The sequence below is a fragment of the Carcharodon carcharias genome, chromosome 16 (assembly GCF_017639515.1).
Source record: "Carcharodon carcharias isolate sCarCar2 chromosome 16, sCarCar2.pri, whole genome shotgun sequence".
NCBI lineage: Eukaryota > Metazoa > Chordata > Chondrichthyes > Lamniformes > Lamnidae > Carcharodon > Carcharodon carcharias.
In genome coordinates this window covers 71,980,656-72,269,013 of record NC_054482.1, presented here as the reverse complement: position 1 = coordinate 72,269,013, position 288,358 = coordinate 71,980,656, and the positions used below count along the sequence as shown (strand labels likewise).

Below are 288,358 nucleotides of genomic sequence, written 5' to 3'. Positions count from 1 at the left end.
AATGTTATGGTTCTAAGCAGTTTGAAGGTGCCCCACATAAAGGCCCCTTAGTGCAGCCACAGGCTCCTCCCACATTCCCTCAGATCTCTCCATGCAGATTCTTTTCCCATTTTGATTTTAAACTGCACAATAACTTTGCAGCTTCAAGATGGTGGAGGTGCATTTTTATTTTGAGACCAGCTTTGACCCTCCCCTTGTCAGTGTTTGAGTCCCTCCAATCCTCCTGGAACCTCACAATGTACAGGTAAACCTCCCTCCAGTTATTCTCCAGCCTCCCCCAATAACCCTGGATCCCATTGTCATTGTGGTGGACATTCCAGCCCTTCCACCTGAACCCATCACTGTTGATTTCCCTATGCTCCGTGTGGACCTTGCTTCTCCCCATCTTGAGGCTGTGTACATGTCACATGCAGAGGAGAGCCCCCCAGGAGAGCTTTGAGTAGCACCCGCCACCCCCCACACTTTATTAGGCTTTCCCCATTTACAGGCTACAGATGCCTCCCCTAACCATGACCATCTCATCTGCAGCCCAGTGCCGAGCCAGGCAAGCCCATCGCCACTGACTGTGAGACAATGAGCACACGGTGCACATCAAGCTGTGCCTTATCCCAATTGAGCACACAGGCCTTCTGCTCCCTGCGTGCCATGCATAGAACCCTGTAGCAAGATCCGCCAAGCCTCACTGCCTTAATCTTTCACCCTGACTATAAATTGCACAAAGCCCCAGGACTGCCTTTAATCTCTTGCCCTGTCAATGAGATGCACAAAGCCCCAGGACTGCCTTTAATATATCGCCATGACTATGAGGTGCACAAAGCCCCAGGACTGCCTGTAATCTCTCACTCTGGCCCCTTGTCCCGTCACCAGGGATTATGATTATCTTTTAATGAGTTCTGCTCTTCTTTCATGACTGATGACAACACAGTCTCCCTTCCCCCACAGCTCCTCCATGAGTCTCTGTGCAACACATCCGTCTTGTGTCACATGAACCCAAGCCCCCCCCCTCATTCTGGAGCCTGCGTGCATCCCCTCCTACTCATATAGTTCGATTGCCATTCACCCCCTTCTTTGTCTGCATTCCAGTCTTCCATGTCAGGCTCCAGTTTCCCCACCCTTGGTCTCCCCTCATCCTACTATCTTTTCCCCCCACCAACCCCATCATACCCATTGACCCTCATGTCTGTGTCATCCTTATCCCGCGTGCTGTTTGCAATGCTGGCCTCTGTTTCAGACTGCAGCCCTGCCTGAGACTTGCTGCGCACACTGAGTAGGGTAATTTGGAGCTGTGGAGGGGAGTATCCTGGGGGTTGGCGGGTGTCCCATGTGGGGGGAACCTGTGGGGGTGTAGCCAGGGGGGGTTGGGGGTAGGGAGGTGGCGGGAGTCCCCTGGGGTAGCTAGGGATGGGGTGAGTCCCCTTCGGGTTCCAGGGTTGGGGGTGTCCCGTGTGGGGGGTGGAGGGGGTGGTGGGGTTAGTGTGGATCTGAACAATGGTTACTCAGAAGCTAGAAGTGATTTTAATTCTTCTAACTTTCTCTGGGTTACTATTGATGCAACACAGTTGGAACCATCCGAAGTTTGCGATATAAATCGCATCTTCAGATGTTTCCCAGTGCAGGGCAATTGCCCATCGGATGTTTGCACTTCCCGGGCAATTGCCATGCAATAATTATGGCCAACATCTGGAGTGGAGGAGTGGTGTGTTGTTCCCCAGCCTATCTTTGGGGTGGCCCCCAGTTGCACGGCCCTGGAGCTCGGACATTACAGCCCATATTGTGAAAAGAAGGCCATGTGACCCTGACATCACATGGCCTGGGAGAAACTGCATCCTACTGGCATTTGGTTGGTTGAACTTCTCTAACTGGAGAGGATTCAATGAATGAGTGAGACAGAAGCCAAATTGTGGAAGGCAAGTTCCTAAATTTTTCAAGTAGAGTGCATTAATCTTTAAGTTGACTGGCCAAGAAAGACGAGGATTTCCTTAGACAATCAGTTTTATTTGCTTTCAGTACAGGCAGTGTCACACTAAAACTATTTCTCATATTGCAGAAATATAGAGCGGAATCGCCCTAGATTTGCACAAAGTTCAGCGGCAGGCAGGAAAATGGATGTTTTATTCCTTGGCTGCAATGGCGGTTTCTCGCGCCGTATCATTCCATTCCTGGCGTGCCCCACCTCATTAATAATGCATTCCCAGGACACACTTTCGGATCACGGATTCTCCCGCCCCACCATCACCTCAGGTTTTTAGTTTTTCCGGGCACCATATTTAGATGCACAGAGCTAGCACCCTCCAAGGTATCAGAAACTTTTGGAAAGTCCCAAAGGGAGGAAACATGCTGCCCCCAAATTTAGCAACGCCTTTCTCAGGTGCCGATTGGACATTCTAGAGGCCTACCGTGAAGTCCTCTATTCCCGCTCTGGGCAGAGACCAGCAAGCAGGGTCACCAATCCAGCATATGAGGTGGTAGCAGCGCCATGCCCTGCAAAAGAGGACAGCCACCCAGTGTCGAAAGAGGATGAATGATCTACTCCTTTCTGCCAGGGTAAGTCACTCTTCTCATCACTCTCAACTCACACTCACAAACCCATTATATATTCACAGGGGTCTCACTCCCTGCCAGTTCAAGGGACATCACCATTCACCCTCTCACACACATCTTCATCTGCCCTGCAAATCATGTGCTCATCCCATCCATGGCACCCCTCACCACCCACACATGTCAGGCATTCTTCTTGTCTGGCTTGGCAGACATCCCGCTTACACTCTTTCCATCTGTATTCTTGCAGGATAAGCTGACACACAGCAAAAGGGAGAGGCTGTAGACTGGTGGAGGAATACCTGACATCAAGGTCCTAACAGACTTTGAAAATAGAGTCATCCAGCTGGACAGTGAAAATCTGGACCATTCCTGTGCCAACAGTGAGGTTGGCGGTGCTCAGCCAAGTGAGAATCCAGCAATGCAGCATCCATCAGACAACCATGCTGTGAGTCAGTTCCACTGTTCCGCAGTCCCCTGTCATGCACTAATTATCCCTCCTTGTTTTCACAGGCACATCTGGGAAACAGCCAAGGGGGTCCATGAGCCAGGTCCTCAACTCAAGCCGGAAGACACGAAGGAAGAAGAATCTGATGACATCCTAATTGAAGATCTCATCACAGCACTCACCCCCACCCTCCACCAGCGCAGAGACACTCAGCTCAGTGGACCAAGCTTTAGAGTGGCCTCAGGATCACAATCTGGTGAGCACATCACCCTTTCTGATCCACAGCAGGCGCAGCAGGAAATTCCCAGGTTTCTGGCACTCAGAGGACTGCTGGAGACCAGAAATCTGTTGAGTCTGAGTCAGCTGAGGAGCCAATGGACTTGGTCATACCTCAGTTGCTGGAGCTGCAAAAACAAGCTCGGGAACATCAGGAGGTAAGACACGATGAAGGAGTCTGTCCACTTTCAGTCTAAGGTGATAGCACCACATGTGAATGAAGGCCAACACTGGTAGGATGGTGGCCACCATGGAGATCTTGGTCCTGGACATTGATCCTGCACTGCTGTGCGGGCTGAACTCCATCACTGACATTATAGTTGGCCTCCAACAGTGTCTACGTGAGAGGGGTGTGGGGCAGCTCTATCTTACTCCAGCTTCCCCTTCTCCTCAAGGAGTCAGCCAGGAGCCCTCGAGCACCCAAAGGGATGGGGATCAGCAGGTGCACACTCCGGGGCCATCCACCTAGGTGACAAGTGTCCAGCCAATCTGATTCCCCTCTTCTTGTGACTTCAGCAGCTGCAGGTCCGCAGGCCAAGGAGGGTGACACTGACACACAGCTGGACCAGGAAGTAGGCTGGGGACCTCCAGATCTCAGTCCTCCAGAGGACACCCACCAAAGTCATCACAGGCAGGGTGTAGCTAAAGGACACAGAGGGCATTTCCGCGAGGTGACTCATGTTGTGGGGCATCAGTTCCTGAGGGAGGGTTCGGGGCTTGGGGCCAATGTGGAATTCCGTCCGAACAGGGTTACGCTCAGATGGAAGACCACTGCCCACCTGCGCCACCTCGAACCAGACGTCCACAGACGTGCGATGCGCCAACTCCTGTGGAAGCATCCAGCCCACTCCTCCACCACCCAGCATATCCCCGATCCTGGTCACCCCGGCAGCCACAGCCCTCCTCTCCACCAGCCACTGAAAAGGATGGAGGGGCAGATTCCTGAGCAGCGGCTCTCTGACAATAGCCACTACTCCTGACAGCAGAGAACTGCGTCGCGAGGTAACCATGTTCCAGATGTTGATCAGGTCCTGGTAAAAGATGAGCAATGCCTGCAAGGAGCCACACAGAACTATGAACAGGAGCTGCACGTCATAATTCAGGCCGTGCACCTGGAGGAAGAAATAAGTCACTAGGACACACCATCTCGGAGGGAGCTCGATGTAAAGATATCACTGTAGGGCCTGAAGGCCGAAAGTCACCACCTGGGTGTGTAGGCAAACCAGCACCTGACCGCCCTCCCTTAATGGGAGGCTCAGAATCTCAGCAGTGACCCAGTGCAGCCTTTGTCCCAGAAGAAGTAGACGAGCATTCTCTGGATTTTTGTGACAAAGTCCATGGGAGGGGTCAAAGTGACCAGCCGGTACCACAGCACGGTGGCAATCAGAACTTGGCCCCAGTAAGACAGCACCCGGAGCAGTCCTGACCAGCGCCGCTGGCGAGTGGTGACTTTGGTCTCCAGCTCCTGCCAGTTCGCCGGCCAATATTCCTCAGCAGGGCAGAGGTGGACCCCCAGGTAGAGGAGGCTGGTCCTGCTCCAGGTGAAAGGCCTGAGCTCCTCGCATAAGGGATCCATCTGCCATGGACCGACCAGGAGTCTGGAACATTTACCCCAGTTGATCCTGGCAGAGGACGCGGCAGAGTAGACCTCTTGGCACTCGCGTATTCTCTGCAGGTCAGCCGGGTCTCTAAACATGAGAAGCACGTCGTTGACGTAAGCCGAGAGGACCACCCCGCAGGAGGCGCAGGAAAGGCTCCACGTAGATAGAATACAATTGGCCAGACAGGGGCAGCCCTTATGCACTCCTCTCCCAAAGTGAAGGGCGCCACCAGGGACCTGCTAACCTGTTAACTAGACACTCTGCGGCAGCGTACAGAAGTCGGATCCGGACAACGAAATATGTCCTGAACCTGAAAGCCCACAGAGTGCCAAATAAATATTCGTAATCCACCCTGTCGAATGCCTTCTCCTGGTCAAGAGACAGGAAGGCGCTTGACAAACCAGTCCTCTGGGAATAGTGAATAGTGTCCCGGACCAGTTGGATATTGTCATAGATGGTATGGCCCGGGCTGGTGTAGGACTGGTCAGGGTGGATCATGTGGTCCAGCACAGTGCCAAGGTGATAAGACATGGCCCTGACAAAGATTTTGTTATCCATTCTGAGGAGGGAGACCAGGCACCAGTTTTTAGAAGGCAGAGGTCCCCCTTCTTAGGCAGCAGGGCAATTACCGCCCTGTGCCACAAAAGGGGCAACTCCCCAGTTGCTATACTCTCGCCCAGGACCCCCATGTAGTCGTCCCCAGGATGCCCCAGAACACCCTGAAGAGCTCCACAGTCAGCCCGTCCAGCCCCGGGGATTTGCTCCTGGAGAGGCTGTTGACGGTGCCGGTCAGCTCCTCCAGACTTATAGGGGAGTCAAGCTTTCCGGTGCCCTCCAGGCCGACCTGCGGCAGGTCCTCCCACAAAACTCTGCAAGCATCCTCGATGGGCGGATCTAGCGAGAACAGGGCAGCGTAGTAGGATTTAGTAATGGCCCTGATGCCCTCCAGATCAGAGACAAGGGATCCATCGTTGGCCAGCAGCGTAAGGAGCTGCTGACAGAGCCCGTGCCTTTTTTCCAGTAAGTAGAAGAAGGGGGAGCCATGGTCTAGGTCCTTGAGGAACTGAACCCACGATTTCATGTATGCACCACGAGACCCGACGAGTTGCAGGCCCCGCAGCGCGCCCTTCCTCTCTTTGTATGCCAGCCACAGGGCCGGGTCTGCATTGGGCTGAGGGAGATGTGCCTCTAGGTCGAGCACCTCCTTCTCCAACTCCTTGACCCTGGATTTGCGCCTCTTTGTCGACCCCCTCGTGTACTCCTAACAGAAGATGCAGATGTGAGCCTTGCCCACGTCCCACCATAGCCTCAAGGAGGGGAAACCTCCCTGCTTCCTTCTCCAGCTGGCCCAGAAACAATGGAACGAGTCCAGGAACCACTCGTCCTCCAGCAGCAGGTTGTTAAAGTGCCAACATGCGGACCCTGTCTGACCGCAGAATGGACCAAGCTCCGCCCATACATCACAGTGGTCCATGCACAGCACTTGTCACACAGAAGCCGACGGAACACAGGACACATACGCCTTAGAGATGTAAAGGCAGTCAAGTCTGGAAGCTCCGACTCCAGGTGAAAAGTGAAAATGCTGGAGTCAGGATGGAGATTTTGCCAGACATCCACCAAGTCGAAGGACTGTCCAGGACCCGCAACTTACTCACACTGAGCGTGCGGTGCTGGGCACAGTGATGGTCCCTGGCCTCGAGGATACAGTTGAAATCCTCCCTGAGGAATATGCTCTCGCCCGCGTCGATGGAGCCGAGATGAGTGGACACTCCCTTAAAGAAGCTCGATTGTTGCTGCGTGCCCAGGGGAGCATACGCATTCACAAAGTGAAGTGCTGCGCCCCCTAAGCGCACAGTAAGGTGCAGCAACCAGCCTGGCACCGGCTCCTTGTTTCCCAAGATCTCCAGCTGAAAATGTGGGGCCAACAAGATAGCCAACCTGCCAGAATTGGAGGCTAGGTGACTCATGTAGACCACCTCTCGCCACTCCAGGAGCCACGTAGCTTTGTCTCCCAGAACGGTATGGGTTTCTTGCAGGTAGCTCACCGCATACTTCCTGTCCCAGATGACCAGGGATGTTGAGGCTGGCTATGATAGTTTTCATTGTCAGAAGTATGCGTTACCAACACCTGAAATAAAAGGAGGAGAGGATTTTTTTAAGTCTTCCACTCTTTCAAGAGCCCAGCGAGAAACGTATGCACCGTCCGCCGGGCATTCCTGCCCAACCCGGGGGCCTTTAGGGACTTGCGGGCGGACCAGAATACAAGAGGAAAAGAATGTCACTGTTCCAGAGCCAACTGGACCCTGTCTTGGCAACCGCGATTACCCACTAAAAAATCCTGGAGATCCTGTAAAGAGATGAGGGGAGAATCGGTGGGGGCACCAGGGGATCCACCACCTCACCCGACAGCAATTCTAAGTCATCCCCGATGCTCAACACCGAAATACCGTCCTCTTGCAAGTCGTCACCTCCTGCTTCCAACCCTCCTCACGGTCAGTGTTCTGCTTCCAACCCTCCCCACGGTCAGGGTTCTGCTTCCAACCCTCCCCACAGTCAGGGTTTTGCTTCCAACCCTCCCCACGGTCAGGGTTCTGCTTCCAACCCTCCCCACGGTCAGGGTTCTGCTTCCAACCCTCCCCACGGTCAGGGTTCCACTTCCAAACCTCCCCATGGTCAGGGTTCTGCTTCCAACCGGCCCCACGGTCAGGGTTGGCTTGAGGAGCTCGGGGGGGTTTGGAGAACCATCTCCGCATGGCAAGTCTTCCATTGCGCCTTCTTCTGGTGCAAGGTATCTCCACCCGCCTCACTGGCAGCTGAGATGGGGGTGGCTGCCGGTGGCACCTCCCCTTGCAGAGAGGAAGATGGAGTGGTGGCGGAGGGAGGAGTGGCGGTGCCAGCTGCAGCCGCCTCAAAGGTGACATGAAATCGCCCCTCTGTGCACTCCTCTCGGGCCAGCCGTATAAAGACCTGGCACCGGAAGGTGTACATGTGGCGGAGACTGGGCTCCCTGAGGCCGAATGGGATCGGCACCACCCTGGGCCTGATCTCCCCCAGTTGGTGAAGGTGGGGGAGGAGGAGCTCACTGGGAATGAAGGATAAAAGTTGGATAAAACAAGCCTCTCCATGGTGGCCTCAAGGGGATCCACTGCCAGATAGGTCCAGCCTACGCTGAGCCCCTTGGCCAGGGATAGGTGCACCGCCCGATCAGACTTCAGGAAGAACACCACCTTCCCATACACACGTGAGGCTGCGACAATGACCAAGGGGCCGGAAAACCCCGGCCAAAGCCTTCACGCATGTTTCTACAGTCATCTCGGGGAGAATGTAGCTCTTTAACCCCATGGCCCTGGTCAGGAGGCGGGACAGTGACAGGGCTGTGAGAGCAGCGGAGGCTACGGAAGCAGTCACTCCCGCACAGGTCTTTTTCATAGGCCCCACCTCTGGTGATAGCGCCGCCTCCACAGCCGGCCCTTGGTGACCCTGCGGCAGCCATTGGGGGATGAGCCACACCCACTCCGAGCTCTGTTGGTGGAAGCAACAGCGTTTAGAAAGAGGGAGAGGGGCAAATTAAGGATTACCCCCTGCCTCCTAATGGTGTGTAAAGACAGAAAGGTGGGGGAAGGGAGAGGGGGAAAAAGGACAGGGAGGCACAGAAGGGGAAAGGGTAATGGGTGCAGGGTGGGTGAGTGTCGCTGGGTGGAGTGGAGAGGAGTGGTGGGGCCTAGCTGTCCTTCCCATAGGGGGAGGGGTAATATCTTCTCCAGGCAGCCGGTACTGCCTGGCACACGGAAGTCAGGTCTGTCCCTGTTCACCAGGCACCACCTGCTACCTGGGCGTGGGCGGGGCGAGAAGAGCAGGTGGGGGGAAGATGTTAAATGAACACACGTACGCACCCCTTCTTCCCGGGTCCCTTCAGCAGTCATCTTCCCCCCCCCCCAAAAAAGCAACACAGTCTTCACAGACCCACCAAACAGAAGTCCAGACACCCACTGCAAATGTAAAGAAAAAGTCCTTTCCTCCTCCTCCTGTCTTGCAGCACCTCCTCTTTCTCTCCTCCAATTCTTCAGGCTTCAGGCCTTGCAGGCTCCAGGCCTGCAGCCCCGGCAACAATACCAGCAGTCAGCTTCTAGTGTCCCTTGGGCAGCAGCAAAACCAGAGCAGCTTATAAAAGTCCAGAGGAGTACATTGGAAAAATCAATAGTAGCAGCAGCAGCAGCCAGCACACAGCAACAGCTCCCACCCAGGTGGGAACAAAGTGCATCTGAGCCCAATCAGGAAGCTGTAAACTCCACAGCCTGGTCAGGGTGTTAGTCACTTGTTACTTGTACATAATGTTCACTATTATAAATAAGCTCCCAAGAATGTCTCCATGCCTATGGCTCTTTGTTATGATGAGCAGTGTTCGTGTCAATCAAATGTGAAACTTTGGTTCCTGCACCAAGATAAAGACAGGTGTCTCAGCCCAGGGCCTCTTCCCTATGTGTTGTGTAACCTTCAGACCAAAGTGATGGGCCGGCTTTACACTCACTGGGCACATTTTCTAATACCTGCACCTCAACGGCGCTTGTCATTGCTGCCAGGATATCGTGGGCAAGCATCACAGATTTCTCTCATTCTCTCTGTGTGCTCTCAGCACCTTTGACGTGTGGCTGGCCCCCATCTCTTCAAGCATCTGTGGCCAGTGTCACTGTGCTCCTGAAGGGGTCAGGTGCTGAAGGCAGACAAAGGATTAGGTGCATTTAAAGTTTCACGACTGCATCTCTATGATATGATCCTGATCACAGAGCGCAAGCGAGCTGCCCTCAGCCAGACAGGAGCCAGACATTCTCAGAGGCTTTGTGAAGATCTATGAAGTGTCCCCACTGCATGTCTTCATCATCCTCCTGGAATCTAGTGACTATTAGGGCATCCGCTGTGTCTCCATGGCATGAGCCTGAGCACTGAGGGTATGTGAACTGCCATCAGACACAACAAGTAAAACATTCACAGATGCAAGATGAGGCTGTCAGGACTGTCCTCACTGTATCTCATCATCTTCCTCCATGAATCTTGCAGCTATGAGGACCTCCTCAGCATGCTTGCCTCATCTGGCCAATGCGATGGCCTTATTGCCCGCATACTCGCCTTCAAGGACTCTCATCATCCCCTTCGACATTCTCCTCATCGGAGGATACGTGTAGCTCCTCCATCTCCTCCTCAGCCAGTTCCTTCCCCACCATTGCAGCGCCAGTTTGTGGACCGTGCGCAAGCAGCGATGATGCATGGCATCCACTGGAGTCAATATTGCAGTGCTCCACTGGACCTGTCGAGACATCAGATCCTCATTTTTAAAATGTTCATAGCTTCCTCCACCAAAGTCCGGGTCATGGCATGAGCCTCGTTGTACCATTGCTCTGCTTGCAGTCTGAGGCTACTGCATGGGTGTCATCAGCCACATTCTCTGTGGGTAGCCCTTGTCCTTGAGGAGCCAACCCTGCAGCCTCTCTGGACCCTGAAAGGTGTTAGGGAACTGAGACGTGCTAAGGATGTAGGAGTCTGGACGCTCCCTGGGAATCATGCACAGACCTGAAGGATATGTTTGTAGTGGTGGCACACACCAGCTGAACATTCTGAGAGTGGAAGCCCTTGCGGTTGACATAGTTGGCTACTTGTTGCCATGGAGATCTAAGCGCCACATGAGTGCAGTCGATAGCACCCTGCACCTGTGGAAAACCTGAGATCTATGTAATCCTAGCACTCTTGCTTCCTGGCTTTCCTGATCCCGAGTGAAATGCACAAAGTTCTGTGCCTTCGTGAAGGTGGCGTCCGTGTGTTGTAATGACTGGTCCCCCAGTTGAAGTCCCACATGATCCTGGGTGAGGAGGAATGAACTGGCTCCCTTTCTTTATTTAGCCCCCCCTCCATTGGTTGGTTGCAACAAAGTTAATTTAAGGAGGAACCCTTCCCTCGTGGATACCTTTTCCCAGTCCAAATGTATTTATGTTTTAGAAGGGACTAATTTAACTAGGCTTTCTTGAGTTAAAAAATGAGTGAGTCTTTTAGTTACTAAATTATGGGAAAAAATAATAAAAACACAACACACACCCGCAGAGATAGAACTGAGAAGCGAGTCCAGGAATAAAAGTTTAAAAAGCTATAAAAATTAGTCTTTGGCTTGTCCGTGATGAGCAGATGGTGAAACATTGTGACCGTTAAGTTGGATGATTCCAGCAGAGCTGACTTTGGCAGTTGAGCAGATGGTTTGGAGACTTTTTGTTCTCAGGTTAGCTGAAAGGAGTTGTCTTGTTTCCTTTTCAACTGTGGCTTTGCTCACTTGTGACTTGCTTCCAGCAATCAAAGAGAGACTTGTTGCCAGCAAGCACAGTGATGTCGAGTTGATGTTCTTCAGCTGTGACCTTCACAGCACACTCTAGCACCGGAACAGAACATCAAAACTAGCACACACAGACCAGGGTTGCAGTTGGGTTTTTAACCTCTTTTCTTGTGTATTTCTGGAAGGGAAAAAACAAACATGTCTTTTACTCAGAAACTTTCAACTTAGATCCACAGTCTGAGATATAACTCAACAGGAGGTGGTTTCTGCTAAGATGGTAATCAGCCTCTATTATTGCCACAATCACAGGAGATTACAGTTCAATTTCTGTATTGCATCTCTTTCTTTAAGTCTCTCTGTCTGTAGGCCTTGACACTTCGTTAGGTGAAACATTGGTTCTCTCTGGACTAGTTGGTCAAGTGTAATCTACATAGGAATTTTCCACAGGTGGGTTACTTTACAGTCTCAGCCAGCTTTTGCTTGTTTGTCCTTTTAAAAAAAAACACATCTTAAAAGTTCAATATGTCCATAAGTAATTTGGGGCTATGATCGGTGGTCATGACAATGGGGAGGCTTGCAAGATCCCACACAGGTCACGTGTGGAGCTCTAAAAGGAGCCACTGGCAAAAAAATTGAGCACCGCTGTCACTTTCACAGCCACTGGCAATGGATGCCCTCCATGTCCACATGGAGCCAAATCCTGCAGCAGGGTGGCCAGTTCCTTCAACATGTGCAGTCTTTGGTGATACCGGTTCTTGGTCATCTGCAGGAATGACAGGCGCCGTCCATAGACCCTGGATCTAGCGAGGTGCCTACGTGCAATGGCTCACTGTGGATCTTCAGCTGCATACGCATCAGGCTTTGCTGCCTTTTCATCTTGTGGGAGATGCTCCTTACTTTGCTGAGTCAGACGCCTCCACTGCTCTCTTCTTCATCTTCTCTGGACTCTGTAAGCCATCAGGCATACCATTAAATCACCAGGCTCTATGATCCTGATATTCTCCTCCTGCAAGATCAAAGAGAGAGACGCATGGGTTAGTATATGTGTCCTAAGAATCTCTCTTGGTTAAGTCTGAAGGCCTCTTCACATATGCGGGAAAGTGCTGGCCACCACTTAGATGGCCAGTGTGTACTACTGCCCATTGGCTGTCTGAAATCGCACCCACCTCTGCCCCACTTCACTTGACTGAATGGTGGCAGCTTCAGCCATTGGTCTGTATGCTACGCTCTCCGCTCAGGCGCAGGCATTCTTCTAACCCGCACTATAAGGCTGGGCTGTTAGCTTGAACCACAATGGATACTGGTCCTCATCTTAATAAAGACATTGTAAGAGACTGTGAGCACCTCCACCAGTGACTGCGCCATGGTCACCTTTCGCAAGGGGATTGTACTATCTGCCCAGTCGGCCAATTGTTCTTCTGCCCCCTAAAATGCACATTAATTTGCAGTTTGTGCTCTAGGGGAGCATTTTCCACTTTAATGCTTTTGCGTTGCTTGAGTGGGCAGAAAAGCTTCAGAGGCCCGACTCCAAGCATGTCAATGGAGCTGCAGTTGAACAGCCTCAGCTGAAGAATGCTCACTTTTGACAAACTTTTCCAAGTGTGTGGCCACTTCCCTCACCCTCCGCCTCACCCCCCGACCCCAGCATGTGCTTGTATTTCCTTCAGTCTGTCAGATGTTATGATGTGGCAGGTGGTATATGCCAAGCAGACGAAATCCACAAGGGAAATATGGCCATGTTGTCACAAATTTTGCAATTTGTATTTACTATGAGAACATTTATGCACTGAATTCTGAAGTAATGAGTCTATTAACGCCTTTTGAGATTTAAAAAATGAAATTAGAACATTTATTAATAAAAGAAAATAATTCAAACACATGCATAAGATTACAGTTTCTTAATATTATAACAAACTCCAAAATTCCTAATTAACTTGACTCCCAACTAAGCACCCGCTTTAAGACAACAGTCCAAAATAGATTTTAAATTTAAATAGGCAATGCAGAAGGGTTGCCACAGCAACCACTTCACAGTAGGATTCCAAAGGCTTTTAACACAATTTCAGTTACTCGAGAAGCACCTCTTCTTCAGAGTGGCTAGAGGCTTTTCCCAAGTTTGTTCCACACTGTGTACTTTCAAGGTTTTACATGGCCACCCCACATAGCATTCCATCCTTCTTTATATATGTTTCTCTCTCTTTAATGATTAGATAAAGAGAAAAATGGAGGCTTATGGCAGATACCAAGGGATCAAAAGAGCAGAAATACTAGAGGAGTATAAAATGTGTAGGGGGGAACTTAAAAAGGAAATTAGGAGAGCAAAAAGGGGGCATTAAAAAGCATTGGCAGGTAAAATAAAGGAAAATCCAAAGTTATTTCACAGTAAGAGTAAAAGGATAACTAGGGAAAGAATAGGGCCCATTGAGGACCATGGTGGTAATTTGTGTGTGGAGCCCGAAGACATAGGTAGGGTTCGAAATGAAGACGTCGTGTCAGTGTTCACAAGTGAGAGGGATGATGTGGGTATGGAAATCAAGCAGAAGGACTGTCATATAATTAAAGAATTAGCATAGAAAGGGAGGAGGTTCTATGTGGTCTGGCGGACTTAAAAGTAGATAAATGTCCAGGTCTGGATGAAATGTATCCCAGGTTGTTGAGTGAGGCAAGGGAGGAGATAGCAGGGGCGCTGGCAATAATTTTCAATACCTCTCTGGCCCCAAGAGAGGCGCCAGAGGGCTGAAGGACAGCCATTGTGGTACTATTATTCAAGAAGGGAGGAAGGAATAAATCTGGGAACTACAGGCCAGTCAGTCTAAACTCAGTGGTGGGGAAACTATTGGAAGCAATTCTGAGGGACAGAATTAATCTACACTTGGAGAGGCAGGGTTTTGTTAAGGGGAGGTCATGTTTGACCAATTTGATTGAATTTTTGAGGAGGTGGCCAAGTGTGTAGATGAGGGCAATGCATTTGATGTAGTCTACTTGGACTTCAGCAAAGATTTTGATAAGGTCCCACATGGGAGATTGATAACAAAGGTAAGAGCCCATGGGATCCAAGGCAATTGGCAAATTGGATCCAGAATTGGCTGAGTGACAGGAAGCAGAGGGTGATGATCAAGGGGTGCTTTTGTGACTGGATGCCTGTGTCCAGTGGGGTTCCATCAGGATCGGTGTTGGGTCCCTTGCTGTTTGTGGTATATATAAATAATTTAGACTTGAATGTAGGAGGGTTGATCAGTAAGTTCGCGGATGAAATGAAATTTGGTGGGATGGTAAATAGTGAGGATGATAGTCTTAGGTTACAGGAGGATATAGATGGGTTGGTCAGATGGGCTGATCAGTGGCAAAAGGAATTCAATCTGGATAAGTGTGAGGTGATGCACTAAGGCAGGACAAACAAGGCATGGGAATACATGGTGAATGGTAGGACCTTGGGAAGTACCAAGGATCAGAGGGACCTTGGTGTGCATGTCCACTGGTCCCTTAAGGTAGTGGGATAGGTAGATAAGGTAGTTAAGAAGGCATATGGCATACTTGTCTTTATTAGCCAAGATATAGAATATAAGAGCAGGGAGGTTATGCTGGAACTGTATAAAATGCTGGTTAGGCCACAGCTAGGATATTGCATGCAGTTCTGGAATCCGCATTATAGGAAGGATGTGATTGCACTAGAGTGAGTGCAGAGGAGATTTACCAAGATGTTGCCTGGGCTGAAGAGTTTTAGTTATGAGGAGAGATTGGATAGACTAGGGTTATTTTCCCTGGAGGAGAGGGAATTGAGGGGGGATATGATTGAGGTATATAAAATTATGAGGGGCATTGATAGGGCAGACAGGAAGGAACTTTTCCACTTGCTGGAGTGATCAATAACCAGGGAGCATGGATTTAAGGTAAGGGGCAGAAGATTTAGGGGGGATGTGAGGAAGAAACTTTTCACCCAGAGAGTGGTGGGAATCTGGAACTCACTGTCTGAAAGGGTGGTAGAGGCAGATACCCTCATAACATTTAAGAAGCATTCGGATGTGCACTTACAATGCCTTGGCATACAAGGCTATGGGCCTTGTGCTGAAAAATGGGATTAGAATGATTAGGTACTTGTTTGACTGGTGCAGGCTCAATGGGCTGAAGGGCCTTTTTCTGTGCTGTAGACCTCCATGACTCTATTAATGTATAAAATTCCATTGTTCTACATGACTTTGGAAATTTACTTTTCCCATCATATAAAAATATCTTATGTTGTCAATATGGCCTTTTCCTTTTGGGAAAAATAAACGTGTTGCTTTGCCTCACTTATCTTGTTAGTTGTAAACTTTACACCATCCCTTTGAAAATCACACAACTTCTTCATTTATCTTTTATGGCACAGCATATGGTAAATGCTGAGCTGCTCAAATGTTAGAGGGATGCTTGAAACAGCTGCCACAACTGTTTTTGCAATTTGTATTTTTATTTCGAGATGCGTGCCTTGAATCCAGTAGTTATAAGACCACCAAGCCTTAGAGGTATTTTACAAAACTAAATTAAACATTTATTAATAGAAGAAAAGATTTTAAGCACATACATAGGTCTACAAGTTACTACTACGATAACTCCTAGATCCCCTAATTAATCTGACTCCCAGTTACAATAAAACAACATAGATTTCAATAGACCCAGGCAAAGCACACAATACCCTGGATATTTAAAATGAATTCTCTTAGCTTTGATTCCTGGAGGCAGCAGCTTGGTACATAGAGGCTGGAGGCGTTTCACACTTTTTAGATCTTAGAATGCCTTTTTCTTATACATAACGTCATCCCCTTTATACAGGTTTCTCCCTTTTTAATGTAAATTGTCTCAATATGTTTTTGCAACTTTACTTTTTCCATAATATAAATCTTCCATAGCACTCATATTATCAATAATCTTTGGGAAAAATAAACACACTGTTTGGTTTAGCCTCTGTTTACTCAGTGTAACACCTTACTATCTCTTTGAAATACATGGCCAGGATTTTACTTGTGGCAGGTGGGCTGTTCAGGAGCGGGTGTGGGTGGGGGCGTGGAATCGATTGTCACCTGTGATCAGCTCTGTGCATCCATTTTACACGGGCGGGCCAATTAAGGCCTGCCCTGCATGAATTGTGGCTCCTGAGAACAGTGGGAAGTAGCGGGCAGACAGCAGGAGTCCAATGACCGCCGGGTCCAGTGGTGACCCGGTGGCCTATTCAAAAATGGTGCAGGCAGCTTTCCAAAGGCTGCCACCAATGTCACACAGGAGGATTTCCAAAAGCGCTCTCGGAGAGCAGGCCAGGCAAGAGGGCAGGTTGGCGGGGAAGTGTGCCCCGAGATTTTCGGATGAGTGCCTCACTGCCCTCCTTGCCGCAACATCCTTGTGCCAAGGTCTGGGAGGAGGAGGCCCCCCCCAACATAACAAAACATGCCTGGGAGCAGGCAGCAGAAAGGGCCAGCTCCCACCTTGTGAGACACACCTTGGTGCAGTGCCACAAGTGGTTCAATGACCTCTTGCGATTGGGGAGGGTGAGACCATGTTGGCATGGGTCACTTAGCACAGCAGTTAGGTTGTCCCCCCTTGTGCCCCACCCCAACTCAGAGTTTTGTTTTTGCATTCATTCATTCACGGCATATGGCTTTCGCTGGGTGGGCCAGCATTTATTGCCCATCCCTAATTGCCTCTGAGAGGGTGGTGCTGAGCTGCCTTCTGTATCCGCTGCATGTAGTGCAGGTACATCCACTGTACTGTTTTGGGGTGAGCTCCAGGATCTGTACCTAGGTGCAGTGCTGGAATGCTGAAACATTTCAAAGTCAGGAAACTGAGTGACTTGGAGGGGAACTTCCAAGTGGCGGGGCAGCCATTCATCTGCTGCCATTGTCCTACTAACTGGTAGTGCTTGTGGACTTGGAAGGTCTTACAGAGTGAGTGGCAAATGTGATGGAGGCAGCTTCTGGGCAAGGGGGTCAGCCCCGGCTGCTTGGAGTGAATGTATGGCGGCTCCGGGGTCACGAATCGGATGAGCCCCACAACATTTCACTCAGGTGGAGCTGGCAAGGCTGCAATGGCAATGCAGGCACAGGGTGGATTAATCAATGTTCCTCTCTCCTTTCAGGAGAAGACTGCACACAATAATGCCAAACGGATGTGGACTGGGGGAGGACAGCCCCACCTTCTCATCATGACCAGATATGAGCAGGAGGCTCTCGAGCTGGAGAGGCAACATGCACCCAGGCCGCGGTGAGGTGGGGTGCCAGTGGGAGGTAAGAGTGCCGTGCACTGAGGTCACAATGTCTGTCTGCAAACATTCCACTGTTGACTGCATATTGACTTCAGCATCCAACATGGATTGCCCATTGATAATGGAAGGTGGAGTGCATCCTGATCTGCGTGGCATGTCATTATGCCATTAACAGTGGGAGTATGCCATTAACAGTGTGATGACTTCAACTATGAAATGTCCTTGTTCTTCCTTTCAGCCTCACTGGAGCACGCCCACACTCAGAAGGCAGAGGGACCGCCACTGACACTTGAGTGCCTAGAAGATATAAGCGCACCAGCATCACACCCTCTCAGCCAGGCAGGCACCCAGTGCAGATACCAGCACCTCAGTGGGGATAAGATCATTGGCTAGTATCTCGGTGCACAGCGGTGAGGGCACTTCATACTCACTTGAGGTGCAAGCGGAGGCAGAGAATGCCCAGGGCACCGGCAGCCAGAGGACTGCTGGGGACCAGGAACATGCTCAGTCGGTGGCTGATGATGAGCCTCTGGAGATGTCCCTGAAGAAGCAGATGCTGGAAATCCAGCAAGGTGTGCTGGAGGATCTGGTGGAGATACAGGAGGGAATGCATGCCACGGTCTCGGTGATGGAGGAGTCCATTGGGAGTATGAGCAATGCAATGACCCTCATGGTCGAGCGCAATGACTCCTCCATGGAGAGAGTGGTGACTCTCATGGAGAGACTCCCCCAGGAGAACAATCACGGCTTCCTGGGGATGCGCTTGGATCTGCAAGCCCTCACAGCGGCATTGACCTCAGTGGTCAGTGTCAGTGTGCAAGATGGATTGGGAACCCAGTATCCCAGCTAGGTGCCCGTCCATCAATGGTGAGCAGGAAGCTCGAGCTACCTGTCATCTCTGTGGGCCCCTTTCAGGGCGCTCTGGATGAGGAGAACAGCTACTCCACCCCTCTGCCAGTGACCGAGGCATCTGATGAGGCTGTGGCGGCTGGGGAGATGCCAGCTGTGCCACTGGCCGCTCCATCCCAGGCGGGGTCAGCACAGACTCCACTGGCCAGAGGATGACTGCCAAGGTCATCAAAGCCAACAAGACAGCAGAGTGAGCAGGCTGTCTCCAATGCTGGTGCCAGCGAGGGGGGAGCACCTAGACATATCACCCGCAAACATAAACATAAATCACCTTAGGCACACCAGAAGCTTATCATTGGTAGATTTCTTTTGCCCCCGTTTCAGTTGTTTTTCAGTAGGTGTGCTGTTCAACACCTTTTAATGGACTTTAATTTCTGTATGCAAGTGTATAATCATTAAATGTTTTAGATCTCAACAAGCCTCTGGGTGCTCCATTACTTCTGCAGGTGAAGGGGAACACATGTCGCTATGAGTGACTTGTTTGTCATTGAGCTTTATTGACAATGTTCCTAACCAGGCAAATGTTGCTCTCATGTATTGAGTATAGAGCCCTGGCACGTGTTGGAGGTTCATCTGTGGTAGGCTAGCTGAAGGAGCATTGGATCAATGCCTCTTGGGTGTCCTTGATTCCCTGGAGGTTGCCCGGGTCAGTGTCTACTCCCTCAGCGTTCTTTTGAGTGTGCTCGTCCTCAGGCTCACTACTGGACTCATGGTCTGCAGCCAGAACATCTGCGTCCACATCTTCTTCCCCCACTGCATTCCCCTTTCCAGCGCCAGATTGTGGAGAGCGCAGCATGCAACCACTATCAGTGACACACGATCTGGGGGTATTGTAGTACGCCCCCTGAACGACCCAGGCATCAGAAGCGCATCTTGAGAAGACCAATGGTTCTCTCTACCACAGCCCTTTGGTGATGTAGCTCCTATAGTACCGCTTCTCAGCCTTTGTTCTTGGATGGCAGAGGGGCAGAGCCACCTTTTCATCCACCAGCCATCCATCTAGCCGGGCTGGAGCACTGATGAGCCTCGGCACCTGGGAGTGTCTCAGGATGTAGGCATCATGGGAGCTGCCTGGGTACCTTGCACAGACTTGCAGAATCTGCACCCTATGGTCACACACTATTTACACATTCATGGAGTGGAATCTCTTCCTGTTGACGAAGGCACCAAGCCCACCTGCTGGCGCCTTGATGGCCACACTTGTGCAGTCAGTTGCACACTGGAAGTGGGGGAACCCAGCAATCACGACAAAGCCTCTGGCTCGCTCCACCTGGCTGGCCTCATCCAAGCAGTAGTGAATGAAAGTCAATGTACGCCTGAACAGAGCATCTGTCACCAGCTTGGTGCAACTGGGAGACTCTGCAAAGTGCATCCACTGACCCCTGGAAAGAGCCGGAGGCATAGAAGTTGAGGGCAGCCATTACCTTCAGTGCCACTGGCATGGGGTGTCCACCCACACAGCTGGAGCTGATCTCAGGGCAGATCATCTGACAGATGAAGGTCACTGTCTCCCTTGAGAGAGGGAGCCTCCTTCGGCAGTGCACCTCAGACATATTGAGGTAGCTGTGTCGCCGCCTGTAAACCCTGGCAGCAGGATAGTGGCGTCTTCTGCAGCCCCTTATACCTTGGTCTACCTCTTGACCCTGCGCCCCTTGTAGCTGCGCCTGTCCTCCCAAAGGTGGCTCCCCTAGAGGCTGCATATGGAATCCTGGCCTCCTCCCCCTTCTGGCCCTCTCTTCCTCCTCTCCTCCAGTGGACAGCACAATCCCCATTCCCAGGGTAAGGGAAGGCTGTCTGAAGCCTGCAAGGCCCCAAGAATTATATTTACTCCAGAGTCCTGACCTGAAGCCTGTTATTCCTGTCCAAGCAGCTCTGAAGAGATTTGAAGTTGTCCTGTTCACACAAGCAAGTAGCAGTAAGCTTAAAAAGTAATTTACTAACAACTCAAATTCACAAGCCCACTCACCCCTCTTATCCTGCCCGTGCATGTGGTTTTTTAAAATGTGGCCTATCAACCTGCCCGCTGAGCCCGTGTGACACACGGGCTGCTAGAAATCGCTGTGTATTACTGCCTCAAGGGCCTTAAGTGACCCGTTAACTAATGGTGGGCGTACCTTGGAAGTCATAGCAAGCCCGCCCTCTGAAATATCACGATGGTGCACAGTGACGTTGGGACACACGCCCGACGTCATCGCGCATCATTTTACGCCTCGGCATGTCAGGCCCGCCCCTGCCCCATGACTCTGGTTTATCTAAAAATGCGATTGTTCCTCACGCCTCATATTCTAAAACTTCAACCATGTCGATATATTTAGCATTTCAAAATTAGCTTCCCTTCTGATAAAACAAAGCACCCAGAGCAGCTGCCTGTAATTCAGTTAAAACCCCCACAAACACATCCTTACACAGAGAAACTAATCCAAAGCCCACTATTAACCTATCTTTACAATAAATTACAATAACATTATGAAAATTATTATATTTTCATGACATATCTAAAAATGCAAATTTCCTTCACACCTTATCTGTGGAACCCTCATCCTAGCTTATCCATCTCCATTTCAAAAGTCTGCTTTACACCTAACTCTTTTGATAATTTCAATCTTGTAGTCTAAGCTTCTGTAGTCTAATTAAATCCTTCACACAGACAGAACCATCTACAATCACACCCCTAAGCCTATAACAATGTTATGGAAAACATGATAACTTTGTGGTACTGTGATACTGTGCTGCCTTGCCCCCCCCCCATTGCGCCCCACCCCTAGTTTGACCCACACTGGAGCCCTTGCCCTGGCACCACACTGAAAGCCAGCTGGGAAAAAGCGACTTGCCTGTGCCTCCTGTGAATGCGCAACATCTTATCCTTGATGTCCTATGGGCGATGCTTGCGAGAACTGTGCAAGGTTGCATACACTCACCTCCGAGTGCCCCTCAAAGTTCAGTTCACTTGGTGCATGCCTTTTAAAGGCAGTTGTGAAGCACGTCACCCTGAAGTCACGCCGATATGTGGGATGATTCCGGCGAGCAGGGCTTATAATGAATTGAAATTAGGCTCCCAACATGGGGTGACGTGAAACACAACCCACCATTGACGGGTGGAATGGGCGATCGCAAACTGGTTTCACAATGACGGGAAACCGATTTTTGGCCTTCTCGCCATGTTGCTACCCGCCCCCCACCCCCACCACCCACCTTGACACCCGATGTCAATGAGGCCAGAAAATTCTGGCCAAAGTTACTCAACAGCAAGAATTGTTTTATTATTATAATGGCTAAAACAAATTTTTAACTATAATGCAAGATATTCAACACCTTCAGTTTATACTTTCCCTATTGTTCCTATTTTTCCACTACCTTCCTTACAATCTTTCCTCTTTCTGTGCCTTTTTCATTTTGACAATTTTTATGTGCATTTATATTGTCTACCTATTCTCACCATTCTATGTTTGCGAGCCTTATATCCCATTGAAAATTAGTTACAATGGGCCATAACCTTCCAGCTCCCCAGCGTCGGATTTGGTGCGGTGGGGAATCCCTCTGGGAAGTTCCCAGGTAACGGTTTGCATGGCAATTGCCTAGAAGTGCACACTTCCTCTGGACAATTGCCCTGCTCTGAGAACCATCTGAAAATGCAGTTTAAATTGCAAACTTCAATTGGTTCCGTGTAGTTTCGGATAGTTAATCAGAAAAAGTTAGAGGAACTAAATGTTGTTTGGACTTCTGGGTAATTATGTTAAACACCCAGACAGACCCCAGGGGCCACCCCCTCCCCAACACCCCTTATCATCCCAACAAGACTCTCCCCACACCCCAACCAGCAACCCCCATGGGGACACCGCCAACCACCCCACTGGCCTCACACCACATCCCTGACATCCGACCCCCTATCCCCATTCCTTGGCCACTAACACACCTATACCCCGCCTTCCTGATCTCTGAACATCCCAACCTCCAACCACCCCCACTCCCACCTCCCTGACCTCTAACCACCTCAACCCACACACCCCGACTTCTGACTCTCCCCGCCCCACCATCTTCTGACGCACCCCACACCCATCCCACAACCTCTGGCCCCCATATCCATTCCAGACCTCTGGCCCCATACTCCACTAGCCTCTGACCACCCAACCCCACCTCCCAACCTCCAACCACCCCAACCCCCAACCCCGAATTGCCCCACCCCCAACCTCTGAGCCCCCCACCCCATCAACCTCCACCACCCCCCAACCCCTGACCTCCGACTGCCCTGATCTCCTCACCCCCCAGACCTCCGAACCCAGCCACCCCACAACCTCTGCGTCCGACCCTTGACCTCCGATCCCACCTGACAGCCCCCCAAGCCTCTGGCTGTCCCCAACCACTCACCTCACCAGGCCTCCAAACCTCCCCAGCCCCGACCTCCGCTCCTCACCCTGACCTCCAACCACCCTAACCCCATCCCGACTCCTCCTACCCCTGACCTCCGATCTCCCCCACACCACACGGACCTCCGACTGCCCTCACTCCACAGACCTCCGAACACCCACCACCACCCCCAGCCCAGCCCTCTGTCCCCCCCACCCCCGACATCTGACACCCCATACCCCTGGAACTCTGACTGTTCCCATCCCCACACCCCTCAGACCTCCAAACCTCTCCATTACCCCCGGCACCAGAATTCCAACCCAACCCACACCTCTGGACATCCAATCCCACTACCTGCACCCCACCCCTCCCCCCCCAACCTCCTCCCTCCATCCCCTGACCTGTGACTCCCCATACCGCTCCCAGACTTCTGACCACTCCCATCCCACCACACCACACCTTCCGAACTCCGCCCCCCCACCCCCCCACCACCAGACCTCCAACCACCCCAACTTCCACCCCCGACCTCCGACCCCCCAACACCTGCCCCATGATATTCTTCACCACCCAACCTCTGACCACCCACACTCCCAACCGCTCCCCCCCACCCCCCCCAGCCCCACCCCGGAACATCCAACCACCCCCAACCCATCCCCCTGATCTCCTGGAATTCCGACCCCCCGCCCGCCACCTTCCCAGGTTCCAACCCCTCACCCCCACTCCCTGACCTCCGACCACCCCAACCCCCACCCCCTGACTCCCCTGACCTCCAAACTCCCCCACCGCCCAATTTCCACACCCCGCACCTCCCTGATCTCCGATCACCCCACAGCCCCTCAGACCTTCAACCATCCCAATGCCCTCGCCACCCCCCACCACCCTCTGAATCCTCCACCACCCTCCGCATGCCCTAACCCTCCCACCCACCCCACCCCCGGTCCTCCAAACCCCCCGACACCCCCCGACCTTTGATTTCCCCTCCCACTCCTCAAATCCTGTTCACTTACCTTGGACACTTACCTTCTCCCTGGCCTGTCAATTTCACTGGCCCTTTGAACTTTGCTGCTTCATGGCAGCTAGTGTCATAAAAAGGGGCGTGGGCTCCATGAATCCACCAGAGCTGCACTTTGCTGGTGCCTGTGAGGAGGCTTTCCGATGAACGGAAATGTCAGCATAATTTTCAAGGGCAGGTAAATGTGTATTTATTTCTTCTAATTCCTGCAAGCCATCTCTTCCTGACGCCAGGTGGAAATTACGGCCCAATGTTTCTTTATTTGACTCCTGCCCCTCCATTGCGCAAGTGGAAACCAGTGAGAAAAATGCTTGCCAGGTGGATTTCCAGCCAATTGTAATCCCGGTCTAGGGTGTTTATCCTTGCTCACCACTTCAAGGTCAAATAGATATACTTATCATTTTATATGCTGGCATTCATAACATTTTCTGCATTTTGTTGACTTTAGTATACACTTCTGAAAATGAGAAATTCAAATCTTTTTATATAACTGAGTTCTTTTAACCTACTGTCATTTTTGGTGTGTTGTAAAACATTTCAGTCAGTGGGGTTCATACCAGAATCATACAAATGCAATTTGTCACCAACATTCAAAGGCTTTATTTGAAATTAAAATTTGCTGATAATGCAAACAAGTAATTCACACACAAATGCAAGAACAAACCTCCTTGAAGTTGCTATGTCTTAGGTTCAGATTAATGGATAATTAGGACATATTTAAAGAGGATTTTGGAGTTCACTGTAATGAACGCAATTTGTAATGGAACAGATGGCTGGCTTTCATTTGCCTGTTGACAGGTAGTGCATTGTCAGCAGTTTAGGTTGTTATCAGAGGAAGAACAGCAGTGGTGAATTTTAATTGGTACCCAGAAGGATTTACCTTGGTGTAATAGGAGGAATCAAATATGAAGGCGTATAGAAATAGTTGATGGGTTAAAAAATATAAATCTTGCGAGGCGCGGGCAGACAGGAAGATCAGAATCTAAGTAGGAAGTGTGTATGCAATTAAATATTTCAGACTGTAAACAACACAAATCCACTTATAGTTACTTTACTCAATGTGTTTTCCATTTTTTGCATCTATCAACTGTGGTAGTAAATGCTGAGATAATTAGCCATAACCCACATAGGACATAGGCACTTCTGTCCATGAGATAGAGACAATGGGTTATATATAACTTGAGGGGCACGACTCCGCAAGCGTAAGGCAAGGTAGGGTAGGCAGGCCTCCATGAACTACCACAGCTGGTAAAGGGATTAAACCCACCCCAATGACGTCGTTCTGCATCACACTAAAGAAGGAAATGTTGCTGCAAGAATTTTATGGTAAAATGTTAGAAATATATAATAAAAGCCTCAATGCAGTGTCTGTTCTTTATTTCAGATAGGATTGTCTGGCTTTATTCCTGTGAAATTAGATCAAATGGCTAATTTTTTTAAGTGTTAAGTGGAATGTTAATTTGTGGAGCATTCCATTCAGCAGCTGCATGCAGCACAAAATCATGTATCCTGTTACAACTAACAAGCTCAGCTTGAAAAATTTGTCTGTGCAATGCTTATGCTTAATGTCAGACGGGAAACTTAATTTTCAATTGTTTTGGTGCATTAAAATCTGGTGCTATGAATTAAAGATGCCTGTGATTTGTGATTCCAAAGTAAAATACCTGTTCATTGTATCATTGGGCAATGCATATACTTCTCCTTTACTGAAATTCCTCTCTGCATCAAAATAATGGAGCATATAAAAAGTAGATACTTTTTGATTTTTAGTACCATTGCATTTTTGAACATAATTTAGACTTGAAGATGACAAACATTTGGTTTCACTTAAAACCCTGCATCTGAAGGATAAGTCAAGGAGCTGTTTTACAGCATAAAAGAAGTTTGGAGCAAATTATTCTGACAAATTTTCTGTGATGTGGGCAGAATTTTTCCGTCAGCGAGTTCGGGGCAGGGCCCGCTTGCCGACGCGAAAATGACACAGGATGACGTTGGGAGGAACCCCCGACATCATCCCGTCCCATTTACATATTCAGGAAGGCGGGTGGATAGAGCGATCAGCTGTCCGCCCGTCGACCTGTCAATGGCCAATTGAAGCCATTGACAGGATAATTAACCCAATTAAAGGCCCTGCCCATCCAACCTTAAGGCTGGTGGGCAGGCCAGGAGCCTCAGCGGGCTTCTGAAAAAACATGAAACCTCATCCACTGGCGAGATGAAGTTTCATGTCTGTTTTAAAAAACTTTAATAAAGTTTCTGTGATATTTATGAACATGTCCCATCTCGTGTGACATTGTCACATGATGGGGACATGTTAATAATTTTTTTATTTTTCTATTTTTAAACTTTCAAAACCTTTCAGCACTCTCCCTGAGGCAGCACTTAGTCTCAGGGAGATGTGCGCTCTTTCACATGCATGCGCGATAAAGCGCACTCTGGCAGTTGGGGAGTCCCCCCGCCCGCACAAGGAGCGCATAGCATGGAAATGGCAGTGGGGCCTGTTTCGGCGGCGGCGATCGGCTGCCTGCCTGCCCGCCACCGAGCCGGTGGGGCCCACCCATCCATCAAGGGCAAAATTCTGCCCATAATTTCTCTGTCCTGCACAGGATGTGCCTAATGTTCAAATATGAATAATACAATTGCATTAGTTGTTTCTGGTTTAGTATGTGATATGTTCAATCACCCAGCACACTGAGTGCTATGAACAGCCCATTTTTAACTCCTAGCTAGATTTTGATGGATAAGCAACAGTGAGCTAGAAATTCAGATGCTGCTCCAGAAATGAGGCTTTGAGAATATTAACTTGTGGGTATTGTTTAAATCCTGCTGGCTGACTTGTCACTCATCCCATGAGGATGTGGCAGAAGATCATGTGGCCTGAAGGATGCCACTGAGTCCTGTTAGGTTGCTGAATTAATTGGCAGAGCCTTTCCGCAAGGGTTTTGGAATTGGGAATGGAGGCAAGTCTGTGGTGAAAAAGGCCTAGTCTTTCCTTGTAGGGTGCTGAGTAGCACTTCTGCTCCTTCTGGCCTCATAATGAAAGTAAATAAAATTTACAAAGTTGAAGAAGTTTAACTTCTTGGGCCTCTTCAGGCCCTGATTTTCTTCCTTATTAGGTTGACCACCCAGGAAAATGTCTGCAGCTTTCCGCCCAGGATGCCTCACCACCACTTCCTCAAGGGCAATCAGGAATGTCCGATAAAAGACAAAACAAAACTGGTGAGTTAAAATTGCAGTTGGTTCCCAATAATGTTATCAGAAACCAGCATGCATATATTAAGAAATTCTTTGGCTTTGGGAGGGTGTCCTCACTGCCCGCTCAGTTGAGCAGTTTAGAATCTGGAATTGCAGCTCCCATCTTCTTCGCAGCAATAAATAATCTGACCAGTTTCTACTGGGCAGGTAGGGTTAAAATCACCCCGTGAATCTCAGTGTACAATTTTTTGCATTTGGATTTAATTCTTAGATTTGGATTTTGTTGCCTTTCTGAAAGGGCAGAAAGTGAAAAGAACAGATTTGAAATTATGAAGGACAACCCGCTTTGTTAAAATTCACTCACGGGTTATGGCGTCGCTGGCTGGGCCAGCATTTAATGCCCATCCCTAGTTGCCCTCAAGGAGCTGATGGTGAGTCGCCTTCTTGAACCGCTGCATTCGATGGGGTGTAGGCAAACCCACAGTGCTGTTAGAGAGGGAGTTCCAGGATTTTGACCCAGCAACAGTGAAGGAACGGTGATATATTTCCAAGCCAGGATGGTGAGTGACTTGGAAGGGAACTTCCCGGTGGTGGTGTTCCCATTTATCTGCTGCCATTGTCCTTCTAGGTGGTAGTGGTCATGGGTTTGGAAGGTGCTGTCGAAGGAGCCTTGGTGAATTCCTGCAGTGCATCTTGTAGATGGTACGCACTGCTGCTACTGTGTGTTGGCGGTGGAGGGAGCGAATGTTTGTGGATGTGATGCCAATCAAGTAGGCTGCTTTGTCCTGGATGGTGTCAAGCTTCTTGAGTGTTGTGGGAGCTGCACTCATCCAGACATGTGGGGAATATTCCATCACAGTCCTGACTTGTGCCTTGTAGATGGTGGACAGGTTTTGGGGAGTCAGGAGGCGAGTTATTCGTCACATAATTCCTAGCCTCTGACCTGCGCTTGTAGCCACAGTATTTATATGGCTAGTCCAGTTCAGTTTCTGGTCATTGGTAACCTGCAGGATGTTGATAGAGGGGGATTCAGTGATGGTAATGCCATTGAACATCAAGGGGCGATGGTCAGATTCTCTCTTGTTGGAAATGGTCATTGCCTGGCACTTGTGTGGCGCGAATGTTACTTGCCACTTGTCAGCCCAAGCTGGATATTGTCCGGGTCTTGCTGCATTTGGACATGGCCTTTACAGAAACTATTAAACAAGGAAGCTGTTTTAAAAACCCAAAGTGTAATAATCTATTAACAGAGACATCAATTTTAATGACTGCATTGACCCACTTCACAGCATCGCAACCGTAGAGAGAATATACGTTACTATAATAATTTTTTACTGATGCAAATCTGTTCAGATTTATTGCAAACAGGAATGTTTCAGTTGTTCAACATTCTATATACAGCCCATGTTTCTGCTCCAGAAAGCATTACAAGGCAAATTTTGCAAGACTCCCAATTTGCCAGCAGTCAGAGTGACAATGAAAATAAATGCTTGCATTAATGTATTAATTCTCCATTCCTTCCTCCTGTCAAGTGACGTCCTATGCTGGGAGCAATGCCTGCAAAACGTATCTTTACATTATTCGTAGTATTAAGGTTCTATTCTCTTTTATTTTGAATGCTATCAAAACTGACATAGGATAAATACATCATCTGAAATGCAAATCTGCCCAATTCTAATCTATTTCACATTCTGGCAATTTATAGATCAGAACAAAATGTAAAGTTATTCACCTTGTAAATTGTAACACCTACTGTGTTAAAAGGAATTAGGGTAAAACATGTATAATTACGATTCCATTAACTTATTAAAATGAGCTTGTTACACTATTTTACAATTAACTGTATATACGCAACGTTTTAAGTATTCACAAAAATAATGCAGTATTTCTCACTAATTTTCATTCAGTTGTTTAAAGTATTTTTGGATGTGTACTTGTGCTTTCAACTTTTTTTGTCAAGAGTCGTTTGTTAGTCAATGGAAATTATTGATTTAAGTGCTGAGAATTCACTTTTTATTTTCGAGATTTTTATTGCAAACTTTTCACATGATCTGAACCCTATATCACAAACAAATGCTGTTTATTTGATGTTTCATTTATTTAAGTGAACGATTATACAGTTTTTAAAAAAGAGTAAACAGTACTTCAAGTCTAATATCTGAACTTCAATGAAATGCTTGATAGTATTTGATAACATTGAGCTTGTTTTGTAGTTTAGAAAGTTACTAAAAAAAGTTGAAACCACTGGATGGATATGGTCTGTTTTCTTTTTGTTCATGTATCTTATTGTTATTTCAGGAAATTGGAGAAACAACTTTCTATTGAATTTGGGCAGATGATTAATTTGCATATATGTTTGGCAAACGCTAAGAAGTAACATATGAGTAAGTTTCTCCCCCTTTTCAATTTTTCAACGATTGATATTTTTTCTGCATTGTATTTTGGCTAATAACTGTGAACATATGGAAAACCCAAAACAAAGCTATTCAGATCATGTTTTGAAGATGCCCTTCTTTATTAGGTAATTCTTCTCGGAGAAACTCAGTGCAGCAATTGTATTTATGCTAGATTGGTCCTCCTGTGGTCAATTTACTTCTACTAATGTCAGGGCCCTATGTGTGGAATCATTTGTTGCTGGGCAACAACCTATGCTGATGTAGAAGTGGCCATGCATAGAAAAATTATTCTTGGCAGTGGGGTAAAAGTGTGAACATTTGAAAATGAAAAACAATCACTGAATACATATGCAATGAGATATTAACTGAAAGATTTTGCAGGGCATTGCACTTTAGCATTGTTTGGAAGGCTGTTTAAATAGAACAGTCAATCCAGTCAACTCAATGACAGATTATATATGCATTGCATTGTAGGGTTGAAAATCTTTCAAAAGTAGCACGACAAAACTTTCAAGAATGAATAATTTTATATTCTCTATTTATATATGGCAACCGTCAGCATTTGCTAACTGAGATCTGCGCAGCTAGGCTCTGCCTTTCTTTCTTTCGCCTCTGTCTCCCACCCCGGCTGCTCTCTCTTTCTCTCGGTTCATTTATCCTGAGTCTTGTAACAGGCCAGTCTTAAAAGCCAGTATCTCCTCTTGAAACTGTCCCAGCACTTATAACTGGGATTTCAGCCTTTGTATATTGTAGACAGAAAACTGCTCTGAGTGAAAACAAAGACCAATTCGTGCATTGACCACTGATTCAGGTTGGTGCAGAGTTGGGGGAGGGGCTTGGATGGCACTTAATTGGGAGGAGAGATAATGGATTGCAGTGAATGAGGATGGGGTGCAGAATGCCAATGAAAGAGGTGGTAGTGGATAACACTGAAAGGGAAAGAAGGCAATGGCAATAATAGGGTGCAATTAATGTTTTATAATAAAGGAAATTGGTGGCAATGAAGGGGAGGAAGGGAATAGCAGTGAAAGGGGTGGGAAATGGAAATGGATGGTATTGGAGGAAGAGGAACAGGGCAATAGCTGGTTATGTTCTTTAGAGGAAAAGAGTGGAAAAATTGGGAATAGTAGTTTGGGATGAGGAGGAAGGAGTGTACCAATATTAATTGAAATGTAGAGGAAGTGTGCCACCCGGAACTGTGAGGAGGGGAAAGGAATTCTAAGTGCCAGGTTGATGGGAGCACATTAAGCATGCCAGTATGAACTAGGTGAATTGGGGGATGTGAGGGTTAGATGGGGTAAAGTATCTCTGTAAACTGGATCTGCAGCAGGTGAAGAGAGAACCTTTGAAAATGGCATTCTGCTGTCTCTTCTTAAGAACTTCTTTCTATGTGAGGAAGATTTATATAGCTCTGGTTTTGTATTCTTGAAACAAGCAGATTCAACTTTCCTGGATTTTAATTTTTAAAATTTAGCTGTTAAATTATACACCTACTACTATTTCAAAGTTACTTGATTAAAATTATCAATGTTGGCACCAAATTGGTCAAATTTAGAGATCTAATTAGGTTATCAGATATAGCAGAAATTAAGGAAACAGCACAGAAATTACAGAATGAGTTACACAGAATATGTGAAAGAATAGAGCAATGGCAGACAATATTTAATACAAACAAACATGAAGTATTATACATAGGAAGGAAAATGGGTGACAACATACTCCATGGGCAGAAATTTTCGTTTGGGTGCAGGTGCACACCTGACCATCTCGAGTGTGAAATGACGCGCGTTGATTTTAGCCCATTGTGCCGAAGGCAATGCGCAGTCATGTGATAGTTTGGCCGGTGGGCATGTGCCAGCTCTGGCGCGTATCCGCTGACAATTAAAAGGCCTGTTAAGGCCATTAAGTAATCAATTAAATTAAAATTTTTGCTGCCTGTCCAACCTAGTGGTTGGTGGGCAGGCGAAAATGCCAAATGGCCTTTGCATTTTTTTGGAAACCCCATCCAGGAGCGGGATGAGGTTTCCAAAAGCAAATAAAAATAAAATAAAAACTTGGTAATTTTTCATTAATAACATGTGCCTGCTCACAGAATCACAAGAGGGGACAAGTTTCATTACATTTTTATTTTTTAAATTTTGTTTATATATCTCTTCAGCGCCCTGAGGCACTCAGCCCGCTCGCCCACCTGCCACCACCCCCTCCCCCCCTGCACAGGCAGTGCTGAGTGCTGCCGCTCGCGTTTCACTTGGGCAGGCCTAAATTGGCCCACCAGTGTGAAATTGTGGTCCAGCGCCGATTGCAGGAGGCAGTCGGCTTCCCTATCCACCACTACCCGCCGCCGCTGAGCACCCTCGCCAAGAGCAAAATTCTGCCCCATATGTGGTATTGAAATAGGCTGGAAATGATGTAATTTTACACAGGTTAAATAGTTAAAGAAATGGAAATGATAAATCCAGCATATTATTTCAGTTTAAACGGAGTAAGATGGAGATAGAATTACAAAATAGTAAAAGGAAAATTTAAAACTGATATGAATTTCTTTCTGATAAAGAATAATCAACATTTGGAATAGAGGTAGGTTTAAGGTAGGGTAAAAAATAAATGCACCAGTGGGGAGAGTATATGGGCATGAACCAATAGTGCCATGCAGAGGGTACTGCTGATGCCAGTTGCCCTCCTGGTGGCGCACACCAGATGCATGGCACACCACCTTGAGAAAGGTGCTTGCATGGCTGCTCCTGTGATTTTTTTTTCACTATTCTTTCATGGGATGCGAGCAAAGCTGACCCATCTCTAATTGCCTTTGAAAGGTAATGGTGAGCCGTCTTCTTGAACTGCTGCAGTCTATCTGGTGCAGGTACACCCACAGAGCAGTTAAGGAGGAAGTTCCAGAATTTTGATCCAATGAAAGTGAAGGAATGGTGATATAATTCCAAGTCAGGATGATGTGTGACTTGGAGGGGAACTTGCAGGTAGTGTTTTTTTTCATGTGTCTGCTGTTCTTGTCCTTCTAGGTGATAGAGGTCATGGGTTTGGAATGTGCTGTTGACGGGGTTTTTGTGAGTTGCTACAGTGCATCTTGTATAGGGTACACATTGCTGCTACTGTGCACTGGTGGTGGAGGGAGTGTATGTGTAAAGCGGTGGATGGGGTGCCAATCAAGCGGGCTGCTTGTCCAGGATGGTGTTGAGCTTCCTGAGTGTTGGAGCTGCACTCATCCAGGCAAGTGGAGAGTATTTCACCGCACTCCTGACATGTGCCTTTTGGATGGCTTTGGGCAGTCAGAATTCCCAGCCTCTGACCTGTTCTCATAGCCACTGTATTTCTATGGCTGGTCTAGTTCAATTTCTGGTCAATGGTAACTCCCAAGATGTTGATAGTGGGGGAATTCAGTGATTGTAGTGTCATTGAATGTCAAGGGGAGATGGTTAGATTCTCTCTTGTTGGAGATGGTCATTACCTGGCACTTCTGTGAAGGGAATGTTATTTGCCACTTATCAGCCCAATCTTGAATGTTGTCCAGGTCTTGCTGCATATGGACACAGATTGCTTCAGTATTTGAGGAGTAGCAAATGGTGCTGAACATTGTGCAATGATCAACCAACATCCCCACTTCTGACCTTATAATGGAGGGAAGGTTATTGATGAAGCAGCTGAAGATGGTTGGGTCTAGGACACTCCTGCAACAATGGCCTTCAGTTGAGATGATTGGCTTCCAACAACCACAACTATTTTCCTTTGTGCTAGGGATGACTCCAACCAGTAGAGAGATTTCTCCATGATTCCTATTGACTAATTTTACTAGGGCTCCTTGATGCTACACATGGTCAAATCCTGTCATGATGTTAAGAGCAACCACTCACCTCACTTCATGAATTCCGCTCTTATGTCCACGTTTGGATCAAGGTTATAATGAAGTCAGGGGCTGAGTGACCCTGGCAGAATTCTAACTGAAGATCAGTGTGGCAGGTTATTGCTGAGTAAGTGCTGCTTGATAGCTCTGTTGACGACACCTTCCATCAGTTTGCTGATGATAGAGGGTAGATTGATGGGGCGGTTATTGGACAGGTTGGATTTGTCTTGCTTGTGTGTACAGGACACACCTAGGCAATTTTCCACATTGTCGAGTAGATGCAAATCTTGTAGATATACTGGAATAGCTTAGCTAGTTCTGGAGCACATCTTCTGTCCAATTACAGGGATGTTGTCAAGGCCCATAGCTTTTGATGTATCCAGCTGTTGCCTGATATCACGTGGAGTGAATTGAATTGGCTGAAGACTGGCATCTGTGATGTTGCGGACCTCAGCAGGATGCCACGATGGATCATCCACTCGGCATTTCTGGCTGAAGATGTTTGCAAATGCTTCAGCCTTGTCTTTTGCATTAACGTACCTCACTTTGCAGTATGCCTCATGCTGCTCCTGTTATGCTCTCCCGTACTCTTCATTGAATCAGGGTTGATCCCCTGGTAATGTTAGGGTAAGTGGGTGCTCAGTTTTGAGCTGCTACACCTGTTCTGACTCTATTCCATTTAGCAAAGTGTTAATGCCACAGAACGTGATGAAGGGTGTCCTCAGTGTGAAGATGTGACTTCATCTCTACAAGGATTGTACTGCTGTCATTCTTGCCAAAACTGTCAAGTGGGCACTGGAAACAACTGGATGCACCCTATTGTGATGTCACACAGCCCCATCAACTGATATGATGCCCGTTTACCAAATTTGGATCACACAGGCCCATGCAATGAATTTACATGATGCTCACAAAAGATCAAGCATTCAGCAGCAAGATGGGCCCTATACAAGCATTATTTGAAAGCCCAGGCACTCAAATTCCAGATATGGTTATTTTGAAGAACGTCTGTGATTGCAGTGTCTGAAATTACTTTGGAGGGTTTGAGGTACTGTGGTGAGTTCCTGGATTTGGCAGAGAGTGTTGCTGCATCCTCACAGGAAAGGCAGAAGAATAGGTGACCTGTCAACAAAGCTGCAGCGGATATGAAGGCTGCAGTGTCAGTGCATCTGTGCACGCAGCACAACAAGGAGATGGAGCAAAGGCTGCAGGGAGGGCAAGTTCTGCACAATGCCCTCTGCCAAGCTTCTTGACAGTGACAGGAGGCTGTTTGGCAGACCTACCAATGCACTCGGCATCCTGTTCTGCATGCCCATTAGCGTTCCCCTGTCAGATGCACCATTGAGGTCCTCATTTGAGCCCCCCATAAAAAAAAGACTCCCATATATAGCACCTTTCACAACCACAAGACATCCCAAAGTACTTTACAGTCAATGAAGTGCTTTTGAAATGTTATCCAGGATTCTATTGGGCTGTTGGGGGGGGTCTCGCCCACCAGTCAGCAAACAGGAGGGAACTCCCACTGGTTTTGTGGTGGAGGCCCCACAGAATCAAATGCCCTTCAGGTACTTAAGCAGCCACCGTTGGTTCTTATCCACAATTGAGGTCCTTGGCGATGGAACTCCCACCCACTGAGAGCTGCCAATCAGAGGTTGACAGCTCAACATGCGTCCAGTTGCAATAGGAGTCTGGCAGCAATACATCTACCGGAGGCTCAGGATGGTCGTGGGATCCAGACCAAAGGTGAGTGAAGGCTGGATGAGGATCATGGGGAGGTCGGAGGCAAGGCAGGGGGTGGCTTTCAGTGGCTCCTTTTGGGTTGGGTCCCTTTATTGGGTACAGACTACCTTATAACAGGGTGTTCTGAGATGGTCCTTCTTATCTATGGACTCCAGACATGGTACTTGATTAGTAGATCAGTGTAGACAGACTCTGGAATCTGTTTAACACTCGTTTAATAGAACTATTTCTAAACCAGTTACAGAGTAGGCATGTTGCTCCTAGGCTTGATGTTCAAATCTCACTTTTGAGAGTCAAACATTATGACTGGCTGATGTCAGTGGTATGTTATCATCTACCTCATACACTAGCATATTCCATCTGTTAACCTTTTATACCACACAAGGGATCCCCCACCAGCACCACTAACGCACCCCCCTCTCCCCCCACCCCAAGGATGTCACTGGCAAACCTGTCATGGCTGTGACCCCCATTTAATCGCTGAGATACCACTAAATTGCAATGGGCTTAACGATAATGGATGTCAGTCGGCTCATTAATGAGTCTAATTGAAATCCCACAACCAGCGGCCGAGCAACCCATGTCAGTCCCTACCAGCCTACAACTTAATTGCATTTGGCTTTGCCACTGCTGAGAAACTGACATGGGGCCTCTCTGCAATGAAGTGGGCCTGGCTGCCATATTTCCTGCCAGGACAAGCTGCAATAAATCGAGCCATTTGCCTTTGTTGTAATTCAGGAAATGCAGCAGTCAATTTGTGCACTGCAACCTCCATAAACAGCAATGTGATAGTGACCAGATCATTTGTTTTTTCTGATGTTGATTGAGGGATAAATATTGGCAGAACGTCAGAGACAACTCCATGTCCTTCTTTGAAATAGATAACAAAGATGTTATCTCTCCCACTCCCTAACCTATTCATGACCTTCCCATTTGTTCTACCTGATCCTCCTCCCTTTCTCAAGTGCATAAAACCCATCACATTTCTACCTCTCTTCAGTTCTGAAGAAGAGTCATGTTGGACTCGAAACATTGGGCAGAATTTTCCCAACCTGCCTCTGGCGGGCTTCGTGGTGGGTGGGAGCGGAGAATCCAGTGGCAGGCAAAAAGTCAGAAACCACTGGCGTAAAAGTAGCTTGCAATTCTCCCGATGACAGGTTAATGGTGGGTCAGTTATCCCGCTAACTAGTGGCATGAACGCTACTTGCATTCATTAATATCTCATGAATGAGATTGAAACAGCTGCTCGCCGGAATTTTGTCACACCTTCCAATCTTGCGTCACACCAGTGGGAAATTACGTTGGCCTCAAACCCCTTTGAAAAGGGGTAGCATGCACAAGTCGGAACTCAGCTCGCTCGTAACTTTGAGGTGAGTGTAACATATATAGCATACCTGCCATAGCACTGCGCTGGTCTTGTTGCGATGAATGCCACACCGTTGGGGTTGTAGGGCTAGTCTGCTCCTGCGCTTTGCCTATATTGTCCCAAAAAGCACCATTGCGCTGTGGTACTCATGCAGGCCTCCACTTTCAGAGACTAGCTCTTCAACTGGGGGGGTGGGGAGTGCAGGGGTCTTCTACTCTCAGTGGCTGAGACTGCCGTGCACAAGGACACTGCAGTGTTCATCAGGCAGAACTCCACTTTCAGAAACCAACATGTTAACCGGGTATGGGCTGTGCGGTGAAGGCGGGGATGGCGAACCCAAGGTGGGCAATGTGGAGGCAAGGCTGTGGAATGGCAGTGAGGGGGAAGGGTGAACACGATGGGGGTAAAGGGGAGGGAAGGCTGTGGAATGGCAGTGAGGCAGAAGGGCGAACACAAAGGGGCCTTTCTGGGGTTGCCCTCTAAACTCCTGCTGCAGGAGTGAACAGGAGTCTGCTTAGAAAGGAAGGAGGAAGGCCTCTTTGCAATGAAAGCCACTGAAAGCCAATGGCTTCATTAGCACTGTTAAAGAGCTACTCAGAACTCAGAGGCTTCGCATCACAGTCCCTGCATCTCAAGAGTAGCACATAGGAGTGGAGAATTTGGGAAAGCAGGCAATTGTGAAGGTGGCACAGCTGTTTCATAAATGACACTTCATCAGGTTGACATGTTCACCAGGTTTGACACACTGAACAGTCCAAAGGGCATCCACTCATTGACCATGAGCAACCAGTCATTAATATGCCACATCAGAAATTGGAGCAAAAGTTAGATTGGGTCATTCATCTTAATTAAACCGTTGCATCCCACACAGGGCTCAAGATGTTACATATCTGTGATGTCATCTTGGTCACCTCAATGTGTGTGCTAGTGTCTCGGGGACAGGCGGTATCAGCCACCATGCAAATAGGTCAGGAAAAATTATGGACCCTTATGGTTTCCAAACGTTTCATCTTCTGAGCTTCATTTTCTTGCCCCTTGAATCATAAATGTCTTCAACGTTTCCTTTCAGAGAGAAGGCAAGAGCAGATATGGATCCAGGGCTCAATGCTATTGGAGGAGGTGAAGGACGGAGAGGCAATGCCGTGCGCTGTTCCAGTGGAGCACATACCTGAGGGACATGGTCCAGAAGGGTCAGGAGGAGGGACCCAGACAGTGGAGGCAAGTTGCCAGACCTAGGGTTTATTGTAGAAGAGTCTCTGGTACATTACATATGCCGTATTCTTCAAGAAAACCTGATGCCATTGGAGTTGGAGGGTATCATCTGCTAGTGGTTTTGAAGGTGACCACAATGCTTTGCCTCTAGGTCTGTCCAAGGATCAACAGGGGACTTTTGTGGCATCTCTTAGTCTGCAACACATCGATGCATAAAGGAGTTCACAGATTCTATTTGCAGAAAGGCCCATCATTACGTCAGGTTTGCTCTGGACGAAGATAGCCAGGCTGCAAGATTCACTGGCTTCTCTGCCATCTCTGGCTTCCCAAGAGTGCCAGGGTGCAATAGGCTGAACCCATGTGGGTATAGGGGCTCCATTGCAGCAGGCCCTAATGTTTATAAACCGCAAGGGCTATCATTCCATCAATGTACAACTGGTGTGTGATCACCAGAAGAACATACTGCACATTTGTGCCCGGTACCCTGGGAGTTGCCATGACTCCTACATCCTGAGTCACTCCCAGGTGCCTGAAATTTTCGAGGGGCCTTTACGTCTGCAGGTATGGCTACTTGGTGGGATAAGGGGTACCCACTGAAATGCTGGCTGATGAAACCAGTTCATCGCCCTCAGAGTCGTTCCGAGGAGAGGTACAACGCTGCTCACAATTCCACATGCTCCCTTATAAAGCAGACCATAGAGCTTCTGAAGATGTATTTCAGATGCTTGGACCACTCAGGTGGCTCACTCCAATACACTCCCGACAGGGTTTCCCGCAGCATCGCAATATGTTGTGCCCTTCACAATCTGGCAATGCAAAGAGGTGACCCCCGCCGAAGGATGAACTGGCGGAGGATGACAGCTCATTGGAGGATGAAGATCCGGAAACCAAGGAACCTCAGGAGGTTGCTAAGGGTCAGCATGAGTGTGATTGTGCCATAGAGGAAGGAAGATGTGGGAGACATGTCCGTGATACGTTCATTGCTGACAAGTTCCAGGAAGAGTAAAGTTATGTGAGGGAATATGACCACATCTCTCCTAGCCTCAATGTTAATTTCTATCATCTCAGGGGATGTCCGACCACTTGCAGCGACAAGTCTTGCATTAATACTTGGATGTTCTGGTCTCATGAATCACTAGGCTATGATCTCTGCTTTGGTCTGTGATGCCCTGGGAGTGAGCTCACTCTGGGAACTGAGAGTGGAACAAGATCGATGTGGGAGAAGACTTGAAACCTTTGCCGCCATCTAACAATGCAAACACTGCTGTGACTGAGATGTGGACATGCCCAGGGATCTCCTTCTCCTGTGCATGTCTTTTCTTCTGCCACTACCACAGAGAGATAAATGCTGCTAGAATATCAATGCTGATGAGCTGCCCTCACTCAATGGTGTTCCTTGAGGAAGATGGGTTAAAAACACTTGCATCACACATTTCCAATAAAGATTTAAACATATCTCCGACATCACACAAGGATGCAGAGACTATTTCAACTGAGGTTGTGGCATCACAGGAATGTGAATCTCACAGTGGGACACTAGCACTGAGTGAGAGGAAGGCTAAACCTCGACATAAGAGGATTCCAAAGTACAAATGCACAAAGTTTTCAGTTGCCCAAAACATCTACATAACCATCAAATGAATCCACATGAGTGCAATTACTTTACAAGTATGATACACTGTGACCCAAAAATGACATCAGTTTTTCTTAACTTTCCTAACTCTACCTCTACACCTGGGTGCAGCCCCGACATCCACAGCAGAGGTGAGACATTCTGCTAACTGCTACATCCTGATGTCTGTGATGACCTTGGCAGATGCCCTCAGGTAGTCCAAGGACTGGAGGACCCCAGCCTATAAGGGTCACCTGCTCAGGAGCAGAAGCATCCTCAGCGTCCTGAGAAGCTGGAATGGATGGGGTCACAGGCCGAGGAGACTGTGAGTGCTGCACACCCTTTGAATGTCCTGAGAGGGGGGCCCTAGGGTGTCTGGCTGATGCTCATCCTCCCTGTGGGTGCCCGAGGGCCTCTGATCAAGGCCTGAAGGGCCTGGTGGGCAAAGTGAGGTGCTGCCGCCTTCTTGAGGCTTTCAGTCTTTTTCTTGTGACTGGAAGACATCTCTGCACCCATCCTGAAGACAGGTGGGCTGGAGAGAGTGAGACGTATGTTTAAATGCGGTGCCTGGCTCTTCGACTCCTCCAGCTGACGGCAGGTGGACGAATCAACTCCTCGCCTGTCAGGTGATTCGGCTCAATACTTGCCTGTGCGTAATTAATGAGCTTCCAAGCGTGAAATTGGGCGCGAGTTCCCACCATTCTGGCCACCGGGGTGGGCACCACTGAAATCGCCCACCCTTAGTCTCATAAATGAAAAATGCCATCCATTAACTCTGTTTCTCTCTCCACGGATGCTGCCAGACCTGCTGAGCTATTTTTGTTTTCAGTTCTGTCATCTTCAATGTTCTCGGTGATGCCAGATGCCATTTGCTCTGCCACAGCTGACCCCATGAGAACCATCTCCTCCATAGGATTTTAACGTTGCAGTCATCCTTGTCACCCTCCGGCTCTGCTCTGCTCCCTTTCAGTGTGTGCATCTTATCCTGCAAGAGAGAGGAAAGAATGTGAATGATTCTGTCATACAGTGTTTGATGATGTGCCTGCCATAGCTGAATAGCTGGAGTTATGTGGATGCAGTGAGAGGTGGGTCTGAGGTTGGCAGCATTGGTAAATTTGTGAGGGTGGGGTGGAGTATCTGGATACTATGCATAGGATCTAAGTGCTACAGAGTGCTGATGGGTGAGGGATGGGGTTGTAATGTACTGGGCAACATGTGGAGCTGGTGGAGTGGTGGTTGGTGATGTTATGTGAAGATGCATTCGCTGATCTTGATGAGGTTATTAGACTTCTTGTGGCAATGCTGGCAGTTCCTTATGTCCAGGCACCAGGAATTGACCACCTACTCCCAATTCCTTCCATGGGTTGCCATTCTGCCCTCCCCCAGTTACACCGTGGCCTCGTTCTTCCTGTCCACCTCCAGCACTAAGTCCTCCAGTTCTGCAAATGTGACCTTAGATCCGTCTCTCTGCACTGGTGTTTCATTTTCTAAGTTTAGAATTACAGAAATTGCATTCAGCAGCAGCCTCTTGACATTCTGCGCATCTTCCTTTTGAGAAGGACAGACTACTTTTAAGAAGACTGGCTGCATGCTCTATGCTGCTATGCTCTCTGCTGAACACAGAGGCAGCCATCAGCGCAGCATCTGCTTGGCCAAACACTACCATCAGGTGAATGAGATGGCAGCACAAAGTTTGCATGCTCCCACCTCCATCAGAACCGATGCAGTCGGGGCACGAATTGTGGCCCCTATGCCAGAAGAACAGCACAATCCAATTTTCAACCCATGGGACAGGATTTTTAGGTTGGCGTGTGGGGACGGGAGTGGCTGGGGAACAGATCACCGGCTCAGCACTGCCGGGGTGGAGGTGAGAAGAGGGCAGGCCTGATGTAAGCGCGGGCGCGGTGGAGCGCTGAATGAAAGCTCCCTGAAGGCAGAGAGCTGCCTCGGGGAGCTGAAGAATTTAAAACCAATAAATAAATATTTTAAAATCAGGAAAAACATGTCCATGCATCAGAATCAGTCACCTGAGCATATACGTGATGAAAATTCTGTCCATACATTTGTATTTTTAAAAAATGTAACAACAGAAACCTCATCCAGCCCTTGGATGAGATTTCATCAAAAATGCAAAGTCCGCCTGGCAGATTCACCTGTCCGCCAACCGTAACGTTGGACAGACCAAGAAAATCAGGGGCAATTGGAACCTTAACAACTTTAATTGACTTCATAATTGTCAGCGGGTGTGCTTCTGACACTCGTACACGCCTGCTGACCAAAATATTGCGCCAGCGCGGGATGACATCAGGACGCTCAACCGACATCATCTCGCATGATTTCACATCAGATCGGGTTGGGCGTACACCCACACAACGACCTAAAATTCCTGCCCATGGTCTTTCTTAATGGATTAATTAAGATGGATAAATGGCCTTTATCATTCATAAGTATCTTCTGATATGAATGTTTTTATCATTATATTCCCATTTTTCTGCATTACCATAGAATCATAGAATGGTTACAGCACAGAAGGAGGCTATTTGCTCAGTTATGTCTGTACCAGTTCTCTGCAAGAGCAACTTAGCTAGGTCAATTGCTTTTCATTATCCTTTTCCCCACAGCCCTGCAAATTTTTTTCTCTTCGGATAATGAAAGTGCGATTGACTCGACCTTCACCAGACTCACAGGCAGTGCAGTCCAGGTCCTCACTCACTGAATCATCACAGCACCACTCACTGCGTAAAAATGACTTTCTTCATGTCATCTTTGATGCTTTTGCTATTCACCTTTAGCTAGTGTCCTTGGGCCCTCACCCTTTCTGTCAATGGGAACAGTTTCTCCATATTTACTCTGTCCAGACTCATGATTCTGAACATCCCTGTCAAATTTCCTCTCAATCTTAGGTAGATAGATAATTGCCCATGATGAAAAATCATGTGCTCAATTGTGATGGCAATAAAAATAAAACAAATAATTATAATTCATAATATAGTTATAGATAATCATTAAAATAAAAATAAAGTGTAAAATAATAAAAGGATTGCACAACTATGAACATTTCAGTATACAAATAATTGCAATGCGATGCAAAATGCAGGTTTCCTTAATTTACAGAATTAAAAAGGAAAGCTCTACTGCACTCTGCATTTTGTATTAAAGTCCATAGATCATATGTTGGCAGGTTCAGTTCCTTAAATTCTCAATCATTTTCATACTGTTTGTGAGCTTTATAATTGACTATCTCACAGGCATCAATTTTACTTTTGGTGGGTGTGTGCAATCAGTGGGCCCAGGTGACTGACGGGCCTGGGAACGGTTGGGAAACGGCCCCCAACCACGATCGGCAGCCGATACTGATTCATGCAATGGCCAGCCAGCGTGAAACTGAAAAGCTCAGCGCTGCTGGGGTGGGGGTGGGAAGAGGGTGGGCGATGACGTTTCCGTGGGTGCGGGTGAGTGCTGCGAGAAGCTCCCTGAAAGCAGACAGCTGCCTCAGGGAGCTACAGACCTGAAAATGATCAAAAAAAAAGTTTAAAAAGCTGCAAAAAAAATGTTCATGCATCACAATTAATCAGCTGAAAATATAACTCTTAAAAATGCTGTCCACAGATATATATTTTTGTTTTATTTCATAACGGAAATTTCATCCCGCCCTTGGATGAGGTTTAATGAAAATGCAAAGGCCACCTGGCCAATTCACCCGTCCGCCAACCATAAGGTTGGATGGGCCATGAAAAATTGGAGACAACTGCACCATTAATAGGCCCAACTGCACCCTTAATTGTCAGTAGGCGGGCTTCTGACTTTATGTGTGCCCGCTGAGCAAAATATTGCGCAAGTGTGCAATGGCATCAGGACCTAATGTCATTTCGCACAATTTTACGCCCAATCAGGCTGGGCATGCACCCACCCGCAGAATGTTAAATTCAGCCCACAGTCTATTTGTTCTATATTTTATTTGCAGATTGGCCTTTCCGCCTTATTTCCATCGCACATTTACTTTTGTGTGATTGTGACAAGAGACAGTGGCAATGGGAGGTGGGATTCAAGCATTCTCTAGCCAAGTCCAGAGTTTTTTTTACATTTTTCAGTGAGGGAACACACATTCGGTTATTTGATTGTGTCAGAGCAGCTTTGGTATTTGTTACCTAGGATTCATTTCAGTGCTTCTGTCCGAACGTTTTCGAGCTGTTTAGTAAGTCCAGCATTCCAAATCAGCATTGCATATTCAACAATGGGTCTTATATAATTATTAACCACAGTGAATAGGTCAGTTTGAGATGCATTGTGGTGCTTGAGAAGACGTGGCTTCTCCAATCCATCCATGTAATGGAATTCCCTCAAACCTGGAACCATCCTTGTAACTCTTTTCAGTACCTTCTCTAAATTCTTCACATACTTCCTAAAAGATGGTACCCAGAATTGGATACAATATTCCAGTTGAATGGTATGATCCCAGCTGATGTTAATACTAGACAAGCCAAATCCCAGAGTGAAACCTGGCTTGATTGATTTTAACTTTTTTTATAGAAACCATGGGGGAAAGTTACTGAACAAATTCACAGGAGTCTGCTGATGAACTCTTAACACAGATTAAAATATTTATTTAAACAAGAAAAATGAATTATAAAGTACACCAGTCAACAAGATTGGAAAGATCTCAATACAAACGCAAGAAGATGATTCAATTTCCCAATATTCCAGCAATATCTTTACAGACACATAAACCAGTGAAGAGTTACCACTAGCTTGACACAAAGGCTCCCTGCCTAGGATTCACACATATGCAAACAATTTTCTTCCGGTGGATTCTTGAGCATTCATTTGATGCTTCTCACCCAACTCGTATCCCTCCCTAAGACACCCCAAACCTCACTTTAAACTCACTATTACTTCAACTGCAAACACGAGTTGCCTAAATGCCCAGAAGCCTTGTAGTATTTCCTATCTCAGAGAGCTGAAAATCCCTTGGGGGAAATCATCCCTGATTTGCACTAAGTGCAGCAATGGGCGGGTAAAATGACGTTTTACCCGCCAGCAGCAATGGTGGGTTTTCACGCCGTATTGTCCCAATCCCGCCACATTATTTATGCATTCCCAAAAAAACATGCTGCTTCAATGGCAGGCAGGCTCTCATTTGCCTGTCTGCCATCACCTCGCTGTTTCATCACGCGTCATATTTAAAGTCCAGACGTGTGCACACATCTCAGTGCTTCTAGTCCATGACTACTGCAGGGAAGATGTCCACGAAAGGCGAAAACACTGCAGCCCCCAGGTTTAATGATGCATCATTGGAACGCCTTTTGGATGCCATGGAGGCCCACCATGATGTCCTCTACTCCCACTCTGGCCGCAGGATGGGCAGCAGGGTTACCAACCAGGCTTGGAAGGCAATGGTCAGCGCCAATGCCCTGCTAAAGAGGACAGCCACCCAGTGCCGCTACAGGATGAATGACCTGATCTGTTCCACCAGGTTAACTCATTCTTCTCATCACTCTCAACTTTCGCACTCACAAACCCATCACACATCCACAGGGATCTCACCTCAAGGGCCAACGCCACTAACTCTCACACACACCCTCCCATCTCCATCAGGCTCATATCTTCTCGAGCTCGTGTCCTCTTCCCGTCCATGTCCCCGCTCACTGCACAAACATTCCATGCAGTGCCATGTGTCCTGCTCACACTCTCTCCATCTGTTTTCATGCAGGAGAGGCCTGCTCACAACAACAGGGAGAGGTCCCAGACCGATTATGCCCCTCACTCACTTTGCGGAGGGTGCCATTGTGCTGAATGGTGAGGATGTGGGCCCTGCCTGTACCGACAGTGAGGTCAGCGGCGAACACCCACCTGTGGAACCTGAACCACGTCATCCCTCCCTCAACGCAACTGTGAGTGCTCTCTCTCCTGCTTTTGACTCTGCTGCCATGCACTACTTACCTCTACTTTGGTTCACAGAGAGCTCTGCCAAGGGACCAACACCCTCAGCCAGCCTGTGCCTCAGCTCCTTCCACATCCTCATCTGCACCCAAGAGGATTCCTCCTCCAGTGAAGAGGTGGAAAAAAGCAGCCCGGACGATCTGTCAACACAGAGGGAGCAGCCAGCCATGAGTAATTCTGGAGGGAAAAGTGTGTGCATGTGGCAGGGCCTTTCAGAGCCTCGTGCAAGCACTCTCACATGCACATGGATCCTTTACGTTTCACACTCATCTCAAAGTCTTGGGCATTTTGAATGCTGCCTGCTGGGGTTCACTTTCAGATGTCCATCTGAGCTGATGTGCACCCCATCCACCCAATGATCACACTCCCATGCAGCACATGATCTCGCCCACCACGACTGTTATTTCACTTTCAATTTGGACAGCATGGTGCTAATTCAGTTTTACTTTCCCTCCACCATCCTTTACCTTCCCTCAGTCATCCACTTCGCCTCCCCCATCACAGTTGACTCCCCCACCCCCTGCATCACCTTCCACCTCCCCTCTATGACCTACCAGCCACAACCCTTTTCCTTCGGGGAGGTCCAGGGGAACTTGCATGTCCCCTTCCTTCCTGAAGATCCCACCCACATCCACATTCACTTCCCTGACCTCCGCCTTCCCACCCCCAGGGTCCGTGTCTGCCTCCGAGTCCCCACCAACCACCCTCACCATCCCTTCTATTGCTGTTGTCAAACCGTCACCCTCCCACCCCACTGCCTCACTCTGCCTGCAGTCATTCTCACCATTACTTCATTACCACGACCACCCTCAGTGCTCTCACCAGGGAGCAGACATGGAGCTAACCAACCCCTCCTCTGCATGTTCATTTGCACATTTCCCCTCCGCACCCCTTAGCCCCCAGAACCCCTTCATCCCAAGAACCCCTTCCCCCCAGAACCCCTTCCCCTCAGAAGCCCCTTCCCCACTTCGTACCCCTTCCCCTGCTAGAACCCCTTCCCAGCCCCAGTCCTCCCAGCCCCCTGACTCCCCCCACTTAGCCCCTCCTTCTTCCTGACTCCTTCCTGCAACCTTACCTCTTCAACCACCCTTAGTCCGTCCCACTCCCGACTCCTGCCTCCATCCTTACCTCTTCCTCCAGCCTCACTCCTTCCTCCAGCCTTACTCCTGCTCCCTTCCTAACTCTTTACTCCACTCTTAGTTCTTCCTCAACCCTTACTTCTTCTGCTCTCCACACCCCTTCCCCCCCCCACCGGGATACCCTTCTTTCTCCATACTCCTTCCCTTGCACCTTACACCCCCTTACACCCACCTCCTCAGTTGTGGTCTTCTCTCTGTTACCTCCTCCTACTCCCTTTCTCCTTCTCCCCCCAACCTCCCCCTCAAAACTTTCATTCCCCCCCAACCTCCACCCATCCCAACACCTTCATTCCTGCCCCCCAACTTACCCCCGATCCTGACACCTTCATTCCCCCCTCCCAACCTGATCCCACCCTCACCTTCATTCCTCACCGCCAACCTTCCCCTATCCTACCACTCTCAATCCCCCCTCCCAACCTCACCCCATCCTGACACCTTCATTCCCCCACTCCAAGCTCATCCCCCTGACAGGTCTTCCTCTCCCAGCTGACCCTAGCTCTTCATCTCCCATCCCCTCAACCATCACCCACTGTGAACATCAACGGTGGCTATCCAACTTCCATGAGCCGCTTTGCAGCGGAGCCATGTATATGAGAATCCACCCAGCATGCCATGGATGTCCCTCCAGTGTGCAGTTGGTGTTGGGCTCCAATGTCCGTGATGTGAGCAAAGCCCTGGTGCATAAATCCCGACTTCTGCACGTCACACTTGTCAAGACATGTTCTACACCGGCGTGCTTTCCTGCCAACACAGGTAGATAATCCAGCAATGGTGGGGGATCAATTCTGGTGGGCAGGCCTAATAATGATATGCTGATGTATTACAATGCTGATGTATTACAATGCTGATGTATTACAATGAGGTTCCCAACATCCGATGGCAGAGAACGTGGCCCGCCATCAGCAGGCTGAGTGTACAATCGCAATCTGGTTTCACGCTGTCATGCAAATGACCGTGCCTTATTGTCTGCACACGCCACCTGAACACACCTGGCACCGGTGGGCACGGAAAATGCCGACGCCGGTCTCCACTCCCTGACATACAGTGAACTCTCCTCTGTCTTTCCCTGTGTCTCTGTGTCATTTCACCATTGCAGCTAGGCAACAGCCCGGTTTCTTGTGCTTTGGTTTTTTATTCCAAAATCACTAAACTTCTAACCCCTTTTAAAACAATCTCTTTAATTTCAGGGGTTGTAAAACCTCATTTAAAATGTATATATACATTGGTATACATAAATAAACCCAAAAGACTGACCTCCCAGACTTCTAGGCACCAAGGCTCATAAAAACCTAAGTGAAACTGGAACCACTCTACCTTCCTAAACCCAAAAATACATATTTATATATAAATTACACTTAAAAATTATATGTTGCTCATCTCATGCAGCCAAATCAACGTTTCATAAAGGTTTATCATAGCCTCCTTGCTTTTGTACTCTATACCACTATTTATAAAGCCCAGTGCTGTATGTCTTTTTAGCTGCTTTCTAAACCTGTCCTGATTTGTTTACATACACCCCTCAGGTCCCCCGTTTCTGCACCCCCTTTAGAGTCGTAATTTTTATTTTCTATAGCCTCTCCTCCTTCAGCCTCTCAAAATGTATCACTTATTTACTGTTTATTATTTAATATTAATATATTATTGCATAAATTTATTTTTAAATAAAGATTTGACTAAATTATCAGGAGGAATCTGTAGAAAGTTTTATTAGGTCAGGTTTTGCTGAAGCAGGGCACTCTGAAGCATGTCTTGTTAGTTAAACTTGTTTGCGTTTTGGTTTTTAAAAAAATTTGCACACCAAGTTGCTCGAAGTGCAAACTAATAATGGCACAGTGACAGCTACAGAGCATCCGGGACCTTGATAAAAAATGAGGCAAACAATGTATCCACTTAATCAATGAGATTAACAAATTGAGAAATAAACAAGAAGAATTGAGGGGGGCGAATTACAGTCAGTGAATTCAATGTCAAATTAGGAGCAGAAAGAGAAACAGAGAGAGAGAGAGAAAGAGTGTACTGTGAGAGAGAAAAAAGAAAGTAAAAGTACAAAAATAAGTTTTAAAATGAAAAATTTGGCATTTTTAGATATCCCCAAGAACAGTCACAGCCTGAAGTGTGGAGACTCTGCACTTATAATTGTTTATTACCTGGGCGAGAAAGGTTAATTGGCAGACATTAAAAATGATCATGGCTTTAAATGAATACTGTATTTGTGCTATTAACTACTAGGTTTAACTTCTGCAGCACTTTTAATGGAAAAATAACGTGCAAATGCGGCAGCATCCTGCAAATAATAGGGAGGTTTAGGGTGAATTGCTGTTCTCACAAAGCGAAGGGCAGTGCAAATTGGTCAGTGATTTGTGGTGATTTGTAATTCATGGGGTGCCTTTTCCTCACTACAAATTGCTGGTCAATTTGCACGAGAATAATGTGCCATTCAGTTTTCTTTTTTCAGCAAAATTTGGCCCATTATCAAATCACAATTGTTTATTTGATTTTCATGCTTTTAATTGGCAAAAATGTTCAAGTCTAACCTACTTGTGTTGAGGTATGTTCACAGACTTTGTCCATTTGAAAAAATGTGCAGAAACAAAGAGAGAGTGAAACTAATTTCTTTTTATTTATTCATTCATGGGATGTGGGAATCGCTGGCTAGGCCAGCATTTATTGCCCATTCCCTAGCTGCCCTTGAGAAGGTGGTGGGGAGTTGACTTCTTGAACCGCTGCAGTCTATGTGGTGTAGGTACACCCTGAGTGCTGTTTGGAAGGGAGTTCCAGGATTTTGACCCAGCGACAGTGAAGGATCAGCGAGATATTTCCAAGGCAGGATGGTGAGTAGCTTGCGGGGGGAACTTACAGGTGTTGGTGTTCCCGTTCATCTGCTGCCTTCGTTCTTCTAGATGGTAGTGGCTGTGGGTTTGGAAGATGCTGTTTAAGGAGCCTTGGTGAGTTGCTGCAGTGCATCTCCTAGATGGCATACAGTGCTGGCATTGGTGTGAAGGGACTAAATGTTTAAGGCGGTGGATGGGATGCCAGTCAAGCTGGCTGCTTTGTCTTGGATGATGCTGAGGTTCTTGAATGTTGTTAGATCTACACTCATCTAGACAAGTGGGGGGTATCCCATCACACTCCTGACTCGTGCCTTGTAGATGGTGGACAGATTTTGGGGAATTGGGAGGTGAGCTACTCGCCGTAAACGTCCCAGCCTCTGAACTTCTCTTGTAGCCACAGTATTTATATGGCTAGTCTAGTTCAGCTTCAGGTTAATGGTAACCCCCAGTTAATTTGGGTAAATAATTGTTAATATTGTATCTGGGGATTTTTTTTCTTGAAACTAATTTTCTTTAATTAAATTATCTTTTTTAGGTAAATGTGGTCTTTCCTTGCATGGCTATTCATCCATAGTGCTTTTTGTCTAAGTTATGGTCACTTCCAAATATGCACCATTCTGAAATCCCATGGGATCAACTTTACTTTGGGCTTTGTTTGGCGGTTTAGTGAGTGGGACAAGTAAGCTGATCACCTTCACTTGATATGTTCATTTTTATGGTTATATCTAATTTCAGTCTCATTAGCGAGATACCCACATTTTCCAAATTTGGTGGGGCTACTTCCTATTCGGATGATTAATTTTCAGCAGTTCTGGCACCTACTTAAAGTAAGGTTGCACCTTATAAAGCAAGCACTTTTTTTTCTGGTGAGTTTTTGTGGGTTGTTGTAGCTGATCATTCAGTGAGAAATGGCACATTTAAGGGCCCCCAAGTTTTTTTGGATGCATCAATGGAGATCTTACTGCAGCAAGATTTGGTAAATGTGGTTTTGCTTGCATGGCTGCTCATCCATGCAATCGCACACATTCCACTGAAGCACAGCCTCCTCAACACTGCTCCTCATTAAACTGTAGGTACATTTGGGACTATATATCTTGAATGTTGGGTGTGGATGCCTTCTTGTTGCACCTCCTTGGTCTCCTCTATGGTCAGACTGCAGCTGCCTATGGTATTTCCAGCTGCTACTCTTCAACCAGAAGGGAATTTCCAGCACATTCCCATTGTCCAGAGTTTTGTGAGCGTCTCTGAGCCTCCTGAAATGTTGCAAACTATGAGAAGCTTTTTAAAGTCATGTTCTGATTGAAACTGTCAGTTTATGGAGGATGCATACGTTTGAAGAATGAAGATGATCCTATAAAAAGGAAAGTACTTTATTTGATAAAGTGGGTCAAAAATGTTTTTGAAATTGCATGATTCTTGATCCCCAGTTTATTTTTAAGGGAATCCATAAGATTGTGTGGCTTGTCTGTCCGATTTGTTGCAAATTGGTCCGTGAAATTTATTGCCCAAGTCATTATAACCAGAAATTTCCTCTAATCTTTATTCTGTGACATAATTAGTAAGTTCAGATTGATGTTTCACCTGCATAAACAAATTCAAGATAACTTTGTGTTTTATAACACATCAAGGTCAATAGTAGCAGCTCATATTTCTAGGATTAATATTTAAAGCATGTTTAAGATACCATTGAAAGCAGAACATTTATATAACAAACCAAGTGCCACACCAGGATGGTGAGTTATGGGTTTTATGAAAGTATGAAAGAGCTGCCATAATTCAGCATTTCTGATGAGAACATGCTCTTATTGCTTATGTGCATTATCATTTGCTGAAAAAGTATTTTTTAACACAATCAGACTTGTAGGTGACACTGGATGGGTTAAAAAAAAGATTTTCATTAATAATCACCTTTTATGATCTCAGGGCTCCCATAACAAAAGATCATAAGAAACAGGAGCAGGAGTAGGCCATTCAGCCCTTCAAGCCTGTGTCACTATTCAGTAAGATCATGGCTGATCTGATTGCGGCCTTAATTCCACTTTCCCGCTGGACTCCCCATAAGCCTTGACACCCTTGTAGATCAAAAATGTGTATAACTTGACCTTGAATATATTAAATGACCAAACCTCCACTGCTCTCTAGGGCTGAGAGCTTTACAATCAATTAAATACTTTTAAAGGGTATGCACTATCATAATGTAGAAAATGTGCTCACCAACGTTATGCACAGCAAGGTTGCACAAACAGATGACAATCTGTTTCAGTGATGTTGCTTGAGGCATAAATATTGGCCAGGATAAGAAGAAAACTCCTCTGTTCTTCATCAAACTGCCACGGAATCTTTTACATTCATCTGAGAGGGCATAGAGGGGCTTGGTTTGTCTTCTCAAGGAAGGACAACACCTCTGAAAGTGCAGCACTCCCCCAGAATTGCTCTGGAGTTTCAGGTCACTGGAGTGTGACTCCAGTGGGAATGGTCAACCTCCTGATTCAGAAATGAAGGTGGTATCAATGACTCAAGGCTGAAACTATTAATGTAATGTAATTCTTAGAACCTTACGGAACAGATGGTGGCTATTCAGCCCATCAGGCCTCTACTGATTCATTAACTATTTGAACATATCAATTAATAATTGTGTAAAACTTTATGAGTAAAGACAGATTTTATTTAGGGCATGTTTACTCTTCACATTTTGGAATGTCTGTTTAATTAAGAAATCAAAAAATAATTTTCATTAATTTTTTTGTATGCATTAATATGGCTGTCAGTACTGGAGGAAAATCCCCTTTCCGTTATATGGCACAGTACGGTGCGCATAGATGATGCAGGTTTGAGTATCACTTGAGTTGTCTGTCTGAGGTTGTGTTAAATGGAGAGGTGCTAAGTAGAATGAAGTCTACCTCTGGGAGAAAATTTTATTCTTATTTTCTCAGCTGCAATGATGTCAGGGCAGTAGGCAATGCAGGCAACAACGGGGCGGGGGGTGGTGGGGGGGTGTGCGGCAGCGGGTGCAGGCGGGCAGGTTCCCGCTTGGCGCCCCCGGCTGAGGGCATGCTGCCATTTTACGTGGGCAGGCCCATTAAGGCCCATCCAGCGTGACGTTCACCAGGAGGCACGATGCGCTCCCTGTGCCGGCCAGAGGGATTCCCTCAGCTGGGAGTGCGTGCACACGAAAAAGCACACTGATCTCCCTGAGACAAAGTGCTGCCTCAGAGAGATCAGCTCAGATGTTAAACTTTAAATAAAGTTGAGAAAAAAATTACGCTGTCATGTCCCCTCATGTGACACATGCCTCATGTTTCATGAGAGATTTAAAAGTGTAAGAATATTTCAAAATAAAAGATATGGACATGTCCCAACTCATGTGACAGTGTCCCTATGGGACATGTCCATATCTTTTATTTTGAAATACCTTCCATTTTTAGATCCCTCATGAAACCTCATCCCGCCCGTAAATGAGGTTTCATGCTTTTTCTAAAGGCCTCCTCGCATGCCCGTCAACCTTAAGGATGGACGGACATGTCCATTAATTACCTTAATTACTTTTTTAAAGGCCTTAAGTGGCCGAACTGAAACTGTAAATGGCACGCGGTGATGTCGGGATGCCTGCCCGACGTCATCCCATGTCATTCAATGTGGTGGCAAGGGGGCCCTGCCTCCCTCACCAACCGAGAGATCCTGCCCCATGCAGACTTGCAGGGAAACATGGTGGGGGTTTGGGGGATGGTTGGTAATTTACTCAAATATTGCATAGATGAAAATGAAACCCTCCAAATGAGGAAACCTTTCATTGTTGACAACCAGTGCCACCATCAGTCGTTTCTTACTTAGAAGTAGCATACAACCCTAGCTCCAGAGAGTATCCTTGCTGGATCACTCTGCCTTTTTCCATTTCCCTTTTACCATAACAGCCATCTTTGTGGCCTTTCTGAATGAGATGATGAATCTTTGTTGGATAATGGGTTGTTTTGTGTACCAAACATAGGTTCAGACTGCTTAAGTTCAGTTCATGTAGGACTGCTACAACTAAGAAAAAATGTATTTGTGTCATTCTAGATCCAGGATAAGCTATGTTCTGCAAGTGCTAATTTTCATAATTTTGGAATTAGTAAAAGTGTTTTTATTTTAACTGTTGGGCAGAACATGAAACCCCTGGGCTGGACCAGAAAACAACAAACATGGTAAAATGAAATATGACAGTGGAAGAGTCTGTTGACTTGGACCAAGCCGCTGCAATATAGTCAGTATCTCTCTTAACACATGAAGCAAAAACTTTCAGATAATTTATATTTATGAATATGTATTTATTTGTATCTGTCCACTACCCCTCAAAAAGTAATCCACAATATGCACTTAAGTCTTTTGAAATAACCCAGCAAACCAAGTGCAATGGAATAGTTTTGGGGTTTATGTACACATGTGCTTTCATTGTTATTGGCCATTTAAAAACTAAATTTTGCTAAATATAATTTAATTTCTGAGCTTAATTTTAAGTTCACAGGTCTAAAATTTACTTGTGCTTATTGCATTTGCTGTTTTGACTGTCAACCCTCCAATCAGACAAAGCGTCATATTCTTTTTCCATACTCAGTTGTTTGTTTGGTAGCTATAGGTTTGCCTGAGGCAGCATTAAGTGCCAGATTTTCTGAACAGCTGCTGACACTTGAATTGCATGGTCATGTTACTTGCTGTATAATAAATATGATTTATGATAAAATTTGACAGAAATGGTCATCTTTGACAAGGGCACATCATTGTTGTCATCCTGTTTAAAAAAAAAGCTGCTTCTTGATAAAGCAACAAACCAATAAGTTATTTTATCTGCACTTTATCAGGTGGTAAAGACCAAATCCTTTACATACAGTGAAATGATCTTGCATGGCAGACATTGAAGTACAATTCAAGCCCATATAGAAAAAAATACAACAACTTCAAACTTCTATTTTTAATAGCTAACCTTAACCAAATAATTCAATTCATTGCGAGAATCTCTGCAAAATTAATTCTCTGTAAACGTTCAGCCTCAAGCATGCAGAATAATTTTGTTTGGGCTACTTTGAAATTCAATATCTGAGCACTTCAAGCCATAGTCGTTTCTGTGCATGAATACATTTGACCACACTTAGGAAATTGTGTCTAGAATAATGTTGGATGTAGTAAAGGCCTTTTGTTTTCTGAACTATTCTGGTGTCTTGTTCATATAGGACAAATAAGAATATGTTACTTTTACTCAAAATGAAGATAAAATAAGAAAGTAGTACATAAGTAATTGAAGTGCATCTCTTGAGGAGCTTATGCTTATCTCCCTGATGACCTTGGTCACTAAAGAGACTGAGCTATATAATACTGCTCCCAAATAAACTTGGGGCAGTACTTTCCCCCCATTGGAGGGGAAGTTGAAGAGCGGGCGCGCCTCCGATTGAAGCCCCCAATCGGGGGTTCGCCGCCATTTTACTTGGGCGGGCCATTTAAGGCCAGCCCAGTGTGACGTCCACACGGAAGCATTATGCGCTCCCTGTGCAGGCGGGGTGGTGGGGGGGTGGGGGGTGAAATCCCTAAACCCGAGAGTGCACACTTTCGCGCATTCTCACGAAAGAGTGCACTCACCTCCCTGAGGCTAAGCGCTGCCTCAGAGAGATCGGCTGCACATTGAAAAATATTAAAAGTAGAAAATAAATTCCCTGACATGCCCCCTCACATGAGTTGGGACATGTCCTTAACTTTTAAAAACACTTTAATTAAATTTTTTAAAACCTACATGAAACCTCATCCCGCCTGTGGATGAGGTTTCATGCTTTTTCTAATGCCCGTCAGGGCTCCAGGCCTTGGATGGGCAGGTCCATTAATTATTTTAATGACTCACAACCACAACCATCTTCCTTTGTGCTAGGTATGACTCCAACAAGTGGAGAGTTTTCCCCCTGATTCCCATTGACTCCAGTTTTGCTAGCGCTCCTTGATGCCACACTTGGTCAAATGCTGCCTTGTTGTCAAGGGCAGTCACTCTCACCTCACCTCAGGAGTTCAGTTCTTTTGTCCATGTTTGAACCGAGGCTGTAATGATATCAGGAGCTGAGTGCCTCGGCAGAACCCAAACTGGGCATCAGTTAGCAGGTTATTGCTAAGCAAGTGCCGCTTGATAGCACTGTTAATGACTCCTTCCATTACTTTACTGATGATGGAGAGTAGCTGGCTTTAATCCAATTAAGACATCCCCACAGAGTAAACCTCTACTTTAAAATATAAATATTTTCCAAAATATTATATACATTGATAGCTTCATGACAGGTTGTGAAGACTACTTAAACTGCATAAGATTTTGTCCATTATGTAGAAGAAGTAGAAAATTTCTTCCTGTCTGCGTGCATAATTAATCAGTATAATTATTTGATACAAGGCATGTAATTGGATTCTATTTTATCAATAATTTTACAGGTTAGAAAGATCAAATGGCTCCCGAGCAACAAAGTGAAATTATTGAACAACATAGTTCTTCACTGTCAGTGGGAAGCATTGGAGCCTTCAGGTGTCTCTGTGTGACACAACTTTTAAGAGCCAAGAGGACAAAGACTGAATGGTTCACAACTGTATCTGTGTTTTCTTGAACAGCAAGTCTGAAGATTCTGCTGATTACTGCTTCTCACTGCAATATATTTTCAATATCTACTAAGTGACATGACTTTATCATGATATTTCAATACTTAAAAAAACTCTTAAAAGCACTAACATAGAGTGGGATAATAGGTAAGTAGACAAATAGGACAAGATTGAAGTCAGTAGAAAAGATCTTGAGAATCGTGTGCAGTGTAAAACAGGCTATTGAATCACTAGGAGCCCGTTACATACTCCTGAAAATTTCACTGCACTGAGCCTACTCACAGTAAACTTCCATTATTGACAAAATAAACAGAATTCCAGCCATGATTCTACAACCTGTTTGCAAGATAATTATGGGTGACAAAGGTCATCTAGCCTAGTTCATCTTGTCCACCCAGAATTACATTAGAAGACACCCCTCGCAGCATCCAATTGGCTCTAAAATGTGTCCAGGGACTTTACTTAGTGTTTTTCAACCAGATTTTCAGCCAAGAACACTCCTGTGACAGCTATTGTGATTAGGAGCTGCAGCTACTGACTTTTAAGCAGCCTCGTGTTTTTCTGGTGGGCTTTTGAAAGAGAAATTGGAGTCATGAAGCTGCCTGAACATTGGAAGCAGCAATGTAGCAACTGTCAGTGCAAGTGACCTGAAGGACTGGCTTTTTAAAAAATTGAAACGGTCAGGCTGACAGAACACACCTTTCAGGCTTTGGCTGCTCAGTTTGGACAACAAGAACTCCATTTACAACATTAGTGCTCCCCACTAGCTCCCAGGTCCCCATGTTTTGAATTGTGTACACCCGCCTCCTCTTCTGGACCTGGTCAAGTGCATCCTGATAGATGGGTGGCAAAAGGGAACATAGATGGGCTAATGAGCGTGGCACTGTTCATCATAAATCCATTGCTACATAATAGCTAATTATTACAGTATCACAGTATCTTTACAGTGCAGAATGAGGCCATTCAGGCCATTGAGTCTGCACTGGCTCTCTGAAAGAGCATTCCACCGAGTCCCATTCCCCTGCCTTATCCCTGTAACTCTGCACATTCTTTCTTTTCTGATAGCAATCCAATTCCCCTTTGAATACCTTGATTTAACTTGCCTCCACCACCCTTTCAGGAAGTTTGTTTCAGAGTCCAAATGCCCTCTGGGTGAAAAAATATTTCCTCATCACATTCACTCCTTTTGCCAATTATTTTGAATCTGTGCATTCTAGTTCTTGATGATCTTGAGTAGGAACTGTTTCTCACTATTTATCCTGACCAAACCCCTCAGGATCTTGAATGACTCTATCAAGTCTCCTCTCAGTCTTCTTTTCTCCAAGAAGAACAGTCACCAATCAATCCTCATAGCTACCGTTCTTCATCCTGGGAATTATTCTTGTGAGTCTTCACTGTATTGTCTCCAATGCAACTGCATTAATGCAGAATATCTTTACCAGGTAGTTGTGCCAAGATGATGCCATCTCCATGGTTGTGTCTTGAGAAGCCATTCCACTCTTTAAGTGCTTCAATACAGTACACTGCAAATAGGCAGCAACAATGACAATTTCTTTCCTAAGGAAAGACCGTGATGGGCCATCTGTTCCAGGGTCAGCAAACAGTTGGACAACATTTACAGAGCTCCCATTCACCTGACAGCTTAGTGATGATTCCTCTGAAGTACAGGGACTGTACCCATAAACTTTCAATCTCACAAATAGGCCTTTCTGAAGGCCCGCTTTTTATATCCACCCAAGTTGCCCACCCACGCTGTGCCTGCCTCCGACCCCACAATAATTATGGAGCCACCCATGTCCACTCCTAATATAGCCTGCTCCCTGCCACCACCCCCAGGACTGAAAATTGGAAATTGGGGCCACTTTTATGGACACCATGTTTGCAGGGCCAGGATACCTCCTGACACTACACACCTGACGTAAGCATGAAAATTCAGGCCATGGTCTTTGTTGCCTGTCAAATCCAACAAAAACATTAAGAACAACACCAGAAACTCTTCATTTCATTCATTGACCTGACCAAAGCATTTGACTCAGTAAATCACGAGGCTCTACGAATTGTGCTCCAAAGATTTAGATGCCCAAGAAATATCACAATCCTGCAATTGTTTCACAATGATATGACTGCAGCTACCTTGAGTGGGAGATCCGAAACAGTTACTTTCAAATTCCAGACTGGAGTCAAACAAGGCTATGTGATAGCCCCCAAACTATTTACAATCTACCTGACAGCGGCTATTCACCTCATCAAAGATCAACAGCCCTTGGTGTGAGTATTAAATTCTGCTTGGTTGGAAAACTCTTTAACCTCTGTTGCCTCTGTGCCAAAGCTAAACTGACTACCATACATGATCTAGTTTGTGGATGACTGCAGTGTCATTACACACTCTGCAGCAGATTTGAAAGCCACTCTCAATGTATTTAATTCTGCGAACAAGAGACTTGGCCTGTTCTCAAATGTTGTCAAAACAAAATTCATATATCAACCTAGAGGTCGACGGTCAAATCTTCCACCTCCCATATGTGTTGAAGGAGAGACTTTGGAATATGTTGAGCACTTCCATACCTTGGCAGACAACTCTCTCAAAAGGCCATCATTGATGAGGAGATCCAAAACCCAATCAGCTGTGCCAGCTCACCCTTCTACAAGCTATACAGCGAGCGTTTGACAAAAACTTCCGCAGGTCAACAGAAGTCCTGGTGTACAGAGCAGTTGTCTTCACCACACTCCTGTGCTGCAAGGAGACCTGGACTGTGTATCAGTGACGCGTAAAGAATTCTACCAGATTCAGTGGGAGGACCGTCAAATGCTAGTACCCTCCTTGATGCCAATGCCACAGCATTCAGGCAAAACTCCTGCAAAATTAATTACAATGGACTGGACACTGTTTCCGGATGACCGAAAAATATCTCCATCTACAGGTCTAGTTTTCTCAACTCTCAAATTGCCAGTGTGCCAGGGGAAGACAAAAAAAAAATGCTACAAAGGCACTCTGAAGCTCTCCTTAAAATGCAGCAGCATTGATATCAATGGCTGGGAGGAGCTTGCTACCAATCATTTAAAATTGCACAACATGTCCATCAAGTTGCATCACACCTTGAGTCCAAGCGCATTAATGAAGAGGCAGAACAGCGGCAGAGAAAGAAAAGGAAGAAAATCCTGCACTCCAGATCCCGTTATGTCATGGGACATCCTGCCCTATGTATCCAACAGTCTGTGGATCGAGAATCAGCCTGTTCAGTCACATGAAGATCCATGGCAGAAACTCGCGACCCTCAGTGTCCGTCATCCTTGAATTAAGGATTATCTGATGGGATGAATGACAAGATTGCTGGACTATTTTAACCCCATGGCCTCGTTTTCATTTTTTAAGTGAGGATTCCACCTAATCCTGGCCAGAATTGCTACCTAACTGACGGGGGAGAGAGGAATTTTGGGTGGTAGGAGGCACCTGGGTTCGGCCCTCAACTGTGTCCGGCCCATCTCCCGCACATCCGCCCTCACACCTTCCTCTCCCTCCCAGAAACATGATAGGGTCCCCCTTGTCCTCACTTATCACCCCACCAGCCTCTGCATTCAAAGGATCATCCTCCGCCATTTCCGCCAACTCCAGCATGATACCACCACCAAACACATCTTCCCTTCACCCCCTCCCACGGCACCTTCCCATGCAATCGCAGAAGGCGTAATACCTGCCACTTTACTTCCCCTCTCCTCACCGTCCAAGGGCCCAAACACTCCTTTCAAGTGAAGTAGCATTTCACTTGCACTTCCCTCAATTTAGTCTACTGCATTCCTTGCTCCCAATGTGGTTTCCTCTACATTGGAGAGACCAAACGCAGACTGGGTGACCGCAAACATTACCCAGACCTCCCTGTTGCTTGCCATTTCAACACTCCAGCCTGCTCTCATGCCCACATGTCCGTCCTTGGCCTGCTATATTGTTGCAGTGAAGCTCAATGCAAACTGGAGGAACAGCACCTCATCTTCAGACTAGGCACTTTACAGCCTTCCGGACTGATTATTGAGTTCAACAATTTTAGATCATGAACTCTCTCCTCCATTCCCACCCCCTTTCCGATTCCCCCCTTTTTTTCCAATAATTTATATAGATTTTTCTTTTCCCACCTATTTCCATTATTTTTAAACATATTTCCATCCATTGTTTTATCTCTACCTTTTAGCCTTTTTTGATTCCTTCACCCCACCCCACCCCCACTAGGGCTCTCTGTACCTTGCTTGTCCTGCTTTCTACCCTTAATTAGCACATTCCTTAGATAATATCATCACCTTCAACACCTCTTTGTCCTTTTGTCTGTGACATCTTTTGGTTATCTCCACCTATCACTGCCCTTTATCCAGCTCTACTTGTCCCACCCCCCTTAAACCAGTTATATTTCATCTCTCTTCTATTTTTACTTAGTTCTGTTGAAGGGTCATTCGGACTTGAAACGTTAACTGTGCTTCTGTCCGAGATGCTGCCAGACCTGCTGAGTTTTTCCAAGTATTTTTGTTTTTGTTTTGGATTTCCAGCATCCACTGTTTTCTGCTTTTAACTCACTCTCCTACTCAATCCTTCCTTTGTTTATTTCCTAATCCTTAAAACCCTAAGGAGATAGCCTTTTAGTGCTGTTATCACCTCGCACTTTCAGTAACTTTGTGAGCAAAATATGGTTGAACTGAAAGGTGCAGGCACAAGTCTAATGGCATCAGCCATTAGATGCCCTGCTTCAACAAATCCTAAATGAATAATGTTGGTGGTAAAATGTGTGGAAATTCGCTTCTGCATAGTAACCTTGCTTTGTCCTGCTAAAGTTATATTTTATTTTCTTGATGAAAATTGTGAACAGTTTATAAATTTTGGAGTAAATTGATTTATGTTTGTTTTTATACCAAAAGTAATCAAACTAATGTAAATGTTGCACTTAGATGCTATTTTATTGACTGCAAAGCTGAAAATATGACTTAAGCATCCATCCAAGTGAATTTTTGCTCATTAACTGGCTAGTGTAAAAATAATAGGTTGTGAATTTATGATCTGGAATTTATGGAATTTTTAAAAACTACCAAATAAAGTATCATGATTTGAATGGATATCAATATGAATCATGTTCTTAATTAGGAGAGATCAAAAAACGAGGTTTAATCATGTTAAATCTTAAGAACAGTTGAGTCCCTTGTATGCACCAGGTTATTTAGTCCAAAATTTACAATACTATCGTAAGTGTTCTGTTTAGTTTGCAATATTGTTTGCTTAAGAGAATGTCAGTGGTTTCATTTATAAAAGTACTTTTCTTTTAGTTTACAAGCTGATATATAGTTTGCACTTAGTTAGCAATGCATATATACATAACTTTCACTTATTCATATATGATCTCACTAAATCTATGTAAATTCTATAGCTGTGTTTGCTTGTCTTACAAATTAGATTTCTCTAAAGCTGCAGAACATTCACACAAATTAATAAGATACCATTTCAAATAATTTGTTTGTAGAGCACAATGCATATGGTTGTTTTTTAAGAGCACGGAAGTAGGCCAATGGTTTCAAACCTGAATGAATTTACTTTTGTTGGTGCTTTATTACAGTTGAAAATGTTTCCAAATTTATTAATGAAAACTGTGTGACCTTTGATCTAAACATTCCCTCCTTCTCAATCACTTCTTGATATTATTCTATTTTTGTGTTCTACCAGAATTAACTTATAATTAATATTTGACTTTTATTATTTTAAAATCTTGTGAGTAAATTAACTTTGAAGATACAAACGTTTTTTCAGTAGTTCATTATTTCCCTGAAATAAGCAGTAGAAGTTCCAGGGGCATGGAGCATTTACTTTATCCTCAACTGTTTCAAAATAAATTTACAAATTAACAGTAAAATTATTGTATTATTGTGTGCAGTTGGTGAGATAATGCATATCTGTTATCCTTTTTCTGTAAAATATGGGGTTGAGAGCAATTGTATCTTTCTCACATTTCCACTCTTGCAAATAACCCACTGGATTGTGTGCCATTTGATGGATGCACTGCAGGTTGTCCAGAAGGGTTCTGGATCAGCACCCTGCAGAGTGGTGAAAACATGCAGATAGAAGGATAAGGTTTAGAGAGGCATAATATTTGCGGTGCTTGCTGATGCCCTCAACACCGGGGCCCCTCCCCTGCAACCTCCTTCCCCCACCCTTTCTCTCCAGGCAGCATTTGAGCTCCTGGAGTAGATGGGCTGCAGTGGGGCTATGAGGCGTGACCTTATCACGATGCCACTGAGGCCCATGCCCCCTGTACCATTCATTGAGGTGAATGTGAGTAGCTGATGGTTCCCTTACCCCAGCAGTACGTATGAGGTCACTCATCCTTTTTTTACATTGCAGGCAGTCCTCTGTTGGATGCCCTGGGCACTGACTGCCCCAGAGACTTCCTCACATGCAGGGTTGGTCTCCCTGCTTGGGCGCCGGAGATTCTTGTCCTCTTCGGGCCATCTTCTCAATATGGTGTCTGTATATGACTGAGGAGTGCTTGCCCACCGCACAAAATATCAGGAAACCCCTGAGTGCATAATTAATTAGGCCAAGTCACGCGATATGGTGCAAATTCCTGGCAGCCTCCGCAATGGAAACATTCCCTATTCCTGCCCCCGCCATGGGACTTAGTCTTGGGTTGAAAAATTTGGCTCTAAATTTCTGATTTGTACTGCAGATGGGTGAGACTCTCAACAGCTATTTGTAGATTTGTAGAATTATCCTGTCAGTTTTTTTGGATAGTAAATGACAATTATGGTTACCTAAAATTTCTTGCAATCCATGACAGATTTTTATGAAACTGGAAATCCAGATGGGTTTCAAATTGACTATATTGTACGTTCACCCATTATACATGGAAAATGGTGATACTGGTATCTGGCAATACTCTAAAGTATTTATCATTATGCATTTACCATTCAACAAACTTTTTCAGTACTCCATCCCACAACAAAAGTGGCTTTAAGCAACATTATAGCCAAATTATTGAAGCCTTTCAGTTTATGTGCTAATGTGTAATATTGCTCCTGGTTGGCAATATATGCATATATAACTTTCACTAATGACCTCACCATATCCATGACCACTGCAATTAAATTAGACCAGGGCAAGTATGTGGTAACTGATGCAGCATGGTAGTTTCTTCAATCTAAGAAAGTGCATCAGACAGCATTATGTCAACATCATTCAGTGCCAAGGGATTTTGGCATTGCTCTATATGCACAAGAGCATTCATGGTGCTGTATATGTACAATGACTCGCACTTATAGGGGGTATTTAGCATATTAACATGTCCCAAGGTACTTCATGTGGTAAAAATGGATATGAAAAGTAGTAGAAGCTACATGTAGGGTGTAGGATTTGAGGAGGTTCTTGAAGGTTAGAAGAGAGATAGTGAAATGGAGGGTTGTAAATAAAAGGTTCCAGGGTATAGGACCTTGGGCAGGAAAGAAGAGTGTAGAGGGAACTGTAGGACATGATGAGAGCACACACAGGAGGTTGCAAATAGGGTTGGGGCAGAGAAGAAGGGAGATTGAGAAAAGATTTATAAAATCAAATGTCTCATGCTCTTGTCTGATTATGACACCTCATTCACGCCAATTGCCTTTTGTCCATAATTGAGCAACATTGCTCAGAGATGCTTCCAGGCATTTCCCAACTTCCTCAAAAAAAAAAGAAGGCATTTACATGATTTGTTTGCTGTTCTGTAAATTCAAGTGACATTTGCATGATTACGTTTATAAGCTATCCCTAGTTGCACTAAGAAAGGGGTAGTGGACCTTCTCATAGTGATTTTAGATGGGGAATTCCAGAATTTTGAACCTGGAACAAAGTAGGAAACAGTGATATATATTCACTAGGGTGTTGTGTGACTTGGAGGGAAACTTGGAGAGGATGGTGTTCCCACAAGACGCATCATGGGAGTATAACCAGACAAAATAAACACAGAGCCAAATAAGAATATTAGGATATTAAGAGGGGCGACTGAAAGTTTGGTCTGAGAGGTAGGTTTTAGGAGGAAACTCAAAGGAGGCAAGAACTGTAGAGATGTTTAGGCAGGGAATGCCAGAGGTTAGGGCCTAGATGGATGGAAGCAGGGGCGCTATCCCAGATGCCATGTCCAATATGTATTTGCCTGAAGTCAGCAAGACTGCTTTTCAGCAGAGGTTTATGGAACGCAGTTAGGAGTGCATACCATGTTTTTTTTTTTCTCTCACTGGTTAAAGTTGTAGTGCCTCTACTGCCATCTTTTTTGTGGATTAGATATTGGATCGTCCTGGTCCCTTGGATTCAGTACGTTACTGGTATATTTCAAAATTTATGTCTTGGTGAAACATCTTGTAACCATCCATTTTTAGTTTACTCAAAAATAGTATAACCAATGGGCCACATAATAGTTGAACCAAATATGTTTGAAGCAAACACACACAGTTAAAAATCATGTTATAATGCAGGATAGAGTTTGACTCCAAAAAACTTAATTCTTAGTCGTTTTGCATGTTTTGTTTTTTTTCATGAAAATTGGCCATTTTTGATTTAAAAACTTTTAATAATAAATTACACATTCCTCTTCTTTGATTGTTTGCAAATTTCCAAATTTCATCAATACCCAAGAATTGTCACTTTTCAGATAGTTTGGCCTATTCTCATTTTACCTACCAATTTTTAAAAGAATTAACTTGAGTGAGCTGCTCAGTTTATTGGTTGGTGCTCAGTTTTTGGCCCCAGCTTGTTGGGTTATTGCAAATGCAGCCTGCTGCTCAAAATGGACAGACCTCCCAATGGGATGAATGACTTAGCCACCTGGAGAAATGCCATCCCTATATTTTAAGGAAACAGAAGAGCCAAGATTATTTCTAGGAGAGACTTACAGTAAGATGAACAGTTGGACAAACCCAATTTTTGGTAAGTTTTAAAATGTTTAATGTCACTGAGTCCACTTAATAGTTAGTTGAACATCAGCGCAAAGCAATTGAGCTGAATGGTTTGTTTCTGTGCTTTATGCTCTATATCTAGCTCTATGTACTGTGAAATTGTGATGAGTCAAACCTGGATGACATGACTAAATGCAGACTGGATGACCACTTTGCAGAACACCTTTGCTCAGTCCACAAGCATGACCCAGACCTTCCTGTCACTTGCCATTTCAAAACACCATCTTGCTCTCATGCCCACATGTCCATCCTTGGCCTGCTGCAATATTCCAGTGAAGCTCAACACAAACTGGAGGAAGAGCACTTCATCTTCAGATTAAGCACTTTACAGACTTCTGGACTAAATATTGAGTTCAACAACTTCAGACCATGAACTGTCTCCTCCATTTCTACTCCTTTTTAAATCCAATTTTAATTTTTTAAAATTATTTTTAACTTTAATTTTTATTTTGATTTTTATTTATTTTCATTTTTATTATTTATTTATGTGTTATTATTTTTATTCAATTTCTAAGTCCTTATTCCCCAACCACCCCACCCCCCACCCCTCCCACCACACCCACAGGGCCATTTGTCACTTGTTTCTATGTTGTGCTTTCACAGAGTGCTCACCCTTGTTCTGCTATTAAAACATTTTGCCACCATCTGCACCTTCTTTAGTCCTTACCACTACCGGTAACACTCTCATTGTCTTGTGTTCATGACACCATTGTCTATCTCTCCTTAGCTCCCACCTTCCCCTGAACTTCCATTTTGCTTCACCTGCTCTACCCCCTCTTGAACAGTATAAAATTCATCACATATTTACTTTTTAGCTCTGAAAAAGAGTCATATAGACTCGAAACATTAACTCTGTTTCTCTCTCCGCAGATGCTGCCAGGCCTGCTGAGTTTTTTACAGTATTTTCTGTTTTTATTTCAGATTTCCAGCATCCGTAGTATTTTGCTTTCATCTTGAATGACATGAAATTCTTGTTATATCAAAGTCATCAACCATTCCCTCCAGCAGAATAGAAAATCCCACAGAACAATGTCTGTGCTAAAACAAAAGTCCGCATTAGTAATAAAAACAGAAAATGCTGGAAAAACTCAGCAGGTCTGGCATCATCTGCGGAGAGAGAAACAAAGTTAACATTTCAAGTCTGTATGACTCTTACCAAGTCATTACTCATTTGAGTCATTTAGACTCAAACGTTAATTCTGTTTCGCTCTCCGCAGATGCTGCCAGACCTGCTGAGTTTTTCAAGCATTTTCTGTTTTTATTTCAGATTTCCAGAATTTTGCTTCCAGTATTTCCAGTATTTTGCTTTTATTTCTGCATTGGTAACTCCAGATTAGCTGAACTTGTCTAAGCTTGTCATATGACCAAGTTTCAACTGCACAAGATGCCAAGAACAAGGAGGAGGAGGGTGAGGTCAACCAACCCGATGATGAGGCACTTTTTGCTTGGCTTGTGGGAGGCCAACATGGAAATTCCAGCAGAGAAAGCAGTGGAAACTCATACTGAGATGGGCAATGCCACATGATGCACAACAGAGCTGACAGATGTTACAATCACAGAATCGGTACATTCTTCAACCAAGGAGTCTCAGGGGGCCAATGATCCTGAAGGGTCCAATTAATGCCCACCTGCTCACCTGCCTGATTCCCTAGCCAATGGAGCAAGGCCGTAGATAAGTTCCTGGATTTCACACTGCAGCACAAAAATCCCGAAAGCATGTTTGGCTGCATTGACAACATGGTGGACTGTATTGTGCATGTCCAAAAACAGCATGCTAAGTAGAAAAAGGTTACAGAGTTTTTCTGGAGCTAACTTCCAACATTTTTCAAATGCTTAGGCCTCTAACAAGGTCAAGCTATTGTATGGTGTGAACAAAATTGAATAAAGAATTTTTCACACATTTACTGCTCTACTGTCTGTTCATTTGGCATTTGAATCTGTTGTTTTTGACAAAGACCATGTTTGTAGGCATATTGGGTTACATAGAGACACATTCATGCAGAAATGGCTATTACGAAGCCCTGCTTAACACAGATTTGTGGGTAGTTCCCCTGGGATTCGACTGAATGGGATTTTACTGTAATCCTAAAGTTCAACATGGTGAATTTGTCTCAACATGTCTTTTGTGATATTTTTTAGGAGTATCACCACCTTGGAGTAGTTACAATTGAAGGAAATCATCTATCTTATAGGTAAAGTTGTCTTATGGCAAAGAAACCTGTAGTAATCTGATGTATAATATACCTTTAAGTTGAATGTTGTAATGGAAGATCACATGATCCTGGCATCCAATAGCAGAGTAGCACAGGCTACCTCTGTAGTCAGTAGTTTTGAGTTAGAGTCTGAAGTGTAAAGGCAGAGTTTTGAATTGTGAGCACACAAGTGTAGCTGCTGATTCCTTTTCTAAATAAAAAGAACGTGTTTCTCCTAAGAATGATCCACTGATCTTCCCTGTCTATGATACCAACTTGGTCATCCCGAAATAAGCATGCAACCTGGATCCTGAATTCCTAACAAACCAGGGTATAGGATCCAACAAACTGGCGATGAGAATAAAATGCAAGAAAAAGACATGAAAAGATGAGAAAAAGCAAGAAAGAACAAAGAAAATCAAGCGAACCGAAATCGGGCCGTACCTCGCCCAATAACTGTAAGGAACATTTCCGCCCTGATCGTTGAAACAATCCCCTTAGAGCATGCCACAATGTAGAAGAGTTGAACCTTTTGATCCAGCCTTGGACCATTGGTCTCATTTTGTTGAATGCCTCGCGTTCTTCTCCAGGTGAATGACAGCGCGGGGAGGATAAGAAACGCGCGATCCTCTTATCCATGTGTGCGAGTAAAACATATAGATTAATTCGAAATTTATTGGCACTCAGTGCCCCAGATTCGAAAAGTTTTGATAACTTAGTGAGCCTCGTAAAGAATCACTACCAGCCAAAACCCTCGGTGACGATGCAACGGTTCAAATTTAACTCAAGGAATAGAGCCATGGGAGAGACAGTTACTTGTTATGTGGCAAGTCTGAAACAATTAACAGAATACTGCGAGTTTGCTACATTTATCAATGATATGCTTAGAGATCATTTGGTATGCAGTATAAATGAAGATGCGATTCAGAAGAGATTACTGTCTGAAACAAATTTGGATTTTCAGAAGGCATTGGAAATTGCTCTGACAATGGAATGCTCAGTGTGAGACTCGAAAGCCATACAGGGAGCGCAAAATGGTGCCGTCCTCCACTTTGGGGAGCCTCAGCCAAAAAGAGCATGAAAACCTAAGTCTTTACTCAGAAACAGGAAGCAGCCACTGCTAGCGGGCTAATAAAGAGATAACTTAGCAGCAAAAACATGGCATAATGGTAGCAGACAATCTTGTAATGAAGCATAGTTGAAACAAATTTAATGTTTTTTCTGTCATCAAAACGGACACCTCATGAGACATTGTAAAGATAGAATCAGGCAGGCTTTCAAAAAAAGCAAAAAAAGCAAAAACCCAATGATATCTACAGCATTGAAAAAACCTGAAGTAATAGATTCAGATATTTATTTGTGTAATTTAAAGGTAGGAAGAACAGAACCTATCTATGTAACCATGAGAGTGAATGAGAGGCCGATCAGAATGAAGGTGGATACAGGAGCATCCTCTACAGTGATAGGTGGGCATACTTTTAAATACCTGAATCATGCAGAACATAAATTAAATTTGGAAGAAACAGATGCCAAATTGATAACTTACACGGGAGATGACATACAAGTTAAGGGCATAAGTAAAGTCACAGTACACTACGGAGGTCAAACAGTGAAATTAACCTTGATGGTGGTAGCAGGCTAGGGACCTAGCCTCCTTGGATGAAACTGGCTGAAAGAAATTAAATTGGAATGGGCTGAAATCTTCCAATTGAGAACTAATGGACTTTCAGAGCTACTACAAAATTATGCTTCAGTCTTCAAGGACAGACTTGGGAAGATTGAGGGGCTACAAGCAAAAATTCATGTGGGTCCAGAGGCAACACCCAGATTCATGGAGGCAAGACCAGCACCTTATGCAATGCGAGAAAACTGGACAGATTAGAAAAACTGGGAGTGATACAACTAGTGCAGTTTTCAGAATGGACAGCACCAATTGTACCTGTTCTCAAACCTGATCAAAGCATTCAAATTTGTGGAGACTACAAATTAACAGCCAATGAAATGGCTAAGTTGGACTGACACCGTATTCCAAAAATTGAAGACTTGTACGTTAAACTGGAAGGTGGAACTGCCTACACAAAGCTTGATATGAGTCATGCTTATCAACAATTGGAATTAGAGAAGGCCTCCAAGAGGTTTGTCATCATTAATACACACAAAGGGTTGTACCAATATATCCTTTTACCTTTGGCGTATCTTCGGCTATTCCAAATAACCGCAGAAAGTTTTCTATAGGGGCTGCCCCATGTTGTAGTTTATTTTGATGACATCTGGTGACAGACTCACAGAAAAGGAACATTTGGTAAACTTGAAGAAGTTTTGAAGCATTTTTCGTAGGTGGGAGTGTGTTTGAAAATAGAGAAGTGCACATCCCAAGTGAAAGAGGTAACCTACCTAGGTCACAAGGTAGATTCACAAGGCCTACACCAGTTGAGGAAAAAATGAAAGCCATTCGAGAGGCTCCAGCACCAAAGAATACATCTGAACTCAAATTATTCTTGGGGATGATTAATTACTATGGATGTTTCTTGCCTAATTTGTTGACAGAACTGGCACCACTGTATTACTTGCTCAAGAAAAGCCAACAATGGTTTTGGCAAACACTACAGGAAGAAGCTTTCACAAAAGTGACATAGTTATTGCAATCATCTACCCTACTAGTACATTTTGACCCGAAGAAAGAGTTGGTGTTGACATGTGACGCATCTCTCTATGCAGTGCTCTCCCATCAAATGGACGATGGATCAGAATGGCCTATAGGATATGTATCAAGAACACTCAATACAGTGAAAAAGAAGTACTCACAGATGGAAAAAGAAGGCCTGTCAATCATCTTTGGTGTTAAGAAATTTCACCAGTATGTACACGGTTGTCATTTTATTATCATACTGGACCACAAGCCATTGCTGGGATTGTTCAGCGAAGACAAGGCTACACCACCTATAGCCTCAGCAAGAATACAAAGATGGGCATTGACCTTGGCAGCGTATGAGTATACTTTCATTCATAGACCCAGAAGTCAAATTGCAAACACTGATGCACTTAGTCGTTTGCCCATGCAAATAAACAATGAGGATGTTCCAATTCCTCAAGAATTTGTTTTATTATTGAACTTCCTGGGTTCATCACCAATATATGCTAGACAGATTAGAGATTAGACAAGCCGAGACCCAGTCTTATCTAAAGTAAAAGAACAAGTTCTTCATGGTTGGCCACAAGAACAGGAATCTGACAAAATGAAACCATATTTTTACAGAAGATACAACATAATCAGCCTGGAAGGTATCTTATTGTGGGGAGCCTGTCCTTTTCCTCCAAAAGGACAAAGGCCATTGTTGTCTGAATTTCACAGTGCACATCCAGGAACTTCCCAAATGAAGGCCAGAGCACGTAGCTATCTATGGTGGCCTGGGATGGATGGAGAAATAGAGAACTTAGTGAGAAGCTGTATGCAGTGTCAGCAAGTGTGAAAGTTCCCTTCAACAGCTCCGTTACACCTTTGGGAGTGGCCAGGAAGGCCATGGGTGCATTTACACATAGACTATGTGGGGCCTTTTATGGGAACAATGTTTCTATTCATCATTGATGCTCACTTAAAATGGATGGACATGTATGAAGTGAAGTCGCTGACATCTTCTGCTACAACTGACTACGTCAAAGTTTCGCAATCCACGGACTACCAGAAGTGGTTGTATCAGACAATGGAATGGTATTTACAAGTGCTGAGTTTCACCAATTTATCAGCCTCAACGGTATTACTCATGTAAAAACTTCACTGTACCACCCTTCTTCAAATGGACTGGCAGAGAGACCGGTTCAGATATTCAAGTCTGGTATGAAGAAATTGTCAGGAGATTCTATAGCAACTAAACTAGCACATTTTCTTTTCCATTATAGGACAACCCATCAAACAACAACAGGTTTCACACCTGCTGAATTGTTGATGAAGCACCGTCTCTGATCGAGATTGAGTCTAATTATGTCAAACTTGGAAGGGGAAGGTGGAAAGAAATCAGGGAAGTCAGAAAACTGGACATGACTGGCACAGTCGTGACAGGACATTTAACGTAGGAGAAAGACGTATGTGAAGGATTTTAGAGAAGGACCAATGTGGTTGTTTGGTGAAACAAGCACATAACTGGACCTCTTTCCTACCACGTGAAAGTGGAAGATCAAGTCATACGAGACATGTGGACCGTATAAGAAAACGAGAAACAAAATACCCAGAAATGATTCCACCAGTCTTCGTCACTGAGTCAGCGTCTCCTGTTGAAAGAACTCAACTGAGTACAGGTGTGTCTGAAGTGTCGACTGTACTTGAGAGAGTTGAGGAAACAGATTTGCAGGTACCTTTTGAAAAGCCTGATGCTCAGGCAACTCTAGTGAAGAAAGTTCTGGATAAAATATCAGAAACTGTAAAGCTGAGACATTCTACACGCATAAGGAAACCTCCAGAAACACTGACTTTGTAAATTACTTATCTGTGTGAAAAATTTGATATTTTGAGAAAAAGTGTAAAATATATTTCTGAGTAAAGTGGGAGGGATATAGTAATCTGATGTGTAATATACCTTTAAGACAAACGTTGTAATGGAAGATCACATGAGCTTAGAGTAGTGTGGGCTACCCCTGTAGTCAGTAGCCTTGATTTCGAGTCTGAAGTGTAAAGACAGAGTTTTGAATTGTAAGCACATGAGTGTAGCTGCTGAGTTCCTTTTGTAAATAAGCAGACTGTGTTTCTACTATGAACGATCTACTGATCTTCTCTGTCTATGGTACCAACTCATTCACCCCGAAACAAGTGTGCAACCCAAATCCTTAAGTCCCAATAAACCGGGGTACAGGATCCAACAAAACCTTAATAAATTCATGACCAGAATCAAGCAGATGTGAATATTTGTTGGAGATGAAGACACCATATGTATGCAAGGAGCCCCAAGAACTGACCATACAACATACCTGTAAATAAAGGTTTGTTGATTTTCAAAGAGCAATTATATTGACTGGAAAGATACAGGTATTAACCAGGTATTGTATATTTACTAACACAAAGGTAAATTACACAAGCTTTAATTTAGGGCTGAATTTTATGGGGTGGGGGCGTATTGCTCGCCATTCACCACCCCCCACCACCCCCCGTTGGAAAAGTCAGTTCCAAACTAACATTCTTTTAAAAAAGGCTGTGTGGCTTAACAAGACAAGAGTAGTACTTACGCCCCTCTGTGGAAGTAAGTCTTGCCCTTGAGCCCTGCTGGCCAATCAGATTTGTCTCAGTAGGGGTCACTGCTGGGACTGCAAGCAGTCGCAGAAAGACTATTGATGGCAACCGAACGCAAGTAAGTCCTGGGCTTTTTAGGTGGGGTGGGATCAGACATTCTAGGGAGGGGGGTGGTATCAGCAGGATATGGAGGCCAGGTGGGGAGGCACAAAGGGGGATATGATATTAGGGGGATGACCTTGATGTGCACAGGGCACCCCCCCAAAGAATGTACAGCTCTTCCTTCCCACTCTTTCACCAACTTTGATGAAAAACAGCCTTCACATTCTCACCCACCTTCCACTGCTCAGTGTATTATGGCATTGGAGGTGGATTGAGATCCTTAAGGGCCACAATATGCCTAAGGGGGGGGGGGGGGGGGGGGGGGGGGTGGTGGCTAGTGAGCATCCTACCCTCCTCCTGTATAATGGGAACCAGGTTGGGGGTGGGCAGGAAGGCAGTGGGCTACGTATCATATTTTTGAAAACATGCCCAACGAGGGGACATTGCGTAAAATCCAGCCCATGGCATTATTTCTTTTTATTCACTCACAGGATGTGGGCTTCACTGGCTGGGCCAGCATTTATTGCCCATCCTTAGTTACCCTTAAGGAGATGGTGGTGAGCTGCTTCTTGAACCGCTTCAGTTCATGTGGTGTGGGTACGCCCACAGTGCTGTTAGGAAGGGAGTTCCAGGATTTTGACCCAGTGACAGTGAAGGAATAGCCGATATATTTCCAAGTCAGGATAATGAGTGACTTGGAGGGAAACTTCCAGGTGGTAGTGTTCCCATCTATCTGCTGCCCTTGTCCTTCCAGGTGGCAGTGGTCGTGGATTTGGAAGGTGCTGTTAAGTGAATTCCTGCAGTGCATCTTGTAGATGGTACATACTGCTGCTACTGTGCTTCGGTGATGGAGGGAGTGAATGTTTGTGGATGTGGTGCTAATCAAGCGGGCTGCTTTGTCCTGGATGGTGTCTAGCTTCTTGAGTGTTTTGGGAGCTGCACTCATCCAGGCAAGTGGGGATTATTCCATCACACTCCTGACTTGTGCCTTGTAGATGGTGGACAGGCTTTGGGGAGTCAGAAGGTGAGTAATTTGTCGCACGATTCCTAGTCTCTGACCTGCTCTTGTAGCCACAGTATTTATATGGCTAGTCCAGTTCAGTTTCTGGTCAATGGTAACCCCCAGAATGTTGATAGTGGGGGATTCAGTGATGGTAATGCTATTGAACATCGAGGGGCGATGGTTGGATTCTGTCTTGTTGGGGATGGGCGTTGCCTGACACTTGTGTGGTGTGAATGTTAATTGCCACTTGTCAGCCCAAGCCTGGATATTGTCCAGGACTTGCTGCATTTGGACATGGACTGCTTCAGTATATGAGGAGCTGCGAATGGTGCTGAATCATCAGCAAACATCCCCACTTCTGACCTTTTGATGGAAGGAAGGTCATTGATGAAGCAGCTGAAGATGGTTGGACTAAGAACACCATCTTGGGAACTCTTGCAGTGACGTCCTGGAACTGAGATGATTGACCTCCAACAACCACAACCATCTTCCTTTGTGCTAGGTATGACTCCAACCAGTGGAGAATTTTCCCCCTGATTCCTATTGACTCCAGTTTTGCTAGGGCTCCTTGATGCCACACTCGGTCAAATGCTGCCTTGATGTCAAGGGCAGTCACTCTCACCTCACCTCAGGGGTTCAGCTCTTTTGTCCATGTTTGAACCAAGGCTGTAACAGGGTCAGGAGCTGAGTGGCCCTGACGGAACCCAAACGGGGCATCAGTGAGCAGGTTATTGCTAAGCAAGTGCCACTTGATAGCACTGTTGATGACCCCTTCCATTACTTTATTGATCATGGAGAGTAGACTGATGGGGTGGTAATTGGCCAGATTGGATTTGTCCTGCTTTGTGTGTACAGGTCATACCTGGGCATTTTTCCACATAGCCGGCTCAATGCCAGTGTTGTAGCTGTACTGGAACAGCATGGCAAGGGACGCAGCAAGTTCTAGAGCACAAGTCTTCAGTGCTATTGCCGGAATGTTTTCAGGGTCCATAGCCTTTGCAGTATCCAGTGCCTTCAGCCGTTCTTTGATATCACGTGGAGTGAATCGAATTGGCTGAAGACTGGCATCTAATGCGCAGGGGGCCTCCGGAGGAGCCGAGATGGATCATCCACTTGGCACTTCTGGCTGAAGATTGTTGCGAATGCTTCAGCCTTACCTTTTGCACTGCTGTGCTAGGCTCTTCCATCATTGAGGATGGGATTTGTGGTGCCACCTCCTCCAGTGAGTTGTTTAATTGTCCATCACCACTCACGACTGGATGTGGCAGGACTGCAGAGCTTAGACCTGATCCATTGGTTGTGGGATCATTTAGCTCTGTCTATCACTTGCTGCTTATGCTGTTTGTCACGCAAGTAGTTCTGTTTTATAGCTTCACCATGTTGGCACCTCATTTTTAGATATGCCTGGTGCTGCTCCTGGCATGCCCTCCTACACTCTTCATTGAACCAGGGTTGAATCGCCTTTGATGATAAAGGTAGAGTGGTGGTTATGTCAGGCCATGAGGTTACAGATTGTTTTTGAGTACAATTCTACTGCTGCTGATGGCCCACAGTACCTCATGGATTCCTGATCTTGAGTTGTTAGATCTGTTCGAAATCTATCCCACTTAGTACAGTGGTAGTGCCACACAACACAATGGAGGATATCCTCAATGTGAAGGCAGGACCTCATCTCCACAATGACTATGCGGTGGTCACTCCTACCGATACTGTCATGGACAGATACTGTGGCAGGCATGGTTGGTGAGGATAAGATCAAGTATGTTTCTCCTTCTTGTTGGTTCCCTCACATCCTGCCACAGTCTAGCAGCTATGTCATTTAAGACTCAACCAGCTGACTATGTCTGTGAGACAGCTCTCCCAATTTTGGTAGTAAGGAGGATTTTGCAGGGTCAACAAGGCTGCAATACCATTGTCATTTCTGGTGCCTAGGTCGATGTTCAATGGTCCATCCAGTTTCATTCCTTTTCTGTGTCTTTGTAGCAGTTTGTTACAACTGAGTGACTTGCTAGGTCATTCCAGAGGGCGTTTAAGAGTCAATCACATTGCTGTAGGTTTGGAGTCATATACCAGGTAAGGATGGCAGATTTCCTTCCCTAAAGGTGATCAGTGAACCAGATGGGTTTTTACATCAATCGACAATGGTTTCATGGTCACCATTGGACTTTCAATTCCAGATTTTTATTGAATTCAAATTCCACCATCTGCTGTGGTGGGATTCAAACACGGGTCCCCAAAGCATTACCCTGGGTCTCTGGATTACTAGTTCAGCGACAATACTACTACACCATCACCTCCCCCTTATTATTGTGAGAAGAAAAAAAAAACAAGCTTTGAGAAAAAAAACCATCACAAACATAATGAGAATTTTACAAATATGGCAAAAGGGACATCTAGCTAAAATACAAGGATGACAGCAGTCCTAGAGTAACAAGCTCTAAAATGACCATTAATCTCACTTAATGTTTTTCTTCATAATGAACTTGACACTTTCCTAGCCAAACTACTTGGTTTCTGTCAAATAGGACTGAATTCTAGTGTGCAGGTATCCTGTGGGTTTGGGAGCAGGTGAGGGTTTAAAATGTGAAATTGACAGCACAGCAGGAAGATGGCTCCAACCTGCTGATTTCCCTATTTAATTGTACTACTTTAGGCTGTATGCAAAAGCAACCCGCTTGGGAGAGGTGGGTTGTCAATTTGAACATGATAATTGGTCAATTACAGTGATATTAACGTGGCTTTTGCAATTTAAATTTGGTTCATGGGTTTCCTGGGCTTCCTGAAACTCGCCAGTGAACACAAGGCGAGAACACAGTGGTAGTTAAGGGAGTTGAAGATTTGACAGATAAATATGCCAATATATACTGAAACCTCACAGCTGCTTTCTTGCCTGCTTGTGTGAAAAGCTTTGTTGAGAGGTTACTTTGACAGCTTTGGAGGTTTGCATGTCCAATTTGCATTTTGAAGCTGTGATTTATCAGATTAGCATGGATGCTGCTTATGTTGTGTTACTTTGGACCTCAAATGAAGACCAAGATGACCAGCACCAACAGAAGAAGCAACATCCTGCTCCTCACAAATCTGCAGCTCCACTTGAGAGGTGTCAGTTGAAAGCTGCAGCTTGCAGGACACCATTCCTGGACACAGGGTTTACAGGCAACCTTATTAATACATTTTGGTGGGGTCTGTTAGGCATGAATGTTGCCACACCTGCTGGGAGGTACTATTTTGAGCAGTGTGTCTAATCACTGCTCTTTTGCACACAGAATTTCAATGTTTCAAAGTTGGATAGCACACTTCTTTTAAAAAGTTATGTTTACAGCTCTTTAATGGAAAATAAATGCTGAAGTATGCATGCAAAAGGGCTCCTCTGTTATTACAGGAATCCTCAATGTGAGTCAACAGACATTGGTGCAGATGACAGTCTTCTTCTCCAAAGAATGACTGAATAATGTAGGAACTGTGGATTGCCACTGTGTGAAAGCATCGTGGATAATAGCCACTGATGTGAACAATGATCTTTCTGTGATCGGTTATCAACTGAAAATTATTTGAGCAAAGTGTGTCTGCAGTTTTGGCTGAATGAACAAAATAAAAAGTGTAAAAGGATGAATCGTTCTGTACATCACTTCAAATTGTATTTCAAGAGGGTACAGAATTTCCTAATTACGATTTAGAGTTATAGGCCGGGATTTTCTGGCCTCGCCTGTGACGGGCGCCCGTGGCAGGCAGGAGGGGAAAATGTCACGGGAGCGAAAAAGTCAGTTTCCCATCGGTGTTAAAAAAAGTTTGTGATTGTCCGCTCCGTGCTCAATGGCAGTGCGCTTTTCCCACTGCGCCATGTCAGGAACATCATTTGAATGCATTAGAATATCATGAATGCTCATTATACAGGCAGCCCACTGGAATCACACCCCCACATTGGATCAAAAGGCCACGCTGACATCTAATTAGACCAGCATCATTCACGGTCGGATATCAGCAGCGTGCACCTGGCAAGATGCTCTTCACTCGTGGCTTCAAGGTTTGGTCGTCTACCTAGCATCACGTAGCGCTTGCGGCACCTCAGACTCGGTGCTGACTTCACAGGCAGAACCACTTCGCTTTGAAGGGGGGTTACAGAGGCAAGGCTCTAATACCAGACCAGTGGTAAGCGGGAGTGGGTTGCAATGTGCTGCAGGCAAGGGCTCGACTTGGAGTAGGGGAAGACAAGACAGAGACACAGGAAAGGGCTGGAGGGCAAGGGAATGACTGCAGGAGGGAGAAGATTGGGGAATGTTGCACTCAGGCACATGACTTGGGGAGGAGACTGGGGAAGGCTGCACTCAAACACATGACTATGGGGATGTGGGGGGATGGCAGCGTACTCTGGGCCAGAATTGGAAGAGAGTTCCTTACAGAAGGACATAAGCGAGTTGGGGCCAGAGTGGAAGAATTGCAGAGTGAAGAAGCACTTCAGTTTAAATTGCTGAGCTTCCAAAGACAGTCCTTGTCCCAGTCTAGGGAGGGGGAGGGCATGTCAGTCCACTGTCAGCCATGCTCAGCATAGTGTGTGCAGGGTGTGGTCATCACCTCACGCACAGAGGTCGAGGGTATTTCTGGCATAGTACTTGGTCACAGACGGTACAGTCAAAGCCAGGGGAGGCATCTGCAGCCTGTAGATCAGGAAACAATAGTGTAGGGTTGGGAATTCAATGGTCTCATTGGGGGGGGGGGGGGGGGGGGGGTGGGGGTGGGGGTGGTGTGTGTGTGGTTGGTGGTGGGGGGTGGTGGGGGTGGGGGGAGCGGTGTCTCTATGTGACGGTGCAGTAGGCCTCAAAATGGAGTGGAGTAAGGTCTACATGGGGCATAGGCACATCCACCTCAAACGACTTGGGGGTAACACAGAGATATCAACCAGAATTGTAATGAGGTCAAGGATTACAGGGGGAGGACTGAGAGTAATAGGAGGAAGGGAAACTTGAACATTATTCTCCTCCAGGACAATGGGAGTGGTTTCCACGGTCACACACGGATGGTTCCAGCTGGTCTGGTAATAAAACCTAAGGCCCACCATCTTGGAACTTCAAGCAATGGTGCAACAGAGAATGAAACTAAGAAAAATCGCAGCTGCGCAGGGCTGTTAGGGCGGCTGGGAGGTGTTGATCACAGCAATGCGGGCCGATTAAAGGCACATCCATCTGGAATCTGTATTACCAATTGAGGAGGAATGCACAGCTGAGGCATGTTAGGAGCATCTCAATAACTATAGAGACAATGTGGAGCCTTCAATGTAAAAGCGCATTCATGCAAAGTTAATTCCAGTGCATTCCAATCATTGATCTCCCTGCTATAACTCATTGTATCAATCGTGGTAATTCCCCAGTGTGATCATTTTTTTTTATTATTCGTTCATGGGATGTGTATTTGCTGGCTAGACCAGTATTTATTGCCCATTCCTAATTGCCCTTGAGAAGGTGTTGGTGAGCTGTCTTCTTGAACTGCTGTAGTCCATGTGGTGTGGGTACACCCACAGTGCTGTTAGTGGGTAAGTTCTAGGATTTTGACCCAGCAACAGTGAACAGCAATATATTTCCAAGTCAGGTTGGTGAGTGGCTTGGAGGGGAACTTCCGGGTGGTGGTGTTTCCATGACCCTGTTGCCCTTGTTCTTCTAGAAGGTAGCAGTTGTGGGTTTGGAAGGAGCTGTCTAAGGAGCCTTGGTGAGTTTCTGCAGTGCATCTTGTAGATGGTACACACTGCTGCTACTGTGCATTGGTGGTGAAGGGAGTGAATGCTTGTGGATGGGGTGCCAATCAAGCGGGCTGCTTTGTCCTGGATGGTGGCGAACTTTTTGAGTGTTGGAACTGCACTCATTCAGGCATGTGGAGAGTATTCCTTCACATTCCTGACTTGTGCCATGTAGATGGTGGATAGGTTTTGGGGAGTGAGGAGATGAGTTACTCGCTGCAGAATCTCTAGCCTCTGACCTGCTCTTGTAGCCACAGTATTTATATGGCTAATCCAGTTCAGCTTTTGGTCAATGGTAACCCCCAGGATGTTGATAATAACTCCAAAAACAAGTGGGCTCCTGTACAAACAGGAGAAGCCTTTAGAAACCCTACCTCAGAAACTAGCAGCTGCCAGGTTCAGAGATGGGAACTCCCAGGCCCCCCTAAAAGAATCTCATCCCCTCACAGAGCATATGCCCTCATGTGTATTCCAAAGGATGTAGTCATAGGGTTCAATGAATGAGTAATTTATGACCTTAAATAAATGCAGGGCATCCAAGCACCTGGCCAAATCCATCTCATAGCAGTAGGTCTACTGAAATGGGCTCCGGGAAGGGGAAAACAAGCTGTGACACTGAGCAGTCATTGCGATGCCCAGGACTATATTGGTTAATAGGATCCTAGCCTGTAACCAAGCCCTTGAACCGACAGGCACTCATGAGTCAGCGGCAAAAGGAACCTTTGGAGGCTGATGCTCAGTCACATCTTTCTTTCAATGTTCCTGCAGAGAGGAAACCTTCAGGAAGTTGGAAGGTGCACTTAATGTTGCTTGCATCCTCACATGCAGGCAGGAGGAAAGGCAGAGAAGAGTGCTACGGTGGTGTCAGGCTTGCCAAAGAGAGAAGATCAGCTAACTTTTCCAGCCGCTGGTAAGGCCATTGTTCCAGTCTCCTAGACAGACTCCGAAGATTCTCCCATGGCAGCCTTCAGGGAGCTGCCTCTGCTAGTTTTAAAGCGCCCACTGGGTCACCATAGGACCCAGTGCCTGACAGGCTCCCAACCCCGCCTGGTCCTCCCTGACCATTGAGAGGGCGCATTTCACTCTGGTCGGACTTTAATTGGCCATCCAGTGTGAAATTGCATTTGCAACATTACCGCGGCCGGGAACGGATTCCACAGCCACTTCTGCTCCCGCCGCCTTGGCATGCACATCAAGCGTGAAATTCAGGCCACAGTCTTACTGTAAGAAGGATCAGCTTGGGTGTGCACCGCCAACTTCACTGTTGCTTCAGGCATGGTCCCGGTCCTCTCCAGCCAGGTGTACTGCATGCTCGTCATACTGGGTGAAAGCCCTGATCTCTGGCATCCTGCCTCCTGTCTGGGACCTCTCCTTTTTATTCTGGGCGTGGTTGGCCTGCATGAAGACAGATGGAGAGAGTGTGAGCAGGAAGCATGCAAGGCAGATGATAAGGATACCTGTCTTGCGTGGGTGCTGAGTAGAGCCGTGTACGGGAAGAGGACACAGGCTGCGAGTTCAGATAGGTTTGGTGATTCATTTGTGCTGGTAGTGTGTGAGATCCCTGTGAGCTGTCATCCTGTGAATATGTGAGGGGCTTGTGAAAGCGTGAGCTGAGAGGAAAGAGTAGGTTGACTTACCCTGGCTGTGCGGATGAGATTATTCATCCGTTTGTGGGACTGTATCGCTGTTGTCCTGCAGGTTGAGTTGGAGCTCACCGCCACAGACACCTCCTCCAAAGCCAGGTTGGTAACTTTGTTGGACCTCCACCGGCCATCCCAAGGGTAGAGAAGGTCATGGCAGGCTCGACAGCATCCAGGAGCTAACCCAGCGAGGTGTCATTAATCTTGGGGGCTGCACTATTCCTGCTTTTAGGGGCAATCTCTCACCTGGAGCAGTCCTGAGCTGCAGACATTGAAAGATCTATGTGCGGGTGCGGTTTAAATGTGGCACCCAGAGTGAGGATCAGCTGAGGCCATGGCAAGGTGGGCGAATCACAGGCCGCCTGCCAGTGGTTTGGCATGTTTCCAGCTGGTGCATTTTAATGAGGAAAGGGTGTGAAAATGCACCATTGCAGTCGCATGCCGCCACACTTAGTCCACAGAGGGAAAATTCCTGCCCGTAGACTCATTGCAGCACAGAAGGAGTTCATTCTGGCCCTCTGTACAGCAATCCAATCAGTCCCATTTCTCTACTTTACCCCAGTAGACCTGAAAGTTTAGTTCTTTAAGCACCCACCCAAATTCTTTTTGAAATCGTTGATCACCTCAGTTTCTACCATGTCCATAGGCATCAAGTTCCAGATCATTACCACATTGCAGACAAAAGTTTTCCCTCACAGTCCACCTGCATCTCTTACCCAAAACCTTTAATCTGTGTCCCCTAGTCCTTGTATCATCAGCTAACGGGAACAGCTTTTTTTTTGTCTACCTTATCTGCACTTGTCATAACTTTGTACACCTCTATCAGATCTACCCTCAATCTCCTTTGCTCCAAGGAGAACAGCCACTGCTTCTCCAACCTAACCTTGCAGCTGAATTCCCTCATCTCTGCAACAACTCTGGTAAATCTCCAATGCACCTCTCAAGGACTTTCACATTCTTCCTGAAGTATGGTGACTAGAATGGAATGTAAAACTCAGGGATGTAGTGCTGCTGGAGCACACCAGAGCATTGCCCTGGTGGCTCCTGAGCGCCACTGTATGGTCAATTCTTCTGATTGGCAATCTGTTCTGCTGCTCCTTATCCGTTTGATGTGCACGTTCATGGCTGGGTGGCTGGGACAATGAGGTCAGAGGTCCAGAGGTGGAGGAGCAGGTCTGGAAGGGCTGCCCAGACCCAGGTGTGTACCGGCTGCCGCTGCTCAATCACCTGGAGTTGGGGGCTGGCCTGCGGCTTCAGCTGTGTAGCCTGAGCCAGCTGCAAAGTCTGGTGCTCAGGTCAAACTGGCTGGCCAGCCTCCCCGCCAAGCTGGGCCACCTGCAGATCCTTGATGTGTCCAGGAATGAGCTCAGCTCCTTGCTTGACACTCTGGGGCTCCTGGAACAGCTCAGCTGCCTGAAGGTGAGCACTAAACGCCTCAGCCAGCTTCCCACCAGCCTTGGCCACTGCCTCTGCCTCTGCCTCAGCAGCCTCAATGTGTCCGGGAACCAGCCGCAGGCCCTGCCAAGGGACATCTTCCAGCCTGGCCTCGCCTTCCTGATTTCCATCACAGCCATGTTTCCTGCCAATGGATGGCAAGGAGCTCATTGTAATACATCAGCATCTCATTAAAATGTCATACCACCAGGCTCTTCCGCCGGATCTTCCACCCACGTAGGTTGGAAAGCACATCGATGTGCTTCACAACGGCACACAGGTGACACGCACTTGACGGCCTTCACTTTGGCAGAACTGAGTTGAGTGAACAGCATCGTTTTCCAAAGCTCACCAGGGTCACCTGTTGCTTTGCAGGCTTCAGGAGCACCAGGGGGCCTGGGTGAAGGGCCGCCCGGGCCAGGAGGTGACTATAGTTGGGTGGGAGGGGGTGTCCGGGGGGCAACTGCTGTTCTGCCACGACTGTACTTGGGGTGGGGGGGTGCGGGGTGGTGTCCAGGGGCAACCGCTGCCCTGCCATGGAGGTGACTGTTTTCGGGGTTCAGGCCTGGTGACACCCGTGTGGTGGCCTCAAACTGCAGCAGAGCAATGGTAAAATGAAGCTCATGCTGCAATTCACAACTTGGTGGAGCAGACCATTGGGATGCTGAAGATGCGGTTCCGGTGCCTGGACCACTCTGGCAGTGCCCTGCAATATAGAGGGTTTCATGCATCATCATCGTCTCTGCGCCCTTTACAACCTGGCGCTCCAATGGGAGACAGGCTGGCTGAGGAGGAGATGGAGGAGCTGGACATCTCCTCCAATGAGGAGGATGCTGAAGGGGATGAGGGTGAGGACATTCTCGGTGGTGACGATGATGGGGATGAGGCTCTCGCACTGGCTAGACAAGGCAGGCCCACTCGGGAAGCCCTCATAGCCGCCAGATTTGTGGAGGATGTTAATGACATCAAAGTGAGGTGTCCCCATAGATCTTCACATCCCATTTGTGAACACTTGACTCCAGCCTGGCTTATGGCAGTGCCAAAAGCCTTTGTGAGAATGCTCCTGTCATGGAGACATAGTGGAGGCCCTAATAGTCGCTCGATAACAGGAAGATGATGACAACATGCAATGAGGGCACTTAATGAATCTTCACATAGCCTCTGTGAATGTCTGACTCCTATCTGGCTGAGGGCAGCTCACTTGTAGTCCATGATCAGGGCCATCTCATAGAGACGCAAGCATGAAACTTTAGACGCATCCGATGCTGTGTCTGCCTTCACCATCTGACTCCTTCAGGAGCTGGTACACAGCTGGTGTGTACACAGTTGCAGAAGCTGGTGTGATGGGAGCCAGCCCCACCTTAAATGCCCTGGGAGCACATCAAGAGAATGCGAGAACTATGTGGCACCTGCCCACTACATTCTGGCAGCAATGTCCAGCACCGTCGAGGAGCAGGTATCAGTAATGTTTCCAGGGAGTGTGAGACTGGACCATCACTGTAGTTTGAAGGCTGCACAGAGCACAGGAAAGAGGCCCTGGACTGAGACACCTACCTTTATCTTGTGCGGAAAGGTTTCACATCTGAATGACAAGAACACTGCTCATCAGAACAAGGAGCCACAGACAGGGAGATATTCTTAGGAGTTTATCGACAATAGTCAACAGCATGTACAAGAGACCAACACCTGTGTCCAGGCTGTGCAATTACTTTTCCTTAACTGCCTTAACCCTGCTGCTATGTCTTGGTGTCCCCGAACATCCATGGCAGAAGTGGAGGCAGCCTGCTGACTGCGAGAATCTGTCTATGATGACTTTGGCAGGTGACCTCCAGAGGGCCGAGACCTGGAGGGCCCCGGCCTGCTTTTGGGGTCCCGCTGTGTGGAAGTGGCACCCTCCTCAGCCTGTGAAGCTGGAGCTGCGGAGGTCACAGGAAGAGGGGATTTGGATGTGAGCGTGTGAGAAACAGGTGCGATGGAGTTAAGCCCACGCAGCAGTGTAGGAGCGATGTCCTGGATCAAGGTCTCCACGGCAGCGAGTGTTGGCCTTGGTGCATTGGCATGCCAGTGCTATCACCTCAGCCTGAAGATGGACGGACTCCTCCATAATGTCTTGCAATCTGAGAAGTACAGCGGACGTCCCTTCCTGATGTTCCCCAGCTTGCCTTTCCACAGTGGAGGAGCCTGTCCATCTTCAGGCTGAGGTGATAGCACCAGCAATGCAATGCACCGACATCAACACTGGCAGGATGGCGGCCACCATGGAGACCTAGGTCCAGGACATCACTCCTGCGCTGCTTCATGGGCTTAACTCCATCGCTGATGCCATAGCTGACCTCCAACAGTGTGTATGCAAGAGGGGTGCCAGGCAGCTCAATCTCACTCCAGCTACCCCTTCCCCTCATGGAGTTATCCAGGGGTCATTGGGCACCCATGGGGTGGAGGATCAGCATGTGCACACCCCAGGGTCATCCACGCAGGTGACTCCGGGAGCTGCCCTCTGAATGCCGGGGACCTGTGAAGTCCCTGCCACTGCCTGCTGTGGATCAAACTGTGCACTCTGCTCACCAGTATGTGATCCCATGCCTAATCTAGAGCTAGGTCCCACCGAGGTGTGTCTCTGCATTGGTGGAGGGTGTGGGTGAGTGCTGTGACTGAACTTCAAGGAGGGCAGCTTCTGATTCCCCTTCAGAGGTTTCTTCAGGGCTTTATTGGAGACCCTGGTTCATGGACTCTGTCGACTGTTTGGCAGATGTGCCTGCGAAAGCATAGAGAGATAATTAGTGAATGGCAGTGTCCTGTGAAAGAGGACACATCACTCATGTCATGGTTGTCCGATGAATGTTGCACTGCTGGATCCTCACTTGGGAGAGCAGCACCAACCTAACCGTCAGCAAGGGAATGGTCATCACTGACCAGATGGATGGCCGTTTTCAAAGTCTGTGAAGACCTTGATTTTGGGCATTCCACCACCAGTCTGTAACCTCTCGCTCTTGTTGTGTGCCAGTTTGTCTGGCATGCATGGAGAAAGTGTAAGCAGGACACCTGCCGGGCCAGTTGATAGATGTGCCTGGCCTGTGTGGGTGGTGAGTGGTCCCATAGATGGGCTGTGGACAATGAAAGTGTGTGTGAGAGAGTGAATGGTGATGTACCTTCCCTGGCAGTGAGTGAGGGCCCTGTGGATGTGTGATGGGCTAGTGAGTGTGTGAGTTGAGAGTGATTAAAAGAGTGACTTACCCTGGCAGAATGGAGATCGTTCATTCTCATGTGGCACTGGGTGGCTGTCCTCCTCTGAAGGGTGTTGGCACTGACCGCTGCTGCCACCGCCTCCCAAGACGGATCAGTCATGTTGCTGCCCATCCTGCAGCCAGAGCGGGCGTACAGGAGATCCTGGTGGGCCTGCACAACATCTAGTAGTCGCTTGAGGAATCCGTCATTAAACCGGGGGGCTACGATCTTTTATCCTTTGCAAGCCATGTCTCCCAGGCAGCAGTGGTGAGCTGGTAGCAATGAGTGGTCTGCTGGTGGCAGCCTTTTAAACATGGCGGCCAGAGTGATGCAATAGCGGGGTGATGGCGGGAGGGCGAATGACAGCCCGCCCGCCATGGAAATGGCGTGTTTCCCAGGAATGCATAAATAATGAGGTAGGTTTGGGATGACACAGCATGAAAACTCACCCCTTGTGGCTACCGCACTTCGTTCAAATCTGGGAAAATTCCACCCACAGTCTTTAATCACCTTTCTATGGCGATGGGGGATATTCCTATATAATTACATATAATATTTAATAAACTTTATATTGTATGACAGCCAAAACTGTGACTACCCTCTCAATGTGGCCCACAGTGCTTTCTTAGAATTTAATAACTTTAATAATCTTTATATGGTTTTATATATATAATTATATATAGTCATATATAATATTTAAGAACCTTTCCATAACGTGGCAACTAATGATGTGGGCTTCGCTGGCAAAGCCAGCATTTATTCCGAAGAAGACTCATATTGGACTTGAAACATTAATTCTGTTTCTCTCTCCACAGATCCTGCCAGATCTGTTGAGTTTTTCCAGCATTTTCTGTTTTCATTACAGCATTTATTGCCCTAATTGCCCTTGAGAGAGTGGTGGCGAGCCACACTCTTGGCACCTGAGTGTTAGAGTTAGGGTGAATGTCTTGCTTGGCTATTTCCAAGGGTAGATGCTGAGAGGATGTTTCCTTTCATAAGGAAATGTAGAACTAGGGGACACTGTTTAAAGATTGGGGTTTCCCGTTTAGGATGGAGAGGGGAGGAATTTCTTCTCTGAGCATTGTTAGCGTTTGGAATTCTCTTTCACATAGAGCAGTGGAGGCTGGGTCATTGAGCATATTCAAGGTTGAGTTAGACAGATTTTTGATCAACAAGGGAGTCAGGTTTATGCGGAGTTGGGGGTGGAGGGTGGCAGGCAAGAAATGGAGCTAAGGCTACAATTAGATCAGCCATGATCTTATTGAATGGCAGAGCAGGATCGATGGGACAAATGGTTGAGTCTTGCTCCTATTTCTTATGATCTTACATGCTTCACTTGATTTTTCTTTCCATTGATCTTAGTGGAATCTGCTCCATTAATTGTCTGATCGGATTTTCAATTTTTAAGAATGGTGTTGATTTTAATCCTCACCGCCCCCAATATTGAAGCTATTTGTTTCCAGGATTAACACATGCAGGGGGATTTGGCTCTTTGATGGCAACAGTTAGAACTGGAGGGAAATTGTCTTGCAACCATATGGGACTGTGTGACTTGTGACACAGAGGTGGCCGGCATGGGGACCACGTCGAGTGATCTTTACCTGGGTTATTACATGGGGCACAAGGGTAAGTTTGGCCATGAGTTCGTGGAGTTTGAGTTCAGGCCGGACAGTAAGAGTTGACCAGAATGTCTGGAGCTTGCAGTGTAGCTGTACATCCAGAGCCTGGGCAAGTTAAAAGGTGGCAGAGCGAAGGCCGCGCCCCGGGTCCAGGGCCTTAAGTTGCTGGTGCTGAATATCTATGAGTCAATGTACAGCAACAGCAACAGCAGTAACCCTCCTGTACAGCTCCCTTACTGTAAAATAAATACAGACCTCACAACTCCCTGCACACAGCTTTCTCATAAGCAGATTTTTCAGGGTCTTTGAAGCTTAAGGTTCCCAAGATCTAAAGCAGCATCAATATCCCCAAACACCCTGCTGCGTTACTGAATGTTAATTCCTTGGCTGTGTTGTCCTGAGGATGTGAAATGCAGTATGGTGTTTGTAGTCCCTGCTGGCAGCTTTACATGGAATTTACAGCACAGAAACAGGTTATTTAGCTCACCTCATCTATGTTGGTGTTTATGTTCCACACAAGCCTCCTCCCACCCTTCTTGATCACACTATCAGGGTAACCTTCAGTTTCTTTCTTCCTGTTATCAAGTTCCTTGAATGTATCGATACTAGAATTATAGAATGTTTATAGCACAGAAGGAGGCCATGCAGCACATTGTCTTTGAGTCATTTCTCTGCAATAGCAACCCAGCTAATCCCACTCCCCAACATTTTCCCCATAGCCCTCTAAAATCTTTTCTCTTCAGATAATTCTCCAATTCCCTTTTGAAAACTGTAATTGAATCTGAGTTCACTACATCGTCAGGCAGTACATTCCAGATCCAAACTACTTGTTGCATAAAGAAGTTTTTCCTCATGTCATCGCTGATTCTTTTCTTAATCACCTTAGTGCTCTCCCCCTTCTGCCAATGGAAACAGTTTCTCCCATTTATGGTCTCCAGGTCCCTCATGATTTTGTACATATCTAACAAATCTCCTCTCAACCTTCTCTTCTCCAAAGAGAAGAGCCCCAGCTTTGCCAATCCATCCACATAACTGAATTCTCTCATCCTCAGAACCATTCTTGTAAATCTTTTCTGAACCCTTTCTTAATCATTCACATCCTTCCCACTGAGGCTGAACCAGCGTTTAATGAAGGTTCATAGCTTACTTGCTTATGTTCTCTGTGCCCCTATTTCCAAAACCCAGGACTCAGTATAATTTATTAACTGCTTCCTGATCCTGCCCTGCCGACTTCAATGATTTATGCAAATATATACCCAGGTCCTTTGTTCCTGCATTTCTTTTAGAATTGTACCCTTTATTTTATGGCACCTATCCTCGTTCATCTGACCAAAATTTATCACTTCAAATTTCTCTACATTAAATTTCATCTGCCATGTGCCTGCCCATTCTACCAGCCTGTTATATCCTCTTGAAGTCTATCACCATCCTCCTCACAGTTAATAATACTTCCAAGTTTTGCATTACCTTCAAATTTTGAAGGTGTCCTATACACCCAGGTTATCAATATAAATCAAGAAAAGCAGTGTTTCCTCTATATACCATCCCCCAGTCAGAAGTAAGTAAAGTTTTCTGTAATCCATGTTTTTAATAGGCTTTGGATTAAGTGTCTAAACTGTTGCATAAGGCAATTCTACCTATGCTAAAAACTAATGATTCAAAATACCACATGGTTCAAAATAAAATGCCTATGGGCACTAATATTTTTCACTTAAAAAACATAGCTTTACTGACTTTCACAGACTCAAATGATTAATAAATAGGAGAGCAACATAATAGATTTAGAAATGGTATGGCAAGCACATTTTCTTAGAGCTCCTGCACCTCAAAATTTGTCACTACACCACTGACAATACTCTAGTTGTGGCCAACTACAGCTTTATAAAGGTTTAGCATAACTTCTCTCCTTTTGTACTCGATACTTCTATTTATAAAGCTAAAAATCCCATAAGGTTTTGGTAACTACTCTCAATGTGTCCTGTCACCTTCAACTGCCTGTGCACATGAACTCTTAGGTCCCTCTGAATCTGCACACTCTTTAGAACCATGCAATTAAGTATACATCACCTCTCCCTAAACTTTCTGCCAAAATGCATTACCTCACATTTCTTTGTATTAAATTCCATCAGCCACTTGTCTACCTATTCTGTTATGCTAGCTGAGTCTTCTTGCAGTCGATTGGTATCACTCTCACTGCTTGCCACATCTCCAAGTTGTGTATCATTGGCAAGCTTTTGAAATTTTACTCTCTATTCCAATATCCAAGTCATCTATATATATATATATAAAAACGGTGGTCCTAGCAGTGACCCTTGGGTGATACCACCATGTTCCAGTTTGAAAAACAGCCATTTACCACGACTTCTGCTTTTAATCCTTCAGCTAATTTTTTATCCAAACTGACACTGACCCTCCTATTCTAGGAGCCTCAGTTTTGTTGTCATATTTCCACAAAGCTATCTGTGCTTGTAGCCCACCAAACTTATTCATGAAACTTTGTGCATTTACATACATGCATTCTAAACCTGTTGTTGTATTCCTTGTGGTCATTCTTAGCCTGCTCCTTTCTAATATGACATGTCTTCCCTCTCTAGTACTATCCAACACTCTCACTCCTTTATGCACATTATTGCTCTTTTCTATTTCTGTGTGTTGTGTCCTCCTCCCCCCCGCCAATTTAGTTTAAACCCTCCCCAACAACACTAGTGAACCTCCCCATAAGGGCATTGGTCCTAGTCCTTTTGAGGTGCAACCTGTCATGTTTCAATCGGTAACTCCTGCCCCAGAACTGGTTCCAGTGCCCGAAGAATCTGAAGCCCTCCTTCCTGCACCATACCTCAAGCCACGATCCTTCCTATCTATTTCTACTGTCGCTGGTACCTGGCACTAGGAGTAATTCAGAAATTACTACTTTTGAGGTTCTACTTTTTAACTTCCTTCTCTAGCTCCTGAAAGTCTGTCCATAGGACCTCAATACCAGCCCTCTCTAGGTCTTTGGAAACATAGGAAACACTTAGCCTCCCTGAAGCTCTGCAATGGCCCCAGCTACCTCTCAAGCTTGGAATCCCTGAGCTCAAGATCAAGCAGCTGAAGACACTTCAGACGCACATGGTTCCTCAAGACATGTAAAGTGTGCAGAATTTTGCACATGGCATAGTTCTTGGAAGCAACTGATCTCAGCTGCCCATCCAAGATCTAAAACAATCTCTATTCCCTCTTTTAAAATCTAGTTAGTTATTTGTTTAATCTAGCAATTTTGATTAATGCTTCCAGACCTCAGCTCTCGAGTCTCACTGCCTCCCACCCCTTCTCTTATTTTTTTTAAATACCAGTACAGCACTTCTTGCCTCACTGTACCAAATCTCCCAAGCTTAGGACTCTATAGGAGTATTCCATAGAATTGGACTCCATGGTTGATGGGTCCAATGAAATATTTGAACCAAATTAGGGAATATGACATGTCTTCTGACATGTCTTCCTTCTTCCTTAACCAAGGTTTCCTGCTCACTGTGGTTGACAGGGCCCTCAACTCTTTCCAGCCCATCTCCTGCACCACTGCCCTCTCACCTCCCCCTCTCTCCCAGAACCATGATAGGATGCCCTTTGTCCTCACTTTTCACCCCACCAGCCTCTGCATTCAAAGGATCATCCTCCACCATTTCCGTCAACTCCAGCATGATACCACCACCAAGCACATCTTCCCCTCACCCCGCTCCTGTCAGCATTCCACAGGGACCGTTCCCTCTGGGACACCCTGGTCCACTCCTCCATCACCCCCAAGACCTCACCCCCTTCCCATGGCACCTTCCCACGCAATCACAGAAGTTGTAACATCTGCCACTTTACCCCCTCCCTCCTCACTGTCCAAGGGCCCAAACACTCCTTTCAGGTCTACTGCATTTGTTGTTCCCAATGCGGCCTCCTCTACATTGGGGAGACCAAATGCAAACTGGATGACCACTTTGCAGGACACCTTCAGTCTGTCCACAAGCATGACCCAGACCTTCCTGTTGTTACCATTTCAACACACCATCCTGCTCTCATGCCCACATATCTGTCCTTGGCCTGTTGCAATGTTCCAGTGAAGCCCAGCGCAAACTGGAGGAACAGCACCTCATCATCCGATTAGGCACTTGACAGCCTTCCAGACTTAACATTGAGTTCAACAACTTCAGACCATGAACTCTCTCCTCTATCTATACCCCTTTTTTAATCCCTTTTTAAAATTTTCTTTTTGTTTTTTATCTGCTTATTTTTATTTGTATTTTTATTCACTTACTCATTGTTTTATCCCCTTTTATCCCCTTTTTATCCCTTTTTCTATCCTTTTTTCCCCAACAACCACCTCCCCCCCACCTCACCCCCAACTTGTTACATGTTATTCTTTCGCAGAGTGCTGACCCTTGCTCTGCTGTTAACACATTCTGCTTTCTTACCTTTATGCCACTATTAGCACCTTCTTTAGCCCTTATCACTACCATTAACACTCCCTTTGTCTTTTTGGCCATGACATCTATGTTAATCTCTCTTCAGCCCCCACCTATCACTGGCTTTCTGTTATGACCTAAGCTGAGGTTACCCCTGGACAAGCCTGATCCCAGAGTGGAACCCAGCTTGATAGATCCTAACTTTTAATTTTGTTTGTTTAGATACGTGGAGAGTGGCGACTGAACAGAGGCATAGGAATCAGCTCATGAACTTTTAACTAAGAAATGAAACATTTATTCAACAAGAAAAGATGAATTGTATTACAATACTCCTTCACCCACAACTATACCTTACAGATGTATATAGATTTGTAAGGATAACACAAGTTGCAAAAGCTATCTTATGCTCTCTTGTTCACAGTGAGCACCAGTTCATGTAAATCTATGGCACCCTGTGGTCAGACACACCATACCCTGAAACCAAGTGACAGATGCCACCCCAAACAGATGCTATGGATCTCTCCTCAACTCCCTTCTAGACGCTTGTCACACTGTGAACCAAAAAGTCTTACTGAATTCTGTCCTTCACACGAGGGTTTCCAATCACCACTCTCCAGGACCTTGCCTTGGAATCTTCTCCCAAACCAATGCTTTCTCTCAGACCCCTTCCACAAGCATTCATCTCCAGAGTTTCAGACTCTCCTTCTGATGTTCCTCTTCCCTGGGTTACCACATGCACTCAAGCTATCTTCCATGCATTCTCTCTCACCAACTCAACATTAACTGTGCATCACTGCTTCACATGCCCATAGCAAAGAATTACAGACCTTCATTTGTCTCTTTGGAACTTTTTGCTTCTTGCAAGCTGCCCTCACTTTAAACCTGAAGCTTGGAACCTTTCTCTCTGCCCCTCACTCTTAACTTCACTTAACTGGGCCTTTTCCCAGGTTTCTGTCCATCCTTTAACTAAAAGATCTTCTTTGGACTTTCTCTTCTTTCACTTCCCTGGATTTTTGGGGTTTTTCTTAGCTTGGGACTTGCTATCTGTCCCTTTTTAGCTGCTTCTGCTTCACAGCTGCCTTCAAACCAAACAGCTTGCAAAATAAACTGCTGTCCTTCTTCTTGTGTGTGTGTGTCTATGGAAGGAACCTGCCTATCTGGCTCCCTGTTGCTACTCTTGTGTGTTTACTTTCACTCTATAGGGATCGTAAATGTCTCATTAGAAATGCAAACAGCCTTTTAAAGTGAAACTAAAACTCCATTTGACCTTTCTTAACACAGAGATACAGAAATACAAATCAAACTTAATCTTAAAAGCTAAACCACATTCCTAACACCCACAAATACAAGTAGACCTTACTTAAGCTATTTTTGTTTCCTAATACTTTCTATCCAGCTTCACCTGCTCCACCCCTCTTAAACAGTATGAATCTCATGACGTTTCTACTTCTGTTTAGCTCTGAAGGGTCATGCAGATTTGAAATGTTAACTCTGTTTCTCTCTCCACAGATGATGTCAGACCTGCTGAGTTTTTCCAGCATTTTCTGTTTTTAATTTTTATATAAGGAATATAGATATCTCCTGGTACTAGCTTACTTCTTCTTCATTTAAAGTTATGTATAAGGTACCTGATTGACTACATTGACTCCTCCATTACAGCTTCCACCTGTGCTTTTCCTTGAGAGTGACCTTCAATGCCAAATAGTTGCCCTTCCTGCGGTTGGTCTATAACCCTTCAGCATCAAAAGTAATAGCGCTACCCATGTTTCTCCAGTATATGACTGAACAATTAATCAATACACATATTGCCATCACAGCTTCTCCTTTAAGAGTTACATACCTTGACGGATTTTGCATTTCTCAGTCAAGTGTGACAAGTTGGCCAGGCAAGCTTTTCAAGTGCCATTGACCTATTTAAAGAAGGAAAATGTATTCCCATAAGAAAATTTGGTGTAGCTCTTTCTCTGAGCTGCTGGTGCTTTAAACCTGTGCCATGAACCAGCTCAAACTATCTTTACTGTTTTGTGAAAATTGAGTCTCGTGTATAATATACTGTAGATTGCGCCTATAAGTCAACCCTTGAAGATTCAAAAAATCCTTCCAAAAGGGGGGATGACTTATACACCAAGTATAAAAGTAGAACAACTGGGTGTTGGTGTAGGGTAGTTGCCATTTTAAAACATGAAAAAATAACTCCAGTAATTCAAATTAAATCAATGTGACATGCATTATTGGATGAATGAATTATTCAAGGATACCTTTAACCCCATTTTAAACATTAAAAAAATGTTAAATTAATTGTCTTCAGCATCCGATGCAATGAGTTCATTGAATGCATTCTGAGTGACTTTAGCTATGGCATCATCATAAGCATCGCTGTCTGATGATGAATACCAGGGAACTGGTAATTTTGGCATCAAGTTCCTTTATTAGTCTTTGGACAATCATGGTCTTCTGCCACAACTTTAGACATTTTTGTTCCATTAAGCATGACTGTTATGATGCTGTGACTATTACAACAATTTTCAAGGACCTATTCCAATACATGTTTCTCAAGAACAGACCAGTGGCTGGTCCATATTTTCACAATACATTTGGTCTCGGGCATTTTCTTTAGGGCAGTTCCTCCTCCTTGCATTCTTGCACCAGTTTTTTGCTAACACCAAATTCCCTTGCTGTAGGACAGTTAATTGACGAGTTAACAAATGTTACAACTTCTAGCTTGAAACCAGTTTCATAGTTCAATTTTTTTGCTGGAAGACTCATTCATGTTTGTTGTTCGCAATGCGCAATCTGCTCTGTCTGGATGTGTCTTAAAACGCGCATCTTCTTGACAACACAGCCTATATCATCTGCCTGATCCTATGTGATAACTTATGGTGAGTAAAATGTACATTTCTGAGGTGAAAAACGGAGGCCAACTTCTAATGCAAAAATGGCATGTCTTAGGAGAAAAGGGGGTCGATTTATATGCTAAGTATAGGCCGAAACAGAATTTTTGACACAGAAAATAGAATTGACATATACTCCAGGTCAATTTATACACCACAATATACAGTGTGGTCTCTTTTTATCTAGAAATCTGATAACCATTTAGTTTTACTTAATTTTTTTCTTTAGCTAACTGTGCTAACATAATTCAAATCTGCATGTTGATTTGCAGATTTTATTTTTAATAATGTTCATCCCTATAATTTTTCCTGCATAGCCTCCCAGATGGCACTCCTTTTAAGAGCCTCAGTACTTTTTGGCCTGGTCTATGGCAGTGCTAATTTCTAACTAGCCATTGGAAGTACTGGGGAGAAGGTTCCAAATGGAAAATCCTGCCAATGTTTTCAGTTTTTGGATAGGCACTGCACCTTTGCTAGGTCCTATCTTCCAACAACCCAAATGAGATCAGCAATTTGACATTTAGGAGAAGGTTGAGTGCAAATGACAGCTGCAACTGAGTTGCTCCATTAATGGTGCAGTGCTATAATACATGATACCATCTGGCCACCCTCTGTTCACAGGTTTTCTGAACTTTGGGCTTAACAGTCACTTTTAGTAAAACCATTTGATGCCTAGAAACTCAAAAATAATATAACATGTAGAGTTTTTGATTCACAGTTTGGAATTTGGGCAGAAGAATTCATTTTAATTAATGTTTAATAAATGCTAACTGTATTATATGTTTGTTTGCAGGGTAATGCAAGCCCTTTTCGCTGAATACCTCGACACTTATTTCAACACTTATTTTCAAGGAAAACATTTGGATTTTGTGCACATCAACACCATCTACTGTAGAGAATTGAGGAAAAGATAACATGCAACATAACATAATCTGTTTTGTTCTGGTTCTGTTAATGAAACATAAGCATTATCAGAAAATGAAGTATCACTGTCTTATTTACAATTGGTATAATTACACAAGGTTTCACAATTAATTAATTTTATCAGCTGTCTCTAAAATGGTTCTTATGCAATGAATAACTTGGTTTATCTTACTGATTTGTTTCAAACCTCGAGTAATTGAAGGAAATGTTGAATATTTTTCAATATCTCATTTTTTAAAACACCTTTTTCATGTTGATCTGTCACTTGGTATTTCTTGTTGAATTTCATGCTAAATGGAAAAGGCTGTTATTGAGCCTTTTGGATATATCTTACTTAGTGATTTCTTGATATCTTTACTTGGCATACTGAACATCATGCAGGAATAACAATAAATAACAAAATTAATTTAAGAGGTTAGAAAAAAGCTTGTCACTAAGATGATGATTAGAATGTAGGAAAATCCCAGCCTGAAAGTCACAACCCCCTTTCCCAGAAACCTGAAACTTTAGATTCCATGAGATTCGCTGAGAACTTCGCTGATGCATAATTAATTAGCTGAAAAGCAGAAGATCGCATGTGTTCAGCTGTCCTACCGCACAGTGAGAATCACTTCGACTTTCGCGCCCATCATCGGGCTTAGTCTCCAGATTCAGGAAGGTTCAGCCAAAAAGGAGTTAAATTTTGCAGTTCCACATCCAGCAAATTTTCTTTTTTGATAATTTATTTGTTCTTTTATCATTGACATAAGCCATAAATAAGGCAATCAATTTGTTATGTCATTGGATGGCATGAAAAATCTTGTGATTATTGTAACTTATTGTGACTGGAGCCATTCTGTGCCCTGGAATGTGAATTTTAAATATTTGCCTTTTGCCTGCTGCTAATAAATTTGATACCTGTACCTTCTAAGAAACTAGAGACACTATACTGAGAACTGACATCAGCCGGAGTGCTATACTTTTATTAGCCGTAGGTAGAGAATGGCATGCAGCCATGATACAGCTGCAATTGATATCGTACTGTTCTGCTGATATGCTGCAATATTGAGCTGATTCCAGTACTAAAGGTTAACTACCTACTGTCTTGAAAGTATATACTTGTTTTGAAGTTTATATCTAAAGATAAATCCATTAGTGCGCACAGGCTTTCTGGAGACGTAGGAACATGTTTCAGCAGTGATCTCTGATGGCTGTTGAAATGAGCTCCTGTGCAGAAACAGAAAACTAACATAATCATCCTAATGGGTTTTTAATCTCCAGCTATCAGCTAATTTGTTAACTTGTGCTTTTTAAGCTCGTGGCTACCTAAACTTAAAAGGATTTATTTGCTGAATTAGAGGCTATAATGAACTGACAGCACTGTATGTAATGTTGTAATATGGTTGTACGTCAACCTATAATTCAACTGATATCATTCCGAACTCCCAGTGATCCTGGCTCTCATATTTAGGTTTTTACTATCTTAATCGACAAACTTTAACAACCAAACTCAATAATGACAGAATGTTTCTAAAATTTCTATTAAGGTCATTATGCTAGATTTTAAATGCTGCAACTGTGTGAGGCACATGTATGAGATTTGGTAGAACGGAAAATCTTTACTCTTTATGTAATATTTTGATTATGAACTATTTTGATTCATGCTGTGGCACCCTGAGGGCTACAGCGGAAGTTTAAATTCTTCAAGTATCTCAGGTTGTGGTTACTGCCGATCTTGATGCTCTAATTTAATGCACTAATGAAGCCCTTTCTCAACCTCAAGGCCACAAGATGTTCATACTCTTCCATTTCCCAGCAGATATTTCTCTATTGATTACCCTAAATATTCAGCCTTACAGAGAAAACCCCAGTCACCTGTGTTGCTAGAAGGACAAAAATATCTGAAAATTAGTGGCTGAAGACAAAAAGATCTGGAGTGTTTTCCGACAAGGAATCATGTAATTATAGCACATTTATGTTGTGTAGTGAATGTAAATGTTTCTAGGCCACTACAAATGGGTGGAATTATTAGAATTCAAGTGAATAGAAACATTAGTTTTCCCTTCTATAACCGTCGAGACTGAACACCAATGCATTTTTATCAAATCAGAAGTGACCTCAGTATTTCAACATTTCAGCATTTAATGCAGTTAGTACATGTAGTACAGAATGACTTGTTAACAGAAGAACATGACCTATTTCTATCTATCCGTCTTGCGCATGAACGATGGTTAAAGGAGTTGAAACTTAATGTTCATAATTAAAGAAGAAATATATGGGGCAGTATTTAATGGATGCGGTAGGGGCCTCGCCCACCGGCTGAAGTGCCACTGAGACCCCTGAGAAATCTCTTTTAGGGAAGGCCTGACATGGTGGTTTTGAGTGCCTTTCAGGCATTTAACTTGGCAGCGATAGATCTTTCCCAGGATCAAAGACCCTGGAGGTGGAAGTCCCGCTTGCTTCATACTGCAGGCCAATCGGAGGCTGGCAGCTTGATGAACAGCGGCGCCCGTGGGGGTATGGTGTCTGCTGCTGGTACATTACCCACCTGAGGCCTAGCATCATCATAGGTTCCCAGGCCAAGGTGTGATGTCAGGAGGACTGTCACGGGCTGGGACTCGCAGAGGAGATGGAATTGGAAGAAAGGGCAAGGGGTTGGCTCTCATTGGGCCCACGCTTCTTGATGCTGGGCCCATCAATCAGGCATGGATCCCTCCAGAGTGAACCGGAAGCCTGCAAACAACACTGCACAGGTTTGCTTGCTGTGCTTCCTGCATGGTGAGTACCCGCCCACTGCTTGGATAGTACCAGTAGCAGTGGGATGAGGCCCTCAAGTGGGCATTAATTGCCCACTTACAGGCTTCAGTTGGCGGCAGGGTGGGGAGGCAATTCTCCGGTTTACTTGTCACGGACTTAATCAAGGTGGAGGCGGGAAGGCAGCAGGGCCCCCGCCCACTACACTCCCTCCTGATTAAATGCCCTCCTTCGCCACTGGGGGAGGGCATTAAATTCATCCAATGGTACAAATGAACATACAAACATATGAGCTAAGAGCAGGAGTAGACTGCTCAGCCCTTTGAGCCTGCTGTGCCATTCAAAGAGGTCATAGCTTATCTGACTGCAACCTCCTGCCTACCCCTGAAAACCTTTCACTCCTTGTTTATCAAGAATCTATCTGGCTCTGCCTTGGAAACATTCCAAGACTCTGCTTCCAATGCCTTTTGAAGAAGGGAGCTCCAAAGATTCTCAACCCTCTGAGCGAAAAAATTTCTTCCCATCTGTCTTAAATGGGCGACTTCTTATTTTTAAACCATGACCTCTAGTTTCAGTTCTCCAACAAGAGGAAACATCTTTTCCATATTGACCCTGTCAAGGTCCCTCAGGATCTTATATGTTTCAATCAAGTTGCCTCTTATTCTTCCAACAGATACAAGCCTAACCTGCCCAATTTTTCCTCATTAAATAACCTGTCCATTCTTGGTATTAGTTTAGTAAACCTTCTCTGAACTGCTTCTAATGCATTTACAAAAAGGAGACCAATACTGTACACAGTGTTCCAGATGTGGTCTCACCAGTATCCTGTACAGCTGAAGCATGACCTCCCTACTTATGTAATCAAATCCCCTTGCAATAAATGATAACATTCTATTAGCTTTCCTAATTATTTGCTGTACCTGCATACTAACCTTTTGTGATTCATGCATTGGGACATCCAAATCCCTCTGTATCTCAGAGCTCTGCAATCTCTCACCATTTAGATAATATGTTTATTTTTTATTCTTTCTGCCAAAATGGACAATTTCACATTTGCCCACGTTATACTCCATTTGCTAGATCTTTTCCCACTCACTTAACTTGTTTATGTCACTTTGTAGCATCCTTATGTCCTCTTTACAACTTACTTTGCTACCTATCTTTGTATCATCAGCAAATTTAGCAATCATGCCTGTGAGCTTGGTGCTTTCCTTGGGCTCCAATTGTTTAACCTGATTTATGTTTATTTTATATTTTGGTGTAGCCTAATGAGATTGGTAAACTACTTCGGAATAACTTGACATTGTCAAAATAGGCACCAACAATGGGAGCATTTTTGGATCTAACTTCCCAATTGTGCCAATGAATCTCCAGGCCTGAATTTAATTTACTTTGTAGCTCTGTTTAGACAGTTGAACATACTCCAGTTCCAAAGGCAGATGTTATAAATCAAAAGCTTAATTGAGGTTTAACATCAATTGTAATGAATTATAAACATGTCAATTTCCACATGTACACTAACACCCAACTCTAACTCACCAGTACCTCTTTCAACCCCTCCACTTTCTCTAAACACTATTTGTTCACACCCATTAACGGGAGAGCAGAAATTTTCTTTAATTAAATATTGGGAAGACTGAAGCAATTGTCTTTGGTCCCCATGTTCTCTAGCCACTGATTTCATCCCTCCCTGAGGTTGAACCAGACTGTTATGACCCCAAGATTAGCTTCCAACCACATACCTGCGCCATTACTAAGGCCACCTATTTCCACCTTGGTAGCATTGCCCATCTCCACCTTGCCACAGGTCACTTGCTGCTGAGACCCTCATCCATGTCTTTGTTGTCTCTGAATTTGACTATTCGAATGCACTTCTGGCCAGCCTCTCACATTCTTTCCTTTGTAAACTTGAGGTCATCAAAAACTCTTTTGCCTGTATCCTAATCACACAAAGTCCTGTTCACCTATCTATCACCCCTGTGCTTGGTTAAACAACGCCTCACAGAATCACAGAATCACAGAATATCACAGTGCAGAAGAGGCCCTTCGGCCCATCAAGTCTGCACCGATACGTGAGAAACACCTGACCTACCTACCTAATCCCATTTACTAGCACTTGGCCCATAGCCTTCAATGTTATGACATGCCAAGTGCTCATCCAGGTACTTTTTAAAGGATGTGAGGCAACCCGCCTCCACCACCCTCCCAGGCAGTGCATGCCAGACAGTCACCACCCTCTGGGTAAAAAGGTTTTTCCTCACATCCCCTTAAACTTCTTGCCCCTCACCTTGAACTTATGTCCCCTCATGACTGACCCTTCAACTAAGGGGAACAGCTGCTTCCTATCCACCCTGTCCATGCCCCTCATAACCATGTACACCTCAATGAGGTCGCCCCCTCAGTCTTCTCTGCTTGAACAAAAACAACCCAACCTCTCTTCATAACTTAAATGTTTCATCCCAGGCAACATCCTGGTGAATCTCCTCTGCATACCCTCCAGTGCAATCACATCCTTCCTATAATGTGGCGATCAGAACTGCACACAGTACTCCAGCTGTGGCCTCACCAAGGTTCTATACAACTCCAACATGACCTCCCTACTTTTGAAATCTATGCCTCAATTGATAAAGGCCAGTGTCCTATATGCCTTTTTCACCACCCCACTAACATGCCCCTCTGTCTTCAGAGATCTATAGACACACATGCCAAGGTCCCTTTGTTCCTCAAAACTTCCAAGTGTCATGCCGTTCATTGAATACTTCCTTGTCAAATTACTCCTTCCAAAGTGTATCACCTCACACTTCTCAGGGTTAAATTCCACCTGCCACTTATCTGCCCATTTGACCATCCTGTCTATATCTTCCTGTAGCCCAAGACACTCAATCTCACTGTTAACCACCCAGCCAATCTTTGTGTCATCCGCAAACTTACTAATCCTACCACCCACATAGTCATCTATGCGGTTTATATATATGACAAATAATAGGGGACCCAGCACAGATCCCTGTGGTATGCCACTGGTCACTGGCTCCCAGTCACTAAAGCATCCTTCTGTCATCACCCTCTGTCTTCTACAACTAAGCCAATTTTGAATCCACCTTATCAAATAACCCTGTATCCCATGTGCATTTGCCTTCTTTATAAGTCTCCCATGTGGGACTTTATCAAGGGCTTTGCTGAACCTCCATTTTAAAATTCTCGTCCTTGTTTTCAAATCCCTCCATGGTCTTGCCCCTCCCCATCTCTATAACCTTTGCCAGCTCCACAACCGTCTGAGATATCTGTGCTCCTTTAATTCCAGCCTCTTGATCATCCCTGATTTTAACCACTGCACCATTGGTGGCTGTGCCTTCAGCTGCCAAGGCCCTAAGCTGTGAAATTCCCTCCCTAAATGTCTCCACTTTTCTACCTCGCTTTCTTCCTTTAAGACACTCAATAAAACCTACCTCTTTGACCAAGCTTTAGTGTATTTCCTTCTGTGGCTTGGTGTCATACTGAGGGCTGGATTTTCCCATGCCCCCCACGGCTGGCTTTATGGTGGGCGTGGGGGGGGGGGGGGTGGGGGGGTGGAAAATGTGGCGGGAGGTCCAAAAATGGGTTTCACAACAGCCTGAAATGATGGCTGGTTCGTCTGCTGCTGCCTGTGAGGGCGGGTTGCATTTCTCACCAGAGGTTGGCGTGAAGCCAATTTGCATCCTCCTATTGGAATGCAGATGAAGGCTCAACCAGAATCATCTGGACCAACAAGACATGTAAAAGTTAGGACTTACCTTAAGAAGGGCTTGGGCAGCTAGCGGAGATCTGAAGAGGCCTCCAGCAGACCCTGGGTGCAGCACGAGTTGGATGGAGCATCAACCACGTGGATTTTCTCAGTGCAGCAACTTCGACCAGGGTTCAGACCAACATCCAGTGACCTTGACCAGGGTTTGGACCATTATCAGTGGTTTCACCCAGGGATCGGACCCTCCAGCTGCAGGTACTGTTGGGTGGTGAGGGTCAGTTGGGAGTGGCGGAGTGGGGCAAAAGAAGGGCAGGAGAGGAATGAAGAGGTAGTGAGTGTGTTCATGTCTAGAGGGAGGCAGGGGAGGTTGGGGATACTGGGGCAAGAGGGGATCAAAGGGGGTCTCTCAATGTCAGCTGGAATGGAGCAGGGAGAGTGGTATGGGCCATGATGGGTTGCAGGTGGGGGGCAGCGGGCTTGTGCAGCTGTCTGAAGGAGTTCACAGGGGAGGGGTCGATGGAATCAGTGGTGGACTCCGGGGGTGCAAACTGAGGGTAACTGTGGAGGGTATGGTGAGGGTTAAAGAGGGCAGAGGGAGCTAGTAGGGTGGGAGGGGGAGGGTGCAACGATGTTATGTGAAGGGGTGCTGAGAGTTGCTGGTAGGTATGTGGAGATGAACACAGATTCAAGGTGTAGGCAGGATGAGGGTGGGCAAGTGGGTAACGGGGGTGGGATTCTCAGGGAGGAAAGGGACCTCAATGCTAATCTTGACATTTCTGAAGGTGACGGGAGAGGGCTGAAGGGTGATGGTGGGGAGGTTGAGTTATATTGAGGTGGGGGGGATCAATGGTTATGGGGTATAGAGTGTGGGTGACTGGAGGAGGGGAAAAGGCATTGGAGCAAAGGTAAAACGTTACTACTACCATTGCTGGGCTGGTCACAACTATGCAGAGCCTTGTGGTGGAGATCTCGAGATGCTGCACGGAATGTGGGTTATCAGGGGCAGGTGGATATGCAGATCATCTCAACTGGACAACTGAAGGGAAACCCCAGAATGTAGTATTTACAATGCTAGGGCCCTGGGGCACACGAGAGTTTGAAGGCCAGAGGCTCAGCCTGCTCGGGACAGTGCTTGTACATGACTCACATGTAACACTGCCTCCCTGCAGATGCCTCATTCCGGGAGATGGGGTCTTCCCAGAAAGATGAGGGGGGGTTGGTGGGAGCACTAAGCCTTAAGGACTACAGAAAAAAACAACACATTAGGCATTATTAAAGTGAAAGTGAATGTATTTACAAAAGTTTGATCTTTGTGTGACATTCTATAGAGCACCCGTGCAACCAATTGTGATTTCAGTACTTCCTAATTTCCCTCTCTCTGCCACTTCTTCTAAGTGCTCCCCCGACATCCGCAGCAGGGGTGGAAGCAGCCTGCTGACCAGTTGACCCTGTTGCCTTGGATGATCTTAGCAGCCGTCCTCTGGAGACCTGAGGCCTGGGGGGTGGGGTGGGGGGTGGGGCGATTTACTTTGGTTGTCCTGCTGTGGGGCTGCTGCTCTCTCTACAGTGACAGAGGATGAGGTTGAAGGGCCACAGGCAAAGGGGATTTGGAAAGGCCGGACAACCTAGGAGAGCCCTGAGTAGATGTCCCGGGTGTCCAGCTGCTGCTCTTCCAACCTTTGGGTGCCTGAGGACCTCTGCCTGATTCCTTGAGGGGAAGGGGCTCCTGGAGGGAAGTTAAAGTGTCCTATCCCTCTCTCATGTAGCCACTGCAGAAGTTCACCCATGGCTACCACACTGGAGTGCAGGAATGTGTGCATCTCCAGCAGAATCTGCTGGACTAGGATCTCCATGGAGTCCACCAACATTCCCATGGAAACCTCGATGCGTGCATATTGGCACCACTTCATCAGAGAGCACGCGGACGGACACTTCTGCCTCACATATCACCCTGTTTAAGGCGTCCAACACCTCTATGTGATGCTCCCTATCCTTTTGCTGCCTCTCCACTATTAGTTGGAAGACCGATTCCAGAGGAATCATTGGACTCAGATGTCGCAGATGCCTCTTCCCCAGCACTCCTCCAAGCACCAGTGAACTCGGCTGACTTTGTCTCCACCTTCCGCGGGCACATGCCCGTGCAGTGACCACCAGAGTGTGAGAGCCTTCCTACGCTGGAGGCAAGACCCATTGAAGTGTGCATCTCTGGACAGGTGGAGGGTGCAGGTGACTGTTGTGATGGCTGTACAATTGAACTTTGCAAATATGTTATGTCCTCCCTCCTCTCCAGGCTTGGACTTGTGTTGGAGCTGGACAGGCCTTCTTGCTGCTTGGCCCTTGCCCTTTTCCTGGCAGTACCTGTAAGTGAGAGAGGGAAGAGTGAGTGACAGCATGAGCTGCCTCCAAAATGGAAGCACCCTTGGCCCTCAGGTTTCTATGGCATGCTGTTATGATCCAAGCTGAGGTTACCCCTGGATAAGCCTGATCCCAGAGTGGAACCCAGCTTGATGGATCTTAACTTTTATTTTTGTTTGTTTAAATATGTGGTGAGCAGCTACTGAACAGAGGCACAGGAATCCGTTGGTGAAATTTTAACAAAAGAATAAAACAGTTATTCAACAAGAAAAGATGAGCTATATTACAATACTCCTTCACCCACAACTATAAATTTATAGATGTATACAGGTTTGTAAGGATAACACAAGTTACAAAAGCTCTCTTATACTCTATTGTTCACAGTGAATACACAGTCCATGTAAACCTATGGCACCCTGTGGTCAGACACACCACACTCTGACCTCAAGTGACAGATGCCACCTCTAACAGATGCTATGGATCTCTCCTCAACTCCCCCAAGACACTTGTCACACGTGAACCAACCAGTCTCACTGAATTCCGTCCTTCACACAAGGGCTTCCAATCTCTGCTCTCCAAAACCTCGCCTCAGAATCTTCTCCCAAACTGACATTTTCACTCAGGCACCTTCCACAAGGGTCCCCCTCCAGGGTTTTGAACTCTCCTTCTGATGTTCCTCTTCCCTGGGTTCCCACATGTACTCAAGCTGTCTTCCACGTACTCTCTCTCACCAACTCAACCTTAACTGTACACCACTGCTTCATATGGCCTTAGCAAAGAATTACAGACCTTCATTTGTCTCTTTGAACCTCTTTGCTTCTTGCAAGCTGTTCTCACTTTAAATCTGAAGCTTGGAGCCTTTCACTTTGCCCCTCACTCTTAACTTCAATAACAGGACCTTTTCCAGGTAATTCTGTTTTTGTTTTGGATTTCCAGCATCCGCAGTTTTTTGTTTTTACCTTTTCCCAGGTTCCTGTCTTTCCTTTAACTAGAAGGTCTTCTTTAGACTTTCTCTTCTTCCACTCCCCTGGACTTTTGGGGTTTTTCTTAGCTTGGGACTTGCTATCTGTCCCCTTTTAGGCTGCTTCTGCTTCACAGCTGCCTTCAAACCATCTGAACTCAAACAGCTTGCAAAACAAACTGATGTCTTTCTTCTTCTGTGTGTGTGTCTATGGGAGGAACCTACCTATCTGGCTCAGAAACAAAAATACCTGGAAAAACTCAGCAGGTCTGGCAGCATCTGCGGAGAGGAGCACAGGTAATGTTTCGAGTCCGAATGACCCTTCAACAGAACTAAGTAAAAATAGAAGAGAAGTGAAATATAAGCTGGTTTAAGGGGGTTTGGGACAGTATCCAGTAGAGCTGGATAGAGGGCCAGTGATAGGTGGAGATAACCAAAAGATGTCACAGACAAAAGGACGAAGAGGTGTTGAAGGTGGTGTTATTATCTAAGGAATGTGATAATTAAGGGTAAAAAGCAGGACAAGCAAGGTACAGATAGCCCTAGTGGGGGTGGGTTGGGGTGAAGGAATCAAAAAAGACTAAAAACCTATCTGGCTCCCTGTTGCTAAGCAACAGCACTGTTCTTCCTACTCTTGTGTTTACTTTCACTTTATAGAGTTTGTAAACATCTCATTAGAAATGCAAGCAGTGTTTCAAAGTGAAACTAAAACTCCATTTGACCTTTTTAACACAGACACAGAAATACAAAACAAACTTAAACTTTAAAGCTAAAACTCATCCCTAACATGCACAAATACAAGTAGAACTTACTTAAGCTATCTTTATTTTCTAACACCTGCCCTGCCCCTTTGGAGAAAAGAAAGCTTCAAATGGTGAAGGCTTCTTTACAATGGACTTCCATCCTCCTCACACAAGCTTAACATCATAAACCTCTATCAATAGCTTATTATCTATTATACAAATAACTTTTTCATTTTGTTTCACAATTAAATATGTTATGTTGTACAATATCAAAAACATACTTAAAGTCAAAATTTAACTTAAGATTAGCAGGATTTGTACATCATAGTGTTATCATAACTCAACTTTTATGCTTCTTTTTTCTCTTATTCCCATTCTTTAACTCAGCAAAGAATGTTTCATTTAAGTCTACAGCCCAATTGTCCTTTTCTTTTGTGTAGGCGTAATTCCATCCTCAAGCTCATTTTCCGAACCCAAATGTGATAAGTTTTCATTTCGATTTAGCAAAGTTAAAATGGCATTTTTGTGCATTAACATCTCATTTCTTCTCTGCTCAAAATCTTTTTGCCATCTCAAAGATGTTATTTAGATGCTTTATATGTTCACACAGAAGTGTTTTGCATTCCTGCTTGTTTTTTTCTTTACACTTTTTATCACATTGCTTTTTCTCCAGATCCCATTTCAGACAGATCTTTTCCACTTCCTTTTGAGCAGTGTCAATTATATTCTCCCTGTGGAGTTTCATAGTGCATTCCAATCCTTCAATTCTTTTACATAGTCCGCGAACTATATCATTTCAGTCCTTTCCAGGTTTTGCATCATCTTTTACAAACTGTCCACTTGCCTTGATTCCTGCTGTATTTTATATTAGCACTGGCAATCGCTTGTAAATCAATGTCTCTGGTCATTGACTTTTCCAGGCCATTTTGTATTTCCAGTCCTTTTTGTTGGCAATTCTTGATTTCCAACTCTGCACGCACATCAGCTGTTTTCATATTATCCGTTACTGAGGTTGATATGTCAGTAATTTTACTTGGGTCAGTTCTTTGCTCAACTAGATCATGATTCAGCAAAGAGTTTCTGTTCACAGCAACAACTTTGGAACCATGACACTCCATATCACATCTTATCTTTCTTTTCGCCCAGTTTACTTTGAAGTTCGATGAAGTTCTAACAGTTCGTTAGTTTTGGTTTTTAATTCTGCATTCAACCAATTATTCTGATTTACCAACAATTCCTTTTCTTGTTCAAAGCATTTTCCCTGATATTTCATAGCAACTATTGATGCTTGAAGTTCATCAAGTTTTAACTGAAGATTAACCTTTTTAAAATTTGCTTCTACAAATTTATCATTTAAACAGTCCCAGCCCTCAGTCAAATGTTCTATTTTCTGCGACAGATTTTCAATTGTTCTCATCAATTCTCTTCTTTCATTAGCAAATTCCTCTTTCACACTTGAAAGTTGGTTTTCTAAATTAGTCAGGTTTTCCCTCAATTGCTTGTTATCTGCAATAGGTGTTTCATCTTTGGCCACAGTAGTTTCCTGAAGTTTGTTAAGATCAACATTATCAAATGCTTGCTGCAATACAGTCATCGTCACATTACTGTCTCCACTAGCCAAGTCATTAGCCAGAATAAAATCCACCCCTTCAATAGGTGGCTTATTCCCACCATAACAATTCCATTTACAAAACAACTTTGTAAGTTAACTTTACACAAAGGACCAGGTTCATAAATTCCATTAATACCTCTTATTAATACTTTTTCCTTCATAAAACTATTTGCAACACAAATTGTCTCATCAGCCACCATCAACGATTGATCTGCCCTAATATCCCTCAAAATTTAAAATGCTTACTTATTTTGTTGGAGAAGTAAGGGAACACTTCTCCTTTCGACACAAAATATCCAGACCCTCTATTAACCTGACTTCCTTCACCAGTAATCAAAGAAGAATTCTCTGGACTATCCTGAACCATATCCCCCTTTCCTGTATGTTCTGAGGGAACATGTTTCACCTGTACTATTACTACTACAGTTTTAACAACCATTTCCTTTTCTAACACAACCTTGCCTGTGGATTTCTTAGGCATTCCTACTACTACAATAGGTCTACCATTTAACCTCCAGCAATCTCCAACAGGTCCCACCTTGTTACAATGAAAACACTTAGGCTTTCAAATGTCACTTCTACCCTCAGCACCTTCCTTTCTTGTCTGAGAAGAAACTTCCTGGGAACTCTTAGCCACTCCTTCTCTTCCCTGACTACCTACCTTCCCACAAATGCAATTATAACTTACTTAACTTATCCCCATTTCCTAACGCACAAATGGATCCTTGCTGGTTGGAGTCCACATGCCAATCGTTCCATCTGCAATGACCCGGTCTCTCTCCACCCCTGCCAGCTAGGCTGCCTGCTCCTCAAATTCTGTTGCTTCCTTCAGGTGTGTCTGACCTCCTCTCCGGTCTTCTCCGTCTCTTGCCAGTTATGGCTTAACTCCTTCTGCTCAAAGAGAACAGAGAAGATGGGGTTGACAGAAATTGTATTTAGCATCCATTTTTACATAGCAATTTCACCTTTCTCTCATACTTCCAGTCTTAGAGATAACCCATTGGATTGTGTGGCATGTCATTGATGGACTGCAGGTGGTCCATAGAAACATTGAAAAGAGGACCAGGAGTAGGCCATTCGGCCCTTCGAGCCTGCTCCACCATTCAGTATGATCATGGCTGATCATTCAACTCAATAGCTTGCTCCCACTTTTTCCCCATATCCTTTGATCTCTTTCACCCCAAGAGCTATATCTAACTCCTTCTTGAAAACATACAATGTTTTGGCCTCAACTACTTTCTGTGGTAGTGAATTCCACAGGCTCACCACTCTCTGGGTGAAGAAATTTCTCCTCATCTCAGTCCTAAATGGTCCACCTCATATCCTCAGACTGTGACCCCTAGTTCTGGACTCCCTCACCATCGGGAACATCCTTCCTGCATCTACCCTGTCTAGTCCTGTTAGAATTTTATAAGTTTCTATGAGATCCCCCCCTCATTCTTCTGAACTCCAGTGAATATAATCCTAAATGACTCAATCTCTCCTCATATGTCAGTCCGCCATCCCAGGAATCAGCCTGGTAAACCTTTGCTGCACTCTCTCTATAGCAAGAACATCCTTCCTCAGATAAGGAGATCAAAGCTGCATGTGGTCTCACCAAGGCCCTGTGTAATTGCAGCAAGACATCCCTGCTCCTGTACTTGAATCCTCTGGCTATGAAGGCCATTTGCCTTCTTTACCACCTGCTGCACCTGCATGCTTACCTTCAGTGACTGGTGTACGAGGACACACGGGTCTCGTTGCACATTCCTCTCTCTCAATTTATAGCCATTCAGGTGATAATCTGCCTTCCTGTTTTCGCTACCAAAGTGGATAACCTTACATTTATCCACATTGTACTGCATCTGCCATGCACTTGCCCACTCACTCAGCTTGTCCAAATCACACTGAAGCATCCCTGCATCCTCCTCACAGCTCACCCTCCCACCCAGCTTTGTGTCATCTGCAAATTTGGAGATATTACATTTAGTTCCCTCATCTAAAGCATTAATATATATTGTGAATAGCTGGGGTCCCAGCACCAATCCCTGCGGTACCCCACTAGTCACTGCTTGCCATTCAGAAAAAGACCCGTTTATTCCTACTCTTTGTTTCCTGTCTGCCAACCAGTTTTCTGTCCAGATCAATACACCACCCCCAATCCCATGCGCTTAATTTTACATGCTAATCTCTTACGTGGGACTTTGTCGAAAGCCTTTTGAAAGTCCAAATAAACCACATCCACTGTCTCCCCTTTATCAATTCTACTAGTTACACCCTTGGAAAATTCTAGTAGATTTGTCGAGCATGATTTCCCTTTCGTAAATCCATACCGACGCTGTCCGATTCTGCCACTGTTTTCCAAGTGCTCAGCTATTAACTCTTTTATAATGGACTCTAGAATTTTCTCCACTACTGATGTCAGGCTATAATTCCCTGTTTTTTCTCTACCTTCCTTTTTAAATAGTGGGGCTACATTAGCTACCCTCCAATCTGTAGGAACTATTCCAGAGTCTATTGAATCTGGGAAGATGACCACCAATGCATCCACTATTTCTAGGGCCACTTCCTTAAGTACTCTGGGATGTAGATTATCAGGCCAGGCCCTGGGGATTTTTCGGCCTTCAATCCCATCAATTTCTCCAACACCATTTCCCTACTAATGCTGATTTCTTTCAGTTCCTCCCTCTCACTAAACCATGGGTTCCCCAACATTTCTGGTATGTTATTTGTATCCTCCTTTGTGAAGACAGAACCAAAGTATGTATTTAGTTGGTCAGCCATTTCTTTGTTCCCCATTGTAAATTCCCCTGTTTCTGACTGTAAGGGACCTACATTTGTCTTCACCAATCTTTTAATCCAGAAGGGTTCAGGCCCACCACTCACCAGAATGGTGAGCTCATCCAGATATAGGGATATGACTCAGAGAGGCATGTCATTTTCAGAGCTTGCTGGTGCCCTCAATGCCTGAGCCCCTTCCCCCCACTTTCCCCCACCCCCCTTATCCTTCCAGACAGCATGTGAGTACTCTCTGTGTGGAAAGATGAGGGAGTCACAGTGACCTCTCCACTTGCAGGGTGCATGGATTGCAGTGGGGCTATGCGGCTTGATCTTATGGCATTGCCACTGAGGACCATTTTACCCTGAACGGTTCATTGTGGTTAGTGTGAGTAGCTGAGGATTCACTTACCTTGCTGGCGTGGATGAGGTCTTTCATCCTCTTCCTGCATTGGAGGACTGAGCTATGCTGGAGGTCCTGGGCACTGACTACAGTGGTGACCTGCTCCCATATAGGGTTGGTTTCCCTGCTTGGCCTCCTCCTCCCATAAGCTGGGTACAGGACATCCCTCCTGACATCCACCTGGTCGAAGAGGATGCCCAGGGATGATTCACTAAACTTTGGCATCGGAGGTCCCTGTCCCCTACTTGCCAACTCTATCAGCCTTGTTAGTGAGTTGCTGGCCAGGCGCCTTTTGAACTCGGTACCCACACGTGATGGTGGTGCACGCACCATCCAGCCGCTCCACTGCATGGAAACCCCTGTCTCCATAATTACTGAGGCCGGGGTCATGCGATGCTGTGTGTTCCCGTTGGTCTCTGTGACAGGAAACACTCCTTGTTCCTGCCCCTGCCCCTGCCATGGGACTTAGTCCCAGAAGGGAAAATCCCACCCTTAGTTTTGTAATGCTCCTGTGAAGCACCTTGTGACATTTTATTATGTTAAAGCCCTTTCGTAAATACAAGCTGTTCTGTACGTAAGGACTTTGAAGCTCTGTCACTGATTTCTCCAGACATGTGGTGGCAGTCACAATCTCCAAACTAATCCATGTTTCTAAAATCCATATTTTTTCCTCATTTTTGCAATGTGTGCTAAAATAAAATTACAAATTGAATGCTTTATGTCTTCTGTCAGTGCAATTGTTTATGCTAATTTTCAATGATACAGTCATGTTCAACTTCCCTCGTTGGTCAATAAAACTAAGCAGTGTTAGAGAATGTTGAGATTAGAGCACAAGTAGAAGAAAGGTTTACTAACCAATGATTTATAACCAGGAAAATGAGCTTGGTGCACATAAGTTTAGCAAAGCTGTCACCCACCCCTAAAGTCATATACTGGTCTGCGAAAGAGAGGTCATCAGGCCAAGGGTGTACAACAGTCTAAAAGGGAGCTCTCACCAGTCATTGCCTACAGGGAGTCTGGGATTATTGCTAAGAGAGAAAAAGAAATTGCCCAGGACAGGCCTGACTTGGAGAGTAGCTGCCATCATTAGGGGGAAAGGGAAAATAAAAGCTGCACAGTTGTACCTCTGCACAATGTTTGTGATCTGTGCTCTCTGGAAGTTGAATGCCAACTGCCTGATTTCCTCCCAGTCAAGAGCCATGCTCAGGGATATCCTGCCTGGCTGCCTTGCGCTCTGGGCCACATGTGATTTCGGAAATGTCTCTCAAATCCATGCCTTGTGACGTTCATAGGTTCAATCCCTCCTCATGCGAAAGCTTGTGCTCTGGCACCATATCTGACAAAGTCACATGGCAACACATTGCACAGGCTGCCAGGGGCTGCAGCCACACTGCAGACACACATCCCCCTCTACCAGAACCAACCAATAGCAAACCTGTCCCCTTTCTGTTGTTGCATTTGGAAACTCAGAGTGCTCCTTTTAAAATGTTTAAAGTGTACCTCTGCGAAGGTGGAGTTCAGTAATACATGTTAAAAGGTGGAATTCCAGAATCAAAAAGTCAGAATTTTGCCAAACAGCAGAAATTTCTCATCCCTGCACCTGACCTTGAGCTGCAATCATGCTAATTATTTTTTATGGTTACAAAGAAGTTCTTAAGGTATTTTGGGCTATATTGATTATCTATTATTCTTTCCACTGTACCTGATTGATGTGAACTGGAATCATAAACAGAGTCTGTCTGCTGGCTTTTTAAACCTTTGTGCAGAACTTTTCTGCACTTAATCCCTGCTGGAATAGAGGGATCATGTGCAGGCTGGGAATCTGAATGGTGAAGAAGCAGGTTTTACCAAAACAAAAACAGAATTACCTGGAAAAACTCAGCAGGTCTGGCAACATCGGCGGAGAAGAAAAGAGTTGACGATTCGAGTCCTCATGACCCTTCAGCAGAACAGACCCTTCAGTTCTGTTGAAGGGTCATGAGGACTCAAAACGTCAACTCTTTTCTTCTCCGCCGATGCTGCCAGACCTGCTGAGTTTTTCCAGGTAATTCTGTTTTTGTTTTGGATTTCCAGCATCTGCAGTTTTTTTGTTTTTGTTTTTAGGCTTTACCAAGGCTCTCCACATGGGATTAACAGTGGATAGACAGTGCAAAAATTGTCTATTTGGCCCAACCAGTCCATGCCGGTGTTTATATGCTGGAGCCTCTTCCCACTTTTTCTCATTTAAATCTACCATTGTAGGTTCGAGAATCTTGCAGCTTCTATGGATGAGGGCAGGTTGCAGTGTGGATAAGCAAACTGTGCATGTAACTGTGGTACAAAAAGCCATTCAAGCGGGTAAATCAGAGTATAGCTGTAGTAGGGGACAGGAAAGTCATGGGGATAGACACAGTTCTCTTTAGCCAAGAGAGAGATTCCAGAAGGCTGTGTTGCCTGCTTGCCTGGGTTTGGGACATGTGCTCAGGGGTGGAAAGGAACTTGCAGGCTGAGGGGGAGGACCCAGTTGTCAGTGTTCACATAGTTACCTACGACATAGAAAGGACTAGAAAAGAGGTTTTGCTTTGGGAGTATGAACAGCTAGGGACTAAATTAAAAAGCAGAATCTCAAAGGTAATAAGCTCTGTATCACTACCTGAGCTACAAATTAATTGGTGTAGGGCAAATAAGATTAGGGAGATGAATGCGTGGCTCAAAAACTGGTGTGAGAGAATTGGATTTTGATTCATGGGGCACTGACACCAGTATTGGTGCAAGTGGGAGCTGAAATGTTGGGATGGTCTTCACCTGAGCTGTGCTGGGACCAGTATTCTGGCCAATCATATAACTAGGGCGGTATGGAGTTCTTTAAACTAAATAATGGGGCTGAGGGATCACATGAGGGAAGTTGTGGTAAATTAAAAGGAAAGGACAGGCAAGAGTGCAAGATAAGGGCAATGATAATAAGGATAATAAGCAATAAGGGTGATGATAGGAGTAGTTTATAGGTCCCCTAACAGTAACTATACTGTAGGATGGGGTATACAGGAAGAAATAATGGCAGCTTCCCAGAAGGAAAAGAAGAGTTCGGACCAGTATTCTTATTTCCCAGCTTTTACTGTTTTTTCCTTCTGGGTCGTAAAAAAAGCACAGCAATAATCGTGGGTGATTTTAATCTACGTATAGATTGGATGAATCAGGAAGGGACAGTGTGTACAAACTTAACAGTGCACCAGCAGATAAGGCCAGGGTTTGCAAAAATAGTAAAAAGACAGAACTAAAGACCAAGTATCTGATTATACGTAGCATTTGTAACAAAACGGATGAATTGTCAGCTCAAATAGAAATAAATACGTATGACATGATTACCATTACAGAGACCTGGCTGCAATGTGAGCAAGGCTAGGACTTGAATATTTAAGGGGACTTGAAATTTTGGAAGGACAGGAAGCTAGGATTGGTGGGCCAGGTAGCTCTGTTAATTAAGGATGACATTCGTACAATAGTGAGAGATGATGACCTTAGTTCGAAAGATCATGATGTAGAATTGGTTTGGGTAGAGATAAGAAATAGCAAAGTTAAGAAGTCACTTGTAGGAGTAGCTTATAGGGCCCCTGACAGTAACTACACTATAGGATAGGGTATACAGGAAGAGATAATGGGGGCTTGTAAGAAAGGCATGGCAATAATCATGGGTGATTTTAATCTACAAATAAATTGGACGTATCAGATTGGCAAAGGTAGCCTGGAAGGTGAGTTCATAGAGTGTTTTCAGGAACATTTCTTAGACTAGCACATTCTAGAGCTGACCAGAGAGCAGGCTATACCAGGCCTGGTAATGTGCAATGAGACAAGATTAATTAATGGCCTCATAGTAAAAGAGCATCTAGGTAGCAGTGATCATAACATAATTGAATTTCACATTCAATTTGAATGAGAGAAGAGTAAATTTAAGATATATTCCAGTGAGAAAGAAAGACTCTAGGAGAAGGATATACGATCCATGGCTAACGAAGGAAGTTAAAGAGGGTGTCAAATTGAAAGAAAAAGCATACACAAAGATTAGAGAAGATTGGACACATTTTAAAAACCAGCAAAAAATGAATAAAAATATAATGAAGGAGAAACTAGAGTATGAGAGAAAGCTATCTAGAAATATAAAACAGATATTAAGAGTTTTCATAAGAATTTAAAAAGAAATGGGGGCCTGAACTTTAGGCTTGTTGGGTGAGCGCAATCAGTGGGAACGGAAGTGGGTGTGAAATCTGCTCCTGCCCACAATCAGCTCCTGACAGTGATTTTGCGTTGGCTGGCCAATTAACTGCCAGCCAATGTGAAATGCACACTAACAGAGGCTCAGCCGTGCTAATGGATGTGGGGAGAATGCTAGCACCGGGATGAATGAGGGTGCAGGTGGGGGGTTTAAATGGAGCTCCTTGACAATCATTGTGCAACTGCCTCAGGGAGATGCTATGATTTTGCAGGGGTCTATTTTTTTCAGATCTTGTGCTGTCCATTGTGTCTACAGTATGCCATCTGCACCCAGAGCCCTTGCCAGGCGGGATGGAAATGGCTGGAACCAGCCTGCTCCCCACTTTTCTCATGAATGCCAGCGGGTTCAGCTGTAGGCAGTCAGTGCTTGACAGGAGATATTGCTGCTGTGAGATGGGAAAAGGATGCCACCACACTTAACCAAGAAAGCATGGATGGAGGTGGCAAGTCAGGCCAGCGGACATGATGGTGTGCAAAGTACCTGGATCCAGTCCAGGAAGAGGTTCAATGACCTTCTGTGCTCTGCCAGGGTGAGTACTGGTTCCAGTTGTAACTATGGAGAGATGTGTTTATGGGTGGCAGCATTTGTTGGTGCTCATGGGTGTGAAATGCCAAGTGTAAATTGGCACATATTCCTGTGCCTTGAAAAGCTACACGCGTTTATACTGGATGGCTATGTGAAAGGGTGAGCTCTGGCAATGTGATGGGCACCTGAACCTGCATCTTTTGTTGGGGTCGGGGGAGTGCTGGTATGTTGTGGCATGTAGAGGAGGGAACTAATGAAAGCACTATTGTCCTCACAGGGGAAAAGGAGTCACAATGCACAGGAGCAAGAAAGAACGGTGTCCCTAATCTGCTGATATCAAGTCAGGCAGAGGAGCAGATCCCTGAGATTGCGTGAACGTGGAGCCAGGTCCACTGGTCTCGGAGAGGCAGGGTCTCAGAGGAAGGTAAGAGTCCAGTAGACAAGGAAGAGATTGGGGGAGGGTATGAGAGGTGTAAGGCAGTGGTTGTAAGACTGACATGTGAAATCCACTAATCCCTGCTGCTCGTCCATTCAGAAGTCTTTGCTCAGCCAGACGTCCATTCTGAGGAGCAACCAGAATGCATGCACTCTTATTTCTTAATATTGTTTGAGATTTACGTTATTTTTCCCTCCCTCAGATAGAATATCCTCTAGATCCCAGAAGGGCCCCATGGACACCCCCCACCTTGACGTCAGAAGATGACCTGAAGCCAGGTGCACTGGTGTCACATCCTCCCTCTGCACCATGCACCAGCACAGATGCAGGCACGCCAGTGGGCATAAGCGTTTTGGAGCAGATGGCAGTACACACTGAGGAACGCATGTCACACTTGCTTGAGGAGCTGGCGGAGGCAGAGAGTCCCCAGTGCGTCAGCAGTTGGAGGTTAGCTGGAGACCAGGGTGATGCCGAACCCAAGGCAGATAATGAGCCTCCGGAGTTGTCTAATAGGCGGCAAATGCTGGGTATCCAGCAGGATGTAAGTGAATATCTGGCAGAGATCCCTGAGGGTCTGTGTGCCATGGACTCAGTATTGGAGGAGTCCATACAGAGCATGAGTGCTGCGATAGCCCAAACTTTGAATTCACAGCTTCCTACATAGGAAGACTGGCAATTCTCATGGAAAGGCATCTTCAGGAACAGAATCAGGGGTTTCTGGGGCTGCGTTCAGATCTGTGAGCCCAAACACTGGCAGTGGTCCCAACAGGTCATTGCCAAGGTAAGAGATGGATAAGGCACCTAGTGATTCTAATGGAGTCCCATCCTTCTCTGATGAGCAGGGACGTTCAAACAAACCTCATGTTGGCAGACGACCTGCAGCTCCATGCATCTGGGGACTCCTCTTAGGGCGCTTCTGATGATGACAGCAGCTCCTCTGCCCCTTTGCCAGTGACTGTCGTATCTGAGGAGACCGTGATGACTGAGGAGTGCCCAGCCATGGCACTGGGGTGTCCCACCCAGTCAGGGCCCACACAGGCCCAGGGGACCAGAGGATGCCCGCTAAGGTCATCAAGGCTGACGGGACATCAGAGTCAGCAGCCTGTCTTTAACGCAACTGCTGGTAAAGGGGAGGTACCAAGAGGGAAGTAGAGCTCGTAAGCAGAAATTTAAGTCACTATGTTCACAGAAGGGGTTTCACAGGTGAATCATTTTTCATTGACAAGTGTGTAAAGGTGTTTGTATGTTTCACACATCGCTATTAAAATGTGAGATCATGTCCAATGGCCTTAATGTGCTCCATGAAAATGTTAGGGAGGAGGCCTTGGAGTTGTGTGTCGCAAATAGACTGGGCTGCAAAGTTTATTTCAGAGGGAGGGGCATGAGTGAAGGGTGACAAGAGAACCCCATGAGCACCGATCAGTAAGGTGGCATTCTCCTTGCCATCACCTTGACTCCTTGGAATCCTAACTGAAAGTCCTCTGAATCAATGTCTCCGTTGTCTTCCTGCCTCCCTTAGCATCCTCAGTTTGGGATCTTGCTCCTCACCCTGAGGCTGATCAGGCTCCTCCTCAGATTCAGCACTAGAATTGTCCACTGCGCCCTCTGGAACAGCATCGCTATCTCCATCCTCAAAAAGGTTCCACCTCGAGAGAGCCAGATTGTGTAGGGTGTAGCAGGCTACTACAGTAAGGGAGACGTGTTCTGGAGGATATTGCAGTGAGCCCCCTTAGCGGTCCAGGCAGCAAAACCACATCTTGAGCAGGCCTATTGTCCTCTCAGTTATTGCCCTCGTAGAGGCATGATTGCAGTTGTAGCTCTCTTCAGCTGGAGTCCTTGGGTGTCTTAACAGTGTCATCAGCCACCTTTTCAGCAGATAGTCTTTGTTGCCCAGTAGCCACCCACTCAACCATACTGGTGCAATGAAGAGCCTTGGCACCTGGGAGTGACACAGGATGTAGGGATCATGGATACCTGGCGCAAACCTGCAGCATCTCACTCTTGTGGTCACACACAATCGGCACTTTTAGAGAGTGGAAGCCTTTTCTATTCACAAAAGCACCTGGCTCCCCTGCAGGTATGTTTATAGGCACATTTGTGGAGTCAATGGCTCCCAGAATTCTGGGAAATCCTGTAATTGCAGCGATCCCTCAGGCTTGTTCCGCCTGGCTGGCCTCGCCTGTCCTGAAGTGAATGAAGGTGTTGACCCTTTGGAACCATGGGTCTGTAACCAACTTGATGGAGCTGTGGGCAGTGGATTGTGAGACTCCACAGAGATCTCCCACTGATCCCTGGAATGAGCCTGAGGCATAAGCATTCAGAGTCACTGTCACCTTCAGAGCCACTGGCATGGGGTGGCCACCTAAAGTTTGAGGCTATTTCAGGGATGATCATGTCACAGGTAGATGTGACAGTTTCCCGAGAGTTGTGGATCTTTCTTCAGCACTGAACCTCTGTCTTTCCAGGTAGCATGATCACAGCCTGTACACTCTACCTGCTGGGTACTGGCATCTTCTCCAGGTCCTTCTCCCTTGCAAATCCTTCCAGCCCTCAACCCCTTCTGGCTGCGCCTCTCAGTCCAGAGGTTATGCTCTGGGATGGTGCTTGTGGGCAACTGGCCTCCTCTGCCTTCTGGCCCTCTCATCCTCTGCTGAGGAGGTCCCTCCAGCTGAGTACACAATCCCCATGTTTGTCCAGATGGTTGCACAGGTTGCAGCACTGAATGGGCCTTTCTGCAGAAAACCTCTGCAAATGTTTCTCACTTCTAGAATTATCCAAACGCACCAAAAAATGACCTCTAATTCAACAAAAACAACTCAGCAGAACTCCTAACTCTTCACCTCACCAACATCTTCTGGGCCTTTTATCCCACCCTGGATGTAGAATAAATGAAAACCGTGAAGGCTGCCTGGCTGATCGGCCCATGTGCCAAGAGTAAAGCACACGGGCCACTCAAAATCACAGTCAATTGGAGATTTAATGGGCTTAATTGGTCCTTTAACTGTCAGAGGATGCGCTTCCGATTTCTGACTGAAATATTGTGAGGTGGTGCAGTGATATTGGGATGTCCTCCTGACATCATCACGTCCCATTACACAAAGGGTCAGGCTTGCCATATGCCTGCATGGCAAAGGTAAAATTCTGGCCAGGGTAACTAAAGAGAGCATTGGTCCTCTAGGGAGTGAGTCTGGGGAATTAATGATGGGAAATAAGGGAATGTTGGAAGCATTGAACTAACATTTTGTGCCTGTCTTCACTGTAGAAGATATAAAATAACAGTCCAGAAATATTTGTGAATCAAGAGGTGAAAGACAGGGAGGAAATTAAAACAATTACAGACCTGCTGAGTTTTTCCAGCACTTCCTGTTTTTATTTAGAAAATCTTAATGCAATAAGGCAGAGTCAGCATGGTTTTGTAAAAGGAAAATCATGTTGATTCATTTATTGGAGTTCTTTGAGGAAATAACAAGCGACATGGATAAAAAGTAACCTGCAGATGTGGTTTACTTCAATTTCCAAAAGGCATTTGATAAGGTGCCACAACAAAGGTTACTATAAAAATGAGGGCTGGTGTATGGGTAACATGTCAGCATGAATAGAGGATTGGTTAGCTGACAGAGAGCAGAGAGTAGGGATAAATGGGTCATTTTCAGGTTTGGCAAGTGATAACAAGTGAAGTTCCACAAGGATCAGTGGTAGGGCCTCAATTATTTACATTCTATATCAATGACTTGGATGAAGGGACCAATTGTCTGGTCATGAAACTTGCCTGATAACACGGATAGATAGTAGAGTAAGTTGCGGAGAGGATATAAGGAGTCTGTAAATGGATATAGATAGATTAAGTGAGTAGGCAGAAATTTAGCAGAGGGAGTGTAATGTGGAAAATGTGGTAGGAAGAATAGAAAAGCAGTATACTACCCAAATGGAGAGACTTTGGAGAACTTTGCAGTTCAGTGGGATCTGGGTGTCCTGGTACATGAATCATAAAAAATTACTATATAGGTACAATAAATGATTAGGAAGGCAAATGGAATGTTGTTGCTTATGGCATCGGGATTGGAATATAAAAGGAAAGCTTTGCTACAGTTGCAAAGGGCATTGGTGAGACCACATCTACAGTGCTGTGCATGGTTTGGTTTCCTTACTTAAGAAAGGATATAATCGCATGGCCATAAGACCATAAGACCACAAGACGTAGGAGCAGAATTAGGCCTTCTCCGCCATTCAATGAGATCATGGCTGATCTGATAATCCTCAACTCCACTTCTCTCCCTTTTCTCCTAACCCTTGATTCCCTTATTGATTAAAAATCTGTTTATCTCAGCCTTGAATATATTTAATGACACCACCTCTACAGCACTCTGTGGTAAAGAATTCCACAGATTCACCAACCTCAGAGAGAAGAAACTCCTCCTCATCTCTGTCTTAAGTGGGTGAACCCATACTCTGATGTTATACCCTCTGGTCCTAGACTCTCCCACAAGGAGAAACAATCCCTCAGCATCTACCTTGTCAAGCCCCATAAGAATCTTATATGTTTGAATAAGGTCGCCTCTCATTTTTCTAAACTCCAATGAGTACAGGCCCAACCTACTCAACCTCTCCTCATAAGAAAATCCCTCCATACCCGGGATCAATCTAGTGAACCTTCTCTGGACTGCCTCCAATGCCAGTATATCTTTCCTTAGATAAGGGGACCAAAACTGTTCGCAGTATTCTAAGTATGGTCTAACTAGTGCCTTGTATAGTTTTAGCAAGACTTCACTATTTTTATACTCCATTCCCTTTGAAATATAGGCCAACATTCCATTTGCCTTCCCTATCACCTGTTGAACTTGTACATTAGCTTTTTGGGATTCATGCACAAGGACTACCAAATCCCTTTGTGCTGCAGCTTTCTGCAGTCTTTCTCCATTTAAATAATATTCAGGTCCTCTATTCTTCCTGCCAAAGTGCATAACCTCACATTTTTCCACATTATATTTCATCTGCCAAGATTTTTCCTACTCACTTAACCTGTCTATATCCCTCTGTAGACTCCTGGTGTCATCTTTGCCACTTGCCTTCCCATCTATTTTTGTGTCATCCGCAAACTTGGCAAAAGTACATTCATTTCCCTCATCTAAGTCATTAATACATGTTGTAAATAATTGAGACCCCAGTACTGATCCCTGTGACACTCCTCTAGTTACAGACTGCCATCCTGAAAATGCCCTCCCGATCCCAACTCTTTGTCTTCTATTAGTTAGCCCATCTTCTATCCATGCTAATATACTACTCAGAGAATCCCCAACAACATGAGGAGCAGTTCAGAGAAGGTTCACTCAACTGGTTCTGGGATGAAATAATTCTGAGGTAAGGTTGGACAGGTTGGGCCAGTATCCATTGGAGCTTAGAAAATTGAGAGGTGATTTTATTGAAACATATAATATTCTGAAGGGGCTTGACAGAGTGGATGATGAGAGGGTGTTTTTCTTTATGGGAGAGATCAGAACTAGGAGCGCAGTTTAAAAATAAATGTTCTCCCATTTTAGATAGAGATGAAGAGAAAATTTTTCTCTCAGGAGGTTGTTAGTCTATTGAATTCTCTTCCCCAGACAGTAGTGGAGGGAGGGCCATTGAATATTCTTAAAACTGAGTTAGATAGATTTTTGATTGATGATGGAGTCAAGGTATGGGAGGTAAACAGGAAAGTAGAGTAGGTGCCACAATCAGATCAACCATCACCTTATCAAATAGCTGGGCAAGATTGAGGGGCCAAATGGCCTCCTCATGCTCCTAATTTGTGTGTATGTTCATATTGTAATGATCTATTCCCTTCTCCCTCAAATACTTGTCTAGTTTCCCGTTATAGCATCCATACTCTAAGATCCACTTGTTCCTCTACCCCACCTAGACTTTTACTTTCCAAGTATTGAGTCATCTCCCTATTCTTCCTACCAAAATGTATTGCCTCATGCTCATCTATGTTGAACTTCATTTTCCAATTATTTGCCCAATCAGCAAATTTATTAATGCCCTCCTGTAATCACTATTGATAATGCCACCACCCCATTTGGTTCATCCACAAATTTAGAACTTGAATTTTTGACTGCAAAGTCCAAATTGTTAATGCAAATAGTGTATAGTAGTGGTCCTTGTGGAACACCACATCCCATCTTCTGTCATTCTGAATAACTGCCCTTTACTCCCACTGTCTGCTCACTGTATTGAAGCCAACCAGCAATCTATTCTGCCACTTATCTCCTAAATCCGCATTCTCTAACTTTATTCGTTAGTCTACTATGGGGCATCTTATCAAAAGCCTTTTGAAAATCCAGATAAATTACATCCATTTCATTACCATTATCTACTCTCTTTGTTACCTCCTCAAAAAATTCAATAGAGTTGATCAAGGAAGATTTTCCATTTTGAAATCTATTAGTTTAGTCATTATCATATTGATCATTTCTATATTTTCTTCTATTCTCTCCTTTAATAAGGAATCCATTATTTTCCCTCCACTGCTAAATGGCCTATAATTACCTGGACATGCTCTGTCACCTTTCTTAAATATAGGAGTTTAACAAAAGTGTCAGCCTAGAGTATATGTTTGACCTTCTGGACTGTTACTTGAACCCACAACCCAAGGATTTGTAGGCAAATATGTTATGAACTGAGATATGGCTGCCACTTTCCAAGAGCCATGATGTTATTATCCCACCTCTGGGTTCCCCAGCCAATCAGGGAGGGTGGGATGATGTACCCATTCCATCAAGGGAAGGATTTCTAATTAAAGGGACCACAACATGACTTACAATGGCTCACCATCACATGGATTTTTGAGACTGCTGCAGCCACAGCAATGGAGAGGAGACCTGGGAAGGCTGCTCCTGAAGTCTCTCATTCTTACCTGAAACTCCTGTTGTGGGATCTGAGGGGCTGCATTGAGATGAACTATCCAAAAGATTGGGGGAAGACGACAGTCTCTCAAAACAAGCAGGTGTAGATGGGCAAGGAAGTAAGCAGCAGGAGCGTGTTCTCTCCAACCTGGAGATAGTGCACCAAGAGGATCTGGGACCTAAGGATGGCATGACAAGCGAGTGTCATAACGACTTCAGGTACCAAGCCCCAAGCTCTGACTTGCCCAGCATTCCCCTGCATGGCATGCCTCAGGGCACCCTCACACCTTGCAGCTCCATTCATTTTCTCTATGCAGCCACCTCGCATCTCCATCTAAACTGAGAGATTAAAGAGCAAGCCTGAGAATGAGCAGTGAGATGGCGGCAAGAGTTCAAAGAGTGAGCTTGAGAGTGAGCAGTGAGACAGTGATAAGAGTTTAAAAAGCAAGCCTGCATGAGGGGGAGCAGTGACGCAGCGGCAAGACTTTAAAGAGCTAGGGGTGAGTCTGAGGGTTCCGAGTGGATAGTCTGTGATGCAAAGAACATTGAAGTGTGATGTAACAGGAAAGAATGCAAATGGTTGGATTACTCTCTCTAGACTAGGAAATTTGTTCAAATTAGGAGCTTGAAAATAAAAATATTTGAAACCTAATTGGTTAGATAAAACATAAGGAGGCAGGGCAGATGACATGTCACAGCTGCAGCATGTGGGAGCTGGTGGATACCAGTGTGGTTCATAGCGACCACATCTTCAGTAAGTGTCTGCAGCTCCAGGAACCTTGCCTCAGAGTTGATGAGCTGGAGTCCAAGCTTAGGACACTGCAATGCATTCTGGAAGGGGGAAAATACCTGGACACTTTGTTCCAGGAGGCAGTCACACCCCTTAGGCTAAATTCTTCAGATTTAGTCTGTGGTCAGGGACAGGTTGGTGTGACTGTGAGTGAGACAGGTATGGGGATCAAGACAGGTAAAGTGGACCAGCCTCAGACCTTGCAATTGTCCAACCTGTTTGAAGTTCTTGCAGCTTGTGCGGAGGAGAGCAGGTCTGAAGGGTGGATGAGCAAACTGACCATGGCACCGTGGTGCAGGGAGTCATTCAAGTGCAGGGAGTAAAAAGGAATGTAATTGTAGTAGATGACTTTATGGATGGTGGGGATAGATACTGTGCTCTGCAGCATGGAGTGTGCGTCCAGAAGGCTGTGTTGCCTGCCCAGTGCCAAGTTTTGGGACATCTGCTTGGGGCTGGAGAGGAACATACAGTTGGAAGGGGAGGATCCAGTTATTGTGATTCACATGGGTACCAAGGACATAGATAGGACTAGGAAAGAAGTTCTGGTTAGGGATTATGAGCAGCTAGGGGCTGAATTAAAAAGCAGAACCACAAAGGATGTCTGGATTACTAGCTGAGGCACAAGCGAGTTAGCATAGGGTAAATAAGATTAGAGAGCTGAATATATGGCTCAAAGATTGGTGTAAGAAAAATCGGTTTCGATTCATGGGGCACTGGCACCAGTACTGGAGACAGAAGGAGTTGTTCTGTTGGGACAGTCTTCACCTGAACACCTGAGCTGACCAATGTCCTACCAACAGAATATAAAGAACGGGCAGAGAATGACTAAAAGTTTAATCAGGAGAAAGAAATTAGAGTATGAGAGGAAGCTAGCTAGAAATGTAAAAACAGATAGCGAGAGTTTCTACAGGTACTTAAAAAGGAAAAGAGTAACTAAAGTGAGTGATGGTCCTCTAGAGAGTGGTCGTGGGGAGTTAATAGTAGATAATAAGGAGATGGCCGAAGAAATGATCAAATATTTTGCTTCTGTGTTCACTATAGAGGATACAAAAAACATTCTAGTAATAGCTGCAAATCAGGAGGTGAACGGGAGAAAGGAACTTGGCGAAATTGAAATCATTAGGGAAATGGTACTGAGCAAATTGATGGAGCTGCAGGCTGGCAACTCTCCGAGTCCCAATGGACTACATCCTCAGATCTTAAAAGAGGTGGCTAATGAGATGATCAATGTGCTGCTGCTGATTTTCTAAAATTTGCTAGATTCTGGAAAGGTTCCATCAGATTGGAAACTAACAAATATAACCTCTATATTCAAGAAGGGAGGGAGGCAAAAAACAGGAAGCTATAGGCCAGTTAGCTTGATGTCTGTCATGGGAAAGTTATTAGAATCGATTATTAAGGAGGTTATAGCTGGGCATTTAGAAGAACTCAAGGCAATTGGGAAGAGTCAGCATGGTTTTGTGAAAGGAAAATCATGTTTAACCAATTTGTTGGAGTTTTTTGAAGGTGTAACATACGCAGTAGATAAAGAGGAGCCTGTAGACGTACTGTACTTGGATTTCCAGAAGGCATTTTATAAGGTGCCACATCAAAGATTATTATGGAAAATAAAAGGGCATGATGTGGTGGGTAACATGTTAGCATGGAAAGAAGAGATTGGCTGGCTGGTAGAAAGCAGAGATTATGCATGAATGAGTCTTTTTCTGATTGGCAGGACGTGACGAGTGGCATCCCACAGGGGTCTGTACTGGGGCCTCAACATTTTACGATTTATACCAATGACTTAGATGAGGGGAGTGAAGACATGGTAGCTAAATTTGCAGATGTCACAAAGATAGGTAGGAATGTATGTTGTGAAGAGGACATGTGCATGTTGCAGATGGATACAGATAGGTCGAGTGAGTGGGCAAAGATCTGGCAAATGGAGTTTAATGTGGGAAAATGTGAAGTTGTTCACTTTGGCAGGAAGAACAAAAAAACAGTACTACTTAAATGAGAATGGCTGCATAATTCTGAGGTGCAGAGGGATCTAGGTGTGCTAATACATGAGTTCACAAAAAGTTAGTATGCAGGTACAGCAAGTAATTAAGAAGGCTAATGGAATTCTATCCTTTATTACGAGAGGGATTGAACATAAAGGTAAGGATGTTATGCTTCAGTTATACAGGGCATTGGTGAAACCACATCTCAAATACTGTGTGCAGTTTTGGTCTCCTTATTTAAAGAGGAATGTAAACGCATTGGAGGCAGTGCAAAGGAGGTTTCTAGATTGATATCTGGAATGAGTCTTATGAGGAAAAGTTAGACAGACTGGGCTTGTTTCCATTGGAGTTTAGAAAAGTGACAGGTGATTTGATTGAAGTATACAAGATCCTGAATGACCTTGACAAGGTGGATCTTGAAAGGATGTTTCCTCTTGTGGGTGAGTCTAGAACAAGGGTTAAAATCAGGAATTGCCCTTTTAGGACAGAGATGAGGAGAATTTTTTCTCTCAGAGAGTTGTGCGACTTTGGAATTCTCTGCCTCTGAGGGTGGTGTAGGTGGGTTCATTGAATGTTTTTAAGGCAGAGGTAGATAGATTGTTAGGCAAGGGAATCAAATGTAATCGGGATTAGATGGGAATGTGGAAACCGAAACACAAGATCAGCCATGATCTTATTGAATGGCGGAGCAGGTTCGAGGGGCCAAATGGTCTACTCCTGTTCCTATTTCTTATGTTCTTATAACTAGGGCTGTAGAGAGAGCTTTAAACTAAATAATAGGTGTCGGAGGGTGATGGAGGGATCTTGTGAGGGGAGATTTGCTAAGTTAAAGATAAAGGACAAGGCAGTAGAGCAGGGTATTCCAGAACTTGAGAACACAAGAATCAGGAGCAGGATGAGGCCATTAAGCCACTGCATTGGAAGCAGTTCAGAGAGGGTTCACTCGGCTGATTCTTTTGATGAAAGATTAAGCAGGTTAGGCTTATACTCATTTCCTTGGCTGGGAAATCTAGAAATGAAGATTAAAACAGTTTTAATTGGCTTTATATGTACCTTTATTACTTATTCAACAGGTGCCAGAGAGTTTCCTGCTTCCGCTCAATCGTGTCCTGCAGAAATCCGGAAGAGATCGGAGTGATGTTGGGATCCTGACGACATCAATTTCAGGGGATTTAATTCCTCATATGCATGCAAACTTGTTCCCCAACTCACTGACTTACCCGTGAAAATTCCTCCTTTTGTCTTTGGTCTTGTGTTATGTGAAAAACCAGTTTCACTTGAACCTTCCATTCTTCAATTTTAGGAATAATTCTGGAATGTCCTTGGATGCGAACAGTGTTTTTCAAGGAAGTTCAATCACCACAAATAAAATTTTCTTTATGTTCATGGATATTAAGTGTACAATGTCTCACTTGTTGCTTTGACTTAATATTAACTGGAGTAAGGTTTTCACCTATGCTTCAGAAAGGTTATTGATACTAACCCTGAAATGTTCTAACAATTGTTATTTAGATTTTCCATCTCAATTTTATATACTTTGGTATATTTAGTCAGTTGTTATTCAGAAGTATTGAAAATTGTGCTGCCTCACTCAGCTCTTTCAAGTCTTCTGATTCAGAAGGGAAACAGGCAAGAACTTCCTGACACTTGCACCTCAATATCATTTAGACAGATTTCAATAGATTTGTTGTCCAAATGACATCAGCTTTAATGCTTGCTTCCTTGCTTAGTTTCAGATCATATTCACTGCTCATCATACTTCCACAGACTTTCTAAAATTGCTCTCACCATTCTGGCCTGTAATTTACAATGAATTAGTATTAAAAGGTCTGTGTTAATAGACATTGGTCCTGACCAAGAAGGAAAACTTCATTCAAATGGATCTTTTAACTTCAGCTGGCAAGATTCCTTGCTTATAGAATTTCTATTGTAAACTACAGTTTATGTCATATAGATGGGCTTTCAAAAGAAATTTGTAAAAGTGTCATATAATTGGATTGTTAGCAGAATCCAAGCCCGAGGGGCTAAAAGGAGTGTAATAGCTGGACTGTTAGGTCCAATTTTGGGCACCACAGTAGGGAAGACCTTGGAGAGGGTGCGGAGGAAATTTACCAAGTGTCCACTGAGGGACTTCAGCTATCTCGAGGAACTGGGATTGTTGTCTCTCAAAAAGAGTTTATTGGGAGATGTTTTTGAGGCGGTTATATTGGCCACTCTCCTTTCCAACAGCACATTTGTATATTTAAGGAGTATTGAAAAATTGTGGCCAGGTGTGCAGTTGTCACCTCTGATCTCAGCACACTGAATTGATAAGGTTTACTGCGTGAAGTTCACAGAATCTTTTATTTTTTGATGAAGCAATCTCAATGTTTAAACCAGATCAAACCAGGTAATTATAGATCAAGCTAGTCTGTTATGAACAAAATCTATAACTGTAGAATCTGACAGGGCAGAGAGATGCCATACAGTCCAACAGGCTGGCTCTTTGAAAGACCCATGCGTTTAGTCCCCTTCTCTTTCCCCATGGCCTGCAATTTATTCCCTTTCAGATAAATAAATTTAAGATTATATTAGCTTGTAGAATTGGTTATGTGAATGGAAGTGTCAATATAGGTAAGTGTGATGTGGTGCATTTGGGCAGGAGGAATAAGGAGGCTGTATATTCCTTGGTAAAAAGGTTTAAATTGGGGTAGACGAGCAAAGGGAGTCAGGGGTCACAAAGCATTAAAAGTAGCAACACAGACTAACAAGTCCATTAAAAATTGCAAACAAAGCACGGTGTGGGGTGTGGGGTGGGGGAGGGTACATTTCTAGCAAAAAGACTATGGGTAGAATTTCACCCATGTTGGGCGGGCTCAGTGGGGGTGGTTGGGAAGCCGACCGCCACCTGCGATCGAGGCCAGAAGGCAATTCCACGCTAGCGGGCCAATTAAGGCCCGCCCAGCATGAAACACAGCGGCAGTGCTCAGCGCTGCCTGTGTGGGTTGGGGGAAGTGCGAGCGGGCCGAGCACGAACTTCGCACATGTGTGCAAGTGCCATTTACAAATCTCCCTGAGGCACAGAGCTGCCTCAGGGAGATGAAGTTTGATAAAAAAAAGGAAATAAAAATGTAATGAAACATGTCCCCTCATGTGACTCTGTTACATGAGCAGGGACTTGTTATTAATGAATTAAAGTTTTTATTTTTATTTGCTTTTGGAAACCACATCCCACTCATGGATGAGGTTTCCAAAAGAGTGCAAAGGCCACTTGGCCTTTTCGTCTGCCCGCCAACTGTGACATTGGATGGGCAGCGAAAAATTTCTTTGAATTAATTTGTTAATGGCCTTAATGGGCCTTTTAATTGTCAGTGGGCATGCTGCCGACTCTGGCGCGCGCCCACTGACTGAAATATCGCACAAGTGTGCGATGACGTCGGGGCATCAATGTGTGTCATTTTATACTCGGTCGGGTTGGGCGCACGCCTGCCCGCCGAGCTAAAAATTTAATCCCTATGTTCAATTTATGAGGAATCTTCCTTTGACCACACTTATGGCAGAATTTTCCGTGCCTGCTGGCAACGGGTGTGATAGGTGGCGTGCATGGACAATATGGCGTGATCGGTTTCAGAATGGCGGAAAGGCAGGTCGCGATTGTCCACCAATGGCAGACCGCATTTCTTGCCAATGGTCGTTGGAGAGCTCATTGTAATACATCAACATATCATTAAGCAGTCACCCCGCCAGGCTCTTGGGTCAGCTGGATCGTCCGTTCACATTGGCGGGAAAGCACATCAATGTGTTTCACAACAGCACACAGGTGACATGCACTTGGCGGCCTTCACTTTGGGGGAACTGAGGTGAGTGAACAGCATCGTTTTCCACAGCTTGCCAGGGTCGCCTGTTGCTTTGCAGGCTTCAGAGACAGCGCGGAGAGCCTGGGTGAAGTGCTGCCCTGCCTTGGAGCGACTGTTTTCGGGGGTGTGGGATCCAGGGGTAACTGCTGCCCAGCCTCGGAGGGGACAGTTGCTGTTGCCGGGGCGGCCACTGCTGCCCTGGCGGTGGATCCTGTGCACAAGGGGCAGGGTAGGCGAGGGAAGTGGCCGTGGAGTAGGGGATAAACTGTCCATTCCTCTGCAACTGAGGCAGTTCAGGTGCAACCACAGTGATATCATTGGGGTCGGGCTCCTAGCCTGCCTGCCCATGCAAGCAACGTGGGGGTACCAAAGGGTCACCAAGCGCTCCAGACCTTAACCCCCACCACACCCCTCTGGCAGGCTGGGAGTCCATGACTGCTTTACTGGACCATGGAGCAGTTGATTGCACACCTTGTACAGTCTCCTCGACAACGCTGGCCATGTAGCAGCCACTGCTGGAGGCGCTCATAGCCTCTTGCAATTTGAGCAAACTGGTTAGCAGCTGTCTCCCCCATGTCACAGGCTGATAGGGCAGCCATGCAGCAGATTCATCTGTGGCCATCCAAGGTCATCATCACTCTCCGGGAAGCATTAAGGGCCAGGAAAGCTGCTAAGTACACCCATGCTAACACATCTCTCTCTCTCTTTCATGCTACAGGAGGACCACATTGGGATCATGGAGCCTGATGACCTAGCTGTATGCCTGATGGTCTACAGAGAGCAAAGAAGACGGGGGAGAGAGCAACTGAGGCTCCTGGCCGCACAAAGGCAGGAGCAGCAACCTCAGGAAGAAGGGCTGCTGGGCCTCCCACACACGCTGGTCAGGAATGACAGAGACCTGTGGTTGGTCAGCGCCTAGCAACACCCAGGAACTATAGACACCACCTGTCATTCCTGCAGATGACCAAGAGCTAGTGTCTCTGATGATTGCGTATGTCTAGGACCCTGGTCGCGCACATCTGCCACTTACTGCAGGAGTTAGCGCCAAGGGGATATGGAGGGCATCCACTGCCAGTGGCTGTGAAAGTGACCGCGGTGCTCAATTTCTATGCCAGTGGCTCATTTCAGGACTCCACAGGTGACCTCTGTGGGATTTCACAATCCACCACCCACAAATGCATCCAAGAGGTCATGGATGCCATCTTCTCAAGGGCACACAACTCTGCATATCGCCCAGGATCGGGACAACCAGGATGCAAGGGCCATTGGATTCGCCCAGATCTTGAGATTCCCACAGGTGCAAGGTGTGATCGACTGCACCCATGTGGCGCTCAGGTCTCCGTTGCTGCACACGGCAACCGCAAGGGATTCCGCTCACTGAATGTGCAGCTGGTATGCAACCATCAGAAACACATCCTGCAGATGTGCACACCGTTTTCAGGGAGTGTGCACAATGCTACATCCTCAGTTGGTCACAGATTCCTGGAGTTTTCCAGGGTCCACAGAAGCTGCAAGGATGGCTCCTCGGGGACAAGGGCTACCTGCAGAGCCCATTGCTGATGACACCTGTGCGGTATAATGAGGCTCATACTGCACCCTGCAACTTGGTGGAGCAGACCATCGGGAAGCTTAACATGAGGTTCCGGTGCCTGGACTGGTCTGATGGAGCCCTGCAATACAGTCCACAGGGGTGTCATGCATCATCGTCACCTGCTGCGTCCTTTACAACCTGGCACTCCAACGGGGAGATGAGCTGGCTGAGGAGGAGATGGAGGAGCTGCACATCTCTTCTGATGAGGAGGATGCCGATGGTGATGAGGGTGAGGAGGTGCTCGGAGGCGACGATGATGGGGATGAGGCCCTCACACTGGCTAGACGAGGCAGGTGCTCTCGGGAGGCCCTTATAGCTGCTAGATTTGTGGGTGATGATGACAATATGCACTGAGGTGACCCCATAAATCCTCACAGTACATTTGCGGATGTTTGACTCCTGTCTGGCTTATGGCAGCGCAAATACCCTCTGTGAGAATGCTCCTGTCATGGAGATGCAGTGGAGGCCCTAATAGTCGCTTGATTGTAGGAAGATGATGACAACATGCAGTGAGGGTACTCCGTAGGTCTTCACATAGTGTCTGGGAATGTCTTACTCCTGTCTGGCCAAGAGCAGCTCTCTTGCACTCCGTGATCAGGGTCATATCATAGAGATGCAGCCAAGAAACTTTAGAAGCATCTGATGCTTTGTCCGCCTTCAGCACCTGAGTTCTTCAGGAGCTGGAGCACAGCATCAGTGGTCACAGATGCTGAAGAGATGGGGGCCAGCCCTTCCTTAAAGGTGCTAAGAGCACACCGAGAGAATGAGGGAACTCTGTGGCACCTGCCCACTACAATCTGGCAGCAATGACAAGCACCGCCAAGGTGCAGGCATCAGAAATGTTTCCAAGGAGTGTGAGGCTGGACCATCACTTTGGCCTGAAGGCTGCACAGAGCACAGGGAAGAGGCCCTGGACTGAGACACCTGCTTTTGTCTTGTGCAGAACAGTTTCACATCTGAGTGACAAGAACATTGCTCATCAGAACAATGAGCCATAGGCAGGGAGACATTCTTGAGAGTTTATTGACAATAGTGAACACTATGTACAAATGATAACACCCATGCACAGTCTAATTCTCCTTCAACTTCCTAACCCTGCTCTACATCTTGGTGCTCCCTGGATATCCACCGCAGAGGTCGAGGCAGCCTGCTGACTGTGACGCCCTGTCTGTGATGACCTTGGTGGGTGTCCTCTGGAGGGGCAAGACTTTGGGGGGGCCCAGGCCTGCTTTCGGAGTCCTGCTAGGTGGTACCCTCCTCGATCTGTGAAGCTGGAGCTACTGAGGTCACAATAAGTGGGGATTCGGATGGGCCAGTCACTCCCGGAGTCACCTGGGTGGATGGGGCCGGAGTGTGCAGCTTCTGATCTTCCTCCTTATGGGTGCCTGTGGGCCTCTAGCTGGAGTGAGATCAAGCTGCCCCACATCCCTCTCGTGTACACACTGCTGTAGGCCAACTATGGCGTCAGCACTGGAGTTGAGCCCACACAGCAAGGCAGGAGCGACGTCCTGGACCAAGATCTTCATGGTGGCCGCCATTCTACCATTGTTGACCTCGATGCGTTGCAATGCTGGTGCTATCACCTCAGCCTGAAGGCGGATGGACTCCTCAATCATGCCTTGGAATCCGAGGAGTGCAGCGAACATCCCTTCCTGGTGTTCCTGAGCTTGCCTTTGCAGCTCCAGCAAGTGTGACATGATTGAGTCCAGAGGCTCATCATCTGACTCCGAATCAGCAAATTTCTGGCCTCCAGTAGTCCTCCGAGTGCTGGACACCTGGGAAGTACCTGCTGCCGTCTGCTGTGGATCAGACAGTGTGAAGTGCTCACCATTTTGTGATCCTGTGTCTATTCTAAAGCTAGGTCCCACCGAGGTGTGTGCCTCTAAGCTGGTGGAGGGTGTGGGTGAGCGCTGTGACAGGACTTCGAGAAGGGCGCCTTCAGATACCCCTTCAGAGGTTTGTTTGGGTTTGGATTGGAGGCCCTGGGTCGTGGACTCCATTGTCTGTTTGGCAGATGTGCCTGCGAAAGCAAGGAGACATAATTAGTGTATGACAGTGGCCAGTGAAAGAGGACACATCACTCATGGCATGGTTGTCTGATGGATGGTGCACTGCTGGATCATCACTTGGTAGAGCAGCACCGACCTGACAATCAGCACAGGACTGGTCCAGATCCTCGCCGGCCAGCTAGATGGCTCTGTTTTCAAAGTCCGTGAGGACCTTGAGTTCAGGCATTCCGCCACCAGTCTGTGACCCCTCTCGCATTGTGTGTGCCAGCTTGTCCTGCATGGATAGAGATGGAGAAAGTGTAAGCAGGATGCCTGCCAGGCCAGATGATAAATGTGCCTGTCCTATGCAGGTGGTGAGTAGTTTCAAGGATGGGCTGAGGACAATGTAGGTGTGTGAGAGAGTGAGTGGTGATGTCCCTTGAACCAGCAGTGAGTGAGTGAGCCCTGTGGATGTGGGCTGGGTTTGTGAGTGTGAGAGTTGAGAGTGATGAAAAGTGACTTACCCTGGCAGAACGGATGAGATCCTTCATTCTTTTGGCACTGGGTGACTGTCCTCTTCTGATGTTGGTGCTGATCACAGCTGCCACTGCCTCCCAAGGTGGCACACAATGGTCATGTTGCTGTCCATCTGGCAGCCATAGCCGGGGTACAGATGGGCCTCCATGGCATCTAGCAGTTGCTTGAAGGACCTTTTATTTAAATTCATTCTTGGGATGTGGGCTTGGCTGGCTGGGCCAGCATTCATTGCCGATCCCTAGTTGCCCTTGAAAAGGTGATGTTGAGCTGCCTTCTTGAACTGCTGCAGTCCATGTGTTGTAGGTACACCCACAGTGCTGTTGGGAAGGGAGTTCCAGGATTTTTGCCCAGTGACAGTGAAGGAACGACGATATATTTCCAAGTCAGGATGGACAGTGACTTGGAAGGGAACATCCAGGTGGTGGTGTTCCCATCTACCTGCTGCCCTTGTCCTTCTAGGTGGTAGTGGTCGTGGGTTTGGAAGGTGCTGTCATGAGCCTTGGTGAATTCCTGCAGTGCATCTTGTTGATGGTACACACTGGTGCTACTGTGTGTTGGTGGTGGAGGGAGTGAATATTTGTGGATGTAGTGCCAATCAAGCAGACTGCTTTGTCCTAGTTGGTGTCCACTTTCTTCAGTGTTGTGGAAGCTGCACTCATCCAGGCAAGTGGGGAGTATTCTATTACACTCCTGACTTGTACCTTGTAGATGGTGGACAGGCATTGAGAGTCAGGAGGTGGGTAACTTGTTGCACAATTCCTAATCTCTGACCTGCTCTTGTAGCCACAGTATTTATATGGCTAGTCCAGTACAGTTTCTGGTCAATGGTAACCCCCAGCATGTTGATAGTGGGGGATTCAGTGATGGTAATGCCATTGTACATCAAGGGGCGATGGTTGAATTCTCTCTTGTTGGAAATGGTCATTGCCTGACTCTGGTGTGGTGTGAATGTTACTTGCCATTTGCCAGACCAATCCTGGATATTGTCCAGGTTTTGCTGCATTTGGACATGGACTGCTTCAGTATCTGAGGAATCATGAATGATGCTGAATATTGTGCAATCATCAGCAAACATCCCTTCTTCTGTCCTTATGATGGAAGGAAGGCAGCTGAAGATGGTTGGGCCTAGGACGCTACCTTGAAGAATTCCTGCAGTGATGTCCTGGAACTGAGATAACTGACCTCCAACAACCACAACCATCTTCCTTTGTGCTAGGTATGACTCCAACCAGCGGAGAGTTTTCCCCCTGATTCTCATTGACTTCAGATGTGCTAGGGCTCCTTGATGCCACATTCAGTCAAACACTGCCTTGACGTCAAGGGCAGCTGCTCTTACCTCACCTCGGGAATTCAGCTCTTTTATCCACGTTTGAACCAAGGCTGTAATGAGGTCAGGAGCACAGTGGCTCTGGCGGAACCCAAACTGGGCATCAGTGAGCAGGTTATTGCTAAGCAAGTGCCACTTGATAGCACTGTTGATGACCTCTTCCATTACTTTACTGATGATTGAGAGTAGGTTGATGGGATAGTAATTGGAGGGTTGGACTTGTCCTGCTTTTTATGTACAGGACATATCTGGGCAATTTTCCACATAGCCAGGTATATGCCAGAGTTGTGGCTGTGCTGGAACACTTTGTCTAAGGGCGCAGCAAGTCCTGGCGCGCAAGTCCTCAGTACTATTGCCAGAATATTGTCAGGGCCCATAGCCTTTGCAGTATCCAGTGCCTTCAGCCATTTCTTGATATCACATAGAGTGAATCGAATTGACTGAAGACTGGCATCTGTGATGCTGGGGAGCTCCGGAGGAGGCCGAAATGGATCATCCACTTGGCACTTCTGGCTGAAGATTGTTGCGAATGCTTCAGCCTTATCTTTTGCACTGCTTGCTGGGCTCTTCCATCATTAAGGATGGGGATATTTGTGGAGCCTCCTCCTCCAATGTGTTGCTTAATTGTCCACCACCATTCATGACTGGATGTGGCAAGACTGCAGAGCTTAGATCTGATCCGTTGGTTGTGGGATTGCTTAGCTCTATCACTTGCTGCTTATGCTGTTTGGCATGCAAATAGTCCTGTGTCATAGCTTCACCAGGTTGACACCTCATTTTTAGGTATGCCTGGGGCTGCTCCTAGCATGTCCTCCTGCTCTCTTCATTGAACCAGGGTTGATCCCTGGCTTGATGGTAATGGTAGAGTGGGGGATATGCTGGGCCATGAGGTTACAGATTGTGTTTGAGTACAATTCTGCTGCTGCTGCTGGCCCACAGTACCTCATGGATGCCCAGTCTTGAGTTGCTATATCTATTCCACATCTATCCCATTTAGCCTAGTGGTAGTGCCACACAACACGAAAGAGGGTATCTTCAGTGAAGGCGGGACTTTGTCTCCACAATGACTGTGTGGTGGTCACTCCTATCAATACTGTCATGGACAGATGCATCTGTGGCAGGCTGGTTGGTGAGGATGAGATCAAGTGTGTTTTTCCCTCTTGTTGGTTCCCTCACCACCTGCCGCAGACCCAGCCTAGCAGCTATGTCATTTAGGGCTCGGCCAGCTCGGTCAGTAGTGCTGTTACCAAGCCATCCTTGGCAATGGACATTGAAGTCCCCCACTCAGAGTACATTCTACATCCTTGCCACCCTCAGTGCTTCCTCCAAGTGATGTTCAACATGGAGGAGCGCTGATTCATCAGCTGAGGGGAGTGGGGGGGGGGGTGGTGGGCGGGGGTGATGGTGGTTTGGTGGTACATGGATGGTAATCAGCAGGAAGTTTCCATGCCCATGTTTGACCTGATGACATGAGACTTCATGAGGGTCTGTAGTCAATGTTGAGGACTCCCACAGGGCAACTCCCTCCTGGTTGTATACCACTGTGCCACCACCTCTGCTGAGTCTGTTCTGTCCTCGCGGTGGGACAGGACACACCCAGGGATGGTGATGGCTGAGTTTGGAAAATTATCTGTAAGGTATGATTGCATGAGGCTGACTATGTCAGTCTGTTGCTTGACTAGTTTGTGAGTCAGCTCTCCCAATTTTGGCATTAGCCCCCAGATGTAAGGGGGAACTTTCAATCGTGGCTGATAGGTTTCTCAACCCCATTCTCCCACCTTCTCCCTGTAACCTTTGATCCCCTTACCAATCAAGAACCCATCTATCTCGGTCTTAAATACACTCAATGACCTGGCCTCCACAGCCTTCTGTGGCAATGAATTCCATAGATTCACCACTCTCCGGCTAAAGAGGTTTCTCCTCATCTCTGTTCTAAAAGGTCTTCCCTTTACTCTGAGGCTGTGCCTTCAGGTCTTAGTCTCTCCTACTAATGGAAACATCGTCCCCATTTCCACTCTATCCAGGCCTTTCAGTATTCTGTAAGTTTCAATCAGATCCCCCCTCATCCTTCTAAACTCCATTGAGTATAGACCCAGAGTCCTCAAACATTCCTCATATGTTAAGCCTTTCATTCCTGGGATCATTCTTAAATCTCCTCTGGACCCTCTCCAGGGCCAGAACATCCTTCCTGAGATACAGGGACCAAAATTGCTCACAATATTCTAAATGTAGTCTGACCAGAGCCTCATAAAGCCTTAGCAGCATGTCCCTACTTTTGTATTCTAGTCCTCTCAAAATAAATGCCAACATTGCATTTGCCTTCCTAACTACCGATTCAACCTGCAAGTTAACATTAAGAGAATTCTGGACGAGGACTCCCAAATCCCTTTGCACTCCAGATTTCTGAATTCTCTTCCCATTTAGAAAATAGTCTACGCCTCTATTCTTCCCACTAAAGCGCATGACCTCACACTTCCCCACGTTGTATTCCATCTGTCACTTCTTTGCCCATTCTCCTAACCTGTCCAAATCCTTCTGCAGCCTCCACACCTCCTCAATACTACCTGTCCCTCCACCTATCTTTGTATCACCTGCAAACTTAGCCAGGATGTCCTCAATTCCTTCATCTAGATCATTAATGTATAAAGTGTGGTCCCAACACTGACCCCTGCAGAACTCCATTAGTTACCGGCCGCCATCTTGAGAAGGACCCCCTTATCCCCATTCTCTGCCTCCTGCCAGACAGCCAATCTTCTATCCATGCTAGTACCTTGCCTCTAACACCATGGGCTCTTATCTTACTGAGCAGCTTCCTGTGCGGCATCTTGTCAAAGGCCTTCTGGAAATCCAAGTAGATAACATCCATTGGCTCTCCTTTGTCTAACCTAATCGTTACCTCCTCAAAGAATTCTAACAGATTTGTCAGGCATGACCTCCCTTTGGTGAAACCATGCTGACTTTGCCCTATTTTACCATGCACTTCCAAGTATTCTGAAATATCATCCTTAATAATGGACTCTAAAATCTTACGATCGAGATCAGGCTAATTGGCCTGTAATTTCTCATCTTTTGCCTCACTCCCTTCTTAAACAGGGGGGTTACATTAGCAATTTTCCAGTCCTCTGGGACTCTCTTTGACTCAAGTGATTCCTGAAAGATCACAACTAATGCCTCCACTATCTCTTCAGCTATCTCCTTCAGAACTCTGGGGTGTAATCCATCTGGTCCAGGTGATTTATCCACCTTCAGACCTTTCAGTTTTCCTAGCACCTTCTCCTTGGTAATGGCCACCATACACACCTCTGCGCCCCGACTCTCTTGAACTTTGGGGATGTTACTCGTGTTTTCCACCGTGAAGACTGACGCAAAGTACCTATTCAGTTCCTCAGCCATTTCTTTGTTCCCCAATACTACTTCACCAGCGTCATTTTCCAGCAGCCCAATGTCCACTTTTACCTCTCTCTTACTCTTTATAAATCTAAAAAAACTCTTCCAATCTTCTTTTATATTACTGGCTAGTTTACCCTCATATTTAATCTTCTCCCTCTTATTTAATTTTTAGTTGTTCTCTGTTGGTCTTTGTTGGCTTCCCAATCTCCTAGTTTCCCGCTGCTCTTCGTCGCATTGTATGCTTTGTCTTTAGCTTTTATGCTGTCCCTGACTTCCCTTGTCAGCCATGGTTGCCTCATCCTCCCTTTAGTATGTTTCTTCTTCCTAGAGATGAATTTTTGCTGTATCTCCCAAATTACTCCCAGAAACTCCTGCCATTGTTGTTCCACTGTCTTTCCTGCTAGGCTCATCTCCCAGTCAATTCTGGCCAGCTCCTCCATCATACCTTTGTACTTGCCTTTATTCAACTGTAATACCGATACATCTGATTCCAGCTTTTACCTCTCAAATTGCAGGGTAAATTCTATCATATTATGGTCACTTCCTCCTAAGGGTTCCTTCACCTTAAGCTCCCTTATCAAATCTGCCTCATTACACATTATTAAATCTAGAATTGCCTGTTCCCTAGTGGGCTCCACAACAAGCTGCTCCAAAAAGCCATCTTGTAGACATTCCACAAATTCCCATTCTTGGGATCCACTACCAACCTGATTTTCCCAGTCTACCTGCATATTGAAATTCCCCATGATCACTGTAACCTTGCCTTTTTTACACGACTTTTCTATCTCCTGGTGTATCTTGTGCCCCTTGTGATCTTGTATCTGTCGTAGCGGGATTCAAACTCAGGTCCCCAGAGCATTACCCTGTGTCTCTGGATTTATTAGTCCAGCGACAATACCACCGCACCATCCCTGGCATTAAACCAGGAGGGAGGTGGTGGGGGGGCTGGGCAGTTGTGGTCTTTTTTTCCTTTGCTGGCCATGTCTCCTGAGTAGTGGTGGTGAGCTGGTAGTGATGAGCTTTGTGCTGATTGCTGCCTTTTAAACATGGCAGCCGGCGTGATGCAATGGGGGGGTGGGGGGGTGATGGTGGGAGGGGCCCGCCATGGAAATGGCTTCTTTCCCAGAAATGCATAACTAATGTGGCGGGTTTGGGACAATATGGCGAATAAACCCGCCATCTTGGTCGGTGGGTAGGACGCCATTTTGCCTGCCCGCTACCGCACTTAGTACAAATTTGGACAATTCTGCCCTTAGGGTACTTTCCATTGTTCTAGTCTATATTGCAATTAGGATGTAGAGGCACTGAAAAAGTTGCACAAAGGATTTACAGGGATGCTACCTGAACTTCAACATAATAATCAGGAAAGTTTGAACAGGCTGCAGCTCTTTTCTCTAGAAAAGGCTGAGGGATTGAGTTATTAAGAAGGGGATTAATGGGATAGATGAAGAGATGTTTCCAATTGTGGAAACAACTAATACTTGGGGCCATAAATATAAGAATATCACAAATAAAGCTAATAAGGAATTCAGTGAAAATCTCTTTAGCTAGAGTGGTCAGAATGTGAAACTTGCTTTCATATGGACTAACTGAGCTGACGAGCATAGGTTTACTTACAGAATACAGAATCACAATGCAAAAGAGGCTCTTTGGCCCATCAAGTCTGCACCGACAGATGAAACACCTGACCTACCTAACTAATTCCATTTACCAGCACTTGGCCCATAGCCTTGAATGTTATGACATGCCAAGTGCTCTTCCAGGTACTTTTTAAGGGATGTGAGGCAACCCACCTCCACAACCCTGACAGGCAGTACATTCCAGACCGTCACCACCCTTTGGGTAAAATTTTTTTCCTCATATCCCCCCTAAACCTCCTGCCCCTCACCTTGAACTTATGTCTCCTTGTGACTGACCCTTCAACTAAGGGTAACAGCTGTTCCTTTTCCACCCTGTCAATGCCCCTCATAATCTTTATGTCAATATAATCCACATAGGAAGTTTCCAGAAAATGGTCACTTTGCATTATCAGCTATTTTTTCCTGTGTCTTTACTTATATTTCTTTAAAAAAAAAACACCTGCCCCAGAACCAATGCCTCAGGAATCTAAAGCCCTCCCTCTTACTCCATTTCTCCAGACATTTATTGAACTGCTCAATCGTCTTATTCTCATGCTCACTGGCACATAGCACTGGGAATAATTCTGAAATTACTGCTCGAGGTCCTGCTTTTCAATTTCCTTCCTAACTCCCTAAAATCTGCTTTCAGCACCTTGTCCCTTTTCCTGCCTATGTCATTGGTTCCAATGTGGACCACGACCTCTGGCTGCTCACCTTACCCCAAAAGAATATCCTGTAGCCATTCTGTGACATCCTTGACCCTGGCACCAGAGAGGCAACACACCATACTGGAGTCACATCTACAGCTATAGAAATGCCTCGCTGCTCTTCTAACTATGGAATCTCCTACCACTATAGCACTTTCACATCCCCTCCTGTGCAGCTGAGCCACCCATGGAGCCAGGAACTTGGCTCTTGCTACAGTCCTCTGAGGAACCATCTTGTTCACCATTACCCAAAATGGAAAAGTGGTTAGAGAGCGAGATAGAGTTGTGGGATTCCTGCACTACCTGCCTGTTTCTCTTAGATACTCTGGCGGTCACCCATTCCTTCTCTGCCTGCTTACTTCTTAGCTGCGGTGTGACCACCTCTCTAAATGTGCTATCCACGTAATCCTTAGCCTTACGGACGCACCACAATGATTCTAGCCGCTGCTCAAGTTCCACAATGCGAAGCTCAGGTTTCTGCAGCTGGTGACACTTCCTACAGATGTAAGGGGAAAATAAATAAGTGCATGAAGGAGAAAGGAATAGAAGAATATACTCATTGGTTTACATGAAGCTCACATGAGGTATAAACACTGGCATGGACCAGTTGGGCTGCATGGCTTGTTTCTGTCCTGCAAATTCTATGTCAGGGTGAAAATGGACATCTTAGACAGTGGTCTTGACAGTGGGTAATGATAAAAACTTTAAAGTATTTTGAGCAATACATAAATGTTGAAGACATTGTGCAAATTACTTCTTGGAGGTAGTTACAGAAAATACTTGAGTGAATATATGAAAAACAAGAAGCAACAAAGGAGGCCTCCAAGGTCTCTGCATGGCAACAATCTAATTTCTTACACATAAAAAAAAATAACTTGTCATCCAGGGAGATGATAATATATTGTTGCTGCTTTATTATCTTAAAGTAACAAATGGCTTAATTAGATTTTTCCCCCTCATATTAGGCTTATTTGAGTAGTACATTGGAATGCACTACAATGACAAACATCGGCTTCAAGAATGTTGTATTTGCTTTGAACTTTTATTCAGGAGTTAATGGCCAGGATACTCATCAAGATGGAATCCTAGTGGGGCAGGACTTTCACCCATCTCAACTCCAATGCAATTCCTTGGGACAGGGGTTAGTGCTAACGTACAGCAGACTCACAGGGAATTCCTGAGGCTAACAGGGAGCTTGCTATCGACACCAATGAAATGCAGATGGTGCTGCAGTGAAACTAATACAGTTTGGACACTTTTTTTAATTTTAAGGATGAATGGAACCCAAACGATGCATGATGGATGGAGCCTGCGCCATATATGATCTGCCCATGTGTCCTGGCATTCCAATCACGAAATAACCAGGAATGAGGCCTCAAAATTACAGCAACTTCTTCACTCTTGTAAGCATCAGGAATCTGGTGCATTCTGCCAGCCAAAAATCCAATTTGACTCCACTCCTGATATCTATATATTATTCTAATATGGGAGGGAGGGGAATGAGGCAAAGAAGTAGTAAGCTTTACACAGTACGCTAAATCTTCTTAGAAAAGGGTATAGAAAATTCCCTGAAGCTGCCAGCTGTACAACTGTTATTTAGGTTCAGTTAAGGTAAGATTATCCACAAACCTAACGCTGAAACAATGTGAGAACATAGAAACACAGCATCCAGAGCACAAGATTCTGCACACTTCAGTTTATTGTTTGACATGAAAAGTACAAATAATCCAACACAACAGCTTTATGAAAAAACATTTACAGCTGTTTTCAGAAATAATCTAAATTAGCTATGCTAACATTAAGTCATTCATAATTATTGAAGTGTATATTTTACTGCCTGGTCCTAGAAATATTCCAATTAAACAAACACATTGTAGAGAAAATTTTACATGCCTTCCCCACTAATGCTTAGTAAATGCAGCAAACTCTCCCAGCAATTCAGCTCATTCACAGCAGATGGTAATATAATATAATCCCTGAACATTGCATGAGGGTTCTGTTAAATTTTAGTCTAGCATTTTTAGTGATAAATTATATGATGCATTCTTACACACTTGCTCACCATAAACCACCTTCAATGTAAAATTATTTCCTTTACATGCAGTTAGTGGGTTTAGCATGGAAAATGCACAAAATAAGCACATTAACCATAACAACAGTACTATTAAGACAACTTTATTGAAAAGATTAACAAGACAAAAGCAATAGCAAATTTAACTATCAACTATATTATGCATAGCAAGTTACTTTTCTAGTACCCAGGGAAGAGCATGACCTTTTTACTCTTACAAAGCACAACATACTAAAGTTATCAGTGCACTGGACTAAGGAGAGCCCTCCCTCAGCCATTTTGTTCCCGTAGCTCAATTTTCCTCTCTGCGTAATGGAAAATAAAAGCAATATGTCCATCCCTAATATGAAGAAAAAATATTCACAACCAACATGACAATATATTAAACAATATTTTGTTACTTCTGCACAAGTAAATATTTAGATACTTAAGTTTCACTTAGTATCACCCGGAACCATTTTGTCATATTAACAATTAAACCAGGTTCTTACAACTTATAAATAAAAACAAATCAATCTTTATATACAAGACACAAACTTAAGAAACATCTTTCCATAGATAAAATAAACAAATAACTAACAAGCTAAATTCAGTTTGGCAATATGCATCAGGTCAGCAACAAAATAAATAAATGATTTGATTAAACAATGCCAATAGTGTTCTGTTTGCCAAAATGGAATATCAAGGGCTAAAATGGAATCAAAGTCTTTAACAAATTCAACACAAACAAGTAACATCAGTTCAGGTAAAACAAGTTCTTATTTAGAGTTCAAGATATGTAATTTCATTAGCACCTACCTACTGCTTCAACGAAGGAAGCTTTTACATTTATTTTAGGAAAAAATTTCAGCAATTTTAATGATATTGCTCGGCCGTTACTGATGACTTAAAAAAACTCTCTAGCAACTAATCTCCTTGCTTTTGGGTTTTGACTGTGGGGAACTGTGTGCCTGGGGAGATCACTCCCTATTATTACTTTATGAAAGATATGAACATCATCTGTTTTTTCCCATCGTTCAAAAAACAATCTATATCCCAATTTAAAACATACATCTTGATCCTAAAAAGTACCAGTACAGTATGAACATGACAAAGTTGTCCTTTATCCCCCATATTTGCCAGTCAAAATACTTTTTTTCAAATCCAGATCCTGTAAAAATTCTCCTTTTTTTTTATAAAAATAGATCTTTTGAAACCCATTTTCAGCAAAGAGACCATCTCTTTGGCAACATTGTTTAAGTTAAGTCATGTCATCAGGTGTCCCCTTTTCCCCTTCCCAACCAGGAAATAATTCCATGTTTACATGATACAAAGAAAAGGGAATAACTAAAACATCTGCAAAAGCGCTTCAACAGATCTGTTTCTTTCAACAGGGTGTTGGGGATGGGGGCGGTGGGGTAAGAGTGGCTGTTTTAACAAACCAATTTAGGTGTATTCTTTTTGAGAAGTTTTTCTTTAAAAATGTCAATTTTTTCTTATCTTTTAATGTGATTGGGTGACTTAAAAAGGTCCACCTTCAAAGAAGGTAGAAAAAGTAGCAGGCTGGGTAAAAATTCCTGCACATTTTATCTATGTATATTTTGAACAACAACAGCTATGAAAGAACATTCAATGCATCAAAGTCTTCTAGCATTATAAAATCATTTCCTGTTTCATCACAGGATATCCTATGTTAATACTTAGGCAACACTGGCTTATGAAGTCCATTTTTAATATAAGCCGTTTAAAGTTCAATTTGTTCTTGAATGTAACACTATATCTGCACTTCAGGATTTGTGGGTTTTGTTGGTTTTAAATGATACTTGCAGAACTCTATCACCCAAGCGGTATCCATTTAGGCTTGCAATTGCCATGGCTGCCTCATCATAGTTTGTCATGGTGACAAACCCAAATCCCTTGCATTTATTTGTGCTAAAATCACGAATGACCTTGACATTGTTTACGGCTCCAAATGGTCCAAACAGCTGCCAGAGAACACTTTCATCTGAGTCAGGGGAAAGGTTGTAGACAAAGATACACCAGCCTGTTCCAGTGTGTCCAGGAATATTCATCCCAACAAGGCTGGTCATGCCATCAATTGTGATTGGTGAGAATCTGTCAAACAAAGAAAGCTGCTACTTTGGATATTTGAGATTAGATCAATCAATAATTGATGAATTTAGCATTTTGGACATGCTTCTAACATAATATTATATCAACCTTTAACAAACTAGGGCTAACATTTAATATAATAATTATCTCGTTACTCAATTTTTATAGAATATTTTATTAACTGTTCGTTACAACTTATTTGTGCATATTTTCCTACATTTATCTAATCAGTCCATAAACAGAATTTCATTTTTACACTTTTCTATTTGAATTATTTTTCAGGAAAGTATTTGAAAATCAGCAGTCATTCTGAGAAAAATTATTTTACTTTGTTGGGACTTCAAATTCAGCTTTTCCACATACAAATATTTAATCTTGCAGTTTGTGTGTAATTCATATACATTGCAGAATTATTGCATATGTGATAAATACAACAGCTTAAATCTGTTTTAAAATAAACAATAGTTGATTACTTCTGTTCTAATACCCCTCCCCATTATTTGTATAGTCCTTTTTAAAAATAGGTCTCAGTCTAGCCTTAAAAGTAAAATTCAAACTGCATTTGAAGCCCTAATAAATCACAATGTAATCTGGTCTTGCGAATAAAGCAGAAAACATTGGGAAAAGAATAGAACTGTAAAAACTCCAAACATTGTGATAAAGGTGCACACAGTTTTTTTTATTCAACTGAAGAGTTTATGAAAAATTCTCTAACATTTCCAATAAGTAATACACTTTATAAGAAATAAATGTATTCAGGGTATACACATGGTAGATTGCTGCATGTTTGTTTCTCATTGACTATGAGACATGGGGTTACTGCAGTCATCTTTTCCTTTAAGCTCAATCAGCAGCAGTAGCCAATGTACTTGCTCTCCAGCATTTTTGGTACCATATCATTTGTAGCTGTTGCACCTGAATCAACTAAATAGAACAACCTGCAAATTAAAGAAGTGTGTAAACAAAAGAGTTATGGGTCTTTTTTTTTAAAGAACCAAAAGAACTGAAGTCTGAAACAAAAGTCTGACATGCTGGTGAAAGAAATTAAAAAAGTTAGTCAAAATAAATTAACAATCTGTGCCAAAATGGACATCTGGCAGTCTGTGGAGTTCTAATTACCTCTTTACGCCATAGGCCATATTAAGCAAATTGTCCAGCCTGAAAAGAGAAGGAGGTCCTTGGGTTAATGTTTCACAGAGATGGCAACTCATTCAGTGGAACTCCTGCTAAATGGTCCATTTTGAGCAAGAGGTCTAGAACTTCCAAAGGATGTAATCTAGTAACCAGTACTTTCTCAGTCAGACTTTCATCTTGGTCTGGCTTTTTTATTTTTATAGATAGCATTAATGCACTGAATATTAAATGCATCTGTCCACTGTACAATAAGGCACTTTTTTCATTGAATGTGGATCCAATTTTTCATTGCTAAATGGCTGGTGTAAAAAAGCCTGTACTTTATAATTAAAGGGATGAGTTTAATCTTGCCTGCCAGGTGAGACCGGTATGAGGACAATTTGATTGCGACAGAGAGCTTACTGTTCCATTCCTTCTAGCTGTCATTTTAATTGCACAGCTATTGGCCGAGTGCTTGCCAGATGCAAATGGAGTTCTTATGAATACATGTAAAGCAGGGTCTTATGACGTAATTCAGGCCCCAATGTCTTTTTAATGCTAAATCATGGAAGTCCCACCCAACTTGCCAGTAAAACTTGAAGAATTGCTCTTTCAGAACCACAAAGCAGCATTTGAAGGGGCATTTAGCCCCACATAACCCAGAGAATCTGTGTGCCATTGTGCTGCTTGGAATTTCCAGCATCCAGTTTGCAGCTTTATGATTTTCTTTTTGCCTTACATACCTCAGTAAATTTTAATCTCCTTATCATGGATGCATTAATTGCCAGTTTCGCTTGAATGAACAGATGGAAGAGAAGTAGCAGCAGTAAGCGCCGTTTCAACATCTAGCACAAGCAGTACTGGGGTACTGCTCATAGGATGCCATACTCAGCACAAAGGATATGCAGGCCAAGAGTTGATTTCTTTGATTTATCTGTGATAGTTTATCAGCAGACTGCACTTCTCCAAGCAGGCTGGCTGCCTGGTATTCCTGGCCACTGCTTAGCCAATGGCGCTCAAAGTCACCAAAGCCATTAACTTCTCTGTCATTGGCTCTTTTTGGACTGCTACAGGGGACATCTACCAGTTTTCAGTACACAACTTGTTAAACTCACGAGTGAAGTTTGAGCGGAATGAGAAGCTGGGAGTTTGCTAAGTGAAGGAGTTCAGTAAAGTGGGGAAGGAGATGCTCCATTTTTTTCTACCTTTTACAGCCTCCAGTATTTGGTTTGTACTTCAGTACAGGAAAAGAAGCTGATTAGTAAGTAACTGGTAAGTTATTCTACTTATAATAAATAGATTGCAAAGTTAAGGTATGGTAAGGCAGCTTGGCCAAGTTGGATGTGCAACCTGTGGCATGTGGGAAGTCTTGGGCGCACCACGTGTCCCAGACAAACACATCTGCATTAAGCGTCACTGGCTGCAGAAGCTTGAGCTCTGAGTTTCAGAATTTAAATGGAAGCTGGAGTCACTGTGGTGCATCTGCGAGGCTGAGAATCACATGGATAGTATGTTTAGGGAGATGGTTACGCTGTAGGTTAGGTGCATGCCACCTAAGGGTGTACCTCACCTATTGCCCATGGCCTGTCAGGATAGGCTCCGTATCCCCACAACTGTGAATTGGATGAAGTGATTCTGGAACAATGATAGGGGAGTTGTTAGTTAGGGGAACGTACAAGCATTTCTGCGCTGTAGACATGACTCCAGATGGTACGTTGCCTCCCTGGTGGCAGGGTCAAGGATTTCAGAGAACAGCCGCAGGGGGAGAGTTAACATCTAGAGACTATGGTCCACATTGGTACCAATGAAATAGGTAGGTCGAAGTATGAGGTCCTGAGAGCAGATTTTAGGGAGTTAGGAAAGATATTAAAAAGCAGGACCACAAAAGCAGCAATCTCAGGATTACTCCCAGTCCCACATGCTAATGAGCATAGGAATAGGAGGATTGAGCGATTGAACATGTGGCTGAAGAATTGGTGTAGATGGGAGGGCATCAGATTTCTGCAGCATTGGGACTGGTTCTGGGCAGATGGGATCTGTTCAAGATGGATGGGTTGCACCTTAGCAGGACTGGAATAACATCCTCGAAGGGAGGCTCAATGGTGCTGTTGGTGAGGGTTTAAACTAGATTGGCAGGGGAATGGGAACCTGAGAGGGAACTCAGATTGGAGGGAAGCAAAACCGGTAACAGGCAACAGAAAAGTAGCAAGCGAAATTAGAAGGCCGATGAAGCAAAGGCAAGCATCAAATAGGATCAGAATACGGAATAATATTAAAAAGGCAAAATTAAAGGCACTCTATCTGAATGCATGCAGCACTCGCAATAAGGTAGATGATTTGAAGGCACAAATAGAACTAAATGTGATTTAATTGCTGTTGTGGAGATGTGTGGTTACATGGTGACCAAGACTGGGAACTGAATATTAAAGGATATTTGTCATTTAGGAAGGATAGGCAAAAAGAAAAAAGAGGTGGGGTGTTAATAAGGGATGAGATCAATACATTAGTGAGAGAGGATCTTAGATCAAAGGATCAAGATGTAGAATCAATTTGGGTGGAGCTAAGAAACAGCAAGGGGCAGCAAACATTGGTGAGAGTTGTTTATAAGACCCCATCTTTACCAGTAATCTTAGACATGGTATAAATCAGGAAATTAGGGCTGCATGTAACATGGGTAATACAGTGATAATGGGTGACTTCAATTTACATATAGACCGGGTGAACTTAATTAGCATTAATGCTATGGAGGATGAATTCCTAGAGTGTGTATGAGTTGGGTTTCTGGGGCAGTACGTTGAAAAACCAACGAGAGATTGGGTTACTTTAGATTTAGTATTATATGATGAGAAAGGGCGAATTAATAACCTTGCTGTAAAAAAGCCTTTAGGAAACAGTGACCATAATTTGACAGAATTTTACATTAAGTTTGAAAATGATATCATTCATTCTGAAACTAGGGTCTTAAATCTGAACTAAGCAAACTATGAAGGTATGAGGGGCAAGTTGGCTATGGAGGATTGGTAAAATATATTAAAGATTTGATTTTAGCCAGGCAATGGCTGATATTTAAATAAGTATTACATGGTCTCAAACAAACATTCATTCATTTAAGACAGAAAAACCCAACAGGAAAGGTGAATCAACTGTGGCTAACAAAAGAAGTTAAAGATTGCATTAGGTCAAAGGAAATGGATTATAAAGTTGCCAGAAAAAGTGGTATGCCTGAGGATTGACAGCAACTTAGAATCCAGCATAGGAGGACCAAGAAACTGATGAAGAAAAGGAAAAGAGAAAATGAATGCAAGCTAGGGAGAAACATAAAGGTGGACAGTAAAAGCTTATTTAGGTATGTGAAAAGGAAAAGATTAGCAAAGACAAATGTGGGTCCATTGGAGGCGGAGGCAGGAAAATTTATAATGGAGAATGGGGAAACAGCGGAGAAATTACTTTATGTCTGTCTTCACAGAGGAAGATATAGAAAATCTCCTAGAAATATTAGGTGACCAAGGAACCTGTGAAAATGAGGAACTGAAAGCAATTAGTATTAATGAAGAGGTGGTACTTGAAACATTAATTGGAGTGAAAGTTGATAAATCACCTGGACCAGATGAATTACATCCCAGAGTGTTGAAGGAGGTGGCTATAGAGATGGTGGGTGCATTGGTGGTTCAACTTCAGAATTCTATAGAATCTGGAAAGGTTCCTACAGGCTGGAAAGTAGAAAATATAACCCCACTCATTAAGAAGGGAGGGTGAGAGAAAACAGAGAACTATAGACCTGTTAGTTTGATGTCAGTAGTAGTGAAAATTTTACAATCTATTTAAAAGGATGTGATAGCTGGACACTTAGAAAACAATGATATGATTGGGCAGAGTCAACATGGATCTATGAAAGGGAAATCATGGGCTGAATTTTCCTCCCTATCGGGGGGTTGTGTGGGGGCAGGCGGAAGTGAGCACAAATCCGATTGGGTCCACACTGCCATTTTACTTGGGTGGGCCAATTAAGGCCAACCGAGTGTGACATTCGCCCAGAAGTGCTCCCTGTGCGGGCCGGGGGGGGATTCCCTGAGTTGGGGCCTGTGCTCTTTCGCGCATGCACATGAAAGACCGCAGAAATCTCCCTGAGGCACAGAGGTGCCTCAGGGAGATCAGTTTGAGGTTTTAAAATTTAAATAAAGGGGAAAAAAACTTTTAAAACATGTCCCCTCATGTGACAGTGTCACATGAGCTGGGACATGTCAATGAATTTTAAAAATAATTTTTATTGAATTTAAAAACACTTCATGAAACCTTATGCTGCCCGTGGATGAGGTTTCATGAAAAATGCGAAGGCTGCCTGGGCTCTTCACTAGCCCGCCAACCTTAAGGTTGGACAGGCAGCTCATTTAACTGTTTTAATTAGTTTTTAACAGGTCTTAATAGGCCTTTGACAGTTCGGCGGGCACACAGCCCGAACTGAAAATCTAAATGACGCCCACCCAATGTCACCGCGTGTCATTTTACGTGTCGGTGAGCGGGCCCCGCCCCTGCTCGCTGACTGGAATGTTCTTCCACAAGTTTGACTAACCTGTTGGGATTATTTTTGATGATGTTACCTCTGGCATGGGTAAAGAAGCAACAATAGATATGGTGCATTGGGATTTTCAGAAGGCTTTTGATAAGATACCATGCAGGAGATTAGTAAAAAAAAATAGGGATTGGGAGATTGAGAATTGGCTAACAAACAGAAAACAGAGGTGAGGAATAAGCGGCCCATTCTCAGGATGGCAGGCTGTGACTAGTGTGCTGGGGCCACAGCTGTTCACAATCTATACGAGTGATTTGGAAGTGGGAATAAAATATATTTCAAAATTTGCTGATGACACAAAGCTAGGTAGGAATGTGAGTTGTATGGAGGATGTAAGGAGGCTTCAAGGGCATTTGGACAGGCTAAATGAGTGGGCAAGAACATGGCAGATGGAACATAATGTGAATAAGTGTGGGGTTATCCACTTTGGTAGAAAATGGTGAGAGGTTGGGAAGTGTTGATGTCCAAAGGGACTTGGGTGTCCCTGTTCATGAGTCACTAAAAGCCACCTTGCAGGTGCAGCAAAGAATTAGGAAGGCAAATGGCCTTAGTTGGCCTTTGTCGCAAGGGGATTTGAGTACAGGAATAAAGATGACTTGCTGCAATTGTATAGAGCCTTGGTGAGACTGGAGTATTGTGTTTAGTTTTGGTCTCCTTTTCTAAGCAAGGATATATTTGCCATTGAGAGAGTGTAACGGAGGTTCACTAGATTAATGCCTTGGAAACTGGGCCTGTATTCTCTAGAGTTTTGAAGAATGAGAGGTGATCTCATTGAAACATGCAAAATTCTTACAGAGTTTCACAGGGTAGCTGTAGCTAGGATGTTTCCACTGATTGGTGACTCTAGAATCAGTGACACCATCAGAATAAGGGGCAGGCCATTTAAGACTGAGATGAGGAAGAATTTCTTATTACTCAGTGGGTGGTGAATCTTTTGAATTCTCTACCTCAGAGGGTTGTGGAAGCTCAATCTTTGAGCATGTTCAAGACAGAAGTCACTAGACTGCTGGATTCTGATGACATCATTGATTTGGGAATAGTGGGGAAAAATGACATAGAGGTAGATGATCAGCCATGATCTGTTCAAATGGCGGAGCAAACTTGACGGACTGAATGGTCTACTCCAGCTCCTATGTTCCCAAAAAGGTCACCAATGTCAATAGACAACACAAGTGAGTTCAGAGATTGCATCAGTGGCTGGCTTTCTTTGCTTCTAGTGCATTATTGACTGTATCCTATCATAGCACTAGTCAGCAGTGTTCTTGAACGGTTCTATTAACACCCAGCTGGTCCCTGACCACAGAAACAAATTCACAAAGTTCCCATATGCAGTTGTCATAATATTTGTATCCTTTAATATTCAACCACCCCAATATTTGGTTCTTTCACCAATCTGACATCATAGCTGTTGGGGAACAAAGGATATACTCTACAAACATGGCTCATGACACCCATCTGTTACCTCACCATGGCTGAGCAACAAAGGTTTGATCACAGTCGGGGACCATCTGGCTGATTACCAAGCATACCACAGGGCTACTGAAACAGAGATTTAGGAGTCATAACAAGTTTGGGCTCACCGACAATATGTCCTAGGAAAGATTTCCCACATCACCGTAGTATGCTGTATGCTGCTTTATAGAGAGGTTGCATTTGAAGGAAGCAGAGCAACAGCAGCATTCCACCTTGGACAAAGATGATCAGGATGAAGGCAAGGTACCTTCAGAAGGAGGGCAATGCCCTGCAGCAAGAGTCTCAAGGGATCAGTTAATTGCTCAGTGATTCTGGTTTACCTGCTTATTGTCCCATCCTAAAATCTTACACAAAGTTTCTCTGCATTAACTTCACCATTGCATCCTTTCCCATTCCTGTAACCATGCATTGAAGAACAATGAAATCATTCAGCCAACTTCCACATTAATGACAGACTGAATGTTTCCCGATATAATTGAGCAGTGAGCCCGTTAACCACATTGAAATGAGGCACATAAGTTAAAAACTGTCTGGGTTTCAAGCAGATGATGTCATAGGCATCTGTCCTATTCCCTCAAATTAAAAGCGTTTTAGCATTAAACATAATTATGTAATATTTGCGATTCACTTCCCATGTATAAATTTGAAAACAGGTTTTCAGGTATAGTTTATTTATTACAGCTACGACAACATTTTTATGTTGAAATGCTATAAAATGCCAGGCCTTAAATCTAAGAAAACCTTCAATTTTTCACCGCTGGTTTTAGCACATTTTACACAATCTCTTGGATGAGATAGTACCTTGATGATAAAATTCTCAATGCATCAATACAAGTCTTACACAAAACAAACTTATTTTGAAAATTACTTATTGTGCTGTAAGCAGGATAAGTAAGAGCTGTCGAAAATGTACTGTATTCCATGTGAGGCATTGACCATGGGTCAATCTTGAACTTGTTGCTTCTGGGGGTTGTCAGATCAATCACTTATGCAATATAAAATGCAACCTAGGGTCTTCAGCAAGAACAACTGCTTGCATTTATACATTCCCTTTAACATAGATAAATATCCCATGTGTGTTTCATGGATTGGTTACCAGAAAAAATGAATGCCGAGCCAAAGGAGGAAATACTAGGAGGGATGACTAAATGTTTGGGCAAAGAGGTGGGTTTATGAAAGATCTTTAAGGATGAGAGGAGATATTCAGACAGAATTTAAGGTTGTGGAGCCTAAACAACTTGGAGAAAGGGTACACAAAAGGCCAGAATTGGAGGAACAGAGGGAGTTGTGGTTAAAGGGGTGGAAAATATTAAAAGCGGAGATGGTGATGTAGTGGTAACGTCAATCAAATAGTAATCCAGAGGCACAGGTTAATAGACTAGGGACACCGGTTTACATCCCACTATCAAGCGATACTTGCTTAGCAATAACCTGCTTGTTGACGCTCAGTTTGGGTTCCGCCAGGATCACTCAGCTTCTGACCTCATTATAGCCTTGGTTCAAACATGAACAAAAGGGCTGAATTCCAGAAGTGAGGTGGGATGACTGCTCTTGACATCAAAGCAGTATTTGACTGAGTGTGGCATCAAGGAGCCCTAGCAAAACTGGAGTCATGAGAATCAGAGGGAAAACCCTCCTCTGGTTGGAGTCATACCTAGCACAAAAGGAAGATGGTTGTGGTTGTTGAAGGTCAATTATCTCAGTTCCAGGACATCACTGCAGGAGTTCCTCAGGGTAGTGTCCTACCATCTTCAGCTGCTTCATCAATGACATTCCTTCTATCATAAGGTCAGAATTGGGGACGCTCATTGATGATTGCACAATGTTCAGCATCATTCGCGACTCCTCAAATACTGAAACAGTCCATATCCAAATGCAGCAAGATCTGGACAATATCCAGGCTTGGGCTGACAAGTGGCAAGTAACATTCATGTCACACGAGTGCTGGACAATGACCATCTCCAACAAGAGAGAATCTAACCATCACCCCATGACATTCAATGGCATTTGCATTGCTGAAGCCCCCACTATCAATATCCCAGGGATTACTCTTGACCAAGAACTGAACTGGACTAGCCATATAAATACTGTGCCTACAAGAGCAGGTCAGAGACTAAGGATCCTGTGGCGAGTAACTTACCCCCTGATTCCCCAAACTGTGCCCACCATCTAACATGGCACAAGTCAGGAGTGTGATGGAATAGTGTCCACTTGCCTGGATGAGTGCAGATCCAACAACACTCAAAAAGCTTGACACCATCCTGGACAAAGCAGCCCACTTTATTGGCACCTCTTCCACACACATTCATTCTCTCCACCACTGGCAAACAGTGGCAGCAGTGTGTACCACCTACAAGATGCACTGCAGACACTCACCAAGGCTCCTTAGATAGCACCTTCCAAATCTATGACCCTTACCATCTAGAAGGACCAGGGCAGTAGACACATGGGAATACCACCACCTGCAAGTTTCCCTCCAAGCCACTCACCATCCTGACTTGGAAATACATCGCTGTTCCTTTCACTTCCCTAACAGCACTGTAGGTGTATCTGCATCACGTGGACTGCAGAGGTTCAAGGTGGCAGCTCACCACCACCTTCTCAAGGGCAATTAGGGATGGGCAATAAATGCTGGCCTAGCCAGTGATGCCCATATCCAGTAAATTAATTTTAAAAAGGCAGTCGGTGGAATTTAAATTCAATTAATAAATCTGTAGTTACAAAAAAATGTCTACTCTCAGTAATGGTGACCTTGAAACTATTGTCGATTGTCGTTAAAACTCATCTGATTCACTAATGTCCTTTAGGGAAGGAAATCTGCCATCCTTGCTTGGTCTGGCCAGTGTGTGACTCCAGATCCACAGCTATGTGGTTGACTCTTAAATGCCCTCTAAACTGGCCTAGCAAATGGCGTTCTATTTGCTATGAAGTCTAAAAAGAATGAAACCAGACAGACCATTCGGCATCCACCTAGGCATCAGAAATGACAACAGCAAATCCAGCTTTGTCAAGACAGACCCACCAGAGGTGGAGGCACAGTGGTATACAATCAGAAGGGAGTTGCTCTGGGAGTCCTCAGTATTGACTCCGGACTCCATGAAGTCTCATGGCATCAGGTCAAACATGGGCAAGGAAACGTCCTGCTGATTACCACCTGCCACCCTTCCTCTCAGCTGATGAATCAGTGCTCCTCAATGTTGAACATTAATTGGAAGAAGCACTGAGGGTAGCAAGGGCACAGAATGTACTTTGAGTGGAGGACTTCAACATCCTTTATGAAGAGAGGCTTGGTACCACCATTACTGGCCTAGTCCTCAAGGGCAGGTGGTGAGGGAACCAACAAGAGGGAAAAACCTACTTGACCTTACCCTCACAAATCTGCTGCAGATGCATCTCCACGACAGTACTGGTGGGAGTGACCACAACAAAGTGAAGTGATGAAGTCCTGCCTTCACATAGAGGATACCCTCCATTGTGTTTTGTGGCATGACGACCGTGCTAGATGGGGTAGATTTTGAAGAGATCTAGCAGCTCAAAACTGGGCATCCAGGGGGTGCTGTCGGCCATCAGCAGAATTGTATTCGACCACAATCTGTAAACTCATGGCATGGCATATCCCCACTCTACCATTACCATCAAGCTGGGGAATTGGTTCAATGAAGAGTGTAGGAATGCATGCTAGAAACAGCACTAGACATACCTAAAAATAAGGTGTCAAACTGGTGAAGCTACAATCCAGGACTACATGCCTGCCAAATAGCAGAAGCAGCATGCAATGGATGGAGCTAGGCGATCCCACAACCAACTGTTCAGATCTAAGCTCTATAGTCCTGCCACAACCTGTTGTGAATGGTGGTGGTCAATTAAATAACTACCGAGGAGGATCCACAAATATCTCCATTCTCAATGATAGGGGAACCCAGCACATCAGTGCAAAAGTCAAGGCTGAAGCATTTGCACTCAACATTAGTCAGAAGTGCCAAGTGGATGATCCGTCTCGGCCTCCTCCTGAGGTTCCTAGCATCATAGTTGCCAGTCTCCAGCCAATTTGATTCACTCTACATGATATCAAGTAACGGCTGAATGCACTGGATACTGCAAAGGCCGTGGGCCCAGACAACAACCTGGCAACAGTACTAAAGACTAGTGCTCCAGAACTAGCTGCGTCTTGAGACAAACTGTTCCAGTACAGCTACAACGTTGGTATCCGCCCGGCAATGTGGAAAATTGCCCAGGTATGTCATCTCCACAAAAGGCAGGACAAATCCAACTTGGCCAATTACTGCCCAATCAGTCTACTCTTGATCATCAGCAAAGCAATGGAAGGTGTCACCGACAGTGCTATCAAGGGGCACTTACACAGGTCAGAGGCTGGAAATTCTGTGGCGAGTAACTCACTTCCTGACTCCTCAAAGCCACCATTTACAAGGCACAAGTCAGGAGTGTGATGGAAGGCTCTCCACATTCCTGGATGAGTGTAGCTTCAACAACACTCGAGAAGCTGGGCACCATCCAGGGCAAAGCAGCCTGCTTGACTGGCTTCCCATCTACTACTTTCAACATTCACTCCCTCCACCACTGACGCAGAGTGGCAGCAGTGTGTACTATATGTAAGATGCACAATGGAATCTCACCAAGGCTCTTTTAACAGCACCTTCCAAACCCATGACCTCCATCACCTAGAATGTCAAGGGCAGCAGATACATGGGAACACCAACACCTGCAAGTTCCCCTCCAAGCCACACATGGTCCTGTCTTGGAACTTTATTGCGGTTCCTTCACTGTTGCTGGGTCAATATCCTGGAACTCCCTTCCTAAAAGCACTGTGGGTGTTCCTGCAACACATGGACTGTAGTGGTTCAAGAGGGCAGCTCACCGCCACCTTCTCAAGGGCAATTAGGGATGGGTAATAAATGCTGGTCTAGCCAGCAATGCCCATATCCCAAGAATGAATAAATAAAAAAAAACAGGGAAATGGCCATGAAGTGATTTAAAGAAAAAAATTAGAATTTTTAATTCAGGTGTTGGAGGACTGGGAGCCAATGTAGGCCAGCAAGGCCAAGAGTGATGAGTGAATGGCATTTGTTGCGGGAAGGAATACAAGTAGCAGAGTTTAGTTGAAATTTATGGAGAGTGAAGGATAGGTGGTCAACCAGGACAGCACTGGGTTAGTATGGCCATAGAATCAAAAAATGGTTACAGCACAGGAGTGAATTCGGCCTGTCATGTGCCAGCTTTCTGCAACCCACCTAGCCCTACTGCCCCATTGTTTCCATTTAGCCTTGTAATCGTTTCTCTTCAGATAATTATCCAATTCTCTTTTGAAAGTCATGATTCAATTTGCTTCCCCCACACTTTGGCAGTGCATTCCAGATCCTAACCACTCACATCACAGTTGCGTCTTTTGCCAATTGATTTGAATCAGTGTCCTCTGGTCAGCCTTTCTGCCAACAGGAATAGCTTCTCCCTACCTAATTTGTCGACACCACTCATCATTTTGAACACCTCTATCAACTCTCACCTCCTGTTTTCTAAGGAGAACAACTTCAGTTTCTCCAATTCTATCCATGTAGCTAAAGTCCCTCAACCCTGGAAGCATGTTCTTAAATCTTTTCTGCACCCTTTCTTATGCCTTTACATTCTTCCTAAGTGTGGTGTCCAGAATTACAATACTCTAGTTAAGGCAGAATCTCAAATTTAATTTTGTCAGGACAAAATTAACAGTCAGCTGGACAGATGTGGATTAATTAAGGAAAGCCAGCATGCATTTACGAAGGGCAAATCATGTTTAAATAACTGGATTGAGTTTTTTGATAATATAACAGAGAGGGTTCATGAGGGTAATACAGTTGATGTTGTGTACTCAGACTTCTAAATGGCATTTGATAAAGTGCCCTATAACAAGCTTGTCGGCAAAGTTAAAGCCCATGGAATAAAATGAACAGTGGCTGCATGGAAACAAAGTTGGCTGAGTGACAGGAAATGGAGAATTTCCTCTGTAAAAGTTTATTAAGGTTCAATATAACTTCATTGCTTTTGTACTGTATGCTCCTATTTACTAAACCCAGGATCCTGTATGTCTTATTAACCATTATCTCAACCTGCCCTGCCACCTTCAATGATTTATGCACATATACCCCCAGGGTCCCTCTGCTGCTGCATCTCCTTTAGAATTGTATCCTTCATTTTATATAACCTCTCCTTGCTCTTCCTGCCAAAATGTATCACTTCACACTTTGCTGCATTAAATCTCATTTGCCACATATCCTTTCATTCCACCTTTGTCATCTTGAAGTCTATCAGTACCCTCCATACAGTTCACAATATTTCTAAGTTTTGTATTATCTGCAAATTTTGAAATTGTGTCCTGCACACCCAAGTCTTGGTCATTAATACAGATCAAGAAAACCTGTGGGTCTAATACCTACGAGCTCTAGGGAACCCATGTGTGCCTTCCTCCAGTCTAAAAAACAACCATTCACCACTACTGTTTCCTGTCACTCGTCCAACTTCATATCCATGCAGCCACTATCCCTTTTATTCCATGGACTTTGCTAACAGGCATGTTATATGGCACTTTTGGAATGCCTCTTGGAAGCTCATGTACACCATATCAAATGTATTTCTCTCATCAACCGTCTCTTATCAAAAACCTCAATCAAGTTAGTTAAACATGATTTGCCCTTAGTAAATCTGTGCTGGCTTTCCTTAATTAATCCACATCTGTCCAAGTGATTGTTAATTTTGTTCCAAGTTATTGGGTGGGATTTTCCGGCCCTGACAGGCATCATGGCGGGTGGGATGGGAAATTTTTTTTTTATAGAGTCGATGAAAGTCAATGGTTCTTCAAATTTTCCTGTCCCACTTGCGATGGTGCCCGCCAGTGTCGTGGCTGGAAAATCCCTGCCATTGTTTCTAAAAGCTTTCCCACTACTGAGGTTAAACTGACATGACTGTAGTTACAGAGTTGATATTGCACCCTTGTTCACACAAGGGTGCAACATTTGCAAGTCACTAGTCCTCTGCCACTATACCTGTGTCTCAGGAGGATCTGAAGATCATGGCCAGTGTCTCCTCAATTTCCTCCTTACTATCCCCCTTATTCTTGGATGCATCTGACCTGGCTTAATAACTTTATGTGCAACCAGCTTATCTAATACCTCCTCGTTATCATTTTCTAGCCCATCCAATGTCTCAACTACCCCCTCATTCACTATGACTTGCTTGATAAAACAGATGCAAAGTACTCATATTACTTCTGCCTCCGCCTCCATACGCAAATTCCCGTTTTGGTCCCTAATCGGCCCCAGTCTTCCTTTTGACACCCTTTTACTATTTATATGCCTATAGAAGGCTTTTAGGATTTCTTAACATGGTAGCTCTCAGACTCTTCTCACACTCTCTTTGCTTCTCATATTTCCTTTTTTTACTTTCCCTCTGAACATTCCATATTCAGCTTGGTTCTCACTTGTATTACCAATCTCACATCTGTCATAGGCATCCTTTTTTGTATGTCATATTACCCTCTTTCTCTTTCGTCACCAGAGAGCTCTGAATGTGTTTGGCCTACATATCCCCCTTGAATGTACCTTGACTGTTCCCAAACCCGCTGTTATTATCTAAGTGCCATGTCAAATAGTCTTCCAAGCTTTTCAATCATCACAACAGTGGATGACCTTGTTGTTGGAGTTCTGATTAAGTGGGTCTTTAGTGTTTTATGGTCCGGATCCACCTGCAGTTCATGGACATCCACACCAAGCAAGGTGTTGACATGAGTGGTGTTGTTGTCTTGATAAGGATTGTTTGCCTGAACCATATTTGACTAGGGAAAAGGGAAGCATGAGGTGGTTTCCCATTGCCTTCCTCATGTGTGTTTGAAGGGAACAGAAATGCCCTTTCCAGATAATCCACTGCCTGGCAGGAGCCAGCTGTTGTCTTCCGAGTGCGTAACTCCTCCACCAACACTGCCGTGGAACCCAACTAGGTCCTCTGGAAAAGCAGTCTATTGTTCCTTTAGAGTTTTCTTGCCAATTTTGATTTTAATTTACCTGGGCCAAATCTGTTCAAGTTAGCCATTGAAGTTAGCCCTCCCTGAATTGATTATTTTTACTCTGGGTTGCTCCTTGTACTTTTCCATAACTAACCTAAACCTTACGATATTATGATTACTGTCCATAAATGTTCCCCTACTAACACTTGATCCATTTGAACCACCTCATTTCCCAGAGCCAGATCCAGCAATGTCTCCTTCCATGTACGGCCAGAAACGTCAGATTTTTAAAATTCATTCAAGGGATGTCAAGGGCAGTCACTCTAACCTCACCTCAGCGGTTCAGCTCTTTTGTTCATGTTTGAACTAAGGATGTAATGAGGTCAGGAGCTGAGTGACCCTGGCGGAACCCAAACTGGGCATCAGTGAGCAGGTCATTGCTAGCAAGCACTGCTTGATAGCACTGTTGATGACCCCTTCCATTACTTTACTGATGACCAAGAGTAGACTGATGGGGAGGTAACTGACCAGGTTGGATTTATCCTGCTTTTTGTGTACAGGACATACCTGGGCAATTTTCCACATAGCCGGGGTAGATGCCAGTGTTATAGCTGTACTGGAACAGTCTGGCTCCGGGCCGGCAAGTTCTGGAGCACAAGTCTTCAGTACTATTGCCGGAATATCGTCAGGGCCCATAACTTTTGCACTATCCAATGCCTTTAACCATTTCTTGATATCACGTGGAATGACCCGAATTGGCTGAAGACTGGCATCTGTGATGCTGGGGACCTCCGGAAGAGGCCGAGATGGATCATCTACTCAGCACTTCTGGCTGAAGATTGTAACAAATGCCTCAGCCTAATCTTTTGCACCGATGTGCTGGGCTCCCCCATCATTGAGGATGGGGATACTTGAGCAGCCTCCTCCTCCAGTGAGTTGCTTAATTGTTCACCGCCATTCATGACTGGATGTGGCAGGACTGCAGAGCTTAGATCTGATCCGTTGATTGTGGGATTGCTTAAATCTGTCTATCACCTGCCGCTTATGCTGCTTGGCATGCAAGTAGTCCTGTGTTATAGTTCAACCAGGTTGACACCTAATTTTTAGGTATGCTGGTGCTGCCCCTGGCAAGCTCTCCTGCACTCTTCATTGAACCAGGGTTAAGCCTCCTGGCTTGATGTTAATAGTAGAGCGGGGAGTATGCTGGGCCATGAGGTTACAGATTGTGTTCAAGTACAATTCTGCTGCTGCTACTGATGGCCCATGGTGCCTCGTGGATGCCCAGTCTTGAGTTGTTATATCTGTTCGAAATCTATACCATTTAGCACGGTGGTAGTGTCACACAACACGATGGAGGGTATCTTCAGTGTGAAGGCGGGACTTTGTCTCCACAAGGTCTGTGTGGTGGTCACTTCTGTCAATACTGTCAGTGGCAGGCTGGTTAGTGAGGATGAGGTCAAGTATGTTTTTCTCTCTTGTTGGTTCCCTCACCATCTGCCGCAGACCCTGTCTAGCAGCTATGTCATTTAGGACTCGGCCAGCTCGGTCAGTAGTAGTGCTATCGAGCCACCCTTTGGTGATGGACATTGAAGCCCCTCACCCAGAGTACTTCTGCGCCATTGCCACCCTCAGTGCTTCCCCCAAGTGGTGTCCAACATGGAGTCTGATTCATCAGCTGAGGGAGGGCGGTATGTGGTAATCAGCAGGAGGTTTCCTTGTCCATGTTTGACCTGATCCATTAGACTTAGTGGGGGCCAGAGTTGATGTTGAGGGCTCCCAGGGCAACTCCCAACTGTATACCACTGTGTCGCCACCTCTGCTGGCTATGTCCTGTCCCACTGGCAGGATAGATGGCCAGTGTCACAGGACATATCCAGGGATGGTGATGGTGGCGTCTGGGACATTATCTGTAAGATATGATTCAGTGAGGGTGACTATGTCAGACTATTGCTTGACTAGTCTGTAAGACAGCTCTCCCAATTTTGGCACTAGCCCCCAGATTTTAGTAAGGGGGACTTTGTAAGGTTGACAGGGCTGGGATTGCCATTGTCGTTTCCGGTGCCTAGGTCGATGTCAGGTGGTCCGCCTGGTTTCATTCGTATTTTGTGACTGTGTAGCAGATTGATACAACTGTGTGGCTTACTAGGCATTTAAGAGTCAACCACATGGCACTTGTGATGCCATGGCATACAAGGCTATGGGCCTAGTGCTGGAAAATGGATTAGAATAGTTAGGAGCAAAAACAAAAATAGCTGGAAAAACTCAGTAGGTCTGACAGCATCTGCGGAGAGGAATACAGTTGACGTTTTGAGTCCGTATGATTCTTCATCAGAACTAAGGAAATAGAGAAGTGAAGTGAAATATAAGCTGGTAGAGGGGGGTGGGACAGGTACAGCTGGATAGAGGGCCAGTGATAGGTGGAGGCAAAGAAGAGATTGTCAAAGATGTCATAGACAAACGGACAAAGGGGTGTTGACGGTGATGATATTATCTAAGGAATGTGCTAATGGGGCATTAAGGGTTGCAAGAAGGACAAACAAGTGGCAGATGGCCCTAGCGGGGGTGGGGTGGTGGGAAGGGATCGAAATGGGCTAAAAGATGGAGATAAAACAATAGATCAAAATAAATTTTAAAATAGGTGGGAAAAGAAAAATATATTTTTAAAAAATGATAAATTATTGAAAAAAGGGGGATCGGAAAGTGGGTGGGGATGGAGGAGAGAGTTCATGATCTGAAGTTGTTGAACTCAATATTGAGTCCGGAAGGCTGTAAAGTGCGTAGTCGGAAGATGAGGCGCTGTTCCTCCAGTTTGTGTTGAGCTTCACTGGAACATTGCAGCAGGCCAAGGACGGACATGTGGGCATGACAGCAGGATGGTGTGTTGAAATGGCAAGTGACAGGGAGGTCTGGGTCATGCTTGCGGATAGACCGACGGTGTTCCGCAAAGCGGTCACCCAGTCTGCATTTGGTCTCTCCAATGTAGAGGAGACCGCAGACGAAGATTTTGCAGACGGACGCCTGACAGTCAGACCAGGTTTGGGACCTGAAAATGGTCCTGACTCAGCTCATATTCTAAGAGCAGAAGGTTCTGCACAGTGTCATCACAGAGAAGCTCAAGGACAAATCCTTGGTAAGGATGTTAGTAAGAGAAGCCATTGCTGGCAATGCTCTGGCTATGATCAGATAGGTAACAGCAGAAACAAGAAAAGGTAATACCTCTGAGCTAGACATCAGGGGAATGAGGCATTGGAGGAGGATGGTGGAGTTGACTGTGTCAAAGGTTATAGAAAGATTTAGGATAACAAGAAGGGTCAAAGTCGCAGAGGATATAGTTAGTGAATCAGCATTCTTCTAAGTGTGTAAACCTGATTAGATAGATTCAAACTTAGAGTTGCAGGAAAAATGTGCACAGATTTAGGAGATGGCAAGAGCTTTGCAGTAACAAGGGAGATAGACTGGTAAATTGCAAAGACAGAGAGGTTAAGTATGTTTTTTTGAGGAAAGGGTTAACAGGTATTTTGAAAGGATGGGGACACCAACCGAGGAGAGGAAACCATTCATATTGTCAGTTAGCATTGGGTCTAAAAAGGATGTTGGGTGCGCAGTAGTTTTGCAGGGAAGGGGTCTTGGGTAGTAGAAGATGGGTCTCATGGATAAAATGAGCTTAGAGAGGGCAAAGGGGATCAAAAGAGAAACTGGGCAAAGAGGTGAATTGAAGGCATAGGCATAAAAAAAAGGGAGGAGATTGATAGTGATAAAGAAGTCTTCAAGTTCCTCAGACTTGCTGAAGGGGAGGTGGAAGGGGAAGGGAGAGAGATTTAAGAAGATAGCTGGTAGTGTAGAAAAAGTCAGTGGTTACCTTTGCCCTCCAGGGATATCCTGGACTAGTGTGCAGTTTTGGCAGTGTGTGAGAATTAATGTAATCCAGTAATCCAGTCAGATCAGATGATGGATGGCTAACTCCCTTGTACTTCTCTGCACCCCTTGAAGATGAAGAATCAAAGGTTGGGTCTATACCAGGAGGACTGACCAGGATGGAAGTGAGTAAAAGTGTTGCTACGGATATGGAGGTGTAGGTTAGAGAGTGGGTGAGCAGATTGTAGCCTGCAGAAGTATCGTGGTGAATGGAAGACCAAAAACTGTGCAGTTGGGATACAGACACAGGACGAAATTGAATTGGAAGGAGGTAAGGTGGTGTAGGTGGCGAAAGATACAGGAAACAGTTGTAATCGGTCTTGTCTGTTACAAAGACCATAGGAGTAGAGAGGATACAGATAATGGCTACAAAAATAAGTTTTATATGGAGGGACAGACGGTGGCATACTGATAATGTCACTGGGCTAGCAATCTGGAGCCCGGACTAATACTCTGGGGATACAGGTTCAAATCCCACCACAGCTGTCTCTCCAAATTTGGTGGGCTAGGGCATTAACATGGCCTGGTTTGTATCTTTAGTACAGACACACTCCTCCGGCAGGACTTCCTGCTGGGAATTGGAAACAGAAGACGTAAAGCTTTCATAATGGCCTGAGGATCTTTTGGCTCCTGCTGCAGGAAAGCATCCAGAAGATTGATCCTTCCGATTGAAGGATCCCTGCAACTAGCCTTTTGGACCTTTACCACCTTGTTGTCTAGCCCCCACGCCCCTCAGATTGTCTTATCTGAAGGAGGGGATGTTCAAATCTCACTAGCAACTTGTTTGGACACTCCTATATCTCAACGTTTTCCCAGGGCAATGATAGGAAGGTGAGATAGGAGTCTGCCAATGTTTGAACTTTATGATAATAGTTAGATTTACTCAGCGGATCTAATGAAACAAGGAGAGGAGTACAGGCTATAGAAAAGCAAATTCTTAACCTCTCCTTCTGAATTAAAGATACATTTGCGTTCAGTGTTCTAAACTTTGATTTCCTAATTTAATTTTTATGATAGTGTATCCTTTTTCTTTACATTTCCACCTTCTCTATTTTAAATTGGTATGCCTAAAGTACCATTTTCTGGCCAAAATACACATTTTAATTAAACTTTTATGTGAATTATGAACCAGGATAAAGTCTATTATAAAACTGCAGTTTATACTGGGTGCAATATTGTGATTAGGAAGCTCAAATTAAATCATAAACATTTCAGTTTTATATTTCAAACAAAATCAATTTTGCATGGAAATGATGGTTAACATGATTAATTTAGTTTAAGACATTAATTTTATTTACAAAACAATCTATATAAAATACAAGACACCTGAAAGTTGCTGAGATTAAGATATGTACTTTGTTATTACCTGAACCTCTGAGCCTGGTGATGCAGTGGCCCAGGATAACGTCTGCTAGGTGACTGATACAACTGCGAAAGTAGTGCTTGGCTTGTCTTCTGGCTTGGATTATTGGCAAATTTCACAGTAATTGGTTCTGTAGCACTGGAAGGTTTCTGTCCATTCAGTCCTTTGATTGCTTCCTCTGCTTCTATCCTTTTATCAAAACGAATGAATCCAACTCCTCTGGAAACACCTGGAAGACAGTTGAGGTAAACAGATCATTCCCTTGTTTTTTTTAAATATACCTAAAACTGAAATGAAAGTATGCCCATTGCACTTTGTTACAGATGCTGAAAAAAAATGACCATTTTTTGTTGGGTTCTTCTGATGGGAAATCAGAAACAAACAGGTACAATTGTCCTCTAATTGATCTCAGAAGATTAGCAGAAGCCACGATTGCCTAATATACTGAACAGTAATGTTAAAGGGACAGAACAGGTTAAACTCAGTTTCATTATTAAAGAATATGCTATGGAGGTCAGTTGGAGTTTTTGACTGTGCCAAGGAATGAGTGTTCTAGACATTAAATAGGAAAAATTTGTTTGCATAGCTATGAGGCTATGCAGACCACATCAATTTCCCAGAGGCAGACAGCGCCATGGGCTGTTACCTGCACGGTGTTCCTCATTGACATCACTGAAGAAAACCAGGCAGGCCACTTGAAATGGTGATCGCGAACAAATTTTCCCCCAAAATCTTTGCTAAGAGTTATTACAGGCCATTACATCATACCTCTTCTTTACTCCTGGTTTACATTAGGTTCACTAGTTCAACATTCAAAAAAAAACTCGCTTGTCTCATGGTGCCATGGTTGAAAAATTCTGCAGTAAAGACTTAGGACATGACATAAACTGTTTTACCTACTTACAGATATGGAATATATATAAAGCCGAATTTTTCCAACCCTGTGGTGGCAGGCATGGAGGTTGGCAGCCAATTAATATTGTTAAGGCCAATTAGAGGTAATTTTTGTGGCCTTGCTGGCATTCTGCTGTCAGCGGAGCAGCATCCTACCACATGTGGAGGCTGCCAGCTAAGGGCTGGAGGTTCCATGCCCTAATTCCAGAGCCAGGGACTGGAAAGGCCCCGGCAGTCCAAACAATTCCACTGAAGGGGTTTCTCTTCTGTTCTTAGACTCTTATCAGCTTTGGCCCTCACAAATATTTATTTATATCCATGGGCAGAACCTTCCGTGCCCACTGGCGTCGGGTGTGCTCAGCAGTGTGAATGGACGATATGGTGAGAAGGCCAAAAATTAGTTTTGCGACGTTGTGAAACCAGTTTGCAATCACCTGCTCAGCCTGTTAATGGCGGGCCGCGTTTCCCACCATCGAATGTCAGGAACCTCATTGTAATGCATCTGTTTATCATTATAAGGTCAATCTGCCAGAATCACCGCCCCCCCCCCCCCGACCTCTTGATCGTCCGTCCACGTCAGTGTGATTGCACGCTGGTGCGGAGCACGTCTTGACAAGCGTGATGTGCAGAAGTTGGGACTTACCGCCAGGGCCTTGCTCACGTCATGGACATCCAAGGAGCAGGAGATGCTGGAGTCTGACAGCAATAGCACACTGGAAGAAAGTCCACGGCTGGATGGATTCTCATGGACATGGGTCTACAGTGAAGCTGCCCACAGAAGTTGGAAAGTCACCGTTGATGGTATGCTCACAATGGTTGATGGTCAAGGGGGTGGAGAGAAAGCTCCAGCTGTGTTTGGGAGAGGTATCAGGATGGGTGAGGTTGGGAGGGGGAGAATGAAGGTGTCAGGATGGGATGAGGTTGGGACTGGGGGGGAAATGAAGCTGCTGGGGTGGTGTGGGGGAGAGTTGGGAGGGGGGAATGAAGATGTTGGGGGGATAAGTTGTGAGGAGGGAGGGAGTACAGGGGGAGGAAAGGGTAACAGGGGAGAAGATAGCAACCAGGGAGGTAGGAAGGATTTCGGACGGGGGGAAGGAGTGCGCGGAGAGGGGAGAGACTAAGGTTGGGCGAAGAAGTAAGGGTGGGGGAAGCAGTCAGGAAGGGGGAAGGACTAATGTTGGAGGAAGAATTAAGGCTGAAGGAAGGAGTCGGCGGGGAGAGTACTAAGGATGTTTGAAGGAATGAGGAAGGACTAAGTGGGGATGGAGTCTGGTGGGGGGGGGGGGGGTTATGGAGGGAGGGGGAGAAGGGGTGAAGGGGTTCCAAGCTGGGGGGGAGGGGGTCCAGAGGTGAGGGGTGTTCAGGTGAACGTGCAAGGGAGGCTCTGATGAGTCCATGACTGCCTGCTGGGGAGTGAACTAAGGATGGATATAGAACGAGGGAGTTGTGAGAATGACTGACGGCAGAGTGAGGTGGTAGGGTGGGAGGGTGAGGGTTCAACTGTAGCGGTAGAAGGGATGGCGAGGGTGGTTGCTGGGGACTCGGAGGCAGACATGGACCCTGGGGGTGGGAAGGAGGAGGTCGGAGAGGTGAATGTAGATGGGGTGGGATTTTTGGGAAGGAAGGGAATGTGCATCTTTACCTGGACATCCCCGAAGGAAGAGCGTTGTGGATGGTAAGTCACAGTGGGGAGGTGGAAGGTGATGCCAGGGATCAACAATGATGGGGGAAAATAAATGGGTGACTGGGGGAAGATAAAAGATGGGGGAACTTATGAAAAGCCAAATTAAGACCATGTCGTCTAAGTGGCAAATGAAACGACAGTCGTGGTGGGCAAGATCGGGTGCTACACGGGAGTGTGATTATTGGGTGGGCGGAGATACAGGTCAGCTTAGGTGGACAACTGAAAGCAAACCCCAGCAGGCAGCATTCAAAATGCTCTGAACACTGAGGTGAGTATGATATGTGAAGGATCCACATACATAGGAGAGTGCTTGCACAAGGCTCTGAAAGGCCCTGTTCGCACACACACTTCTCCCTCTAGAGTCCTCACTGGCCAGCTGCTCCCTGTGCCGTGACAGAGGACGAAGTTCAGGGGCTCACAGGCAAAGGGGACTCGGAAAGAGAGGTCAGCCTCTGAGATTCCTGAGTGGATGACCCAGAGGTGTCCAGCTGCTGCTCCTCCTCTGTTTGGGTGCCCTGGAGTCCTGGCCTGATTCCTTGAGGGGAAGGGGCACTGGGAGGGGTGTCAAGGTGCCCTGTTGCCCTCTCATGGAACTCATCCATGACTCCCATGATGGAGTGCAGGTCTGCAACATCTCCGTGTTCTGCTGGACCAAGGTCTCCATGGTGTCTGCCATCCTTCCCATGGAGATCTCCATACCCGCACATGTGGACGCTACTTCATCAGAGAGCAGGTGGATACACTCCTCCGACCCGCATGCCATTCTGTTAAGGGCTCCAAACAGCTCTGCATGATGTTCTCACACACTTCTGCTGACTCTCCAGTATGAGTTGGAAGGCCGAATCCAGAGGCTTGTCATCTGACTTGGACCTCACAGATACCTGTTTCCCAGCAGTCCAAGTGCTGGGGAGTTGGCCGAACCTGCCTCCCTCTGCTGAAGACACGTTTCCTTGCAGTGACCACCAGACTGTAAACCCAAGCCTGCTCTAGATCTAGGTTCCACCAAGGTGTGTCTCTGCACCGGTGCAGGGTGTGGGTAAGTGCCACGATGGGTCTTCCAGGCTGCTTATTTCCAACTCTTCAATGGAGCAGGTGTCCTCTTGACTGGAGGTGAGGACCTAGATGGAGTTGAGGAACTGGCTGGCTGAGGGTGTCAGTTGCTTGGCAGAGCTCCCTGTGAACCAAAGTAGATACAAGTAGTTCATGGCAGCAGAGTCAAAAGCATGAGAGAGAGCACTCACATTTGCGTTGAGAGAGGGATGATGTGGTGCAGGATCCTCATGAGGATGTTTGCTGCCAACCTCACTGTCACTGCAGGCATGGGTCCATGTCTTCACCAGTCAGCGTGATGGCACATTCCTCAAAATGAGTGAGGGGCCCAATGCGGGCCACTCCATCCCCGGTCTGGGACCTCTTCCTGGTGATGTGAGCAGGCTTCTCCTGCATGCAAACAGATGGAGAGAGTGTAAGCAGGACACATGGCACTGTGTGGAACGTTTGTGTGGTGAGTGGAGCTATGGACAGGATGAGTATACAAGCTCGAGAGGTTTTGACCTGCTGGAGATGTGAGGGTGTGTGTGAGAGTTAGTGGTGTTTTCCCTTGAGGTCTGAGATCCCTGTGGATGTATGATGGATTTGTGAGTGTTAAGAGTGATGAGAAGAGCGAGTTACCCTGGCAGAACGGATGAGATGATTCATCCTGGAGGGACACTGGGTTGCTATCCTTTTTTGAAGGACATTGGCGCTGACCATCGCTGTCACTGCCTTCCATGCTGCATTGGTGATGATGCAACTGCCCATCCTGTGGCCAGAGGAGGGTAGACATCATGACGGGCCTCTACGGCATTCAAAAGCGCTCAAGGGATGCGTCACCGAAGCAGGGAGCTGCAGTCTTTTTGTCCTTTAAGGCCATCTTGTCTTCCATACGGCAGTCCTGGGCTGGAAGCACTGAGAAGTCTGCGCGTGACTACACTTTAAATGTGGCGCCTTGCGTGGTGAAGCGGCGAGGTAATGAAGTGGCAAGCGAATGAGAGCCCGCCTGCCATGGAAACGGCGTATTTCCCTGGGATGTATAATTAATGTGGGGTTTTGGGACAATACTATGTGAAAAGCCGCCACTGCAACTGCACTTAGTGCAAATCTGAGACGTTTCCGCCCCAAGTCTCCAAGGGTGCTTCATCGTGGTCTCCCTCAGCAGCAACCACCTCTCCCAGGTTGGGGAAAGCTGCAGAGGCTCCAGAGTTGCTGGCTCTCTGATAGAGGCAGTAGCACATTTGCACACTATCCTTAATAGGACAGCGAGTGAGGGAGTGGCCAATTAGGAATCTGCCTCCCAGAAGATTGCATCGCCGGTCTCACTACCGGCATGTGTGGGCTCGGGATCTAATTTGGTCCCAGCGTCAGGACCCTGTAACCCACAGGAAAATCCAACCCACAGTTGTTAAACAGACAGATACATCCATTAGAAGTTCAGACCTTACAGAAGAGATCTGAGTCTGTCTAGTATGACAAGCCAATGCCAGCCAGCTGCTTCAGGAATTTGCAGAAGAAATTGTTTTTCTAAAAATCACAAATCTTTAACACAAGATTTAATCCAAATGCACTTTCATCTAACACAATTTCTCTAACGTCTCCCCTCTTGTTGTAATGGAAAACGTTCAAGATTGACATACAGTTTCTTGTTAACATCATGAGCTGAATTTTCAGGTCTTACTGGGGGTAAGAGCGAAGGCAGGCAGCAGTCAAAAATGCCTATTTCCCAATGCCATGTACAGCATCAGCCAGTTTCACCAAGTAGGGGTAGGGTGGCCCCGCAATCCTGCCTGATCTAATAAAAGGGCCAATTAGGATTGTTAAAGAGCTTATTGACAGCTCGTTAAGGGTCATGTTCTTAATTTCACGAGGGCACACGGGTTGCACATGTTGTCTGGAGTAGGCCAGCTGAATACAGGCCCACAATTGTGGGGAGCCGGTCTTGGCAGCCCCAGGGAATTAGCTGAACTCCAAGAAAGGGTGAACAGAGCAAAGGGGACTCAGCCATTGGGATGGGGGAGCCCAGCAACTGGCTCATCCCAATGGGGCTGGGGGAGTGGGCATTAAGCGTTTAGGTAGTGCAGGGGGTTGTCACCCTCATGGCATCATGGGGCACAAAAAGGGGCAAGGCTTCCAAACACATTGGGGGGAGGGGGGCACCCGAGCACAAGGAAGGCAGTAGCTTGCAAAGGGGCATGGTTCTCAGATTTTGGTTCCAGCGGTGATGAGGAACAACACCCTCTGAAGGAATAGCAGAGTTGTGAGCATCAGGAGGACAGAAAAGAGGTACGAGGAGAGGGAAGGAAGCCATATCCTAAGCACTGATCCATCGATGATGACGGAACTACCTAGAGATGACTAGGAACCAATGCTGCAAGTGAAAGCAACACTGGTGGCAGATGGTCAGGCATTTGCCCTTGTCACAAAAGGCTTCACACCCCGCAGCAACAGTTGCCATGCCTTGCCAGTAGCCATTAAGGTCACTGTGGCTTTGAATTTCTTCTCTTCTGGATTTTTCCAAGGACCAGCTGCTGACCTTGGTGGCACATCAGTTGTACACCACTGCATCTCAAGTCACTGATGCCAGAGCTGGACAGTACACATATTTCCAGATATGCGCAGCCTCACAGACACCAACGGCATCTGGTTTCACCGCCATCGCTGAACTACCCCAGCTGCATGGCATCATCAGTTGGATCCACATGGCTGTTAGTGCACTGACTGACCTCCCAGTCAGATTCGTCAACAGAAAGGACTTCCACTCCCTCAACATTCTGCTGGCCTGCAACCACAACAAGAACATCGTGCATGTTCATACTCACTTTCCTGGCAGCCATCATGAGTCTCTCTGTCCTTCAGCTGTCCAGTCCTCACTCCGCCCCTTGGAAATTCCATGAATGGATTCTACAGAACAAGGGATATCCTTTGAAGACATGGTTACTCACCCCCTATGTGAGCCCAGACAAAGACCCTGGTATGATACAACTGGAGCTATCTGTTTCCAGGACTACCACTGAGTGGGCAACTGGATTCTGAAGGTGTGATTCAGATGCCAGGACAGGTTGGGTGGCACTCTGCACGACATACCTGCAAGAGAATCCTTCACTGTGGTGGACTGCTGTGCATTCCATAACATGGCCCTTGAGAAAGGTGTGGTGAGGACACGACTCATCAAAGGAAGAGAAGCAGCAGATCCTGGAAGAGGAGGGGGAGATGTAGAATATAAGCGCTTCCCTGGCTGCCCAGGGAGGTGGCTGGGTCTGACGCATGGCTCAACGACCTTGTTAGAATGCCATCAATGTTAGGGATCATCAGATTCAGGCATGTCTCAACGGAACCCCTCTAACCCAGGGTGAATGGTATAGCATGGAACACACACTTGAGTTGTCTGTGCTAAAATTTCCATTGAAGACTCAGCCCGGAACATGTAAACTTTTACCACCAATGAAGGATGCACACCTACCCAGGGGTTTCATTGACACTCTGGGTGCACCCTGATCTCTTTCACCACTTTATACAGCTTTGCTTGTCCCACCATTTACAAAAGGAGGCTCACACGTCTAGCTTAAAATGTAATCATTTACATGGTGCTCATAAAGGAAAACAGTGCACACCATTGACCCACTCAGTGCTCTGTGTGATGCAAATGCCTCTGCGCTTGGCCACTTCTGTGACCGCAGAGGAGGTGGAGGCAGCCTGCTCACTTCTCCACTTGTGGCTGAGATGCACCTGGTGGTTGTCCGTATTGTGAAGGTACTCATGAAGGCATCTCCTTAGGCTGCTGCACCTGAATCACTGCAGGGTCAGTCTCAGTTACTGGGCTCTGCTGCACAGATGCTCCCTCTGTCAGAGGGGCCATGGAGGCTGATAGTGATGATAGCATCCCATGAGGGCTGGCGCCCTCATCCTTCTTGGTGACATCCCGAGTCCTTAACTAGTGACTTAGATGGCTGGAGGGGACCACCAGCTGGAGTGCAACTGGCATCACCATCAGACATCCCTGTGCCATTAGCACCACTGACTGGTCCAGCTACATAGCGTGGCATGCATCTTATGCACATCAGCGCACAGTTTCTGCATAGACACCAAATGCTACTCTCTACGGCTTTCCATAAGGTTGGACACTCTCTCAATGAAGGAGCTCTGTGCTCAAAGTCCTGATCCACGGTGGCTCAAATGAACTCGGTGAACTCCTCCATTGTCTGCCCATGACCCCACATTGCCACAGGGAATTCTGATATATGGCAACACATCAGCTGCTGCTGCTGGTCTAGTTAGAGCCTTTGTTCCAATAACTCCCGAGGTGCTGCATCTGTGCCCAGCTGAGCAGGAATGTGGCTGTCCTCCATCTTCCAAGGGGGACTGCCCATAGTTGTCTTTGCTCTGACACCTCCTCCTGCACACTAGCACTGTGCTCCTCACCCAGGGTTACCCTATCTAATCGTGTGTAAAGACCGGCCAAAGTGATTGTATCTGTGCTAATGTATGTTTGTGCTTGTAAAGGTGTGATGGCGCTTCTTCGGTGCCTCACTGTTGCAACTTTTGACCAGCTGACGGTGAAGAAGACGGTCGCCTTGGCTCAGTGTCTGCACCTGTCGGGGACAGAGGCTAACTGTGGAAAGCAAAAGTCTCTACAGTGCTTAAGCTTCTCAATACAACTCAGTGCTTAGTATGCTGTCGGATGTGGAGTGCATGACTATCCCTTAGTAAGCACATTACCTTTTCTAGTCACCATGTCCGCTGCGACTGCCCATCTCTCCATGGCCAGCTTCTTCACAGCCTGTCATCCTGGTAATGTCCATGGCTCCCTCCTCCATCACTATGATCACATGAAGGTAGGAACCCCTCCACCAGTTTGGGACCTCCCCTGGGCATTATGGGCCTGTTTCTATTGCAAGGCTAAAAGAGAGAGAGATAAGGCATTGCTGGCTTCTATAGCCAATGCCAGCTATTCCTTTTCATTAAAAGCTGCATGTTTCAATGCTGGCTGGTCCTCAGCACCACTATAGCTCTGAGCCATTCTGATGGGTTAGTAGATACCTTTGGTACACACTCCACCCATATTCAGGAGCAGTATACACCCTGATGTTCCTCGACAGGTGTGACTGCTGAAGGGGGAATACCCAGGGTCAGTTTGCTGGGGTTTGCACTCACCTTGCCAGAATGTATTTGGTCATTGAACCTCTTCTGACACTGGATCCAACTTCTACAGATCACACTTCTACTTACTCTATCAGCTATGTCCATCCAGGTCTGCTTGGTTTGTGTGGATGGCCCCCTCCTGTCACTCTCTGGGAAGAGGGCCTCCCTCCTCCCCTCTACAACCTTCAGGTCTGTATTAGAGAATCTAGGGGCCGACCCCAAGTTCCAGGCCACTCACTCTCCTGATACATTCATGCATTCACATCTTCTCTGCTGTTCCAGACCGAAGTAACAGCAGTGAACCCCCGTTTAAATCGGGTCCACGCTTGTATAGTCCCACCTCCATTTCCACCCTCAGGCCACTAATTTCCTGCCAAGTCAATCTCTATGCCAACTGATGAAACTTGGGTCTGATGATTGTCCCCACCACCCCCAAGGGGAGGTTTGGGACTTGGAAGTAGTCCCAATTTCTGTTTCCTATCTCCGCAGCATAAATCTTGCCCCATATCTTTATCCATCTATTTCAGCAGCATTTGTTTTACTTGTTTAAAAGTATACGTCAAGATGCAAACAAGAAAAATCATAATACATTGTACAGCAATCTAGGTTTTAAAACTGAAGATACCCCAAATACCACAATATACTAAAAATCATCTTAACTTATTAGATGGCCATTCGGTCCCTTGAGCCTCTGCCGCCATTTAATAAGATCATGGCTGATCTGTTTGTGTTTCGAATTCCACATTCCCATCTTCTCCCATAACCTTTGATTCCCTTGCCTAACAAGAATCTATATACCTCTACCTTACAAATATTCAATGGCCCTGCCTCCACCACTTTGGAGGCAGAGAGTTCAAAAGTCACACAACCCTCAGAGAAAAAATTTCTCCTCATCTCTGTCTTAAAAGGACAACTCCAATTTTAAAACTGTGTCCCCTAGTTCTGGGCTCACCCACAAGAGGAAACATCCTTTACAAGTCCACATTGTCAAGACCTTTCAGGATCTTGTGTGCTTCAATCAAATCACCACTCGTTCTTCTAAACTCCAGTAGAAACAAGCCCAGCCAAACCCGCTCATTCCAGGTATTAATCTAGTAAACCTCTTCTGAAACCCCTCCAACGCTTTTACAACCTTCCTTAAATAAGGAGACCAAAACTGCACACAATATTTGAGATGTGGTCTCACTAACGCCCTGTATAACTGAAGCATAACATCCTTGCTTTCATGTTCCTCTTGTAGTGAAGGATAGCATTCCATTAGCTTTCTTAATTACTTGCTGTAGCTGCATACTAACCTTTTGTGATTCATGCAGTAGAACACCTAAATCCCTCTGCACCTCAAATCTGCAGCCATTCTCCATTTAAGTAATACTTTGCTTTTTTATTCTTCCTGCCAAAGTGAATAACTTCACAATTTCCCAATTATACTCCATTTGCCAGATTTTTGCCCATGCACTCAACCTATCTATATGCATCTGCAACCTCCTTATGTCCTCTTCACAACATACTTTCCTGCCTATCTTTGTATCACCTGCAAAGTTAGTTACCATGCCTTTACTCCCCTTATCTAAGTCACTGACATAAATTGTAAAACGTTGAGGCCCCAGCACAGGACCCATTTATGCATACTTTGTTTTCTGCCAGCCAGCCAATCTTCTATCCATGCTAATATGTTACACCCTACACCATGAGCTTTTATTTTCCAAATAATTTTGATGTGGCACCTTATCAAATGCCTTCTGAAATCTTAGTACAGCTTGTCTACAGGCTCCCCTTTATTCACAGTGCATGTTACTCCTTCAAAGAACTCCAATAAATTAGTTAAACACGATTTTCCTTTCACAAAGCTACACTGACTCTTACCTTGAGTTTCTTTAAGTGCCCAGCTATAACCTCCTTAATGATTGATTCCAACACCTTCCCCACAGCTGATAGCAAGCTAACTGGCCTATAGTTTCCTGTTTTCTGCCTCCCTCACTTCTTGAATAGAGGAGTCATATTTTCTACTTTCAAGTCTGATGGAACCTTTCCAGAATCTAGCAAATTTTGGAAAATTAGCACTAACATATCTACTACCTCATTAGCCATCTCTTTTAAGAGCCTAGGATGAAGTCTATCAGGACCCAGAGACTTGTCAGCCTGCAGCTTCATCAGTTTGCTCAGTACCACTTCCCTATTGAATGTAATTTCACCAAATCTCTTCTCCCTTCCATCTCCTGATGTGCAGCTATTACTGGATGTTTTTTGTATCCTCTATAGTGAAAACAGAAGCAAAATATTTGTCCATTCTCCAGCACTTTCTTAGTATTATTGCTTCTTGCAATCTATTGTTCCAAATTTAACGTTAACTTTGGGGAACTAACCCTGAATTTTAGAATTTCAAAATTTATATCCCTCTATACTCTAATTTCAATCCCTTTGATAGGTACCAGAGCATACAACTATACCCTTTATCATATCCGAACTTGCATTAAGTCTCATTCCCTGATTACCCTTGTGCTTGCTGACCAATGCTGGCTCCTGTTTTGGCAAAATCTCAATTTTAAACTTATCATCTTTTCTTCAAATCCCTCCATCGTTGTAACATCCTCCAGTCCTGCAACCCTCTGCGATCTCTACACTTCTGTAATTCTGACCTCTTGCCCATCACTGATTTTAAGCAGTGTCGTTCCATTCCTTTGCATGTAAAAGGTCAATTTATCTATTGAGCATGTGTAAGAGTCTTGTACAAAGAGTTTAAACTAGTAATGCTACAGTTTATTTTCTCACTCTCCCAAGCCACATTAACCATTTCACATAATGGTGTTGTAGCACGACTAAACACATTTGGTATTCTGTTCTTCAGTGCATCCTCATCATAGGTTCCACTTAATAGTTGCATCACCTGCAACATATCCAATCCATAAACGTGGCGGTATCCTAAAATAATGCTGCTTGAGAGATCAGGTAAAATCATCTGTATTTTGATATATACAGAGGCTATATATCAAAATATTTGGGGCCTGGGGGTATCAGGTTAGGATTTCCCCTGCATAGTCAGCTGGCAGCCAGGTTTGCAAAATATATTTTTAATTCAATTCAATTTTCAATGCAAAGGCAAGGAGACAACCAGTTCCAAGAGCAAGCCAACAATTAGTTATTATTAACTACTTTTTGTTAATCTTTGCTAGATTGTGTATTGACTCTAAATTGATATCCTTTGCAGGGTGTACTTAAATCCACTTTTCTCTGACCTCTCAGCTTGAGTTATCATAAAATTAATCAGTGTCATCCATGATCTATTTCATACCATCAGTCCCTTGCTCTATCCAAGTTAGATCTTGTCAGTTCATTTACACATTATCCCTGGAGGCAACTTACCATCCAATAAATGATGTACACTATTCCCTTTAAATCATTTCATTTAGTATGCTCCAATGCATCAATTTTTACCTAGTCTATCAAACCTCTTTCACCTCTTTAAAATATCACCCATATTGTCCAGTTAATATTTAATCAAATCAGTTATTTTTTTCCTGAATATATGCTTGGTACTTTCCTAATGCAATGTGCAGGTCACCCTCTATAGTTCTGAGGAGGGTAGCTGTTAGGAATGCTAGCAGGAAAGACTGTATTAAAAAATCCTTTTGTGTTAAAGGCTCTGTTTTATTACAGATAGCTTTACAAGATTTGTCTGACATCAATATTCTGGAAAACATCCAGAATCGGCATTGACATTCAAGGTCTCTATGACTGGTACAGATAGATTCACAACGATTATGCCTGTTCTTGTGTGGTTTCAACATCCTTGTGGATGTTTATCTCTACTGCTGTCTTAAAGCCACCATAAGGGTTAATAAGTAACATCATGAAACTTGACACCATAGGCGTTTATAACTCTTTGGAAGGTTGGGCTGATGTAAGTTAGTGTAAGTCAATAGTAAATGGGCAGAATTTTACGGTCCCTGTAAAATTCTGTCCAATGTCACATTATGCAGGTTATGATGTCTAACATCGGCTTAAATATTAAAGGTCTCTAAGTGTGGTACAGTTAGCCATAAGGGTTGGTATCTTTGTGTATATTTTAGTATCCTGTAGATAACCTGAACTCAGTATTACTAAGGACATAATTTTTCAGTTGGCGTGAGGTGGCGGGACTGGCACGCCGACACATAAAATGACACCCGATGACGTCTGGCGTGCGTCCCGACGTCATCGCGCTAAGTTGCGATGGTTCGTTCAGTGGGCGCACACCGGAGTCCGCTGCGCGCCCGCCGATATGTAAATGGCCTTTTATGGATCTAATTAAGGTTATTGTAATCGCTGCCCGTCCAACCTTAAGATTGGTAAGTAGGTGAAAAGGCCAAGCAGTCTTTGCGTTTTTTAGGAAACCTTATCCACGAGTGGGATGAGGTTTCCTAAAGCGTTTATTAAATAAATAAAAAAAATTCCATAAAAATAAAAACATGTCACATGAGAGGACATATTTAAATACATTTATAAATCTTTTATTTAATAATTTCAGAAGCTCTTCAATCTCCCTGAGGCAGCTCCGTGCCTTAGGGAGATTGAAGCACTCTTTTGCGCGCATGCATGAAAGAGTGCTGGCCCTGACTCTCCTTCCTCCCTCTACCCGCACAAGTAGCACTGAGTGCTACTGGTCGTATCTTAAGATGGGCGGGCCTTAATTGTCCCGCCCACGTAAAATGGCAGCGTGGAGCCAATCGCGGGCAGCGATCGGCTCTGCTTCTGCCCCCGCCCGCTCCCGCCAAGCCCGGCTGCCACCTCAAAAATTCAGGCCTAAGACTATCACGATACAATGATGCAATGGCATTATAGCAGAGGATAAAAATGAGACCATTAACATGAAAACTGAATACAATCCAAAGGCTACTCATGCTGCAGCTGAATCTTAGTCCTTAGTCTTTAACATTGATGGATGCAGAGAACATTGAGCCCAATTCTGCTGGGATGCAAACCAACAGGACAAATGTCATATGCTAAAATTTCCTCATTTGCGTTTTGGCACAATATGTCCTCCTGTATGTATTATGTGACTGTCTCAACTCCCGTGCAACTTTTTATGGATGGAAGGGGAAGGGATCTGTGCATCCAGGTCATGTGTCAAAGTCTGTCCCTGCCCATTCAGATTGCAGTGTTTCATATCATTATGCCCCAGGAATTTTAGCGCACATATCTTTAACAAATAGCATTCAGTCACATTCAACCTATACTAGTGATTACAATAACAAGAATTTATATTTATATAGCGCTCTCAACATAATAAAACATCCCAAGGTGCTTCTCAGGAGCAGTATAGAACAAAGTATGACACTGAGCCGCATAAGGAGATATTAGGTTAGATGACCAAAAGCTTGGTCAAAGAGATCAGTTTTAAGGAGTGTCTCAAAGGAGGCAAGCAAGGTAGAGAGATGTAGGAAGGGTATACCATAGCTTTGGGTTTAGGCAATGGAAGGCACAGCCACCAATGATGAAGCAATTAAAATCAGGGATACACAAGAGGCCAGAAATAGAAAAGTGCACATATCTCGGAGGTTTGTGGAGCTGGAGGAAGTTACAGAGATAGGGAGGGGTGAGGCCATAGAGGGATTTGAACAGGATGAGGTTTTTAAAATTAAGCCATAATTGTTTGGGAGGCAATGTAGATCAGCGAATATAGGGGTAATAGGGGACTTGGTGCAATTTAAGGCACAGACAGCAGTTTTGAATGACCTCAAGTTTAGAGTGTAGAATGAGAGATCAGCCAAGCATGCATTTGAATAGTCAAGTCTAGAGGTAATGAAGGCATGAATGAGGGTTTCAGATGAGATAGGGGCAAGGTTGGACGATGTTATGGAGGTTTTAGTGATGGCGCAAATACAAGGTCGGAAGCTTATCTCGAAGTCGAATATGACTTCAAAATTGTGAACAGACTGCCTTAGTTTTAGACTGTTGTCAGGGAGAAGGATGGATTGATAGTTAGAAAAGGAGTTTGGAGTGAGGATTGAAAACAACTGCTTCAGTCATCCCTGGGCAGAATCGTCCCAGATTACCTGCCGGCCGCAATGGCGGCTTTTCACACCATATTGCCCCAAACCTGCTGCATTAATTATGCATTCCTGGGATACATGCCATTTCAATGGCGGACAGGCTCCAATTTGCCTGCCACGCCGTCACCTCGTTGCTTCATCATGCCAGGCACCACATTTAAAGTACAGCTGTGCTCGGTGCTTCCAGCCCAGGACTGCAGTAAAGAAGACATGGCTCCAAAAAGGAAGAAAACTGCAGCCCTCAAGTGCCTTTTGGACACTATGGAGGCCTGTCCTCTACCCCATCATCGTGGTACACAATGGCAGTGGTGATCAGTGCCAATGTTGCACAGAAGAGGTTGGCCATCCAGTGCAGATAGAGGATGAATGATCTCATTCATGCAGCCAGGGTATTACTCTAAACTCTTACACTCAAGCCCATCACACATTCACTGGCATCTCACTCACTGCCAGCTCAAGGGATATCACCACCCATTCTCACACACATACACTCACATGTCCATCTGGCCTCATCTCCTCTGGAGACTGCCTCTTCAGCACTCACTATCCTGAGGTCACTTGCACAGATCAACATGTGCCCCTACACACATCCTGGGGTACCCTCCTTCCCCAGTACCGCTCTCGCTCTGCAGCCTCTTCCGTCACCTGAGGCCACTTCTCCCCCTTCCCCAAGCAAGACTTTGTCCTGCAGCCGTTGAAAAGCCACCCAGTATGGCTGATCTGGTAAGTAGGAGCATACCCATGAGACCCCCTAAAAGTGTAGTGATGCTGTCTGTGAACCCCGGCACTGATAACTGCGAGTGCCGACTGAAGCAAGGTAGGCAAACGGACCTTGAAGTTTCGAGCGAAGTGCAGCCCGCCTAGTGCACGCCTTATATATGCAGTTGCGAAACATGTCGGCGTGTTTTCCTGCGACATGGACATGAGGAGGGGCAATGAGTCCGGTGGGCTGGCCTTATAATGATATGCTGATGAATTGCAATGAGGTTCCTGATGTCCGATGGCCAGGAATGCGGTCAGCCATTGGCAGGTGAAGCGGATGATTGCAAACTGGTTTCACGACGTCATGAAACCGATTTTTGGCTTGTCGCCATATTGTCCACTCACGCCACCGAACACGCCCGACGCTGGCGGCCATAGAAAATCCCGAACCCAATATTTAATTGGAGGAAATCTTTGTTCATCCAGTACTGGATGTCAGATAAGCAGTCTGATAATTTAGTAATAGGGCAGGAATTGGGGGGTGATGGTGAGGTAGAGTTGGCTGTCATCACAAACCAACGCTGTGCTTTTGGATGATGTCGTTGATTGGCAGCATGTAGATGAGAAATAGGAAGTAACCAAGGATAGATCCTTGAGGAACACCCGAGATAACGATGCGGGAGCAGGAATAGAAACCATTGCAAGTGATTCTCTGGCTACAATTATATAGATAAGAATGGAACCAGGTGAGAGCAGAGTCCCACCTAGTGGACGACATTGGAAAGGTGTTGGAGGAGGATGATATGGCAAGCATGTCAAAGGCTGCAGAGAGGTGGAGGTCGAGGAGGGAAAGTTTTCCTTTGTCACAGTCTATTAGTTTTTTTCTGCCAAGATAAATGATGTTGAAATATAGAAATAATTGTTTTAATTATATGTCTGACATCATTACCATGTATGAATAGCCCTGAGTTTAAGGTATAAGTTTAGATTTTCAGCCCTTGTCTGTTGATATTTCACTGGTCTAGGGTTAGCAGAGCTGCATGGAGCTCACAACCACTGTGCCCTTGCATCACTGGGGCCTGGCTCCAACGAGTAATGATACAACCATCCATGGCTGGACGAAATATATTAACTAAACGTAAATGAGGGAAACAGCTTCTGCAGTGTTACCTACCAATTGAAAGTTGAATACAGGCATCTAGCATTCAATGGTCAATGGTGGGTGGGCCAAGAAATCTGGGTGTAAACAGTGCTCAGCAGGACTGAAATGTGAAAGATTTAAAAATGCATTTATTTAAATGTGCAGTTTTGCAGTCAGCATGGAGGCTGCCTACGTCCTAACAATGTTAGGCCTCCTGGGTACTACAGTATCAAAACTCCACCCTCCTTTTTGGGCAGAGGCTGAGCAGCCTTTCTCCAATATGCAAAACTAATTGAGGTGTACATGGAGGGGCGTGGACAGGGTGGATAGGGAGCAGCTATCCCCCTTAGTTGAAGGGTCAGTCACGTGGGGACATAAGTTCAAGGTGAGGGGCAGGAGGTATAGGAGGAATGTGAGGAAAAACTTTTTCAACTAGAGGGTGGTGATGGTCTGGAATGCGCTGCCTGAGAGGGTGATGGAGGCGGGTTGCCTCGCATCCTTTAAAAATTACCTGGATGAGCACTTGGCACATCATAACATTCAAGGCTATGGGCCAAGTGCTGGTAAATGGGGTTAGGTAGGTAGGTCAGGTGTTTCTCACGTGTCGGTGCAGACTTGATGGGCTAAAGGGTCTCTTCTACACTGTGTGATTCTGTGACCCAAGACTAGAAAATTAGCCTGTTAGAGGCACATATCTGTGATGGACAGGAGTCTCTGCCCCTCCCTCAAGATCCTGGAGATATGTTTCAATTAAGGGGGAAGGGAGGAAAGACCAGGCCATCACTTTAAAAATAATACATAAAATCTTTATGTAAAATCTGAAAACTTGAGGGTCAAATGCAATATATTTTACATAACTTCTTGTTTCTTTTTATTATTCCTTGACAACATTGTACATACTCATCAGTCAGCATTATGCTGCTTTGAATGATCGGATAAAAGGCAGCTCTCAGAGCAGAATGAATTCCAAACAAACTGCAAAACTTAATAAATGAAAAGCCATGTTTGTTCACGTGGCTATTTATAAAAAAATTACAATAAAATCAAAGATTCCCATTGCTTTAAAAAATTCAAGATATTTATTGGTGATAATTTTGCTCCTTGAAAATATTAGTATTGTTAAAATATTGTCATTGGTTATCTGGAAAAAGAAGTATCAGTAACACTTACCAGTGACTTGGTCAACTAAAATTCTGGAAGTGATGATTCGGCCATATTGTGAAAACATCTGCTCCAATTCTTTTTGAGTCATAGATTTAGGAAGGCCACTAACGTACAAATTAGCATCACGAATTGATGCAGAGCTTGGACGAGCATAAGAAACCTAGAGAAGAGATAAAAACAAGAAATTCTGCTAAGTAAGCTTTTATAAAAATAACATGTATGAGCAGAGCAGGGGGTCCTTAAACAGGAGTTATATTCATGAATAGTAGCTTTGAAACAATTTGTGCTATTCTTGGCTTGCCAAAATATCTTCTGCCCATCCATTTATCATGAAATTGGTAAATTCATACTGTCATGGATATTTTATAAGCAACACACTTATTTACCGTGGATAACTGTCTGTATGGACAACACAACAATTAAGAACCTAATTTTTGCAAGATGAAATATAACCTACATTTAAAGTTTGCTGAAGCTACTGCATCAAACTATGTATGTGTATTAATTGAAATGAAATTTAATGAATTGAGAAATTTATGCTATAAACAGCCAGAATTTCTGGTAACCAAAAACCAATGAGAAAAATATAAAACCCTGATTTTAAGTGGAGGTAGCAAATGGGAAGAGGGCAAATACAGCAGCCTTCAGGCACGCTGTGGAACCTCTTTCCTCCATATGAAGGTAGGTAAAAATATCATAAAGATTTTGTTGGTAGCCAGCTGTTATGCCATAGCAAGCCTTTGAAAAACATTAGTGGAACATGCCCAGAACATGCCCTGCTCAGCGCCAAAGAATTTTTCAGGGGGGTCCTTAAACAGGAGTTAAGCCCCTTATTTACATGTGCCTCTTTTTTATTTCGTGGCATCGGTACCTCAGCACAAAATCAGCTGCGGGTTGTGTCCCTAAATTGGTCCCTCTAAGCACATTTTGTGCCTGGACTAATTTCTAACCCATTGAGTTATAAAGTTCTGGTATCAAAATTAATAAGTAAAAGCTGAGGTGAAGAATATATTAAAGAAAATTGCCTATCCTGTCACCTAAAGCTTTATTAGACATATGAACAAGATGAAAAAGTGAAAAGTAGCAATACTTTAATGTCTGGCTATATAATTTCAAAAGACTTTACACTTTTCTTGTTTATCCACTGGAAGCTGCATCACTCAAATTTGTTGCATCAGATATTAGAAAGCACCTTTTAAGATTAAAGGCTGCAGTCAACAGCTGTGTGTGTAAACTATTTGCTGTAGGGGTAACTTTGACTGGATAATGGTATAAAACAGGTGATATTAATTCAGCAGCCAGTTATAAATTTCTCCCAATTTTCATGCCCACTTAAATGTGTAACGGGTAGCTGAATCAATATCAGCAATTTTGGGCAATCACTCAAAGTCAAAACTATCCTGTGTAATTTAACATTTACATAAGGCAGATATTTCTTTTTTTATTTAAGAAAACACTTTGATATGAACCTCAAAAACCAATGCTGAAAACAAATAAGATACCTCTTACCTTTATGGTTTTGGTCTGAAGTCTAAGTCCGTTTAGAGTATTAATTGCTTTTTCTGCATCCTTTGGATCGACGTAGTTCACAAAACCGTATCCCAAACTTTGCCCTGTTCAAGAGGAATTATAGATGGCCAACCTTTAGTTTCTGAAAAGCAGAGTAAAGTATCGCTACACTGCAACTCACTAGGAACAGCTGGTGCTCCCTGAAGGGAGTAATGTAATCTTCAGGTTGTTTTAAAACAAAATAAAGCATTCCCTCTTCCACCCTCCATTCCACTTCCTCTCAACTCTTGCGATCAAATCATGTCTAATTTTACTATGTAGGATAATATTAATGAAAAATACAAAAGTCTGAGCCTTTCTTTGTAACATAGGTTATTATTTCACGGAGCTAAAATGTAGCTGGACGTGATTTTCTGAAATCCTTCAGTGCAACATAGCAAAATTAATTAACATTAAAATATATCTATTAATACTTTTAAATTTCAAAACATTAGGAATACCTATGTTTAGATATAAAATTTATTTAATTTCTGTATTTAAAAAAAAATTACGTTTGCATAAATGAGTTTAAATAACATCATGAGAGGCAATTGGAATAGAATAGGTTCAAATCTTCATAATTCTAGTGGAAATGGAACAGGACAAGCCCTAAAGAAGCTGTGTTGCAGTTTCTGCCCTGCTCCAACTCAGATCTTGCCCAACACATTTCCTAAGGCCTTTCGCTCTATGTTTAATTACTACATGCAAACTGGGTTCCTTTGATGTACATAGGATAACTGATTGGTGCATGTGCATTCCCCAATTATGCCAGATGTTGAAGGTCCAAAAGATAAATACAGAGCAGTTCTAGGAACGCAAGAAATAGAAGCAAGAGTAGGTCATACGGCCCTTGAGCCTGCTCCATTATTTAATAAGTTCATGACTGAACTTCTATATCAACTCCACTTTCTCACCCTATTCCTATATCCTTCAACGCCGCAGAAACTATCAATCTCAGTTTTCACTGTATACATTGACCAAGCAACTACAGCCCTCTGGGGTAGGGAATTCTAACAGTTCATAGCCTCCTAAGTAAAGAAATTTCTTATCTCAGTCCTAAATGGCTGACCCCTTATCTTGAGACTAATATCCATGGTTCTAGACTCTCCAGCCAAGGAAAACAGTGACTCAGCGTCCAACCTGTCAAGCTAAGAACTTTATACATTTGAATGAGTTCACTTCTCACTCCAGAGATTATTAGTCCATTCTACTTAATCTCTCCACATAGGACAGTCCTCTCAACTCAGGAATCAATCTAATAAGCCTTTGTTGCACACCCTCCATGGCAAGTATATATTTCCTAATGTAAGGAGACCAAAACTGTACACAGTACTTTAGGCATAGAACATAGGGTCATAGGAAATAGGAGCAGGAGTAGGCCATTTGGCCCTCGGACCTGCTCCACCATTCAACCAGATCATGGTTGATCTTCTACTTCAATGCCATTTTTCCCGCATGATCCCCATATCCCTTAATATCTTTAATATCTAGAAATCTATCGATCTCTGTCTTGGAATATACTCAATAACTGAATCTCCACAGACCTCTGGGATTCCAAAGATTCACCACCTTCCAAGTGAAGAAATTCCTCCTCATCTCAGTCCGAAATGGCTTACCTCTTATTCTGAGACTGTCGCTGGTTCTAGACCCTCCCAGCCAGGGGAAATATCCTTCCTGCATCTACTCTATCGAGCCTTGTAAGAATTTTGTATGCTTCAATGAGATCACCTCTCATTCTTCTAACTTCTACAAAATATGGGTTCAGCCTCCTCAATCTCTCCTCAGAGGACAATCCCAGCATCCAAGGGATTAGCCTGGTGAACCTTTGGGTGGGATCTTTCCAGATTTACACTAAGTGTGGTAGTAGGTGTGAAAAAATTGTTTTACCTGCTGGCCACAATGGCGGGTTTTCACACTGCATTGTCCTATTCCCGGCACATCTGGCTTAATTAATAATGCATTCATGGGAAACAGTCCAGATCACTAGTGGATGGGCTGGATTAGCCACTCATGCTGTGATCTCAGCGATTCCTTGCTCCTGGTGTCATATTTAAAGCGTGCCAGAGCGCACACTTGCTTAATGGGCAGAATTTTACGTCAGCGAGATTTTATGGTCCTGCTGAAGTCAATGGAGTTTAGAATGGCTCGCCGCACTTTACGGCCCTGTCAATGCTGCAATGGTGCCGTAGAATTCTGGCCCATGTCTTCAGACCAGGACAGCTCCAGGTGAGACATGGCCCCGAAAGCAAAGAAGATGGCAGCCCCCAAATTTAGTGACGCTTCTCTGGGGCACCCACTGGACGATGTGGAAGGCCACCGCGATGTGCTCTATCTCTGCTCTGGCCGCAGGAGATCCAGAGTCACCAATCCGGCCTGGAAGGGGGTGGCAGCGGTGTCAGCGCCACCCAAGCAGAGGAGGTCAGCCATTCAGTGCAGGAGGAGAATGAATGCTCTCATCTATTCCGCCAGGGTAAGTCAACCACCTCATCATTCTCAACTCACACTCCCAAACCCATCACACATCCAAAGAGATCTCACACCTCAGGGGACAACACCACTAACTCTCACATGTATCCTCACATTTCCATCAGGCTCATATCCTCTGGAGCTCACATCCTGATTCTGTCCATAGCTCTGCTCACCACCCAAACATTCCATGCAGTGCCATGCGTCCCCCTCACTCTCTCCATCTGTTTTCATTCAGGAGAAGTTGGCTCAGAACAACAGGGAGAGGTCCCAGACTGGGGTGGAGTGGCTCACATTAGGCCCCTTACTCACTTTGAGGAGTGTGCCATGGCGCTGACTGGTGAGGATGTGGACAGTACCTGGACGACGGGGAGGGTGGCAGCAAACACCCACATGAGGATCCTGCACCACATCATCCCTCTCTCAATGTAAATGTGAGTTCTCTCTTTCCTGCTTTTGACTCTGCTGCCAAGCACTAATTATCTCTACTTTGGTTCAAAGGGAGCTCTGCCAAGCAGCCGACACCCTCAGCCAGCCAGTCCCTCACTCCATCCATGCCCTCACCTCCAGCCAAGAGAACACCTCCTCCATTGAAGAGCTGGAAGACCCATCAGTGCACTTAGCATACCCTCCACTAGCGCAGAGAAACACACCTCAGTGGGACCTAGATCCAGAGCAAGCTTGGATTCACAGTCTGGTCGTCACCACATGGATGCGTGTCTGCAGCAGAAGGTTCAGCCGAGCTTCCCAGCACTCAAAGGACTACTGGGGAACAGGCATCTGTGAGGTCTGAGTCAGATGAAGCTCTTGATTTGGCCTTCCAACTCATTGTGGAGAGTCAGCAGAAGACATGGGAACATCATGCAGAGCTGTTGGAAGCCCTCAACAGAGTGGAACGCAAGTGGGAGAAGTATGTCTGCTTGCTCTCTGATGAAGTGGTGCCCACATGGAGGTCTCCATAGGAAGGATGGCGTATGCCATGGAGACGCTGGTCCTGCAGAACACTGAGATGTGCTCAGACCAGCACTCCATCATGATAGCCATGGGTGAGTTTCTGCAGTGGCAACGTGAGAGGGAAATGGAGCACCTCAACGTCTCCCCAGGTGCTCCTTTTCCTCAAGGAGTAAGGCCGTGGCCCTTGGGCACACAAAGGGAGGAACAGCAGCAGCTGGACACCCCTGGATCATCCACTCAGGAATCTCAGACATTGCCACTCCCTTCAAGTCCCCTTTGCCGGTGACCCACTCAACCTTGTCCACTGTCACCACAGAGGGAGCAGTTGGCCACAGGAGGACAGCCAAAGCAAGCTGAGGCCATCAAGGACTTGGCTCTCTAAAGGAGACATATCAAAGTCATCAGAGGCAACAGAGCCAACCATTGCACAAGCTGTCTCCACACCTGTTGCGGATATCAGGGCAACACCTAGAAGTGGTAGGCCTAGAAAAGTTAAGGAATTCTGAACACAAGTGATTGCATGGGTGAACACATTTTGTCACTTAATAATCTGAAAATATGTTCACTTTCACTGAATAATGTGTAATGTTGTATTTCAGCTTCATTGGCAGGCTTCACTAGTCCTCCCAGTGCAGTCCCCCCTACCCTCCAAGAGCTTGTTCAGCTGCACACAGCCGAACCAGGAGTGATTCTGGAGGGAGAAGTGTGTTTGTGTGCAGGGCCTTTTGGAGCCTCGTGTAAGCACTCTCCCAATGTATGTGGAGCCTTCATCCGTCACATTAATATTACTACCCCCAGCATTTTTCATGCTGCCTGCTGGGGTTCTCTTTCAGTTGTCCATCTGAGCTAATCTGCATCTCCACCCACTGACTGACTGCACTCCCACACAGCACCTTGCCCATTCAACACGAGGCTCCGCTCACTTTCGACTGCGACAACCATGGTAACCATAAGTTTCTGATAGCTCCCCTGTCCTTTCTCCTCCCCTAGTCACCCATGTCCTTTCCCCTCTCCTAGACACCCATGTCCTTTCTCCCATCACTGTCCACCCCCTCTGGCATCACCTTCCACCTCCCTACTCTCACCTACCAACCTGAACCCTTGTCTTTCCAGGATGTTCAGGTGAACGTGCACATTCCGTACCTTCCTGAGAATCCACCATCCACATTGACGTCCGGTACCTCCTCTTTCCCACCCCCCGGATCCGTGTCTGCCTCCAAAGGCCCAACAACTAACTATGCTGCCCCTTCTACCTCGACCAACGCACTCTCACCCTTCCAGCTCTCTCAGCCGCCTCCCCTCATACTCACCATTCCCTCTTACCACACCCACCCTCAGTTTGCTCCCCAGGAAGCAGTAATTGACTCCACAGGCCCCTCCCTTACATGTTCATCTGGACATCCCCCACCCCTTACTGTCTCCTCCACTCTTACCCCCTCCTCCCACCTCCCCCACTGGACACCTTCCCCCGCCCCGATCTCCATCCCCCACCCCCGAAACTCCTTCCCACCCCTGCCGAACCCCTACTCCCCCGCCGAACTCCTTCTGCCCCACTGAACTCCTTCCCCTTACCGCTGAACTCCCCCACCCCACTGAACCCCTTCCCACCCCTCCGTGGGGAAAGGGAGGTAGTGACATAGTGGTATAGTATCCCAGATATCCAGGGTAATGCTCTGGGGACCTGGGTTCAAATCCCACCACAGCAGATGGCGAAATGTGAATTCAATTAAAATCTGTAATTAAAAGTCTGATAATGCCCATGAAACCACTGCCATTTGTTGTAAAAACTCACCTGGTTCGATAATATCCTCTACTGAAGGAAATCTGCTGTCCTTACCTGGTCTGGCCTACATGTGACTCTAGATGTGGTTGACTCTAATGCCCCCTGAACAATGCCAGCGACGCCTACATCCCATGAACGAATAAAAAAAAACTCCCTCCATTACACCTTCCTCCCCCTTACACCTACCTCCACACTTCTTAAAAAATTCATTCATAGGATGTGGGCTTTGCTGGCTAGGCCAGCATTTATTGCCCATCCTTACTTACCCTTGAGAAGGTGGTGGTGAACTACCTTCTTGAACCGCTGCAGTCCATGTTGCATAGGTAAACCCACAGTGCTGTTAGGATGTATACTTCCGTTACACCCTCCTGCTCCCCAAACCCATACTCACTTCCCTACAACCTAACCCCCACGCCACCGTTGTTGATCCTCGCCTCAGCACCCCCCCTCCAAAACCCCCCTGACACCTTTGTCATCCACCCCACAACCTCACCCCAACCCGGTACACCTTCTTCTCACAGTCATATCTAGACCTTCCTCTTTCACTCACCGCTAGACCATCTCCCCCCCCCCGCCGATCATCCGTAGCAGCCCATGGCCAAGACTGTGATGTTCCAAAGCAGACTTGAGACATCAACGGAGACTTTCCACCTTCCGTGGGCTCTTTACAGTGAAGCCATGTCCATGAGAATCCACCAGTGTGCCTTGCATGTGTTTCTCCAGGGTCTGGTACTCCAGCATCATCTTCTCCTTGGATGTTCGTGATCTGAGCAAGGTCCTAAGGGTAAGTCCCGATTTCTTCATGTCACACTTGTCCAGACGTATTATGGGCTGGCATTTTTCCTGCTGGCGTAATGGTAAATGTGGCGTGGGAGGATAATTCTCATCGGGCCTTATTCTGCATGCCATTAGTGGGATGCAAACGGGGTTCATGTCGGCCTCCAGTGGGATTCACATTCCGCCATGGCTGACGCCATCCATGTACAGCAGGTCAACAGGCTCCCCTTTATCCACAACACATGTTACTGCTTCAACTAACTCCAATAAATTGGTTATACACTATTTCCCTTTCACAAAACCACACTGACTCTTCTCGATTATCATAAGTTTCTCTAAGCGCCCAGCTATAACCACCTTAATGATTGATTCTAACACTTTCCCTATGACAGATGTCAAGCTAACTGGCCTATAGTTTTCTGTTTTCTGCCTCCCTCCTTGATTAGAGAGGTTATATTTGCTACTTTCCAGTCTGATGAAAGCTTTCCAGAATCCAGCAAATTTTGGAAATTTAGCACCAATGCATCTACTACCTTATTAGCCACCTCTTTTAAGGTCCTAGGATAAAGTCCATCAGAACCCTGAGATTTGTCAGCCTGCAAATCCACAAGTTTGCTCAATACTGTTTCCTTAGTGATTGTAATTTCACCAAATTCCTCTCTACATTCCACCTCCTGCTTTATAGCTATTACTGGAATGTTTTTTGTATCTTCTATAGTGAAGACAGAAGCAAGATATTTGTTGATTTCACCTGCCATTTCTCTATTATCCACTACAAATTCCCCATTGTCACTTTCTAGAGGACCAACACTCACTTTCCTTACTCTTTTCCTTTTTAAATACCTGTAGAAACTCTTGTTCTTCATTTTTACTTTTTTTGGCTAGCTTTCTAATTTCTTCTCCTGATTAACCTTTCAGTCATTCTCTGCTATTCTTTATATTCTGAAAATGCATCTGACCTGCCACTCATCTTTGCGCAGTTATATGTTTTTCCCTTAAGGTCGATGCTTTCCTTAACTCCTTTAGTTAACCACAGATGGTGGGTCCTCCCCTTATTCTGTGTATTCTGAAATATCCCCTTAAATATCTGTCACTGCTTCTCTATTGATCTATCCTCTGTCCCTTCCTGCCATTCTCTGACCCTCATTTCCCATATTACTATTTTGCTTTCCTGCCTTGACTCTACCACTTGATTTGCTACATCTACCCAAGCTTGATCCCTCATCTACTTTGTTTAGTTTAGAGCCCTCTCTACTTCCTTAGTTTTGCGGCTTGCTAGAACACTGGTCCTAGCACAGTTCAGGCGTAGACCACTCCAATGATAAAGCCCCCACTTTCCCTAGTACTGACGCCAGTGCCCTGCAAATCGGAACCCACTTCTCTCACACGAGCCTTTGAGCTACGCGTTCATTTTCCTAATCTTATTTGCTCTATTCCAATTTGCATGCAACTCGGGTAGTAATACAGAAAATATTACCTTTGAGGTTCTGCTTCTTAATTTGCTGCCTAGCTCTTCATACTGATTATGCAGAACCTCTTTCCTTGTCCTGCCTATGTTGTTGTTACCTACATGTACCATGACAACTGGATTCTCTCCCACCCACTGTTAAGTTCCTCTCCAGCCCTGAGCAAAGGTCCTGAACCCAGGCAGGCAACATGGCCATCTGGACTCTCACTCTTTGCTACAGAGAACAGTGTCAATCTGCCTCATTGTACTATCCCCTACTACCACTACATTCCATTTTGCTCTCCCCGCTTAAACAACTTCCTGTACCATGGTGCCATGGCCAGTTTGCTCATCCACATTGCAGACCTCACTTTCATCCACACAGGTAGCAAGCACCTTGTACCTGTTTGACAACTGCAAAGTCTGAGGCTCCTCCGCTGCTGTCTGCTTTGTCCTTTTATCTGCCTCACTCATGGTCATATCCTCCTGTCCCTCACTGCTGTCCAAAACAGATGACCTAATTCTAAGAGATGTGACCGTCTTCTGGAACAAAGGGTCCAGATATCTATCCCCCTCCCTTATGTTGTGCAGTGTCTGCAGTTTGGCTTCCAGGTCAATATTCCTGATCCGGAATTCTTCTAGCTGCTTACACTTTCTGTAGACATGTTTGCCCTTGATCGTATAGGCATCCAGAAGCTCCCACATTCCAAAGCTGCAACATAACAGCTGTCGCCATTTTTTTTATGTTATTTAATTAATTTCATTACTTTCTTAATTAACTTAGAATAATTCCTATATATACTTCAATTTACTGTGCTTATTAAAAGCTAGTATCACCTACAACTAAAAGTTATACATTAGTTAATTATGCAGGTATGTGTTTTAGATACTTATTTTAATTATTTTAAAGTTTTATTTATATCTATTTATTTTTATTTTAATTAATAAACCCTACAAGTCCCAATAAGCTTTACTACTGCTGTTACCAAAACCTTATTATGAAGTAAACCTTACAGTTACCAACAGAATGTACCAGTATTTAAAAGATAAATGAGCAAAAGAAGTAAAATACTCACCAACCAATTACCTAGTTCCCTATGACATCACACTTGATTTTCTCCAAATTTTTTTTAGAAAACCGTCTCCACAGCATTAGGGCTAATTAGGTTTACCCAGTCTATATGTAGGTTGAGGTCGCCCATGAATACTGTATTATCCCTGTCATATGGACTTCTAATTTCCTGAGTTATACTGTGCCCTACATTACCACCATGGTTTAGTGGCCTCCTACCAATGTTTGCTGCCCCTTGCTGTTTCGTCGTTTCACCCAAACTGATTCTACATTTTGATCTTCTGATCTATGATCCTCCCTCATTGCTGTACTGTACAGCACTACCTCACCTAATTTTTCTTTTCGTCTATACTTTCTAAATGTCAAATACCCTTGAATGTTCAGTTCCCAGCCTTGGTCACCCTGCAGCCACATCTCCGTAATAGCAATTAGATCATAACTGTTTACTTCCATTTGTGCCGTAAATTTATCTACCTTGTTGTGAATATGGTCTTACCAAAGTCCCATTTAACTGCAGCCAGATTTCCTTACTGTTTTAGTCTAAGCCCCTTGCAATAAAGGTGAACATAATATTTGCCTCAACAAAAACAGAACTACCTGGAAAAACTCAGCAGGTCCAGCAGCACCGGCGGAGAAGAAAAGAGCCGACGTCTCGAGTCCTCATGACTCTTCAACAGAACTGAGTTCTGGTGAAGGGTCATGAAGACTCGAGACGTCGGCTCTTTTCTTCTCTGCTGGTGCTGCCGGACCTGCTGAGTTTTTCCAGGTAGTTCTGTTTTTGTTTTGGATTTCCAGCATCTGCAGTTTTTTTGTTTTTATAATATTTGCCTTCCTAACTGCTTGCTGGGCCTGCATGTTAATTTTCTGTGATTTGCACAAGGACCCACAAAATTCCTTTGCATGCCAAGATTTACTAGTCCACCATCTACAAGGCACAAGTCAAGAGTGTGTTGGAATACTCCCCATTTGCCTGGATGAGTGCAGCTCCCACAACACTAAAGAAGCTTGACACCATTCAGGACAAAGCAGCCTGCTTGATTGGCACCACATTCACAAACATTCACTTCCTCTACCACCGATGCACAGCAGTAGCAGTGTGTACTATCTACAAGATGCAGTGCAGGAATTCACCAGGGCTCTTTCGAAGCACCTTCCAAACCCACAACCACTCCTATCTTGAAGAACAAGGGCGGCAGATAGATGGGAACACAACCGCCTGGAGGTTCCCCTCCAAATAACTCACCATCTTGGCTTGGAAATATATCGCTGTTCCTTCATTGTCGCTAAGTCAAAATCCTGGAACTCCTTTCCTAACAGCACTGTGGGTGTACCTACACCACATGGACTGCAGCAGTTCAAGAAGGCAGCTCACCACCTCCTTCTCAAGGGCAACTAGGGATGGACAATAAATGCGGACCCAGCCAGCAAAACCCACATCCCATGAATAAATTTTTAAAAAAATCACGTAACTGGTCTAAATCCCTTTGCAGAAACTGTGTGTGGGATTTTCTGTGCCTCTTGGCGTTGGGTGTGATCACTGGCATGAGCGGACAACATGACACGATCGGTTTTACAATGGCGGGAAACCAGTTCGTGATTGTCCGCTCAGCCTGCCTTTCGTTTCCCACCATTGAACGTCGGGAATCTCATTGTAATACATCAGCATATTATCAGGGCAGCCCGCTGGAATTGTCCCCCACCTCACTGGATTGTCCGTCCATATCGGCAGGAAAGCACACCGACGTGTTTCTCAACAGCATATAAAAGACGTGCGCTTGGCGGCCTGCACTTTGAGGGGAACTCCGAGGCGAGTAGACAGTAACGTTGTGCAGCACTCGCCAGGGTCGCCTGTTGGACCTCAACCTTCAGGGGCGTCGGGGTTAAGGGTAGCCTTGCCATTGAGGCGACTCATGGCAGGAGTTGGGGGGGGGGGGGGGGCAATGGCAGCCCTGCCGTTGAATATAGCACACAAGCATTCGGGTTGGGTGGTGGGGGATGAGGGGTGGGAGTGGCTACGCATTCTGAAAAACTGTATAAAGTGACCATTCCTCTGCAACTGAGACAGTTCAGGTGCAGCCACATTGACATGATTGGGGTCAGGCTCCGAACTTATCTGCCCACTCAAGCAATGCAGAGGCATCAAAATGCCAGCAAGTGCTCCAGAGCTTCCTGCCACCACAGACTGCAAATTCATGAGCATTTCAGTGGACTGCAGAACAGTTGGATGACTGCACACATTGTACAATCTCATCGCTAAAGCTGGTTGTGCAGCAGTCACTGCTGGAGGCACTCACAGCCCTTTGCAATGTCAACATCCCGGTTTGGACCAGTCTCCCCCTTGGTTCAAGCTAACAGGGCAGCCATACAGTGCACTAATCCCTAGCCATGCAAGTGGTGGCCAGCACTCTCCGGGAAGCGTTAAGGGGCCATCACACTTAACCAGGACAGGTTCTTAGTGCACCCAAGCTAACCACGTATCTCTCTCTCTTTCATCCTGCAGGAGTACATCAGGATTATGAAGCCTGGTGAACTAGCTGTATGCCTGATCACCTACAGAGCGTGAAGATGACGGAGGAGAGAACAATTGAGGCTCCTGGCTGCGCAGAGGCAGGAACAGCAACCTCAGGAAGAAGGGGTGGCTGGCACTCCTGCACTTGCCACCCAAGAGCCACAGCGAGCCATTGAAGGCCAGTGACTAGTGACACCCAGGGTCTATAGACACTGCCTTTCATGCCTGCAGATAACTGAGAACCAGTGTCACCAAAAACTGTGCATGTGTAGGGAACTGGTCAGTCACATCTGCCAGCTACTGCAGGATTCGGCGCCACAGGAACATGGAGGTCATCCACTGCCAGTGGCCGTGAAAGTGACCGCGGCGCTTAACTTCTATGCCAGTGGCTCCTTTCAGGGCTCCACAGGTGACCTCTGTGGGATCTCATAAGCCTCCACCCACAAATACATCCATGAGGTCATGGATGCCATCTTTGCGAGGGCACACAACTTTGTGCATTTCACCAAGGCCCAGGATGCAAGAGTGACTGGATCTGCCCAGATCTTGGGTTCCTCACAGGTGTAGGATGCAATTGACTGCACTCATGCGGCACTCAGATCTCTGTCGCAACACTCGGTGGACTACATCAACCACAAAGGGTTCCATTTGCTGAAGGTGCAGCTAGTGTGCGACCACCAGAAACTCAACCTGCAAGTGTGCACATGATTTCCAGGGAGTGTGCATGATGCCTACATCCTCAATCAATCACAGATCTCTGGAGTTTTCCAGGGTCCACAGAAGCTGCAGGGGTAGCTCCTCAAGGACAAGGGCTACTCGTAGAGGCCGTAGCTGATGACACTTGTGTAGCGGCCTCAGACTGCAGCAGAGCAACAGTTTAATAAAGCTCATGCTGCAGCTCGCAGACTATTGGTGGAGCAGACTATTGGGATGCTGAAGATGAGCTTTCAGTGCCGCCAAAGACTGTGCATATGGAGCCCTACAATACAGCCTGCAGAGGGTGTCATGCATCGTCATTGTCTGCTGCACCCTTTACAACCTGGTGCTCCAATGGGGAGACGAGCTGGCTGAGGAGATTGAGGAGCTCAATGTTTCCTCCAATGAGGACGTTTGATTCCAGTCTGGCTTATAGAAGCGCAATACCCTCTGTGAGAATGCTCCCGTGATGGAGACGCAGTGGAGGCCCTAATAGTCGCTCGACTGCAGGAGGAGACGACTCCATAAATCTTCACATAGCCTCTGAGAATGTCTGACTCCCTCCTATCTGGCCGAGGGCACATCGCTTGTGCTCTGTGATCAGGGTCGTAGAGACACAGCTCTGAAACTTTAGAAGCTTTTGATCCTTTGTCCACCTTCAGCACCTGAGCCCTTCAGGAGCTGGAGCACAGCATCAATGGTCACAGATGCTGAAGAGATGGGAGCCAGTCCCTCCTTAAAGGTGCTGAGAACACAACGAGAGAATGAGAGAACTAGTGGCGCTTACCCACTACATTCGGGCAGCAATGACAAGCACCACAAAGGTGTAGGCATCAGTACTGCTTCCAGGGACTGTGAAGCAGGACCATCACTTTGGGCTGAAGGCTGCAGAGAACAGAGAAAAGGCCCTGGACTGAGACACCTGCCTTTATCTTGTGCAGAAAGCTTTCACATCTGAGTGACAAGAACACTGCACATCAGAAACAAGGAGCCATAGGCAGGGAGACTTTCTTGGGAGTTTATTGATAATAGTGAACGGTATGTACAATTGATTAACGCCCATGCCCTGGCTGTGCAACTAATTCTCCTTCACTGTCCTAACCCTGCCGCTACATCTTGGTACTCCCTGGACTCCACAGCGGAGGTGGAGGCAGCCTGCTGAGTGCTATGCCCTGTCTGCGATGACTTTGGCGCGGGTCCCTTGGAGGGCCCGGCCTGCTTTCAGGGTCCTGCTGCGTAACAGTGGCACGCCCCTTGGCCTGTGCAGCTGGAGCTGCTGAGGTCACAAGAAGAGGGGAGTCGGATGGGCTGGACACTCTGACTCACCTGGATGGATAGGCCCAGAGTGTGCACCTGCTGATCCTCCTCCCCATGGGTGCACGGGGGCCCCAGGCTGACTCCTTGAGGAGCAGGGGCAGCTGGAGTGAGGTCGAGCTGCCCGGCACCCCTCTCACGTGCACACTGATGGAGGCCAACTATGGCATGAACGATGGAGTTCAGCCCGCACAGCAGTGCAGGAGCGAAGTCCTGGACCAAGATCTCCATGGTGGGCACTATCCTACCAATGTTGACCTCGGTGCATTGACATGCCGGAGCTATCACCTCAAACTGAAGGCAGATAGATTTCTCCATCGTGCCTTGCGATCTGGGGAGCGCAGCGGGCATCCCTTCCTGATATTCCTGAGCCTGCCTTTGCAGCTTCAGCAACTGTGACATGACCGAGTCCAGAGGCTTATCGTCTGATTAGGACTCAACAAAGTTCTGGCCTCCAGCAGTCCTCCGAGTGCCAGAAATCTGGGAAGTCCCTGCCTCCACCTGTTGGGAATCGGACAGTACAATATGCTGACCAGATTGTGATTCCGGGGCCATCCTAAAGCTAGGTCCCACCAAGGTGTGGGCCTCTGCACTAGTGGAGGGTGTGGGTGAGCGCTGTGACGAGACTACAGGGAGAGTGCCTTCAGGTTCCTCTTCAGAGGTTTCTTCGGGGCTTGATTGGAGGCCCTGGGCTCCATCGGCTGTTTGGCAGATGTGCCTGCGAAAGTAAGGAGAGATAATTAGTACATGGCAGTGGCCTGTGAAACAGGACACATCATTCACAGCATGGTTGTCAGATGGGTGTTGCACTGCTGGACCCTCACTTGGTAGAGCACCACCGACCTCACCATCAGCACAGGACCGATTCAGATCGTCGCTAGCTTGGTTTTCAAAGTCCATGAGGACCTTGATTTTGGGCATTCCGCCACCATCTGCGACCTCTCTCTCTTCCTGTGTGCCAGCTTGTCCTGCATGGATAGAGATGGAGAAAGTGTAAGTAGGGTGCTAGCCAGACCAGATGACAAGAATGCCTGGTGAGTGAATGCTGATGTCCCTTGAACCGGCAGTGAGTGAGGACCCTGTGGATGTGTGATGGGTTTGAGAGTGGGTAAGCTCAGAGTGATGAGAAGAGTGATTTACCCTGGCGGAACAGAGGAGCTCATTCATCATCTTGTGGCACTGGATGGTTGTCCTCTTTTGAAGGGCGTTGGTGCTGACCACCACTGTCGGCGCCTCCCAAGCCGGATTGGTGATGTTGCTGCCCGTCATTTGGCCACAGCAGGGGTAGAGGAAATCCCGGCAGACCTCCACGGCATCCAAAAGGCACTTGAGGGATGTGCTGCTGAACCCGGGGGGCTGCAGTCTTCTTCAGTTTCAGGGCCATGTCTTCCATGCGGCAGTGGTGGTCTGGAAGCACTGAGATATGTGCTTGTGGCTGGGCTTTAAATATGGCACCTGGTGTGATGCAGCGGTGGGGTGATGGCAGGTAGGCAAATGACAGCTCGCCTGCCATGGAAATGGCATTTTTCCTACGAGTGCATAAATAATGTGGCTGGTTTGGGACGATATGGCGTCAAAACCCGCTATTGCGGCTGGCGGGTAAAATGTCATTTTACCTGCCCGCTACCACACTTAGTGCAAATCTGGGGCGATTCCGCCCTGTGTGTCATCCTCACTGGTTACTTTTCTTCCTAGCAAGTATCAGCAAACTTCGATACATTATGCTCAGTGTGGTCATCTAAGTCATTATATAGATTGAGACTCAAGCACTGATCCTTGAGACACTCCATTAATTACAGGCTGCCATCCCAAAAATGACCTGTTTAATTGTGCTCTTTTTGCTATCCGTTAACCAACAGTTAGTCCATGATAATATATTATCCCTAATCCCATAAACCATTAGATTTTGTGGGGCAGCAGAACCAGGAATACCTGCCAGCTAGCTCGATCTTTAGGCTGCCCAATATTGAACCGGTTTGGAGCCAGTTAACAGTAACTTGACAGACATTCAGAGTATGGAGCTTATTGATAACATGGTAACACCTGGAGTCAAGATCAACATCATTAAATACGAAGGTATGTCTCACATTATACTAACATATAAAGTCCCAACTGATCTGTTTTTTGAATATTTCAAGAGCTATATTCCATTGTAACAAGAAATAGGGTATTATTAATTCCAAGTTTTAATTTCATTAGGGATATTTGTGAAATTCTTGTTTCTATTTAACAGAAATTATTTATTTATCTGAAATATTTTATCAATGCTATATTGTATCTTTTTGCAATTCATTTCCTTGCAATCTAGTGATGAACTGCAATGTAATACCTGCATTTCTTGCAAATAAAATGATAGAATTATACAGCACAAAAGGAGGCCATTTGGCCCACTGCTCCTGTGCTGCATTGTCCCTTTCCCTGCTTTTTTTCCATAGCCCTGCAAACTTTTCCTGTGCAAGTACATATACAGTTCCCTTTTGAAAATTATGATTTTAACTGCTTCCAATACCTTTTCAGGAAGTGCATTCCAGACATTGCCAACCCTCTATTAAATCTCCCCTTATCCTTCTCTGCTTGAAGGAGAAAAATATAAAGGACATATGTATAAATCTTACATGAGTGAATTCACCTATTGTCACATCAAACTCACATGCTGTATAAAAATCTTATTTAACAATGCTGTGTGCGCTCGCTATTCACATGCTTCTGGTTGGGTGAAACAATTTGTAACAAGTTTTCATGGCTCAACGGTTTCAAAGACTAAAACCACAATAATACAATTACATGAATGATCAATACAAACATCTTATGTTATGTGAATCAGTTTCCAGATCATGCTACTTAAATAAAATTGAATCGTTGAAAAATACTGCATCATATATTTAAGAAATGTTTTGCATATTGGAAACGGGAGCCAGAATTGAAAGGAATTTTGAAAATTCAATAGTTCTCTTCTAATTTGTTGCCTAAAATATATGTTAAATTTTGTGTTTGTGAATTTAGGAGTAAATCTGATATAAAATACAATTGGATTAACATATCTATATTTTTATATATATATATATATATATATTACATATATATATGAGGTACTAACTATAATCAGTGTTACTCTTGATTAAAAATAAATTTAACTCATGCTTTATGCATATTATGTTTAGGTTGTTTCAATGCTTATCAGAAGGCTGATGAGTCATGACATAAGTACTAAGGAACCATGAGAAGAAAATAGCCAGATACTAACTGAGGGTTGCCACCCACTGTTGTGTTGTTGGATTTATTAATGCAGTACTAATTATTGAAGGTAGTTGTATGGATTTTCAACAAACCAATTTTAGTTATTTATAGTCAAATGGATTATATTAGAAACACACAACTGGTTATTACGCACAGACAGTAATTACGTGGGAACTCATTTTGAGAATTCAAAAACAAATCACTGTTAATCTGAGATTGTAAATAGTTTTGATTTTTAAAATACATTTTCCATACCTACCAGTATTTCTTATATCAGCTGTAGTCAGTACCATTGAAATGCATGGAGACAGGAAACAGGAAGTAAAACAGGGCAAATTTTATGTTGAGCTTTTTGACTGAACTCATCAATGGTCAGCAAGTGTTCCACAATTTTTTAATATGTTAGAGAAATTAATGTTTAACTAAGTGCTACCCAGAAAAAGAATCACAGTTATTAAACTCTCGTTTTATTTCTTCCTAGTCGCAGAACCTGTATATTATGTTGAACATCATTTATTCAGCAGCCAAAATCTATAATGTGCCAGAATCTCATACCTAAGGAACTGGTTGATTTTTAACCAAAACAACAGGTGAAATTTGATGTGTGGACATTTGCAAAGAAAGGACATGAAGCTGAATAATAAGATGCAATATTCTATAGTCCAACTTAGCTTTAACAATATTTCACAAACAATTTTTAAGAAGATATTAACTTCAGCATGGATATCTAAACATCACAACAAAATGTCAAAAATAATTGCAAACTTTTTTTAAACATTGCTTTTTTCTCTCTAGTCCCCTGAGCCATGTATCATTCGCAGCCAAACTATCTTCAAAGTTAATCTAAATTAGCTGCTAGGAGGAATTTGAGATTAAGATGCCTGGTGCATATTCTCTTTCTGATTTCTATTCAGTGCTTCCCTCAGGATGCAGTATTGAGATTGGGAACTCAATGGCCTGGAAATTTAAAAAAATCTGTTCTTGGTATGTGCTAACGCTGACAAGGCTACATTCATTGCCCATCTGAGTTGTCTTGCAACAATCTAGCAGCTTTCACGGTTAATTTATAGTGCTAGCCCATGAATTACCAGATTATTGAATTCAATTTCATAACTTGCCTTTGCAGGAACTGTACTCATGGTTATGGTACTAAGGTCTAATTGATTCCATGTTCTCTTGTGCATTAGAAGCAGATGATAACATATTGTTCAACTGCTTCGAAAGAGCTTTTGCAACCTCTATTATAATTAAATGTACCATTCTTTTTTCATAGCAATGCAACAAAGTTTGTTTACCTAGAGAATTTCTTACTGGAATAGTCCTGATGTTAATACATTAAAAATAACATTAGGAATGAGAACTTCATTGCCAATGGTGTGATGAAAGAATGCAAAAATAATGCACATATAGAAACTACGCCACTGAAAACAGGCAAAAATGGGCAACAAATGATAGCCTAACCAGCAACACCCATATCATGTGAAAGAATAAAAAGAAAGGTTAGCACCCTGCTACCGGGAAGGTTTCCCGGGCCAAAGAACACTAAGGACGCAATGCAGTTTTTTTTGCTACCCAGGCATTTTGATTATTCACCTCTTGCATATATTTGTGTTATCAGATCAGACTTATGTGTCTTTGTAGTGAGTTAAAAATCGTTTTTGGCAGGAGTGGTTTCAGGTGTTGAGGTGGTTCAATTCCTCAGAAAATAGGCAGGATTTCCCCCTGGGCTTCGGGACCCCGATGCGTGACCAATGGGGATCCCAAGCCAGAACTTGCCAGGACCCAGACCAGCAGACCTATTTTTCTGGAAGGCTGCCTCTATGCTTGTTTAGGACAGCGGGCAGGCTCCCAGTGATGCCAGTCCAATCACAGGGTCGGCAGCTGTAGAGTCCCAGCAGGTCTGGGACAATAAGGGCACCTCAACACAAAGATGCCCTTCGAGGGGTAAAAATAGATAATTATTTTAGAGGGGGAAGGCAAATCAGAGGGGAAACGCCTCTGCATGGATTGTTGGGGGTATGAGGGCCTTGCTGCCCACTCTTTGGGACATAGAGCTTCTGGCTCCTATGGACTTTGAATATCTGCAAATGCCAGCGTAGCTGGAAAATCAACCTAATTGGGGCCTTAATTATGTAAGCTAGCTGCGCATTTCTGTGATGCAGGCAGCTGATCTGCATTCCTGCCTGGCCCAGGAAACCTTCCAAGTGGCGGGGTGTCAACCTTTCTTTTTATTCTATCACAGGGTGTGGGTGTTGCTGGTTAGGCTAGCATTTGTTGCTCATCACTAATTGCTCATGAGAAGGTGGTGGTGAGCCACTGATTGAGCCGCTACAGTCCACATGTTGCAGAAACACCCGCAGTGCTGTTAAGAAGGGAGTTCCAGGATTTTGACCCAGTGACAGTGAAGAAACAGTGATATTGTTCCTAGTGCGGGCGATGTGTGGCTTGGAGGGGAACTTGCAGGTAGTGGTGTACCAATGCATCTGCTGCCCTTCTCCTTCCAGGTGGTAGAGGTCATGGGTTTCAAAGGTGCTGTCGATGGAGCCTTGGTGAGTTGCTGCATTGACTCTTTTAGATGATACAAACTGCTGCCACTGTGCGTCGGTGGAGGGAATGAATGTTTAAGGTGGTGGATGGGGTGTCAATCAAGCGGGTTGCTTTCTCCTGGATGGTGTCGAGCTTCTTAAGTGTTGCTGGAGCTGCAGTCATTCAGGCAAGTGGAGAATATTCCATCACACTCCTGACTTCTGCCTTGCAGATGGTGGACTGGCTTTAGGAAGTCAGGAGGTGAATTACTTGACATAGAAATCCCAGTTTCTGACCTGCTCTTGTAGCCACAGTATTTATATGGCTGGTCCACTTTCTGGTCAATGGTAACCCTCTGAGTGTTGATAATGGGGGATTCAGCGATGGTAATGCCATTGAATGTCAAGGGGAGATGGTTAGATTCTCACTTGATTGGAGATGGTCATTGCCTGGCACTTGTGTGAGGTGAATGTTACTTGCCACTTATCAGCTCAAGCCTGAATAACTGATCCTGCTTTTCCCTTATTTTCTCTGCTCCTGCCCACCCCCTCCCCCCAACCCTGCTTCCAAGCCCACCACCAAGGGGCTGGGAAAATTCTGCCCAATGAAGTAATCCATGTCCATGTGCAGAAAGATCTGGGCTGATAAGAGGCAAGTAACAGTCACGGCACATTAGTGCCAAATAATAACCATCATTGAGACCCACATCAACTATATCCAGGGGTGACCAGAATCTCAGCAGTGACAGCCACATAAAATGCATGGCTACTGGAGCAGAACAGAGGCTGGGTATCCTGCAGTGAGTAGTTCATCTCGAGTTCCTAAAGCTACCCAACACCAAGGCACAAGTTAATGCAATGAAATGCTCTCACTTGCCTGCATGCAGCTGCAATACTGAAAAGGCTCAACACCATCAAAGACAAAGCAGTCTCCTTTCTCACGAGTTCATCCAAAACCGTAAACATCAATTCCCTCCACCTTTGGCAGCAGAACCAGAGAGGAGGATAATTTTTTCTTTTACACAGTGAGTTCTCATGATCTGGAATGCATTGTCTTGATGGAAGCAGATTCAATAGAAATTTTCAACAAGGAATTGGATATATATTTGAAAAACTAAAAATGATTGGGTTATGGGGAAAGAGTAAGGGAGTAGAACTAATTGGATAGCTTTCAAAGTGGCAGTATTGGCATGATGGGCTGAATGGTACACTCTGCAGGATGCACTGCAACAACTATCCAAGGCTTCTTTGGCAGCACCTCCCAAACTCTTTACCTCCATCACCAAGATGGAATTTGGGGGAGGGGGGATTTGTTATATATGAGTACTGTCTTATGTGCAAGTATATACAGTATTTCAGAATGATATATATGTGCATATTTATGCAGTAAGGTGAAAGAAACATTCACTTGAACCATATAATTCAATACTTCCAAGAAACGCTCAGTCCAAAAAAACTGGAAACTTGATCATATGCTGTCAAATAATACAAGATTTAAAATAAGGCACATTATCAAGAGTCATTCTACAGATGAGTATGATGCAAAACCTTCATTGTTTTATGTAACAAACATTAAGATTTGAAAACATATTAAATAGGTAGAGATGAATCGTTTAGACATAACAGCTAGTATGACTTTCTTTCTCTACCTCCCAACTGTACCTTTCTCAATGAAGAGAGCAATCAATGAGTTATGATAGGAAATATTTTTATATTCAATGGAACAATTTTCTGTCTCATGATATTAGAAGTAGAAACAGAATTTTTTTTTTTTAGAACTGACAAACTTTAAGACTATTCTGTCCATTGACTAGTGGCAGGACCGGAAGATCACAGCGGCGGGCGGGTGTGGAAAATCCCACCACCTATCTTCTCATGGTACTAGCATTTTAATACTTGATATATGCTGCTAGAAACTACTTATACAAAAAGGTACACTGTTCACCTTAGGGATTAACATTCTGCATATGAAGTTATCCTTCATATTCCATATCAATCAAGAGATCTAACAGGGTAAACCACAAGGGAAACCTATCTAGTTAGGAGATTTTTGTTCCTTTACCATGTGACTTCCCTACCCATGACCATATTTATGTCCATAAGTCATTTGGTCTATCTTGAGTTCTTTTCAGCAGAAGGCTAGCTAAGATGTGGCTGGAAGGAAAATAGAAAAGATTCTAGTCCTTAAAATTATGGAAAACAAAAGCACTTGTTAACCTGTTTGTTTAACAAATCTTGAGCCATAGTTAGGTGCTTATAAAAATTCTGTTAGGATTACAAAGTAAATATACTGTAGAAATGGATATTTTGACATGGACAAGTATTGTTAAATCGCACAAAATGTTCCCATAGTTTTATTTACAGGAACATGTTGCATAATGGCACTATTTAGAAAAGCCTAGATTTCATTCATGATATTTTACTGTGCATTTGCTGTTCTTGTCCTTCCAACTGGTGGTATGTTTGGATGGTGCACTGTTGAAGGAGACTTTGCAAGTTTCTGCAGAGCATCTTGTTGACACATGCAGTTGCCACTGTGTGCCAATGTGGAGCAAATAAATGTTTGAAGTGGTGGATGGGGTGCTGATCAAGTGGGTTGCTTTCTCCTGGATGGTGTTGAGCTTCTTGAGTATTGTTGAAGCTGCACTCATTCAGTTAAGTGGGGAATGTTCTATCGCACTCTTGACTTGTGCCTTATAGGTGGTGCACAGGCTTTGGGAAGTCAGGAGGTGAATTACTCGCCACAAAATTCCCAGCTTCAGACTGCTCTTGTAACCACAGCATTTATATGGCAGGTCCAGTTAAGTTTCTGGTCAATGGAAATCCCCCAGGATGTTGATGATGGGGGATTCACCGATGGTAATGTCAAGGGGAGATGGTTAGATTCCCTCCTGTTGGAGATAGTCAATACTTACGCGGCATGAATGTTACTTGCCACTTATCAGCCCGAGCCTGAATGTTGTCTAGGTCTTGCTGCATACAGACAAGGAAAGCTTCCAGTATCTGAGGAGTTGAGAATGGTACTGAATACTGTGCAATCATTAGCAAACTTCCCTGATTCTGACCTAATAATAGAGGGAAAGTCATTCATGAAGCAGCTGAAGATGGTTGGGCTGAAGACACTGCCCTCCTGAGGAGTTTCTGCACCATTGTCCTAGGCTGAGATGAACTGCCTCCAATGACCACGACCATTTCCTTTGTGCTAGGTATGACTCCAGTTTGTGGAGAATTCTCCCACTGATTCCCAGTGACTTTAATTTTGCCAATGCTCCTTGATGCCACATGGTCAAATGCAGTCTTGACATCAAGGGTAGTCACTCGCTGGAATTCAGCTCCTTTGTCCATGTTTGGACCAAGACTGTAATGAGGTTTGGAGCTGAGTGATCCTGGCAGAACCCAAACTGAGCATTGATGAACATGTTATTGCTGAGTAAGTCCCACTTAATAGCACTGTCAGTGACACCTTTCATCACTTTGCTGAAGATCGAGAATCAACTGATGGGATGGTAATTTGCCGAATTAGATTTGTCCATTTTTTTTTGGACAGGATGTAGCTGGGTTATTTTCCACATTGTCGAATAGATACCAGTGTTGTAGTTTACTGGTGCAGCTTGGCAAGGGGTGCGGCTAGTTCTGGAGCACATCTTCAATGCTACAGCTGGGGTGATGTCGCCCCATAGTCTTTGCTGTATTCAGTGTCTTCACCCATTTCTTGATATCATGTGGAGTGAATCAAGTTGGCTGAATGTGATGCTGGGGTCCTCAGAAGAGACCAAGATGGATCATCCACTTCACACTTCTGGCTGAAGATGGTTGTAAATGTTTCAGCTTTGTCCTTTGCACTTACATGCTGGGCTCTCCCATCATTGAGGATGGGGGTATATATGGAACCCTCTCTTCTGGTTAATTGCTTGATTGACCACCACCATTTACAACTGGCTGTGGCAGGACCCCGATCCATTGGTTTTGGGATCACTTTGCTCAGTCTATCGCATGCTACATCCGCTGTTTGTTATGCATGTACCCGTGTTGTAGTTTCACCAGGTTGACATCTCACTTTTGGATATGCTGAGCAATGTTCTTGGCATGCTTTCTTGTACGCCTCATTGAACCAGAGCTGATCCTCTGGCTTGATGTAATGGCAAAGTGAGGGATATACTGTGCCATGAGGTTAGAGTGTGGCTGAATACAATTTTGCTGCTGCTGATGGCCCAAGGAGTCTCTTGGATGCCCAGTTTTGAGCTGCTACAAATGTTTCAGCCTATCCCATGAAAAACAGTGGTAGTGCCACACAGCATGATGGAGGGTATGCTCAGTGTTAAGACGGAACTTAGTCTCCACAAGGACTGTGCGGTGGTAATTCCTACAAATATTTCTACAAATCATGGACAGATGCACCAACGATAGTTAGACTGGTGAGGGATTGGTCAAATAGGTTTTTCCCTCTTGTTGGTTCTCTTACCACCTGTCACAGACAAGGTCTGGTAAATATGTCCTTCAAGGCTGGGTCAGCTCTATCAGTAGTGGTGATGGCCACTTTTGATGGGGAACATTGAAATCCCCCACTCAGAATACATTCTGCGAGCTTGCTACCTCAGATTTTTCTTCCAAGTGGTACTCAACATGGAGGAGAATTGATTTGTCAGCTGAAGGTGAGTGGTAGCTTGCCCATGTATGATGCAAAAAGCAGCTCTAAGGTGACAAAGCCCCCATCACAGGGACTAAAGGAAGAGAATCAGCGCTCCCAACATGCCTGAGCACTAGTCCTTCAGATTTGTGTGTCAGCCATGGGCCGTATCCCCGCCTCGATGTTGTGTACTCATTTCTCCTGCAAGGAAAGAAAGCAAAGAACTATGAGCTTTGGAAATGGTTTGTGCGGACAGGAATGAAGGACAACATTTGTGGAGGGGACTGGGAGATATGAGGGTGAATTTGAGTATTGGTTGTCCAGATCGGGATGTGAGGAGGTGACTGAAGAGAGAGGAATAAGTGGAGCTGCAAGAGTGTTGTTCTGAGGAGTGCTGTATAGGAGAATGTTGGGAAAGTCAGGGTATGGGGATTGGCACCTGATGGTTTTGTGCGACTCACATTTCCTGCCCTCTGAAGATCCAGTGAGGCTTGGTTCACTGTCTCCAGGTTGGAGGGACCACAGTCTTGCTGCTGAATTCTTGGTATCTTCCATACACGCTTCTTCCTCCTGTCCTTGGGAAAGATCACTTTGCTGCAGACCTTCAGCAGAATCTCCAGGTAAGAATTTTTAAAAATTATTCTTTCACAGGGTGTGGACATCGCTGTCTAGGCCAGCGTTTTTATTGCTCAGCCCCAATTGCCCTTGAGAAGGTGGTGGTGAGCTGCCTTCTTCAACCGCTGCAGTCCATGCGGTGTAGGTGCACCCAAAATGCTGTTAGGAAAGGAGTTCCAGGATTTTGACTCAGTGACAGATAAGGAATAGCTATATAGTTCCAAGTCAGGATGGTGTATGGCTTGGAGGGGAGCTTGAAAAGAATGAAAGACACCCAGCAGGGATGGGGGGCAGCCTTGCTCGGTTTCCTCTCCTGTGATTGCTGCAGCCTCAGGAATCCACATCAAGTTGAATCTTTCAGAATCATGCTGGGTCCCTTTAATGATAAATCCTTTCTTTGTCAGATTTAGCGCATTTCCCGCCACCCTTTCTGTTTGGTCAAGAAACCCGGAATTGGATGCTAATGGAACAGCTCAGTTAAAGACCCACGGCAAAGTCTCCTCCAGCAGCAACTGGGTTCCCAACCCACTACAGGTCCCACTGTTTCCTCAGATAGTAGATTTGAAAATTCCTTTCATAATCCTAAATACTTGCCAGCAAGAGATTACATGGAAATCAGTATGGGATTTCAGTTTGTACAAGAGAGCTGAGATTTGAATAATTTTTAAAAATTATGCAGTTTAGGCAGTCTTTCTTCCTTTTTCCATTATGAAACCCTCAAGACTTGACAATTATTACACAAGGAAATTTGTTCTTTGCTAAGGAAATGACAACTTGGGAAAATGTTTGACTTCAGTGAGTGGCAATCTGACAGAAAGGATTGCCTGCTCACCCTTTATAGAAACTATACTACAAGAAATGAGATGGGTGGGGTGGGTAGTCTTATGGACAATGTTCTGATACTATGGATGTAAAATACAGAGAAAGACACTGGGCAGAAATTTTCGCTTGGCGGGTGGGCGCGTGCCAGACCCGCTTGAGCGTGAAATGACTTGCGTTGATGTTGGCTGAGTGTGCCAGAGTTGGCAGTGCACACGCCAACAATTAAAAGGCCTGTTAAGGCCAATAAATAATCAACTAAATTAAAGTTTTTGCTGCCTGTCCAACCTAACAGTTGGCGGGTAAGCAAAAAGGCCAAGCGGCCTTTACATTATTTTGGAAACCTCATCCATGGGCAGGATGAGGTTTCCAAAAGCAAATAATAATAAAATAAAAGTTTTAAATTTGAATTAATAACATGTCCCAGCTCATGTGACAGAGTCACATGAGGGGACATGTTTTATTTCATTTTTATTTTCTTGTTTAAAAATGCTTCATCTCCCTGCCTCAGGGAGATTATACAGTGCTCATTTGCGCAAAGTTCATGCTCGGCCCACTTGTCTTCCTTGCCCCACCTGCACAGGCAGCGTTCAGTGCTGCTGCTTGCGTTTCACGCTGGGCGGGCCTTAATTGGCCCACAAGCGTGAAATCGTGGTCCAGTCCCAATCATGAAAGGCGATTGGCTTCCCGACTGCCCCCGCCGAGCCCGCTTGCCAAGAGCAAAATTCTGCCCATTGAGATTGTGTAGAGATGTACAACTGAAAGGCTTCTTTAATTGAACAAGGAACTTTATTTACAGAGCTGCTGGGTTAGCTGCAGGCCTCTAACAAGGCTACTATACATTCTTTAGACTAAGAAAACACAGCCTTTATAAACTTCCCCATGCTTGGTGCTGATTGGCTGCTCTGATCACGTGACCCTTACTCAGTAAGGCTAGCCTTAAAGCAACAATCACCACATCCTTCCCCTCTTAATTCCTTCTTTTACATTCCCTATTTACACAAATTACTTTATACAGGTTAATAGAAAACAATATCAAAAATCTTACAAATTATCATACTGGCACTTTATCATGGATTCAGATTATACACTTAAATACATAGGTCCAGTAGTTACAAATCAAGTCATTGCAGGGGATTTCTGTTCCAGGTAGAACAATGTAATTCTATAGCCTGAGGCTCTCCTACAGGATCGGCACTAACAGGAATTGCAATAATGGGTACCTCTTTGGGTACAGGCAGCTCATCACTATTTGATTCAATGGAGACATTAGTTATGTCTATAACACGTTGATCAGGTACTTCGGTGCTTATGGATTCGATAACATTCCTTGGTGGCAACATTGACTGTTGAAGTGTCTGCCTGCTCCTCAGGTGATCCACTTGTTTACGAATGATCCGGCCTTCTGCATCTACATGGTATGAAAGGGGTCCAGTCTCACAGACAATAATTCCTGGGATCAAACTTGGACTGTTGCTGAAGTTTCTTACTCATAGGCTTTGTCCGCTATAAATTTCCAAGCTCTGTTATGCAAATCGTGGCTTGTTTCCTGATTACCTTGGTTCTTCTCTACCCTCCCTGGCAAATTTGGGAATACGAGGCTCAGTCTTGTTCTGAGACAAAGCTTCATAAGTAGTTCTGCTTCCGTTGTTGCATGTGGAGTTGTGTGGTAGCTAAGATGGAAGCGCGAGATTTTGGTTTCCAAGGTTCCCCTGACAATTTTTTTAGTCCTGACTTGAAAGTTAGGGCGGCTCTCTGGGCTAGTCTGTTTGATGTTGGATGGTAAGGTGCAGTTCAGATGTGTTTAATGCCATTTAGATGGGTGAAGTTCTGAAATTCAGCACTTGTAAATATGGCCCCGTTGCCTGATACAATGATTTAGGGCAATCTGAGTCAAAAAGCATTGGCGTAACCTTTTGGTGGTAGCATGCGACGTAGGTGATTTCATCTCAAAAATCTCCATCTATTTTGAGTGTGCATCGATCATGAGCAAAAACATTGTGCCCAGGAATGGACCCATATAGTCTATATGGATCTGTACCCATGGTCGGTCAGGCCATTCCCAAGAGTGTAGGGGGGCTGTGGCTGGCAACTTTTGTTGCAATTGGCACTGTTGACAGTACTTGACTAACTTTTCGATATATGTATCTATACCAGGCCACCACACACAACTCCTGGTGAGCATTTTCATTTTAGAAATGCCAGGATGAGTGCTGTACAATTCGGTTAGGAGCAGTTCCCTGCTTGGTGCAGGAGCGACTACTCTTGCTCATCAGAGTATGATGCCATCCTGATAACTCAATTCATATTTGTGGGTAAAAAATTGTTTCATTTCCTCAGAGACTGGCTCATTTAACCACCCTGTAAGTATCTGATCTCTAACTTTGGACAGAAGCAGATCTCAATTGGTCCGGTTCCTGATCTGCTTTGCGCAGACAGGCGATGTGTCTAAAGAATTCAATGCAAGGACGATTTCTAGGGGCACAGCAGTACATGAGATGTGAGGGTAGGTGGCTAAGGGCATCCATGGTCACTAAGTGTATCCCAGATTGGTGCCTGAAAGTGTATTCATAGGCGGACAGAGTTAATACCCATCACTGAATTCTTGCCGAGGCTATTGGCAGGATCGCCTTGTCTTCTTCGAAAAGGCCCAAAAGCAGTTTATGATTGGAGACGATAGTAAAGTGCCTGCCATGTAAGTACTGGTGGAATTTTTTAACTCCAAAGACTATTGACAGTCCTTCTTTCTCAATCTGCGAATAATCTTTTTCGGCCACTGCGAGGGTATCCTATTTCATGGGACAATACTGCACCAATGCCATTTGGAGAGGCATCGCAGGTCAATATCAATTCCTTAGATGGGTCAAAGTGCACTAACAAGGTTGAAGAGTGCAGCAATTGTTTTATTCTGTTCAAGGCTGCCTCCTGTGGAGCCTTCCAGGACCAATGATGATGTTTCTTCAACAGTATGTGCAAGGGGGCCATAACAGTTGATAAGTTGGGTAAAAAAATCACTTGTGGCAGTTTACCACCCCAAAAAATGATTTGAGTTCGGTGATATTTGTGGGGAAAGACGCCTCCTTTATTGCCTTAACCTTTTCTTACACGGGGTGTAATCCTTGTGCGTCTATGTGGTGCCCCAGATAGGTAACCTTGGTGGCTTGCAAAGTGCATTTCTCCTTTTTTGGACGGACTCCAGCTTCCAGAAATCTTCTCATTACCTCCTCTAAATTTGGTAAATGCGCAGCCTCTGTCGATCCAGTTATGAGGACATCGTTAAGGTATGCTACAACCCATGGTAATCTCTGTAGCAAGCTCTCCATCGTCCTTTGAAATATTGCACATGCCGAGGCCATGCCAAAAGGTAGGCGCATATACTGGAATAGGCCTTTGTGTGTGTTTATTGTGACATACCTCCGGGAGGTGTTATCTAACTTGAATTGCTGGTATGCATGGCTCATATCTAACTTAGTGTAGGGTTGACCTCCTGCCAGCTTTGCGTACAAGTCTTCAATTCTTGGAATTGGATAGTTATCCAACTTGGCGGCCCGATTATCTGTTAGCTTATAATCGCCGCAAATGCAGACGGTCTTATCTGGTTTCAATACAGGGGGGATGATAGGTGCTGCACATTCTGAAAATTGAACCGGCTATATGATGCCAAGTTCCTCCAATAAGCATCCACTTTTTCTCTTAAGGCATGTGGTACTGGTCTAGCCTTAAAAAATCAGGGCGTTGCATATGGATTAACATAAAACTTGGCTTGCAAGCCTTTGATTTTTCCTAATTCGTTGCGAAAGATGCTGTTGTTTTTTTTAGAACAATTCCAGCAGTACTCCACGTGAAAAATCTCAGACCAATTTAACTTGATTTCTTTTAGCCAATCACGGCCCAGAAGGCTTGGTCCTTCCCCCGTCACTATTATTACTGGGAGCTGGGTTGACTGCTGCCCATAGCTCACATGTACCATGGCCTTTTACTTTTATGGCTTCTCTTGTGTAAGTCTTCAACTGGATAGAAGTTCTTTCCAGGCTTAAGAGTTGGGTACCTTCTCTCAGGTACTGAAATGTGCACTCACCCATCACGGTGGCTGATGCCCCTGTATCCACCTCCATAACTAGAGATTTCCTCTTTATGTGGGGTGTGACAGTAATAGGGTTTGCCTTGACTGCTTTAAGATTAAAAAGAGAGTGAATGTCAGAATCAGATACATCAGGCTCTTTCACATTATGTACTTCTAACATCTTTGCTGGCTGGTTATCTTGGCAGTCTGGACTTAGCTCTGCATTGCTTTATCAAATGTCCTCCTTTGTGACAGTAATAGCACTCGGCCTCCTTAAATCTACGTTTCAGGAATGTGGTTACCTCCACAATGGTAACATTTCAACTTCAGGATCGCTGTCTGATTGCTTCCAGTATATTTTTCTGATTTCTGGGTGATTGGGAATGATTCCCACTTCGCGGCTGCTTCTGAGATTCTGGCACCACGCCTGGCTGCAGGTTCCCGCCCTACCAGGTAAATGGCGCCATTTTGCAAGCTCTAGCTCCTGCAAATCTTTTTCAGCACTTTTCATGGCCAGCACTGTCTCTACTGCTCGTTTAAAATTTATATTTACTTCTGCCAGCAATTGATACTGAATGACGTCACTGTGCAAATCACAAACTAACCGATCCCATAGCATGTCAGTCAAGGTCACTCCGAAATCACAATGCTCTGACCATTGATTCAACTTAGCAATATAAGTCACGATTGATTCACCTGGGGCCCTCACCCTCATGTTATATTTGAGTCTTTGCACAATGGCTGATGGTTTGGGCTGAAAATGACCCTTCACTAAATCCTCTGAGCTCACTGAATGATTTAGAACTGGGAGCACTTGGGGCTGTGAGACTATGAATAAGGTCATAGGTTTGACTACGATAGATGCTCAAGAGAATTGCTTTGCGCTTTGCCTCCTCCCCTACTTTGTTGGCCTGGAAATCTAGGCCGAGGTACTCGATGTATTGAGTCCAGTCCTTCATGGAGGAGTCAAATCCTCCCAAAGAAAGGCATCCTGGTGAGTATATATTTTTTTCCTTATCAAAACGAGATACTCATAGGTGCTGGGTGAGAGGCAATGCCAGGATCATTTATCCTCGACGCCAGATATAGAGATGTACTACCGAGAGGCTTCTTTCATTGAACAACAAACTTTATTTACAGAGCTGCTGGATTCGTTGCAGGCCTTTAACAAGGCTACACTACACACTCAGACTAGGAAAGCTCCGCCCTTATAAGCTTCCCCGTGTTTGGTGCTGTTTGACTGTTCTGACCACGCGACACTCACTCAATAAGGCTGGCCTTAAAGCAACAATCGCCACAGATTGAATGGCTTTACAATTGGTGGACTATTCATTCTAGCAGATTATCACCCAGGTGGGGATGAGAAAAATCTAACCTTCTGGTGATCTGTCAAACTGAAGAATGTCATAGAACAGCACCTGATCATTCGATGAGGCACTTTTCAGCCTTCTGGACTCAACTTCAGTTCAACAGTTTCAGACTGTAACCTCTGCCCCATTTTATTTCCTTTTTCATTGCCGCTATTGGTTTCATTCTCTTTGTTTTTCTCTTTTTTTGCTTTCTAATGGCAGCTGTTCATCATTCTGCTATTCATCCCTCCTCTAGACAAACCTTTTGTTTCTTTAACTGTTGTGTTACCACACTTTTTGGTGTCATCTCATCAACCATTTTGTCATTTAATTGCTCCCTTCTTTCAGCCTATCTTGGACCTTCTATTTTGTTTGTTTTTTCACCCTCCCCCAGTCACTGGCTTAAAACTTACTACATCTCTAAATTTTCTCAGTTCTGATGAAAGGTCATCAACCTGAAACATTAACTATTTCTCTCTCCACAGATGCTGCCTTAACTGCTGAGTTTTTCCAGCATTACCTATTTTTACCTCAGATTTCCAGCATTTGTAGTATTTCGCTTTTACGTTTGAAGCATGTCCATGTTGGACAAATCAAAACAATGATTCTGTACAGGTATATATGGATTATTCCATATTGTTGTTTTGCTGTAATCTATATTTTTTAAAATTAGTGCATAAGGTAGTCATGAACCCAGCAGAATCTTGATTTCTGGCTTTAGGTTACCAAACCTAGAGATTTAAAAAAATCTTTGCCTCTCTCCAAGACAGTGGATACATGGAGCACACTCACAAAGAAAACAGAAAATGCTGGAAAAACTCAGCAGGTCTGGCAGCATCCGTGCAGAGAGCAGCAGAGTTAACGTTTTGAGTCTGTATGACTCTTCTTCGGAGCTGAAGAGAAGGAGTGTGATGGATTTTATATGATTTAAGAGGGAGTGGTGCAGGTGGAGCAAAATAGAAGGACAAGGATGGGTGGGAGCTCAGGAGAAATTTGACAAAGATGTCATGGGCAGAGGACAAAGGTTGTGTTCATGGTAGCGTTAAAGACTAAAGAAAGTGATGATAGTGACAAAGGTAAGATAGCAGAATGTATTAATAGCAGAACAAGGGTGAGCTTTCTGTGAAAACAAAACATAAAAACAAATGGCAGATGGCGCTGTAGAGGGGGAAAGGATAAAAAATAAATAAATAAATATAAATTGGATTAAAAAGAGGGTAACGGTGGAGGAGAGTTCATGGTCTGAAGTTGTTGAACTCAAAATTAAGTCCAGAAGGCTATAAAGTGCCTAATCAGAAGATGAGATGTTGTTCCTCCAGTTTGCGTTGGGTTTCATTGGAACATTGCAGCAGGCCAAGGATGGACATGCAGGCAAGATGGTGTGTTGAAATAGCAAGTGACAGGAAGGCCTGGATCATGCTTGCAGGCTGAGCAAAGGTGTTCCACAAAGCGGTCACCCAGTCTCCGTTTAGTTTCCCCGGTGTAGAGGAGACTGCATTGGAAGCAACGAATACAGTGGATCAAATTGAAGGAGGTGCAAGTGAAGTGTTGCTTCACCCGAAAGGAGTGTTTGGTGCCTTGGATGGTGAGGAGGTGAAGGGGCAGGTGTTGCACCTTCTGTGATTGCGTGGGAGGGTGCTGTGGGAAGGGGATGAGGAGTTGGGAGTGGCAGAGGAGTGGACCAGGGCCAGGGTGGACCCTAGTCCGCTCCTCTGTCATCCTCAGCTCCCCATCTCCTTCCCATAGCACCCTCCCATGCAATCGCAGAAGGTACAACGCCTTACCCCTTTACCTCCTCCCTCCTCATCGTCCAAGGCCCCAAACACACCTTTCAGGTGAAGCAGTGCTTCACTTGCACCTCCTTCAATTTGATCTACTGTATTCTCTGCTCCCAATGTGGTCTTCTCTACAGTGGGGAGATTAAACGGAGACTGGGTGACCGCTTTGTGGAACACCTTTGCTCAGTCTGCAAGTATGACCCAGACCTTCCTGCCTCTTGCCATTTCAACACACCATCTTGCCCACATGCCTGCATATCTTTCCTTGGCCTGCTGCAATGTTCCAGTGAAGCCCAATGCAAACTACAGGAACAGCACCTCATCTTCTGATTAGGCACTTCACAGCCTTCTGACCTTAACATTGAGTTCAACAACTTCAGACCATGAACTCTCTTCTCCATCTTTACCCCTTTTCAATTCAATTATTTTAAAAAATTTCTATTTATTTATTTTTAATTTAATTTATTTATCCTTTTTCTCCAACATCACTCTCCACCCCCACCCCAACCCCAGGCCACTTGTTTTTATGTTTTGCTTTCATATAGCACCGACCCTTGTTCTGCTATTAACACATTCTGCTAACTTACTTTTAAAGAGGGTCACTCTCTTTAGTCTATAACACGTCCGTTTAACATTCCCTTTGTCCTGTGTCCATGACACCTTTGTCAAATTTCTCCTTAGCTCCACCTACCCTATACCTTCTATTTGCTCCAATCTCTCTTACAGAGTCTAAAATCCAACACATTTCTACTTCTTTTTAGCTTTGTAGAAGAGTCATGCAGACTCAAAACGTTGACTCTGTTTCTCTCTCCACAGAAGCTGCCAGACCTGCTGAGGTTTTCCAGCATTTTGTTTTTATTTCAGATTTTCAGCATCCGCAGTGTTTTGCTTTTATTCTGAAGAAAACAGTTGATTTGAGGTCAATGAGCATCTTTAGAAAAAGGAACACAAATATCTCTAAGAAGCAGGATTAAGAGTTACAAAGATAATTGATTGTGAATGATTGCTTGATTTGTCTTTCAGAGGAGCTGGGGATAAATATTAATGCTCTCTAAAAGAGGAGACCAGCAGATGGTGCTGAAGGAAGAACATGATGAAATAATCAAACATTTAATCTAGGCAGAGTGGGTTAAATGCCCTACTCTTATTTTATTAATTCGCTGAATCTCAATGCAAAGCTTTTAAACAAGCCAGCAAACCTTAAAAGTTCAAAAGGATGATACATGAGTTCATGAACAATGAGATGTTATTCTATGAAAGCAACTACAAGAGGATTATCATAAACAGATAAATGAGGGGAATATCTGCCAAAAGAAACACAGAAAAAGAGGCTTGTGCCTGAAGATAGATTGATGTTTGATCAAGAGGAGGAACAATTGTTGGAGATATTCCAAACATAGAGCAGCCTCATAGAATGGTTATCGCGCATGAAGCATTACCAAAAATGTTTCTATATAATGATATGAGCACAATTATTTGATGATTTTTGGGAAGCTCTTAAAGGGTATCCCTCACCAGAGCAGTTCTGGGGTTCTGTGTCTTTACAAGTGTATTTCACTCTTGTTTTAGAAAGACAAAATATTTGGAGGATATTGGAATGAAAAGCTTTTTTGCACTGCTCTATTTCAGGACTATTGCTGTGCTATTGAAATTATTGTAGTTCCTGAATTGAGTTCTTATTATACCAATAAAAGTTTTAATCCTTCAGTACTCAATCTGCATCTTTGTAATAAATCTTAATACTCACAAAAGCATTGAAAAATATTTCCCTATTATGGAATGAAAATGGCCTTCAGGACCAAGACTCATTTATGGGGAGTGGCGTCACTGGCTAGGCCAGCATTTATTGCCCATCCCTAACTGTCCTTGAGAAGGTGGTGGTGAGCTCCCTTCTTAAACTGCTACAGTCCACATGGTCTAGGTACCTTTATTGACTTGCCAGCAGTTTTGATACAACTGAGTGGCTTGCTAGGCCAATTCAGAGGGCATTTAAGAGTCAACCTCAATTCTGTGGGTCTGGAGTAACATGTAGGCCAGACCAGGTAAGGACAGCAGATTTCCTTCCCTAAAGGCCATTAGTGAACCAGATGGGTTTTTATGACAATCAACAATGGTTTCATGGTCATCATTAGGCTTTAAATTCTAGATTTTTTATTGATTGAATTCAAATTCCACCATCTCCAGTGGTGGGATTTGAACTTAGGTTCCCAGAGCATTACCCTGGGTCTCTGCATTACTATGCCACCACCTCCTGTTTTGTTGGGCAGCTTTTCCTAAATAATTCTTGTCCTTTGTTGGTGTTCTCTCCATTTGTACCATTTAGCTGTCCTCCTCATAGCTTTGATTGTATATTACTCTTTTGGTTTTCTGGCAATAATTTTCTCTCAATCAACTCCATCAAACTCAGATTATCTGATAATGTTCTATTTGTGGAACCTTGGTGTTCAGAAATAGGCTGCTATGTTTGTTAATATAACCATGACAGCATTTCAAAAGTAACCCATTGATTTTAAAATACTTTGGGATGCCCTTCTATATAAATGCAAATATTTTCTTTTCTTACTGAGGTTAATTCCCTCCTTATCCTTTGTCTTTTGTCCCATTATGCCACACAAAGCATGCCTCCTGTTGCTTTTGTAATTGTACAATTCTATCTCAATTTATTTTGAAGAATTCTTCTGCATTTGCTGATGTACTGTCTGTTGCTTGAAAGGATGCTATTCTAATAGGATACAGGATATAATCTCTCCAGCCTGCTTCTTTGACAGCTCTACTATGTGCTCTCAATTGGTGTCATTTGATCAAGAGATCTGTCAAAATATATGAGGACATTCCATTTTTATCTTCCTAATTGTGTTTGGGGTATCATTTGCAATTATTTCTCTTCCTGTTCCCACACTATTACCTCTGGAGTCCCTCAAGGATCTATCTTTGGCCTCTTCTATTTGTCATCTACAAGCTGCCCCTTGGCAACATCAATTCACATGTATGCAAACGACACCCAGCTCTACCTCACCACCACCTCTCTCAACTTGTGCACTGTTACTAAATCATCAGGCTGCTTATCTGACCTCAAGTACTGGATAAGCAGAAAGTCCCTCCAATTAAGTATTGGGTAGACCGAAGCCACTGTTTTAGGTCCCCACTCCAAGCTTCGTTCCCTAGCTACTAACTTCATACCCCCCTGACAACTCTGAGACTAAACTAATCTGTTCGTATTTCTGGGCCTGAATTTTCACTCCTGGATTGAGAGTATAGTTGGGGCAATTCTCAGCACCACAAACCCAACCTAGGAGTAAGTGCCCGGAAATTCAGATTTTTTTCTCCGTGAACCCCATAACACCTCATATCCCGCATGCCAACCCATACCCCCATCTGATCCCCATAGCCCTTTATAGCCTCTATGCCATCTAATGCCCCCCACCCACCAACCACCCTTTGCCATTAAGACGCACATATGAATTAGGAGCACAAGTAGGCCACTCAGCCCTTCGAGCCTGCTCTGCCATTCAATAAGATCATGGCTGATCTGATTGTAGCTTCAACTACACAATCCTGTCTAACCCTGATAACCTTTCACCTCCTTGCTTATCAAGAATCCAGGTACCCCTGACTTAAAAATATTCAAGGGCTCTGTTCCTCAAAAGGCGGTGGAAGCAGCGTTCTAAAGACACAAATCCCTCCGAGAGAAAAAATTCTCCTAATTTCTGTCCTAGCTGGGTGACCCCTTACTTTTAAACAGTGGTTTCTAGTACTAGATTCTCCCACAAGAGGAAACATCTTCTCCACATTGACCTTGTCAAGACCCGTCAGGATCTTGTATGTTTCAATCAAGTTGCCTCTTACTCTTCTAAACTTCAGCAGGTACAGGTTTAGCCTGTCTAACATTTCCTCAAAAGACAACCTGCCCAATACAGGAATTAGTTCAGTAAACCTTCTCTGAACTGCTTCCAATGCATTTACATCCTTCCTTAAATAAGGAGGCCAATACTGTACAAAGTACTCCAGATGTGGTATTACCAATGCCTTGTATAACTGAAGTATAAACTCCCTATTTTTGTATTCAATTCCCCTCACAATAAATGATAACATTCTATTAGCTTTCCTAATTACTTGCTGTACCTGCATACTAGCCTTTTGTATTTCATGCACTAGGACACTTCGATCCCTCTGCAATCTGTCACCATTTAGATAATATGCTTCTTTTTTATTTTTCCTGCCAAAATGGACAATTTCCCTCTTACCCACATTATACTCTATTTGTCAGGTCTTTGCCCACACACTTAACCTATCTATATCCCTCTGTAGAGAGAAACAGAGTTAACGTTTTGAGTCCATGTGACTCTTCTTCACTCTTCACAGATGCTGCCAGGCCTGAGTTTTTCCAGCATTTTCTGTTTTTATTTCAGATTTCAAGCATCTGCAGTATTTTGCTTTTATATCCCTTTATAGCCTCCTTGTGTCTGCTTCACATCTCACTATCCTACTTGTCTTTGTGCCAGCAGCAAATTTTGCAACTATACTTTCGGTCCCCTCATCTAAGTCATTTATATAAATTGTAAAAGTTGAGGCCCCAGCACTGATCCCTGTGGCGCATCACTTTCCTATACCTTGAGCGTTTATTTTTTGCAATAATCTTTGAAGTGGTGCCTTATCAAATGCCTTCTAGAAATCTAAATACAGTGCATCTACTGGGTTCCCCTTTATCCAAAGCATATACTACCTCTTCAAAAGACTCCAATAAATTGGTTAAACATGATTTCCCTTTCACAAAACCATGTTGACTTTGACTGATTACCCTGAATTTTTCCAAGTATCCTGCTATAATGTCTTTAATAATAGCTTCTAACATTTTCCCTATGACAGATGTTAAGTTAACTGGCCTGTAGCTTCCTGCTGTCTGTCTCCCTCTCTTATTGAATAAAGGAGTTACTTTAACTATTTTCCAATCTAATGGAACCTTCCCTGAATCTAAGGAATTTTGTAAAAGGTCTGATTGTGTAAAAATGACTGTCAGGCTGTTCTTGATTAGTCTATGGGACAGCTTTCCTAATTTTGGCAAGTCTCCAGGCGTTAGGGAGGAGATTGAGTTGATTGACCTGCCTATGTCTTTGTGTAACTAGTGCCTTGGTCGCTGTGGTTTTATTCTTTCTCACCTTTTATTACAGTTACAAGGAGTGGCTTGCTAGGCTATTTCAGAGGGCAATTAAAGGTCAACCACATTGCTGTGGGTCTGGAGTCAGGCCAGACCAGATAAGGATAGCAGATTTCCTTCCCTAAAGGACATTGGTGAACCAAATGGATTTTTTATGAAGTACTGGTAGTTTCATGGTTACCATTCTAGATATACCTAATTAATTGAGTTTAAATTCCACAACTGCCGTGGTGGGATGTGAACTTGCACCTTCAGAACATTAGCCTAGGTCTGGGGTTTGGGGGGCGGGGGGGTGGCAACTCTTGGTGGCCAGGTAGTAAGTGACAAAATGGGGTGTAACATCTGGGGGTGAAGGGGACCCCTTTAAGGATGTACCCCCACTTCCTTCCTGTCTTTTAACCAGTTGGATTAAAAAAAAAACAAAAAAAAACAATTGTTTTCCTACTCCTCCACACACCAACCATGGAAAGTGTAATATTCCGGTCAACTGGCTTGTTAAAAAGCTCAACTGCACATTAATTATTTTTTAAAAAATGGCAGGCAGGCTGGGCCGCCCTGCCAAAAACACCCATGGCTTGGGGGGGGGTGGGGGGCTAAAATCCAGTCCAATGTGTGACATAATTGCCATCGTTTCTGGTAAATAAATAAAAAGCTCACCGTCATCCTGCTGTCTGGCATGATGAGCTAGCTGCAGCAGGTGTGACCATGGATTTCTATTCCAACCCACTGTTCTCTTCCCTCACCTCAGCCTTCCCCTTTTTGATTTCCTACTTACAGACAGTGAAAAACTGTTGCCTTCTTAGCCACAGCACAGCCAGGAGGAGTTAGAACAGCTGCACAGCACTGGTAAAGAGGCCCCAATCACTTGATCTCACACTCACAGCCACAACTCAGGTACTGGTACTGCACTTACTTTAAAGACTAGTTTAGAGTCGGTATCTGCACATAGTGGGTTGCAGCAGGTCAGGGGCAAAAGCATAGGTGGTATGCTGTTCATCAGAGGGGGAGGTTGCAGACAAATCTGCTACAGGGAACTCATATGAAGTCCTCCATGGGGCTGCCGACAGGAGAATGCTGATGGAGATGCACACCAAGTTGCTAGGTGTATTGGCTCCTGAACCTGTTAAGGAGCATGGAGGAATCCATAGTTTGCCCTCTGTGCAGCCTCTGCTACATCTCCCTGTTGGGTTGCAGACTCAGAGGCACTGCAACTGCAGTCCCATAACTGTTGCAACCTTTGTGTAGACTGGTCACGAAATCCTCCTCCTTCCCTGTGATGAGGCAACAATCCAAATCCAGGAACTCACCACAACACCTCAAAAAACAATTCACAGTACTCCTAAAGACTTTGCATTGGCAGACGTTATTCTAAATGACCTTACCTGCAAGTGTCTGGCCCTTTAGAAGATGCTAATGCTGGGCCTCTCTTATAGCTGAACACATATTATTTGGTGAGCGAGCATGCTGAAGGCACCTGTGTGGTCCAAGTTTGTAAACAGAGTGTCAAATCAGCTTGTATGGCTGTTTGATGTCATGACAGTACCAGCGGGGTGGGGTTCCGGCACTTGGAGGGAACGGGTCTCCTCCCAGCATGGGGCTCCAAATGGGTCCCGGCAGAAGGAGCTGGAGGCATTGCATGCCCTACTCGGAGGGTCTTCAGCTTCCATAACACCAATCCATCAGCACTATGGATCCAAATTTCACCCCCAGAAAGTATTAACAAATCAGAAAAAATACAAGGTTCAGGATTCATAAAGCCAAGCTAAATTTGTACTAGACCAACAAAGTCTGCAAGGGATAACAAACAGTTGTTGGTAAACCTTATGTTTCCTCTGCCAGTAGGGAGGAGGGAATGATGAAGGGTTGGCAAGAGAAGTGCACATGGAAGGATGAGTGAATATTCTGGGGTCGTACTTGATTACCTTTGGAGATCAGGGATATTTAAGCAGTGATTCTTCAGTAGATTTAACGCATGATGAAGGGGAATGTACAGGATTCATGGTTTGATGGGACAACTGACCACTTCCCATTGCATGTTTTCTAATATTCTTGGTTGGGTGGTAATGTCTCATGTTGGTGTATGAGAACCCTGTGTCCCAAAGGAGGATGCAGATTTCACTAATTTTTCACTGGGGACTTTTTATTGACGTTCCTTGTGAAAGTAGGTGGGAATGGAACCGAAGTACATGATGGGTAATTTACAAAGAAACAAAAGGTGGTATTTTATGCCTCCGCCTCCGTGGCATGTTTGGAGGCGCGAATGGCAGTCATGAAGGGATTAATGTCTATAATGTTATTGGAAATTATATTTAAATTGGAATTGCAGTAGGGCCTGTGTCTATGTGTGTGTTTTAATTGGCTTAAAACCAGCTTGTCTGGGTGCTTTGATGTATAGTAGTTTGAGATGTTAATTGGAAAAACATAAGGAGTAAAAAGTAAAGTGCAATTTGCATTTGTTGAATAAACCATTCAAAAGAATGGGTAAAATCTTGCAGCTAGCTGGGAGACACCAAGCAATGTATTTATATTACTAGTAAAATTGATGGAATGAAAGGATTATTGTTAGGAGGGATAAAATTAAAAGTCTAGGATACAGTGGAAAATCTGCATTCAAAGGGAAAGCTAGGTATAAACAGAAAGGAGTTGTGTGTGTGCAGGTCAGAAGCTTTGAACACCTAACCAGCCTGTAAGCCTACAACTGTCTGCAAAGGAACCAAATTGCAAAGGGCATCATTTTGAATTTGTAAAGTCAAATGTGCTTTGCCTGGTGTCTGTTTAACGTCTATGGGTTATTGTTGCCTCGGTGAAGATTTACCTGGGAGTGATTAATTTGAGGATTTGTTTAAAAGTTATTATGGTAGTAATTTATAGACATGTCTATGTGCTTAAATTTGTTGTTAAATTAATAAATGTTTGATTTAGTTTTATATAAAAAATCTCTTGTGGCTTGTTGGCTTTATTCCTGAATTCAGAGCTGCATCTCAAACATATTAATTGAAAATATAGGTTATAATAGTTGTTCAAGTTTCCCTCTGGGATTTAAACAACTTAGCCTTCACTAACTGCTGTGTCATAACAATGGCATTTAATCATGCAGAATGGTGATGGATGGAGACCTCCACCACTTTTTTGCTTCCATCACGATTAGTTCCTTGGCACTTCGCCTTCCCACTCCGCCACCAATGGAGGTCTTTAAGTGGCCAATTAATGCCCACTTAAGGCCTCATCTCGCCACCGCAGATATCAACTCAGTGGCGGCTCACCATGCAGGAAACACGACAAGCAAACCCTTGCGAGTTGCTTATGGTCTCCCGGTGGGGGGTGGGGATCCTTCATTCAAAGGCACTAAGTGCCCAATTAGGGGACTCAGCATTGGGAAGGGATAAGGTTCCACTGAGAGCCACTCCCCTGCCCTGGCTGCTGAACCCCCTACACCCTTCTCCCCGTGACCTCAACCCCCCGAAGCCTCTCCCACCATCAGTAACCACTGACCTGAGTCGCTTCGCAATCTTGGACCTCCGGTGGATGTCATTCCAGCAGCAGCCATCACCTCCCCAGTGGCGCGGCTGAGCAAAAGAGCTGTCAGCTTCTGTTTGGCCAGCAGCCCTCACCGGGTGGGGCTTTCCATCTCCGGGTCCTTGATCCTGTGAAAGGCTCACCGATGGCCTGTTAATTGCCTAATTGGCTCATATTTTGGTGGGTCTTCCCCAAAGGAGGCAATGTGAGTCTCTTGCCACCAGAGCCCATTGCCTCCACAAAATCTCCTCCAAATTGTGCAATTTATGTTAAATATAAATTTCCAATTCCAAAACTTATTGGGGGCAATTTTCATCTTTAGTGGAGGCTGAAAATCAGTGGTGCTGAATCAGTCACCTGGTTATACTTGGCAGCTGATTTACCTTTTCATTTTTGACTTCATGGAAAAGAAAATTAGAATGGTATATAGAGGGCAGTTGATGTACTACTCATGTTTTTCTGCCCCCATTGAAAGTGAAAATTATCCCATTATCTTTGCACTTTCGTCATAGCAGTCATCACATTATATATTGAGTGTTAAATATGCTTCCATTGTCTAAATATTTGTGCTTGTAATTTTGGCACAGGTTTTCTTGTGAGAAATCAGTGGTTATCTTCAGTGAAGTGATGTAAATCGCTAAAAATGGCTATTTATGCCATTACTATAACTCCCACCATAGTCACAGCAGCAGACTGCGAGAAATTCAAAGCCTTTCCATTTAGAACTTAAAACAGGCAAATAAAATCAAAACTATACAACCAATCATATTGAACTTTACAAATTGAAAATGGCGCTTGGATCTGTTTCAACAGAATTGCTGTGCCTTTACACTTCATTGTCTATTTCAGTCCAAACTAACCTGTTATTTTATCTCGAACAAGTTTGCATGATTCGATTTCACCGATGCTTCCAAACAAACTTCTGAATTCTTCCTGTGTCATGTTTTGGGGAAGATAGTTGACGATGAGGTTGGTTTTGCTGTCATCTGTAGGAGCCCCTGTCTGCATAGGTGATGGACAATTTCTACTGTTGCTTGATGGACCATTGGGTGTGTTGGAAGTAGGGCCATTTGACACCTGAGGTTCCATGGTGCTGATTATCTAAGAGAATGCAAAGTGAGTATTAGAATTCCATGCATGATTACAACAGAATAAACATTCTTCCAATAGTCAGACATGTCTGTCAGTACAGAATATGCAACTTTGATTCAACTCTTTTAAAAAGATATGAATTGTAATTTCACTCTAGTAATATGCCCGAGAACATTAAATATAGAAACTAAGTGTGATTTCACATTGCTTAAATCATAGCCAATTATATATTCTGCCAGTTTAAAAGCTATAATTTGAGATAAACATACTGTGACTGTGGAAATGAATGGGTGAAATCAAAGAAGGCCAGCATGGATTTGTTAAATGTAAGTTGTGTTTGGCAAATTTAAGAATTTTGTTTTTGAAGAGGATTGGATAGATAAAATAGATATGTTGTATATAGATTCTCAGGTGTTCAATAAAGTTTCTCTTAAAGTAAAAAATTAGGCACATAGTACAAGAAGAGTAGCAACATGAAAAGAAAGTTAGTTGATGGGCAGGAATCAAAGGGATAAGGTAACTGGATCAAAAACAGAATTACCTGGAAAAACTCAGCAGGTCTGGCAGCATCGGCGGAGAAGAAAAGAGTTGACATTTCGAGTCCTCATGACCCTTCAACAGAACTGATCTTTCTTTACAAGGAAAGGGAAATATAAGCTGGTTTAAGGTGGGGGGGCGCGGTGTTAGGATAGGAGCAGATCATCAAAAGATGTCACAGACAAAAGAACACAGAGGTGTTGAAGTTGGTGATATTATCTAAACGAATGTACTAATTAAGAATGGATGGTAGGGCACTCAAGGTATAACTCTAGTGGGGGTGGGGGAGCATAAAAGATTTAAAAATAATGGAAATAGGTGGGAAAAGAAAAATCTATATAAATTATTGGGAAAAAAAACAAAAGGAAGGGGGAAGAAACAGAAAGGGGGTGGGGATGGAGGAGGGAGCTCAAGACCTAAAGTTGGTGAATTCAATATTCAGTCCAGAAGGCTGTAAAGTGCCTAGTCGGAAGATGAGGTGCTGTTCCTCCAGTTTGCGTTGAGCTTCACTGGAACAATGCAGCAGGCCAAGGACAGATATGTGGGCAAGAGAGCAGGGTGGAGTGTTAAAATGGCAAGTGACAGGGAGGTTTGGGTCATTCTTGCGGACAGACCGCAGGTGTTCTGCAAAGCGGTCGCCCAGTTTACGTTTGGTCTCTCCATTGTAGAGGAGACTGCATTGGGAGCAATGAATACAGTAGACTAAGTTGGGGGAAAATGCAAGTGAGATGCTGCTTCACTTGAAAGGAGTGTTTGGGTCCTTGGACGGTGAGGAGAGAGGAAGTGAAGGGGCAGGTGTTACATCTTTTGCGTGGGCATGAGGAGGTGCCATAGGTGGGGGTTGAGGAGTAGGGGGTGATGGAGGAGTGGACCAGGGTGTCCCGGAGGGAATGATTCCTACGGAATGCCGACGGGGGGGTGAAGGGAAGATGTGTTTGGTGGTGGCATCATGCTGGAGTTGGTGGAAATGGCACAGAATGATCCTTTGAATGCGGAGGCTGGTGGGGTGATAAGTGAGGACAAGGGGGACCCTATCATGTCTCTGGGAAGAGGAGAAGGCGTGAGGGTGGATGCACAGGAGATGGGCCGGACATGGTCGAGGGCCCGGTCAACAACCGTGGGTGGAAAACCTTGGTTAAGGAAGAAGGAGGACATGTCAGAGGAACTGTTTTTGAAGGTAGCATCATCGGAACAGATGCGACGGAGGCGAAGGAACTGAGAGAATGGGATGGAGTCCTTACAGGAAGCAGGTTGTGAGGAGCTGTAGCCGAGGTAGCTGTGGGAGTCGGTAGGCTTGTAATGGATATTGGTGGACAGTCTATCACCAGAGATTGAGACAGAGAGGTCAAGGAAGGGAAGGGAAGTGTCAGAGATGGACCACGTGAAAATGATGGAGGGGTGGAAATTGGAAGCAAGATTAATAAAATTTTTCCAAGTCCCGACGAGAGCATGAAGCAGCACCGAAGTAATCATCGATGTACTGGAGAAAGAGTTGTGGAAGGGGGCCGGAGTAGGACTGGAACAAGGAATGTTCCACATACCCCATAAAGAGACAGGCATAGCTGGGGCCCATGTGGGTACCCATAGCCACACCTTTTATTTGGTGGAAGTGAGAGGAGTTGAAGGAGAAATTGTTCAGTGTAAGAACAAGTTCAGCCAGACGGAGGAGAGTAGTGGTGAATCCCCATCCACCACCACTCTCCTCCGTCTGGCTGAACTTGTTCTTACACTGAACAATTTCTCCTTCAACCCTTCTCACTTCCACCAAATAAAAGGTGTGAGTATGGGTACCCGCATGGGCCCCAGCTATGCCTGTCTCTTTATGGGGTATGTGGAACATTCCTTGTTCCAGTCCTACTGCGGCCCCCTTCCACAACTCTTTCTCCGGTACATCGATGATTACTTCGGTGCTGCTTCATGCTCTCGTCGGGACTTGGAAAAATTTATTAATTTTGCTTCCAATCTCCAGCCCTGCATCATTTTCAAGTGGTCCATCTCTGACACTTCCCTTCCCTTTCTTGACCTCTCTGTCTCAATCTCTGGTGATAGACTGTCCACCAATATCCATTACAAGCCTGCCGACTCCCACAGCTACCTCGACTACAGCTCCTCACACCCCACTTCCTGTAAGGACTCCATCCCATTCTCTCAGTTCCTTCGCCTTCGTCACATCTGTTCCGATGATGCTACCTTCAAAAACAGTTCCTCTGACATGTTCTCCTTCTTCCTTAATCGACGTTCTCCACCCACGGTCGTTGACAGGGCCCACAACCGTGTCCAGCCCATCTCCCGCACATCCGCCCTCACGCCTTCTCCTCCCTCCCAGAAAAATGATACGGTACCCCTTGTCCTCACTTATCACCCCACCAGCCTCCGCACTCAAAAAATCATCCTCCGCCATTTCCGCCAACTACAGCATGATGCCACCACCAAACACATTTCCCTTCACCCCCCCCCTGTCGGCATTCCATAAGGATCGTTTCCTCCGGGACACCCTGGTCCACTCCTCCATCACTCCCTACTCCTCAACCCCCACCTATGGCACCTCCCTACGCCCACGCAAAAGATGTAACACCTGCCCCTTCACTTCCTCTCTCCTCACCGTCCAAGGGCCCAAACACTCCTTTCAAGTGAAGCAGCATTTCACTTGCATTTCCCCCAACTTAGTCTACTGTATTCATTGCTCCCAATGCGGTCTCCTCTACATTGGAGAGACCAAACGTAAACTGGGAGACCGCTTTGCAGAACACCTGCGGTCTGTCCGCAAGAATGACCCAAACCTCCCTGTCACTTGCCATTTTAACACCCCACCCTGCTCTCTTGCCCACATATCTGTCCTTGGCCTGCTGCATTGTTCCAGTGAAGCTCAACGCAAACTGGAGGAACAGCACCTCATCTTCCGACCAGGCACTTTACAGCCTTCCGGACTGAATATTGAATTCAACAACTTTAGGTCTTGAGCTCCATCCTCCATCCCCACCCCCTTTCTGTTTCTTCCTCCTTCCTTTTGTTTTTTTTTCCCAATAATTTATATAGATTTTTCTTTTCCCACCTATTTCCATTATTTTTAAATCTTTTATGCTCCCCCACCCCCACTAGAGCTATACCTTGAGTGCCCTACCATCCATTCTTAATTAGTACATTAGTTTAGATAATATAACCAACTTCAACACCTCTGTGTTCTTTTGTCTGTGACATCTTTTGATGATCTGCTCCTATCCTAACACCACTACCCCCCCCAAACTTAAACCAGCTTATATTTCCCTTTCCTTGTAAAGAAAGATCAGTTCTGTTGAAGGGTCATGAGGACTTGAAACGTCAACTCTTTTCTTCTCCGCCGATGCTGCCAGACCTGCTGAGTTTTTCCAGGTAATTCTGTTTTTGTTTTGGATTTCCAGCATCCGCAGTTTTTTGTTTTTATCTTTTTATTAGGGTAACTGGATGTTGCTCAAGTTGGAAAAGCGTTGGCAGCGTTATATGGTCAATAATACGTTGAGATCAATGTTGTTTGCTCACAGTATTTATAGATGGTGTGAATTTGGGCATAAGGAAAAAAGTTCCTAAATTTGTTGCTGGCACAACAGTGAGAGATTATGCAAATAGTGAAGAGGATTGTAAAAGGCTTAAGGAAAATCCAAGTTAGTCACATTGACAGGTTAGTCAAATGGATAAGTGTAGAGTTTTGCTTTTTGTTAGAAAGGAAGGAAGGAGTGTATCCTCAATGAAAAGGCATATATACGCGCACACACATACATATTATATATATATGTGTGTGTGTGTGTATATATATGCCTTTCATTAAGGATATACTCTTTCCTTTCTTTCTCATTTATATATGTGTAGGATTTTCTTGGGGATTCTCCTGATCAACTGCCATAACTTCTGTGGAAATCCTGGATACATGCAAAAAAATAAGTGGGGGGGGTTCTGTCAATCTTCCGCTGAAGTTATTATGACAGCTGTTTTGGAACCCCTGGAGCAATAATTCTTAGCAAGAGTGAGTGCAGATAGATGAAGCCTTAAAAAGTTGACAGCATTTTTTGGTTTTACAAATAAAGGCATAGTGGGTAAGCGAAAACAAACAATGCTAAATTTATAGAAAACTTTGGTTAAGTCACAGATGGAGTATTGTATTCAGTTTTGAGCATCCGATTACAGAAAAAAAACACATTAGGAGCATTGAGACTGTTCAACTTAGATTCACCAGAATAATGCATGAGGTGGGAAAGAAGAACTGATGCCGTTATCACTGCAACATTGATGACTAAGAGGAAATAAATAATTTAAATGCAAAATTATGCAGGGTTTTGATAGGTTGAACAAGGAAAAAGTATTTTCTCTGGTCGGGGAGTTACTGACTAATGACCTTTAGGAGAGAAATCATGCCATCCCCTACATGGTCTGGGCCATGCGTGTCTCCAGTTCCACACCATGTGGTTGAATCTTAATGCCCTCAGGACAATTAGAGTTGGGAATTAAATACTGCCTTGCCAGTACTGCCCACATGTCAAGAGCAAGCAAAAACTGTCACTGACCATAGGCCATCAATCATAAAACTGTCACTAAGAGAGTAAGGAGAGAGGTTAGGAAAACATTTCTTTGCTCAGAGGGTTGTTGGAACAAGGAGTGCTTTGCCACAGGGAACGGTTGAGGATGAGAACATGGCATCTTTTACAGAAGAATTGAATAAATATTTGAAACAGAGGAAGATATAGGTTTATGGGAAGAGGGTAGTAGGTTAAGCATAGAATTGCTCCAACATGGAGCAAGTACGGACAGGATGGGTTGAATGTGCCTCACTATGTGCTGTAAACCTTCACAGTTCTATACAAGATAGTCCATTTGTCTGTTAGATCATTGGGAATAATTTTAACTTTGGAGGATGGTGTGAAACAAGTGATCTCGCATCTGCTGTCCATCGTGGAAAGTAAAATCTTCCAGCTGTACTATGGGCAGGTGATCCAATGTTGTCTGCCTTACAATATCACCTGGAATTAAAATTACTCCAATCGAGTTTTCTGATCTGAATAGCTTTCTTACAAACTTTTAGGATTGAAAAGCTGCTCTTTAATGAAGTCTGGATTTGAAATGCTGGCTAAAATTGCAACTGCTTTGTTAGAGACAGAGCTTAAGATTATTACATAGCAGTACATAAGTGTAACAACATAATAACGACACATTATGAAAGATCACTGTAAAGATGAACAACTAAGCGTCACAATAAAAGTTTACCTTAAACTGCAGTGATCATAATAAATCTCAGTAGTTAGACATCATAAGCTAGCCCCTGTAAAATATTTTCATTGTAGTCTTCATGTCGCTTTGTTTGATTTTTTTTCATTAGTTTTACAAAGTGAAAGAAATTTTGCAGCAAATGTTTGACGAACATCACTGGCAAATCTTTCATGTTCAGTGCAGTCTTCTATCTGATTCGTAACTAACATTTTTCATTTGAATAAACATTTCAAATGTAATTGAAAGGCTTTATGTACCAACAATTGAATAGGACTACTGCACACATACATACATTGAAGTGACTTAGTCATACAACAGACTATAGCAGTAATTGAAATTTGTCAAAAAATAACCTGCAGTTTTCTTTACAGGCTGCACATCAAAATCTCACCCAAAATTACAATATGTCCTCATTTAGACTCACTTTTAAATACCCATTCTCATACACTCAAATTAACTCGATAATTTCTCCATGGAACTCAAGACAAGATGCAATTACCATTGTGCAACTGCAGACTGTGGTATCAGTAGAACACACTGCAAAGCTATCACTGCCTAGTTGATCACAGGCACAGCACTGTTTTTTTAATCAGATTATCGGTGGAGCAGGTACGGCTCACTGAACTGCCAGTCTACAGCTCTCTCTCCAACACTTTTGCATTTGATTACAAAAAGACAATTTTAATTACTGAATAAAATGTATTCTAAGAGTGTTTATGGTTGAAAAAAAATCTTCTCTGGAATGTTTGCTCTTTTGCTTACTAGTAACTGTCTTGAAATAATACTTTAATTTCCATATACTCCATTCTCTTCCTCCCAACTTTGTTTTTTAGAAAAAAAGGATGAACAGATAAAAATTCCAAACATTACAATAATGAACGAATAAGTTTTCTGCTGTTTGTATGCAATCTTTTATACTCAATTTTTAAATAGGTATTCTTTTCATGTAATATATGCTAGTGCATAGCATTCACAAAAAAAGATTTTCTTCATAACAGAAGTACACAACTATCAATTAAGCTAAATCTTCTGATGGCTTTAATTATAATTTGTTGTACGCATGTCATATTTTGAGTTTGTGAAAAATTATGGTGTAAATTTAGTTACTCAAATTAGCTTAATTAGGAACAGTTAATGTATGATGGAATACAGCATTTTTTCTTTTTAAAAACAAATTTCTATTTTAATGTGAAGCACAATACTAATATATTTTTAGAGTCAAGAGCTATCAGAGTTCTCCAGAGGAAAAATAGTGGGAGGAAGGGAAAACATTAAAAAAAACAGTTGCTATGGATGATCTGGTCAAAGATGTGGTACTTAAAATTGCTCCTTTTTCCCCAGGGTAAAGAACATTAGGTTAGGGAGGAATATGGAAAATAGATGCACAAATTTGGGTTACAATGCATAGAACTGCATGTCGTTTCAATAATTTTCTGCAGAATTTTGAGAAATAAATGTTCTGCCCCATCAGTTATCTCAAAAGAGGAGTTAATTGGGGCTCAAATTCACCTTTGGTCATTAAACAGAAATGTCATATATTTAATATAGCCAATGACAGTATTCTCAGAGGTCAGAAATACATCAAATCTGTATTTCTAATTTTAGCCTTTTTGTAGAGTTGTGATACTGCCATCAACATCAACATCAGTTCTCATAATTGGAACGTGGTATGATCTATCACAGTAAATCTGTCACAGGAAGAATTGCATCAAATTGAACATACATTTCGTCAGAGGAAACAGATTGAAATGAATAAAGCCAAACAACTTTGGATCATGCACAGGCACAGTTAAATAAAATTCAAAAGTCAATTACAATTTGTTTCATAACACTGAAAAAAATCAGAATTCACAACTGTATTGCAATTAATATCCACAATATGTTCCAAAATGATCACATCAATTTGCAAAATTCGTCTTTACGTTACTACACAAAGCAACTGATTTAAGGAAAAGGAGCAATAAAGTTTAAGAATCCAGTTGAATTTACTTTTCATTGCCAAATAAAATAAGTTGAGCAATACCTAGAACTGCAGGAAGAAGACTGATTTGAGTTGCTGAAGGGGCTCTAATGCTGTTTAACTTACTTGTTTCTGAAGGAAATTATGTTTTGTGCTCTGCATATATATTAGTTATAATATTGTTATTAGGTTACATTTTTTCTTAAAAACTGGCAACAAATTGGAAATAAATTATAAATGCTTGTAGCTTAAGATTAATTACAGTCTCGCTTAGCCACACAATCCATTTTCTCTCATTTCCTTTCACAACAGTATTAATACTGCCATATATTTACAAAATATCCTAGCTGCATTTTTAATTATCACATTATTGTTTGTAACCATACAAATTTAGCACATTTCCTTAACTATGGCTGATTGACAACTTAAAATCGATGCAACAAAAATAATTCATGGGAAAATGTTAAAATAAAACTTAATATGCTTTGAATAGTATTTTTAAAACAAAACCACCATTGGATTTTGATGATTACTGAACCAAGTCAGCAATTTTTAAAAATGACATTAATACCAATTCTTGTTTTTAATTATTTTAAAACCTTTCTCTTTGAGCTATAAAATATTTCTCCGGAGTTTAGGATTATTTATTTATTTAGGATGACTTAACTAGAAATTAATTAGCATTGAATTTTTAAAAACTAAACTTGCTATGTAACATTAAATTGATAGATTTTGAATAATTCAAGAACATTCTGTACAAAAAACCCCCTTCATTATAGTATTATATAGGTATAGAAATAATCTTGTCATGTATTTAAAAGGGGGAATAAATACATGACAAAAAACAATGCATACCTTTGCTCAGTATTTCATTTATCTTTGGGTGGTGTTCTACACAAACAAAATCTGTCGTTTGACATGATTTCTAATCTAGGCCTTCTGAAATTCTCCACAATCTAACACTATAATGCACATCCTATCTTCCTTTCAGGACACTGCAAAATCATTCTTAAAAACTAATATGCAAATTTAACAAAGAAAAGTAACCAATTCTACAAAGAGGTCTCAGTTTCATCCTGCTTTAGTTGTGATTGGTCATCTTTGCTTTCCCCAATTTCTACATCGAATGCATCATACATATTCATTTGAACTGAAGAATTAATGATTCCCTCTTTGCTAAAGCAAAACACACCCACCACAGTGTTAAAATTGGTCTAAACATTAATATCTTCATCAGGTTCAAATAATCCTTGTGATAGCCTGGTGAAAAATTGTAATAATGACTAACAACCATCAGCAGTGTAGTGCTCGCCATTTACTGTTATAGATTTTATTTGACCAATTTTCTCTTATTGGCTCATACAATTTCTTCCACTTTGACAGGTACAACCATGTAGAAAGAAAATCCAATGAAATGCCATTCACTCTTAAGGCACAGATGTCTAATAATAGCTTCACTGAGCTAGCCTCCAGTCTGGAATATAATTAACACCTTTTGAAACAATTAAAGTTGTGACTCTCACAGAATGGAAGAGACAATCACAGTGCCTGTTCTACTTTTGCTTCATGGTATTCCCATATGACTGCCACCTGCTCTCAGTTCAGCTTCCTTTAGCTTGTTTCCCTAGCAACCTTTCACAGGCTTTTCTTTCTAGCTATCACTTTCATTTCAGCTGTTCAGTCTAATCTTATTTATATTACACCCATCAAAACAAGTATCTGACGGAAAAAGCGCACCGAACACGGTGAATGGAGAAAAAAATGAATAATTCTATTCTATTCACCTCATCATAAATGCTCATGAACATGACAGACTTGATATTCATGTATCTTGAAAATAAATATGCTTTAAAAGCTAAACTACATTCCTCTACTAACAAAGACTCTAGGCTTTCAAATACTGTACTAAACAAAGAAAATGTTACTGATGCTGAGGCAAATAGCACATCTTTTAAACACCTACCATTTTTAAACCACCCCACTCCATTTTTGATTAGCAAGAAATTTGTAGTCTTCGGTGAATCAAAACCGAAAGGGCGTTATGTAAAAAGCAGACATGCCTTCTCTACAACACTGATGTTTCGAGTTACAACAATTCAACATATCCTACATAGTACAGCACACAAGCCTCCTCCTCTCTGATGAGGTCACGATTGAAAACTCTTTGAAATACAATATGTGGTTATACGGGTGCTTACATAAATCACATCCTTGAAATCATTGTAACCACTGAACAGTATTCTTGGCCCCCTCACTCTGAAGCCTGATATTAAACAGGTTTTTAATTTTGTTTGTTTCCTCAGAAATAGACTTTCATTAATGCTCTAATAAAATGTACAATAAACTGAACCATTTTGGTACGTTTCCCAAGTAGATTAAAATATACCAAGTCCTAGTACATACCATAACCATTCTTATTGCACGGGATTAGATCTTATCGTACTTGAAATCTCCAGGAGAAGACTTATACTATTTCAATTCCTCTGTTAAGATCCAAAAGCACAGTGAAAGTGTTTGTGCAAAACAAAAGAATAAAGCAGTACTGAATCTATGCTACAGGAAACAACAAATCAGCTCAGAGAATTGGCTGGCTGCTTTACCCTTTTACTCCCATTTATGGGACCATCTGTCACTACTGCTTGTGTCTGATTGGCTCGAAAAATAAAAGGCTGTCATGACATCAACCACTATTGAAATTAGCTTTTACCAGATTGACGATGTTAATGATGCGGTGACCTCTATCCACAACAGAGAAAAGCTTTTGAACCGCACCATGTCCCTGGTAATTAGGCCGAGATTAAGAAACCAACACAGACACAAATTTTCACTGAATTTTGTTTACTATAAATTTGCAAGTCACATCTTCAATATGCAATCTGCAGAAGACAAGATGTCATATCTCAGCCATGCTTCAATGCTTACATCTCGCATCCATTGTCAAGCAAACTGAGCTTTAAAATTAAAAAGTACTTCAACTACCTTATCTACTCCGACAGTTGCTTTCTCAAGATGTGCATAATTAATGCAAAGCCTTGGGGTTCACAGACCAAAAGGGGAATCAAAAGAATTACAAAAAGTAACTGGATTTATTTCGGGTAACCTATTATTTTGTAAACATTATTTTTCCAAACTGAAAATGTATGACATGCTATTCAAACCTCTCCCCACAATGATGTTCTATCATATGTCTGACTTGAAACAAATTTCTATACTGTAATATCTTTCAAATCCTATTATGTCAACTTACATTGGCTATTAACCACACATGCAAAACAGCGAGTTAACCGTATCCTTCAAAACACTAGCCAGATGAACTGCTAGAAGTTGACAACAAATCTTCTCAATAAAAGCCAAAACAAAAAAAATTGAAAATTAACATAAACCAGCAGCAGCTACTGCTTAAAAGAATACAAATAAATTTAAACAATCATACAGTACCAGAAATATGGGACTTATATTTAACAACTCTTAACAGTTGAACCAAAGCTACTTAAAGATACAGTAAAAAAAAACACTTACTGGTAGAAACAAATACTTGGCTTATCTTTTCAAAATCAAAATTATACCTTTTCAGCCTAAGTAAGGAATAGGACCCTGTGACAAATTCATGATCCTATGCATCAGCATGCCATAATTCAAGAAGTCAACCCAGAGAAACAGTTCCAGGAGTACAAGTCAAATGTTTTGCAACAATACAGAGAAGCAAAACAATTTTAGTTTGTGTTGACTGCATTTCTTGTCAGCATTCTCTTGGTGCTTTACAGCAGTTGGTAGAACATAGATTTTCCATTATAAGCTTTACCCTATCTTCACAAAGCAATCACTTTTATGATCAGCCAGATTACATCTCCACATATGAAGTTTCAACGGCCCGTTTTCTACAAAAAGTGATTGGTTAATGATAAACTATAGAAACCCTGCACTTCAGTTATCTGTCATCAGGTCTTTTAGCAGTTCTCTGATCAACATGAAATTTGTCCCCAAGGTTGCAAGTATCTTAGCATCAGTTGCCATCAAGCTCACACGAACCACATTCCAGCTAATTCAGCATTAAGAACCACCTATTCCATAGCATTTTGAAGCCTTAAATATAATCTTCCAGGCAACAGCCCATTGAATACGACAACCGTATTGAATCTATTGGACAAAAAATATAATAATTAAGTATCACATTAATCTAAGACTTCTTAAATGTATTACCTAAACACTATAACAATTTTAATTCAAAAGAGCTAAGAACAATATATAAAAATGCTTGCCAAAAAACAAACACCTTACCTCATTATTCAATAAATCAGCATTTAGTGTCCTGCTAATTTCAAACATTTTACTGACAGTTCAGTTTTACACAATCAAAATACTTCTTTTGATGCACGTTTAGCAACACTTGATTACATAAGGGGCTTTCCTTTATTCTAGATTATGCCATGCGACAGATCAGTCAATTCTTCCTTGTCTTATTCTGCACTACCCCAACAGACAGCATTACAATTTTTCCCTTATCAAATTCACATTAAGACTGTGTTAGACGTATTGCTCAGGCAGATTATGTTACTCCAACATGGCTGTTGAGCAAGTGCTCCTCTCCAGTTACAGTTCTCTGAATTACCACAAGGTGAGCAGTGTGCACAAACTAAAGTTTATTTCTTTTTTCTACATCTTCCAAAGCAAACTCTTATCCAATAAATGTACCTAGATTCACAATACAAAAAAATGCAACACAAACATTTACAGCTTCATTAAATAAGATTTAATAAACCTCTATTGTCACAAGTAACACTTTACACTAATCTTTAATATGAAACTTGAAAAATAAAGCTACCAAGAGATGCAGTTACTAAAACTGAAGGCTCTGCGATAATTCCATGGTGATCTGGAGACCAATATTATAACAATAACAGCTAACAATATTAGAAAAATGCTCAAAAGCCTGGTAAAAGCAGTTAATATCACAAACCATTATATAACTTTATCCCCTTTCATTAGATGAAATGGTTGAAGTATATTTGTTTTTAAAGCATAAATTTCATTCCATCCCAACAATAAGATCTTTACTGTTTGGTCAAATCTGCTACTCTGAAAAAGTAAATATCAGCAAATTCAAATTAGCTACAATTTATTTTCAGCATTCCAGTGCTTTGCAAATCTGGTTCAAAATATTTATGTCCATTCTGAGGAAATAGTGTCCAAAAAAATAGGCCTGTAAGGACTTCAGCGCTCCACTTATTTTTTGCACTATTTACACACACAATGGGCATAATAATTAAATTCAATATTCTTTGTTTTTGATTGGGGAGAGGGAGACAATATCTAATGTACAATGTGCAATGGTGGAAGAAAAACATAATTAAACTGAAATCTGCCTGACTCAAAGCCAAACCATAAAGTATATGATCTAGTCTTAGGACAGAGAATAAGACTTAATTCACAGTGACTGAAAACTTCTAACATCACCTTTTGAAAAAAAAATGAACCCAAAATGAGGTTAAAATGAAACGCTGCTACTCAGAGCACTGAAACCCAAGGGTCACAAATTCGTTCAGTAACAGTTTTAATTTTGTTTTGGCGCTTAATAGAATAAATTGATTATTTATTTGCAGCATAAACTTTAATTTTGTTCACACTCTGAATTGCAGCACAGAATTTATGTTTTGTCTGCTCTACAGAGATTGAACTTGAGGGTAATAAATCCTTGGAATAGGACCACATAACCATTTCAACATTACTACCTTGAGAAATGCATGGTGCTAAACAATTCAAACATTGGTTAAATAATGTCTCATCGCCAAGGTTGTTCTTTAAATTTGTATACCATTGTACTAGAGAGGTAAAAGTACAGTACATTACCAAATTAATTATTCAAACATATTTATGTCCATTCTGAGGAAATAGTTTCTACAGCCCTCTTCAGCTCTCTACTTATTTTTTGTACTATTTACACACACACAATGGGTATAATATGGGAATATTAATAAGTTATTAATGTGAGAATAAAAGAAAATCCTGAAATGTTCTTTTTAGATTCAGATATTTATTAGAATTGTGTGTTTTTTTATTTTGGGGAATGGAAAATAGAAAAAAAGTAGTTAAAAACACCTACCTAATATAGTGCTGTCCTTAGGCAAATTTATTCAATCAATACTGACCTATTGATGCACCACTATCTGCTGTACCGTTGAACAGTGCTTAGCACAGTACAGTAAGCAGTAGTCACAGTAGTGTCATTTTCAATCTATTAGAGAACCACTAGAGCTTTCATGTGCAAGGGTCTGTTATGAAATTCTTCTAAAACAGTCTTCACACTAGATTCTTGACAGTTGTGCCTGTGTCGCATTTCCTATTTCATGCTCAGCAAAGCAAGCAAACATTTTGTAAAGAAAGTGGTCAATAGTTTTAGCTTTTCTCTTTTTTAACTATGAACTTCAATTCATGCAGTTCCCTTCTTGACATTCCTCTCTATTCAAGTTCAGTTCTACAGCCCTGAAGTTCTGATGAATTGGTAAGATGCAAAGTCAGAGCTTATATTAGGGGTGGAAAGAGGACCCAAAAGTTTTATGCTTTATTTAAATTCTACTGCAACTTACAGCAGAAGTGAGAGAGGGTGTAGGTGCACCTGCCCTAGCAAGGATGCAGCCATGCAAGTGATGGGTTTAATAGAGGGTGATATCATCAGTCCTAACTCCATCGTTTTTGTCCTAGGATTTATCGACCTAATTTATGTCTCTACAAAACAGTGGCAACTTTGAACAGCAAATGAACAAGGATGATGGTGGAATCTTAAAAGGGGAATTGCTTTGATTCACCGCGCTGTTATAAAGAATATCATTATTTTGCCAAGGAGCAGTCTTTTTGGAAAATTTATTGCACGTCATCTGCTAGCTTCATTCAGAAATCTCCCTTGAGACTATTTCATGCTTGTGGAATTCGTCTACAATGCAAGGAAAGCTGCAGAATGGTTTTCCCCTTGTTATGGTTTATTTGTTGGAAGAGCAACAGCAGGTAACATGTGAAGTCAGGATCAGGCACAACCATTAGGGATTGCTATTCTCCTACAAATAGCCAGCCCCTGGGCTTATAGTCCCAAAAGATCATTCTTTAATAGAATCCATGGAGTTGTGTGTTAGGAGACCTGTAATCCACAGCGCAATTTTAAAAAATTAATTCTTGGCTTGCTGGGAAAATCAGTAATTATTGCCCACCTCTAGTTCCCATTGAGGTCGTGGTGGTGGACCTTCTTCTTGAATCGTTGCAGCTCATGTGATGAATGTGGTCTGAACATGATGTTGAGTAGGAAGTTCTAAGGTTTTGACTCAGCTACATGAAGGAATGCTGATATATTTTCAACTCAGGATGGTGTGTGACTTAAGAGCTGATGGTGTCTATGCTGTCCTCGCCCTTCAAGGTTGTGGAAATCGCAGAACTGGAAGGAATTACTAAAGAAGCCTTGGTGATAGTATACACTGCAGCCATAGTTCACCAATGATAGATATTTAAACTAGTGGATGGGGGGCCAATCAGTCAGATTGCTTGAATGTAAATAGCACTGAGCTAAGTGTTGTTGGAGCTGCACCCATCCAGGCTAGTCACACTCCTGACTTCTCTGTTGCAGGTGACTGAGGGGCTTTAGAGAGCCAGGAAGTGTGTCACTTGCCACAGAAATCCAAAATTCCTAGAAATCACAGCATGTCGAGTAGCCACAGCATTTGTCTGGCTGGGTCAGTTCAGTTCCTGATTAAAAGGTAACCCCCAGGAAGTTGATGCTGAGGGAATTGGTGATGGCAATACTGCTGAATGTCATGGGAGGTTCTTATGCTCTCTGTTGTTATTGCCTGACACTTTGTGATGCAAATGTTTCTTGTCAGTTATCAACCCAAATTTGAATGCTGTCCAGGACTTGTTGCATATGGACATGGGTTGTTTCATCATTATCTGAGGAACTGAGAAAATGCAATCATCAAATAGCAACCCCATTTCTGATATTATGAAGAAAGGTCATTAAGTAAGCAGCTGAAGACAGTTAGGACTAGGATGCTGCCCCAAAGAACTTCTACAGCAATGTCTTGGGGCTGAGATGATGTGCCTCCAACGACCATAGCCAACAAAAGCAGAGTTTCTTGGAGGCTCCAGCTACTTCAAGAGCCACTGGTTTTAGAGAAGGTCACTCTAAAAGTTCTGCAAAGGATGGAATTGCACTCTGCCGCTATCTGCCACACATCTTCAGAGAATCTTTGCAGTGCTTCACATGGTTCCAATGCTCAACAAAAAGTTGTCTTTTTATTTTGGGCAGGACTCCTGAAATCATTGTCTAACTGTTCAATGCTTGATTTTTTGGCAGGTGTGCTAGAAAACCTGCTGTCACTGTCAGGATGATGGCATTCATACTCCCACTGCTGCCATTCTACTTGTGCCCCAGCTGTTGCCTGTCAGCCAAACCAGACTGCTGTCATCCATGCTGAGGTGCTCCAGTACAAAGCCAGGCCTTATAGACTCAACGCTGCCTGAAAGCATGCTGGAAGGCCAGCCCCAGTCTCTCATCTTTTTTTCATTTATTCGTTCTTGGGATGCCAACATCACTGACTAGACCAGCATTTATTGCCCACCCCTAATTGCCTTTAAGGTGGTGGTGGTGAGCTGGCTTCTTGAACCTCTGCAGTCCAGGTGTTCCTACAACAGCGGTTCAGGAAGGTGGTTCACCACACCTTCTCGAGGGCAATTACGGGAGTGAAATTGCTGGGCTAGCCAGTGACACTTGCATCCCATGAATGAATAAATTTTTAAAAATGACACATCTCTTGCTTTAAATAAGGTGAGAGAAGTGCACCTAGAAGACCCCAGGTGGATAAGGCCCCACCGATGAGAGCCCTTCTCTCCCTCCTCTGCAGCTTGTTCTCTTCTTTGCTGCTTCAGCTCCATCTCCCTCGCATGCTGCTGCCTGAGGGGAATTGCAGCTATAGCAGATAAGCAAATGGTGTGACCAAACCCTTGCAGTCACAACCAAGGCTTTATCCTCGTGCAACTTCACTCCCTACATACTTCATCAACTTTAACCAACTCCTCAAAGTACTTTCATAAATTCAAACAGAACCAGTAGAAAACTAATCAGCAACTAACCTGCAAGCTGTTGATGTTCCCTTTAAATAGTGATGGTGGGCAGTTTCTCCTGCTGCTAAACACATAGGGCAGCATTTCCTCCCGTGCAGGTGTGGGTGGGCAGACCTCCGATAGGCGCCCCAGTCGGGGGCATGCTGCCATTTTACGTGGGTGGGCCAATTAAGGCCCACCCAGCGTGACGTCTGCCTGGAAGCGCTGTGCGCTCCCTGTGTGGACGTGGAGGGATTCCATGAGCCCGGAGTGTGCTCTTTTGCGCATGTGCGTGAAAGAGCGCACAGATCTCCCTGAGACAAAGTGCTGCCTCAGGGAGCCTGGCTAAAGTTTGAAAACTTTATTAAAGGTAAGAATAAATATTCCTAACAGGTCCCCTCATGTGACATTGTCACATGAGTAGGGACATGTCAATTACTTTTATTTAAAAATTTTATACACATTTTAAATCCCTCATGAAACCTCAGCCTGCCCGTGGATGAGGTTTCATGATTTTTCTGAAGGCCGCATGGGCTCTTCGCCTGCCTGCCAACCTTATGGTTGGACGGGCAAGTCCATTAATTGGTTTAATTGCTTTTTTAAAGGCCTTAAGTGGCCGTTGACAGTTCGGCGGGCGCACAGCCGACTGAAAATCTAAGTGACGCGTGGTGACGTCGGGACGTACGCCCAAGGTCACTGCATGTCATTTTACGCGTTGGTGAGCGGGCCCCGTCCCCTGCTGGGAAAATGCTGTCCATAGTCAGCTGTGTGAGGTTAATTGAGAGTGTTAGCTGGGAAGGCAAGGTTGAAAATGGCATTGCTTTACACGTTGAAAGACATCATGATTTGCCTACTGTGCATTCTTCCAGCGCATGCCCCTAAAGTCTGTGCTATGTCCTATCAAATTGGCAGTAGGTAGGCCTGTGTTAGAAGTTTGTACATGCTGCATAGGTGCCATTTTGGTCCTAAGGCAGAACCTGTAGCACTGAAACTATGGGCACTACGATGTCTAATTTTGTAGTCGGAGAGTTTGGTATGGATAAGGTACTATTCATTGCTTTTGTAGCTTTAATTAGAAATAAGATTTATACAAGATTGAGTTGCTTTAACAGACACCTAAAGCTATTTGACTACTGTCCGCCTGGCATAAAACTGCAGTTACACAGTAGTAATGCCAGTGGATTAATAGTAATTAGCCAATTATTGGGGGATGGATCCAATTAACTTTAGATAGTAATTTCTATGCAGATTTAGATGCAGGGTTAGATTTACCAGGTCTTAATATATTTTAGGTCATTTTCTACTATGGCATTTAAAACATGTTCACCGACAGAAGTAAACAGATGCTGGACTGAACCCTGTGAGCTGTACTCCTGTGAGTTGGACATCTTCCAGTTCGCTCTCCCACAGCTTCCCTTCATGGATGAATTAGATGAAAAGCACTTATCACTTGAGTTGAGAAGGCCATGTACCGCGATAAAGGGCACCAGGCAAGGATGGAATCCCAGCCAGACTGCTCAAGCACAGAAAGTCCCATCCATTGCCACACCTTTTTGACCTTCTCCTTCTCAGCTGGAAGATAGGCTCCGTTCCACAGGAGATGCATGACGCCAAAATCATCATTTATACAAAAACAAGGGCGACAGAGGAGTGTGCAACATTTAGAGGGGCATCTCACTCCTTAGTGTCACAGAGAAGGCCTTTACTAGAGTCATACTAATCCACTTGCAGAACGAGTGTACCCTGAAGTAGATCTACTGCGGACTTCCATACGCCAGGTACAAGAGAAGTGCATTGAGCAGGGCATATCCCTTACTTTACTTTGGTGGCATAGTGGTAATGTCATTGAACTGGTAATCCAAGCTAATGCTCTGGGGACAGGGGTTCAAATTCCACCCCAGCAGCTGGTAGAATTTGAACTCAGTTAATAAATCTGGAATATAAAGCTAGTCTCAGTAATGATGGCTATGAAACTATCATCGATTGTCATAAAAGCCCATCTGGTTCACTGAAGTCCTTTAGGGAAGGAAATCTGCATCCTTATCTGGTCTGGCCAACAAGTGACTCCAGACCCACAGCAATGTGGTGGACTCTTAACTGCCCTCTGAAATGATCTAGCAAAGTCAGTTCAAGGGCAATAAGGGATGGGCAACAAATGCTGGCCTTGGCAGCAATGCTCACATCCCATGAAAGAATAAAGAAGCTAAATAATTTGCATCTTCACTGTCTGGGGCGCATTATGGATATATCCTGGCAGGACAAAAATCATGAATGAGGCAGTCCTCTCAAAGACAGAGCTCTCGAGTGTGTTGGCACTAATCAAACAGAGGCAGCATCGGTGAATTGGGCATGTCAGCAGGATGGAAGACAAACACATACCAAAAGGTCTTCTCTATGGTAAGGTAGCCAGAGCCAAATGACCAGTGGGGCACCAAAGCTCTGCCTCAAATATGCTTGCAAGCATGACATAAAGGCCCTAAACATTGACTACTGCACTTAGGAGTCACTGGCTAGCGTAAGAGGGAAATGGTGACGCCTCCAGTGGGCTGGCATGCACCATGCTGACCAGTGGCTACAGCAGCTTGGCAACAGACGCTGATACTGAAAACAACCACCAGCAAAGTTACTTGGCAGCTTCATGTGCAGTGCTTGTGGCAGAACCTGCCTCTCAAGATTGGCCTTCACAACCATCAACAAAGGTGCACCAAATGCAGGCGCCCACCTAAACTGATTGTTTGCTGCATGTTCATCGTCTCTCATAGATGGAAGTATGCCACATTGATGTTCGAGTGATGGATGAACAAATATGCATCAATCAAGAGCTGGTGAGCAGTTTTGAATTCTTCAGACTGCAGTATGAACCTATGAGACATACATTATCTTACAGTATTACTGTGCATTCACACACAGATAATGTTGTACTGTTAGAAGCCCAGGAAAATCTAGTGTCAACCTAGAATGAACATTTCAAAAACAATTAAAAGAGTTACGATTCTGAATAATCTTTTTTAAAAAATTCATTCACGGGATGTGGGCTTCGCTGGCGGGGCAGCCTTTATTGCCTATCCCTAGTTTCCCTTAAACAGGTGCCTTCCTGAACGCTGCAATGCACGAGGTACAGGTACATCCACAGTGCTGTTAGGAAGGCAGTTCCAGGATTTTGACCCAGTGACAGTGAAGGAATGGTGATATATTTCCAAATCAGGATGGTGACTTACTTGGAAGGAAACTTGCAGGTGGTGGTGTTCCTATCTATCTGCTGCCCTTGTCCCTTGCTAATCAAATGGGTTGCTTTGTTTTGGATGACGTCAAGCTTCTTGAGTGTTGTGGGAGCTGCACTCATCCAGGCAAGTGGGGAGTATTGCATCACGCTCCTGACTTGAGCCTTGTTAATGGTGGACAAGCTTTGGGGAGTCAGGTGGTGACTTACTCGTCGCAGGATTCCTAGCCTCTGACCTGCTCTTGTAGTAACAGTATTTATATGGCCAGTTCAGTTCAGTTTCTGGTCAAAGGTAACCCCCAGGATGTTGATAGTGGGGGATTCATTGATGGTGATGCCATTGAATGTCAAGGGATAATGGTTAGATTCTCTCTTGTTGGAGATGGTCATTGCCTGACACTTGTACGAAAGTTACTTGAGAATTACCAGCCCAAACCTGGATATTGTCCAGGACTTGCTGCATTTGGGCATGGACTGCTTCATTATCTGAGTCGTCGCGAATGGTGCTGAACATTGTGCAATCATCAGCGAACATCCCCATTTTCGATCTTATGATGGAAGAAAGGTCATTGATGAAGCAGCTGAAGATGGTTGGGCTGAGAACACTACCCTGAGGAACTCCTGCAGTTGTCCTATGTCCTAGAGCTGAGGTGACTGACCTCCAACAACCACGAAGTCTTTGTGATAGGTATGACTCCAACCAGTTTTCCCCGATTCCCATTGAGTCCAGTTTTATGAGGGCTCCTTGATGCCACACTTGGTCAAATGCGGCCTTGATGTCAAGGGCAGTCACTCTCACCTCACCTTGGAGTTCAGCTCTTATGTCCATGTTTGAACCAAGGCTGTAATGAGATCAGGAGCTGAATGGCCCTGGTGGAATCCTAACTGGGCATCACTGAGCAGATTATTGCTAAGCAAATACCGCTTGATAGCACTGTTGATGGCCCCTTCCATTCTTTACTGATGGTTGAGAGTAGACTGATGGAGCGGTAATTGGCCAGGTTGGATTTGTCCTTCTTTTTGTGTTCAGGACATACCTGAGTAATTTTTCACATAGCCAGGTAGATGCCAGTGTTGTAGCAGTACTGGAACATCTTGGCTCGAGGCGTGGCAAGTTCTGGAGCACAAGCCTTCAGTACTATTGCTTGAATGTTGTCAAGGCCCATAGCCTGCACTATCCAGTGCCTTCAGCCGTTTCTCGATATCATGTGGAGTGAATCGAATTGGCTGAAGACTGGTAGCTCTGATGTTGGTGACCTCCGGAGGAGGCAGAGCTGGATCATCCACTCAGCGCTTCTGGCTGAAGACTGCAGCAAATATTTCAGCCTATAACTTATCTGGGCTCCTCCATCATTGAGAATGGCGATATTTGTGGAGCTTTCTCCTCCAGTGAGTTGTTTAATTGCCCACCACCATTCACGTCTGGATGTGGCAGGACTGCAGAGCTTGGATCTGATCCGTTGGTTGTGGGATCGCTAAGCTCTGTCTATCACTTGCTGCTTATGCAGTTGGCATGCAAGTATTCCTGATTTATAACTTTACCAGGTTGACACCTCATTTTTAGGTATGCCTGGTGCTGCTCCTGGCATGTCCTCCTGCACTCTCCATTGAAACAGGGTTGATCCCCTGGCTTGATGGTAATGGTAGAGTGGGGGGGTATGTCGGGCCATCATGTTACAGATTGTGTTTGAGTACAATTCTGCTGCTGCTGATGGCCCACAGCACCTCATGGATGCCCTTTCTCGAATCTATCCCATTTAGCACGGTGGTAGTGCCACACAACACAATGGAGAGTATCCTCAATGTGAAGGCGGGACTTTGCCTCCACAACTACTGCGTGGTGGTCACTCCTACCCCGGATACTGTCATGGACAGATGCATCTGCGGCAGGCAGGTTGGTGAGGATGAGGTCAAATATGTTTTTTCCTTTTGTAGGATCCCTCACAAACAGACCCAGTCTAGCAGCTAGGTCATTTAGGATTTGGCCAGCTTGGTCAGTAGTGGTGCTACCAAGCCACTCTTGGTGGTGGACATTGAAGTCCCCCACCCAGAGTACATCCTGTGCCCTTGCCACCGTTAGTGCTTCCTCCAAGTGGTGTTCATCAGCTGAGGATGGTACATGGCAATCAGGTTTCCTTGCCCATGTTTGACCTGATGGCATGAGACTTCATGGTGTCCAGAGTCAATGTTGAGAACTCCCAAGGCAACTCCCTCCCAACTGTGCCACTCTGCTGGGTCTGTCCTGCCAGTGGGACAGGACATAGCCAGGGATGGTGATGTCTGGGACATTATCTGCAAGGTATGATTCTGTGAGGATGACTCTGTCAGGCTGTTGCTTGACTTGTAATTTTGGCACTAGCCCCCTGATGTTCGTAAGGAGGACTTTGCAGGGTTGACAGGGATGAGTTTGCCAGTCCTGAGGTGATGTCAAGTGGTCCGTCTGGTTTCATTTCTTTTTTGAGACTTTGAATTTGATTGCATATGAACAGGAGAGAGAGCACATCCTGAGTGGGGACAGCCAGAATGGGTATTGGCAATTTGGTGCAAAGCGGGAAATGAACTTAAGTCTTTCTCTTTAATCTTTGTAAGTTCAGTAGTCTAGCTAAAAGATTGGTAAGGTAGCTGACTCAGCGGACTGTGTGACAGTTAACTGTCAATCACCTGAAGTCTGATTAGGGCCTGAATAGATGTTAGTTATTATTTGAGGCTTAACTAGTGGTGAGTCAACTCAGCTCTACTTAAGAAAGGGATGATCTAGAAGCACACTACAGTATGCTTGCACGCGAACAGGAGAGAGAGCACATCCTGAGAGGGGCTCAGCCACAGTGGCTATTGGCAATTTGGTGCAAAGCAGGAATTGAACTGCATAGGGGGCAAGGCGCTCTTTGCATTTTTTCCTTGCTATCCAACTTCTTAAATCTTCAGAGCGTGCTGCAGCATTAGAGGCGACAAGGGAAGGAATCACTGGTAAGTAGTGGGTAAGGTATTTACTACTTTAATCGCTTATAGTTTAAGGTCTTTTTGTGGTTTACAGTTTATATATTCTACAGTAACGAGGATCAGGAAAGAAGGGCCCTAAAGTAATTGACTTAAAAGGTTTAATTTAAAAGGATAAGTCATGGCAGGAGTGCTCAAAGCCATGGTGTGCTCCTCGTAGGAAGCTGGGGACATTTCCAGCGCCTGGGACCAGCATGTGTGCAGTAAGTGTGTCCAGCTGCAGCTCCTGGAAGCTTGGGTTTCAGAGCTGGAATGGCGGCTGAGGACACTGTGGAGCATCCGTGAGTCTGAGAGCAACGTGGATAGCACATTTAGAGGGGTGGTCACACTGAAGATGAAGGGACTTGAGGAAAGAAGGGAATGGGTGACTACCAGGCAGTCCAAGAGAAACAGGCAGGCAGTTCAGGAGTCCCGCTCGTAAATTGGTATTTCATTTTGGAGGCTGATGAGGGCGCTGCTTCCTCCAGTGAATGCGGACAGAGCCAAGCTTCTGGCACCACAAACAGCTTGTCTGTACCTGGTGGCGGGGGGGGAGATCAATAGTAATAGGGGATTCTATTGTCAGGGGAACAGTGCTACTGTGGCCGTCCAGGATAGTATGTTTCCTCCCTGGTGTCAGGGTCCGGGATGTCACTGAATGGCTGCAGGGCATCCTGAAGGGGGAGGGTGATAAGGCAGAGGTCATGGTACATGTTGATACCAATGACATAGGCAGAAAGAGGGATGAGGTCTTGCATCAAGAATTCAGGGAGTTAGGCAGTAGACTAAAAAGCAAGACCTTGTGGGTTGTAATCTCTGGATTACTCCCAGTGCCACGTTCTAGCGAGCTCAGAAAAAGGAGAATAGTGCAGATGAATACGTGGCTTAAGAGTTGGCGCAGGAGGGTTTTAGATTTCTGGATCACTGGGACTGTTTCTGGGTCTGCATCTGAATCAAAGCGGGACTAAGATCCTTGTGGGCAGGTTTGCTAGTGCTGTTGGGAGGAGTTTAAACTAATTCGGCAGGGGGAGGGGACACAGAATGTTAGCAGAATAGGGACACATCATAATACAGTAAAACAATCAAGTCAGAGGGAGTATAGCTGCATTAAGCTTCAAGGGAGTAAGGCAAGGCTGGATGGCCTTTACTTTAATGCCAGGAGTATTACAGGTAAAACGGATGAGTTAAGAGTGAGGATTGACACGTGGGATTATGATATAGGAGCCATCACTGAGATGTGGTTGAGGGAAGGGCAGGATTGGCAGCTCAACATTCCAGGATATAAAATCTTCAGGCGAGGGGGTAAAAGAGGAGGCAGCATTGCATTATTAGTTAAGGAGTCAGTTACTGCAGTAAGGAGAGATGATATTTTGGAGGGGGCATTGAATGAAGCTTTCTGGGTGGAGTTTAGGAATAAAAAAGGGGCAGCCACATTGTTAGGTGTATGTTATGGACCCGTATAGTCAGCGGGAAATTGAGGAGCAAATATGTCCACAATTTGTGGAGGTGTGTAAAAACAATAATAGGGTAATTATATTAGGTAATTTCAACTTTCCCGACATTAATTGGGATAGACATAGTGTTAAGGGCTTGGATGGAGTGGATTTCTTGAAATGTGTACAGGAGAACTTTTTTAGGTCAATATGTAGAAGGTCCAACAAGGGGCGGTGCAGTGCTGGACCTAATTCTGGGGAATGAAGGACAGGTGGCTGAGGTGGTGGTGGGCAAGCATTTTAGTGATAGAGACCACAACATGGCACAGTTTAAGTTTATTATGGACAAAGAAATCAACAAGTTGCAAAAAATTGTTTTGGATTGGGGGATGAGTGGATTTTAGTAAAATAAGGCAGGATCTGGCCAAGGTAGACTGGGAACAGTTACTTGTGGGGAAATCTACAGAGGAACAGGGGGGTGTTCAAAAAGGAAATGGGGAGGATACAGGCTCAACATGTTCCTTTTAGGGTGATAGGAAGGAGTAGCAAGGCCAGAGAACCATGGACAACCTGAGATATTCAGGTTATGATGAGGAAAAGAGAGGTTTTTAGCAGGTACAAGGGAAACAAATCAGCCGAGGCATTAATGGAGTGTAGAAAGTGCAGGATGGAGCTTAAGAAAGCAATTAGGAGAACAAAGAGGGGATATGAGAAAGCTCTGGCTGGTAAAAGTAGGGAAAATCCCAATATACTCTATCAGTATATCAATGGGAAGAGGATAGCCAGGGAAAGAGTAGGGGCCATTAGGGACCAAGGGGCAATCTATGGGTGGAGCCAGAGGACATCGCTAGAGTGTTGAATGAATATTTCACATCCGTCTTCACCCAAGAGAATGAGGATGAAGGTATCGAACTTGGGGAGAGAAACTGTGAGGTTCTTAAGCAAATTGATATAGGGAGTGACAAGGTATTGGAGGTGTTGGCAGGCTTAAAAGTGGACAAATCTCCAGGTCCAGATGATGTGTATCCTAGACTGCTGAGGGAGGCATGGGAGAAGATCGCAGGAGCTCTGACCCAAATTTTTAATTCCTCTCTGGCCACGGGGGAGGTGCCAGAGGACTGGAGAACAGCTAATGTGGTTCCGCTATTTAAGAAGGGTTGTAGAGATAAGCCAGGGAACTACAGGCCAGTGAGTCTCCTGTCAGTGGTAGGGAAACTATTGGAGAAAGTTCTGAAGGAGAGTATCTATCTCCATTTGGAGAGGCAAGGTTTGATCAGGGATAGTCAGCATGGCTTTGTCAGAGGGAGGTCATGCCTAACAAATTTGATTGAATTTTTTGAAATGACCACCAGTGTGTAGATGAAGGTAGTGCAGTTGATGTAGTTTATATGGATTTCAGCAAAGCCTTTGATAAGTTCCCACAAGGGAGACTTATAAAGAACGCAAATGCACATGGGATTCAGGGCAATTTGATAAGGTGGATTCAAAATTGGCTTAGTTGTAGGAGGCAGAGGGTGATGACAGAAGGCTGCTTTAGTGACTGGAAGCCAGTGTCCAGTGCATACCACAGGAATTTGTGCATGATCCCCTATTATTTGTCATTTATACAAATGACATAGATGACAACGTGCAGGGTTGGATTAGTAAATTTGCGGATGACACAAAGATTGGCTGGGTGGTTAAGTGATGTTGAGTGTCTTGGGCTACAGGAAGATATAGACTGGATGGTCAAATGGGCAGATAAGTGGCAGATGGAATTTAACCCTGAAAAGTGTGAGGTGATACACTTTGGAAGGAGTAATTTGACAAGGAAGTATTCAATGAACAGCAGGACACTCGGAAGTTCTGAGGAACAAACGGACCTTCAGATCTCTGAAGGCAGAGGGGCATGTTAGTGGACACTTGCCTTCATCAATCGAGGCATAAATTACAAAAGTACGGATGTCATGTTGGAGTTGTATAGAACCTTGGTGAGGCCACAGCTGGAGTAGTGTGTGCAGTTCTGGTTGCCACACTATAGGAAGGATGTGATCGCACTGGAGGGGGTGCAGAGGAGATTCACCAGGATGTTGCCTGGGATGAAACATTTAAGTTATGAAGAGAGTTTGGATAGACTTGGGTTGTTTTTGTTGGAGCAGAGAAGACTGAGATCGAGGTGTACATGGTTATGAGGGGCATGGACAGGGTGGATAGGGAGCAGCAGTTCCCCTTATTGAAGGGTCAGTCACAAGGGGGCATAAGTTCAAGGTGGGAGGCAGGAGGTTTGGGGGGGGGGATGTGAGAAAAAAACCTTTTTACCCAGAGGGTGAGGACAGTTTGGAATGCACTCCCTGGGAGGGTGGTGGAGGCAGGTTGCCTCATAATTTAAAAAGTACCTGGATGAGCAGTTGCATGTCATAACATTCAAGGCTATGGGCCAAGTGCTGGTCAATGGGATTAGGTAGGTACGTCAGGTGTTTCTCACGTGTCGGTGCAGAATCGATAGGCCGAAGGGCCTCTTCTGCACTGTGATTCAACTGAGTGGCCATTTCAGGGGGAATTTAAGAGACAACCACATTGCTGTTAGTCTGGAGTCACATGTAGGCCAGACCAGATGAGTGGGTTTTTTTTTTTACAACAATGGACAATTTCATGGTCGTGATTAGACTTTTAATTGAATTTAAATTCCACCATTTGCCGTGGTGGGCTTCAAACCTGGGTCCTAGGTCTCTGGATTACTAGTCCAGGGACAACAGCACTACACCATCGCCTTTCCCTTATCTACTCCACATCTGAACCAGTTTAAAATACTTTCAATAGTGAAGAAAAGACATGTTGGAGACACAAATGAAAAGAATGAACGTCCATTTATTGCAACAATGTAGAAAAAAATTGCTCAAAAATATGCATTTAGCAATAGGTTTCATCATTTTAGAAATTAATTTTAGTGTAACCAGCCCATTTTCCACACTACCTGATTTTTCACTCCATTTACTGGGTTGTTTAGGTTAGAATAGGGGCTTGTTAATCTAAGATGGCTTGTTCAACTGAATACAAGCACCACTGATACAAGTAACACTTAAAATATGCAACATCAGCTAATATATTTCCATGTATGTAATCGGTTAAAGATAAATAATGCTACTCAAGCAAAATCCTGCTCATGTTAATATATTAAATACACAAAGTAAAAATTAAAGATGTTTCTCTACACTATGACCCTGAATTTCCTTGAATATAATTATACCATTGTTATGCAGGGTGTTGCCAGGGAAACTTTATACTGTTTACCAGCAGTTACACAGACTTCCTAGGGTAAGTTCATTTAAATATATTGGTGCAGCTCTGATGAAACTTAAGTGTCAAAACCGTGGAACCGTAACACCCCAGACCAGTTGCAATTTCAGTAGTGCACAGCGCTGGAACAGAAAGGCCAGAATAATGAAGTAAATTAAGTCTTCAGGCTCATCGAATTAAATCATCTGAGTTGTAGATGCCAATTAGGTGCCCTATTGCATTTTGCTTGCCATGGCCTTATGAATTTTGGCCCATGCTGGAATCCAAAGTCAATCAGGTGGCTGTACAGAGGCAATAGCAGATCAGTAGCAGCTATAGTTATTTTGTGGAGTCAGGAAGAGCACAATCTTCACTAAAAGAAAATTATGAAAGTTTTGGGGCTTTTTTTTGACTGGCCTCCAGCAGTTTCAGCTGGTCAGGCTACTTAAGACGTAAGAACACTAAATGGGTATGACAAACAACTCTAGGAGCCTGGATCCGAAATAAGCACAGGAGCCTGCAGGGACCTTAAAGGTGCACCTACAAAATGGCCTTAATATCTATGCAGATCATGCACAGGCCTCTGCACAACTAAACTGGTACTACTGTACCCTTTTTAGGTCTAAATACTGGGCACAGTAATATTAAATATAAACCTTATGTAAGGTGCAGACTCCATCCAGCAACAGGATACTGTTCAATAGTAAGGCAAGCAGCCAACAACTGGTCCTGGTAGCAATTTCCATGTAATTTTTCCCCCCATTCTTTCATGGAATGTGGGCATTGTTGGCAAGGCCAGCATTTATTGCCCAGCCCTAACTGCACAAGAGTTGTTTACAGGGCCAGTTCGGAAACAACCATATTGACTCCAGGCCCACAGCATATAGGTCAGACCAGGTCAGGATGGTAAATTTCCTTCCTGAAAGGATTAGTGATGGATTTGTATATCAATCTAGTAGTTTCATGGGCACCATTACTGATATTATTTGATGGCATCTCTCATTCAGCATCAGTCCAGATTAGTACTGTCATGCAAACTTAGATGCCAGGTATGTCAATTGGGAATGATGCCAGGGCAGTAGGCAGAAAATGCCCAATTGTTTTCTCTGATGAACACCTCCAAACTTTCCTACTCAAGGCAAGAGAGTGTTACACTTCTGGGTCTTCCTTCCATCAAGCTGCACATCAAGATCAAACATGCTCCCTGTAGGAAGCTGGCACTGACTCCCAATTCCCTCACACTGAGGGCTAACCAACTCTGTAGAAAGTAAAATATTTGATAAAGGGAAGACATGGGCAGTGAATCACCACACTGTTCCTTTCCTCCCTGCCTACTCTGGGCGTGACTACACACTTCAGCTTCTTAAAACACATCCCTCATATGCCCTCAAAAATAGTGATGATCTATTCAATGAATAGAATGCAACTGGAAGACAAATGTTTACCTGTAGAAACAAAAAGGGACAATATCCAAACACATTGTGGAGTCTGAGACCAACAGCAGCCAATACCATTTTGATAGTGGCTCACAAAAGCAGATGAAGTGTAAATATTGACTACTGCACAAAGAATTTTCTCAATGTGTATTAGAATCCTTTCAGTGTTTTCATACTCTGCTTGATACAGTTACATGGAAAGCTATTTCAACTTTACTATTTTGAGAGACTGCTCAAAAGTAGATGACAATGCAAACTTGCTAGATACCTGGGACTCTCAGGGTAAATTCCTTTACAAATTATTTTCAAGATGCTTGGAACCTTATTTGCTAGTCGACTTTTCTTCAGCAGAACAAGCATCTCAACAGTCTCTTTCTTAATAATGAGCATTATAGTTCAATCATAATTTCCCCAAGTCTTTTCAGCCATTAATACTTTTTCAATAACCATTTATGAAGCTCAAAAGATTATTACACTTTTGGTCACTGTCAATATAATGGCCTTTCTTTTGGATGTTCCATGTAACGCAGGTGTTTAAAAAGATGAATTTTGATACTTTGCAAACAAATAAGAATAAATAACATTACCCTGAAGAACTATGAAGCTGTTGTCTCTTATTGAATTCCATTTTGCATGGCAACTGCTCTAACACATAATATTTTGTTTATTAGAATAAATGAAGAGTTTATTGGCAAAGTAAATTTGAAAGATGGCAATTATCTTCTGATTGTGTGTTTTATTTTTCCACTGGCAATAAATTAAGACCCTAAACTGCTTGAATTGCTGCCTCTGTAAACCTAATTAGTGCCACTACCATTTTATAACTACCTGAAGAATTGTAATACCTAGAAATCAAATTATAATGGCAAAAGTATTGAGGTGGTCAAGGCAGAGTGGAAAAATTGTTGGAATATAAGTCGTGGAGTGCTTTGGGGGAGAAATGTATTATTGAAGAGGTAAATTGAGAACCAACGTGTTCTCAAGTGTTGAGATAATTCAAATATGTAAAAATGAACACAAGTGGGGGTGTATGGTAACCTTTTTCTTCAAGAAATATTTGACTATTGTTAAGATCCTGTTAGAAGCCATTAATGTTTTGAAAGAAATCTGAACATCAGCAATCAATCGGCAGAACGACACCACAAGATTTCACTGTTTTAAAACAAAAACAACCTTCATTGTATAAATAAAGAATTAAACAAAGCAAACACTATTAACATTATAGTTCATAATTATTTATCCTGTTAACTCAGTTCTACTTTTAACTTGCCCCACAGCCCTCCCAAGAATTCCATTGTGCATTACAACAATCTTCGTTCACTTCTTTAGCGACCAGCCTACAAGGTATACCACAGCCCTCCCGAATTCATTTTAATTCTCCTCAGTGTTCCAGCTATTCGCCGAGGTAGTATTTTATGGGAATCCTTCCATTAACTTTTTGGCTAAGCAACACTCCAACTTTTATTTAATACCTCACAACTTTGGAAGTTTCAACTCCTTGTTCTGGTTGCTGGCAGATACCTAATTGCCTTCTCACAGCTTCCAAACTAACTCTGCTGACTGCTTTCAGTCATAAGGCTCTGCGTGGATTACTGTAGATTTCTTCCTCTGGCTGCATACTAGGCATGTCTTCCAATTGTTTTTCCCTCACAAAATCCAAACTGAACTTGAGCCGACCCACATTCTGTGCTGTGAGCAATAAAGTATTTTCTTTGCTTCAGTGCAGGCCTGACTAATAGTCATCTCCTGTTGGCTCTTCAAATCCAGTGAGATGCAGCCTGCACCAAAGCAAAACTGCAACTGCATATTTTCTGAGCAAACATGCAGATAACTTAAACAAAATAACCCATCTTTAGGACATCTCTATGACAATGTAGCAGGCTTTGTGATAACCTCAAACAGAAATATAAATTATTGATTTTTGATTTTATCTTCAACACAACTCTTTGATTCTGTAACCCATATGAATAATTTATTTTGCTAATGGAGTTCATGACCCTCTTTCCCAGAATTGCTAGCTTTTAGCTTCTCCTATGGAGATAACGATAGACACCCTGGCTCTACCAAGATGTCAGAAATGAGCTGATCATCCATTTTTCAGTGTTTACGCTTCTAATTCTGACCTTGAAGGTAAACATAGGTTAGCTTATAACCATAAATTAACTTCAAGCTTTTTTGAAATGCATTCACTTGAGATGTCTGCCTATTTCTTAACCAGATGCCACCATTTATCTACAGTTAAAACTTTAATACTTAAAATTAAAAGTTATATTCTAAAACATATGAATTATGAACTAGATATTTGCAGCATTATGGGCGGAATTTTCCAGCCTTGCCCACCACCGGGATCATCTGGTCTTGCTGAAAGTAAATGGAATTGTGCCGGGTCCGGCCACAATGGGTCTGGAAAATCCTATCCTGTGACATGAAGTGCTTCACTGCAAATATTGAGAGGGATTAGCTCAGAAGAAATATGTACAAGGAACCAGTGCCTTGACTTGATGGTGGTGGTGGTTGGGGTGGGGTACTTGGGGGAAGGGAAAAAATGTGTTTTGTCATTGCTTTAAAAGCGATATACATGCTAAGAGGATGAAAATGCAGGTAGAGTTGGGAAGATGATATAAAATGTTAAAAATGCTAATTAGTGCTAGGATTCAAATTGGACAAAGGAACAAATCTAGCTCACTGTAGTTAGGAACAGCATATAAAGCAGTTTAGGATTCATCTTGCTTCAACTACTTGGTTTTTGAGAGTATTGATCTAATTTTTGCTGCCAATTATTTCCCCCATAGCAGAAAAGCAATTTTTGTAAGGAGGCTGGGGGTGAATTTCTGTAGCATTTTGTCTGCTCACCACTGTAACTTTGGCTAAACAGTCGTGGAAACCTTAGAAATATTATGAAAAACGTTTATCCAGAATGAGACTTTGCTGGTGAATTTTTGGTGGTCAAGTAAAAAACTTAAGAAATTTATCCTGGTTCTCCTAAAATCCAAAGAGGATTTTTCAAAGATGTTTTTTTCCATGTTGTTTATGGGATAGTTGCCCAGGATTAACAATTATCCTTAATTGTGGTAAGAGGATCACAAGCATGCCATCACTTTCTTTCATTTCTCCAAAAAAGCAGAAAACACGTTGATAGACCAGTCAAAGCAAATCACTAAAATCACTTGATCAGTCTTACTTACAGATTAATTAATATATAAAACAAGATACAACAAGATACAGAAATTATCAACTTGCATTTACAAAGTGCCATCAATGTAGAAAATATTTGGAGACTTAATGAACAAAGAGATGTGGTGTGGGAGTCTGCCAAAATGGTGCATACTGAGAAGCCATTTAAAAGGTATGGAGAGAAAAGGAGGCAAATGGCTTTTTGAGAGGGTATTTCAAAGAGTAGGGCCAATACTATTGAAAATTCAGCCAGTGACTGTAGTGTGAAGGTGGGGGAAAAGCACAAAAAAACAAGTTTTATAGGCTAAACTATTATATCCTGAAAGCCAGTTGGTGAGTCGATCTTTACACACTTTTATAAACATTTATTTACACAATTACAGATTACAAGCAAGCACCCCCTAACCCAACAACAATTGCAGTCTGCCTGCATTTATATTTCATGATTCAAGCAGGAGGTTGCCAATAAATGGGAACTAAGTGCCCCTCTTTAAAGGGGCACCACTAATAAACTGTAACAAAACAGCCAAAAATCTTAAAGGAAACTTAGCTAACCAAATTAAGGTGACATTTCCAGGATTAAGAATGCATTCCAGTCACCCCACCTGGTGCCCACCAGTCACTGAAGGTCTCAGGTTTACCAGGTATACCTGGGTGCGGATGTAGTTGTGTACGAGAGACAGGCAGTCAGGATGAATGATTCCTTCAACTGTGTAGACCTGTTGATGACCACCTTGGCCAGGCCCAAGAGAGCCCCACAGTGAACTCCTCCAATCTGCATGTTCCCCCCTGTGCCAGGTGGCTAAAGATCAGGAGCGTGGGACAAAAGCGCAGCCAGATATGGAGGAGCAGCCCCCTCAGGTAGTGAAAGAGGGAGAGGCTGCAAACACACATGTCCTAAGTACATGTGAAAAATGAACTCCCGCAGGCCACAGAAATTACAGTTAGCTCAGGAATCTGAGTTGACTTAATGCACTGGACTGCTGCTGCCTGTAATACCTTCTACCCAAATTCCCAATGACAAAGGGAGGATTCTCAAGTAGACAGCCTCCCACTAGTGACCACCTCCTCCGGATAGCAGGATGAAATGCCATGGCGCATCCAGAAAGCTGTGAAGGCAAGGAAATTGGGGGCGTGCAAGAGCAGTCAGTACAGGAAACCCCTCTGTGCAGAGTGGAATAACATGGAAGGAATTTCTGAGAGACGGCTCAGGGCTCAGGTTATAGGGCCGAGGCTTCTCGGGGAAATTTCGGGGACTGGCGCAGATGAGAAATTCTGCCCAGATGGAGGTGAGCTCGGATTATAGTGATCCACACGCCTGAGCCACTTCAACATCGAATGCAGCAAGGTTGAGCACCACTCTTTTTTAAAGATTCTCGATTGCTTTGGTCACGAGCTGGGTGCCAACACTTGTCATACCAGCTCCTCTGGTGACATCCAGTCTGCTCCTCAACCATCCAGTACAACCCCAGCTCTGGTTAGCTTGGGAGTCAGAGCCCTCTCCTCCACGAGCTATATGAACTCAGACTGATGGGAGGCAGGGATTCAGGAGCAGCAGCCCCTACAGGATTATTACCACTACTGATGGGCAAGAGCTCTGGCTGGAAGCAACCACGTTCTAGACCTTGATCAGCTCCTAATAGGCAAGCAGCCTGCACAAGGAGGCACATAGACCCTCAGGAGCTGCGTGTCATAATTGAGGCTGTGTAATTGGCGGGAGAAATACATTGTCAGTGCATACTGTCTAAGGGGATCCTTGTGTACAGTTAGCTCTGCAGGATCTAATTATAAAAGTTGCCACCTAGGTGCAGAGGTAGATTAGCACCTGACCACCCTTCCTAACTCAGCACCATGGTCGAGACCCGGTGCATTTTTTTGGCCCGGAAGGAAATTGACTAGTTTCTTCTGTACCTTGGTAACAAACTCAGGGGGAGGGATCAAAGTGAGCAACCAGTATCATAGCAAAGCAGTCACCTGTTGGTTTGTGGCCAGCACTTGAGCCTTGTAGGACAGCCCTCAGAGCGGTCCTATTCAGCACCCTAGGTGAGTGATGACTGCAGCTCACAGCTCTTAGCAGTTCGCCAGTCAGGCACCTTTCCCTGCAGGGCTCTGATAGATTCCCCGGTAAAGTGGGTGGTGCTCTAGGCAAAGAGCCTGAACTCCTCTTACAGGGAGCCAAGCCATCACTCACCTACCTAGAGTCCAGAACATATTTCCCAATTGATCTTGGCCGATGATGTCACGGAGTAGGCATGCTGGCATTCATGGATCCTCTGCAGGAACAAGCTGTGTCATGAAACTATCAAATTTTTCATAATATTGTGGTTTATTGTAAAGTAGGTTTATGAGTGTGAGTGTATATGGTTCTGTCTGTGCGATTTAATTGAATTGGAGTCAGAGGCTGCAAGGTTGAAATTATCAAAAGTTAGCTGTAAAAGACGTTTGAAATGCTAATGAGTAAACATGGATGAGGACAGCATGTAGGGTGTGAAGGACATTTGCATTTTTAGATAAGGGGTTGTTTAGGTTTCAAAAGGATGATAGGATGTTTACAACCAACAAGATAAGCAAGGCCAAGCAGTATGTTTATTTTTCCCAAAGGTACTAACCATATTAGCAACATGAAATATTTTTATATTATGGCAAAAGTAAATTTCCAAAGATATAAAGAACAATGAAAATCTAATTAGAGAGAGAAACATATATAAAGAAGGATGGAAGGCTATGTTTGGTGGCCATGTAAGACTTAAAAGGATTGTGTGCAACAGCTTTTGGAAAAAACCTCCAGCTACTTTTGCAGAAGTCTGCTGTGTCTAGTAACCAAAGTTGGAGAAAAGCCTTTGGAATTCCACTGCCATATGGGTGTCGTGGCAAACTTGCTGGATTACCTATCTAACTTTAAAATCTATTTTGGACTGTTGCCTTAAAGAGAGTGTATAGTTGGGAGTCTGGTTAATTAGGGATTTGTTATAGTATTAAGTAACTGCAGTCTTGTTTGAAATCTTTCCTTCTGTTAATATGCGTTTTAATTTAATTTTTAAAACCTCTAAAGGTGTTACCGGGCTCATTGCTTCTGCAATTAGTGCACAAATCTTCTTGTATAAAATACAAATTGCAAAACCATTGTGATAGTGTGGCCAAGTTTCCCTTGTGGATTTGGTCCACCTGGCACACATCATAACAAAATTGGGGGCTCTTTGCGAGATTTTAAAAAATTCTTGACTGGCTTGGAGTTGGTGAATCTTAAGGCTACGATTATGAGAAGGACATTGAACTCAGGAGTTGGTATTGAGGGATTTTAAAGTGGTGAGACTGCAAAAATGGCTTTATTCATCGCTAAGACTTTTCTGGGGATGGATGATATAACTGACTGGTTTACAAGAAGTATCTAAGGGTAAGTTAACAGAATTGGCAGATAAGTTGCAGTTAGGGTTAATTGTAGGGGCAAAGAAAGCAGATATAATTGAAGTAATAGCACAGCATTTAAAATTGGAAGGGATACCTGAAACCAGTGAGTCATGGTTGGAGGTAGTGAGACTTCAGTTACAAATGAAGAAGCTTGAACTTAAGCAAAAGAAAAAAGCAAGAGAGAGGGGATTGGAATTGAAAAGGCTAGGGGCAAAGGAAAAGGAACGAGAAAGAGTATTCCAAAGGGAGCAAGCAGAAAGATATGAGAAAGAAAACAGGAAAGGGAATTGGAGCTAGAGAAATTAGGAATGGAAGAAAAGGAGAAGGAGATGGAGGGAGAATATCAGCTTAGAAAACTACAAGTTTAAAAAAAAAGGTCTCAGAGGCTGAGGAAGCTTCTGAGGATGAAATGACCACTTCCCCACTGAGCTTTAGATTGGAAATGTTTAAATTTATGCAGGCACTTCCGAAGTTTGAGGAAAGGAATGTAGATGCATCCTTTATTGCATTTGAGAAGATTACTAAACAGATGAAATGGCCACAAGAAATCTGGACATTGCTTTTACAGTCTAAGGTGGTAGGTGGAGCTCACGAGGTATGTGCTTCACTTTCAGAAGTATTGGTGGATTATGATGCAGTGAGAAAGGCTATTTTCAGTGCATATGAGTTAGTTCCTGAGGGGTACAGGCGAAAATTTGGGAATGAAAGGAAACAGCCTGGTTAAACTCATACTCAGTTTGAAAGGGTAAAACAAAGTCATTTTGACCTGTAGATACAAGCATTAAAAGGTAGAGACAACACATGCAGGTCTTAGAGAAGTAATTCTTTTGGAAGAATTAAAAAAATTCAATTCCTTTGTTTGGAGGGGGGAGGGGGTAGTGGAGTGGAGGCATTGAATGACACGGGGCAGCATTTGCATTTTCTCTCAAGGGGCCGGTGGTCAAATTTCAGTAAGATAAGGTTTGGCACACAAAAAAAAATTTTTTTTAAATGTTGAGGTATTAAGCAATTTATGATCAAAAGTAAAGCAATGTCATAACAATAAATTGTTAAAAAAGAGGGATTAATAAAAATGGCCAGAGTGTGAGAGGGTCAACGTGTGCGTGTCCAGCTCACTCACTCACGCTTACCCACTGCAATACATACATACACCGACTCACAGTGGGTGAGGGTAAGTGAGTGAGAAACCTGAGACTGGGAGTAAGGCAGACACTCACTCACTCTTACTCACAGTCTCACTCTTACCCATGCCCACTCACTCCTGTCCCCGCTCTCACTCCCTCCCCCGCCCACCCCTGCACTCCCTCCCGCCCTCACTCCCACACCCACTCTTGTCTCGGCCACCCTCACCTCCCCTTGCTCTCGCTCATCCTCACCATTGCCCGCTCTCCCTCCCCCCCCCACGCTTGCCCCTGCTCTCTTGCTTGCTCCCGCCCGCCCGCCCCACACACGCACGCTCCCACACACGTACAAATGGCACCGTCTCATCCCCAGGCCTGCCACAACATTCGCTCTTCTTGGGCCCACCAAAACTTCACCCTCCCTGGGCTCCAGCCTCGCTGTACCTTCCCTCCCTGGGTTCCAGGCCCACTGTTACTTGGGTCCAGCCCCACCATACCTTCGCTTCCCTTGGGCTTGGCAGCCCACAGCACACTCACTGTTGCTGGTGTTCACGGCTCCTCCAATCGGAGACTGTTTCTCTCCCTCCTTTGCTGCTGAAACCTAACTACTGAGCCTATCAGCAGCAAGTGAGGGAAAGGAGCAACCCCTTGCAAAATCTCAAATTTCACTTACCTGCATTTTGAACTTACCAGCCTGTCTCACTGCCTTTTGAACAATGGCTCTGCAGGCCATATAGAGGGGCTACTGGTCGGCGAGTTGGACAAGCCTGGCCTAGACAATTTTCAGGAACACACATGCATACATACCCACCTCATGATCTTCCAGCCTCTGTCTTCCCTCCTCATCCAACTACAAGTAAGTCTTTAATGAAAAGTTCCCCAAGCACTGACATCTTGCTGTAAAAGTTGCTCAATCCCTTTCTCAAAGCAGATGTTATTAATTCTTGTTTTTGTCTCTTCTCTCTCCCTCTCAATATGGGGAGTCAGAAGCAAAGCAAATCAAAAGTACTCCGTCCTCCCAGGCTCCTTCACCCTCTCGCTCCACCAGGCTCCAGGCAGCAGTTGCAAGATAATGATCAGGAATAATACCTGTCCTCACCATCCAGCAATGACTGTTCACTTCCAGAAAGCTAGTTGGTGAAGGATAGAATTGTCATCAATCTTGAGGCACTTTTATAAACATTTATTCACAGACACAAGTATGCAGCTCCTAACCCAAAAGCCACAGTTGCAGTCGGTATGTATTTAAAGCTCTTTTTCTCTCCATAGCGTTTCTAAGCAGTCAGTAACTAACGTAAATACATACATCTCTTACAATACATCAGTTAGGGAGGTGGAACAGAGACACCATCAGCGTGGCCTCCCCCACAAAGGGAGCTCCACCACCTCCTCTACCACCTGCATACAATTAAACACAATTAACAGATTAATTCAGTGTCTTAAAATAAAAATTAGTTTCTTGGTCCAACCTCTGTGGATCGCCACCTTGGAGTGTATTGGAGAGGCTTGCGCGCTCTGATGATCTCGAGCGATGCCATTGGGGCCAATCAAATGGATAAAATCCCCTTCACACACACAGTGATTTTTCTCTTAAGGATGACAATGTCACCTGTCAATGCTGGAAAGAACATTTCCAACAACTCAACCTTGAATCCACAGTGGCAGCTGATACTCACCAGGATATTCCCCTGTATCGTGTGGTAGAATCCATAGATGAACCACCATCAATGGGAGAGCTACAACAAGCAAACGGATGAAAAACAGCTGAGCCTGTGGCAAAGATGGTATTCCAGCTGAGCCCTTCAAAGCTGGTAGGCTTTTGGTTCACATCAACTCTAAGCACTGATCCTATGGGTTCGGGAGGAAAAGGTACTGCCCCCTGACTTCAGGAATGTGTCAATTTTAAGTATCTTCAAGAAGAGAGATAAATCATGCTGTGGAAACTATAAAGGTATCTCCCTCTTGTCCATGACTGGGAAAATCCTGATATGCATTCTCTTGAATCACCTAATTGCTGTGGTTGAGGAAATTCTCCCAGAGACAGTGTGGCTTTAGACCTTCCAGAAGCATCTCTTTGTTGCCATACAAATCCAAGAAAAATGTCGAGAACACCACCAGAAACTCTTCACTGCATTCATCAACCTCACAAAGTATTTGACTCAGTAAATCATGAGGCTCTGTGGACTGTGCTCCAAGAAGCTTCACCACAATCCTGCAACTGGCAACTGCATCATGATGATATGGTTGCAACTGTCTTAAGTGGGAGACCTGAAACACATACTTTCAAAATCCAGACAGGTGATAAGCAAGGCTGTGTCATAGCCCCCAATCTACCTGACAGTTACTATTCGCCTCATCAAAGATCAACTCCCCTCTGGTGAGAATATTGAATACCGCCTAGATGGAAATCTCTTTAATCTTGGTTGCCTCTGTGCAAAACTAAACTGACCACCATAGGCATACATGATCTACAGTTTGCGGGTGACTGCAGTGTCATTGCCCACTCTGCACCAGATTTGCAAGTCACTCTCGACCTCTTCAATTCTGCATACAAGAAACTCGGCCTGTCCTTGAAATGTTGCCAAAACAAAATTAATATATCAAACTACACCTGGTCAGCCAAATATTCCACCTCCCATATGTGTTGAAGGACAGGCTCTGGAATTTATTGAGCACTCCCATACCACTCTCGAAAGGTCATCCTTGACAAAGAGATCCAACACCTGATCAGCTGCACCAGCTCAGTCTTCTACAAACTCTGGCAGGGAGTGTTTGACAATAAAGACCTCTGCAAGTCAACCCCAAGCCCTGGTGTGCTGAGCAGTTGTCATCACCACACTCCTGTACTGCAGCGAGACCTGGACTTTGTATCAGCGACACATAAGAGTGCTAGAGAAATTCCATTAGCAATGCCTCCATCGCATCCTCTGGATTCATGGGCGGACCATCGAACAAATGCTAGTATCTTCTTGAAGCCAGCTCCACAAGCATTCAGTCAAAACTCCTGAAAAATTAACTTTGATGGGCTGGACACCATATCCAGATGGCCAAAAAGCATCTCCCCTGTCAAATTCTGTTTTCTCAACTCTCAAATGGCCACTGTTCCAGGACAAGACAAAGAAAATGCTTCAAAGGCACTCTGAAGCTCTCTTTGAAGTATAGCAGTATTGACATTAATAACTGGGAGGAGCTTGCATTCAAAATGGCAACAAACTTGTCCATCAAACCAAATTATGCTTTGAGTCACAATGTCTTAATGAAGAGGAAGAGTGACGAAAGCGAAGAAAGAAAAGGAAGCAAATCCTGCACTTCAGATCCCATTACCTCACAGGACATCCTGCTCCATGTGCTAAAAGATCTGTGGGTTGAGAATCAGCCTGTTCAGTTACATGAAGGCCCATGGCAGACACTTACGATCCTGAGTCAATGTCATCCTTGAACTAAGGGACAGGTGACAATATGTCCAACCAGAATTTCAAAGCAAATTAAACCAAAACTCTCCATATTCTGTACAAAACATCACATTGCAAGACACCGCTCCCCAAGGAGTGGTTAGAAATCTCCAACAATCTCTTCATGCACGCATTTCTTTTTGTAAAACAATAAACAGTTCATGACTTGCATCCATCTGTTTCATTTGAGATTTCCTTTCTCTCCAGCATTTATTTCAATTCAGTGAGATCAACGCGTAACCTTTTCTCACTCATACGTTTCACACAGTGCCACAAAGAACAATTATCTGCATAACATTCAAAGGGAACATAATCAGTATTCTCATTGTAAAGAATCTCACTTAAAAATTTTGACAAATAGAATCGCATATCCACTGCCTCCACAAGAGTCAGTGTTTTGCAGCCAAAGTACGCTTAACAATCCTTTCTGTTTCCTTAGCTTCCCAAGCAAAAGGACATTTCCCATTTTCAGCCATAAAAAATATTATGAAACCAGCTGAGCTAGAATACCCATCAGGAAGATTAGCATGTAAAGCATTGCTAAAAATGATGAGTTTCATCATTTCTTTGAGTTACGTAAGGGTGGGAAATTAAGTATACATTTCTCGCGTTGCCATTTAAAAAATGTTTTATTTGTTATTAAAATATTCTCAACTTTAGGGTGTTTCATCATAGTAGTACTTAAGATCAATACATCAAAACTAGCATCTGGTCCAGTCTGAGTGTCAAACCTCAATTGTTTTATTCATCCATGGGATGTGAGCGTCGCTGGCAAGTATTTATTGCCCATCCCTAACAACCTTTGAAAAGGTGTTGGTGAGCTGCTGCAGTCCATGTGATGTAGGTACATCGACTGCGTTATTCAGAAGGGAGTTCCAGGAATTTGATTTAGTGACAGTGAAGGAATGGTGATGTAGTACCAAGTTAGGATGGTGGTAGAGGTTGTGGATTTGGAAGGTGCTGTCAAAGAAGCCTTGGTGAGTTCCTGTAGTGCATCTTGTGTGTACTGTGCGCCAGTGGAGGAGTGAATGAATGATTAAGGTGGTGGATGGGGTGTCGATCAAGTGGACTGCTTTGTCTTGAATGGTGTTAAGCTTCTTAAGAACATAAGAAATAGGAGCAGGAGTAGGCCATTCAACCACTTGAACCTGCTCCACCATTCCATAAGATCATGGCTGATTTGATTGTTACCTCAACCCCATGGACGGAATTTTATGGCCCTTCCCACCAGTGGGATTTTCTGGTCCCATCAGTCAATGGACTTTTGAATGGCTCACTGCGTTTTACGGCCCCACCCCCAATGCAACAGGGCCATAAAATTCCACCCTACAGCTCCCTTGTAAATCAAAAATCTAACTCACCCTTGAATATACTCAAAGGCCCAGCCTCCACTGCTCTCTGAGATAGAGAGTTCTAAAGATTAATGACCCTCAGAGGAAAGATTCTTCCTCATCTCCATCTTAAATGGGAGATCCCTTATTCTGAAACTGTGCCTTCAGCTCTAGATTCCCCCCATGAAGGGAAATATCCTCTCAGCATCTACCTTGTCAAGCCCCCTCAGAATCTTACAGTTTCAAAAAGATCAACTTTCATTCTTCTAAAATTCAATGAGTATAGGACCAACCTGCTTAACATTTCTTCATAAGACAATCACCTCATCCCAGAAATCAACCTGGTGAACATTCTTTGAACTACCTCCACTGTAGTATACCCCTACTTAAATGAGACCAGAACTGTATGGTGTTCCAGGTATGGTTTCTCCAAAGCCCTCTACAGTTTTAAAAAGATTTCCCAACTTTCATACTTCATGCCCCCTGAAATGAAGGCCAACATTCTATTTGCCTTCATAATTATATTCTACACATGCATGCTAACCTTTTGTGATTCACGCACGACAACACCCAGATTCCCCTGTACCACAGCATCCTGCAGTCTCTCCATTTAAATATTCTACTTTATGTTCTTCCTACCAAAGTGGACCACCTCACATTTGCCCACATTATACGCCATCTGCCAAATTTTTGCCCAGTCATTTGACCTATCTATGTCCCTCTGTAGGCTCTGTGTCCTCCTCTTAACCTGTTTTCCTATCAATCTTTATGCTACCAGCAAATTCAGCCAAAATACATTTTGTCCCTTTATCCAAGTCATTTATAAAAATTGTAAATAGTTGAGGCCCAGGACTGATCCTTGTGGCACCCCATTAGTTACAGTTTGCCAACCTGAAAATGACCATTCATCTGAATTCTCTTTTTCTTGTAGTTAGCCAATTCTCTAACCCATGCTAATACATTACCTGCAACATCGTGAGTTTTTATCTTGTGTAACCTTTAATGTGGCACCTTTTCCAACGCCTTTTGGAAATCAAAATACACTACATTTACTGTTCCCCTTTATCCACCTTGCTTATTCCATCATCAAAAAGTTCCAATAAATTTGTCAAACATGATTTCTCTTTCATAAAACCATGCTGGCTCTGCTTTATTGAGCTAATGATTTTCTAAATGTCCTGCTACTTCTTACTTAATAATGAATTCCAGAATTCTCCTAATGACAGATGTTAGGCTAACTGGCCAATAGTTTCCTACTTTTTGTTTCCCTGCTTCCTTGAATAGGGGCCATGTAACCATTTGTAGTTTTCCAATCTGCTTTCCACATTCTAGGACATTTTGGAACATTACAACCAAAGCTTCCATTATTTCTGCAGCAACTTCTTTTAAGATCCTCGGATGGAGGCCATCAGACCCAGGGGACTTGTCAGCATTTAGTTCTGTTAGGTTTCCTAGTATTGTTTCTCTAGTGATAGTGATTGTTTTAAGTTCCTTCCCTTTTACCCTTTGATTTTGTGCTATTCTTAGGATGCCTCAAGTACCTTCTACCTTGAAGATACAAAATACTTGTTCAAAGTCTCTGCCATTTCCTTGTTTCCCATTATTAATTCTCTAGTCTCAACCTCTTCCTTTCTACATACTTATACAAGCTCTTACTATCTGTTCTTATATTTCTTGCTAGTTTCTCATATTCTAATTTTTCCTTTTTTGTCATCTTTGTTCATTTCTAAAATTTTCCAATCTTCTGGCCTACCACTCATCTTCGCAGCATTGTATGCCTTTTCTTTCAATTTGATACAATCCTTAACTTCTTTTGTTAGCCACGCTATGTTCATCATTCTCATAGAGTCTTTCTTTCTCAATGAGAAACCTTTGTTGAAAGTTATGGAATATTTCCTTAATCTGCTATCTTGTTGTTTAATTTATTTTCCCAGTCTACTTTAGCCACCTGTCTTTTTACCTTTGTAATTGTCTTTATTTAAGTTACTAGTTTCAGACCCAAGTTTTTCACCCTCAGACTAAATGGGAAATTCTATCATGTTATGATCACTCTTCCCAGAAGATCCTTTACTCTGAGAGCATTAATTAATCCTTTCTAATTACACATTGCCAGGTCTCAAACAGTCTCTTCCCTGGTTGGTTCAACATAGTATCGTTCTTGAGTGTTGTTGGAGCCACACTCATCCAGGCAAGTGAAAACTATTCCATCAAACATGGAGGGAAATGGCATGGCTGACTATTAAGGACAAAAGTCAAGGACAAACAATGCACTACAGCCACAGCCAATAGTGAATCTTCGTAACCTTAGTAAGAGCCATTTCAGTGCTAAGGCACAGGATTGGAGCTTGATTGAAGCGATTCAGACAGGGAGACACTGGAGAGATGGGCAGGGATCTCAGAAGTAATGAGACATTCAGGATATGGAGAGGAAAGCGAGCTTGGAAATGGATGATATGACAGAGGGGGTCAAAAGTGTCTTTACATTTTTATGCTGGTACCAGAACAAATGCTTCCTGTACCTGTTGTCACTTCCAGCAGAAAATCGATTGTGTAAAATAACTAGGCAGATTCCACTGGATTAATTATCCTAATAACACTAAAATTGGCAGAGATATTTTCAAAGGAATAACTTTAAAGAAATTCGTAGGGTGAACAATTATTTAAATCGCAAATCCTTGAGAAGATATTACTACCTTCAAAAAGGCGCATGGAAGTTTTTCTTTCATTTGCTCAAATTTGGCGCCAGATCTCAAGAGTTTTGGCGGTTTTTTCGGCAGTAGATGAGTAAGAGCAAATAAAAACATTTTCCTATAACCGGGATTTCTGTCCTTTTATGTTAATCGGCGGAAAATCGTGCGTTGAGGAGCACGATGTGTCATTTACATTAGTCATTACTTGCTCGTGTAGTGTGCCTTTGTATAAAGAATTAAAATGCCCCACTCTTGATTAATATAGTAAATAATTTGAAAGCGTTCTTTCAACAGAAACTCACTTTGCATACAGTAAAGAAATTTTGAAATAACCCTCATAAATGTTTTTTATTCAAATTCATAAATAAGCTGCGTGGTGGTAGAAACCATCCTTTCCGAAAAAATATTTATTTTCCAAATTCACTTGCTTACATAAGCACGCAAAATAAAAATTTAATATAGCATACAATTTTAAGGCCTCAGATCTTACAATTTTTTAGTTGAATATTATTAACAGGACACCTCACTTATTAAACGGCTAGTTTACAAGTGTACACCATAGCATAATTAAGAGCTAAATAGTTCCTAAAGTCTCATTAAATTTCATTATTTGTCTTTCCTCAAAATGTTATCAATCCCTCGAACACTGTAAATAACGATCAACCTGTTTGCAAACTGTGTCCCCACAACTCGACGATTTAAGTAATCTGTCCTTGGCACTGGTATTTAGGACCATTGTGGCTCCACAGCTAACTTCAAACTTTTCAAACTTGGTATTGGGCGCAATTTCTCCTCGCAGGCCACCTTTTTTCTTTCTTTTTGTTTTAAAGCGATTTTTTAAACGACCAATATCAAAAGATATAGTTTAACGTACCTGAGCTTTTAAACGCATCCTCCTCACTATCTTGGCGTACTCTACTTGCATGTGAACCCACTCAGGCGTCACCGAATGTAACAAAAGCCAACAGGAGTCCCCCCACCCCTTTCCCCGGTGCCCCACCCCGTCCATCAATTACTCAAACTGCAATGCCGTTTACATCCGCGTCGCATTCGGAAATGCAAACAAACGAATTTCTCAAGACCTCGCACCTTGGCTTTTTGCTTTATTATCATTAAATACAACTGCATGCAAAAATTGAGTACCAATGGAAATATGCCATCACTTCTTTGTCTAGAATACTGATTCTTAATAACGGGAGCTTTAAGGACTCGGGAACTGCCGTCTGGTTGAGCAAGTGTTGACACGAGCTCGCATCTGAACAAGTCGCTGAGCTCCTGCCATCGAAATCAGAAATAAAGGCACGAGCTGGAGGATTTTTTTTTTAACGGTCGCCTGTTCGATGCGCTCCGGGGCACGCGGCCGGCTGTCGAACGTTGGAAGCCTTGTATGGGCGCGTGCCACAAATCTCATTCTCTCATCGCCACGGCCCCTAAACCCAGCTGTCCTCACCCCTCCTCCAACCCTCGCTGTCAGTCAGTAACCACGGTAACCAACTCAGCGTTAGGGTGGAGAAATCGAGGCATTGTGGGATTAAAATGGCGGACAAGAGAACTGATTCTGGTCTGTAAAGTTGTTTGTTTGCTTTGTTAATTGTTGGTGGGTTAATATTTTGCATTGATAAAATAATCCGCAATTGTTTTTCGCGGACTTTTGGAAGAAGGTTAACCAGTACGTTGTCAAATAGTTTAACATCGCATGGAATGGATGGATAGATGTTCTGTGGTTCTGCGCAGTGCTTTCCTTGTTCGACGTTAGCTCAGTCCCTATAAAGTGGTTTAATTTATGTTAAATCAAACGTCAGAATGTCCTCAAATGCTATGACAGAATGCGTGCTTTTTTATTATACAATTTTAACAATGAGTGGACATTGTTAAAGCATGGAGTTTTTTTTAATTTTTACAATTTCGTTCTCCGGCATTGAAAGATGTATATTAGACTTGTTCATAATTTAAATGTTGGCATAACTAGTTATTGAACAAAAATCAAGATATTCAGTGATTGTTTATATATGTTTTGCACTCAACTTTTACACTAAGGGTTGATCTGCCATCAACACACTCGATCCACAATGGACCTTTGTGGTCTTGGACCAGAGCTTTATGTTTCAAAACATGCATTTGTTACAACAGTTAGGAATAAAAAAACATTTTTCTCAAATACCATTTGTAAACCTGTTTCTAACAACACTAATAAAGTCAATGTTTTAACAGTAAAAGGTGAGTAAATGTGATTGGATTATTCAGTTATGTGTCACTAACTAAGCTGCTGATTTTCAACATCAAGCAGGTGACTTTTGTATCTTTAACATGTTAGAAAAAGGTCAGCTGATGTGCCACAGGCGAATCTGCTTTTGAGCAGGCCTTGGCACTGCTGCAGTGGATATATCAGTGGAATAGGTGGTTTGCTTCATTTTGTGTGCCCAACAATGCTCATGTTAATATACCTTTCAGTGTGCCAATTTATTCTGCTTAGATTTTACTGTGTTTGGCTGTGGAATACAAGGCCTTTAAATAACAAATAAAACTAACTAATATAGAATTAAATTATTTGGTAGTATTCCTTCAAATTGAAAGTTTCTTAATGACAGATGGATTGTGCATATGTATGTTGCATCTTCATCTGAATAGTAGAATTTCTATACCGATTTCATTTATCAATCATATTAGAGTTAAATGCTGTAAAGGCAGAGCAGTTAATATGGAAGCTAAATAAATAACAAATTCTTTGGTAGCATTCCTTCAAATTCAAAGTTTCTGTCATTAAGACATTAATGACAGGTGGGTTGTGCTATGTACGCTGATCCTCGTTTGAATAGAATCTCTATGCCAATGGCATTGCAGTACAGTTTGAAGAACAAAATCATTTTAGCTGCCCTACATGTATGAAGTTGGACAGTCTGAACTTAGTTTCTGATAGTTGTGTCTCCAACACAAAATAAAATGCTATTTAGCACTCATGTGGATAGTACAGGGATAACCGGTGCAGGAAATTGAAAAACATACTAGTTCAGTCAAGTGAATTCTTCTGAAGTTGGAGCAGAATAAAAGGAGGTTTACTTGCCATTTGATACTGAGGATGAATGGTGTTCACCAGGGCCAACATCCTTTAATCAAGAGAACATTTCACCAACAAGTGCAAATAAAAATAAACATCGCTTTATAAGTTCTTCAGTGAGCAGATAGCATAGGCAATCATAATGATTATTAACAAGTTACGATACAAGAAATGAATACTTGTTGGTTTTAAGAGAATAACAGCACTGCAGCAAGATAACTCGAAGTCAGTTGCTCCCAAAAACACTGGCTCCTGTGAAATTAAATGTTGACTTCCAGGTTCAAGTTGATCTAACACCTTTACTTGTTGATTATGGTGTGTGCATGTGTGTGTCTGTGTGAAGTTTTGCCATGGTGTTTGGAGTACATGAGCTCCCATTTATAGTTTTGGTGTCATTTATATAAGGAAGCTGTTTGAATGTTGCTAGTTCAGATAGAGATGAAATTGGCTAACAAACAACTGATGGGAAGCTGCAAAGCTCTGAACAAAATATTAGCTGCCCCCATTAGTTGAGAGGAGGTGAACAGGTAGGTGACAACATAATTTCATGATACCTTCTTTCTTAACTGCCTTAGCAAATTAAAAGTAATCCTTTTACGTTGTAACCTCTCCAGTCCAGAATGTTTGGGACCAAGTCATTTTTTGGATTTTGGAATTTTCTGTATCACGGAACAACATTAGAGTGCCTAACCACAAGTGTGTGAACTGGAAAACACTATAGATACAAATATTTACCTGAAAGATAAAAAAGTGATAAAGCAGTAATAAAAATAGTTTTACTTATACGAATACTGTATTCTTTATGTTTCCACTCACTGTTTACTTTGGCAAAATAATGCTCATGTCGTCAAGGCAAGTTGGGCAGTGCTTAAATTAGCAGTTTTTGTTTCATTCATTCATGGGATATGGGTGTCACCGGCTAGGCCAGCATTTATTGCCCATTTTTAATTGCCTTTGAGACGGTGTTGATGAGCTGTCTTCATTAACTGCTGCAGTCCATGTGGTATAGGTACAGTTGTAGTGTTGCTAGGAAGGGAGTTCCAGGGTTTTGATCCACCAACAGTGAAGGAGTGGCAATATAGTTCCAAGTCAGGATGGTGAGTGGCTTGGAGGGGAACTTGCAGGTGCTGGTGTTTGCATGCATCTGCTGCCCTTGTCCTTCTAGTTATGAAAGGTTTGGAAGGTGCTGTTGTTGGAGGCTTGGTGAGGTGCTGCAGTACATCTTGCAGATGGTACACACTGCTGCCACTATGCGTCGGTGGTGGAAGGAGTGAATGTTTAAGGTGGTGGATGGGGTCCAAATTAAGTGGGCTGTTTTGTCCTGGATGGTTTCAAGCTTCTTGAGTGTTAGGGAGGGTGTTTCAGGATTTTGACCCAGCAACAGTGAAGGAACAGCGATATATTTCCAAGTCAGGATGGTGAGTTGCTTGGAGGGGAACTTACAGGTGCTCTCATCTGTCTGCTGCCCTTGTCTTTCTAGATGGTAGTGATCGTGGGTTTGGAAGGTGCTGTCTAAGAAGGATTGGTGAGTTCCTGCAGTGCATCTTGTAGATGGTACACACTGCTACCACTGTGTGTTGGTGGTGGAAGGAGTGAATATTTGTGGAAGGGGTGCCAATCAAGTGGGTTGCTTTATCCTGGATGGTGTCAAGCTTCTTCTGTGTTGTAGGAGCTGCACTCATCCAGGCAAGCAGAGAGTATTCCATCACACTCCTGGCTTCTGCTTTGTAGATGGTAGAAAGGTTTTGGGGAGTCAGAAGGTGCATTACTTGCCACAAGATTCCTAGCCTTTAACCTGTTCTTGTAGCCCAGTTCAGTTTCTGGTCAATGTTAGCTCCCATGATGTTGGTAATGGGGGATTCAACAATGGTAATGCCATTGAATGTCAAGGGGTGACAGTTAGATTCTCTCTTGTTATATATGGTAATTGCCTGGTACTTGTGTGGCGCAAAAGTTACTTGCCGTTAGTCAGCCCAGGCCTGAATATTGTCCAGGGCTTGTTGCATTTGGACATGGACCGCTTCAGTATCTGAGGAGTCGCAAATGGTGCTGAACATTGTACAATCATCAGCGAACATCCCCACTTCTGCCTTTATGATGGAAGGAAGGTTGTTGATGAAACAGCTAAATGTGGTTGGGCCTAGAACACTACCCTCAGGAACTCCTGCAGCAATGTCCTGGAAGTGAAATGATTGACTTCCAGCAACCACAACCATCTTTCTTTGTGCTCGGTATGAATCCAACCAGCGGAGAGTTTTCCCCATGATTTCCATTGACCCCAGTTTTGCTCAGGCTCCTTGATACCACACTCTCAAATTTTGCCTTGATGTCAAGAGCATTCACTGTCGCCTCACCTCTGGAGTTCAGCTCTTTTGTCCATGTTTGAACTAAGACTGTAATGAGGTCAGGAGCTGAGTGGCCTTGGCAGAACCCAGACTAAGCACCAGTGAGTAGGTTATTGTTCAGCAAGTGCTGCTTGATAGCACGGTTGATGACCCCTTCCATCACTTTACTGATGATCAAGAATCGACTGATGGGGTGGTAATTGGCCAGGTTGCATTTGTCCTGCATTTGTAACAGTAACAGGGATAATTTGGACAATAGCAGTTTCACCAGAATTATTTGAAGACACTGGAGTCACGGTCAGTTGCTGAGAATTCTGGATCTGTACATTTGAAAAGTTTTTGCCAGTTTATTTGCCAAGATGATGTCAAACTTGGTGCCCTGATGATCACCTGAGTTAGATTCTGCAATGTTGATAACTTTCTGCAAGGCCTGTTGCTGGATGGTTTGTACAGCCTTGTACTACAGCACCTTGGATGGTTTGAACAGCATGATGTGGAATTGCCTGAATGATTTGCTGTTGTGTTGGAAATGACAGCTGTTGCCCAATGGCCAGCTGCACTTTCTGAATCTTCCCTGATTTTGCAAGTTTTGTAAGCCATTGGATTAGTGATGTTTGTACCTTCTGCTTCAGAGATGTGTACAAAAAAGGTCAACTCTGCATTTTTTGAGCTGCATGTGTTACTCAGGACCGACTGAGCAGCACCTGAGGAATTAACCGGGAAATGTTGCGCGAGAGCCCTGGGTGGTGGTGTTAATGCATATCCTTCGGCCTCCTGGAAGCAGCAGGAGGAGGAGGTGGAGATTCAGACGTGTTGTTCAAAGAGGCACTAGATACAGATGTTGAAACAATCTGACTCCCATCTGAAGGCTGGACAAACTGAATGGATCCTCCTCCATACTGGCTGATATGCTGTTTATGGGCTCAACCAAAGTCACACTACTGCCTATGTTAATAAGGCAAAATGGCAACCATCTGAGCCTGAGCGCCAGACATATTAACTCCTTGTAGCTGCAGTGGGGTGGACACAGCCCTCCTTGATCTGGATGGGGACTGGTGGATCTGATTTACTTGGGCCTGCTCAAAAAGTATCCATGTTTCTGAATAATAGATTTCCAGACTGGAGAAGTTACAGTGTATAACCAATAGCAAAACTTTAAACTGTAGACTACTGAGCATATACACTCTTGAGCGTAATGATGTTATTATGTGTGTTAAGATATCAGTGTTTGGTGGCTCCATGTCTCTAAGTATACTCTGAAAAATCACAACACAAAGAAAACACTTACAAAGGATTGGTGGAAAAAAATCTTCGGACAACTTTGTATTTTCCAATAATTGACATTGTGATATGATAACACCAGTAGTGTTACTCATCATTAATATCTGTGACATACGTTTATATAGTAGTCAGTATGCTACTGTTCTAGGAAATCAAAAGCCAAGGAATTATAGTTCTTGCATGATACATCTGTCAGGGGTTTCCATTCGTCACTCTGTTTTCCTGCTTGCAAGAACATTTGACACTGAAAACTAAATGTTGTTGACTTGAAAGTCGACTCACTTAATTGTGGAGTAGCACAACCCGGGGTGTGATTCAAAAATATAATGCAAATATAATGAAGTTGATAAATTTTTACACCTCACTTTTGTGCTTCATGAAATCAGGTGACATGGCTGCACCATAAACATGATCCAGCATTCTCTGCTTAAAGGGACCTGCTGCATACTTTCTTGGACATTTCTATGGAGAATTTGGAATGCATAGGCTTCTGAATACCTCTGGCGTCACCCCTTAACAATGGTACTGTTAGTTTACTGATCAAAACCTGCTTTATCTTTCTTTCCTGTGAAGTAGACGATTCAATATTGCTAAAATTTGTGGAGCATGGAATCTGTTTCTTTTGCTCTTCCTTTTGCTGTTTCCTTTTTGATGGCTGATCATCTGGGTCTTCACAGGTGAAGACAGTACGAAGAACAATGGAGAGAGTACGTTCATATTACTGTGTAATCATGGCAGAACATTCTCTTTAGTCTGAATGTGGTGATATTGGTCATAGAAGTAGGGGTGAATAATAAGCTCTGGCATGGTGGGCGGGAGCTACATCTGGAAGTGGGCAGCCTTCCAACTTTTGGGCCCGCCATCCTAATATGTCAAATAAGCCAACTGGGACCGGAGGGTGGGTTGAGGCCTAAAGGCAGTGAGGATTCCGCCCAATCAGTCCTTGGAGGGCAGGATGTCTGATATCAGAGGTTGTTGGCCACGATCCAGGACGAGGTCACGGGCAGTTATTCAGAGGGTCACCTGACATGTGGCAGACTCAGGTGACCCACCAAATGTGTTCAATCAGCACAGTTCCTCAGCATTTTTGATCTGGAGATACTTGCAGGCCTTTAAGGTGCATCTGTTTAAGCTTTCTCTGAAATATCCATTGTTTGCCAGTGTTCACAGGTGGAATTCAACTTGTTAATGTTCAAGTTTTCCTAATCTTAGCATAGAGGAGTTGTCTAGTTATTGCATGTTTCCCTCCAGAGATGTGCAAGGCAAGTGAGTGAGGATCTGTGTCCAGCTGATGGGAGCTACTAATAACAGCTGGCGGGAAGTAGAGGCCTCCACCAGTAAGACGTATAGCCTGGGAGGGGGTCAGCAACATTGGGCTAGTGTGGCGCACTTAGACGCAATGCCAGTAGATGCACAATGACCTGAGGACAGCCAGTGCGAGTAAGTCCTCAGTTTGTGTATTCTTGTGCCAAGAAGCTACAGGGTAGTGTTGAAAATGCTGGAGGCATGTGAGGTTGTTTGGAGGTCCAAGGCAGCATGATGCAGTAGGTGTTAGGGCCAGTGTCTGTGTGCACTTATCGCTTTGATCCAGGTGGAGGGTGCTGGGTTGGGAGCATGTGCAGATGAGGAAGGTAGATAGCATCTTGGCTGCCAAGCATTGTACCAATCTTGCACGGGTGGGATGACATGAAATAACCTAACAGTGTTAGTTACACTATGTTACACTAATTTTCAGCAAAAGTGTGCCCACAATGCCCAGAAGAGAGGCCAAACTAGAGAGGGTGTGCCTGACCTGGTGATACTGACGCCACTCGAGGATGAGGTTCAACTCCCCCAGATTGATTGGAAGGCATTGGTCTGGTGAGATTGCAAATGGCTGAAACCGGGAGAAAGGGGGATAGGGCAAGTAGGAGGTGGATTGATGTTTGGCAGAATTGAATGAAAGGCATAAATCTCGGCCTGGTGCTAAACCCAGGGCAGCTTCATAGTCAAAAGCTTTGGGCGTTGCTGTGCGTGTATACAGTGTTTGCTTTGTGTCATATCTCGTAGTGCACATGACTGTAAAGTTGCCAAGCATTGCACAGCATTGGAAAGGTTCTTGAGGACTACTAATGCCCTTTCTTCTGTCTCTCTGGCGCAGGTGAAGTCTCTTCTGCTGACCTGAATGTCATTGCTGAGCTATCATTCCCCTCCGAGGATGAGGAAGAACCCTCAGAGAGAGGAAACACTGTCGCATCTTCTCTCTGGCCCAAGCATCAGTGTACATACTGATACCCTAGCATGGATTAGCACATTGGGACAAGAGCATGCACTATCTGGTGAGGCCACTTCACATTTGCACGTGCAGCTGCCAGAGACTAAGGTGGAGCAGGGCTCGGGCAATTGCCTGTGAGGCAGCAGATGCTGGATGTCAAGTGCAAGGTCCTTGGAGATTTGGCAGATATACTGGGGGGGTTGTGTGCTCTGGCCTGGACTGTGGAGATGGCGATCCTGGCCATGCACACTGCGATCACTCACTCTTTGGAGTGTCAAGCTACTACCATGGACAGACTGGCGACTGTCCTGGAGGGGCAAATAGAGCATATTGCAGATGCAGTTGTGGGTATGCACTCTGACCTACGCACCATTGCCCTGGTTCTGAGTTCCATAGCCAGGGCGACAGGGGTGCTGGGAGCATGGGCATCGAGCCAGCTCCTGGGACCTCACGGGAAGGCAGGGAGGACCAAAGAGACCTAGAGGTGGAGGATGAGCAGCAGTTGACACCATCTAGAGACACCTCTCAGGGCACATCTGATAGTGGCAGCATCTCCTCCGTCCATCCACTATTGACACAGTCCTGGTCCAGTGCATCGGCGACAGAAACTCCTCCTGCCACTCAGCCCACCATGTTAGAAGATTAAGGCCTCAGCTAGACAGAAGGACTCCTACTAAAGTCATCTAGAATAAGAGAAGTAGCAGATCAGCAGCCTCTCTCCAGGGCAGCTGTAAATGAGCTGGGAGCACTGTGCCAGAGCACTAGGAAATGCTTTAGGAAAGCTCCACAGTAGTCACTAAGTGGGTCACATGGGTGCATTTCTTATGATTGTTAATGTAATGTCTCAATTATTAAGTAAATAAACCCTGATCTCATTGTCCCTCATGCAGAGATTATTTTAATATGTTACTGCTGTTGAACTTCTATCGGGAGATAGACATTAGCTTTAATTATTTGAGGCAGGGCAGGATGCATCGAGTGTCGGACAGGGTAAGTGTGTTGACAGGACGATGACGTGAGTCTCTCATTCCACGTGGAATAAGGTTTGGACATATGCTGTGCACACATCTCTGAGGCTGGGACTTTGTAAACTGTTGAAGCCTCTGCCTTGTCAAGGCATTCATGGTGCTATGGCCATCAATAAGATCACATCTAGGGCTTTCCACCTTAACATCATTCCTTCACCTCATCCTCAGGCCTCTATCTGCCCCTCTCTTCCTCAAGGGCATCCCCTGTCTAAAAAGTGAGGTTATGGAGGTCGCAGCACACCGAGACCTTGAGGGATACGTCTGATGGAGCATACTGCAATGCCCCTCGAGATCTGTCAGGACATCTGAACCTCATTTTCAATAGCCCAGAATTCTTTTCGATGATGTCCCTGGTGCTTCCATGGCTGTCATTGTAGCTCCTCTCCGTGTCTGTTTTGGGTGCCCTCACTGCAGTCATGAGTCATCTCATCAATGGGTAACTCTTGTCACCCAGAAGCTATCCATTCAGGGCATTAGGGCCACTGAACAGGCCTGGCACCTCTGAATTACACAGAACAAAGGAGATGTGGCTGCTGCCAGGTAACGGTGCATGCCTGCATTATCCGTCGATGATGATCATAGAGCACCTGGATGTTCAATGAGTGGAAGCCCTTCCTGTTAACGAAGATGCAGGGCTGTCCAGCTGGAGCCTTTATGTCAATGTGCGTTCAGTCATTGGTTCCCTGTAATTGCTACAACCCCCTGGCTCTTTCCAGTTGACTGTGGCTGTCCATTTTGAAAGAGATGTAATTTCCTGCCCTTCTGAACATAACATCAGTGAAGACCTTGATACAATGGTGTGCAGCAGGCTGTGTTATGCCACTGAGGTCTCCACATACTGCCTGAAAGGAACTCGTGGAGAAGTTGAGCATATCATTGACATTGACAGCTACAGGCATGGGGTGACCCCCAACACAGTTGGATGAAATCTCCCCTGCCAGCATGTGCAAAGGGATGTGATCATGGCTCTTAGTCAGAGCCTCCTCTTGCATTGTGTCTCAGACGTCTGCAGATGGCTCAGCCTCTGACTATATACATGAGTGGTTGAATAAGTCTTTCTGCACCTCCGTTGGGGATTCATGATGTCTTCATCATCCCCTGGGTCTGGCGCAGCTCTGTCACCAGTGCATCCTGGATCTCCCTATGTGCCCTTTTTCCTCTCACTCTCTTCCTCCTCTCATTCTCATTGGAGGTTATGTCTCCCAGAGACCACAATTCCCATGTTTGGCCGAGATTGAAGGCTAAGGTGATGGTCTGCAGGAGGAATAAGGCCTCTAAATAAAGTCAGTTTGAAATAAAAACTCTGCTATTTGCATGAAGCACTTCCCAAGCAGTCAAAGAACTCTGTGAACTGCTAAGCCGAAGCTTGGGGCTCAGCCGAACCCTTTAAACCCACCCTAACAAGCTGCCCAAGAAAACGGGCAACCCACCTGGCGTGAAACGCACTCTGCAAGCGGTTTATTGCTCACACCATGTTTCATTACAGTTAATTGCTTCATTATTGATATTAAATACCCCATAAGTATCCCATTTAATTGAATAATGTGGATAGGCTCCTGATTTTTCACCCTAGCCGCCAACCATATTATCCAGAACTGGTGTGATGACGTCGGGAATTTGACCCGCTGTCATCAGCCCAATAATACGTTGGCATGGGCGCATAACACTCCCGTTTTTGGAGCGTATTATTCAGCCTGTAGTGTAGTAGGTACATAAGTATATTTGGTGGGAAGCAGAGCCCCACTTAAATGGGAACCTAGTCTTAAATGGGCCTTTTGGACAGAGGTCATTGACTTTGTTGACAATTTGTTGCAGGCCTGTTAGCATGTAGTGGTGTTAATTTGCTTTTTTTTTCTTTATTCTTTCATGGGATGTGGGCGTCACTGGCAAAGCCAGCATTTGTTGCCCAATCTCAATCTCTGGTGAGAGACTGTCCACCAATATCCATTACAAACCCACCGACTCCCACAGCTACCTCGACTACAGCTCCTCACACCCCGCTTCCTGTAAGGACTCCATCCCATTCTCTCAGTTCCTTCGCCTCCATTGCATCTATTCCGATGATGCAACCTTCAAAAACAGTTCCTCTGACATGTTCTCCTTCCTTAACCGAGGTTTTCCACCCACGGTCGTTGACAGGGCCCTCAACCGTGTCCGGCCCATCTCCCGCGCATCTGCCCTCACGCCTTCTCCTCCCTTCCAGAAACATGATAGGGTCCCCCTTGTCCTCACTTATCACCCCACCAGCCTCCGCATTCAAAGGATCATCCTCCGCCATTTCCGCCAATTCCAGCATGATGCCACCACCAAACACATCTTCCCTTCACCCCCCCTATCGGCATTCCGTAGGGATCGCTCCCTCCGGGACACCCTGGTCCACTCCTCCATCACCCCCTACTCCTCAACCCCCTCCTATGGCACCACCCCATGCCCACGCAAAAGATGCAACACCTGCCCCTTCACTTCCTCTCTCCTCACCGTCCAAGGGCCCAAACACTCCTTTCAAGTGAAGCAGCATTTTACTTGCATTTCCCCCAACTTAGTCTGCTGCATTTGTTGCTCCCAATGTGGTCTCCTCTACATTGGAGAGACCAAACGTAAACTGGGCGACCGCTTTGCAGAACATCTGCGGTCTGTCCGCAAGAAGGACCCAAACCTCCATGTCGCTTGCCATTTTAACACTCCACCCTGCTCTCTTGCCCCCATGTCTGTCCTTGGCTTGCTGCATTGTTCCAGTGAAGCCCAACACAAACTGGAGGAACAACACCTCATCTTCCGACTAGGCACTTTACAGCCTTCTGGACTGAATATTGAATTCAACAACTTTAGGTCTTGAGCTCCCTCCCCCATCCCCACCCCCTTTATGTTTCCCCCTTCCTTTTTTTTCCAATAAATTATATAGATTTTTCTTTTCCCACCTATTTCCATTATTTTTAATATTTTAAAATCTTTTATGCTCTCCCCACCCCCACTAGAGCTATACCTTGAGTGCCCTACCATCCATTCTTAATTAGCACATTCGTTTAGATAATATCACCAACTTTAACACCTATGTGTTCTTTTGTATTATTGTTGTTGACATCTTTTGATGATCTGCTTCTATCACTGCTTGTTTGTCCCTACAACCACCCCCCCCCCTCCACTTCTCTCTCTCTCTCTCTCTCTCTCTCTCTCTCTCCCCCCATCCCCCCACACACACACACACCTTAAACCAGCTTATATTTCAACTCTTTCTTGGACTCGAACTCAAGTTCTGTCGAAGGGTCATGAGGACTCGAAACATCAACTCTTTTCTTCTCCGCCGATGCTGCCAGACCTGCTGAGTTTTTCCAGGTAATTCTGTTTTTGATTTGTTGCCCATCCCTAATTGCCCTTGAACTGAGTGGCTTGATGGGCCATCTCAGAGGGAAATTAAGAGTCAACCACATTGCTGTGAGATCATTAATGAATCAGATGGGCTTATGCAACAATCAATGATAGTCTCATGGTCACCACTACTGACACTAGCTTTATATTCCAGATTTATTGATTGAATTCAAATTTCACCAGCTGCCATGGACAGATTTGAGCCCATGTCCCCAGACCACTGGTCTGGGCCTCTGGATTACTGGTCCAGCAATATTACCACTACACCACTATCTTCACCACTACGCCACTGTCTTCACCATGGCTGAAATTTCAAAATTCTATGAATTGAACTTCCCTCGTGCACAGCCTGCAACATAGTAGCTCTAGAATTGCAACTTTTGCAACTAATTTAATGTCAGTGATATATATCCTGGTTAAGTAGTGTTTAGTCATGGAAAGGTGTGAAACAGAGATTATCATGCTTAAATCAGGATTGACTGTATTCACAATATTAATACCAACATGGTAATAGATTAGTTCCAATGGAAAGTAGAAGGTATTTCACGTGGAAGAATGTTAGCTGTAGTAAACTTGAAAACCGAAGCAATAGTAGACAATCACATCACATCTTCACCCTAAGCTTGAGAGAACATCCGCTAGCACCTCAGTACAAGGTATTTTCTCCTATTTCCAATGGCCTCTCTGAATTAGTTTACCAATATGTATCAAATTGTGGGTTGGTGTTCACAAGGGTTGAACTTGTTTTGTATAAAACTTTGAGCCAAGAAAAAGAAGAATTTTACTGAAAGTCCTTGCTGGCCTTGAAGCAAAGTCTCTAAGGTGACAGGAAAATGTATAATGCAATACATCATGTAGTTTTATTTGCAAGAGCAGGAAGAATAGTTGCCCAGAGTAAAGAAAAGAGATGAAAAAAAGCTCTAAATTAATTATTCCATTTCTTTCATCAATTGTGTGAAACAACAAATACACAAAGTTAAACTGCAAAATTGAAACATGAAAACTTGCTGTGTTTATATTACTTAGTGCATATTTTTAAAAATTATACAGTTGTGGATAATGGGAATAAAAGTAGACCATTTAGTCCCTGGAGTTTGTTCCACCATTCAATTAAATCATGGTTCATCTAATTCTCATTTACCTGCCTTTGATCTATATCCCTCAGTACTGGATCTAACAAAAATCTGTCAGTCTCAATTTTGAAAATTTCATTTGATCCATCATTCATAGCCTTTTGGGGAAGATCTTCCATATTTCCACTACCTTTTTATGTGAAAAGTGCTTCCTGATTTTAGTCCTAAATGGCTTATCTCTCTTTTTTAAGATAATCCCCCTTGTTCTGGATTTCAAGGAGCAGCAAAGGAAATAGCTTCTCTGTCGTTACCCTATCAATTTTTTAATATAATTTTAAATACATCGATCAAGGAATCACCCCTCAACCTTTTAACCTCAAGGGAATGCAAGCCTTGTTTATGCCATCTGTATCAACCCTGGTATCATTTTGGTGAATCAGCACTGCATCCCCTCCAAGGCCATTATAGTCTTCCTGAGGTGCAGTGTGTAAAACTGAGTGCACTGCACTGTTTCAGTGGGGGTCTGAATACAGCTCTGTATAATTAAAGTGTAACTTTCGTCTGATTAAATTCTAGCTGCCATTAGATAAAGGCCAATATTCCATTAGCCTTTTTGATTATTTTTTTCAACATGAGGACTAGCTTTTAATGATTATGTGCATTTGCATCACTTCCCCCACTGCTCCAGATCTATCACCATTAAGGAAACATTTTGTCTTACTTGGATTCAAAGTTGATGCCCTGACACTCTGCATGTTGAAGTACAGCACTTACAGCACTTTCAATTTATAAGATGCCTTCTGGAAGTTCACCTAGACAACAGCTGTAAAAATTCCCCTTTCCAATATGCCAATAATCTCTTCTAAATATTCAACTAAATAGTGACACATGGCCTACCCTTCACAAATTCATGCTGAGTTCTTTGATCAACTCATACTTGTACAAGTGTTTAGTTACTCTGGGCTGAATTTGCGGAGGCAGGCGGGCACTGAAAATACCAGAGCTGGTTTGTCGGTTTCCCAATACCATTCCTGGTGCTAGCCATATTTATCAGGGAGGGAGAGCGGCAAAGTGATCCCACCAAATCCCTGATTAAAGCCAATTAAGGTGGTTGAACTAATTAAGTTCATTAATGGGAGGTTTATTGTGATTTTCGCAAGTTCATATAGACTGCACACAGTGTCTGGGGCAGACCAGGCGAAGGGTGCACAGTGGGGAGTTAGTCATGGCTGCCCCAGGAAATTACCTCAGCTGCAGAAAAGAGTGAATGGCACAGATGGGACCATTGACAAACAAGTGCCCATGGTGCACCGCAGGTGGCAGGGATCGTGGGCAGTAAGCGATTGGGCAGGGCAGGGGCTTGTTGCCCTCCTGCCAAATGGGGCTTTATGAGCAGAGGTCAGAACTGTTAAGGGCAATTAACAGGCTGCAGCTTGAAATGGGGGCATAGCTCTCAGATTTTGGGCCCAGTGGTGAGAAGGGATACGAACAGTGTGAAGGGCACAGAGGGCGCAAAATTCTTGAACTGCATTCAAGGGAACTTTTTTAGCCAGCAGGTAACTAGCCCAATGAGAGGAGGCACAATTCTAGATTTAGCTTAGGAAATGAAGCTGGGCAAGTGGATAAAGTAGTAGTAGGGTCCCATTTTGGAGATGGTGACCATCATATAGTTAGATTTAGCATTATTAGGGAAAAGGACAAAGATGGAACAGGAGTAAAAGTTCTAAACTGGGGGAAGACAAATTTTATAAAGCTGAGAGGTGAACTGACAAGAGTGGACTGGATACAGCAATTAAAAGAAAAAACTGTACCAAATCAGTGCGAAGCATTCAAAGGCAAAATTCTAAGGGCACACTGTAGGCGTTCCCCACAAAGAAAAAGGGTGGTACTGCCAAATCTAGAGCCCCTTGGTCATCCAGATGCATACAGGCGAAGATAAAGCAGAAAAAGAAAGCTTATGACAGTCACAAAAGACTTAATACTGCAGAAAGCCTAGAGGAACATAGAAAGTAAAAGGGTGAAGTAAAAATTGAAATTAGGAAAGCAAAGAGAGGATATGAAAAAAATATTGGTATTATTGGAATAATATTGGAATTTTGTGTACGGTTCTGGTCACCACATTACAAGAAGGACATAATTGCTATGGAGACAGTGCCGAGGAGATTTACATGAATGTTGCCAGGGCTTGGAAATTGCAGCTATGAGGAGAGATTGGATAGGCTAGGGTCGTTTTTCTTACAACAGAGGAGGCTAAGAGGTGTCCTAATTGAGGTGTATAAAATTGAGGGGCCTAGATAGGGGAGACAAGAAAGACTTGTTTCCCCTAGCCGAGGGGTCAGTTACCAGGGGGCATAGATTTAAGGTGATTGGTAGAAGGATTAGAGCGACATGAGGAAAAACTTCTTCGCCCAGAGGGTGATGGTCGTCTGGAATTCACTGCCTAAGTTGTGGTTGAAATGCTCAACTCATTTAAAAGCGATCTGAATCTGTATCTGGAATGCTGTAACCTGCAAGGCAATGGAACAGGTGCTGGAAAGTGGGATTAAAATGAGTGGCTAGTTAATTTTTTCTCTTTTTGGCTGCCGCAGACACGATTGGCTGAATGGCCTCTTGCTGCACAGTAACTTTTCTATGGTTTCGTCGGTTCAAAGAGGGTCGCTTCCTCTGCAAGAAGGGCAGACCCCTGGGCACCAGCAGGGCAAATGATAGGGATGAAGGGCAGGAAGGACATAGAGGCCATATGCTCAGCATAGGATCTACTAGTGAGGATTGAGCTACCTGGCATTGACTGAAAATGGGAGCCAAAGGAGACTGTGACTCTCCAGACAGATGGTCACAGGCATCTCATCCCTTGTCGCCGAAGACTTGACACCTTACAGTACCAGTCACCATGCCCTGCCAGTAGCTACCACAGTCACTGTGGTGTTAAACCTCTTTGCTTCTGGCTCCTTCCAAGGATCAGCCATGGTGCTTTGAGGCAACTCACTAACCCCAGCACATCACTGCATCTTGTAGGTTACTGATGTGCTATTAGCCAGGTTTGGACAGTACATTCAGTTCATGACAGACACAGCCTTGCTGGCACAGAGGGCAATAGATTTTGCTGCTATTGCTGGATTTCATCAATTGCATTCAATTGCATCTTGGGGGCCATCAAGACACAGAGTGATTCCCCAGTGACATTCATCAACAGGAAGGGCTTTACTCCTTCAACGTTCCGCTGGTCTGTGACCACAGCAGGAGCTTCATGCATGTGTGCGCTTGCCTTCCTGGCAGTTGCCATGCCTACTTCACCTGCCACCAATCCAGACTGCCACTGCTCTTCACCCCATTCCCCACAACTACCTCCCCACCCCCCAATCTTCATTGATGGATCCCAGGGGATAAGGGGTATCCCTGGAAGAGAAGGCTACTCTCCTCTGCAAGTGCCCTAGACAGAGACACAGAGGCATTACAACCAAAGCTATCCCTTCACTGGGAGAAACTTCGAATTGGCCAGCAGGCTTCTGATGTGTTTCTGGTGCCTGGATCGGTCAGGTGGTCCCCTGCAATACACTATCAAGGGTCTCGCTCATGATGGAAGAGGAGGAAGGTGCGGAACACCGAGATGCTCCAGCTGCACAGGGAGAAGACCGGGTATGGCGCAAGGCACAAAGATTTTGTCAGGATGCCATGAATGTCAGGTATCATCTTATTCAGGAACATTTCAACTCAGGCTGTCTGACGCAGGATGAAGGTCATGGTACGGAACTCACCCTGAGATGCATGTGCGAACACGGCTATTGAAGCATATCTGCCCAGAGGCTTTGCCATCACCATTGAAGTACCTTGATCTCCTTCATCACTTATACCTCTTGTCCCGCCATCAAATAA

The 288,358-nt window shown here is 44.4% G+C and overlaps 1 protein-coding gene across 8 annotated transcripts; it reads right to left on the bottom strand.

Moving 5' to 3' along the window:
- Window positions 1-141,739: 141,739 nt before the first annotated feature.
- elavl4 (ELAV like neuron-specific RNA binding protein 4) lies at window positions 141,740-271,017 on the bottom strand. 8 transcript variants are annotated; one of them, XM_041208734.1, is made up of 8 exons: window positions 270,958-271,017; window positions 225,543-225,783; window positions 200,495-200,512; window positions 183,942-184,045; window positions 182,439-182,592; window positions 164,648-164,873; window positions 145,340-145,378; window positions 141,740-144,223 (listed from the first exon to the last, which is right to left on the bottom strand). In XM_041208734.1, the coding sequence occupies exons 1-8, from the start codon at window positions 271,006-271,008 to the stop codon at window positions 143,896-143,898; spliced, it is 1,161 nt and encodes a 386-aa protein (XP_041064668.1). In that variant the 5' UTR covers window positions 271,009-271,017; the 3' UTR covers window positions 141,740-143,895. The 8 variants fall into 8 exon arrangements, with proteins under 8 accessions (XP_041064668.1, XP_041064672.1, XP_041064670.1 ...); XM_041208738.1 differs by lacking the exon at window positions 270,958-271,017 and adding an exon at window positions 235,910-236,095; XM_041208736.1 differs by lacking the exon at window positions 270,958-271,017 and adding an exon at window positions 235,470-235,495.
- Between the last annotated feature and the right edge of the window lie 17,341 nt (window positions 271,018-288,358).

Excerpts from the sequence above, each read along its gene's own strand:
- elavl4 (XM_041208734.1), bottom strand. The coding sequence starts at position 271,008 with ATGCAAGTAGAGTACGCCAAGATAGTGAGGAGGATGCGTTTAAAAGCT. Across the intron at positions 182,593-183,941 it reads TTCAGACCAAAACCATAAAG|GTTTCTTATGCTCGTCCAAG; the intron begins GTAAGAGGTATC and ends TCTCTTCTCTAG. Across the intron at positions 145,379-164,647 it reads CACCAGGCTCAGAGGTTCAG|GCTGGACAATTTGCTTAATA; the intron begins GTAATAACAAAG and ends TTCTCTTTTCAG.